The following is a 288,358-nucleotide window of genomic DNA, read 5'->3' as shown; positions in this document are numbered from 1 at the left end:
TGCTATGTAAAAGCAGACGGCCCAGTTGTTAATTTTTATGCCAAGATGTTTGTGTTAAACTTTGTTTATCAAACTTTAGTTTGTTGTTTTGCATGTACTATGAAACAAAATCCAGAGTAATCTTCATGCACTTATGCAAGTGTCCAGAGTCCAAAATCGAAAAAAAGTGCACAAATTGACATTTTTATGAAGCATATGTTATCTTCCACATTTCTAGCACTCAATGTAGTATTTTTCATAGGGACTAGAAATATTGATATTTTCCAAACAGGTGAATGTTTTCTTATTAAGCAATCAAATTGGAATTTACTTCAAATAGAATGTGTACAACACTGGTAGACCAAACAAGCCAAATTATCTTATATTTTTTTTATTTAATATTTTTGTCAGGTTACACTGGGAAAGGTCCACATCTGGTTCAAAGGCAATCTGGGTTAGTTTAAGGTTTCTATATGAATTAATTTGACCCAAGTTTGTTTGACAGGTTTTTCACCTATCCATTTACAACTAGTTTCAATAAACCATAATTTATGACCAATAAACATCCCGAAAACAGCAAAAATGATCAACTGATTTGCTCTGAACAGTAATTGATTGAATCGGTGTAACGTTCATACCGCAACTGGATTTATTTACTAAGTTTTTATTCTATAGCCTCTCCCTTCTCCCCCAACACCCATCTGCTGTAAGAAATTGCTTATTTTGCCTATTTCTGAACAGCCCATTTCACACTCTAACCTTAGCAACTGCATCTTTTGCAAATATCGTAATAGCATTGCAACCGTTGGATTTCAGAACAGTAATTGATGTAGTAAAGAAGGGGGTACAACAGTGGCTGTCTGCTATGCAGAACACTTGGGTTTAGGGGTATTTTAGCTAGACAGTCGCTGGTGTTCCATTGAGAGATACTATTAATAGGAAAAGTAAAACATTATCTATACTTTGTCTGATCGGCCACACTTCTGATGCAAATAATAAAATTACATTTCCAGGGAGTCTTATTTGTATTCTATCACCTATTGCGAACAGTTAAAAATACGATGTGCTTAAGGATCAAGGTACATCTAGCGTTGCGATCTAAAATGGTTGCTAAAATTAACAGTTTTCAACTTAAACGTAAATATGTAGCATTCTGTTTCTTTTAGATGGGGCCTGATCTTTAAACCAAAACAAAACCACTTGGACTATAGCTGGTCCTAATTTGCACTGTATTGTCTCCCACTTCTCTTATGCAGATGATTGGCTGGAGAGTGGCCAACGTGCCACATGCACACTTTACTGACAAATTGAACTTTGTTGAACATGCCACCGTTATGATGCAAGAATACTACTCAATAGCTCCCCTTTCAAATGGAAACCTAGGGTGAAAAAGGTGCGATATAAATTTGGCCTGGATACATACAAAGTAGATGCACCCTAGTTTTATGCCTACAGTTGGTGCACTGGCAAAAGGCAACTTTGGTATAGAATCATATTGAACATCACATGGGTTATTCCAGACCTACACCAGGGCTTAATTCACGTTCTGACTCTCACCATTCAATATTGATAAATAGCAGGCAATGCTACTGAGCACACTGTTCTTGCTCAAAGCAAATAATTGAATAAGTTGGGTTTTGTAAATGAAAAATGTTATACTTTTTAAAATCTTTTTGGCAGAGTTACGCCCTCTGTAGTGTTTGGTCGCATCGCATTTGTTTCTTTAAATTAATGTTTTGCTCGTTTAAACAAAACATTATACAAAGTGGTGTGTGTCTATACAGATTTACGTTGCCATCTTTTCTCTTTTTAAGATTAAGTGATTAAACCAATAATGGTAAGAAATGTGCAAATGTATGTATATATAGATATATATATACACACTCGAGAATCAACAATAGGTTTGCAGAAGTTAGCTTGTTTTACCTGTTACGTTTGCAGTGGAGTCTGCAATTTTTCATTTATTTGAATGTATAATTGAAATTGCGTGTGAGAATCGCACGATTGCCATCAAGCGTTTGACATAATGCAACTTCAACTGTATAGGACTGCAGTAGACACCAATTTTTTGAACATTTGTTAGACTTTTTATGATTGTGTCAAGTTTTATGTTCGAAAATGTCATCTTCAGTTTTGGAAATGTTTTACACATTCTATTATTTGAATGGGACTACAAATGGACCCAGTGAATAATATTTGGGAGAGTAAAACTTAATATATGGATTCAGTTCAAATGCAGGGGTTTTGTACAAATAAATACATGGAACCAACTCTGTCTAGTGAATTTTTGGTTTTAATATCGGATCTGGAAAAAGAACATTTTGGGTGATCTTATTCGGTTTTTCAATTTTTGAACTTTTTTTTTCTTTCCTGCATTTCTGCTGCCATGCAGGTTTTGTTGTCATGGTTATATTAAAAATTCATACTGCAGGCATTTGTGGGGGAAATGCTTAACAGGAACACTGGTTCTGTGTTGTTGGTACCTTACTTAATCCATCAGGTAGGGCATCTTTAGATTTGTGACACAGTGGTCCATTTTTGAGAGGAAAACCTTATTCCTCTTTTACATGAGTGGACGTTGTGAGAGTGGCATGTTATCTGTGTTGGAGAGCCTTTTTAATATACAAGTGGCAATCATTTCTCCATCATGAATAATATTAGATTGTTTGTGTGCGTCATCCTGAGCACATGAAAATAATGGCTTTGAATTGATTCTTAGTAGAGCACATCCCTTTCTAAAGGCAGCATTTCAAGGTTTTCTATTCGGTTTCAATACAGGGTTGTGGCACAAACACCCGGACTGCCTTCCAAAGTCCCATTTTACCTCCTATCCATAAAAGGAAAACTAGTTTTGCCAACATGCCCCTTTTTTGCCTCCTTACAAAATTGACTTAACACTGTCACTTTTAGGCTTCAATGAGCTCCACAATTTTCTCATCCTGTAAAAAAGTCTTCAACTCTCCCGTCCTGCGGTGGTGAATTATCTTGGAATAAACAGCAAATGACTTGTGTGCCTTTCTTTCCTGTCGCTTACCTTTGAGGGCTGCAAAAGTAGGGTCAGGAGATGCCGTATAGGAAATTGTTATACTAAGGAGTAAAATGCGCTTATGATTAAAAAAAAATAATCACTTCCTATCAGGATCTCATCCCAGCTTAAGACTTGTGATGTAGACATCTAGATCTTTGGAGAATTTACTATACTGACATTCTGTTTTTTCAATCTCCATTGTAAGAGAATTGAAACTTAACCATTTGGCTACAACAGTGAGGCAAACAATAGTGTCTTGAGACACAGTCATTGCAGTTAAGACAAACCAGAATATCTGTCAGGGTAAGGATGAACGGGAGTTCAAATGAACATATGAGCTTTGCCAGTCGTGTTAACAGAGAGTGCGGCCCTGTGGAACTCTAAATGGATTGGGCGTGGGTGCAGATGTAAATGGAGGGGTCGACACAGTTTAAGACCGACCGCTCATATAGTAAGAAAAATAAGTAAGTGTCAGATGGTTCACACTAACAGAAAAGAGCTAGTTAAGCAGGTTTAGTGCAACAACGAGAAGTGACAGAGAGCCAAGAGGTTTTGCTTAGCAGTGCTACTTTGTTCTGCTTTTTGCCTTTGGTCATTCAACGTAGACTTAGACTGATTCGGTACAATGACTGGAGCGGTTGCCACATTGATTAGGATGAAAATTGATTTAAGACCTCCAGTACTTAGAAATCTGCACTGTTTATTTCTTTTTATAAAATTGTCATGCGAAAGAGAAGCGATATAGGCTGGTAGTTGCTGAAACTAGCAGGATTGGCTGTGTATTCCTTCAACAGGGAAGCCAACTCCATGCTTCCAAGAGGTGGAGTGTGGGGGGGAGGGGTTGTGGGGGGGGGGGGGGGGGGCAGTGAAACTGGCGATAGATTATGGAGATTTTGAAAGTTTCTGAAAGGCATTATAGGACAAGGTTCTACAGAAGAACCAGATATGAATGGCAGAATGGGACTCAATGTATTGCCAAAGGGTAATGGAGAGGAGAGGTTGATCCATGGTTTTCATGGGAGGCAGATATGTTGATGGAAGAAGATAAAAATGTGTCGTGGGTAAGTAAAACACTACATACAGTCACAATTTCATCGTGAAACATTGCAGCATGGTATTGGCAAGCTAGTTATCAATTTTAACTATTTCTCTAGTGTATGCTGACATAATTAATGTGTCCTCCGAGATAGGATTCATGCAAGAGGCCTGTAAATTCAGGACAGCTGGCCTTTGATAGCTTTTTGAATAATGGGATGGCCCATGTGTTAGTCTGGTACCCTTCATGAAAGTAGTAAGCTTTTAATAATGTTTTTAATAACTGAGGCAACCACATGTTTCAGCTCTTTCATATGGAAAGAAGAATTTGGGTCTCAACAGCACTTTGTGAGATTCATCTCTTCAGTTCAGTTCTCAGTCTCCAGGGGCATTTTGGATTAATTTATTGGAAGCATTACAGCAAATGAGCCCGATTAATTGTTCATGCTTTTAGTAGGTTCATGTTCTGATAACATACATAAGGGGATATTTTATTAACTACATCTGAAATAAAGTTCCCCAAAACTGTACTCTGGGGAAAGAAAAGACATTGTTAATAGTATTTCAGTTAACATGTGCTAAATACTAGTGTGAAAAGCTTGGTTAATGCAAGTAGCACGTCTCTTTGCTTTAGTATTGTTTTATATTTATTTGTATTGCTACAATAGCTGGTTTTTAGTAGAAAACTGGAAAAAAGACATGTTTGTCAACCTCTTAGTTTCACAGTTCAGTATTCAATGTGGTTAAATTTTTCCTTGCGTTTAGAATCAATTGGATACTTTTTAAATGTTGTATTTCAGATATGGAGTTTATAATGCGCAGAATAAATCTGCAATAAGTATGAATAGTGTTGCGTTCTCGCACAGTATCCAGAGATTTGTATTGTATGGTCGTCCTTTATCCTTTTCATATTTCCTCCCTAACATCTCTGCCCACTACCCACCACAACAACTTCAAACATACCACCAGTACGACAGTCAGAATAAATTACAGCCATCCAACAGTTTAACAGTAGTAGTCAGCAGCTTTTGTTTGATGTTATAATAGAGGTTAAAGGTACAGTGCCCCCCACCCCAGCAGTAAATGTGAACACAATACTTCAAGAAAAATAATAATTCCCAGAATTGACCAGTGACAATAAGATTTTTTTTTTAATAGTAAAAGACAAATTCAAGAATGTACCCCCAGCCAGGTTAAATCCAAAACCAGTGTTAAAAACATACAGACAAGGAGGAAGGTATGACCAGCAAAAATAGGGTAACCTTTTTGAAGAACAAAGCACTTCTTTATTCAAAAAGGAAGTCTAGCGGTGTCTAAGTGTGGGTTGACGGCGTTTCGAACCCTTTGCAATATGGAATCATCGTCGTTCGACAACTAATAACTTGCCTGAGCCATAACTCAGTGGTACAGTAATGAAAATTAAAACCTGGAGTTGGGTTAATCGAGGGAAATTTGATTACCAGCGGGACTTAGTCATATGGATCTAAAAGCGTATTCCAAGTCTCAATTAGCTGGCTCCTCTGATCAGATCAACCATCTAATCCCAAAATAAGCCCTGCAAGATGCTTATTTCCCACATTGGATTATGGCTAAACCCTTAATCCAATGTGGGAATCGCTGTTCAGAGCCGTTACGTCACCAAAATTCATTGCCTCCGCGTCATGCCAGACAGGAGAAATGACTACGTCTCTTATAGAGAGAGGAACAAAGGCCTATTCAGGACAAAGGGCTATCTGAAGACCTGGGGTAGCCGGAAAGGGCCTTTATACATGCAAGGGTCTTTATACATGCAAGGGTCTTTATACTTGCAAGGGTCTTTATACTTGCAAGGGTCTTTATACTTGCAAGGATCTTTGTCTAGTACAGTTTAATATGTAGACAATCCCACCTATGGTGATTAAAGTTTCAATGAAGACTACATTGTCTCCAACATAATGTGCGAGCATTACGATAGATTTTGCTCCGCTAGTCTAGACATACGTACCAGTGAAGAGTAACTTTATAGTGGTCTTGTGTATCCAAATTGCTACTGGAATTATGGGTGATAGATTGCTATTGTATTTTCTGCTAGTTCTCACTTTTCAAGAGCTGTGTTCTAATTGACTCTACATGACTCTGGTGAGGCATTTAAAAATATAACACGTCACATGGTGTCTACACAAACTTTTATTTGGTTAGGTCTTGCGTGACAGCTACTTTAAAGCTTTAGTTTATCACCCAGTGTCACAATTTGCCATAACAATATCTCTGTGCCTCATCCAGGTTTATCACTTATTTGACATGAAAGATAAACCTCCGGTCTGTCAAATCTAGTAGACCATTCAACAACTGCTCTTTTAATTTATTGATGCTGGTAATGTAGGGCCTGTCGGCGTACTGATGTGTTTGGGAATCTATCTTACTTTGGTTTACAGGTCTGCCCACTGACAGCCGTTCATGGGTGTCCATAGTATATCTTCTTCCCTACGGTCAACCATAAAAGGACACAGCTGGGTTGCCCTGTAATGTACCATAAATCCCAGAAAAGCCAAATCAAGTAAGAGCTTAGGTTTGAATAAAGCCTTATGTTAGAAATGGATGTCTCTAGTTGGCAGTTTCTTGCACCCTGTCCAAGTAGGGACCCTAACTTCTAGACCAGATAAGGGAGTTACACACCAAAAATAACCTCTGCTCACCCCCTTGGTAGTTTGGCACAAGCAGTCCGGCTTATCACCGAGGCAATGTGTAAAGCGTTTGCACATAACACACAGTAACCCAGTAAAAACACTACAAACTGACACCACACCTGTTTTTAGAAACAGCCAATATTTATCTGTGTAATGCAAAACCCAATATAAATCCAACATGCATAAATCAAGATACACATTTTGTTAAAAGCAACTTAAAATACAGTTTCTCGCACTCTATAGCTCTGTCCGGGGCTATCATAGGGTCGTGAACAATAAATCCAACAGTTAAGTCTGACCCTGAGGTCGCAGGCCAGCTACAGTGTTGGCACACAGATGGACGGAATGCAGAGCAAATCAAACATTTACCACAGTACAGTGATCTAGGCCTAAATCCATAGTTTTTTTTGTTCCCCATGCTTTTCCAGTTCAGACCAAGCCATATGCAAATCAGTCTTGACCCTGTTTCCCATGGAAGCATTCCAGCCTGAACTGCCAGGCCAGATCCTCCCTGGACTGGAAACAAGCATCATGGGGCCGGTTTCGGGCATCACCCCTCATCAGCCAGGCTAGATTCACTCCAGTGGCATGGAGAGCACAGGACCCACATCCATCATCTGTGTGTCTTTTGCTTTCTCACCCTGAATGCGCCGGGTATGCCCAGACATGGGTCCCGGGCTCACTTGCCCACGGGATTCTAGCTAGCCTGGCTGATGGGGGATGATGCCCTGAAACCAGTCCCAGAATGCTTGCTTCCGGTCCAGGGAGGACTTGGTTTGGCTCTCGCTGGAACGTTCCTATGAGGCACAGTCGAGACTGATTTGCATATGGGTTGGTCTAAACTGGGGTGGCATGGTGAGCAAAAGAACGATGGATTTAACTCCGATCTCTTGACTGGGGATGAATGTTTGATTTGCGCTGCATTCCATCCATCATCTGTTTGTCTTTTGCTTTCTTGCCCTAAGTGCGCCAGATATGGGCTTGGCCAAGATGGTGATCGGAGCAGACGTGTTCTAAGCTGCTCTGTCTCCGCCTTCTGAAAAATCCTGTATATATGTGCAATCTAGGGTCCCACTTACCCGGGCTGCTAACGCTGAGCTACTGTCAGCCCGGCTGGGGGGGAAAATCTGCAGCCACCGAAAGCAAAGACGAGCCGTGCAGACCTGAGCTGCCACGCAGGGCTCTGGCGGAACCTGCCCACGGCGGCCTGAAGCATCCGGAGCCGAGACACACACTGAGTCGGCCACCCTCGGCGCACGTTTCAGAGCTGCACACTGGGGATCTAGGCTGCGCACATTAACTGCTAGTGCTGAGTTACCGGCAGTCTGTCCAGGGTAAAAAATCTGCAACCGCTGAAAGTGGAGAAGATTGGTGCGGACCTGTCCTGCCGGCTCAGGTACCACACGCGGAGGCCTGAAGCAACCGGAGCTGGGACGTGCACTGACCCAGACACCCACAACACACTGTCTCGGAGCGGCTCACTGGGGATAGAGGCTACCGGCGCAGAGGTCGCAGAGCCCCCACTTGTAAGCAGGGAGTTAACCGCACCGGTCAGTGGGATACAGCGGCTGCGTCACCCGAAGTAAGGGAAGCGGAAGGCCTAACCCCAGCACGGACAGATCCGCATAACACCAAGACCTGGTATTGCACTGTGGAGGTCCCAGGCCCTTTATCATGGGAGCCGCCTGTAAACCCTAAGACTCCGCGATGCATCGTGGTGGGCCTGGGGCTAACGTGAAAGGAACCGCTCAGGCACCCAAAGATCCGGCGGAGTGCTGCGGTGGATCTGGGCTCCACCTTGGAAGAGCTGACCGGAGCCTACAAGTACTCGCACCAAATTGGGACAGTCCTGGCCCCTGACCTACGGGAGCTGCCCAGGACTCCATGAACTGATGGTGCAATGCGGCGGACATGGGCCTCGAGTGGTGGAACCCTTCCGTGGCCCAGAGTACCGGAGGTGCACTGATGCAAGCCTGGACTCTATACTGGAGGGGCCACTGAGGGCCTTGAATGTTGCAGGCATGCTGTGGTAGGCCAGTCTATTTAGCAGGTGCGGCTGCCCATAATTAATACTGCTGTCAACGTGTTGAGGTAGACCTGATTTAAAGAGTCTGTCCATATTCTCAGGAACTGGCGACAGGCCTGGGGGGGCGTGGCTAGCTGCCGGAGGGAATGGTCGCTTGCTAGAGCGACTCCCAGCCATCGCCCGACTATCCGCCCGACAAATCCATCTTTACGACTGGGGACTCCCTTGTACTTGGGAGGCCCCCGTCCTACAACCGATGGTGCACGTCTAGTGATAGTGCTGGCCTGATCGGCGACACCGCGCCTGAGATCGAGCCCTCTGAAGGAGGGTCCCCCGGGGCTCGCAAGATGGCGGCTGCGCTGGTGCTTCAATCTGAACACTGATCTGCTTTGGAAGTTTGGGGGGGTCCGGACCCGCTGTTGCCCTTTAATGCCCCACTGCTTCTCGTCGGGCTGTCGCCGAAGCCTCCCGCGGCTGCCGGAGTTCTCCCCCCGCGGCCGCGAAGCCGGAGAAAGACAGCAGACATAACCGGAGGTCACTGCCGGCCCGCCGGGACGTCATTCACGCGATGTCCCGGCTTAGGGGCCTACCCCATTGGGACTCTGGCGCGGTACCCATCGACTCGGCAAAGGGACACAGATCTTCCGACGGCCCCCCGCAACACGTCGGATAATCGGGAGCGGACCATCGTCCATCTGAGTTCTGGTTGTCTGGCCTGGTTGGATCGGCCCAGCTGTATGATGCCGCATATGTGGAGTGAACTCGGTGAGGGCCCTGGGGACTTCTAAGCACCTGTTGGGGATCGCGCTGTTTGAGCCAGTAGCGAACGACATGCAGGAGACAAATGTTCCTGGGTTGACTTAAGCTCCACAGCTGAACCTCTGGACCCGGTAGCACAGTGCCTCCAAATCGCGGCTGACCCGCTCCAAGTCCCGGTGGGGGCTGGGGCCTTCTAGCCACAAACCGACGAGGTGGTAGCTGGTCGCTCCCCGCCCGCCCGGCACATGATCATGCATGGGAGAGACCCCCTGGTGGAGCTCCGAGAGCGGCGACCATGTCAGGTAGCGTTGGGCCTATCTGCAAACTAGAGTGTCGTGGAGGTGGATTGGCCCCCCTGTGGGTGTTCTACTTGGTCATACGAGAACTCTGGGGAGAGAAGACTGCTAGGCCTCAGGTGGAACGGCCGGACGTGGGGTGGAAGACTTGGCCATTATTTAAGGCCACATTGGATCGCGGCCACCCAAGAGGATCTATGATGGCGTCCAGCAAGGAAGGGAGGCCCTCGACCCAGAGACAGATAAACAAGAACTCCTGGGTCACGGCCAAGGACAAAGACACGGCCCCCCCCCCGGCGAACAAAAAAATGCATCCCCCTCGCAGGGACCGAAGACGCTTACTTTGGAAGACGTCATGGAGGCGATTGCAGGAGTTCGCTCCTCACTGGAAACTCGAATTGACTCTGTTAATATAGAAGTGACACTCTTGCGGGCGGACCTGCTCAAAATGGACACTAAGGTTAAGGACGTCTAGGTCAAAACAGCGTTTCTTATCGACGACACCTCTACGCTTCAACAAGTGGCCCAGCTTCAGCAACAACAGAAACAAATGGGTGAACTGCTGGACGACTAGGAAGGGAGGGCGTGACGGAACAACGTTCGAATTTTGGGAGTTCCGGAGCCGGCGGCGGACCTATTTGTGGAAGACTTGGTTACGAAACATCTTAAACCCAAACAACTGTCTAGCTGCATTTCCATCGAACGGGCGCACAGGGTTCCAGGAGGTAAACCAAGGCCAGGGTTCCCCCCCCCCGTCCCATCCTAGCGAGGGTCTTCAACTTTGGAGATCGGGACGCTATCCTCCAGATAGCCAGATCTGGTCTGCCGCTTCTTCTGGAAAACACTCGCATCTCGATATTCCTGGACTTCAAAGTGAAGGTGCAGGCGAGACGGCGCAGCTTTCTTGAGGTCAAGAAGGCCCTACGGAACCAAGGCATTAAATACTATATGCTTTTTCCTGCGAAACTCCGTGTAGAGAAGGATGGTAAAGCATGGTTCTTCCTATCACCGGAAGAAGTGTGGGACTGGCTGGAGGTATGGCGCCGAGCTGGGAAATCCCCAAGGGACCGGGCGGAATCAGGAGAACATTCAAGAGAAGATCAATCGCTTGTCAGCCAAGACCTATTCACCAGTCCAGGTAATGAAGAGGAGTGACCAATCCCGGTCAAGAAGTGAATATTTTGGAAGGACTGTATGACATTGTTCATTTGATCCTTTTTAGGTCTCCGGCGTTAACCGCGCGAAGCGCGGTCTCGCCAGAGACCTATTGTGAGTGACCGTGCTTCCCAGGAGAGGGGACAGGAGCTGGCCATGCGCAGGGAATTAAGCGGGCCACGCGAACGCGCTCGCTGTGGCCAGCTCCTGTCTCCTCTCCTGGAAAGCTCCAAGACCCACGCATGCGCACACACAGAGACACACACACGAGCGCCCACGCACGCACATACATACAGAGACACACCCCCTCCCCCACGCATACACACGCGGCACACACACACACACAAGTGCACCGAGCGCCTCCGCCGTCGCACACATACATGCACACACGAGCACACACACACACACACAAGTGCACCTAGACCCCCCCCCCCCCGGCTTTTTCAACTTACCGGGCGAATCTCCGGGGACTCCGCTCTCCGCAGGCGGCATGCCCGGCTTACCGGGCATGTGCAACACTTGCGCAACCTCCTTCTGGCGGCCCTGGGGCTCTCCACCGCTCACAGGAGCCCCAGGCCGCGAGACGCTTTCACTCCGCCTGCCTCCTCTTCCGGTCCGGACGCGGCCCCGTCCCCGTCACAGGCGACCTTGCTGACTTCCGGTGAGGCTGCGCATCTTTCGCGGCGCTTCAACACTCCTCCTTTTATCAGTAAGTGGAAAAAAAGAAGACGGGACAAAATGCAACCGAGAAAGAAGCGAGGCAAAATGTGGCATACTGATTACATTTAGTCTTCCCTAAAAATGGTTGGAGTGGCATGGTAGCAGATTTAAAAGTGGAATTAATGCCTGCAAAGAAGGGATGGTGTGCTGTTCACTGCAGAACAAATCTACATGTTGAGACATCGTCACATTTTGACATGTTCTACTTCAATTTGGAAAAGACGTGCATTGTCACAAAATGTGTCCGTTGTACCATCATCTTTCTCTTCTCTAACTCTGCCCAATGTACACAGGGCTTTCATTTCTTGGGCAAGAGCCACTAGACAATACGAGCTGAAGAGTGGGCAGGAGATTGGCCCTGCTTGCAGCAGGGGTGCGTTTGGAATCATTGCGCTTTAGCCATATATTCCAAACCTTTTTGATATCCTGTAGTCCTCGTGTACTTAGGGAAGAAGGTAGGACGCTTACTAGGAGAAGAAAGTATTCTACATCTATTTTGGGATTACAGACAACCTAAAAAAGTGATCATAAATCACTCTCCAGATAAAATAAATAGATTAAAGTAAATAAATACAAATATCGAAGTGCTTGTGGGCGCCCCATCTCTCCACAGTTAATTTACTCCCTTATCTCTGATCCTTAGTTTATTTTCTCATTGAACCTACTTGGATTTCTTTTACTCCCCAGGATATATAGATGTTAATCTGGGACCTGTAAATTTGCTTTGAGATAGCTGCCGAAACTTGGCATTAGGATAAAAAGGACATATTTTTTCCTCATGTTTTTTTTGTTGTTGCTTTAATCAAGGCATACGTGTGTGGTGAATAGTGGCATGGAATATCTGACTGCTTCCTGGAACAATAATTTAATGTTAATGTTATGAGCACTCGGCTCACAATTGATTGGGTAGCCTTAATTCTATTTGTACTTGATACTGTTTATTTTGTGGGTTGACATGCATCTGCAGTTAGTATATTTCCACGTTTATTTAACTGATGACTGTCACTGCATCCTTGGATGCCTGCGAGGTTTAGCATTGCATTGCAAACATAAACACTTCTATAGCAATATGAGCCTCGTTCGGAAATATAGTCTGCTTCTTTTATCTCCTCCAGCTCATTCTGCACAGCTCTTCACACAGCAATAAATATTTACAGTATTGAGTCATCAAAAGACTTAATGTCAGCTTTTTTCTCAAAATGTTGTGTGCCTGTATTTAGGCATAACAATCAGTAAAACTGAAAACTGTGAGCTACCGCTGTAAATTGCATAGCGGTGCAACGCCAACATGTAGCATTTATATTTGCTTATTGTTGGTTGTTTACTACCAGGTAGATTGTTAGGAGTATTATTTCAGCTTCTGGCTAGCAGTCACAACCCATCTATCACCATGCCCTGTTTCCATAACAACTGCCTGTAAAACTCAGATGTCTAATGAAGATCACAAGTGCGAACCTAGCTCATAGTTCGTGCCAGCACTGGAATACGTGCTGCTGGGGATAACACCTGTAGAATATTTCACTTTCCTGGGCTGCAGGCTGAGTATGTAGACATAATGATTCTGGTCTACGATGCTGCAAGTTCTGGATCTAAATGAGGCGCAGCGGGCTTCATTCATGTCTGGTGCATTTTATAGATCCCTCTTTGGGAAGAGGTCCATGTCTGTCATGACACACACACACACACTACACGCACAACACACAACCACAGACACACAACCACAGACACACAACCACAGACACACAACCACAGACACACAACCACCACAGACACACAACCACCACACACACAACCACCACAGACACACAACCACCACAGACACACAACCACCACAGACACACAACCACCACAGACACACAACCACCACAGACACACAACCACCACAGACACACAACCACCACAGACACACAACCACCACAGACACACAACCACCACAGACACACAACCACCACAGACATACAACCACAGACACACAACCACAGACATACAACCACAGTCGTACAACCACACACACACACCACCACACACACACCACCACACACCATCAGTGCACACTTTCACCAGACACAAACACCATCAGTCATTAGTATACGCTTTCACTGGGCACAAACACCACCAGTGCATGCTTCCACCAGGCACACACCACCAGACGTCAGTGCACACTTTGCCCAGTCATCCACACACCACCAGCCCTCAGTGCACGCTTTCACCTAGCACACATACACCATCAGCCGTCAATGCATGCTTTCACCAGGCACACACACACCAACAGCTGTCAGTGCACACTTTCACCAGTCGCACACACCACCAGCTGTCAGTGCACTCTTGCACCAGGCACACACACCACCAGCTGTCAGTGCACACTTCCACCAGGCACACAGCACCAGCCATCGGTGCACAATTTCTACAGGCACACACACCACTAGCCATCACTGCACACATCAATTGTTAACGCATCCACAATTAACTATATCAGCAATCGCAGTATGGTACACTTTACTTTTAAACATATTCATCTAAAGTGCAGCATGCCACCATTGCTACAAAAATAAATACACTTTTTTTTGGCCTACAATTTATTGACTTTTGTTGCAATTAGTGTTGCAATATTTAGCAATGCCAAAAGCTCATACTTAATTACTGGGAGACCTATTGCATTGCAAATGCTTGTTGCTTTGTGCTGTGGGTGGGGTTGGAGAACTTCTATGCTCCATGGACCTCTGCTCTGGGGGAGAGCCTTCTCCGGCCCCGATCGGGCCTCAACAGCTGACTTACAAGTAACTTTTCTAATTTGTGAAAGTGCACGTGGTATATGTGTAGTTTTACACATGTATCTCAGTTACACGGCTTTTAGTGTCGGGGGAGTGGCGTTAACGGCCTACCAGGTACCCCGATCATGGAGGGGAGGGCGACAGGCACTCTGCCTAGTTGGGGGGTGGATAGTTCTGGATCCACGGGCAGGGAAGCAGGGAGGGGGAGGGGGGGGAGGCAAGGAAAAGAAAAGGTTTGTTGCTGTTACTGTTTCTTTTATGTTTTCAGCGGAGTCCTATTTAGTCGTGATATTCTGCCCATTCATGGTCCCTTATTGACAGACTGGCCTCCTCGATGGGCCACGGGCTCCCCGGGGGGATCGGAGATCCTATTAGTCCCACGCTTCGAGATATCCTAGGGCCCAGTCATCGTGGACGGCCCTTCTCAAGTCATCCTTCCTATCAGCTCCACCAACGCTGCCGGCATGCCACAACCAATATCTAGAACCCTTACCATTTTATCCTGGAACGTTAATGGCTTAGGACACAAAATAAAGAGGAGCGTGGTCCTTCAATTTCTCAGACGCCATTCCCCCGACATTGTCCTACTACAGGAAACTCATTTGGTGGGTAACACCTGTCAGGCGCTCCAGAGGGGAGGGTACAAATTGTTAGTCCACGCAGGTTTCTCTTCTGGATCCCGTAGTGTCGGGATTCTGATCAAAAAGACTCTTGCGCTTACCCACACTCTGACCTGGGCGGACCCCCTGGGAAGATTTGCGCCGGTTGAAGCCGCCTGGGAAGGGCGCCCCCTAAACATTATCTCAGCGTATCTTCCGCCGACGCTCGTCAGGGATTCCCTCAGGGAGTTGGGAGCTCAACTGTTGGGCCTCTCTCCGGGCACGCTCCTGATAGGAGGTGACTTTAATGCAACAATGTGCGATGACTTAGACCGCAGACCAAAATGGGGCTCCCATCGCCATAGCTCGGACTTAGCAGACTTTGCGCATGCCATGGGGTTGGAGGACATATGGCGCCTTCGATATCCGGACACACCATATTTCACACACTACTCCAATGCACACAACAGCATGTCCCGCATCGATTATTTATTCTGCCCCATCGCGGACGTCGGATGCTTTGTTCGCCCGAGAGGCCTCCCCCGTGGCATCTCAGATCACTCACCACTTAGTGTGGACCTGACCTATAATCGCCGGGTGATGCGCGGCTCGATCATCATTAGTCCCTGGCTAATTCAAATCCCAGATATCAGAGACTCGTTGCATGAACGCACCGAACTCTATTTCACTGAAAATGTTGGGTCCGTCGAATCAGCGCTCACACTCTGGGAAGCTTACTTGGCGGTGATAAAGGGAGAGGCACTGGCCCTTAAGACGGGACACTTGCAAAAACATGACGAGCATGTCCTCCAAGCTGAATCTGAACTCATCAGTCTTGAGACGTCCCATAACTCGAAACAGTCGGATGCTAATGCTACTAAACTCCGTGCCCAGCAACTGGTCTATAAAGCCTTGTCGCAGGAGAAGGCGCAAGCACGGCTCCTTCATACGTGCCATCTGGTATACGAATACGGGGATAGTGTGGGGAAAATGCTTGCCTGGCTGGAGCGCCGTGACCAGGGGTCCAGACTGGTATCGTCCTTAACAAAACCGGATGGTTCTAAGGTAATAGACCAACAAGACATCGCAGAGGTCTTTGCTGACCATTTGGAACGTGTCTACACGGCCGGCGAGGGCTACACGTCCGACGAGTCCAGACAACTTCTGGACGAGATGCGCCTTCCAACGGTTTCGGACACAGATAGGGTGGCTCTAGGCGCAGACATCACGACGGAGGAGCTAACTACGGCATTGTTTGCAGTTAAGTCCGGCAAAGCTATGGGTCCGGATGGGGTCCCTGTCGAATTTTTGAAAGGCATAGTCCCTGACGTTATTCCTCATCTCCTGAATATGTTCGCAAAAAGTCTAGGGATCGGGATCCTCCCACTCGCTCAAAGAGTGGCCTCCGTTGTGGTCCTACTTAAGCCCGCTAAACTACCTACTGACTGTGGCTCTTACCGGCCTATCTCCCTGATCAGTGCAGAGGCTAAGGTCCTCGCTAAACTCTTGGACAATCGCCTTCTCCTAGTGCTCCCCTCCCTGATACACAATGACCAATCTGGTTTTCTTCCGAACCGCAACACAGCGTTAAATCTTTGAAGGGTTCATAACGTATTGAGTCGTCGCTCTACTCTGCAACAAGACGCGGCGATTTTGTCACTCGATGCCACAATGGCGTTCGACTCTATTGAATGGCCCTATCTGTTTGAGGTTCTCCGCCGCTTTGGCCCTGGACCTCAATTCATCAGTTGGGTGCAACTTCTATATACGGACCTATGGGGCCAAGTCCGTGTCAACAATCGCACGTCCCGGAGATTTCAACTTCATCGGGGTACCAGGCAGGGCTGCCCCCTGTCCCCACTATTGTTTGTCCTCACTCTAGAGCCCTTGGCTCACTGGGTCTGCACAGATAACTCCATTAGAGGCCTGCACTGGAAGGAGGATGTTGTAGACAAGATTTCCCTATATGTGGACGACACCCTAATATACGTGTCTTCTCCCCGCTCCTCTATCAATAGTCTATTCCATGTTACTCTATAAACTGGAACAAATCAGTGCTGTATATGCTACATGGCCCTCCGCCCCGTCTGCCCAGATAGTTTTCCATTTCAATCGCCACTGAAGATTTTATGTATCTAGGTATATTCATTACACCCGATCCAAGGTGTTTTACGAGCGCAACTTGTTGGGCACCTTGCGTAGACTCCGAAGCGACGTTGCCCACTGGCGATCACTCCCGCTGTCACTCCCAGGCAGGGCAGCACTGTTTAAAATGTTGGCACTCCCACGCTTCTTATATGCCCTGCAGAACTGTCCTTTTTTGATTTCAGATTCATATTTCTGGATGGTGGAGAGCGAGCTCCGCCTTTTACTTTGGAATGGGGTGCCACTCGGATTGCCCTATGTGAACTCTTTCAGGGGTGGTATGATGGGGGCATAGCTCTACCCAACCTCCGCCTCTATTATTGGGCCTCGCAGCTGGTGGCTGTTAACCAATGGTTACACGGCTCGCCCTTGAACCCGGCTTTCCTCTTGGACAGATGCCAGACGGGTCGAGAGGGATACCTGGGAGCTCTATACAGTAAACCTGCTAGATCTAAATATGTGGGTCCGATGGCGCACTCAGTAGCTTTTTGGCACAGGGCCAGTAAATGTTTGGGGTGGTCGGATAGGCTCACCTTGGCTACGCCTCTGTGGTCAACACAAAGTTTGGGCTCCCTCTGTTTCCTTCGGGGCTTTGATAGATGGGATTCTATTGGGATTTTGGAACGGGGGGACCTTGTTCATAAGGGAAAACTGCTGACCTTTGATTATCTTTAGATTAAATATGCCCTTGCGCCCACTGAATTCTTCCGTTATTTGCAAATTAAGCACGCTATTCTAGCGGCAGTCCCGGACCTTGCCACCTTGCCGGTGACTTCTCCTCTAGAGGACAGACTACTGTCGGAAACTCTCCCAGAGAAATCCATCTCCCTCACTTATCACAAGTTGTGTAATAACCTTCCTGACCCCTTTCAATCTCTGTGGACCAAATGGGAGGCTGACCTGGGTCCCTTAGATGAGGCAGACTGGCGCTCGGCCTTAATGTCCCCTAGAGAATCGGCTATCTGCCATAGGTTTAGATTAATCCAATTGAAAGTATTCAATAGAGCGTACATGTCCGCCCTTACCCTGGCCAAGATTGGAAAGCGCCTAGATGCCTTGTGTTTGCCTGGCTGTGGCCTCCCTGGTACTTTCTACTACATTTTATGGGATTGCCCGGTGGTGCAACAGTTTTGGGGCAGGGCACTTCGGAAAATGAGCAGCTCCCTGGGTAAGTCACTCTTGCCGACGCCCAGAGAGTGTATCCTTAACGTCTGGGGGGGCCAACGACCTGACGGCTCAAGAGCTCCAGTGGGCGACATTGGGGTTCCTGTTGATTAAGCGTTCTATAGCTATGAAGTGGAGATCGCCTGACAGGCCATTGGTGGTGGGCTGGGTGGCTGAAATGGATCGGTGTATGGTTGCAGAAAAGACAGTTTACAAGATTAGAGGATGCCCAAAATTGTGGGACACGAAATGGGGACATTGGAATGCTTACCGGGGGGAACTATGTGACTCGCCTACAGCTGAACTGGCTATGTCCCATATCGGACCTGCGAGTGGGATTGTACGGTAAAAGTGATTGGCTTGACATATATTTAGCTTATGACTGTACTGTAGTGCTCATGACTGCTTTTTGACTCCGCTTTCATTGTTTTGTTCAAATGGGTTAGTTAATATAAAAAAAGAAAACGTACCGCCTTACAACGATATGGTAGTTTTGTGTACGCCCTACTTCATTACACCGCCGGACCCCAGGTTTGTCGGCTACAAGGCTGTGTTTATTTACCATCGATGTGCAGACTGCCGCCGCCCCCTGGGTTGTAGGCATATAGCAGTGTCTTTCGAAAATGTGTAATAAAGGTTTTTAAAAAAAAAAATGCCTAAAGGAACGTGTAGAAAACTCTGAATCAATTCTGGCATCCCTGAGATCTATGGTAAAGGGGTCGGAGGAACAACTTAAGTTATTACAGAAGGAGGTGGGATACCTATGTGAAAGGGTAGAGGTCCAGAAGGGCAGATCGCAAAGAAATAATGTCCGTATAGTGGGTCTCCCAGAACGGGCGGAAGGCCAAAGTATGGAATTGTACTTGGAGCAGTGGTTTGCAGACACGATTATGCAAGGAAAGCAATCAAAAATGTTCTCAGAGGAAAGGCCCACAGAGTACCTGGAGGTCTCCCCCACCAAGGGCACCACCGTGTCTGGTGGTGGCTCGCCTCTTCAATTACTGCGACAGAGACCACATCTGTCAGCCTATAAGAGCACGCGGACCGTGAACAACCAAAATGCCACTATTCATATCTCCCCAGACTATACCCTGGCGGTACAAAAACGTGGATCCTCCTCACAACAAAGAAAAGCCTACATGAACACAATGTAAAATACGCATTGCAATTTCCGGCCACCTTGCAGATTAAACATAATGGCAAGACCACCTTCTTCACTACACCTGAGGCCGTATAGGGCTGCATTGGGCAAAACGGCTTGACTAACACTAGGGACTCGTCCTCTGTACCTCAAGGTCTATGGCAGACAAAAAGGCAGCGTGAATAGCGTTCTAGATGCTGTCCACAGGAACCCACCAAGGCGCAAGCGGAAAAGGAAAGAGCACAAGCAGTACAGAATGCTGGTCGTTGTGCAGCACTTCAATCTAATCCATTCTCCTGGTTCTGAGCCTGATAATTCACTGGAGGGGACACCTTCTTTGACTCACAAAGGGCAACCTTGGAAGCAGATCGCCCAGACATCACAGCCCAGACGGCAGACTATTTCCTGTAACAAAACTTACTTAGGTTTGCTAATGCTTTATGTAAATGTGAGTCCTGCCCAGGGCAGATGCCCCGAATTCCCCCCGCTTTAGCACAGTCATGTAGATCACGCTGGGGCCCAGACCAGGAACATACGCAGGTGAGCATACTGGAACTATTTTGTAGATTTTGCCCCTGACCTTACCACTCACATTAAGTTGCTGTTACAGATTTAGTATTCATTGTAATATCTAATTTTAGGATTAAAAAAATATATTTTTGTATGCTTATTTAGTTTTGTACTGCTGCGGAGTGCGGATGGCTGGCTGTCCGTTGGTGTTAGCTCCTGGGAGCAGGAGTTGGGGAATGTTTTCAGTTGGAATGCTAAATCCTTGCCCGAACATGTACTCTGTCACGAAGAATGGACTTAAACACCCTTATGTCTCACAGTATATATACATATGCGCAAGTGTGGTGAATATATTACCACCGAGGTGGAGCATACACTTACAAATTATTACTTTTCCGTGCACATGGCCGCATGGGTAGATAATATTACACTCCTAACTTGGAATGTACTTTAGTTGGCGGGAAGCCCAAAACGCCATCAAGTGTACCAATAACTAGGGAGAAGAGGGGTCACCATTGCTCTTCAACAACAAACGCATGTGCAACGGCATGATGGTGAGAACCACATATTCAAGCTATGCCAGAGGTACCTTGATATGGGTGGCCCTGGGGATACCACTTGAAATACAGTCTACTCACAATGATTCGAATGGACGACATAAGATTCTAGAGGGGATGGTAAATGGTCAACCAATAGTATTGATCCTATTATATGCCCCAAATTCAGGTCAAGCCCAGTTTTTGCAAACACACCGGCATTATTGCAAAATCGTAACGTACCCACGATTTGAGGTGGGGACTTCAATTGCACTCCCACCACGGCACTAGACTGCTCACGCCCACCAGTGCAGGGCACCCAAACTGACCCTCTCACGTCACTTACAGAGCTGGTCCTCCAGGACACACTTATATGATGCATGGTGGAAATTACACCCACACTAAGCAAATAATACCATTACTCCGGTCTCCACGACCTCCATACTAGAATAGATCTGCTATGCTGTTCATTAGAAGCCCTACCAATGATATCATATGCTGACTATCTTATTGCTGATGAATTAGATGAGTCTGGCATACCACTATTTGCTTTCAAAAAGGGAAGAAACATTAAAGACTTTGTGGTGAAATCATACCTAAAACAGCCCCCAGCCCTGCAACTACCACGTTTGATTGGTCACTTTAAGTGTGGTTTCTGCAAAGCATGTATACTCCCGATCGAGGGAAAGGACTTTACACACTCTAATCGCAAGTATATTCTGAAACCCCATACTAAATTGTAATGCAGTTGATTTCATTTATGCAATTGTTTGCCCTTGCCTATATGTGGGTCAAACACGTCGGGAGGTTAAAATTAGGAACATTTCTCCCCAGTCTGCTGTAATACACAGGGCACCCCACTGGTGCATCACTTATTCGAATGAATCCCACAGCAGAGTATATGGTTGTGGGTTTTGGAGAGAGTACTACACAATCCAAGAGGTGGTGACATGTCAGCCACCTTGAACTTGAGAGAATGTAAGTGGATTCACCTACTTGATACGGTGAACCAGGGGCTCAATGAATCTGAAGAAATATCTCGAGAAATCTCTCTCCTGAATATGGGTTGATAAATGACTATGCTAACTATGGATAGGTTCATAGCCCTGGTTGTCAGGATTGAATATTCACCTGCTAGGTATAGTCCAATGTGTTCCTCCAAACTACTTGCTACTCTACTAGAAGCACTCATTGTGGGAATAGAGAGCAACCTTGTTTTAGAAGGAATGTAACATTAGGAATTAAGTAATTGCCCAATTGTAACCTTTGTATATGGCTTGTATGTATATAGTTATATATAGATATAATATTAAGAATGCAACCAACATTGTTTCAGAATGTGCATTTGTTATCTTAATACAGACCAGGTACACCATATGCAGCAGTAATGCACGCTTCCCTTTCCCTCATGGAAGACCTAACCAATGCAAGCTTCCTCACAGGCAGACCAATAAAACGTGCAATAGCCAAGCTTTCTATATACACAGACATCAGGTATTGCGTGTGCAGCAGCAGTCCAGTCCAAGACCTCATGCACCCAGACCTGGTACAAAACCCTCTCAGCCTCACACACCCCTCACCCTCACAACCCCCACCCACCCTCGCCAGCATAGCATAACAAAAAAAAGCATAGCATAGCATAACAAAACAAATCATAGCATAACAAAACAGCATAACAAAGCATAGCATTGCAACACAAAGCATAGCATAATAAAACAACAAAACATAGCATAACAGCATAGCAGAACAAAAAACAACAAAATAGCAGAACAAACCATAGCATAGCATAACAAAGCATAGCAAAACAAAGCATAGCATACCATAAGTAAACATAGCATAACAAAACAAAGCATAGGATAGCAAAAAAAACATAGAATAACAAAACATAACCTAACAAAACATAGCAAAACACAACAAAACGTAGCATAGCTTAACAAAACACAACATAGCATAGCAAAACATAGCATACCAAACACAACAAAGCATAGCATAACGAAACAGCATGGCATAACAAAACCTAGCATAACAAAGCGTAGGATAGCAAAACAGCATAGCATAACAAAACAAAACATAGGATAGCAAAACAAAACATAGCATACAGCACCACCACAGCATCACTCAGGGGCACCCCAACATCACTATGCGCTACCACAGCATCACTGAACGCCACAGCACCACTCGTTCGCCATCACAACATCACTCTGCGCCACCACAGCATGAATCTGCGCAACCATTCAACAACAACTGGTGCAAATATGTTCTCTCAATGTTTCAAGCTTTATTACAAATCTAACAAAAAGATCTATTTCACTTCTGTTCTTGGATTTTCGTCACAATAAAATACACTGAACTGAATATTCACAAAAGTTATTTACAAAAATTTAAGCTATTGCCATTATAAATTACAATAACTTTAATTTAAGTATTAATTATTAAAAAAAATTAAAAGCCATTGTTATTTGTAATGTCAATACATGTAAGTCACGTAAATACAACACATATTGCATTACAAATGCTATAGGTGTCACATTTGCGAAAGTTAAATGACAAAGCTATTAATTTAGCTATTTTCAAAAACAAAACATAAATAAACATAAATAAAAAATGTCATTTACAATACCAATAGCTCAAACTTTCCTAATGCGAGACCTATTGCATTGCAAATGCTTGTTCTTTGTTTCACTTAGTATTAACTTCTGCACATATCGCTTTTTCGCTCGCAACCCGGATAGTGATCACTTTCGTACAGTAGCTTCACCCTCTCTTTTCTTGCTCAATTACTTCTTTTAACATTTGGATTATTGACTTTAGCAATTTAGTGATTACCGGCGGCTTTGAATGGCTCCGGTGCTACTGGAGAGGCGATTCACCCGCTCCTAGTTCGATGAGCCTTTTTGTTGTTTTTGGCTAATTTACTTATCAATAACTTTTGCACATATAGTCTTTACGCTTGCAGCCTAAATATTGATCACTTTCGTAAAGTAACTTTACTCTCAATTTCCTCTGAATTTCTTCTAACAGTTGGATTAGTGACTTTAGCAAAATAGTGAGTATTAAACCTCAATAAATTAAGTGCTCAGGCCGGGATTGAAGTAGGTTCAGGCGCTGACCTTGAAGTTTGGACTGTAGGCCACGCAGTAGTATCCATGGGGTATCGCACACATGCGGTTTACAACAATTTGTTGATAGCAGAACCGTACATTTGCGGTTCACTTATTTACTGTATGCGTGCACCTTAGCGAGTGCACAAAGCTTTTTACTGGTCTTAAAGAAAGCCTTGCTGCTTAGCATTGAAAGGCTGAAACATGTAGACCTGATCACGGATTTCTATGACCAATTAAGTCACAGAGGATATTCCCCCGCTTTGGTTTAATCTTGTACTACGACCACACTAATACACTTCAAGGTGTCAATTTTCTTTTCTTTCATCTGTCACTCAATTTGCACAAAAAGCCCGCTCTGCTGTAATTCAGGCGTCGTAGCACACCTGGGAGGCATTCAGCCCCTCGGGTGGGAACCCTATGATAAAGCATTGTACTGACAAGGTTTTTAAAAAAGGAATTGCATCCTTTTTTCACCTCATTAAGCAGTAATCCTTCCCTGGAATTACTCTTTTTTTTGTTGACTGTTCTTAAAACTATAACCGACTTGCAAACATGTCACCCCAGAAGTCAGCGCAAGCCAGACCCACACAGGGATCCAGTATCAAGACAGGAGCAGGAGTAGCTCTGGCAATGGGCCCGACCTCAGTGCAGGTCCGGAAAGGGGCACAGTTGGGTTGGTGTTTCCTGGAGCTGCAGCAGCAGTGATTCTGAAAGCAGACGTGTGCTTGTAGACTTGCTACATTTCTTTTGGTAATCGACCGGGCCAGGTTGTGTACTGTGCTTTATTACCTAAAGAAATGCAGCAAGTCTACAAGCACATGTGTGATTTCAGAATCTCCTAAAAGTACACGCTGTGCTTTTAAACTTGCTGCCTTTCATTTGTCAAAAGGGCGCGGCTGCAGGGCAGATTGTATGCCTTTGTTAAAGTAATTATGTTAAGTGCAGCACATGTTGGGTGCTGTGATTGACATGAGTACTTTCACAAAGCATACAATCTGTCCCGCAGCCGCACCCTTTTAACAAAAGAAATGCAGCAAGTGCAGGTAGGCACTTGCTGAGGAACTCACCTATGTGCAGTTCAAACCGTACCCTGCACACATGAGGTGAGATAGGTGCACTTGAGCGCCCACGAGCACCTTACTGGTAACAGTTACAACAACCCTTATCAAATACGTTTGACTTGTGGCCCAATCCGATCCAGCATTCCAACTTGGCACCTTTTCTTGGAGGCGCTCAAAGATGCACTGCTGCGCGACTCACACAATCGGGCACAACGTATTTCTCAGACAATGAAGGTACAGCCTCCAACGTCGGTATACAGTAGGATGTCTTCAAAATGATCTTGCGGGTACATATTATAAAAGCAATGTACGGGACATGCATGACACAAAGGAATTAAAGTGTCTTGAGGAGGAAATATGGAATCAAGAACGACAGCTACCTGTGAACCCACAGGCAGCACCCAAACTAGCCCAAGTCCGATCATCTCACAAAGAGACACTAGACAAGTTATGTGCTTTGGATTCTAAGAGGTACCTGGCAAAAAAACAGGTGGAGGGTGACAAGGCCAGCAGGGCATTGGCCTGGTTACTAAAGACAGACGCGACCCATGCACCAGTTACCACCATGTACAATTTAGAAGGCCGCCTGGTCAACACACAAGCTGAGATCAACGCCGCCTTTCAAAAGTACTATGCACTGTACTGCCTCCTCGTAGTAAACTGGGACAGATACGCTGATATTTTTAGCACACACTACACTTCCCAAATCCTGCCTAATCACTGTCAAACTCTGGAAGCCCCCATCACAGCTGATGAAATGCTAGAGGCTATACAGCAGTTGGCAAGAGGGAAAACTCTAGGGGCAGATGGCTGTAGTACACAAATAGTTGCACGCCTTCATCGTGTATATTTGGATGCATAGGAGAGGGGCACACTATTATCCTCGATGCATGAAACTGAACTGATAGTACTCCTTAAACCTGGTAGAGATCCACAACAAATAGGATTATTGAACACACATTACAAGGTATTGGGCAAGGTTTTGTCTAATAGACTGGCAAAGGTCACACAATTGTTGGTACATCCGGATCAAAACTGTTTTACCCCTAGCAGAAACAATATCTTTATGAAGCCTTTTCCGATTACTAGACTGGGCCCGCATATCTGGTGAGCTGGCATGGATAGCCTCCTTAGATATAGCTAAGGCATTCAATACTCTGGGCTGGGAATATTTAGAAATGGTACTAGCAAGATAAGGCATTGGCCCTAAGTTCTTGAAATAGATTTGAATGTTATATAGCGCACCACAGGCCAGGGTAAAAACTGGTTGCTTTAACTCAGATTCGTTCAGCATCGAGTGCGGCACCAGACAGGGGTGCCCCCTTTCACCTATTATTTTCACTATGGCAATGTATTCTCTGACCTGCACACTTCAAAAGTGTGTAATGGACTGTGGCATCAAAGAACATAATCTCATTTTATGCGGACAACGCTTTAATCTACATCCAAGACCACCACGCAGTATTAGAAGATCTGAAGACACTACTGGAATCTTTTTGGACTCAAAATAAACTGGGAGAAATCCCTTCTGTTCCCGATGGTCCCTCAATCCTTGGAACAAAGGCTGCTTTACCTCAAGCACCTCTTACCTGGACATACGACTCATTTAAATACCTGGGTGTGCAAATATATAACTCACAAGCGAACGTCATAGAAGGCAATTTGTGGAGAACGATTAACAGGGCTCGCTCTTCCATGTCATTCTGGACGAAGCAACCTCTTTCCCCAATGGGTCGAATAGCAATATACAAATTGCTACTACTACCTATATTTTTTATACTTTTTGGCGACTCTACCATTCCCATTGCCAAACAAGCTGTTTCAGGAATTAAAGTCAATTCCGACTTCCGGGGCAGAGCCCGTGTAGCCCTCACAAAGCTCTATGCTCCAATCACAGAGGCGGGTTTAGGGACTCCTAACTATGAGAAATATTATGTGGCTGCACAACTTCAGTGGCCGATGAGGTGGTTAGAGAATCATAATATCTCCAAACTGGGGCATTGGTCATAACATAACAGCCAGACAACATTACTTGAGTGGCTGGGTGGATTGATCCCAAAGCACCCTGATAATATCTTAATGTCGCCAGCATGTAGCTGCTGGGCCCGATATGTACAGACCATGCACTTACCCCTTCCCTATGCCCCTAGACCTACCTATAGGGGTGCTTCCCAACTCACAAAGGGGCATCTGATGTGGCAAACTGCAGGACTCACGACCTGGGGGAGGGGGACCTATTTACTGATTCCACACTCTGAATTTGAGACACTTGTAGATGATTATGGAATATCCCTTGGATCATTTGTACTATACGGATCACTAACACAATGGTTATCCCAGACATGGGGTACTAGACAAGCCGAGCCAAAAACCTGACATACTTCAAACGCTCCTGACACACATCAAAGGCAGTAGAGCAATCACTATGCTATATAACTCACTCAAACCGGACACTGCAACCTTAAGGCCCCCTAAGTAATTATTGGGTTATCGCACTCGAGACCACTCTAACCGATAAACAATTGGCGCAGGGTTCTCATACCCCAAAATAATATCAATTAAAGCTCAAATCAAATTTACACAATTTAACTACCTACACCATACCTACGTAACCCCACACAGATTAGCGGGGATGTATGAGGGCTCCAGCTACCTCTGTCCCTGCTGCTGAGGCACTGAAGCCACGTTTCTACACATGGAATGGGACAGCCCGAATATAAAAACCATATTGGAATGATGTGATAACCACTCTATCAAAAGCCGCTGAGACCTCCGTGATAGCACAAGGGCTGCACTTCCTGTTAGGAATCACCAAGCGCACCACCAGGAGGAAAAATATGAATACAATTATGGGCTTGGCGCTCAGACTGGCCAAATGTAGACTGGCCATGACATGGAAGTCAAGCCAACCTCCATGTACACACGCCCATGGCTCACAGAACCTAGGACTGCGCTAATCGCAGAACAGTTACAGGATACCGTGCAAACACATACTATAGGCGCTAACCCCCCAGATTGGCAGAAGTACTATACATATGTAGAACTGAAAGTCCACAAACACAACGGCACCGTGCCGCAGAAGTGACTCACCTTGGTAACGTCCAGCCATAGAACTCCCTCTCTGCCAATCCCAACTGGGACCATCACAGCTAGCTGTTTCGACACCCTGACCTTGCCGGCCTGCCTGCCCTCCCCATGCTCATGCACAAATACAACTAGCCAAAGACCTGACACTCCTTATCGGGCACAGTTAGGCTATGGTTTAATCCGCCTACTCACATACACACCAGCACATTCGTCAGGTAACCCAGAACGCAATGCACCGCAATGGATCAAGCATGTACCGTTAAATTACATAAAGTGGTCAGTTCCATACATTTATAAGGCATACATTGTTAATAAATAAAGTTGTTCTACTTTATAATGTTCTCATTGAGCAATACTGACACAACAGTTCCAAATACTTGCATGTATATTGAAAATGTTTAATTCTGCAACTCTGTACTAAATGTCATACTTAAATGCATGTATTCCTTCAACTGCTCTGTTATCCAAATATATTAAAACGAAAATCAATAAACAATATAATAAAAAACAAAAAAAAGTGTGCCAGGTATGCCAAGATGTAGGTCCCGGGCTCACTGTGCCACTGGATTCAAGCTAGCCTGGCTTATGAGGGATGATGCCCCGAAACCGGTCCCAGGATGCTGGTTTCCAGTCCAGGGAGGACCTGGACCTGGCTTGGCTGTTTGGGCTGGAATTTTCCCATGAGGCACAGGGTCAAGACTGATTTGCATATGGCTGGGTCTGAACTGGGGTGGCATGGTGAGCAAAAGAAAGATGAATTTAACCCAGTTCTCTTGACTGGGGGTGTATGTTTGATTTGCTCCTTATTCCGTCCATCATCTGTTTGTCTTTCACTGGCATTCCTGGCTGCTACCTAGGCCCTCAGCGCCTTTTGTAGCGCCTCTCTTTTGGTGAGGCCTTTAACTTGGACTTCGAGGTTTTTGCAATCTGACTTCAGTTCCTTCACGGTGTAGGTTTCCAACCTCTCCTCAATTCTTGTGATGTAACTGATGATGCTCTTGACTGAGACATGATACAGTAGGAAGTACCACTTAAACCCAAAAACGCAGAACAAAAAATAGGTCAAAAGGAAAAAAAAGTATGTGGCACGTAGTCGTCTACGATATAGTAGTAGTGTACAACAACCGCTGTAGGTCAAGTCCACATGCAAGTCCTATCCTCACTGCTGACAGCCAGTGTAGGGAATATGGGTCTCTAGTTGGCAGTGGCTTGCACCCTGTCCAAGAAGGGACCCTTCATTCTAGTCAGGATAAGTGAGTTATAAACCTAAAATAACCCCTGCTCACCCCTTTGGTAGCTTGAAATGAGCAGGCAGGCTAATCTCAGTGGCAATGTGTAAAGTGTTTGCACATAACACACAGTGAAAACACTACAAACTGACACCACACCAGTTTTAGAAAAATAGCCAATATTTATTTATGTTAAACAAGACCGAAACAATAAAAATCCAACATGCTTAAATCAAGATACACATTTTGTAAGAATCAGATTAAAATACAGTTCCTTAAAGTCAATAGATTTATTGTTCATGACAGCCCTGGACAGAGCTAACAATTCAGGCTGACCGTGAGGTCCCATGCCACCTACGTTCTCGGGAAGACCCACAAAGAATACCTTGAAATTGCAGGGCATCATGGACCTTGCAATGGGATCCAAATTTGCTACGTTGCTGGCGTCTGCTGCAGAAGTCATCGGGCCCTTGAAGTCATGTGTTGCAGATCAAACTCGGTGAGGATGAAGTCAGGAACGCTGGTTTCGGCGGGGCCGCAATGGAAAGCGGGGCAATGCAACATGCAGTGCCCACATGCCACGGTGCAGGCGGCAGGGTGGCATCATTGCTGAGGCACTGTCGTCAGCAGACCCAAGAATGCAATGCGCCGTGCGGTTTCCACAGGTCATTGTGCAAGCAGCAGCATCGGTTAATGAGGATGGCGTTCGTGGCCCAGGGCTGCAGTGTGGGATGGGGCGATGCTTCGTGTACTTCACAAGCAGTGTCCACAGGCCACGGTGCAGGCAGCAGCATCATTGATGATACTAGGGCTGCAATGTGACGTGCAGTGCCAACAGGTCACTGTGCAAACAGGATCTCGATGACTGCATCAAGCATTGGCGGTGATGAGACCAGAGCTGCCTTGTGAAGCTGGGTGATGCTTCATGAGATGGCGTCAGGTCACGGTGCAGGCAGCAGCGTTTGGGTTCCTTTTTCTGCTGCAACAGAAACCCTCTGTGGCCAGTGCCGGTAAGCAGTTGAAGTTCCATCAGGAGGCAATCTCTGCCTCAAGCCCTTGGAGAAACTTAAAGAGCAGGATCAAGAAAGTTCAGTTCAGTCCTTTTACTGCCAAAAACAGAAGCAGCAGGCCAACACAACAAAGCATGCAGCAAAGTGATAGTCTCCAGTGGTTCCAGCACTTCTTCTTGGCAGAGTCCTTAGTCCAGAGTACTCTATAATAGTGGGGTCAGAGCCTCAGTACTTATGCCAGTTTTGGGATTTTAAGTGGGCAACCTTCAAAGAAAAGTCTTTGATGTTCACAAAACTTGGCCCTTCCCTGCTGTACCCTCAGACACACTACAGGGATGGAGACCGCATTGTGTGAGGACAGGAACAGCCCTATTCATGCATCAGTGACAACTCCTCCCACCACTCTAGCTCAGGAAGGCCCATCAGCCTGGTGATGTGCCATCAGGATATGCAGGGCACACCTCCACTCCCTTTGTGTGACTGTCTAGAGTGTATGCAGGAAAGGCCAGCTGCCAGGCAACACAGACGTGGATTCCACAGGCAGGCACAGAATGGTTAAGCTAGAAAATGCCCACTTCCTAAAAGTGGTGAGTTCAGACATCCAAAACTCCAACTTCTTATCATCTTCCAATGGGAGTCTGCATTTGAAAGGTGTTTTCAGGCAGGCCCCCATGGAAAAGTGGGTGCAGTTGCCAGGTCGACATGGCACTTTAAAACAGCTTATACAGACACTGCAGTGGCAGGTCTGAGACATTTGAAAAGCTACTTGTGGGGGCAACACAATCAGTGCTGCAGGTTCACTAGTAGTTTGATTTACAGGCCCTGGGCACACATAGTGCACTTTACTAGGGACTTATTAGTACATCAAATATGCCAATCATGGATAAAATCAATCACCAATGCAATTTACAGAGATTGCATTTGCACATTAGTAATTAATTGCAGCGGTAAAGTGCCCAGAGTCCTAAAACCAACAACAACAGGCCAGAAAAAATGGGATTCTAATGCCAATAAATAGTCTTAACAATATCAGCTGCCCCTTGCCTGTACCAAAACCTTAATTTTAAACTTCTGAAAGAACTTCATTATTCGCCTCACCTGCAAATAAACAATATCCATTATATGTGGGTAGATAATGTACAGATAATATTTGTCTCCATGAATCATGATTTTCATCCCATCACGCCCTGGAAACTCTGGCTTTTATTGCAGGGCATAGAAACCTATATTTTGCAAGTTCAAAGCTTTACCATAAAGCTTACCACTGCATTCTCAATTGGCTTAAAATAATATCTCTTGAATGTAGAATTTCACAACCAATCAGCTGACTTTAAAATATCACTCAAGCTACCCCCCACAATAAGCCTTACGTGCCATTGCACCATGTACAGTGTGCTCCATAATGCTTCATATTTACCCCAGAATCTTTCATCACATCTTCTACCCACCTTGATAAGATAGGTGAAGAAACTGACCTATGTGGAGGCTTAAAACATATCAACAGCTGCACAACACCTGGATCTCTCATTCTATGGCTTGGTACTCTTTCAAGCATACGCTCTTATGAGCATCCAACTTAAGATACAAAAATAGTCCTGGACATAGTCTTTGTTCTCTTCATAATGTAAAATTGCAATCCTTCTGTTTAGGAACACCCTGAAGAGACAACACAGCATACACATGCCTGTAAAAATTCAAACAAAAAAGCTTGGCCACCTCCAGAAAAAATATCGCAAATTCAAATTTACATTGTCCTCCTGCTCCTCTTTTCGTGAACCACAGCAGTTTGTTCATTTCCCACAAACGTTAATATCTTCGAGCCTCTTGACGCTATTCTAATCAATTTCCTAAACAAAGCATGTTGACCAACAGGCAAACTGTCCTCAAAATTATACTCCTCTGAAAATCACAGTTCTGTAAGAGACCCATCCCTAAAAGGCCTCTGTCAGAAAATTCATACTGTGTACTATAGCTGCTTATACAGGAGCCAGGTTTTTTTTCAGAACACCAGCAAACCCAGCGTCTCTATGCCAGCTGATTGACCTTTTGTTGCAATGGCACTTGCCAGACATTCCTAAAATTCAGCACACTATCAGCTGCTAATGACAGATAAGACTAACTTGTGATAATCTTCTGCTACATTTGTCAACAGCCCTGACAACATGAAAGTAATACTAGATCCTTCTCCAACATCCAGAAACTATGCTGCAATGGCATGGAAGGAACGAGCCCTAGATCTGACCCACTCTCCTACATTTCAACACGGATATCAGAATTGTTGCAAAAGGGAGGAAAAGTATACAGTAAACTGTTGTCCATCCATGAGCAAACGCATCTACATCCTTCAAATCTGGACATGGCCTCCACCTACAAAAGATCAGAACTTGTGAAGTCAACCTGTTGGCAAATTGATCCATGCCAATAGGATCTCATTTCAACTTTATTTGATTTAGCACTTCACTGTTTAACTAACAGACACTTGAATCTATTTAGTTCCATGAATTTACATCTGCCGCCATTTTTCTTAAACTCTGATTATGCAAGGCCTGAATCACAATGATCTTGTCCAAGCAAAAGTATCAGATCTCCCTGGCCAACTCTGCAACACCCCTCGATCATAATCCCCTTAATCTGTTCAAATACCTTACTAAAGAAATGGTGTCCATTCATAACAAAATGCAACAACTAAGCCAATCCTTTGCCAGATTTTTTATTGTGAATGAAATTGCCAGCATTTCCTAGCTATGTATATGCATCTTGTCTTCTATCTCCATTTTCCCCTTCTAGTCACATGTCCATATTTGCTTCCCAAGCTGGCATCTCACTCTATAACTACTTCCAGGAATTTTCAGAGTATTGCTAAACTTTTCCAGATCTCTATTTTCCACACTCCAGTCAAATTCCTTTGAAGTTTCTTGCTTCGAAACAAACTTCTCTGAATATTTCAGACCCCTTCTCTGATACGCCTTTAATCTCTGCAGAGCTAGATAGTGCATTGGCTCCAGAAAGATCATTTGAAGATGCTGGCAAACAACCCTAGAAACTTCACTAACTTCTGTAATGACACAGACTTCACCATCATCACTCTCCTATTTGCAATGTAAATCTTTTTCAATTTCTTTACTGGTAATTTTCAACACGCAATCTAATTTCTGTGTCAGGAAACCTATAAATGTGGTCCCTTGTTTAGGTACGATTCTGAACTTCTCCCTGTTCAACACAAATCCCAAGTCTTTTATCAAGCGAAATGCTAGTTCTGTATGCTGCAGTGACTTATTCCTGATCTGGGCATTATCAACACATAGTTCAAACACGCAATCAAATGTACACCTCTGGTCTGCAGAACAGTCACAACTAGCCTCATCGTCTCAACCTGAGGTCAAACTCCAAGAGAGCAAAATCAACCTCCAAACCTTTTCCTGGCATCCGAATCTTCTCTTATGCTGTTCTTCATACACCAGGATTGTTAAGTATGTGTTTGTCTGACATAGAATAGTCAACCACTCTCATTTCCTCTTTAAATCCCTTAACAAATGGATGCTCTCTATCTGGAAGTTGTAAGATATCAACCAAACGTTCTGCTGTCACAAGTAAATTACCCAACTCATACCCTTGTCCTCCTCATTCCCCTTCCCGCCCAGGAATAAATTACAGACAAAGTCACTTCAAACATCTGTCACCAATATTACTTCCTTTTCTACAAACCTCATCTTTCTTTTTAAGAACTCCCTTGCTTTTTGTTTCTGGACATAAAACTCTGGAACTCTGTGTAATAACCCTGCACGGTCTACAAAACCCAATTATCAAGAGTGAGACATGTTTAAGACCTGGGAAAATCTGCCACCAAACGTTAAGTGCAATCACAAGTAATTCCTTCACCTCAGTTGGGTACCTGACCCTGCATTGTCATGGCTAGACCAAAACATTTCTTAATAGCACAACGTTTAGTTTCTGTATGGAAATAAAGGTGTCCACGTATCTTGACGTCCTTGGTAAAATCCTGTCTTAAAAGCAAACCATCACAAGATGCTTCCAATGTCTTGCCAGCTACTGTCATTAGTTTTAAGTCCATTTTCATGAGGGTATTTTTGCATCTCTCAATACATAGGGCCTGATTTAGATCTTGGCGGAACTCCCGTCATCTGTCTGTGGTAGCGGTTACAAGTACTCCGTCTGTATTTTGGTGTGGGCTGACTGAACCGCGTCAACAGACTGTTCACCGCCGCGTAAGTGGCACACCTCCATCGAAGCAGCCGGCTCCTCTGCTGGCTGACCGTACTCTGTCACCATAAGACTGGTGAGTTTTTGCCGAGCCTATTTAGATTTCCACGTTAAGCTGACATTGTCCTAGTGGCGTATTCCTGAAGAAGTGAGTCCCCGGTGAAGTGGAGACTGGTAAGTACCACAGATTAATGCGTTAGTACACATATATGTAGTGTTTACCTATTAAATATATGTAGGCAATATGTCTCCTTTTTACATATGGCATTGCACAGAAACAACACATGCACACTATTTAACCGCATCGCTGCGGTGCAGATTTCCGCGGTGCGCTGACTGCAAACGGAAACATATGCGTTCATGAGGAGCTCAGCTCGTCATGAGCGTACGAGAGGTGTACCTCATGACGAGCTGAGCTCGTCATGAGCGTCGAAGGGGTTAATGCACACCCACAGGAACCACTCATCCAGCAAAAGGCCAGGGATGAACAGCTCACAATCAGATGAAAAATTCAATGGGTCCATAGACACATTCAGATTTCCTGGCTGTTTCGCTGGGGGTCAAATTGTGTAATTTCACTTTAATCTGTGATTAGTTAACTCACTTGTAGACTCAATATTATTTGAGAGATTTGTTCAATGCCTAACTAATCTTCACAGATCAACACTCTTCTTTTGGTTGCTGGACATTAGTTAAGTAGTTGATTGTGATATGAACAATTAACTAACTAACTTACTGATGTTAGTGAAATAACCACACACTCTGTGTAAGATTCAATTAATTTATCTAAATTCCAGTCATAAATGAACACTCATTAATATAAATTCACAGTGCAAAGACTATTAACTTTCATGGGAGAGAAAATTAATGTAACAAATACATTCAATTCACAGACTCATTCAACAAATCGATGCATTAACAGTGAAGAGACAGAAGACATAATAAATCATACATTTTCAAAGGTTTTGCAAATGTGAGACAGAATAATAATTACCCAAAGGTGATAACGAAAAACCAACTCTCTGGCCAAAAAGGGCTGGTGGAGGTCTCCTGATTAAGAATCAGAAGACAAAGACTATAGGGCAGGCTCAGGACAGGCCAATACTTACTAAAGCTTCTGCAGACCCGACGCACTGGGGCGCATCCCTCACTCACACTCCCTCCCACCTCAATATTCTTCCAGAATTTTCAATCTAATCAAGTTGTCATTCAGGTAGGAATCTTCCCAGTCTGTTCTCTCTTTTACTCACCGGCAGCATCTCTCGCCTCGCTTTCTCTCGCTCTCAGCAATATTGATTGAAAAAATCTTTTCTTCCCGCAGCAATGACAACTCTCCTCTTCTAAGTCACACTAGATATAGTCTTAATGTCTGCTTGTCCCACCCTCAAAAGTTACAAATCTTGATGAAATAGGACTCTGATTGGGCAGGGACAAGGGAGTTGTCATTCACCTCACGCTGCTGTATTCAATTTAATAATCCTTTGTCTATCAAACCCTTCCTCTTTAGCTCATTAATTATTCTGCTTTATTTCCTTTCCCATATATTTAATTTTGCAAATCAAAACAACTCTCTGAATGTAGTTCCACAGTTGAGAAGAGGTTTCACATGTTTTTTTGTCCTTGGCTCTTGGCAGCTTGTCAGTGGCACGGTCAGCAGTCACGTCATGATTGTTCTGAGCACGCGCAGCTTTTTTCCATTCCACCGCCATCTTTTTCTCTTGCATGTTACAACGGCCTCAAACATACACTATTAATAAAGGAATCATAAACAAATGTTAATTTCTCAAATATGTGATTTTCACTGTTCACTACCCACTTCTACGCTATGCCATGTTATTATCTTTTTCATTAACCAAAGGCATTAGCAGCATTAGCTCTCTTTAAATTCAGGCAAGCATGCGGTTCCTCAAGACCTAATGTTAGTAACTCTTCGGCATGCGTGAGAGGGTTTCCCTCTCAAAACAGGCTAGTCATGTTACTATCTACGTAATTCTAATTTGCACATACGCAAGAGCGTTTTCCAGTTTAAAGTTTTAGTCACGTTGTGTTTTATTTTCATTAATAAAGCATGTGTAAAGCTCTTTTCCCACAGGTAAATGTAGAGCGTGTGTATTAATTTTGTTTTCTTTACTATTTTTGATAATTATTACTGTTAATGAGTGATTGCTCCGAGCAAGTTTTTTTTTCTTGAATCCTTGCACAACACTCAAAGCCACCACAACATATATATTTCTCAAGCGTCAATACAGGTGTGTTCATTTCACCTCGACAATTTGTGAAATGAACACTAATGCATCACACATAACAAAATGCATGTAAGAGCAATGTTAAAATGCATTGGGCCAAAGCGATTGTTAAGACAGGATTCATAATAAGGCAAGTGTAAAAGACACTTACCTTAGATCCCAGTGGCGAAAGAGTTGATTATCATCATAGTCAAGTAGACTCAGCAAAGGAAGGAGCTGGACAATGGGGTTCAAGAAAGAACTGATGTGGGAAACATAAAAAAGGTACGTTTCTACCTCATTTCCTTGGATTCCGCCAACTCAGAGTAGGAGGTATTTCCGCTGCAGTTTTCTCAATGAAAAGGCTCATCGTTATAGGTCCATCGGTAATCTTGGCTGGATTCCTGCTGACAGCTGTTTCTGCCTGTGACACCGTCGACGTGGGTGATGATTCCTGGTGGAGTCAGTGGCACTCAGACAGTCTTTCGGCCATAGACCCGTCAACATCTAAATAGTGGGCGGACTGCCAAGTAGGCAGGTTGTGAAAACCGTAGAAAAACTGATAGCGGGACCAGTACTGCCAAGATCTAACTCAGGCAGATAGTTTCATGTTAGCTTTGCCCCAAAGGCACACCAGTCTCTGCACCCACTGGTGCAACTTACTCAAGGCAGTACTCAAATTCCCTAAATAAGCATTGTTTGCCATATATAAAATTCAAGTTAACTGGACCAAACTAATGGACTAGTCTATCTTGGCAGCTCGTCAGAACATTGTACAAGCCTTCCCTTGGATCAAGCGCAGACGTATTTAGCAGTATCAACATATTAGGATCTAACTCCTGTATAAATGCTGCATCACTTGACAGTGTAGTCTGTGCCACTTAAATCAATTTTGTTTTCTGTTAGAACTGGGGGGTCTCCAGTTGGCAATGGTATACACCTTTGACCAAATAGGGACCCTTGCTTTTAAGTCAGGGAATGGGGATTACACTACTGGATAACCCTTGCTCACTTCCTTGGTAGCTTGGCATGAGCAGACAGTCTTATCTCAGAGGCAGTGTGTTAAGCAATTGTGAACACATACAGTAATACAGTGAAAACACTACAGATGGATACAACACAGGTTTTATGAAAATAAGTATTCTTTATATTGACTTATCACAAGACCACAAATGACAAAAATCCACAATACTGTACTCAAAATAGACTTAAAGGTTGTAGAAGTCACTTAGTTCAAGTTGATGATATATGCAACACAGTTCTCACAAAAGTACCTGGATGCGTAACGCAAAACAAACAATAGGTTCGCAGGGATGGAGATGCGTGGGTTTCTTGCTTCGGGGGATACAATGCGTCGCGCCTCAATGCTTGCGCAGAGTAGGGGATGCGTCTTGGTCCTTACTGGAGAGGTGGTGATCCGTTGATTCTCGTACTGCATTCCGGTTACGATGCGACAAGACGGTGCCTCGATGTGATGCGACAAACTGGTGCGATGCGATAAGATGGTGCCCTTGATGCAACGACGTGAAGACGGTGTGTGCACGCCCGGCTGCCGTGCAGCAAACTCTGTAGCTTTGGAGCTGCGACAGGCCCTGCGACACGTTTCTCCGGTGATGCGACGATGACCTATGCAGCGGCAACATGCTTCTCTGGTGATGCGTCGGGTACCAGCTTTGACAGAGGCACGCTTCTCTGGTGATACGGCGGTGACCTCTGCGAAGGCGACACGCTTCTCCGGCGATGCGACCGCAGCAGCTGAGTCTGCAACACGCTTCTTCTCTTTGACTCATGCTTCCAGCTCCCAGCGACACGCAGGCTTCTGCAGACAGAAATCCCAGCAAGGAAATTCAGAGGGGAGCTGGTTGTGAAGTCTTTTGTCACTGAAACTTCAGCAGAAGGTGCCCTTGGAGTAATATTCTGCAAGATGATTAAAGTTCTTCGAAAGTTCCTTCTCCTCTCCTTTGCACTGAACGACATCACTGTAGGCCAACCCAGCAACACAGCACACTGGCAGCGGGGCAGTCCAACTCCTACAGCTTCCTTGGTTCTTCTCCTTGTCAGAGGTGTGTCTGGTTGTTCCAGAAGTGATCTAAAGTCTTGGGGTCTGGGTCCCCATATTTATACAGCAAAATCCTTTGTCCTCTGAAGGCAGAGGGGCCTGTACCTTGTGCAAACCAGTTCTGTGCAGTCCTGGAGCACTTTGTTTACAGGACTCCTTCTTTCCTTTGGCAGGGTGGGCCAGGGTCATCAGACACACCACAGGAGGTGGAGCCAGCATTGCGGAAGGCTGGCACCGCCCTATTCAGACCCAGGTGCTACTCCTCCCACCCACTACATGCAAATAGGTCTATTCTGCCTTGTGCTGACTCACCCTGTCTCCTGGAGCCACCCCAGCCCCTGTCACTCACAAACCAGACATACAATACACAAGCTAGCAGAGGCAGGCTGGATGGTTAGGAAAGAAAATACCTACCTTCTAAAAGGGGTATTTTCAAACACACAAAACCAACTTCACTAAAAGATGTATTTTATCATTCTGAGTTCAGGCATACTAAATTCGAATTTCTACAATGTTCCCTGGGTCAGTTAGGATTATAAGATGTTATAATCAAACTGTCCATTCTGGCCTATGGGGACAGGTAGCCTTGATATACGATGCACCCTGCCCTAGGGCCTACCTTAGGGGTGACTTAAATGTAGAAAGGGGAAGGATTGGGGACTGGCAAGTGAGTGCACTGGCCAAGTCGACATGGCAGTACTAGACTGCACACAGGCTCTGCAATGGCAGGCCTGAGACACACTTTACAAGCTGCTTCTGTGTGTGGCACTATCAGTACTGCAAGCCCACCAGCATCATTTGATTTACAGGCCCTGGGCACACATGGTGCACTGTACTAGGGTTTGACCAGTAAATCAAATTACCCAATCATGGAGTCACTAATCAATATATCAGTTTCACATAGGGAGCACTTGCACTGTGGCACTGAATAGAAGTGGCACAGTGCCCAATGCATCTAAACCAGAAAAACATATCAAAAACAGAGGAGGCAATCAGTAAAAAATGAAAGGTTGACTCCCGCCAATAATACCAGGTCTAACATTATCCAAACTTATTTCAGCAGTTTTGTCCTTGTTCAATGCTCTATGTATTGAGCCACAAATAAAACAGGAGACCATTGTAGTGAAAGAGAATGTTGAATTAATAGAGAATCAAACCTCTAACCCCCATGAGGAGCCATCAGCCCTTTTTTCCCCTCCTTGTTTTCTTTATCAATACCTCTAAGGTTTCCTGAACTCCTCCTTCAAGTCCATATTTAATCTTGAGGAACAACTCATTTCCACAGCCCCACTTACAGAGCATTTACTTAAAATAGACTTAAAGATGGTACAAGTCACTTAGTTCAAGTTGATGATAAACGCGACACCGTTCTCACAAAAGTACCGAGAAATTAAATTATAGCTATGTTGCAAGTATTTTCTCTTTATTGCCACTTTTTTCCCCCCTAAGTGTTCCTTTATTCACCTGGTCTTCTGGTCAGCAAGTGATTCAGAACTTCTCTTCCTCATGGGTTGCCTCATGCCTCATTGTCTCGGAGAAAGCCTATGACATAATTTCCTCTATTTAGTTGTCCATGCACTTCCTAAGCTGTTGAGCAAGAGAAATTAAAATCATATATACCAATTGCTACATATTCAACTTCAAATCCATATCCTCTGTGTCCTCAGGCATTTTCACACAAACTGCCACCTCAAAAATCTTTCTTTCAGCAAAAAAATTGTTAATACTTATATTCATCTATTGCAATTAGAGGGGGTATAAAATATTAGATCTTTTCCCCTTCGATAACCTCATCACCGGTCCTACCGGAGTGAAAGCAACATATGCCTATCGGACAATGTTCAATACCATCCCAAAATATTGTTGACATAAGTTATAGCATAACCATTCTGTCAAGTTATCTGCCACAAACAAAATGTTGAAAGCGTCTATGGTGGCAGAGCTCCACTCCTGATCAACAGGCGCATACTAGAGTGCGTGAGTGAAAGTCAGTGCCTACCTCGTGCTCATCACTTCCTTGATCCTCCAGCTATCTCTTGCCACTGCATGAGTAACAACTTGCTCTGCATCTCTGGAAGTAGCATGCTCGAAGTAAACTACCACATCCTGCACCTCCTAGTCGAGCAACCTTCTTGATCCACTGCTCCTGTTAACAGTCTCCGAGAACAACTAGAGGCAACAAGCCTAATACTAATTCAGAATTGTTCAGAAACTAAGCATAACTAAAAACCTTGAGTTTTATCTTTCTTGCAGCTGTTGAGGAGGTCAAAAAAAGAAGTTTTATAATATTGGCCTCCATGCTATGCCATAACATTAGCAACCTAGAGATCTGAGGGGGTCGGGTGTTATGAACTCTTAAGTATTTGATGGATCAATTTGCCCATTTAAATTGTGTTTGGGTGGCTATAACTTGTACATAGGACAGGAGTTTAAGTTAGCTTTAGAATCTCTGATTTTTAGAGAGTGAGCTTAAATCTAGCTACAGTCTCATAGACCGGACAGCAAGATTGTACATGTAGTATGAATATGTGTGGTAGAGACAGTGTTAGCAAAATCCTGTTTGCAAATATTATAATTATTTGCATGACTTAGCCAAATGGAATGGCCCTTATATTCCTATCTGTCATAAATTATGGCACAAAGGGCTCTATGCTGTGGGCAAAAAGAAGTTGGGAGGAAGCCTTGTTGTATGCCTCTGACTAAAGAGAACACACATGAAAGCCTGGCATTTCAGAAAATTCAAGGTGTGAACATGGCATCCTGTCAGTCCACCCAGTCCAATGCCTTCTCACCATCTGATGAGTTGGTATCATTCCTTGGCCCTTTTCGAACAGGTGGGCTATGCAACAAATATTATCATGCTTTTCCCCTCCCTTGAAGAATCTTGGCTGATCGTGGTGGACTTGATCATAAAGAAGGGGTTCCAGCATAGTAGCTTGAACATTTGTGTATATTTTGGCATCCATATTGGAAAAAGCTATGGGTTTGAAGATGCACACAAATTAGCGTCTAAACCTGGTTTGTATTAAAGTACTATTGGCCTCCTTCGTTGTCTGGGTCACATTCTTCTCTCTTAAAGTGTTCAAGAGATCTGTCAGGTGCAGAGTAAAATAAGTGGCTAAGTCTTTATGAAAGTTCCATCTAAGCCATGTGTGTTTTGTGTTGCAATGTCATCCTGTGCCCTGGGCACCTCCCAACTTTTTGCTGACTGATGCTGGTGGTAACTGATTTTGACTGACCCTGGGCTCTGCCTAAGCAGGCCCAGGGTCAGTGCTGAGCTGAAAGGAACATATTAGAATACAGTTAAAACACCCAACATACACTAGGGTACACTATGGTATGGTGGGGTTCCCCTGTAATTGGCATGACCTACCCCATAGGCCCTTAGTATATAATAGAACCCCTGGGGTTAACAACTCTGCTTGGAGGGCAGTGTACTGGTCTATGGAAATGCCAGGCCAGGGGGTGGAATCGTAAACCATGCCCTTCAAAGGCAGAGTTCAGTTTCCCAGAGTCAGGGCTAGGGTTATGAAAGGTATGTGCAGATGGTAGGGGCAGAGTCCATGGAAATACGCCATCCCAGGGGGTGATTTTAGCCAGAGCTTACCTCCTTGCTGGAAAATCAGCCATTATGGATTTGGAAGATCTGATGCACTCTGGGACAAAATAATGCCACACTCTACAGGATGTGGTCATAACTATGAGGAGTTACCCTGCTCTCATTGGTCAGAAGTGACCTGTTGCATGACCCAGAGAATTTTTCATAAGTATCTGTGAGGGGCAGAGTCCTCCAGATCTGCTGCTCGAAACTTACTGAAGCAAGAAGTGTCCTGCTGAGACGTTTTGCTGTGCAAAGATTTTTAAGGCCTGACCTCTGAATATTGCACCAACTGAAACTGCAGCCCTGTGGATTACCTTGCTGCAAAAGGACTAAAGAGTGGACTCCCTGCAAGCTACAGGTTAACAGAGCTCACCTGGACATCCCTACAAAGAATCTCCAGCCTGGAGTACCAAATGGATTTGTAAGGGTTTTGTTCAAGTGGATTGCGGAATTGAAGTTTCACACTTTCAAGGACCCTCCTAGAGATTCCAGAACCTTGGATTGTTATGTTATATTAAAATTTTATAAAGCGCAACAGCTGCCCCAGCTACGAGGCATCCCGGCGCTAAGCTGCAAGAGAATAGCATGCACAAAAACACAGGAGGCCTATAAGGAGGGAAAAATAAATGTTTTAATGGCCTTCCTAAAGTGAAGATAATTAGTGAGAACTCGAATGTGGGCCGGCAGAGAGTTCCACAGAATGGCAGCTCTATTACGAAAGGAGCGCCCGCCGGCGTGAACCCTTCTCACCCGGGGGATCACTACCAGACATTGTCCCATGGATCGGAGTGATCATGTGGGAATATAAGGTAAAAGGAGATCCATCAGAATTTGAGGGGATGCCAGTTTCAGATTTTTATAAGCTTACACCCAGTGCCTTAAACTCAATTCGCCTGGCCACAGGCAGCCAGTGGAGGCGACGGGTGGCACTGGTCACTGCAGATGTTCTGCGCAGGCCCAAAAGAGATCTTACGACTGCATTCCGGACTCTCTGTAGCCTCTGTATTTCAGATTTATTAGCTATCCGATACAGCAAGCAAGCATAATCCAACCTAGACAAAATCAAGGCCTGATTAATGATCTGCCTAGTCGTGGCATTGAAGAAGGCCAGGATAGGTTTGAGCCGGCGCAACAAACTGAAACAGGTTCCCGCCACCTTTTTAGTCTGAGTCTGAAAATTCAGTGAGGTGTCCATCCAGACCCTCAAGTTCTTTACTACAGGCTTAAGGATGGGAGCCTTACCCAAACCCTTGGGCCACCACAGCTCGCTCCAGCAATCATGGTTCCCTCCCACCAACAGCACTTCATACTTGTTGGTATTCAGATGGAACCCCTGTACCCGGGACTTTAGTCAACTCAACATACCCTATGATGTCTGCCCTACAGGGACAACACATCCATCCACACAACAACCATCAAACCAAACTAAAAAATGTGTGGCGGAGAGGAGGTTACAGGTAGTGGTATGCGGCAGTAAGCTACCAGCCTTTTTAACTCAACTGTGCACACCATATTTAAGAATAAAGTAGTGTGTTTGGTGTGACTGTTGATCTTATTCACACTCGTTTTTTGTTCCTCACGTTAGTGAGCTATGTTCTGAGCTCCATGTTCAGCACCTTTGTTTCACACTATTTGTTTCACAATTTAATTTGTGTTGTGACACCACTGTTTTTCTGGATAAGGAATGGCAACCAATGATGAGAAAGGGGCAAAGTATTGGTAACATCTGCCAATTTCCCCGAGGGTGTTCGCCCGTGAGGTGCCTTCCTCTCCGCCACACATTTTTTTGTTTGGTTTGTTGTGTGGATGGATGTATTGTCCCTGTAGGGCAGACATCATAGAGTATATTGAGTTGAACACACACTGGAACTTCCCATCAATAGTCACAATCAGTGATTTTGGCATTAGTAGAGCATTAGAGAATAGATACCCAACCACAGAATTGAGAGATGGTATGTTATGAACCTTATGATAGAGGATTCTAACGTAAGTTGTTCTCATGCTTGTTAGACGACTGCTGACTAAAGTCCCGGGTACAGGGGTTTCTTGTGTTTATATTGCATTGAGTGGAGGGCTTCCCCCGCGGTACCCGTGTTATTGGGTATTCAGATGGAGACAGTTGGTGGTCATCCACTCATCAACCGCCGAGAGGTCGCCCTGGCATCTCCTGGCATCCTGCTCGGGGTCACTCGAAAGAGTCACCACCAAATGAGTGTTGTCAGCGTAAGAGACCATGTTCAACCCTCTGCTCCTGGCAACACCCGCCAGGGATTGGACATAAAAATTGAAGAGCAGAGGGCTCAGGGACGAGCCTTGTGGGACCCCTTGGCCTATAGAAAAAGTACCAGAGGCAAAAGGGGGAGCAACCGCTTGAAACGTCCTGTCTGCGAGGAAGGAGGACAGCCACTTAAGTGCTGAGCCAGTGACACCAGCTTCTGACAGATGATTCAGCAAGATGGCATGAGACACTGTGTCAAACGCGGCACTGAGATCCACATGGATCAGTGCTGACATCTGCCCTGCGTCTAAGGCCTTCCACAGATGTTCAGTCACAGCCAAAAGTGCTGACTCAGTGCTGTGGCCGGGCCAAAAACCATTTTGGGAGGGATCAGGCCTGTGGTTTACAGTAAAATGTTCTGTGAGAAGGGAATTGATGTAGGCCTCTGTGATCTTCTCAGGCCACGGTAACAGGGAAATAGGCCGAAAGCTTTCGGGTTTTTCAGGGTCTAAAGAAGGTTTCTTGAGCAATGGTATTACTCTGGCCTGCTTCCAAGCCCTGGGCACCACCCCTGCACTCAAGGACTCATTAATCACCAATTCCAGAGGGTGTATGATGGTAGGTAAGATCCTTTGAAATTGGTCAGGCTTCAGAGGATCAGCAGGGGAGCCTGACTTCACCTTGAAACAGAGTGTCAGTAAGACCACTTGAGTGATGGGGGAAAAACCTCAAGGATGCCATCTATGAGGTTGTAGGATATCTCAGGGGGACCCATAGGAACCATAGGAAAGCTTTTATAAATGTCCTTAAAGCTCTTGACAAAATACTTTGCCAGCTCGATGCATTGCAAATTAGAGGTGATCACCGAACCTGTGGCAGCTTTCTGTGTTTTAAGCTCCGTGACTATGGAGAAAATACTCTTAGCCGGATTGGAACTCCTGCTAATTTGCTCGGCATAAAATGTGGCACTCTCAACATGGAGGGCCCTGTGGTATCGCCTAACAGCAGCGCGGTAGAGATACTTGGACATAGGGTCAAAATCCTGTCGCCAAGTCCTCTCCAGCTTCTTACAGATCTTGCGCAAGACAGCTAGTTTAGCATTATTCCAAGGATTAGATTTAGTATGCCGATTCATAGACAGCTTGGTAGGAATAAGGCAGTCCAAAGGCTGAGTGATCCAATTAGAAAAAATCGAATAGGCCTTGTTTGGGTCAACCAGAACAGTCAGAGAGGTGGCAGCGAGATGACTTTGAAAATGTTCCCAGTTCAATTTGTGCCAGGGGCGCTTCAATGAGAAGGTATTTACTAGATTGCGGGCTGGCAAAATATCATAGATCAACATGGGAACTAGATAGTGATCAGACCAATCCAACGGAACAGAAGGTTGAACCACAAGAGAGGGTATATTTGTGAAAACAAAGTCTAATAAAGGGCCAGCCAAGTGCTTGGGGCCTAAGACACGTTGATCGAGCTGACACCCTGCGAGATCAGCCAGGAAAGATGACACATCAGGATCAGAGAGATTGTCTAGATCTAGTTTAAGGTCGCCTATAACAGAGAAGTTAGAGGCATTGACCGCCAGAGTGCAGACTGTCTCAGAGAGAGCATCTCTGAACCCTCTGGACGGACCCGGGGGACGATAGATCAGTAGACCTGACAGCGTATAATTGGGATTAAGAGTAATTTTTAAAAGGCGCATTCGCAGTCGGTAACAAGCTGCTTAACGAAAGTACAGGGGTACCCGGTTTTAAGAATGACCGCAATGCCCCCACCTCTTGTCGAACTATGAAGAGTGTGAATCGTATAACCCTCCGGAAGAGCAAGTACTGTTGAATACTTTGGGACCCACAAGCAGAACTTCAGGAAGGAGTTCTAACTGGACCCAACTGCTGGAGAAGGCACACAACACATTTGGTGAGATTCCCCAGAACAATTTTTAAAGGTGTCCCTGTCAGAGAAAACTAAATGACTAAAAGGGGCACTGTTGGGTTTCTAAGCACTAGAAAGTAACTAATCTTTAAAAAATCATATCTCTGGTTCCCCACAGTGGATGTTTTTCATTTTGGTGTCATTTAAAAGATGCAAATATTGCCTATTTGTATAAATTGGTGTTGGATTTTTAGTTTGTGTTGTGTCTTAATTATTTACTGAAATTGTGTTTTTAAATGGTTTACATGCCGGTCTTTGAAGTTAAGCCTGTCTGCTCGCAGCCACGTTACCAAGGGTTGAGCATAGGAATAATTTTCTAAGGCCTATGCTGGGTCCTACCATGTGTTAGTGGCCTTATTGCCAGTGACAGACCTACATTTGCCCCTACCAATAACCCACTTTCCACCAATGGCTGGTAGCACTTTTACTTGTTTGAGGTACATTTCAAGGACAACTCTATGGTCATGGGATAAGTATGAGAGTAATACTGATGGCAAGTTGTCAGATACAATTTTATGAGATAGGAAATCTGGAGCAGATAAGTTCAAACTCTGTATGACTGGTGTCACGTCATGGATGAAGGAGTATTGCCTAAAATGTTATGCTGAAAAGACACATCTTTTTGGGACACATCAGTCGGTGTGGTCAGAAGTCTGGTGGCTAGAGATGTGTGGTCCTGTACCTACCCCAGTGGTGTCTGCGAAAACGTTAGGGGTTATTTTCATATTTTCACTCTCACATTTGACACTCAGGTCAATAGGATTGTGAGTTCCTGCTTTTTCCTTATCAAAATTCTGAAAAAGATCTTCCTGCTGAACTCAGAGTATCAGTGGTCATCACTTTAATCACATTCCGCCCGATTCATGAACCTAAATTGCGCTCGCAAGGGGCCGGATTCTGAGAATCCGGCCCTTTGCGACAACGATTTTTGCATTTGGGATTCAGCATCCCAAATGCAAAAATCGCTAATTGCGATGTCGCAAATGTGCGAGAAATTACATTTAAGGAATCTCTATTAGAGATTCCTTAAATGCAATTCTACATCCAATTTAAATTTGCGAATTCGCAATTTCTTGCCGCAATTTACCGCGAGGTCAGACCTCGCGGTAAATTGCGAAAACTCAGAAAAATGCATTTAAATGCATTTTTCTGAGTTGCATGTTACACACACACATGTCCTTTGAACATGTGTGTGTGTGCAACACCTGTGTGAAATTTCATTTGAGGGGTGCTACAGGGTGTCCTGTGGACACCCCTGGCACCCTTCAAATCGCAATCTTATTTGCAATTAGCTAATTGCTAATCGCAAATAAGGAATACTCCCCATTCATTCCTATGGGCCTTTTGGCCCATAGGAATGAATGGCGAGTTATTCCTTATTTGCGATTAGCAATTTGCTAATCGCAAATAAGGAATCAGTAGGAATTGCATTTTATTATGCGATTCCTACATGATTACCGTTTTGCGAGTCCTTAATAGCGAATCGCTATGATTCGCTATTAGGGGCTCGCAAAACGGCCCGTTGATGAATCAGGCTGTAAGTGTATAGACTACTGCAACACTTTATACTTAAACATCAACAAGTCCTTGCTTAACAGACTGCATTTCATTCAGAATGCAGCAGCCCGCCTGATAATGAATGTTCCTGAACACCTTCCAGTAAGAGAAATTAATGCACTCCCTTCACTGGCTGGCAGGTTAGGAAGCGTATGGGCATGGCCTCTCTTATCCTATACCTTCGGTCCAGTGGAGATTTTCCACAAAACAAGATCTTGGAGAGTTCAACAGGTACTCTGAAATCACGGGCATGCGGTGGTCTTGCGATGTGTGGCGGCCATATTAAATGAGATGGAAGCAATTAGCTATTTAAGCCTTGCTCACTCGCTCGCAAGTGCTTGTCGTTCCAGCCCTGTCCCATGCATTCTGTGTCAGTTTCCAAGTCACCTGTTTCCAGGAATTCTGGTGTCCTCTGTGTCTGCTCTCTCTCATCAGGTCCGAATCTTTCTCGTGCCTCGCTGTATCTCTGGAAAAATGACAGACGTTTCCACAACAAAAACAGATTTAAAGGCGATATTGTGCGCGCATTGTGGCAATAGACTTATTTTTCTAATACTGACCTTGTTCATGTTCATCTATAGCCAGGGAGACATGCTTCACAAGAACATCAGTACCGCCAGGCCTGATACCTGTGAATGTTATAATACTAACTCACAAATGTGACATTAGTAACATCCACTGTATCATAAGTGCATTTTATGCAATGTTACCTGTCTTAGGGTAGCATTCACAATTGTGACGGAGCATCACACCTGACACAATTATAAATGTTTGCCTGTTTGGTACATCTGTCCCTTATAACATCAAACAAACTCATGTATTATTTATTTTAGTCAGTCATATGTTTGCTCAAAACAGTCCTTTGGTAGTGATCAGAAAGATATTGGTATCATTTTCCTTAAATCATTGCACAAAACACATCATCATACACCTTCTGCAAACCTTACACTTCAAGAACTCTTCTTGTGCGTTGGACATGTGTCAACATTTCTGTTAATGTCATAATTTGTTGCTGTAACAAAATATAGTTATTTAAAATGAAAACTCATGATAGGGACACAAATGTACAGAATTCAGTCTGGCGGAGACCTATGAACAAGCTGTGTGTTTATTGTGATCTCTGTAACTCTTGGCCTGCAAACTGTGCTTGATGCAACTACAATTTCTTTTGTCACAGTTTAAAATCAATAAACCGTTGAAATAAAATGAAAACTCAAAAAAGAACTTGCCTCTGTGCTGCTGTTGTCGGGTTCTCAACTGCCTATCAAGCTGGTGATAGGCCACTATAGTTATGTGGGTCATTAGGGGGGTCAGGATGTGGCACGCACACTACACATGTCGGGAGGACTGGCCGAGCTGGACTTCTGCTGACTCCTTGGTCCAGCATTGTAGGTCCCCCTATTGCTTTAAGCAGTGAATTCTGCACCACTTGTAGACCCCCAGGGTCTGCACCTTCTTCGTGATGACTTTCTACATGTCCTTTTTTAAGGGATTTGACCTGTATGGATAAAATAAATTAAAAACTAAGAAAAGTCTTGTGACTTTTTGTTTGTTTGTATTGATGTAGCACAATTTTGAGGAATCAATCACAAGCAGTTTAAATAAGTTACAACAGCATGATTTTTTTTATTTTTATGAAATAAAAATAAAAATGTGATGTAAACTATTGAGTACTCTTATCCCTTGTTGTGTCCTTATTCTTCTAATTGAAGCCTGTGACGTCATCTAGGCTAAGTTATTTGTGAAATAATACCAATAACAAAAATCATTTTTGTTTGGTATGTAAATATAGGGTCGGCTCTCGTTTCCTTCTCCTGGTGGTGTCCTGTTGTATGGAGGATTGCTGGAGGCTGGGGTTCGAGCTTGCTTTGCACATATATATATATATATATCCATCAAAGACTGCCAGAAAGTGTAGACGCCACACAGCGACGAGTTAAATGCCTTTTAATGAAGGGCGGTGGCATGGCAGGGTAACAGTCATACTCGCAATTTCTTAAATGGCCCAACGCGTTTCAAGCATGATGCTGCTCTTGTTCACGGGCTGATCGGCAAAGGGAGGTGGCCGGCAATCACACAGGAACAGCTGAATTATACATCCATAGTCCCGCCTCAGTGGGCATATGCACGCACTGCATGCTGGTGCTTGAAGTTCCTAATTAGTTATTTCCACAGTGGGTGCCTTCTTCCTCACTCGAATAAAGCCTTCGTTTTACCCATGTGGGTTGAAAGGTAGCTGCCAACACCCGCAATGCCATATTTCAAAGTCCTTTCACGTGGCACTCCCCGCTCCAGCGAGTTCGCAGGTGCAAACTCAGGATCTGTCTGACAACAGCAGGGCGTCTTCGCGACCAGGCCGGCCGCTAAAATCCATTAAAGACTGCCACAAAGTGAAGACACCACACATATATATAAAAATTTGTATTAAAAATACATTTATATTCCTTAATTTAAGATAAGATTTTGTAAATGTCTCATGAAATTATATATATATATATATATATATATATATATATATATATATATATATATAAAGGAATCCCAGCCTGTCAGTGAATGACAGGCAGCAGCAGGGTGCAGACCTCGTAGTGCCACAGCAGACAGTCAAAAGAAAGGCTCATCAAGAAATCCAACTCGAGTGAGTAGCAGGTTTCAAAACATTTATTTAGAGGTAACGCGTTTCACTCCACTGGGGAGCTTGATCACACAAATGCACTCAAAGAAAGTGAGGATATATATACACAACAAGTGGGAGGGGCTTGATTGGGGAAAAGAAACGCCCAAAAAAATAAAAAAACAGAAAAATAAAGCAACAGTGTCTACATTAATCCTGCATGTAAAGTTCACATGAGAAAACAGCATGTACCACATGACATTTGCATGTTAAAGGTAAAACAATGCAATGTGATAAAAAGTAGGGTTTAAGTAGTGAATGTCAATTAAAATAGAGGCAGCGCTAATCTAAGAGAATTGGTTGCGGATGAGTAACATGTAAAGTAACATTGGAGTCACGACATAGTGCCATAAACAGAGTTACATGTGAACAAAAAAAATAGCAAACCTCAGTGTCAAAGACGCGCTGAAAGCAATTACGGCATAGTGCCTGAAAATACTGCACATATTAGTCATTTAGAACACAAAAGGAAATCATCACAAAGCAGTAGATGGTCATACGGACAAGATAAACGTGGCGTAAAATAACATGCTGCAAGAGACATGTGAGCCAAGTTAAGGGCAAAGGAGGAGACTACAGAGTGCTAAAAAATAATAAGTGAAAAAAGTAAAAAGAGATATACGAGCCCAACCACAGGTGTGAAAAACGAGAAGTGAGAGGAGAGGGAAGACAACGAAACAGATAAACAGTAAAAACAGAGGCGACATAAGTGAGATGAAAAGCATGGCAACAAATCCTAGTCAAAATAGTAACAAAAGTCATGATTATAAGGTTGCGCCATGCTGTACATTGGCTAATAGGCCAACAGACAACTGGTGACGCCTAAACTGAGCGAGAGAAAGGAAAAAGCTAAGGCGTGAAATTAAATACAGAGACCTGACCACAAAACTGTAGAGAAGAAAGAAGCATTACAGGAAGCTTTTCAAATCTTCAGTTAAGTTGAGACCATTAGGGGCTTTGGTATCGAGGGACAAAATTAATTGGGTTTCGCGCTGCCTGAGCATTTTTTCACGGTCACCTCCCCGGTTTGGTGGGGGCACTGAACAGAGAACCGTGTATTGGAGGTCTTTAAGTTTCTTATTATGGACCACCCCAAAGTGTCGAGCAACTGGATAGTTGCTGTCACTGTTGACAATGGCCCTTATGTGCTGCAGTATTCTTTGATGCACTGGCAACTTGGTACTGCCAATGTATTCTAAGTTACATGTGCACTTCAGTTTATAGACCACGAACTCTGATCTGCAGGTGAGGTGTTCCTTGATGGGAATAGGAGTGTCACTGAAAGCAGTAACATAGTGAGTGGCATTAGTTGCAAAGTTGCAAGCACGGCAGGAGGTGCATTTAAAAAAGCCCATTTTGGTGGTTTTGTTGGGTTTGGGTGGATTTTCGGGTGCAATTCTATCGAGTGCATCACGCATGGATGGTGCACGTCGGAAAGTAATGGTAGGAGTTTCACTCAATAATGGACCTAAGACTGGGTCAGTCAGAATAATAGGCCATTCAGTGCCTATGATGCGTCTGATTTTACGCTCTTGCGAGCTGAAAGTGGTTATGAGCCTGACAGTACGTTGGGAGTTATCCTGGTTATCACTAGTGCCAGTGGTACAGTGTTCTCTGGGCTTAAGTAGTGAGGCTCTATCTAATGACGAAGCTATGGCCAAAGCTTGATCCTGTATGGCTCTAGAGTAACCTCTTTGCAGGAAACGTTGTTTAGATTCCTCAAGGCAGATAGCAGAAGAATCAGGGTCACTGCAGACTCTGCGAATGCGAATAAATACGCCAAACGGGATACTGCGGATGGTATGGGCAGGATGGGAGCTATGTGCGTGCAGGATGGAATTTCCCGCCGTACTTTTACGATGTAATTTGGACTTAAGGGTGTTGTCCTTGATGAACAGTTGTACATCCAAAAATTCGGCTTCAGTGCTGCTAAGGGTAGCAGTGAATTTCAGGTTCAGGGTGTTGTTATTGCATTCTGATACAAATGAAAGGGCTTGATCTTGACTGCCCTTCCAGATGATGCAAATGTCGTCTATGTAACGCCAGTAGTGCACGATACAAGGCGACCAGTGCGCATGTGTGGCTCTGAGCTCGTGCTCCTCCCACCAACCAACATGGAGACATGAATAGCTGGGGGAGAAACACGAGCCCATAGCCACACCGCGCAATTGCTGGTAGATGTTGTTCTTGAAGCGGAAATAGTTGGAGGTCAGGCACAGTTTAATCATCGCAATCAACATAGAATTGTGTTCTCTGAAACAAATGGCTCGTGAATTGAGAAAATATTGACATGCATTTACACCATGCTGATGGTTGATAGAGGTGTAAAGCGATTCGATATCAAGAATCAAAAACAAATAGTCATTGCACCAAACAATATTACCAATCTTGGTCAGAAAGTCGGTGGTATCTTTTAGAAAGGAAGGAAGACTCGCCACATGGGGCTGGAGAAAGAAATCAACGTATTTGGAAATATTTTCCGTCATACTCCCAATCGCTGATATTATGGGTCGACCTGGTGTAGGGGTAACAAGTTTGTGCACTTTGGGTAGAAAGTACAAGTGTGGTGTTACAGGATGATCCTTGGATAGGAAGTTGCATTCCTCTTTGGTAAGGAGACTCAGTCTTTTCTATGAAGTCAGCTGTTTGCGTATCAGGTTTTGATTCTGGACCATCGCAAACTGTGATGAGAGGGTGTAGCAAGTAATGTCTGACAAGTGTCTTTCTGCTTCCAAGATGTAGTCTGTGGTTTTCCAGAGAACCGTGTTGCCACCCTTATCAGCATTTTTTATGACGACATTGTTGTCAGATTGTAGCTTATTAATGAGTAGATTGTATTGTCGGTCATTGTACTTAAGTTGTTTCCGTTGCATCATGATAGACCTGTTAAGAGCCTTTAGTTCAATAATAACACGGTCGCTGAAGATGTCAACAGCATCACGAGGCATGAGGGGAAAGAAGGTTGACTTGGGTCTAAAGGGCGTAGTTGCAGATCTGTTGACATTGAACACTTGACTGACAGTGGGCGTAGTTTGAGACGTACCTTCAAATGCTAGGTCATACAGGTCTTGTAAACCAGCATTGTCGTTAACTTGGAGGTTGGATTCCATATTGGAAGGAGTTGCTACTGCCCCACTTTGCTTGCGTTTGGCTTCCAATTTGAAATATTTGATGAGTTTGATTTTTCTAACAAACTTGTATAGGTCGATCCGGGTTTGATTATAGGAAAATTTGTTGGGCGGGCAATACGAGAGACCAAGAGACAAAAGCTGTTCTTCTGCCTTAGTGAGGATAGTGTCTGATAGGTTGATGACTGTATTGTCCACAGTGCCAATTATTTGCGCCAGTTCCTGTTTGTTTTTGCCTGCGAGGTATTTCTTTTTGTGGTGCTTACGCCTTGAGCGCCTGCGCTGGCTGGCTGATTGCCGGCTTGGTTTGGAGGATTCCGGGAGCGCAGGGAGTAGCGCCGGTCCTCGTTTACAAAACCCAATTCCTCTACTACAGTGTAATTGATGTCTGGGTCTAAAGCTGCAGATGTGGAGGTACCTTCGTCTTCACTGTTTGAAGTTAAGGAGTTGATTGATATGGTGTCACTGTTATCGGTTGGAATACCAGAGCTTTGGTTGGTTGTAGTTGCTTTGCTGCTCGAGGTTTTGCTATATATATTCACTTAAAAAACCATAGGTTTCAGGCCTTATATAGTTAGGAATTAGCATTTTAAAAACCGTGCAAATTCACTTAAAAAACCATAGGTTTCAGGCCTTATATAGTTAGGAATTAGCATTTAAAAAAACATTGAAATTGCTCCTATATAGTTAGTTGTACTAACTACATTTCGCACACCCGCAATCCACTGCTGAAGATGTCACATATTACATCATTCATGACATGGTCAGTGACATCACTGATGACATGTATTAAAAATAAAATATATTTCCGAATTTAACATAATGCTAATTTCATTAATTTCACATGGAATTATATATTTTTATATACACAACCCAATTTTTTTTTTAAACACAACATACAGCTACACAACATACATGGTCATCAAGGGAGATGGACACATACATTGGCCTTCGTACATTACTTTCACAAATGTTAGCGTATGGCTGTGTCCGTCTTGAAGTTTCCCACCCACTACCCGGACAACTTCCACCAAGGTCTGTCTAGTTGCAAATGTCCTGACAGCGAGGTCAGGCGCCCACCATTTAAGATTGTGATATAGTCTGTTTTTGAACGTTAAGTGTGTCATTACCACTTAAGTTGATGGATAATATGTTTACATACAGAAAATGCTAATGTTATCCTTTTTATTTTAACAAAAAAGTATTATGTAGTGCATTACTGTGGTTAAATGCGATAGTTGTGCGGTTTTGTTTATACTTCCGTTGATGGAATTTTTGATGAAAAAAATAATTTAAAAAATAGGAATGTGTAAACAATACATTTATAATGGTATTATTTACACATTTCCTGAAAAAAGTATTAGATTGAGCCTGGGCAGAGTTTGCTAGAGACAAAGAAACAACACCAAGCTACGTGGAGTTCCGTGAGCAGCAGAGTGAATTACCTCGCGCCGTTAGCACTGATTTTTAGTGCTGGGTATTTGTAAATCAGCGCGCTGTAAGTTCTACTTGAGCGATAGCTTCCTCAACGTGAATGGAAGGTTATTCACGTTTCTCAACGCAAGCGTTAGAGACCATCTACAACCGCCAACGTTGAGAAATCTCGCAGTGAGGTGGTCTAGCATTGGTTTTTCCTCAAACTTGAGCAAGGAAAAACCTGCAAGCTCCACGTAGAGTGGAATGCGAAAAACTCTGCAAACACCGCAAACAGAGCAGAGTTCACCGCCCAGACTTATATTAGACATTTCAAAAACGGTATTTGAAAAAAAAACACTACTAAATGTTGAGTCAAATTATGTGAAGAAACAAAATATATTTTTGCAATTACATGATATTTGTGTCATATATCAAGAACAATTTGCAAATTAAAACAATATATCTATTTTTGAATGCAGACATATGAACTCAGTGAAAATGAGATAACAGCATCACATTTTTAGACCATTTCCAGACCTTCCCACCATGGATGAATGGGATTTTAACAAAAAAATTCAGATTAAATAGGCAAACTATTACTGAAATAGGTCATCAACTGGAGCCAGTTCTTCTGCCTCATAATAGGAATCACATATCAATAACACCAGTAGTAAAAATCATGGCCGTTCTTAATTTTGGGCCCCAGAATCCATGTATCTGGTGGAATCAATGCTTAATTTGTGCCGGTGGTTTTAGGTGCTCTGCAACAGCTATTATTTGTCAGCACTGGCTCTAGTGACAGTCTGCCACAAGGTGCCACTGTCTTTTAGTTTTGAGAAGAGCACACCAACCGAGTTTAAAAAGTCAATAGACATTGACAATGAATAATACCAGCCTCTCATACCATTATTAAAGCTGTGTGTGGCCTAAAGTAGTCTGAATTGTTACACTTGTAGAAGTGCGATGGTTAGGTGTTATGTTGCTACTGGCTTTGGCAGCGCTGCCAGGGTATGGGTGGGGCAGGCTGCAGTGGCCTTCTGAGAAGTGTCCTGGCACTTCATTTTTTACAAATTAAGCACTGGGTGGAATGTCACAACCAACTTCAAGTGGTGTGTCTACAACAAGATATTTCTTCAATGATGAGACAACAGCTTCATCGAGTTTCCAAAATATGAGAATTTTGCCAATGTGAATGGAGATATTGGAAATAGCAGAGAATTTTTTTTTTAAAACGATGTTAAAAATCCCTTTGGGCACCCCCACACTATTTATCTGCATGGATCTAAATTGGAGATCCATTTCTGATATTGCCAAGATGAGACCTATTCTGTATTGGGTAAGGGTCTGGGCGACAAGAGAACTGAAGCCCTATAGAGAGTCGCTCCAGGTCTTCTTAGAGGGTTCTTGTGCGGTCATAGATACTTAAGTGGGGCCTAGGGGACTTTTGGTCAAACCCAAGCGATTTACCAGGCGATGCCTTTCGGCAGCTTAAAATGCCCTATTGGTCTCACATCCTAGGAGAAAACATCAGAAAAAACGATTTGGGCACTCTGACCAATGTTTCCATTTCTTTCAACTGTGGCTTTGAGTTCGAACCTTATTTAGATATGGTTGTAAACCCGCATGCACAAGCACCCTTCATCATGCTACTAGTGGGCACTTTACCACTAGCTGCCTTTACCTGTCATTGGAAGAAGGGGCTGGGTGTATCAACGGAGTTCCCATGGGATGTGAAGTCACTGAGTCCATCAAACACGTCTTAATTTTCTGTCCTGCATATAAAAAGCAACTGAAGCATTGGATAGCACCGTTATGCAGAAAACTAGGCCTCATCGATTGAACCATTGCACTTAGAATACGCATTACAGACACAAGTGGACCAGTTGTTTTTTCCATCTGTAAATTCCTGACAGCCATATAGTATTTGAGGACAAAGAAAATTAACTAGGTAGACAAGTTCTTATGGATATTTTGGATTACGTAACTGTTTGTATCTTCCTGCTATAGGGTCTATAATTTTTAGTCTACAGTATCTCCATATATTTACACATGCACTGGCACTTTACACTGCCATGGTTTCCCAGGGATCAAAATACATGTTAGTGTGTCCTCATCTGCTAGGTGTGAATTTTCTGGTACACAGCACTTCTTGCAAGTGCAATAACTTCTTCGTCTCAGCACCTAATGTACTTTATGCTTTTTTTGCACATTGCATATGTAGCCCTGGTGCCACTTTCACTTGTTTTCATCTCCTTACCACAAGATGGCACATTTACTTGTTTATTTATGTGATAGAAGCCCATGCTGACTTATCCCATGATGTTGTTTTAACATTTGTCTACGTATGGTGGCTAGACCTTTAATTGCTGCTGTTGATATTTTTCAATATCTTTTAAATGTTATAATCTACAAGATGATTTCTAGGTATATAGCACTTTTTGTCATCTTTGGAGAATCCAATAGGAGTGATTGTGACTTACATGACGGACCCTAGAGGTTTTTGTTCGTCCACCACTATTTTTTCACAACAAATTTTGATTAAATTCTGTTTTATTCGCTTTTTTTATACCAGATTTTGCCTATATCACCAAGAAATTAACATATCTTGGTGTTGTATTCAGCAAGTTTTAAACAATAATCACTTATGCTTAATTGTGTTTGAATCCTGTGTTTTATTTGGGTGGATTCTTGTATACATGCACACTTTTATGGTTATGTATTGTAACCAAGTAAAGTATATTTGATGATGAATGGAGATTTGGGTCGCCTACCACATGTTGTTGGAGCAATTGATGGCATAAATGTTGCCTTAGTGCCACCTCTCTATTGAGAATAAGTTCACCACAATCAAAAGTACTTCCACATTTGGGGCAGGACAAGACAAAACCTTTAAAAGGCTTTCCACCCTCTTCTTTTGGCCCAAAATCCAAAGGCACTCTGATGCACCTTGCAGGTCTAGCCAAACTTTCCAGGCAAGCGGCAAGAGTGAAGGGGGATGTAAGTCTTTGCTCCAGCTTTTCGCTGTCATGAGCACCCCTTTTGAGTGAGTGTGGGCCTGGACATTGTGGGGCCTCTGGACCCCGAGACAGCCATGGGTAACAGGTTTGTCTTGATGGACCATGCAATTTGGTACCCAGAGGCTATCCCTCTGAGAACAATGCTGACGCCTGTGGTGGGCTGGGCATTGATGCCTGAGGTTCCCCAATGTCGGGTGTGTGGCAAGCACCCATCTGAAAACCTGGATCGTTGCAGGGGACCCTACCGGAGCACCTCTCAGCGCTGCTGGGAGAATAGAAGCCCTGGTCGGGGGGGGAGGGGGTTTAGACAGAAAAACAGAGAAACAGAAGATGCAACTCAGCTCCTCCACCTGGACCAGCCAAGAACCTGTTTGAGATTTGCAAGTCTTTTGAATCTTCTTTTACCTTTAAAAAGGGTTAAATGTTAACCATAACTGCCATCTGCCATGTGCTTTCAATGACTAAACACTAATGTAAATTGCCTAACATTTACCAGAGATATAAGTTGTCTAACATTTACCTCTAAAAAGCATTGGATAGTATAGTTGAATTTGAGAGGAATATTAATGCTTCTTCCCTCCAGGTTTCTTAGTGTAATAACATAGATTTAACAGGTCCAATAATAATAGTGCTACAAAATATGAAATAAACATCTATGAGAACATGAACATTTATCGCCCAGACGTAATTATAAGCTCCTAAATTAACTTATCTCACCTTTAATTATATTTTACAACAGCTGAAGTTACTCTAATCCCTGATGCTTTTCAAGCGCATTGTCAAACATGAAGCAATAATGCTCTCAAGACGTTCTCAATCTCTCATACACAAATATACTGAATTGTCCGCACATGTCAAACCAGGAAGAAATAATATCACTAACTGTCCCAGATGCATATTCACAAATAAAACTTTTTTATATTTTATTTTATTTTTATTGGCATTTTCATACAAAAATACAGAATAGTGGCATTTCTTCACAGTAATGTGATACAGTTCAATCTATCAAATAGAATTGGAGAATTAGCAGCTAATGTGACTTATCATGAGCATTTCTTTGTTAGTTTTGTCTTGGTTCGGTTCGTTTTAAATATGGTACAGTGCAACAATACTTCACACATTCAGCCCAGTAGTATATCCGGGTAAACAGTATAAAGAGTAATCAACATATGTGTCCTTCTCTTACAAAGCTTGGCCTGTAGGCTACCTCACACCCTCCAGGACCACAGCATGTTGCGTGGCATTATAACACTGCGACCCGACCTAAATGTGCACCATATCCACAGTTCCCAACCAGCTCCCAATATTCCGCCAGCTGGGTCTTACAGTAGGTTACCTTCCGAACCCACTCCTTCGTGGTCGGAGGATGTGCTGCATTGCCACCAGTCTCTTAGCCATCAGTAATAAAATAGTTGGCAGTTTCCTCACCTTCGGGGGTATATGAGGGATGACCCCCATGAGTGCCACCACGGGCGTACAGGGTAAGGTTAACCCCGTTATGTTACCTATATAGTTGTAAGAACTGGGACCACCAGCTCTCCAGGGGGTAGCATGGCTCGAGCAGGAAGGCAGCCAGGGGCTTACGTGTAAAGCAGCTACTTAACACACTCATCCAATGTGACATGAAGTGGGCGCAATAATGGAGACCACACCAGTAGCTGGGTTTGAAAATCAAGATCTTTTATATAGACTTTCGATCAATCAAGCAAGTAATGCATTTAGCAAATCATTAGTATTTCATTTACGCATTTCATTAGGCAGTTTCAGTAAGATTTGTCATTAAAGTAATAACCAGCTCATCTAAGCAGTGAAACATTAAATAACACAGCCCGTTGCGTCATACTCTTCAGCAGGCAAAGAGGGTACTTTCATAAACCTGGATGATCCTGCAGGAAGCAACCATAGCATTGTATTAAAGCACCACATTAAACCTCTCATGGACGCCTTCCCAATTGCACGTTATAGAAAGTGATAAAACATTTCAGCAAGGACTTTCAGTACAACAGAAAATTTCAAAGAACACAGCCTGTCGCGGTATGCTACTCAGCAGGCAGAAAGGTAATTTTATAGATTCTAGATTAACCTGTAGTAACCACCCACAAGCATTTCTTCTTGTGAATACTGATCGTTTTGCGACCCAGAATCAGATCATCAGAATACCATTAGAATGAATCAATAAATATCGCAGTTGGATCCCTTCAGGAACTGTAGAAGCCCACCCCTGCAAGAAATTCAGTACAGGGAAAAGGTAATCCCCTCATGGCAGGCATGAAAACATTTAATTAAACATGAGCCTATAGGAGGGGGCGCTAGAGGGCGCACACGCGGAATGGCTGCCTAACGTCGCAGCTCCCGCACCTTGGCCACTAATCCTTCTGTTATCCTGTACCACAGACTACCGGCAACGCTGCTACACCTGCCATCTGAAACCTACCACTGTCCCCCGCGCTCATCCAGAAGTCTGGCCCGCTGGTGGCGTCAGCTGCGGAGATCTGGCCTGGAGAAGCTGGGCCGGCTGTGGCCCTGGAGGTCGCCGAGCGGAGGGGCCGGCTGTGAGACGCCACGCAAGGTCGGTGCCTGCCATGCGGTGACAGGCCCTGCCTGCTCCGGAGTCCGCGGATTTTGTGCAGAGCCCACCCGGACTCCCGATCACTGAGCAGCCTTGGAGTCTCCTTCCTGACCGGCTGCCCCTGCTGCTTGCTGGTGCTTGGAGTGCCCACATTTGCCTGCCTGATCGTTGTGCACGCCGGTGAGCGGTGAGACGGGGCAGGGTGGCGATTCACTGCTGGTGGCTACTCCGGGGCTGCCCCTCGCTCTGCCTGCACCTGCGGCTGTAGTAGTTCCTGGGCCCCCCCGCTCCATTGCTGCACCGGTCGGTGTTATCCCCGGAGCTTGCCTGCCCGCCTGATCGCCTCCAGGTGCCGACGTTTATCCCTGGGGGCCTGTGGCCGCTCTGCTGCTCGGCGTCTGCCACTGCCACTACTGTCACTTCTGCCTCACCTGCCTGGGTTGTCCTCATTCCTGCAGCAGTCCTACGAGCTGCGCTTTCTTTCCTGCATGCGGAGCCGGCATTGGACATACTTACCTGTGGAGCCCCCTACGCCATAGTGGCCCTGCCTGCATCTGCTGGCATCTCCGCTCCGCCTTGACTGTGTGGCGGCCTGCTGGGACTGTCGGCCTGAACCACCTGCTTGTCACCATCGTGGCACACATGAGCTGCGTAGCCTTCCTGGACTGAGATTGGACATCCCTGTGTAAAAGTGTTCCTCACATTGCACGCTTCGACCTAATAGCTGACTGGACCTGATCGGAGCTACGCCAGTGAGGCCTGGACGGGCCGCGGTGCCCCCACCTGCTTGTCACCATCGTGGCACACATGAGCTGCATAGCCTTCCTAGACTGAGATTGGACACCTCTGTGTAAAAGTGTTCCTCACATTGCACGCTTCGACCCAATAGCTGACTGGGCCCGATCAGAGCTACGCCAGTGAGGCCTGGACAGGCGGCGGTGCCCCCACCTGCTTGTCACCATCATGGCACACATGAGCTGCATTGCCTTCCTGGACTGAGATTGGACACCTCTGTGTAAAAGTGTTCCTCACATTGCACGCTTCGACCTAATAGCTGACTGGGCCCGATCGGAGCTACGCCAGTGAGGCCTGGACAGGCGGCGGTGCCCCCGCCTGCTTGTCACCATCGTGGCACACATGAGCTGCATTGCCTTCCTGGACTGAGATTGGACACCTCTGTGTAAAAGTGTTCCTCACATTGCACGCTTCGACCTAATAGCTGACTGTGCCCGATCGGAGCTACGCCAGTGAGGCCTGGACGGGCGGCGGTGTCCCCACCTGCTTGTCACCACCGTGGCACACATGAGCTGCATTGCCTTCCTGGACTGAGATTGGACACCTCTCTGTAAAAGTGTTCCCCACATTGCACGCTTCGACCCAATAGCTGACTGGGCCCGATCGGAGCTACGCCAGTGAGGCCTGGACGGGCGGCGGTGCCCCCACCTGCTTGTCACCACCGTGGCACACATGAGCTGCATTGCCTTCCTGGACTGAGATTGGACACCTCTGTGTAAAAGTGTTCCCCACATTGCACGCTTCGACCCAATAGCTGACTGGGCCCGATCGGAGCTACGCCAGTGAGGTCTGGACGGGCGGTGGTGCCCCCACCTGCTTGTCACCACCGTGGCACACATGAGCTGCATTGCCTTCCTGGACTGAGATTGGACACCTCTGTGTAAAAGTGTTCCCCACATTGCACGCTTCGACCCAATAGCTGACTGGGCCCGATCGGAGCTACGCCAGTGAGGCCTGGACGGGCGGCAGTGCCGGACGGGGAGGCCAAGATGGTGCGTCCTGAGAACCGTCAAACAAAAATCAGCTTTGACGGTGCCAAGAAATCTACGAAGGTGGTCCCTGTTGACCCTGGTCCCGGTGCCGCTTCCACTTCCACTGTTTCCTCCCCTGCCAAGGAACTCGACATGCACCACTTGTTTCAAGAAATGCGACAGGGGTTTGCCACTGTGGTGGAAAAAGTGGACGGCGTGACAGCCAGACTAGACGCTTTGGCCCACAGGGTGGACCGACACGAGGAACGACTCACGGCCACGGAGCAGCGTATCTCTGACGCAGATGATGTCGCTTCCACTCATACTACTCAATTGGCCCGTATGGACAATTTACTCAGGATTATAGCGGCAAAGATCGAGGATTTGGAAGCCCGTAGTCGACGGAACAACATCCGCATCTTGGGCATTCCGGAGTCCACCAACACGGGCAGGATGGAACTGTATGTTGAGAAGCTCCTCAAGGGGTCCATAGGCGAGGACGCCTTCTCTCCACAATTCATCATTGAGCGAGCACACCGATCATTAGCTCCTGTCCCTAAACCCGGTCTGCCGTCTAGACCAATTATCGCCATGTTGAACTATCGTGACCGTGATGTTGCGCTGCGAGCTGCCCGCTCTCAACGATCCCTTCAGTATGATGGCATCACCTTTTTCATCTATCCGGATTTCACCCCGATGGTGCAGGAGGAGTGGCGTAAATTCATCCCTGTGAAGAAGAAACTGCGCGAAGCTCAACTAAACTATGCCCTACTCTACCCAGCGAAACTACGGATTACTCATCAGGGGAAGCAACGCTTTTTCACGAACCCCCAAAAAGCCGAAGACTATTTGAAATCACTACGCAGGGCCAGAGGAGGAGATCGCGCTGCTGCAGCTGACCTGGGGGATGATGATCCGTCTGCTGCGGAGAATGAACACTGACTATGCGCTCTTAACTGAACTACACCTTTAACTATCTGGCGCTGGCGCACTCCCGGCTTGACCTATGGACTCCGAAGAAGCTGCCACTTCGACGTGATATGGCTGTGTCTGGTCGCTTCTGTGGTAATGTATACCAAGATCCGCTTACCTAGCCCCTGGCCTCCACCGAGGGCGGTACAGTATTGGAGGCCATTGGCGGGTAAAGTGGCTGTGCGCCCTTGATGCTGTTACCCTATCGGGTGTACCCCATGCTCACTGTTAGTTTGTTAGAATCGGGTGTTGAGGGTGGGGGTGGAGGGGAGGGACTACGGGCGGGATTGGATTGCTGCAGACATGATTGGGATGCTGTAGTGGGTGGGGGGGGGGTCTGTTGGGGGGGTGAGGTCTACACGCCGAATGTTGTTTTGGTCTATGTCACACTGTGTTGCTACAATGGATCTGAGTGTTATGAGAATGACTGCTTTGTCCTGCTCAAAGGATGATATTTCACTGATCTTTTTGCAATGGCGGTCCTAGGGTCTGATGTTCAACTACACTGCATGTCATGGAATGTCCGTGGGCTTAATAATGCCAGGAAATGTCGTGATGTTCTTGCATACCTTACCAGACACAATGTACATGTTGCCATGCTCCAGGAAACACACCTGTCACCACAGGTGCAGACCACCTTTGCGTGTAAGTGGGCTAGCACTCGCACTTTCTCCTTCTTCGGGGTACTGTCCCGTTTCAGAAATGCGGGGAACTGACGGATGGGGGAGGCCGCTACGCCATACTATGGGGACGCATGGGCCACAACACTATCACCTTTGTGAACTGCTATGCACCTAACATAGACACGCCTTCCTTCTTCACTACACTTTGGGGTAAAATCCTGGACGTGGGATCCCGTCACATCATCTGGGGTGGGGACTTCAATTTAGCGTTGGTACCCAGCATGGATAGAGCAGATGGGGCTAACCATTACAAACCCAAGGCTAGGGAGGCCCTCGAGGGCATTGTCGCTGAGGGTGCCCTAGTAGACATATGGCGGTGCCTACAGCCGGCCAGGCAGGAAGGGACTCACTTCACTTCACAAACGGGCACGACTAGACTATTTCCTTGTCACCCCTGGAATTGCACCGGGAGTACTGAAGGTCACACACCTACCGAGGACATACTCAGATCGTAGCCCTGTCCTTATGCATACTCGAATACCTGGGTGGGACTGCCCTAGGCCCCATTGGCGACTACAGCCGGCAGCTTTATTGGATACCTTGTTCCGGTCTGAACTGGGGGAGGAAATTGCTGATTTTTTCCCGAGGAACAAGGGGTCAGTTGAATCGGTGGAACATATCTGGGAAGCATTCAAGGTCACTGTCAGGGGATATTGTATAGCTAAAAGTTTTGGGGTCCTTCGGGACATACAGGCTACTATCCATAGACTACATGGGGAGCTACGAGCGTTGGAGACTCGAATGGTTACAGAGGATAACCCTGCCTTACATGCAGAGTTTAGGGTCACATTGTCCAAATATGAAGAGGAAGCTGACAGGGAGGCGAAGTTCAAGGGTAAACACTGGCAGGCTAGGAGATATTGTGAGGGGGATCGCCCGGGAAGGGCTCTAGCAGTGCTGACGCGGGCCCCGCGTGATCGTAACTCTATCCTAGAACTCACCGATGACCAGGGACACGCGGTCAGGGATTCTGAGGCACTGTTTGCCACCTTCACCTCACATTACCACACTCTGTACACCTCCACCGCTTCAGCAGATGTACCCTATGCCGATTACCTAGGTGATGTGTCACTCTGTTGGCTCAGCGATGGGGACAGGGCCTTCCTGGCAGCTCCGTTTGAATCAGACGAGATTCGTGAAGCCATTATGTCCCTTAAGAATGGCAAAGCGCCCGGGCTGGACGGTCTACCAGCTGAATTCTATAAAACATATATAGACATTATGGCCCCAGTCCTTTGCGAAGTCTATGAGGAATCTCTTGCTGATGGCATCCTCCCAGGCTCTATGCACGAGGTAGTTATCACCTCCCTCCTTAAACCCGGTAAAGACCCTCGCTCCTGTGGGTCCTATCGTCCTCTTTCCCTCCTGAATTGTGACGTGAAAATACTAGCCAAGGTTCTAGCTACTAGGCTGTCCCTACTCATGACCAGGATTGTGCTACCTGACCAGTTGGGGTTTGTCCCTGGTCGCTCCACCTCTCATAACCTACGCACCTTATTTTCACTCCTCCGCACGGTTCATCCTGACCTTCCGGTGGCTGCGGTATTTTTGGACGCCACTAAAGCTTTCGACTCGGTCGAATGGCCCTACTTGTTTTCAGTGCTGTCGAGCATGGGTTTCCCCAAATTTTTTCTTTCCTGGATACAGCTCCTCTATGCACAGCCTACGGCGAAGGTCCTCTTCAATGGTCGCCTATCTCACTCAGTTGCTATCACGCGAGGTACACGCCAGGGGTGTCCTCTGTCCCCCCTCCTTTTTGCGATTGCGGTCGAGCCTCTGGCTTGTCGGCTCCGTCAACTGCACCGGGAGAGTGCCATACAGTGCCTGCAACGCCAAATAGATGTCTCTCTCTACGCCACAGCTTTCCAAACTTTTCATGTTGGCGACACACTTTTTCGACATGCATCATTTCGCGACACGGTAATGGAGTGTAGCGAGCGAGCGAGTGTTGGGAGCGAGTCTAACCACCTACTGTGAAGGTTATTAAAGCAATTCTGAATCTGTTCTAACAAAGACAGTGACTGGCAAAACTGTCCAGGTAGGAGTGCAGTAGACTCTGTCAGGAAAAGGAAGCAGAATCTGCCTACTACAGCTCAATGAAAGACAGGAGATGGCGCAGAGTCTGCAGGGCAATAGGAAAGGCAGTCTGGCATGTGGCAGAGGCCGTCGGACAGGAGGCATAGTCTGGCAAGAGAAACTGAACCAGAGTGAACTACTGTGTGAATGACAAGCTCTAGCAACAAGCAGAAAAGAAAGGACGGAAGAAAGGGAATAGGGGACGGAAGGAAGAGTATGCATGTCATGACTTGATGAAAGGGATGAGAGGAAGTAGATCCTGTCAGGCAAGGATGGGGGCAGTCTGTCAGGCACGAGTACTGACAGAAGAGGTGGTCATGCCTTTGCATTCTGCCTTTGACGAATTGCATATTATTGCATCTCGCTGCGGAAACTTTAGAAAGCATTGCACCTGTTTTGTTTTCCTGCACAAAGTCGACCAGGTAAATTAAAAGTAGGCAAAATTAGTGTTGCGAAAAACCACAATATTCTGAGATTTTAAGCATTGAAAAGGGAAAATATACAGAATTACATTGTTTTTCCCCATTCCGTCTTGCGAAACTTGGAGGTAATACCACACTGAGGAACAACTAAATCTTGTTCTATCAATATTGTACCAGATAAACATGTCCATGGAAAGTGATGAGCAGTCCTTCTACATGGGCTGACGTCAACTGACCCATGACCTTGGCAGTGCCAGTGATTTACATGCTCAAGCACTCCTTCCATCCAGGACCGCCCACAGTCAGTACATTACATGCACAACACAACATACACGGTGCAGAGTGCCCTCCACATGTGCCCCTGGTTATTCCCAGAACACAAACTATATATTCTGTGTTACTTGGAGGCAACATGTCCACTTTGAAACCAATGTCAGCTTATGGATGCAAGCGCACACAGTGGCCAATGGAGCTCGCCCACGGCCACTGAGCACGTCCTTGATGGAATCCGCCACCCCCCCCCCACCCACATTCTTCCTGCATTATGGCAAAGCGAGGGGTGGAATCCCCCTGCAACACCACAGAGGCAGCAGGGTTCTTACTGGCTTTTTTTCAATAGCGGTAGCAGCCTTTGGCTTTTGAATGCTTCAGGATCTAAATATAAACAAACAAACAAACTAACACCATGAAATTAGTGTGATAAACTAAATTGGACAGTCAAATAAATTATACACTCAATGATATAATAAAGACAAAGAAATACAATCAAAAAGGATGGTGGCTGTATGATGGCTCTTCAACGAACATTTCAGCGCAACACTGCACGTTCATCAGGAAAGCCACAATATATTCTAGATTTGCTGATGTAAATGGTAAAATAGCAAGTGCTAAAAATCAGCTTCCACATCGTAGAAAACATTATATCCGAATCCTAATATAGGAAGTGCCAATGCCTAGGCCTCTAATGTTGAACGCTGTACATTTTAAACCGCTGTGTGTATTGTTCACTAATCTAAAAGCTATGATGCATGTGGAGAATGAAAATATATTCAGACAGTAATGTTTTCACTGCAAGAAAGTGAAACCGTGTTGTTTCTGAATGAGATGAGTACCTCTGCTCTGGTACTGGTAATATGTGAAGTAGCTGAATCAAGCCGAGACCGTGTTAGCGTGTCAGAACTTCACGATGAAATCATCTGATGCCTGCTGAATATGCGTGGTTATCAGTTGATCATGCTCAGGAACCGGAACATATTCCCATCTTATCATTGCTAATAACCCTCTGACTTTGGTCCATTTTTGAGGTGAAGAGACCATTATTGGTTCACTGTCCGATCTCGGAGGAAGCTGTGTGGGCCGTGCCCAGAGGAATCAGACACGGAGCGGATGTGAGGTTGGTTACTTTACAAGTGTTTATCTGGGCCTGGGGGCTGGATCTCGTATATGCTGCGGCCTGGATTGCGGGTGCTGCTGGCGCTTGAAAGCGGTGGGCCTCGCTTGATGCAGTGGAATGAGGGGGTTAAAGGCAACCTGGGCCATGGGGGACAGATAAACTTAGACGATGCGATGCGAGAGTTTATAGTCTGGGCTACGGACAGAGAGAGCCCGGAGTGCGGCGGTCTCGGAGGACACTGCGGACCGGAGGAATCAGACACGGAGGGGGTGTGAGCTTGTGATTCTCGCCGTTTTGATAATCTGCATTGATACTAACTACTGCTACTCCATTCTTACGGCTAGCCTCCTGCTCATCAAACTTCTTCCTAAACATGGTGCAATTTTTCAACCTGCCGCAATCAGAGAAAAACAATCTTCGATCAATGCACTCATCGCTGTATGGCTGCCATCTAGTGGTGGGTGTTTATTCTAGCACTTCATACGCGACACACCTGCACATGGCAGGCGACACAGTACTGTGTCGCGACACAGAGTTTGGAAAGCTCTGCTCTACGCGGACGACATTACGCTTTATGTCAAGCACCCCCACCTTCACCTCAACCCTTTATTGAGAGAATTTGTGGCCTTCGGGGGTATGTCGGGGATACACATAAATTGGTCCAAGTCGCAGTTCTTTCCCCTCACTGACTCAGTAATCGACTTTCCCCTTGACTACCCACTAGAATGGTGTCGCTCAGATCTCCGATACCTAGGCATACAAATCTCGCGGGATCGGGATGACACAATTCGCTCCAATTACGGGGTAGCAATCACAACCCTTACAGCCATGGTTGACCGCTGGATTGCATTACCGCTTTCCATGGCTGGTAGAGCTTCCCTTATCAAGATGGTAGTGTTGCCCCGCTTCCTCTACCTCTTTCTCAACATCCCGTATTACCCGGGTACCTTTTTTTTTAAAACTCTGAAGTCGGAGCTCTGTCGCCTGTTCTGGGGGGGCAAGGCCCCACGACTGAAATGGTCCACACTCATATTGCCTTACGAAGCTGGAGGCTTCGACGTCCCCGACCTTGAAGCCTACTATCTTTGCGCGCAGGCCCACTATGCATTTCATTGGATGGCTCCCACGCCATTCATGCCGCAGCTCGCTGTGGAAGACTGGATAGTACACCCTATACCGCTCAATGGCTTAATTCACTGTCCGGAGTCGGTAATCCAGACTTCGAACACGTCTGTTTCTTGCACCTTGGATGCATGGCACCGCCTAGCTAGGAGGCTCTCTTGCTCCTTCCCTTACTCCCCCCTTCTCCCCCTGACATACCACCCCTCACTCGCACTATTGCAGGAACGGGGATTTCGGCTGCTTTGCGTCCGGTTGCATATTGTCACCTGGGGGGATCTGTTCGTAAACAAAGTTTTCAAATCCATGGAAGTACTCTTTGCCACTAATGACCGTTCCCCACTCGATGTATTCTATTACCTTCGCCTCCGACAGGGGATGAAAGATATCCTACCTGATTATTCTAATGAACCAGAACTCCTATGCCCATTGCACTTTCTGCTCAGCTCGCAAGATGGGGCCCACTTGGTCTTTGGCCTATACCGCCGCCTTCGTTCAGACATCGACCCTCTTGTGACGGGCGCTAGGGTATCCTGGAGTGCAGATCTATCCTCCGCGCTCACTGATGAACAATGGCAGTATTGCTGCACCCTCACAGCTAGGATATCGGCCAGTAGCAGGCTCAAGATGATCCACTATAAGTTCCTTCAACGTCTATATTACACCCCGGTCAAAAAATTCAGGTTCCGTCTGGCTGATACCGACAAATGCGAGCGCTGCCGAGCCGACCATGCGGGCTTCTTACACCTTGCCTGGGAATGCCCGGCCGTTCGGATGTACTGGCAACAGGTGACCGATGCTCTCACAGCCATGACCAAGGTCCCTATTGAGGCGGAGCCGCGTATCACACTTCTGGGACACACACCGAATATTCCAAAAATCAGCAGGAAATTCATTGATACTGCCCTGCTCTTGGCTAAACGGCGTGTGGCATGTCGCTGGGGCCGAGGCAGGGCACCAAAATTTAAGGACTGGCTCTCGGAATTGACTTACTGTCAGGCCCAACACATCACTTATTCCAAATTGTTGCCGCTCTCAAACAGGCCTAAAGACATCTGGGAACCACTGGTTTGCTACCTGCTGGCTCAGGAGGACGATGACGCGGCCTCGGAACATCAGCGGGAGTAGGACTGATCAGGCTACCGGCCCTGGAGACTAAGAAGCGCTGGTTCCTGGCGCATGCATATACTGTGCTTCCGACCTGACTCATGACCCCTACTGACCACGCTACTAACATAGACATGACGCTTAACGCGAGCGGCTGCTATTCCACCATCCGATATGCATCATAACCCCACATTTCCTTCTACTAACACTTCCTGGGGACACAGCATAAGTCTACTACCCTATTTCTATGCTGGCCCAACCGATGCCACGACCACTACCACAATGCCATGTAGCAACCTATGATCTTTATTCCATGAGCAAGCGCATAGAACTGGAATCTCTTCCTCATTCAGACGTGTGTATAAGACCTTCTTTTTTATTGTTTATTGTTTCGGGTTGATAAGAATTGGGGGGGCCGGGAGGGAGGAAATTTAAAACCTGTTCTGCTGCTGCAAATCCTGCAATGTACATACTCCTCCTCCCCTTCTCCCTCCCCTCCCCCTTTCTCCTCCTTTGTTTCTGTTTTATTCCCCCCCCACACTCCTACCCGCCCCTTTGCTTTCCTCTCCTTCTTTTCTACTCCCTTCCTCTTATTGTGCTCACCACCAGGCGCTCCCTTATCGATATGGTTTGTCGCCACCGGGCCTCCGGGATGCCGGTAACAAGGCTGTGTTTATCTTTGCTTGCTTTAGTTTCATATCACTATGGACATGACGCTGCCAGCCTCCGGGTTGTAGGCGAGCACAGCAGTGTACTTTCCTTATTATGCAATAAAGCAGTTTGAATACCAAAAAAAAAAACACAAAAAAAAAACATGAGCTTATAGGCCACCGAAGTCGGCCACTAAACACCAGCAGTCACTGAAGTGGATTATCTGATTGGGAACTATCATCCCACAGTTCAGCTGGCAGGCTCCAGGCCTAGGACTCCTGGCAGGCCGCACAATGCAGTTATCGAGGCACATGCAAAGATGGGGGGGCCAACTAAGCCCAGTGTCCGTTCACCCCGGGGGAGGGGCGACCTCGGGCCTCTCCCGGCCTACCGCCCTCCTCCCCGGGGGTTACCTTAGTGCTTCGGCTCTTCAGGGCCCTTGCGGTGGCTTGAGGGGGAGGAAGGAGTTTCCTTCCGACCGGGCCCGCACGCTGCCCGGCGCAGTGCAGGGACTGTCGCACCGCACCGGCCCGGGGCCAGGTAACACAATGCGGGGCAGAGCGGAGGGGGGCACCGGGGCTTCTCCTCCACCCCTCCGCGGCGAATCCGGCTCTTCTCCGGGTGCCGGCGCTGATGAGGGGCTCGATTGCAGCCTCCAATAGCTGCGCGGCTCTGGCGGGGGCGTGGCCGGTGATGCGGTCGCGCTCCCCGTCACGTGACACCGGCCCAGGCAGGCTTCAGGCCTAATGCGGCCTGGCAGACTCCATGCGGCGGCCCTCTCCTGGCATCGGGGGGGGCCGCCGAGGGGGGGTCAATAACGACGCTGGACACAGCGCGAAGGCAGGCGGCCACAGGAAAGGCATGCAGCGCCACAGAGATGTCGCGTGGGCGGCGCTGATGCCGCGCTGACAAGGGGGGCCTCCTCAGGCGCCTCAGGGGAACAAGGTACAGCGCTTGGCGCCGAGGCAGAGCGCTTGAAGGGGCAATCCAGCGCTTGGGGGTGAGGCTTCACAGCGCTGGTTAGTCAGTCAGCAAATACTGCCGGCAGGAGGGAAGGCAATTTCAATAATCCCTGACAGGACAGACAGTCTCAAATACAGCGCTTCTCAGGGGGGGCCGGGGTTGGATATAGCGCTGTTCACACAGTTCAGTCAGGGGGAGACAGGTAGGGCCAGGTGGGCACAGTGGAGGGCCGTGAGGGCGCAGGGCAGCACAGTCCAGTACCTGGTCGATCCCCCAGGAGTCTCTGGTCACAGGAAAGCAGTTTTCCTGGCGCTTGGATGGTTCTGCGCCCTTAGATGTTGGTTACTTGAAGTTGCTGAGAGGGGGGGGGGTTGAGTTGAAGGCTTGATGAGTTTTTCCTCAGTCACTGCAGATGGACCCTGGGGTTCCCTACCACTGGGCCAGATCAGGGGGGTAGCTTAGGACACCTCGCCCAGCTTAAGAGGCAGCACCTAAATCCTGTCACTCCCAGTAGCATAGGTTCCTCACTAGGCCCTCCCGCCTAAAACTCCTGCGTGGGTTCCCCAGGTCAGTTTTCCCCTAACTGACTAGAAAAAGTTCCTTCCCTTGCTTATATATGCCCAGGTCAGGTGACCACTCTCTAAGGCGGGGAAACCTAACTCCGCCTTTGTTCTGGAAGGTTCCAGGAGCTTCCCCACTCTACCTATGGACAGGGGCTGGGTGGCTGGTATTGCAACATTGTATGGGGACCCAGCCTGCTCCTGGCAGCTAGGGTGCTACACTAAAAGACCACACTGCAGTAGCAGGGGCCAGTGGCAGCCATGTTTGAAGTAGAGAGTACCTGCACCCTTACACAGATTAGCTTTGAAAAAGGTGACCGAAGACCTACGGGCCAACAAAAAGAAGGTGGGAAAAATGAGGCAAGGGCAAAAAATCACAGGGAAAGACCACCCTAGGGCTGACAGGTCTAACAATAGTGCATTATTTTAGACCACAAGTTTGCTATTGACCTACATTGCTACACCAAGTGTATGAATGTTGCTTTTGACGCTCCACATTTCCAGCAGCCCCATCCGCCATAGTTGTATGGGAGTTCTGTAAAACCGGTGTATGTACTTAGAGTGAATTAACCTAAGCCGATAATTTGGGTACATCTGCTCCAGCTGTCTGCAGCTGAAATCCCACTGTTCATCTGTGAGGTTCTTTCCCAGATCGTTCTCCCATATGGCACGAGACATTGGCACCATGATCGGGTGATCTCTTTGCGTGATTGTGTAGAGTTGTGTGATCAGCTTACGGCCTGTTTCTACAGTAAGGATGTTTTCCAGTGTGGCCAGCTGCGGGGGCGGCGCTGGAAATGTTTCAAATTTCCTTCTACAGGTTGCCTGCATTTCATAATAAAGCAGCATGTCTGACACTGAAGGGGCTGTGACCCCAAACATTTGCTGTAGTGTGAAATTATCCCCAGGGTATAGGTCCTGACCTGTCTGTTTATTATGTACCTGGGCTAGTGTCTTCACTTGTTTCTCCATCAGTGGTGGGATTAACGGATTGTCTGCCAAGGGCATAGAGGGTGCGTATAGTATGTCTAAGTTGGCTCATTTGCATAGTCCCCCCTATGCCCACCACAGTGCCTCTACTGAGTCCACTTAATTTTGCGGGCCCTTGAAAGGTTTATATATAGCCACCTTAAGTGGAAAGGGAGCAGCCCTGTCCAGTTCGACAGCAACGTGAGGATGGAATGAGGTGGCGTGCACCCAGTAATGCAGGAACTGGGCCAGCGCGCAATATGCGTATAAGGCAAAGTCTGGAGTCGCCAATCCGCCCTGTGTCTGCAGTAGTATGAGTGTTTCCCAAGAGACCCTTGGCTGTCGTCCCGCCCTGACCAGCTCGATCATTGAGGAGCGGATTTTGTTGAGAAATTGTGTTGTAAGGTGGATAGGGACATTTACAAATAGATATATGGATGACCATTTTGGCCACTGCTATGCGGCCTATCAAGGACAGGGGGAGAGTCTTTCACCTGCACACTTTGTTGTCGATCCAGTCTATCACTCTTCCATAATTGTATCTCCAGAGTTCTTGCATGTCATTGCTAATCCATACACCTAGGTAGCGTGTCGGTCCAGTCGCCCATCCTATAGGGTACTCAGTATTGAAGGGTTTTGTTTAAGGCGTCAACGGGATTATGACCGATTTGCTCCAATTTATCTCTATCCCCGACAACCCCCCCGTAATGTATGAGCTTGCGCGTCATGGGAGAGAATTTTCTCTTGGGTTCACCATATATAAGCTAATATCATCTGCATACATTGACACATTTAGTCCGCGCGTAGTGAACCCGATGCCCCTGTCTGCGTGGTGCTGCCTAATCCGAGCCGCCAGCGGCTCGGTAGCTATGGCGAACAATAATTGCAACAAAGGGCAGCCTTGTCACGTGCCCCTTATGATTGATATCGGGTTGGAGATCAGTCTATTTACTAGGAGTCGTACCGTAGGTCTAGTGTAGGGCAGTTGGATTTGTTTTATAAATAAGGGGCGCATGCCCAATCTATACAAGAGCGGGAACAAAAATCCCCACTCCAAGGAATCAAATGCTTTGTTGGCATCCAGTAGTGCAGCCTCCCATGTCAACGGAGCCCGAGTTCTGTTCGAAATAGTCTGTGATATGTGTTCTAAGTGTTTCCCTAAATGCTGTGTCTAAAAGGTCATGAGGGGGAAGCAGCCACGTGAACGGTTGAATATAGGGCTGTGGCACTGAAAGGGTCAGCGCCACCGGGGAGTGGTCTGAGAGCATGCGCACTTGGTGTTGTACATCTACCACCCATGCATGCAGATCCCTGGCTGTCAGACAGAAATCCAGTCTAGACCACGCTTTGTGTTGCTGTGTGACACAAGTGCCCTCCCGGGTCGTGCGGTGGAGTGTGCGCCACAAGTCTAACAAGTGGTGTTCCTGCAATATTCCCTGCAGTACCGCAGTTGCTCGTGGGTGATGCGTGCGGGATATTCCCACCCTATCCCTGTCGAGTAACAGGACAATGTTAAAATCCCCTCCCCACAGGAGTGCAGCACTGCCCAGTGTCTGTATCTTGTGCCACATATGTTGAAAGAAGGTGGGGTCATCTGTGTTGGGCCCATATGTGTTTGCTATGATCACTGGTTGGTTGTATAACGATCCCTTAAGTATTAGGTACCGGTTGTCTGTGTCACTTACTGTTGTTTGTGTCTCCAAAGGCATTGCCTTCCTGATCAATATAGCCACCAAGCGGGAATAGATTGAGTAGCTAGAGATATGCACCTCCCCCCATTTTGTATTAGACAATCTCTTCGTAGCATTATCTTTCAGGTGGGTCTCTTGTAGGAGACATATGTCCGACTTGTGCCTGGCAAGATACGTCTGTACCAGTCTCACCTTCCGGTGGTGGTTAAGACCATGGACGTTCCAGGTGAAGAAATTTAGTTTGGACAGTGAACGTCAGCGCACCTCTGTGCCATGCTTGGCTCAGGATCTCATTTATAGGGTATCCACGCGCTAGATCTCACTCCTGTCCTGTGATATGGTGCATTCCTGTGTGTGAAATGCCTCGTTTTGATCCTATGGTCGTAGCGTGCTTCTCACCTTGACGATTTTCACTGACAGATCTTTAGTGTAGTGAAATAGCCAACACAAAAGATAAACTGCCCCTTCCCACCCCCCACTCACATCAACCCCCCCCAATTGGGTTGTGCAACTCTCAGAGCCCCTCCGCTTCAAATTTTGACCAATATAACATAGAATCTGTGGAAATCATCCCGTGGGGGCATGGCGTTGCCGGCATAACACCCAATCTACATTGCGATAGGGTGGCAGAGCATTAACAGAACAGTTCTAACCAACAGCAAATTGAAATATCAGGCAATGTTTGGCTTCGTAAGTTTCACGCTCATGCATACCAGTTCGTTCTCCTGTCGGTTCTCAGTCATTGTTACTCAGTTGGCTGCTTGGGGATCCTGCCCCCTCCGCAGCCTTGTGTTGTTGCTGTCTTGCCATCTGCTTAGCATACTTCATCGCCGCGTTTGCTTCCGTGAATATCAGAGGTTTGCCACCCGTTTGCACTCTCAGCTTTGCTGGATACAGCGTTGCATATTTTGTGCCAGCTCTTTGAAATAGCTTCTTGGCAGGGATTAATTCTCACCGCGCTGCCTGGACCGCTTGGGGGAAATCTGGATAAAATGCAATGCTGTTCCCTTGATGTCTCAGATCTCCTTTCTCTCTAGCCAATCTTAAGATGGTGTCTCTATCCCTATAGTTGGGTAGGTGGGCTAGTATTTTACTGGGTTGAGTGCTGGGAGTGGTCTGGGCCCCAGCATGCAATGTGCCCTTTCTACTAGGGACATTGGCAATAGGTCAGGGCCAAATAAATCTTTTAGGAGACCTCCACAAACTTTTACATGTTTGCAATATTTGTTGACTCTGGCACCTCCATTATCTGAACGTTGTTTCTGTGGGGCCTCGCTTCAAGGTCTTCGTTACGGGCCTTGGTGACATCCAACACTTTATCCATTCGGAGTAGGTGCTCCTGGGTCTCCACTTGTCGGTCGTCCGAGTCTGAGACTCTGGTTTCCAGGGTATCAATTTGGTCTTCATGTTTATCTACTTTGTACGTGACGTGATCCATCAGCTGCACCAGAGTCCAGTTTTGCGTCTATGGCTTTGAAACCAACTTTCACCTCCCAGAACATGCTTTTAATATCGTCCTCTTGTTCCGGTTCCATCTGCGTTTCTGCCACCACTGTGATCGGTATTGAATCCACGTCCTGCAATATGGAGGAGCGTTTCTCGAAAGTGATTTTTGCTTGCCTGTTGTCGGATTTCCCCATTGCCATTTTTCTTCTGTATCACCTGTCTGCAGCGTGGATCAACACTAGGCCCAGGCTCTCCAGGTCTGCAGGCCCCAACGTCCTCTATGGATAGTATAATTTGTCTCAAGGGTGAGCGGCTAGGTCCGTGGAGCCGCCTCGTGTCGCCAGGGATGGACTCCGCGGCCCAAATCCGGTTATCGCGCAACTGCCGAGGCAAGGTTTAATACGATCACTTTGCTGTGACTCCAGGGACCGTGGAGCATGGTCGGGTATGTACACTATAAACTGCAGCACTGTTTCAATGCCCAAGGTCGCCCTATGCTGTTCCCAGGTCTGCCTTGTTTACCGCCAGTGGCAGTTTTTAATTCAAACCTCCCGCTCACTCTTTGCCTAGGCCTCTTCGTTAACTCAGCTCCTTGCAGCAGCAGGGAAGGATTCTGTCACTGCGCGCGCTGTTCCAACTGCCTCTGCAGCTATTCACGATGCCTCCAGATTCTCAGTGCAGGCCCATCTCACTGATTTTCTCTGCCCTTCTGTACATTGTGATCCCGCGTCCACTGTGCACACAGGATCAGGATGATTAAATTCACCGGAGGCCCATGCAGCCACGGTAGGGGGCCTCCGTTTGCCTCTGACTGCTTGCTTTTTCCCTAACTATTTTTAGTTCATTGAGGCCATGTATATGGTGCAGAGCCGCTTCCCCCAAGCTGGAGAATCGCCGCTCGTCTCTTTCATGCACAGAACGTAGCCCACAAGTCTGCCACTCCTGGTGAGTACAGGGTGAGACCGCACAGGGCCCAATCAGCTTTACATATGTCCACGCCACTGCAGTTCGTCACAATTGCTGCAAATATCGTAGGGCAGCGCAGGCAGGGCCCACAACAGAAGCACACTCACCCGACCTCCGGGAGCAGGCCCAGCAGTCAGTTTTAGCCTCGGCACACCCACGCCACAGCGCCAGGTGTCTGTACAATTTGCTGCAATCTCGCCGATTCAGCCCCATAAGCGTGACCAACCTCGCTCAACACCAGAGCTTAAAGCTCCCACTTTCGTACAGTTTCGGTGGGGGCTTCACAAAGGGCACCTCCACTGCAAATGTTGGCACGACGCTGCAGGCCGCCGCTTCCACCCCAGTGTTGCAGGGCAGCGCAGGCTGGAACCTCACCCATCGCTCGCTTGCCCGGCCTCAGGCAGCAAGCCCAGCATACAGCCACCGGCGGACTCACCCCTTGGCGCCGATTGTCTTAGCAGGGGTGTTCTATCACACCACTTCAGCTCCACAGATGCAACCCAGCTTCAGCAATCCCAGTGAGTCCTTCCCTTATGTAGCTTACTGTTCAGGCTCCATATTGCGATCCCTATCAGAGTTCTTCCGTTGGATCAGACTTTAACTTCTGCAATGAACTGTGGCACCCTGCATCCCAAATTACAACAGCGCATTCTGCATCAGTTTCTGCACTGAATTTCGTGTGTTTAAAGTTCTGATGGGCAGGTTACAGCCAGATACCTGACGGATAATGTGCTCGGCCGGCAGAGCCACTTAACAAGCGGCCATTTTGCTGCTCGGCCACACCCCCCTCACAAATAACACTTAACACAATTAATAAAACTGTGTATGTTATTTAAAAGAATGCAAACCCTGAGCGTAAACTTGTTCACTTAGCTGACTCGACTTTGAGGAAGTTCTCTGATTGTCTTTCTTGTCGGAGCCAGCTCGATGTCTTGACAATAAACGTATCCTTTGTGCAACTGGACCGGATTCCAGCTGAGATGACGCACTCGATGAATGTGACGCGGCCGGGAAAAGCAACCAAAGCCAAGCGCCGCATCAAGGAGGTGTGGCTATTTATAGCCAATGGAGGGCGTTGTCCATGGCGTCCGTAGCAACGTGCGTCCTGACGAATAACACCGTGATCGGAGACGCAGCTCCTAAGCGTTTTTAGACAGAAATGGTTTCCCTGACAACAAGAAACGAAGCTGATGTGAAACTTAACCCCTTCCCTGCTGGGTACATTCCCCCGCCGTGCTGGGGGGAGGGGTCGCGCGCAGCGCTCCCATGCTCATGACGAGCTCAGCTCGCCATGAGCTACAGTGCTCCTGTGCTCATGACGAGCTGAGCTCGTCACGGCCGCCCCAGTTTCTTTAGAGCGCTCAGCACAGCAGGGGAATTAGCCCAGCGTGCAAGCGTTCTAAAGGCCATGACGAGCTCAGCTCGTCATGAGCACCGGAGCACTGTAGCTCATGAAGGGGCTGAGCTCGTCATGAGCATGCAAGGGGTTAAACTGCATCGGTTTGTAGATAGTATGTTACTGCAGCGATACTAAGGAGCACAATAACTAACACAATCACTCCAATATACCAAGAATCACTAAGCATTGGCATATACACAAGTTGCATCACTAAGCATTGGCACATACAAAGGTTGAATCATGATTTAAGGAACAATGTAAGGGGCATATATTGCAACATGATTTAAAGAAATACCATGGGGGTGATGTCAAATCAAGCAAACCATTGCACCTGAAGAGCAATTCCTGACAGTCCTCCCTCTCAAACGTCCTAATACAGGGCGAGGTTTCGACGGATATTATTGGTGGAACTGTCATATCAGATGAAGTGCGTGAACGGCAAAAATCGGCTCCCATGAATTGTCTTCAACCACATACCCTTTCCAAGCTAAAAGGTAAGGTAAAACCCCCTGAATGCGCTTAGAATCTAGAATTCTTGGAACCTCAAATTCCCAGTCTCCGTTTATCTTAATAGGAGGCGGTGGAGGACCTGGTCGAGTGTTTGATCCATTATGTTGTAACAGTTACACATGAAACACAAGATGTATTTGGACTTAGGAGATAGATTAAGTTCTACAGTGACAGGATTAAAAAAAAATTGAATGGAAAAGGGACCTAAATATTGTGGCTGTAGTTTACAAAACCCTGTGAGTCGTAGATTTTTTGCTGAAAGCCATACCTGATCTCCAATTTTATACAAAGGGGCCTGTTGTCTATGTTTATCTTCCTGATTTTTAACCTGAACTTGGTATTGTTTCAAGTGTTGTTGAGCCTGTGCTTGAATATGTTGTAAATGGATGTGATGCTGTTGAACAGCGGGAACATTGTTTGCAGTAGATGGTGATATGACAGGCAACATTCGGGGATGGTAACCGAGTAAATGAGTGAAAACACGGACGGGGGTTGGAGGGTCTAAGGGAGTTTAAAGACCAGCCCAGGTTATCATCCCCTTTTACAACATTTAACTACACAAAAACCTGGGGGTCTGAAATAACAAGAGAGATAACAGTGCTCTAAGGACTCTACTCCTCTATTCTGTCATTAAAGTACTAGAGTTGATAGTTATGTAGTCCGTTTACAGAGTTCACAAACCAACGCATATGACCACCAGCAAAGGTAGGTGAGACCCAAGGTCCAGAGATGGATTACCATCAAAATTCTTGTTAGTGATCTAATTTTATCATCTGGCCATCCACAGTACAGGGCTGGATCGTCTCTAGATCATTTGAGACTAATTCCAGTACCGTCTGGTAGGACTGGGGTCAGACCCACAATCACATGTTGACCATGCGTGGGATCACTAAATGGAATCAAGTGCAGTGCAAAGAGTGAAGGTGTAAGGAAAGTGAAGTTAAGAAGGTAAGGAAGCTTTAATGTCTGTAAGCCTCTTTCTATTAAAAACCAGAACAGTGCAAGATTGCTGTATAAACAAATGACTGCTTAGGGGCCAACATGTTTCTGCCAAATCGGGGATTCACTCCCTTGGCTTTCTTCAGGGCCTCTGTTCTTAAATACTTTTGCTACTGCTAGTGAAAAGTGCACTCAAAATAACAAGGAAATGAAAAACAGTGACAATATAAAGGATATATATTCTTATTCCTCCATGTCAGCTGGTGTATCAATCACCTAAAACAAAGATGCACAGTGGTATAAATGCATTGGAAATTCAACAGTGTAAATCATCGTAGGAAAGGACTACCATAGTTCCTTACTCACCCTTCTTGACAGTGGAAAATACCTCACCTCACCTGAACCAAGCTCAGAGTAAGGGAGGCCACGCTTTGAGGATAAGAAAAGAAGGGGAAACCCAAAATCAGACCTAGAAAAGAAACTGTACTTTTCTATCCTAGGGGAGTCCCTTATGAACATCTTATCTAAGAGAAATAATCTCTCCATCCCTTTCCCTTCTGTGCTCACCCACGAGCCCTTAGACTACATACTGGGAAAACGTCTGGAAATTACTGTGGGGACATGTGCCCATTTTATCAAGAAATTATTTAGTCAACACGGGCTTGTGGTCACACTCACCTCTCCGTCGTTGCCCCGAACTGAATCTGAGGTTGGGGGAGGCGACGCCCTAGAGGAGTGTCCGTTTATTTGTAAAGTTGAATTTACTTCAGTTACCCTATCGGCGCTAGCTTTAGTCACCATGTGAGTGGGAGGGCTGCTTAAGGGTACAAGGAAGTAGTTTGGAAGTACCGACACGGTATCATACAGCTACGTGTAAACCCGCTTCACGATTGTTTACATCGCGTCTTGTCGCGAGATCTTAACCGAACTACACAAATCTGGGAATTGTAGTTCGTCGCATATCAGAGTCGAGTATTCACCAGAAATACGCCTATGGGCGTCATAGTCTCAATTCAATAAACTAGATTAATGACAAATGTCTACATATGTTCTTAAGACATCGTCGATTCATTTGTGCTGCGTGTAACTCGCCACTGTGTACCAGGTCACGTGTTACCGCAAGATCTATCATGGAACTACAAAACAATGGGAGTTGTAGTCCAACCAAAGACGTAGCTCGGTATCACTGTAATTCCAATGGATATTTGAGATGTTTAATATCTCCCATTGTGTCAAGAGCCGGTAGCTTCATATAGTGTATGTATAATGTGTTGTAGATCTACTAAGCGTTATGTAGATCAAATCAGCTTTCTTAAATGTCAGTTCTACAGTCAGTAGTTCACGTATGATGATACGTAGGGATCAGAGGGGCAATCTATTTCATATCACAGCCTTATGGATATATAGATGCACATAGCTAGATTGTATGTGAACTGCTGTGAGAGGAAGTGTCGCAGAACAATATGACACAGGTCTCTTACTCGAATTAGTGAAACTGTATGAGAGGTTAAGATCTTGGTTGCTTTCTGATTATTAAATTATTTGCGTAGTGCATATAATCTTGGACATCTTTCTGTAGATCAATGGTATCACATGTTACAGAAACTACAGAGGTGTTGCATTGGTGTATCATGACTTCTACAGATTTAAATAATATGACATATCAGCAAGGTTCATTTAGATACTAGATCAAAGCATAGTCCAGGGAATGGCGTCATTCAGACCCCGAGAATCTGTGGATAATTTAAATATCGATTTTTGTTCTTTAATGAATAGGTATCTTGATATGTCCCCAATGTGTGATGGTATAAAAGGCTTTTCTAAGACTGTCCAGGTGAAATCAGTCTCATTGTGATTGTGCTCAATGAAATGTTTTGCTAGTTTGGAGACACTCTTTTTGCAACGAAAAGCACTTTTATGCTCTAGCATCCTAGTACGCACTTTTCTGGTGGTCATCCCTACATATTGTTTATGACAGGGGCAAGTGAGTAAATAAATTACCTGCGAACTGTTGCAATTTGTAAAGTTTTTTAAGATCCAAGGACGATCTGTACCTATCTCAATTTGGGTGACTTTAGTTGTTTGTGGACAAACTGTGCAATTACCGCACGGGTGATGTCCAGTGACCGCTGCAGTATTCCAGAGAGTCCCAATAGGTCTTTTGGGAGCATCTCTGGGCCGAGTATGTATCAGCCGATCTCTTAGATTGGTGGACCTTTTGAAGGAAAATAGGGGGGGTTCTATTTTCTCATTGCCAAAATTCAGGATTTTCCAATTATGCCTCACAATCCGTTGAAACTGATTTGATTTAGTGTTGTAAGTGGTTACCAATGTTAGTCGGTCTAGAGGTGGTTTGTCTGTTGCAACTTCTAACAGTGCGTCCCGGTGATTATTGGCCGCCCGTTTCCATGATCGTGTGATCAGTTTTTTGGGGTAATGTCGTGCCTGAAGTTGTTTAGATAGCCCTTCGGCATGTTTTTGAAAGGTGGTAGATGTGGAGCAATTTCGACGTACTCGTAAAAATTGCCCATAGGGCAAATTATCCCTTAGAGACTTGGGGTGTTGACTCTCATATAGGAGCAGAGAGTTTCTGGCCAACGGTTTCTTGTAAAGTTCAGTTTCAAGACCAGTAGTGGTTATGAAAATGGACAGGTCTAGAAAAGAGATTTTTTCTTTGCTACTTTCTACTGTGAACCTCAGAAAGTGATTCTGAGTGTTCAGCCACTGGTGGAATGCCATAATAGACTGTTGGTCGCCTCGCCAAATGACGAGGATATCATAAGCTTAATGGCTAATAACTCGCGCTCGGCACGGTATAATTTTGTTCAGCAGGTACAAGTTTCTCTGAGAATTATGCTACTGGATGCATGGGACCGGATTCAGGATCTCGCTGGGAAAGAATACCTCCTGCAGCTATCTGAGACGCATCAGCCTCAGAATGGTTGACTAGGATCAGGATGATGTAAAATGGGTGCTTTGGTAGTCTGTTTCAGTTGCTGAAATGCATCGTCTGCTGCTGATGATCAGAGAAATTTGACTCCTTTTTTTAGATGTGTAATGGGAGAAACGACATTGGAGAAATGGGAAATAAAGCGCCAATAAAAATTGGCGAACCCCAAAAACTTCTGAATATCTTGCACAGAATTTTGAGTCTCCCACCTTAGAATAGCCTGAACTTTAGATTGATTCGTGGAGATTCCATCACGGCAGATGACATGCCCCAGGAACTCGATCTTGGAAGTATGGAAAACACATTTCTCCAATTTAGTAAAGAGATGATGTTCTCATAGACGTTGCAGGACATCTCGAACATGCCCTATATGTTCCTCAGTGGAAGATGAAAAAATGATAATGTCAGCTATGTAAACTATTACTCAGATATCCAAAAAATTCCTGTAGCACATCGTTGATTAAAAAAAATTGGAATGCTGCAGGAGCATTACATAGGCCAAAGAGCAAGACAGTGTATTCGTACACGCCAAAATTCGTCATGAACACCGTTTTCCATTCATCCCCTTCCTTGACTCTAATTGAGTGATACCCTCCTCTAAGATCTAATTTTGTGAAGACAGTGGAGTTGCGTACTTGATCAAGTAAAACAGGAATAAGGGGAAGAGGATATCTGTTTTAATTGTGACTTTAATGACATAATATTCTGTGCAGGCCCTGAGCTCATGATTTTGTCTTTGGGACGAAAAAGAGAGGCAAACTGACAGGAGAGGTGGAATGAAGAATAAAACCTTTCATTAAGAGATCATCTTAATACTCCTGTAATTAGCGCGTCTCGGGATCTGACAGGGCATACACACGACTGCAAGGCAATGACTCACCAAGCAACACATCTATTCTACAGTCATAAGACTGATGCGGTGGTAACTGAGTGGCTTGTTCAGAAAAAAACATCCTGAAAGTCTTCACAGTGTTTGGGGAAGGAGACAAACTCAGCCTCACTCTTGGGAGTCTCAAGAATAGAAGCTCAATGTAGTGGTATGATAGGTTGTTGTTTATCATTGTAACAAGTGTTCCAACAATGCTTAGAGTGTAAGATAAGAGTATGTTTTACTCAATCTATCTTTGGATTGTGCAAATGAAGCCATAGAATTCCAAAAATAGCTCCAAACACAGGTGTGTCAATAAGATCGAATTAAATTTGCTCGGAATGACCATCAGCACAAATCATAGTTAACATGATGGTTTGATGAAGAATCAGACCAGAAGATAATTCTGATTCGCCCACAGACGGAGTTTCTTTTTTTACAGTACAGACCCCCCAGGATATAGCGGCATGGATTAGCAAATCTTGCGGCACAAAAATGGAAATTTAGCGGCACAAATATGGAAATTTAGCGGCAATTTTGCAGCATTTTATTTGCCCATTTTTCCTACAACAAACACAGATATCTTAGTTTTTTTAGTTATTTAACAACATGAAGCTGTGTATGTATACTAATGTAAGCATTCCTCCATAGAAACACTCTTGATTGTGGGTTTAAGTAATTCCCTTTTCCTACAGCTTGACAGTTACACAAAATGAATGTCCACAATGTAGTGGTAAAGCTCTGGTTTAGGGGTTACTTTTTTGTTAAAACCTCCTGAACTCCTACTTGCATATATTGGGATTTTTTGGAAGACGAAAAATGACAGAATTAACTGCACAAGATACGTTTTTTCCAAGAAATTATTTTTTTACATGTTCTGTTTTTGGGATTATCAACTTTGACTATTATTTTGCTCTTCCCTTTGGTGTATTTTGCCTGCCAAAGAAAGCACAAATCCACCGGCTCCCAGAGTTTCATCTGTCCATGCTTGCCCACTCCAAGCTGTTGCTGCATCCTGCCAGTGAGGAAAAAGTTTGGTCCAGTCACTAAGAAACCTTCGGTTTGAGCTAGTGTTTGTGTCTGCAGAGGTCATTCTTTCAACCTGCTGTATTCTGGCCACGAGGATACGGTTTAAAAAACGCAATGCTTTTGTGGAGCCGAAGATAGATGTCGCTATTTTTTTTTTTAAAAAGCCCCGTGTTAGCATTGGCTGCACATGTTGTATTCCCGCCGAGCCTTCCTCACACAGGTCAGCGAACAATCACCCTTTCTTTACCATATGGACCCTCGGCTCCAGGGGAGAGGGTGGCGCCTCGCCCCAGTCACCGGGAGGGTCTCCAGCGGGGAGCCAGAGGCGGGAGGGGCACTTCAAAGCCCGTCACAGTGAGCTGCTAATGCCCCATTAAGACAACGTCCGTCTCTTCAATGCTGCGGTGGTTTTCTTGCAGTCACCTCGGTCCATCAGCCCTTGGTAAACACAAGCCGCTGTGGCTTGAGAGGCCAGCGCCTCTCAGACCGGGGGCAGCCACTCTTAAGAGTTGGTCATTTTTTGTACCCAGTGGAAGTGAACACAGCGTCTGTCCTTCGTTTTCCAAGAAATGCAACAACAGACAACGTGAGAGCTCAGCTGACATATTTGTGCCTCTTATAGCTTTTCAGGACATTCTTTACCTAGGTTTTATTATATTCGCGAGCGGTGTTGAGATCTGGGTAAATACATGCTGTTGACGCAATGTTGTGTTGAACAGGAAGAATTAAAGTCCCTGTGTAAAAGATTCTAGTGAGAGACAGCGACCGGTCGCATTTCCATTTAAGAAGCACGTCTAGTGGCTGTAAGTCACTCTTCTGGGGCTGCTGGGGTGACCCTGGGGCACCCATATCACCCCCCCACCCCCCCTCTCTCATATCCATGTAACAAGTGCCACCTTTCTATTTATATCCTGGGCCTCAGGCCCAGTGGTGGAGGGGGAGGGGTATCAGGCACAGGGTGCAGATAGACTCAGACCCCCCAGGATTTGTCAAAATGCCGCGATTTCTACAAAAGTGCCGATTTCGTGGGCAGTTTTGCAAAAATCGCAGCATTTTTTCAAAAGATCCAATTTCGCGGCAAATCGCGAAATCAAGATATCCTGGAGGGTCTGAGTAGGGATGTTCAGGGTGTTATCTAGATTAATATCCATAAAATTCCCAGTAGCCCCTGAATCTAGCAATATGGGAATATCTTTAGGGATTTGTGATGCAAATAGTAATGTCACAATGAAGGTTAAATGACGTGGTTTTGGTGTAATTGTGGTTGCCAGAAGGTGAAAGAAGGTCATTGCTTTAGATGGGCCTGATATGGTGACCTCTGTCCTTACCAAACAAAAGAGTTTTTCGACTGTGTGGTATTGTCAGTTGGGACTTCTGTCAATCCCACTGTTTTTCGGGGAGTGGGTTTCAAGGAACAGTCACAAGCAAAATGACTAGAATGACCACAGTATAGGCATAAATGCAGACGACATCTACGATCCTTTTCCTCCTTAGAAAGAGGACCTTGTACACTATCAATCTGCATAGGCTCTAGGGTATCGGAAGATGAACTGGACGGTGTAGTTTATTTTCTGTCATGCTTCACAACAACTACCCGGGTGGATTCTCCTCGTCCTTTCTCCCCTTTTCGTTCACCTAGGAGAAGAACTAACCTTACCACTAAATCCACAAATTCAGCAAAATCATGTGGAAGATCAACTATTTCAGCCAGTACATTCCTGACACCTAAGGCAGTGGTGTCTGACTGGGGTCCCAACCTCATATATACACATATATGAAGTCTCTGTGGGAGCAGTGTGGGAGACCTATAAGTTCATCACTCCTTACGATCTACAAGGGGGTGGGTTGGTTAATAGGTTCAAGTGTAACCTGAAGGGCATGATTAAGGGTCTGACAGACTCCATAAAGGCATAAATGGGACATCCTCTTGCCGTGCCTTTTATTGCTATCCCCGCAAAAGGGACTGGGCTTTAGCCCCTTTGAGCTGCTATACAAACACCCTGTGACGGACCTCTTAGTCTGGTGAAAGAAGGACCCTAGGAAGCTGCCAGTAAGCCTCCCCAGGATGTATTTAGCTACATGCTGGCCTTTAGAAACCAGACTGCACTCTTCAGGAAATTTGCTCTGGTGAGCCTAGGAGCCAGCCATAAGAATATGAAATGTTGGTATGACCAGATTCCCACGATGGTTGAGTTTTAGCCTGGCAAGAAGGTGTGGGTCATGGCTACCAGTGGAGCAGCGCACCCTACAGGATAAGTAGACTGGGCCTTTTGAGGTGAGGACTCCCATAAATCCTTTGAGGGTCTAACATGTGAACCACCTCAATCCACACTTTGAGGAGTCTAAATTGACTATGTTCTTGGCTACAGATAATGGACTGGAGGAGGAAAGTGAGCCTGACTTCATGGATGCCGGGGAGCAGATAGGGTCTGTGGAGGGTGTGAACCTCTCCCTCACACTGACCCTGGAACTGCAGAGTGACTGTTGCTGGGGCAGTTTGACTCTGTTGTCCTTGACCACAGGAGTCACCTATTGATGGACCCACTAAGTGGATACTGGGGATAGTCCACCTGTAAAACACAAAAAGTACAGGTTGACTGACAAGGTGAAAGTCAGCATAAAGGAAGAGGTTTCCAAGATGCTAGCGTTAGGGGTGATAGAGCGCTCCAACAGTCTTTGGGCTAGTCCAGTGGTCTTGGTCCCAAAGGCTGCTGCACCCGGTGCCACACCTGAACTGCGGTTCTATGTGGACTACCGTGGTCTCAATGCCATCACTTAAACTGATGTGCACCACATCCCCCTCACTTCCCTTTGTATCGGCGAGCTGGATGCCCCTACACAGGAACTCCATGTCGAGGGTCCACTTGTTGTTAAAGAAGACTACCCCAGATAAAGTAAGGGCCACCCTTGTACCACAAATGAAAACAGGAGTGGAGGTGTTTTTGCATTGAGTTGGGAGTTTCGCTAACTCAACTAATATGTTGTCTGGGAAGTCTCAGGGCCAGACAGTATCCTCCTCTATGGCACTCTTTCTGTGCATCCTTTCTAGCTCAGCTTGGATATTGCTAGGCTCGGTGAAAAGGTGTAGAGCCATTGGATTGGTTTCCTATTGGGTCAGATTCCCTACTAGTCTGCTGTGGGGGATTTTAGCCCTAATTCTGCATAGGTATTAGTGGAGAAGGCATTTTGCTTTTTCATGGGCTACATCTTGGAATATGTAATGTCTGTCTGCACCTACTGCTTGCGGTATCAATGAACAGACTTAACATGACCTGACTGATGTCCGGGAGCCCACTGCAGTCACGTGCTGATACCACATGGTATGAAAGAGGGCACTCTGTAGTACCAGTGGGATGCTAGAGTTTGGTTAGGTATAATTACAGTCTTTGAACTGACTCCACTTGCCCAGGCATTCTTTAGCAATGAATAGGTGTGGTAGGACTCAAAATTGACACCGGGTACAAAGAAGTGAAATAATACATTACTAGTTATTGAACATTGCAGGTTTTTGTATAGATCCAGGGGAGGTGTCTGTGATACTCCTGTGACTGGGGTTTACAGTCTTTGAACTGACTCCACTTGCCCAGGCATTCTTTAGCAATGAATAGGTGTGGTAGGACTCAAAATTGACACCGGGTACAAAGAAGTGAAATAATACATTACTAGTTATTGAACATTGCAGGTTTTTGTATAGATCCAGGGGAGGTGTCTGTGATACTCCTGTGACTGGGGTTTCTCTTTTACCAGTTAAAACAAAAGGTTTGCAGTGAAAGTTCGTAATCTTGATCCGTACATTTTGGGTCCATACTGAGGTGATAATGTGGCAGCTGAGAGATGGTGCACTTGGAGGTTCTTTTGTAGACCTTTGGTTAATTGTGGTAATTCAAAAACATTACATGTGCTGTAGACAATGATTTTCCAAGGGGTCCTGTAAATCCATTAGGAGGGTGTTCTCCACAATCCATTTATGCAATTTTAGAGGGGCACTGGAAGGTGGCCCTGGTCGTGGTTTCTTTTTGATAGTTAAAATATTAAAGGTGCTTATTGGTAGTAAAACAAATTAATCTCTTTTATGAGCCACTGAGATTTCCTCCCCCTTTGTACCTAACTAGGGTGCTTAGATTAGTGCAAACATTCGATGAAGTGGTCTTGTGAACATACGGATGGATCACATTCGTTTTTTGCTAGGGTTCTATGGGCACCTCCAGCTTTCCAAGAACCTGTCTCTTGTGTGTGCATGGGGGCGCCATCGATGTGGGCTGCGTCCTTCAACCTACACATACTCAGGACTGTACAAGGAGGAGGCATGTTGGTGTTAAGTGCTGGTGGTGGTTGCAAGGTGACCTGAGATCCAATATGTGTATCTCTTAGTTCCCCGCATGTAGTGTGCAATGCACCCCTCCTTTGTGGCACCATATATCTAATTTCTATACAGACTTATTTTGGGCTGACTTTGGGCTTCTTTTGTGTGATCTGCTACTTTATTTGTCATGAGGCGGGGGGTTCAGAAATTGTCTCGTGGCCCCCATGGGCCCCTGATTTTGCCATCTTGTAGTGTCCGAGGTCGGGCATACTGCTCATTTCCAGATGGTGCATAACGCTTGGTGCATTGGTTATTTAGTAGGATTGGTTAGGATTGGTTAATTAGTAGGCCTGATTTGGGGATGGGTGCGTTCAGCATTCTACTCTCATGTGGAGCTGCAGTGGACACTGGGAATCCCCCTCTCCCTCGGACAAAGTCCTGCTTTCTTTCAGAGCATTTGGACCAGCTGTTCGTGACTTTTGGCTAGGGACTTTTAATGAGTGGGCATGCTTCTGTCGCTATTTTTGAAGGGTATGTTACAGTAGTCAGACTTTGGAGATTTGGAAAACTTGAGAAAAAGAGAAAGAAAACATTGCTTGTAATATTAGAACGTGAAGAGCCTGGGGCTAAGACCAAAAACTTTTGCCAAAATCTGATTAGTGATGATGATGAACAGACACTGCCTTTCTGGGATGGCTGGCTACTCCCGCGAATCTCACGACTGACTTGAAGTCATGTGGACGCCTCATGGCGTATTGGTTCTTTCGTGAGTGCTGCAATGGTTGTGGGGACTTCACTATCCCAGATGTACATGAATCCTGGTTCCCGCCACTGCTTCTGTGGTTCCCTCACTGGAAGACATCTTTTTTTAGAACTGAAAGGGGGTCTCCATTGAATTGATACCTCTGGTTTCTGAAGGCACTTTTGGGGCTACACAGCATGAAGGAAACATCAGGCCGGGGCCAAATGCCCAAGAACGGGGACCTTTCGATTTGGTAATTGGAACCAGTCACCATTGACTTTGGACACAGACCTTGGTGCCTGGTTTTAAGTACTTCATCAGGGAGTTGCCCCACCCACTCGTCGGACTGCCCTGGGATGTGGCCAGCAAACCCCACCTTGGGGGTTCAGCAGCAGATTGGGGTCTAGGCTTCCGCTGATGCTATGGATGGCAAATTTTTCTGAGGATACCTGGTCAACAGAACACATACAACAGCCCTGAATCCCTAAAGATAAGTAAAAGTTTGTATTCCCAATGTTGTCTCATTGATGCTTCTTTTGGCTTGGTACATTTTTTGGGGAAGGGGTTGAAAGGGTGCTATTTTTTCTGTAGGTTTATCTTACTGCACATTTGTGTTTGTGTGAAGGCATTACCTCCCCAGACAGTTTGACCTCCCTGCTGAGGCTGAGGCCCAGTCCTTGTTGGGCTAAGTTCTCTGTCTGTGGTTGCTGCTGCCATGTGTTCATTCAGCTACCTAATTCCTGCTACGTCGGATGGACCTCCCTGTGGCTAAATGTAAGGTTCATTTGGCTTTCCCTATGCTTAGCTTTGTGGATGAACATTGGTGAGGTTTTGTGGTGGCTGGCCCTGGCCCATCGATCTCTGCTTGTGGTATGCTTTTATCTGGCATCTGTCTCCCAGGTGGCACATCCTGTAGCAGTAGTAGCATTCCCTAAGGTCTGGTTGATGCCAACCTCCTTGGCCTCTGCTGCCATAGCTTGGTTGAAACACTCAGGGATTTTGCAGTGGAGCTCCCATTAAGACTGGTGCCATTTGCACGATCACAGCCAACGTTACCCCCTAAAGGGTGTTTTTTTTTTCAATTTGTGTTGGATCAATTTAGCAGTGACTCTCTGGGCGGGCTCTTGTTTTTCTCTATCCTTTTCTTTCTTCTTTTTGTAGTAATGTAATATTTGGGCATGTATCTCCCACAAGGGTTTAGGGTCTAACCTAACCACGCTGTCCAGTTCATTTTGTATATCAATGGACAGCCCCTTTTTGAGTATATTGTAAAAGAACCCAACGTGTGGGCCCATATCAGTCCACGGTTGGCCTCTCTCTTGTCCTTATCCTTAACTGATTCTATCCAGGAAATCAGTTACACTCTCCCCTGGCTTCATAGTCTCTGCCATTAACCCTCATACATCTGGGCAGTCAGGGAACATATCCCTCAGGTCTGTCCATATCGATGCCTGCATAATTTGAATGGGGCCCGTCATGCTTGGTGTCTGTTAGCATAATTGCTGGGATGCGAGGTTGGGCGAACATCGCTTTAGTCTACTATCCGATAAGACTAATTGGCAGACTTTTGATACTGCCTGTCACTAGGTTTATTCCGGCTGTGTTCTTCTCAAAGCATAAGATCCATTTCCCCACTCCATCCAGCAATGGTGGTAGCTTTGTCCATAACCCTTCTTTATCCATATGAGCCCAGGGCACATAGACGGTCCCTGACGTGCCCTTCTATAGTAACAGGTACATTCTTAGGTAGCTCTACAGGTTTCTCTCTGATATGACGTCCTCATCTTTTTAGGCATCCTGCATGTAGGGGAAATTCCACTTGGGATCTCCTTCCCCACGTTGGGTGTAATCTTCTGCTATAACCATGGCCTCTGGTTCGAAGGATCCATCCTCCAACCAATGTCTATGATACTGGTCTCTTTCCTCAGCCCAACAGGATAGCAGGTGGTAGAATGGGTGCAAAAAGATCTCACCTTCCTCTCTTTTGCTACTATCTCCCTTGGGGTTAGTCTATCCTTTCCAGGCGTTCGGGTGGAGCAGCATACATCCTTGTTGCTGCTCTGCTCGTGCATGCGCAAAGGTCCCATCTTATTTTTCCTGCTTCTTGGTTGAGTCAGTAACAGGCTGTCATGGTCTCTCATTTTACCAGTCAACCCCTCTTCTAGGTCGAAGGATTGGTGAAGCTCAGGTCCCTGCCAGGAGCCTCTCATATAATTCTATATTTGATTCTTTCTCTATCTGTGCCCTGTACCTACACCTGCTTTTTGGGGTGTGCACTGCTTTGTTTACTTGCTGGGCTTCCTAGGTGCAAGCTCTTTCACTCACGCTCTCCATAGCTTGCGCCTTTCTTTCTCATCCCGTCTAGGTTTCCTCCTTCACTCTGAGCTATGTGCTATTCCTTTTAGTTTGGCTTTGCCCTCAAATTCTCTCCCTGTTGTTTCCTCGGCTACCTGAGCAAATCCTGTAGCCTCACCCTTATAATCGGTTACTGGGTAGTAGGGCTCCCTTCCTCACCTCCACTTGCTGTATCACTGTCTAGGACTGCCACAAATCTCCCTGTCACTCGTGTATGTTTGCCTGAATCAGTGAGCGTGCATGTTCTCCATGCTGCTTGGATTCTATGTGTAGGACTCGACATACAGGACGTCAAGCTCCTGGGGGCCTTTCCATCGTACTTGGGTTGGACCTGAATTGTCTGGGCATGCTCGCCTGTTAGTTTCTCATTCTTGGACCTAACCTTTCATCTTTCAGTGAGGTGCCTGCCGGCTCCTGCTACTGGTGGATTGGAATATCCTAATGCTTGGGGAACTGGCGTGAGCACCTCCCCACCTACACAAGGTGAGGGAGGTGCTGGTGCCTTGCTTGCTATCTGTGATGTAGGATTATCGATCTGAGCCTCCTTAAGGAGGGCCCATAGTTCTAAAAATGCCTCTCTCCTGTCTTTCTTTTGACATGTGTATTTGGTTTGTATGTGTCTTCTCATGTGTTCAAATGGTTACTGTCAAAAGTTCCCTACAGTGTGTGCATGCCATTCTAGGCAACACTTATTATGTTTTTTAACCTGTGTGGGGAGCCTGGTTTGCATGTGTTTTAATAGTGAATCCATGATAAGACTGGTAGTTTTAGTGAACAAAGTACGATTAGCTCCTTTTTTGGGGAGAATCATTGTTTTGTTCTAATCATGGGGAGAAATGTATGTGATGTTCTGTGTTAATTACATTATACGAGCTCAGTGCTATCTACAGATGCATCAGACAATTGAATATAAACATTTCGTCAACTCAAATAAAAATGCATGTGAAAGGTTGCTACTTAGGTAAAACGTGCAATTGTCAACAAAAACAGTATGAACGAAATCGACTTTTGGGGTCAAATACAGTTTGTGAGAAATAGCAGTACCCTCATATGAAGCACTGAGACTTTGACGAAAACAAAATTCAATATTTAGGACAATCTATCATCAGCTGTTGTACACCATATCATTTGCAATATTTAACAGCACCATGGCATCACGTATACATTACACCAATCTCATCAAAAACTGACAGAAAAAATTATGACTTTGTCAAAATCTCTTAGCCTGTTCCTAGGGCATGCTATCCTGTGACCAGGGGAAGCTCTGCCAGGTACACGGAACTAAGTCAGCCTGATAGTCCGTCAATATCTGCTCTGGGACAAAGGGAATTGGAAATAGTTTGTGGAAAAAAGGGAATAACTCGAGAACCACAGGCCCCTCTTGGCCACACACAAGTTACACCTAGTTTCCCAGATCCAAATCTTTTTCCCTAAATGTCCGAATCGCACCCGGTATCCCACTCAGGGCCTAAGCGTACCATCTTTATCATGCCCATCGGCCGAAGTGCGCAACACCTATCACTCCTTTCAGATACCAACAATGTTAAGAAATCGGTGGCACTGAGAAACCCTTTTAGACTAAAAAATAAGATTGAGGTGCCAACTGCACCCAAACAGGATAGCTGTCTCATAAAATAGCGTCCTGGGAGCCATAAAGGGCTATACAATAAATATTCACCTTTCTTGGCCTGCTGACTATCGAAAAAATGTGACTTCCACTGGATCACCTGTGAGGATGATTTACGCCTACTCAGCTAGGACATATAAAAATAGGTAATATGCCAGATTTCTGTTAGTGGCAGGGCACTCAGGTTGTCTTCTTTATGCTTCTCTCTATTTTGCCATATGCTAAATGCTTTACTAAGGTTCTTGATGTAGTCTCTTACCCTCTGTGATACCTGCTTCAGGATGGACCACTGTCCTTCGGATTCAGTAGAGCTTCCAATCAATTGCAGTGCCTGCACACCTTCCTTGAAGCTCAAATGTGAATCCGTCCTGGCGGGGTCTCCTTCCTGTGGCTGCAGTAGGGTTCTAGATACCAATCAGCTCCTGACTGGCTCACCAAAATGTTGCTTTAACATGAAATTCCTTGAAAGACAAGAGGCGTTTGGAAAAACAAGAACAGTTTGTTTAATTAAACCATGCGGCCAGGGGAACAGTTACAGGCATAGATCTGAACTGTCTCAGTTACAATCGATCTGAGAGGAGTTTGTATACAATTCATTTAATGTCATAAATAGTGCCTGTGATCCTTGTAAGGTAAGGAATGTGTGGTTGCTGCCTTTGGAGTCAAAGATTCATTTATTCGATGGGGAATCCATGTGGGCCTCAACCTTGCATGGGCACAATGCGGCCAGTGAGTAAGGTGTCCAGATTTCCGGCAAATAGCCTCACTTTCTCGAAGTATACATGAAGTATGTATCTTGCTGCACTTGTATGTGGATCCTATTCCCCTAACATTCCACGTCGTTAGAGTATATTTACTCTGTACCCCAAAGATTGCGATGGAAAAGTGTGATGTGTTGAGAGCAGATGTATGATACCTCCAGCGGGTGGCGGTTAGAGTACCATCCTCCCTGCTGGGAAGAGGGAAACAAGCTTACGGGGTCCCCAGACATTGTGCCCCCCCCCGTTACCCCCCAAAAGTGCTTCCAGCCAGTGACTGACCTTTCATCCGGCCAAAAGAACAGGCTTCTTCCAACAGGTGAGTGCCTAATTAAACGAATCTTGAGAACCAAGAGATAAAGGAGGGGTTCTTGTGTTTTAGACCGAAATGGGGAGAAGCATGTTACAATTAAGGACCAAGAAAAGGAGGAGGGGAGGAAGCTCCATATGTGTCTTGGTTCACTGCAGTGGCATGCATGCTTATACTGTGTATGTGTAGCAGAAAGAGCATAGAGTGAATGTGCAATGGCTGACTGTTAGCAGAGCTGGTGTCCCAGGCAGACAGGTTGGCAGACATGTAAAGGGACATGGAGTCGAAGGAATCGTGTTGGAAGTGCTGAAGAACTGCCACAAGAAAGGAGCTTGTGTGTGACTGCTACTGGCTGCAGCATGGACCCTCTGTAACTTCACCAAGGTGTTCATGGGAAAAGATTGGGCTTGAGGAACTGTGAGAAAAGTACCATGCGGCTGCAATTTCAATGTGTTACCGAACAATTCCACAGCACAGCAGATATGAGTCTTGAGTATGAATAAAATGGGTTTATAAAATGTAGGTAAAACTCATAATTGAAATCCATTTTTAATGATTTCTTCATTTATAATAATAAGGTTCTTAGAAGTCTATTTTTTTTTTACTTTGTGCTTTCTACATGTTTACCTACAAGACTTGGCTGAGGAGGAGAATATAATTATAGAATCCAGGTTTGCCTACTGTGTCCAATGACCTATCAGGCTCTTAAGTTTTCCAGTACAATAGAGGAATTAAAGTCCATGGAGCACGCATGCCGCCTGTAAACAAGTTGTGGTCAGAATTCACACTCCATCGTTTGCCCACTGGGTTCTTTCTTGCCATTGTTCAGCAGAGATGTATGCAGTCTTTTTGAAGTACATGCATTGGATCACTCCCTAAAAGAGTTTTTAATTAGGGTGAAATGGCTCTTTCATCTTCATTAGGCCACAACTTTTCCTGAGCCTTCCAGAGCCATGGGGCAAGTGTCAACGTCCTCTTGGGAAAGTAGAAGAGGCCCACTTGATAGGCTCCTGGGAATTCATTTGGGGGTACTCACAAAGAGATCCGCCTAGTTTGAGAGATTTCTACAAAGGTGAGTCAGCTGACTTCAAAGTGTGCAGAGTTAAGAGCTTTAAGAGCCACTGCTGCTGCAGCAGGCCCTGGGGCCCCTGGCTGTGAAGGTCCCATATACAGCTGATAAAAGCGTCTTGGAAGGTAGTGCAAGAGGTAGACAGACACTACCTCGCTTTGATATATAGTCCTTAGTTAAGTGCCTGGCCCACTGTGTCTCTTGGAGAGGCCCTCTGACCCTTATGCAGCGGTTGAATTGCATTAAAAAAGTGTGGGAACTGTGATCCTGAGTGCAATGGAGGAGGGGCCAGTGAGTGTGGGGGCGGGGTCAAAAACTTGGCAAAAAAGAACCAAATAGTGTCTAATTATTTTGTTAGTCTTCTATCGCTAGGTAACTGCGTATAAAATAAAATATACACCTTAAATGAAAAAAATGCATGTCAAACTTTATAGTTCCGAAATGCACTTTACCTCCATTGGTTAATGTGCTCACTGCACATGTATGTGTGTGTAACAAGAGAGTTTCAAAACAGAATGCTGGTTGGCACAGTGGGGGAGAGGGTTTTGTGTATTTGTAGTGCGGCGAGGACACATCTTGTGATTACGAAAGTCATTATTTTGAAATTGCATTACACAGTACAAGATAAGCTGCTGCAAATTGCAGAAAACGATTTAGGTTTAAGAAAAAGATATAACAAGTACTTTTCAAAATATGGATTTTTCTAATATGCAATCAGACTGAACTTAGTGCAAACATTGTAATGAGTCCATTAAACGCACGACCTCCAGAGCACAACTGGTAATATCCTTACATGACCTATTTAAAAGAGTAAGCCTTTGTCATCATGAAGCTTCATGTGACTCCATCAGCTATACTGGATCCCAAAGAGGCTTTACATTTGCTGCTTAACCAGTCGCACACATTTACAAATGTTTCAGGCAGCAGGCATCCTTGTGAGAATCTTGTTTCTTCTCTAGCTCTCTGCCCCTTACTTGAGTTCGCAGAAGGCACTGTCCATTTCAGATTAAACATGGCAACTGTCAACATTAAGTGCTCTGGAACTGTTGTGTTTTTTTAACAAGTGGGAGAACTGTTGTTGTTAAATTAAAAAGCGTGGGCACGTTGTGCACCATAGACCCTGCCCTGATGGTGACACAAGGCAGTGGTTCTGGGAAGAAGAGCAGTAAGTGAGGAAATATTGCACCTGCCCATGCATAGCCATGGTAGAGGCTGCACGCCACCAGGTCATCTCTCTAGGACAGGCCTCCTGGCAGCCTTATTGTCCATAGTAACACCTACAGAAAGGGATAAGGAAGGGTAACGTGCCACCCTCAGGTGCTTTAGTCGATGAGGGGACCTCTAGCATACAGGGTTGGCTCGGTAATTTAGGGTTTTTATAGTGCACTAAAGGCAAAGTGGGTCTGATATAGGGGTTCGATGGATAAACCCATTTAGGAATAGTGCTTGCTTTGTTAGGGTAGATCTAGAGCGCATCTGTATTGCTATGTATTTGTTGAGTCATAGAGCGTCACAATCTCACATGTACTTCAAGGCGCTATTGAGTAACTGGTGGTGTTCTAGAAATTTAACAGTCTGACCCACATGAAGAGATGTTTCAGAATGCATGCGTTGTGCGGACTTTATCAGATTCTGTAATTAAAGTTCACAGACCCCCGTTAAATTTCAGTAAGTCAAACCTGCAAGAATGTAGCGGGGTAAAACGCCCTGGCAAATACTGGGTGTGGTGAGCACCAAAAATCAATGCAATTTAGATAGTTTATTTCGTTTTATGTCCGAAATACAATATGCTGCCAACTGGATCCAGAAAAAGCTACCTAACCTATGAGCAGGGCCACTGGAATTATACTGCAGGGGAGGGTTCGGTTATGCAGCAGTGTTGAGTAAATTATGAAGCAAGAAATGGCAAATAATTAGGTGTAATACGGCACCTTATGTGATAGTATTGTAATGACGGAGCCAGCCGGCCCGTCTACGCACGTACACGCACGCATGCACCCCGAGGGCGGGCTCGCCCTTGGGTATAAATAAATGGGCGCAAGACCGCTCGTGGTCTTCGACCCAACATAGCAGCCAAGTGTTGTGTCCTCTCAATCAATCAATCAATCACAGCATTTATATAGCGCGCTACTAACCCGGGAGGGTCTCAAGGCGCTGGGGGAGAGGGGTGTGTCACTGCTCAAACAGCCAGGTCTTGAGTTGCTTCCTGAAGGAGAGATGGTCTTGGGTACGTCGAAGGTGAATGGGAAGGGAGTTCCAAATCTTGGCTGCCAGGTAGGAGAAGGATCTTCCTCCGGCGGTGGCTCTGTGGATGCGTGGTACGGTGGCGAGTGGGTGGCTGGTTGATCGTAGCTGGCGCGTGGGCGTGTAGAAGGTCATGCGATCGTTGAGGTACTTGGGGCCCAGGTCGTGTAGAGCCTTGTGTGCGTGGGTGAGGAGTCTGAACATGATTCTCTTGCTGATGGGGAGCCAGTGCAGTTCTCTCAGGTGTCCGGTGATGTGGCTGTGCCTGGGGATGTCCAGGATGAGTCGTGCAGAGGCGTTCTGGATGCGTTGTAGTCTTCTCTGGAGTTTGGCTGTGGTTCCGGCGTAGAGGGCGTTCCCGTAGTCCAGTCGGCTGGTGACGAGTGCTTGGGTGACGGTCTTCCTGGTTTCAGTGGGGATCCATCTGAAGATCTTGCGGAGCATGCGCAGGGTGTTGAAGCACGATGAGGAGACGGCGTTGACTTGTCTGGTCATCGAGAGGGAGGAGTCCAGGATGAAGACCAGGTTGTGTGCGTGGTCCGTTGAGGCCACCAGGAGTCGTCCCAGGCGGAGGGTGATGATCCCAGGATGAGGACTTGTTTTGTCTGAGTTCAGTTTAAGGCGGCTGTTCCTCATCCAGTCGGCGACGTCTTTCATCCCTTCGTGTAGGTTGGCTCTGGCGGTGGTGGGATCGTTGGTGAGGGAGAGGATCAGCTGGGTGTCGTCGGCGTAGGAGATGATGTTGAGGTGGTGTTGGCGTGCGATGGCTGCGAGGGGGCTCATGTAGACGTTGAAGAGGGTCGGGCTGAGAGAAGATCCTTGTGGTACGCCGCAGATGACTTCGGTGGCGTCGGATCTGAACGGAGGGAGGCGGACTCTCTGGGTTCTTCCGGTGAGGAACGAGATGATCCATTCCAGCGCTTTCTCTCGGATTCCGATGTTGCTGAGGCGCTTCGCTAGGGTTCGGTGGCAGGAGGATGAGGGCCGCTGTTTCCCCGTTGTCGATCAGGGTTCTGATGTCGTCGGTGGCTGCGATCAGGGCGGTCTCGGTGCTGTGGTTGGCCCGAAATCCAGACTGCGAGTGGTCGAGGGATCCGTTCGTCTCGAGGAAGGCGGCAAGCTGTTTGTTGACGGTCTTCTCGATGACTTTGGCCGGAAAAGGAAGGAGCGAGATGGGACGGTAGTTCTTGAGGTCAGTGGGGTCCGCCGTTGGTTTCTTCAGGAGGGCGGTCAGCTCGGCATGCTTCCAGCTCTCTGGGAAGGTGGCGGTGTGGAAGGCGGTGTGGAAGGAGGAGTTGATGGTGTCTCGGAGGTGGGGTGCGATGATGGCGGCGGCTTTGTTGAAGACGTGGTGTGGGCATGGGTCGGTTGGTGATCCTGAGTGGATAGAGTTCATCGTGCGGGTGGTGTCTTCGGTGCTGATCATGGTCCAGTTGCAGAGGGTGGTGGTGGCGGGCGTTGGTTTGGTGGTAGGGTGCGTGGTCTGTGAGTCGAAGCTGTTGTGTATGTCGGCGATCTTGCAGTGGAAGAACGAGGCGAGGGAGTCGCAGAGGTCTTGCGTGGGAGTGATGTCGTTGTTTCCGGCACTGGGGTTGGAGAACTCTTTGACGATGCTGAAGAGTTCCTTGCTGTCGTGGGCGTTGTTGTCCAGTCGTTCTTTGAGTGCCGTCTTCTTGGTGGCGCGGATCAGTTGATGGCGTTTGCGGGTGGCGTGCTTGAGGGCGGTCCAGTTGTCTGTGGTGTGGTCGAACCGCCAGGCTTTCTCGAGGGTGCGGCAGTTCTTCTTGGATTCCTTGAGTTTGTCGGTGAACCAGGGTTTTTTTTTGCTGCCGGGTCTGCTGGGAGGGTTCTTTAGTGGTGCGAGGTCATCGGCGCAGGCGGTCAGCCACTTGGTGAGGTTGCTGGCTGCTACGTTAGGGTCCGTTGTTCTGGTGGGAGTGTTCTGGTTGAGGGAGGCGGTGAGTTGTTCGGTGGTGATCTTGCTCCAGCGGCGGCGGGGCACCCATTGCGGTTGGTGGTGGCTCGTAGTTCAACTGAAGCTGAAGTGTACGCAGCTGTGATCTGTCCAGTGGAGTCCGGTGGCATGGCTGAAGGAGACGTGCTTGCTGGATGAGAAGACGGGGTCAAGCGTGTGTCCGGCTTAATGGGTGGGGGTGTCCACCAGTTACTTGAGTCCGAGGTTGGCGAGATTGTCCAGCAGGGCGGTGGTGTTTCTGTCGTTGTTGTTCTCCAGGTGGAAGTTGAAGTCCCCTAGGAGGATGTAGTCGGCGGAGGGAAGGGCGTGCGGGCTGTTGAAGTCTGCGATGTCTTCGCTGAACTGCGTGCGTGGTCCCGGTGGTCTGTAGATGTGGGTGCCTCGGAGGGTGGTCTTGGGGTCGGTGTGTATCTGGAAGTGCAGGTGCTCGGCGGCGAAGAAGGTTTTATCGGAGTTAGTCGAGATGCGGATGGTGTTCTTGTGTACGATGGCGATGCCTCCTCCCTTCTGGTTGACACGGTCCTTTCGGGTGATCTTGTATCCGTCCGGGATGGCTGTGGCGATGTCGGGCGCTGAGGAGGCGTTCATCCAGGTTTCGGTGAGGAAGGCGACGTCCGGTGCAGTTGCGTCGAGCAGGTCCCAGAGTTCCACGGCGTGCCTGTGGACGGAGCGGGTGTTCAGCAGGATGCACTTCAGGTGGTTGCTGTTAGTGTTGGAGTCGGCGGGGGCGGTGCGGGTCCGGTAGCAGGTGAAGCGGCAGGCTTTGCAGGCGAAGGGTCCGTTGTTGCGTCTCGGGGTGGCTCGGTAGCAGGCAGGGTTCCGGCAGGCATTGAGTGCGTTGAGAGTGGCAGCGTTGTAGGTCTGTCGTGAAGTCTTGCATCGGCGGTGGGGACCAGGGGTCCTGGCGCTGGGCTCGGTCCAGGCGCGGACGGGCTTGCCTTTGGCGCACAATCGCCGTGCCCGCTGCGCGTCAACGCTGCGCGTGCGCACGGTCGCCATTTATGGCGCAGTGCGACGGAGGGAGGAGCAGCTGGGAGGCGGGAGCGGGGAGGGCACAGAAGGAAAGGGGGCGTGTCGGCACTAACAGCGGTGGGAAGCGGGGAGCGGGGCGGGTGGGCGCAGGGGGCACTGCAGGGGAAACTACACAGGGGGGCACAAGAAATAAACAGGCAAAGGGCTAAATAACAAGGAGACCGACTTAATTACAGAAACAAATACAGTAAAAGCTGGAGACAACACCGAGCGACGGCGGGGGGCGTGGTCAGGAAGGCTCAGCGAGGCTGAGGGCAGCGGCAGGCGGGAAGCACACGCTACAGCTGGTGGCCGTGCGGCGCGGGGTGTCCTAAGAAAAGGTCACACTCACCTGCGCCGCATGGTTGCCATTTATGGCCAAGTGCGAGGGAGGGAGGAGCAGCTGGGAGGCGGGAGCGGGGAGGGCACAGAAGGAAAGGGGGCGTGTCGGCACTAACGGCGGCGGGGAGCGGGGCGGGTGGGCGCAGGGGGCACTGCAGGGGAAACTGCACAGGGGGGCACAAGAAATAAACAGGCAAAGGGCTAAATAACAAGGAGACCGACTTAATTACAGAAACAAATACAGTGAAAGCTGGAGACAACACCGAGCGACGGCGGGGGGCGTGGTCAGGAAGGCTCAGCGAGGCTGAGGGCAGCGGCAGGCGGGAAGCACACGCTACAGCTGGTGGCCGTGCGGCGCGGGGGTGTCCTAAGAATAGGTGCTCATTAGTAGGCCCAATCCCTTGCGGCCCTCACCACCTGCGTGACCGCCAGCCGGTCACAACACTGGCGACGAGGCAGTTCTAGCCCATGCCACATTTGCCAGCACCGTGGTAACCCTACCCAGGGCCCCGCGGTCATGGCGCTTGTGCTCCACACGCTTAAGCCGCTGCCTCGGCCTGGACACACACTCCGGCCGCGTGCGGCTGCCGTGCCCCGCTGGGTGGCCCTGCGGTGTGGAGGTTGTGCTGAGGCAGCATCGTCAGCGCAGAGGTAAGCTCTTTCCTGCACAGAGGTGGGCGCGTGTGTGCGTTTGCCACCCACAACGCCACGCCGCCTCGCTGTCCCCAGCCGTGTGTCTGCCTGCTGCGCCCCGCTCTCACGCGGCGGCGTGCAAGGGGCGAAGATCGCGCTTCATGCAGCGCGAACCGGAGCTGCACAAGCCCTCGTGAAGGGGAGGGGACGTCTCGGCCCCCGCGAGCGACGCCTCGAGTCAAGCATTCTGACCAACGGCACACGTGGGAGCGTGAGCACTGTGCTGTCACCCCTCTCTGGCCCCGTGGCGACACTGAAAGTGAAATGTTCAGTAATGTTATGTGCTAAGCACTCCTGTTTTAACTCCTTAATCTGAATTTAAACAAAATTATAAATGGTGCTAACCCATATCTTGACTAGCCCCTAGTCAAGTTGGTACAAATTACAGTAAATTCACAGAAACCTGTGATATGGGGTGCACTGTTCACGTACACACAATTGCGTGTTGAGTTTTAACCTTTGTTTTGTCTACTCATTTTTCAACAATATTACATCAAAAAAACAATTAGTTGAAATATACTTGTTCAAAAAATTGCATCAACATTTATACACATTAGGCTGAAAACATAAAGAAACACCAAAATATATTTTCTTCAAACAATGCTTTATGTTTCCTTTCTTCAAAATAGATTTATTCTTCTTTATCCATCATAGAAAAATATAGATTCCTCAGACAACTCATGAAGCCATGTCCCAATGCATTTCGGTATGCACCTTCGTCAGGGGAATGCGCTATAAATAACATAAACATCTATCACAATTATATAAAAGAAAACATTTTCAATATTCATACAACCATTTGTTGTGAATAGAAACCAGAAGATCTTATATAGTGAAACTGCGTTAATTTATACAGTAAAAAATCATGCTCAACAAAGTTCACCTGCCACCTGTTGATCCAAAACATGGTGTGACGTCAATACTGCCACCACATGCTCATCACTACATGCACGTGCAAATTGCCAACTAAAACCAAGTGTGTAACCTAATAACCCCAAGTTTACAAAGTGACACAAACGTGCACTCTTACCTTCACTTGTAACAACACGAAAATGAAATGCCAAACTGCTCTTATTCTACAAAGCAACAACACCAAAGAAAACCTTTATCCTTTCTATGTTTCCTCTAATCTTTTATGTGAGCTTGTCCTAAACCAAAACACCCGATACTTACTCGGTCTTTTTAAACACGCGTCTAAATCATACAGCTCTTTCTCTCTTGTGCTGGTGTTTTAACGCTGAAATATAAACACAGGATGCCTCCTAAGAATCGCATTGAATTTTAGCCGCCTCATGCTAAGGTGAAACCTCCGTAATATCTCACCTCTCTCTTCAAAGATTATGCGTGCCTCTCAGGTTCTCCCGTTTAGCTCTCCATATTCGAACTGAGCCGAGTTCGAGACGCCGGTCTTCGGCGTCTGACATCATACTAAATGAAACATAGAAAACGGACTCCTCACCGCCTCGTACTTATCCAAAATGGCGCTTACAATAAACTAACGCTGGCGCTACTCTACCTAAAATTATGCCTACCTAAAAAAATATTAATAATAATGCCTGTTGCGTGCGTGACCAAGTGTTGTTGGTGAGATTTATTGAGCATATACAATACAGAATATATATAAGCAAAATGTAAACTATAAACAGGTACCTGCAATTATATGAAAAATCACTAAGTTACAAAAAACAGTTGAATTAATAAAAACAGCACTCTTGTTGTAATGCCAATTTACAAGAAATGTATCATTTCGATCTTATCATTTAGCCCATAGGGTGTCAACGTCCTAAGGGACTTAATCCAGTATGTCTCTCTTTGAGCCAACAGTTTCATTGTGTCAACATGTGGTTTGACCACCACTCTCTCTAATACAGTGAATTTCAATTGTGGTATGGTGTGACCCCTCTCATGCCAATGTGTTGCCAAACATGATTTCAAGTTCTTAGTATTGGTAGGGAATACTTTTGCGCATCCACATACAGGCAAGAAGATCACCTTGAGGCACACATCAGACTGTAATTCTAGTGGCTTAATCTATGCGATCAAGTGTCCATGTGGACTTGTTTATGTTGGACGCACTGCAAGGAAGGTGAAGGTTCGGATGACCGAACATAAGAGCATGATACGCAGCTGGGCAGCTCTGTAGAGACAGGGCGCAGTAAAGGAAGCGCCACGTACATCAACGATGTGACTGTCTGAAGGGTGGGCTCCCCACATCCGCAAACCGGCCATTGTCAAGGATTGCACCGCCTAGGAAGGATGAATGACCCGGCCGCCGCCGCCCAAGGCAACGCCCCGGGGGCAGCCGCAGTTGCTCCCCCGGCCGTCTTACAGGTCCCCCAACCACTGCAAGCAGCGCCCCAGGCCCAGGCCCCTGGACCTGCGAATCCGCCCGTCGCTGCTCCACCCGGCCACGGCACCGCCGCCCCTTTGCCACCCTTCAGCAAGCTCTTGGACCCGTCCACCGCTGCGGCCCGATGGCGGTCATGGATTGGTAGGCTAGATCACTACTTCATTGGCGTTTCCTCCGTGGCGGAGGTGTTCCAGAACGCTATATGAGAGGCACTATCTGGGTTAGCCGGTGTGATCAACTTAAGCGACGATATTCTGGTATTTTCCAAGACCCTTGAAGACCACCACGTCCACTTCAGAGCCACCTTACAACGTCTGGCAGACAATGGGCTCACCTTACACTGAGCAAAGTGCTCTTTTTACCAAGAATCAGTAGACTTCTTTGGCTACATTTTCTCAAGAGACGGTCTGAAGGTTGACCTACGGAAATCAGAGGCCATCCGCTCCGCACCAAGACCCACAACGGCTACGGAAGTCTGAAGTTTTTTGGGGATGGCCACTTACTGTGGCCGCTTCCTCCCCAATCTGGCCTCCATTTCTGAACCCCTCCGGGCTCCGACGAAGGCTGGACACCCATGGGTGTGGTCGGCGAAGGAAGACGTAGCGTTCCAAGCAGTCAAGGATGTACTCATTGATGATCAGGTGATGGCCTATTTCCGCCCAAGCCAACGCACCGAAGTTGTAGTCGACGCAAGTCCGGTTTGCCTAGGGGCGGTTTTGATGCAGGAGACGGAGTCCAGAGACTGGGTCCCGACAGCATACGCCAGCCGGGCGCTGACAGCCACAGAGATGAGGTATGCGCAAATAGAACGCGAGGCTCTGGCGAAAAAATGGGTATGTCAACATTTTTATTTGTACCTCTACAGCCATAAGTTCCCCTCTTCGCAGGCACTGCCAGACTCACCCCCCGCGGATCGAAAGATCGGCAGTGCAGTTGCAGACGTATCAGTTTGAAGTACATTTTTGGCCAGGAGCTGACAATCCAGCCGATTTCCTGTCAAGGCACCCTGGGATGGGCATGCTGCCATCAGCGGAGGTAGACCCGGATGGCGTGGAAGAATTCGTCCAGATGATCTCGCAGGAAGCCTGCCCCATCGCACTTACGCTGGAAGACATTGGTAGAGCCATAGAGCCACGGCGTTGGATGAATGCCTTGCAAAGGTGAAAGACACACTGACTACCCGGAACTGAAAGCGTTTCCTGGATGGCGTCAGCTCCCTCACAGCAGAAGAACAGTGTTTCCGGCAGCAAGTGTGGAGGGCTCAGAGCAAGCTTAGCATGAGCCCCCATGGAATCATACTACAAGGCGCCTCCATCGTGATACCGACAAGCCTACCGAAGGAGGTTGTCCATCTGGCACACCAAGGACACCAGGGCGCGTTTAAGACCAAAGCCAGACTTAGGAGCAAAGTATGGTTTCCTGGAATGGATATGATGATGGAGGAAGCGGTGCGCAACTGTCATTCCTGCACAATCACGAGTGGAGCCCCGGCACCGCACCCTGTGATCACAGAGGATCCATGTCCGGACCCGTGGACTAAGTTGAGGGTAGATTTTGGATCGTTCCCGGACGGGAGGAACACGCTGGTGCTCATCGATGCACACTCGCATTTTCCTGTGGTGGAAGTGGTGCCATCAACAGCATTTGCCCATGTCAAGGTAGTACTGGGTCGCACGTTTGCGATGATGGGCCTGCCAGAAGAAATACGGTCGGACAACGGCCCACCATTCCAGGGCAAGGAATTTCAGGCATACCTGGCATCTCATGGCATCAGGCACAGGAAAATTACCCCACAGTGGCCCCAAGCCAACAGGGAAGTAGAAAGGTTTATGCACACCCTAAACCAAGCACTCCGGATCGGCGTGGAGAAAGGGGAAGACGCCGAGTAATGCCTCTCACAGTTCCTCGGTGCATATCGCCAGACCCCGCACCGCACCACACGGTGCGCTCCAGCGCATCTGATGTTCAAAAGAGCTCTCAGAGACTGCGTGCCGGCAGGCCCATCCTGGAGTCCCCCAGTACTGGACCAGAACACCGCACAACAAAGAAGGAAGCTGTCCAATGACAAGGCCAGCCAGGTCCGAAGGGCTCAACCCATGAACATCGTAGTTGGAGATCGGGTGGTAATGAAGGACCGATGTCCAAACTGGAAGTACCGCACCCCGTATGAACCCGAGGTGTGGGAAGTGGTCAACACCCAAGGAACCATGGTGTCCTTGATGCGGGGAACCCGAGTGGTGACAAGAAAAACATCCTGGTTCAAACGAGTCGCCAGGGATCTGGAATCAGAGGATCCGCTGACCGAAGAGTTGGAGTGGGGAGAAGAAACCGCGGCTGCGGAGACCCCCGCGGATCAACCGGAGAAAGCGCCAACACCGACGAGGAGTAAGCCAGCAGAGATGAATGCTGGCCAGAACGTGGAAAGTAATGGAGCAAGTCAAGTGGCAAACACAGGAGAGTCGGAAGAAAGGAAGAACCCCCGGAGACAGAAGTATGGTCTCCGGCCTAATCCGACCCCTAGCCAGAGACTAAGAGACTTTGCGTGGTGTACAAGAAGAACCTGAACGTGTCCCCCCAAAAGATGCCCATGTATCTGAAATACTTGTGGTGACCCGGTCACCACAAGTATTACTTCATTATTTTGACATTTTGACACTTTTTCACACTGTCTGGGCATTGGGGTGCACTTCATTAGTATCAGTTTAACACCCATATATCGCAAGAAGAAACAGAAATATGGCTAATTAACATTTGCAAAGAGCTTTCCACTGTGCGAACACGTTGCTTCATTTTTAGTAACTTTTGAACCGTTTAAGCTAGAAACAAATTCCTTTTTTAATCAAAATCTACACATTATGCAGCAGATGATGGTTTGTATGGTAAATATGGCAGATCTAAAATCACGCGAAAAACGCCGCGGCCCCAACTATCGCATAATTCAAGTGGCCCTGCCTAGGAGCCTTCTGAGAAACAGCTGCACAGAAATATTCTCCCTATTAGCGCTAGGTGGCAGTGTCTCGTCACGTTCATTCAGGCAGTCCTCTCATTTCCTCTTACCCAATGAGATTTTACTTCCGCGTACCGGACTTGTGCCAGTCCGAATGTTCGTGGTTGATTTTCCATTGAGTTTGCAAAAAGGGCAAGAGGAGAGAGAGCAGCTACTGGTCACCTGGCAAGGGAGGTAAGTCCTTCACAGTTCGGTTCTTATCCTACAGTACTTTCGATCGTTCTGCTCTCTGTTTTGTAAAGCTGAAGGATTGGACTTTCGGTTTCTGAATTGTGTTGTCCGGCGGGGGATGTCCTGTCTACTAAGTCAGATACTGCAGGGAAGGGAGGCATGGTTCACTAATGTGTGCTGCATTAAATTATGTGTGAGTTCTACAATCATTATCAATACTTCGTGTTCATCTGTTGGCTGCGCTCCTTTTATGAAAATGAAAGATCCCTCCTTGCAGTCGTGACGCCCTACAACTGGTCGCTTTTGTGAGTCTTACTGTAAACAAGCTTTGGAAAGCAGAGCTGTGCAAATTTCCGTGAATACCACGGTGCTGAAATAAACACTTTTTTTAGCCAGCGCCAGTATTTGAAGGTAGAAACTTTTGAGACTTCAGCGCTCATGTTCTCTCCTGGCTTTAGTCCAGATGTTCATTGATGGAGGCCAAGAATCTGTTTAGAATCTGATGTGTTAACTGGTGTGTGCTGACCTATGAATAATAAATGGCTGCAGCCCATCCATGAAGGTCCGGAGTAGGGCAGGTTCGGACTGGGACAGAAATAGGCCGAGCCGCCGAAATGAAAATGCCCCCCATGAGCGAACTAAATAGCTAAAAAGAGACCTGTGTTTGACATTGGGCAGTTTTGAAATTGTAAAGACACACTGTCTGAGTGTTTTGCACGGTAAGGAAGACTGCATGGATTTGAACTCGCTACAGGCAATGTATGATTTAAAATCGGGAAATCTACAAAATATGATGGGTGCTGATTATTGCATGGTTAATCTATGGCTCCAGTTGTTGACAGGAAGTTTAGCGTCACCCTTGATTGTAGGACATACAGAAGGGCTTATTTACAAGCCTTTGCGCCGCCGGTACGTTATGTTGTGTGACGCACCTGCTGCACAAACTGCTGCCCGATATTTGCCTGGACATCCTGCGTTGCTTTACGTGTGCTTGTAAATATCGCCCCTTCTCACGCAACACTTTGCGTGTAAGGAGCATGACATGGGTATTGCTGTGGCTGTTCCCACGTAACACTCATGTATTCTGATGCATTTTCAGATTTACGAAAAATCGTAAACCTGGAAATGCGTCAGAATGCTAGCCACCCTAGGGGCGCAATGGGGAGAAATCTTTACATTTCTCCTCATTTTTTCCTCTTTCAATAAGTGCTGCATTCTACAGCACGAATGGAAAGAGGAAATCACCTCAATTGATTATTTTTGTGCAGGAAGGTTTCCCTTCCTGCACAAAATAAATCTCCCGCGATTCAGGCATTCTTACACCATGGTGTAAGGGTGCATGCGCCGGTGCATGGCAGCCGATTGTGCGCAGGCGAAAGCACAGGGATGTGACATATAGTTGTAAATATGTCGCATCCCTGTGCTTTGAAAGTGACTCAGTGCAGCGCAGCAAATTGGCTTGCGGCACACTGAGTCACTTTCATTGTAAATATGGCCCAGAATTTGTTCAGTACCACTCCTCTTAAAAGTGCAGAACTTCTCTAAAAAGGGTAGATCTGACGAGGGCTCATGATGCTGAAGGGACATTGTTTTACTAACAGCTAAAACACTCACAAAGTGAAGTTCCAGGGCATGCACCTGGAGAACAATAAGCATTTGCCCTTGGTGCCTCTAGGTTGAATAATACATACTTTGCTGGGCTTTACAAATACTTGTCAGATGTTCTAATCATAATCCACAGATAGCATCCTTTGAATGTCAAGCCAATTGTTAGTGGTTTACTGTTGTTAATTAATAAATACAGCCCTAACAGCAGCTTTCTCGAGTTATATGAAGCTGTGGCCAAATTGGGCCAGTACTATCTTGGACAGATTTTCTAAACTGCATCATACCATTAACGCTGCTGTCCTGCCACTAATGGTTATTTTTCAATTCATGCTATTAGGTTTTCCGAATTTATAGAGCATCAGATTGGGCAAAGCATTGGTTGCACTAGGCATCTCCAGCCTGTTCTGTAGTTAGAGCTACCTCTGATCAGGGAAAGTCGTCATGAGCTACCGGAGGCTAGCAACGCTCACATTGTTACCAGACACCCCCACGCCCAGCTTAATTGACTTTAAACCTAATGTCCATAGAGCCAGGTACTACTGTTTAAACAAAATACTTTGACTGGTGGCACTATGACAGGGCTCTTATGTGTGTCAGTGAGAGCGTGGTCTTTGGAAATGTATGAACACGTGTGAATATGAATGGGGAGACGCATCGCTGCTGCAAGGAGAGCGGCGCCTACAGCAACCAGGCTGCAGCGGGGCTGAGAACGGACTGCCGCCCCTCCCACGCTCACCTGGAGAACTTCACAGGGGGCATTTAAACTCCTCGCGCCTCCCGCTTTGCGGGAGACTCATTGCTGGTGCAAGGAGAGTGGCGCCTACAGCAACCAGGCTGCCGCGGGGCTGAGAACGGACTCCAGCCCCTCCCACGCTTACCTGGAGAACTTCACTGGGGGCATTTAAACTCCTCGCGCCTCCTGCTTTGCGGGAGACGCATGGCTGGTGCAAGGAGAGCGGCGCCTACAGCAACCAGGCTGCCGCAGGGCTGAAAACGGACTGCCGCCCCTCCCACGCTCACCTTTAGAACTTCACTGGGGACGGATATAATCAACTACCCTCCACGTTACGCGGGACGCGCCGGGCTAAGCCCGGGCAAAGGGCTGGCCATCTGTGGCCATCAGGGGCCAAAGGAGGCCGGGCTGGGCCCCCCCTCATTCATTTGGACAGCGGGTCCTATGGACAAAAATAAGGTACTTTTTTGCTGCTAGTGGCCCAGGCTGAGTGGTGACTCTTTTGAGATTGTTTTCTGTGTTAACTTCCAGTTTATTTGGGGCTAAGAGAACTTTGCTGAACATCGAGAAGTTGTCCCTTCCCTTACGTTGTACTAAACCATGGTCAAAAGAACGACATTGGAGGGGGGCGGGACAATTTCAACCAAAAGAGGGAAGAAACCAAAGAAAGTACTGTAAGCGGCTAGTAATTATGTCCTAACACGGATTGAAGCTATTGTAAATGAATGTGAGGAAGTCTTGGGGGGTAAAACCTCAACTGTCCCAGTCGCCGATAACAATATACTGGATGAAGCGATAGGTAGGGCGCATAGAAGAGTAATCCCTTAAATTTTTAACAAGAAAGCACCTCAAAATCAAATCATCGGCGAAGTCCAAAGAGAAGTGGAGGGAGTTCCAGTAACCTCCCCTTCAGCGCAAAATGTCAGTATAAGATCAGGAGACAAGCACAAAGGGATTTTAGTAGAAGATACAACAGCTGTCCAACTATCGTGCTCAAATAGATTCGCAGCGTTAGAATTAATAGAAGAGGGTATAAGGGATAATATCTTGAGCATAGAAACCTCCGCAGAATCTCCTGGTAGCACAGTGATATGTAGATCTTGCTCAAGTAATAGTACTCTACTACAAAGAGTAGATCTGCTCGAAAGAGAACTAGCTATCTGAGAGAGAAGGTGGATGCATTCAGTCATATTCGTAAAGACATCTCTACCCCCTCAGCATCATCTAATTCCATGCATTCAGTCATATTCGTAAAGACATCTCTACCCCCCTCAGCATCATCTAATTCTGACCGTGGGTATAGCCAGTTTGTTATCCCCGCTCCTCCATTACTTCCTATTCCCCGCAGGTTACATGACAGGTCTTTGGTGGGGGTCACTGAGGGGGTAGGGTTGAGGTCCGCATTAGGGCAATATATTCATGCATAGGCAAAGCCCGATAGGTTTAGATCTCTTGAAACCTAAATTCCCAGTGCGATCAAGGCATACCTTCTGGAACCAAACAGGTTGTATTGGATCGACAACTCACCGAAGCAAGGCATCACAACAATTAGGGAAGGCCAGGGTATCCCACCTAGATCTGGCCCACACATGGGAATAACCCCCTTAGAGAAACCCCTTCCCACAATTTACATGACAAAGGTTCCAAAATTCACGAGTAATTCAAGCTATGAAAGTAGCGGTTCACTGCAGAATAAAGTGATACATTGGACAAGATATGTAAGGGGCTGCAGGTCGGTAATAAGGGAGGAAATGGCAAAAGTAAGGAGGATTTCGCTGGGTAACTCTCAGACTGACTGTATCAAGATACAGTTATTTAATGATACAATCGCTAAGAACCTGGTAGAATTGGAGTTCCGCACCGCGTCCCCCCGGGTGGGTGGGGAGAGAGTCTGGACTAAGTGCAGTGGATTGACTGAATAAGGCCCGGTCATCAGACTCCCGCAAGGAAACAGAGGACGGGCTCAAGGGAGATGAGCCTGCCAGTCCTAGTGGGCTAGGGATTGGTAGTGAGGAGGGGGGTTCACTAATGATGTGCCCATTGGGATTGAGAGAAGCTCTTGAGTTATCCATTTTCTCTCCTGGAACATAGCAGGTTTACAAAAAAAAAAGGTTGCTACCAGAGTGAAACGATTTTATTGATAACCAAGACATCTGCTTGTTCCAGGAGACTTGGAGCTTGGTCCCCTTATATAAACCTGGATTTGCCACCTATTCCATTCCAGCTATAAGCCCGGGGAGGGGGCGTCCATCGGGAGGTCTCTTTATTTGGCTAAGTATTTCTTTAAACTGGTCAATTGTTATGCATACCACTCCATCAAACGACATTTTACATCTGTCAGTGAAAGGTCCCCTAAATGGTCCTAATTTGGAGATATTCAATGTGTATGCCAGGGGATCTCCCGGGAATCAGTTATCGGCCACTTTAGCACTTTTAGAATCGGAACTGTCTATCTCCCCTCCCCCAATTCTGTCATCCTTGTGGCAGGGGACTTTAACTGCGCATACGAACCGCTAAGTGGGGAGGATGTGCTGGGCACTGGGGACCAAGACAGTAAATTTGCCATTCCACCGCTCAGCCTACCCCCAATCAAAAAGTGGTCACAAAGGGCTATTCAAGTGAATGCTCTAACCATGGAACACAACTTAAGAGCAATAAATGGAAGGACTCGCTCTGATCCAAATGGAACCAACACATATAATAGGATCAGTTGTCCTTCAAGGATTGATTATATCCTGCTCGATATCCGGCTCTGGGGGGACCTCATAGATATGGAAGTAAAACCAACCCAGGATAGTGACCACAATCCCCTCTGTATGATATTAATAAACAAATGGGCTGTCTCCAAGCCCTCTAATTCAGTGAGGTTGACAACAAAAGAGGTAGTCCCTTCCCATTGCAACCGCCGCCTGAAATGGCATAAGGTGGCTCATCAGGAGGACAAATTGAACAGTATAAGCGAGCTCATAGAGCAGAAGTCCAAAGAGCTAGAGTTAATCAGCGTCGCTGCAAAGGCTATAGAGAACTCTCCCTTTCCTGAATTGTATCAGAAGACGATAGACAAACTGGGAAAGCTTTTTACCATTCCGGACCCTAGCAATCAGAGTACCCTAAAAAAACAACTTCCCAGGCCTTCTAACCTGTGGTACTCAGACGTTTGCAGGGAAAAGAGGCGTAGCCTTTCTGCAGGTCTACAAACTAATAACCCCCCTTTGCTTAGAATAGCGAGGAAAGAGTATGCAAGGGCAGTAGAGCTAGTCAAGCGTAATTGGGAAGAACAACATTGGCAGGAACTTAAAGATGCTTCCCTTTTAAAAGATACTGCTGTGTTCTTGGAAATACTTAACAAAGATATTCGGAAGGGTTCAGATCCGATCCCAAATCACATCAGTGAACACGAATGGCACGCCCATTTTCTCGGCCTCTACTGTGACACTGGAAATATATTGTTAGGTCACAGTGAAAATAATTCATTAACAACTGGGGGATTTAGAATAGATTACTCGCTAGAGGGCTCCAGCTCAGTTGAACCTTTTGAGTTAATTGAAGTGTCATCTGCAATAGCTGGACTAGCCGCAGGAAAGGCGGCTGGTCCCGACAGCCTCCCGGGTGATCTACTGCTACAGGATGTAAAAATGTGGGCTGATTTTATTTTGCTTGTAATGAATCTGGTAGTGAGAGGCCACCCCTGACTCTTGGAAGGGCACAGAGGTAGTTGCAATATATAAAAAGGGTAACAGGGAGGACTCTGCCAACTACAGGCCGATTAGTTTATTCAACGTTACACAAAAAAGTGGTTGGCAGGGTCCTCCTAATGAGGATAAGGTCATGGATGGATGACGAAAATGTCCTTTCGCACTTCCAGGCTGGGTTTAGAAAGAAAGTAGGTACGATGGACCAAGTGTTCAGGTTTTGTATGCTACACTGGAAAGTAGTGACTATTGGGAAAGGTAGTTTATACCTGCCTTTATGGACCTCAAGACCGCATTCGACCTGGTCCCACGAGCCAAGCTTTAGCAAGTACTGTCTGATCTGGGGATCCCGCCATTGATTCTCAATTTCGCCAAACGTCTCCATGAGGGGAATTATGCCAGAATCAGGTGGGGCAACCAAGGACAGTTAACTGAAAGGGTGGCAGTGAATAGGGGGGTTCGCCAGGGTTGTGTTTTGGCTCCAACTCTCTTCTCCCTCTTCGTTAACGGGGGGATAGACCATCTGAGAGAGGTTCCAGCAGATGCCCCAACCCTGGCTGGGGAGAAACCCCCCACCCTCCTATTCGCCGATGACACCCTATTTGTGTCAAAGACCCCCAGTGGCTCACAAAAGTTAATAGACAGGTTTAGTCAGTTTTGCGATCTACGGGGTCTATCGATTAATACCAGCAAAACGAAACTGATGATACTTTCTCCATCCAAACGTTTTAGGAATAGTATTAATCTAAAGGCGCCCCCTTGGAAGTCGTAGAGTCATTTGACTGTTTGGGTATCAGGATGAACAATTTGATGAAATGGAATACCCATCTGTCCAAAATGATTCTCAACCACAAGCGGGTGGCAGGAGCAATTTTAAGAGAGCAGCAGCGCTCATCTGGCAGACCAGTAGGCCCGGCCCTCGTGGTCTATGACGGTAAAGCACTGCCCTCAGCACTTTACGGGTCGGAAGTCTGGGGATTTGAGAATGTAAGCGACCTGGAAAGATCAGAGAATACGTTTTATAGAGGGTTGGTCTCTCTCCCTCTTTCCACCCCCCTGATACCACTCCGCAAAGACCATGGGAAGCACTCCATCACAAATATTGTAAGACTACGACCGTTACTTTTCTGGGTGCGATTAAGAAGGACCCCCGAACTGGCCAATTACGCCGCTGCACTGAGCGAGATCATTAGCCTAGACTCAGGGAACAAGATCAAATGGATCTGCAAATTAAGGCAGCTGGTTACGGAAATTGGGTTTGGAGAAACATGGGCAGGCCAGACCCCACCAATCAAGAAAGTTGTAAAGAAGGTATCCCGGGAATGGGTAAAAGGGGAAGAGGCCCGAAAATCAAACTGGGGGACCCTCACAGAACAATTTCTAGAGCACAAGCCTGATGCTAAATTTGAACATTATCTTGATTACATACAATCTCCACGAGATAGAACGCTTTATATGAAGTTCAGGCTAGGAACTCTCCCCCTTAATGTAATGGTAGCGGGTTGGAGAAATCAGTGTTCAACTTCTGTGAGATGCCCTGGTTGACAAGAGCCCTCAGAATCCATTCTCCACTTCCTCTTCGCGTGTCCAGCTTATAGGGCTGCCAGGAGGAAATGGTTGAAACCTAATTGCTTGAATTTGGGGTTTACGGATTACAGGGCAGCATTTCGTTCATTCAAAAGGGACACTTCTTCCATTGGCACGACTTGCGCAGTAGCTAAATACCTAGGCAGCACCTGGTGGACACGTACTAAGCTGCTAAAGGTCAGTATGAGCTAGTGGCCCAAAGGCCCAAAACTTTTACTATCTAACTTTCAGCTGATGATGTCTGTTTTTATCGTATATACTGTGCTCTTTTTTTTATTGGATTTTTTAGACAATTATTTTCATGTGCAATAGGTGTATGAAACGATGAACTTTTATTGTTAAATCCCCTTTGTTTATGCTTTTATGATATTTGTTATATCGAATAAAGTACATACAACAATGAATATGAATGGGATATATGTGTACAGGTGACTAAGAGACTGTCTTATTTGCTTGTGCACATGACATTCATTTTGTCATTTGTCATATGTGGCACTGTTACATGTATAACACAAATAGGAGAAAAAGAAAGTACAGAAAAATAATCTGCAAAAATGTTCACAATATTCAAAATTTTTCTGCACTTTAAATTTCTCCCACTTAAAATTGGAAGTATTTCTCACTTACAAATATGGTACTGTGTCGAGAAAATTAGACTGAAGAGTTAACCTTGTTTAAATTGATTCCATAAAGCTCATCATTTAAATTTTCTCCCATTTCAAAGTGTCACATTTACAAACACCAAGCATCTTGCGCCCAGTGTCCTGCAGACATGGTACTATATTTATAACAGAAAAATGCTTTTGTTTGAATGGGATGAATTTCAAGTGAAGAAACATGCTTCAGACAACATTAGGATATATTTGGCTTAATTGAAAGTGGAGAAAGACATTAATACTTGATGTTTCATAGTAAACGTTTTCTTCGCATTAAATTTCTCCCATTTGGAAAAAATGACATTAGTTATAAATATGGCATTTATATGCTTGTAAATGCAGTGTGACACTTTGAAATGGGAGAACATTAAAAGTAAGAGCTAATTATTAAGCTAACTTTTTATTTTAATGTTCTCCCATTTAAAAGCATTCAGAAACATCATTTTGTTCTCAGCTTCAATATATAGTTGACAAGGACTTTTACTTACAAGTTAAATACCTCCATTTTGGAGTTCCTAATCTCTGTGCCCTCGCCCATAAATCTGACTCCAGCACTGTTCATTATCAGGCCCTGCTATCTGCAGCTCGATGATAATAATGTTAAATAAACATTAAAAATGTGACCCTGTGCTTATATACAAATGAATTAAAGGCTGCAAGCTACTCTGTAAGTGTCTTTGGGAGCTACTGATAGCTCACAAGCAACTGGTTGGAGACACCTGTGTTAAATACTCAAAGATGAAGTCTCAAAAGTGGAATCCCACTAATGAGAGTCGATGCTGAGTTAGTTAGTGCTTTTGCAATGCGTCAGCCTTCATCAGACGGTATTAATGTTTCCTGGAACTATTGAGTGATGGCATTCAGTTTCTCGAGAGGGAGATGACTGCTCGTATATGTATTGGTAGTTTAATTAAGAATATAGCAAGTATGAACCACAACAGAAAGCAATAAACAAATCCCCAATTGCTGCTGGGAGGGTGTGTGTATATGTATGTAGGAGGGGGGTGCGAGGGTTCGCAACGATGACTGGAATGATATACCTATATGGGTTGGTTCAGCAGGGGTAATAGTGTTCACATGTGTATGTGAGTGTCAAACATCGCCAGTAGCCAGCTGCCAGGGGTGATGGCGGGATGTGGGTAGAGTCCTTTAGCGCAATGACCAGGTCTGAATGCCACCAGAAGTTACCCACTGTACCCCTTTGAGTGGGTCATGACAAGTTGCGGGCTCGTATAAGCATCATGACGCTAACAGCTATCCAGAGGGGTGCTTATTGCTCAAGTAGGCATAAGGTCATCTTTCTTATAGTCTGCCAAAGCTGTGCAGATTTGATCCCATTCATTAGCGATTGGGAATATACGGAGTCCACCTGTCTCCTCGTTATGTAGAGTGGTGCTTTTGCTGGAAGCGAATTGGTCGGCAGCTGTTCTCCAGTGCCCCATGTCAGGGCCTGTGGCAGATTTCCAGTGTATAATGATGGTTCACGTCAGCAATATCAGCAGTATTCTGCAAACTTTGTGCCTACCTTCCCTCATTCAGCGTGGAGTGCTAGGCCTAGAAGGCAGGAGTTCCTGCCAGTCACTTGTGGAAGTGCATCTTGTAGTCCAGAGTAGATACTGTGCTCCTACAGGGGATTGATGGCAACTAAGTTTGAATAATGTCAGTCCATATCATTAAGATCAGCTGGTGGCATATATCTATTGGAGCAGGGGATTCAAAAGTCAGACCTCAGGAGGGTGGGTGGGGGACAGGGCGGCCTAGATCCGACTTGCAGATATCTGTAAAAAAATAACTTAAGGCAGTACACCATTTGCAGGGAAAGGTTGTTGTAAAGAATTGCTCAAACTTGCTTAGCACGATAAGGATACCTAAAGTTAATGATGATTATACAGTCTCCATGTGTGGTATTGTCAGAAGGCTAATCCAGTCCACCCATCCCACCACCATATTGTTCTGGTAGTCCCACAGTCCAAAACGTGAGTGACCAACTAACCAAAGGCAAATTTCACCATCACCTTAGTGAGATATTGTAATTGCCACCTCCTCGACCAGTGTGCTGGTGGGTTTAACAAACGGTGCTCTTAGTGCATTGAAACCCCATTGAAAGCGGAGTTGGTGTACTCCTGCAAGTGTCTTAGGTGTTTGTTTTTGTTTTTCCCACCCTCACCACCTGGAGCATGGTAAATAATGCAAACACTTGCCTGAGGCCATGAACCTAGGGAAGGGTCATGGCAGTAGAGTCTTACATGTTGTAGGAAGGTAGGATCCTTCTGCATGCTTACCACCACTTTTTGCTTGGTGTTGCTATGTTTTTCTGACTAGTGTGACTGGTATCCTGCTAATCAGGATCCCAGTCTCTGTGCTTCTCCCCTAAATGAGATATGGTGAGTACTTAGGTACACTCCAGATTGGATACTGGTGTCCACTTGTAAGTTCCTAGTATATGGGCATAGTTACTCTAGGTGTCCCCCATGGGCTGAAGCATGTATTATGCCACCCAGGGGAGACCACTCAAATTGTTACTGCAGGCCTGCCATTGTAGCCTACGTAAGCTGGTGCAGGCACCACTTATGACAGATATAAGTTCCCTTATATCTGAGGTCTCTACACTTAATACCTATACGTCACCTCTAAGGCAGGCTTTGCAATCCTGAAGGCAGGGTGCTCTGTTATAAGTGGGAGGGTGCCCCTGCATAAGCAGGACACCCCTAAAACCTTCAGAGTCCATTCTCCCGGGTTGTAAGTGCATCAGCCATTACCATGTATAGAGTAGCCATGCGTCATTACGCAATGGCTATCTCTAAACTGGCTGTAACGAACCCTGTTGTGTTTGGTATCAAACATGTTGGAATCATACCCCAACACTGTAAATGGTGTGGTATATATGATTCCATGCACTGTAAAGTTCCTCTGGGAGGCCCTCGGTGCTCCTGGTACGTCTTTTAGACCCGAACAGCAGACTGTTGCTGCTGCTGACCAGAGACATGAATCTGCGCTCCTGCTGCTAAGCCAAGCTCGAGCAAGGGAAGGCAATTCAATAGATTTCCTGTCAACGGGAGGTGTGTTCATCTTGTACACAGTACTTAGCATATTGTGACAGGGTGGGGGTGCTTGCCAGCACCACTAGACTCCTTTGAAGGGCACATTTGGTACACTCCCCTCATACTCCAGTTGAAACCAGTTCAGGGAGCCATTGGCTAATGCTCTGGTGTGAAACTTGACATAGAACATGGGAGTAGCCTCCCCACTGTCCAGCCCTTACTCTAGGAGGCACCCCTAATTCGTCCCAACCCTTTCCTTACGGTGGGTCCCTAGATTCATCATGGGACAAGATTCAGATTCCAAACCACTTCAACTTAAACCATCTAGGCACTTTGGACTTCCCTTTGGGATCTGAGAGTGCAACTGGGAAGACTCCTGCTCCTCCTAAACTCGTCGTCCTGCCAGTCTTCTGCAGCGTCTGTGCCTGTGCTCCATACAGGTTCTTCACAAGGTCTGTGGACATCCAAGACGCCGGAAGCAATCTCCCTTGGGGTAAAGGAGTCCCTCCCCTGTCGGCACCGCAATAAAGGTGACCAGTCTGCTGTTCCTGAGCCCCACGGACTCCCGAAAGGTTCAACACAGGTGGTGGTTCTGAAACTCCCTCAAGGCCTGCCCTGTCTTCACAGCAAGTTTGAAGTCAGTATCCCTCATCAGAACTGCTGGAGCAGTACCACTGTGCACTGCGTCACATTGCTGTTGCCAAGGCTTGCTGACTCTCTCCTCAAGAGCTCTTCGGGCTCCAAGAAGCTGTGGCCTTTAGCATCTCCTGCAGCCAAGATCTTTGCCTGCACCGCATCCTCTGCACCTTGGGCTTTCATCCTTTGGTCAGCTACTCGAGGTCCTCTTGTGACTCCTGTGTCTCCGGCCTGTGGGTCGTCTCAAGGGTCTTGTTTGGCTCCAGAGGACTCCCCTGCTTGCTCAAGCCAGCTCTGATTTACATGCTCATGGTGAGTCACTTTGACCTTGCTGGTCCCAACGCTGCACCTTTTTCTACGACTAAGTTGGTTGTCATTTCCAAGGTTTGTTGGTGCCCTGCCAGACACCGACAAACCTTGGATCTTGACATCCTACGTGCGACAGCTAGTGATTGACTCCTGGTTTTGTACAGCATCACCTGGTCTGCACAGCTGAAACTTCAATGGCACCATCAACTCCTGCATCTCCGACATCGGTGGGCATTTGTCTTCCATGCTACCTGGTCACTCCTGAGTGGCATAGACTCTGTCCCTCTGTTTGCAGGCACCTCTCATCTTGAATCCACCTTTGGGTCTCTTTCAACTTCTTCGCCAGCGGCATCTTTGCTGAAGTCCTCCATTGTGGCCTAATGGTTTCCGACGTCACTTCACACCTATGCACCCAGGTTCCCTGGTGTGGGTATCCTGGTTCCTGTTAGACCTGTCAGCCCTAGGGTGGTCTTTCCCCGTTTTTTTCGCCCTTGCCTTGTTTTTCCACCACTTTGTTTTTGTTGGACCTAGGTCTCTTGGCACCTTACCTCTGCTAATCAGTGCTAAGATGCAGGTGCTCTCTCCTACCAACATGGCTGCCACAGGCCCCTGCTACTACGGAGTGGTCTTTTTAGTTGCACCCTAGTAGCCAGGAGCTGGCTGGGACCTTAAGATACTGTAGCAACGCCAGCCCGCCTTTTCTGCCCATAGCTAGACTGTGGAAGCTCATGGAAGCTTCCGGAATAGGGGAGGGGTCTCACTTTGCCGCCTTAGAGAGTGGTCACCTGACCTAGGGATATTTAAGGAAAGGAGGGAAGCCTTTTAGTCAGTTGGGGCATCACTGGACCTGGGGGAACCTATGCCGGAGTCTTAGGAGGTAGGGCCTAGGGGAGGAACCTATACCACAGGAAGTGACTGGGCCTAGGCACTGCATTCTAAGTTGAGTAAGGGACTCGACCAAACCCACTGATGTGGCCCAGCGTGGGTGGAACCCCGGGAACCACCTGCAGTGATCTACAGGAACCAGCCTGACCTTAAGCCATCAACTCAACTCCCCCTTATCACCTATCCCTGAAGGAAATGCCTGAGAAGGGCGCAGAAGCCATCAAGCACCAAGAGAACACTTATTTACAAGGAGGACTGCTGGGGGATCAACCAGGTATTAGCACTGTTCCATCCACGCCCCCCCCCTGCTGAGCCTGTGCCCCCTGTGCTGTCCTGTCCCAGTTGTGTTGCTAAACTGCCTAACCTTCTAGAGACTGCATTCCAAGCGCTCTTCTGCTGTGCCCCTGAGAAGTGCTGTGACCCTAAGCACTGCTGCTGGCCTAAGTGCTGTGAGCGCTGCTGTGTTCCCTGAGCGCCGTGCCCCTGAAAGCGCTATTTCCTTCACCGCTGTGGCCCTGGGTTACCTGCACTGCCCCGCGCTGTCTGGAAGTCCTTTGGGGGCCGGGGAACACCGCTGCCGCCCGGGCGCCAAGCCGAGAAGTTGCGCTATCACCGCTATGGCCCGGGGATTGCTGGTGCTGCCCTCTTGTCATAGGGAAACAGTCTGGGCCTCGCTGTCACCGCCGCGGCCCGGTGCTTGCCCGTGGAGGCCTTCGCTGGTGTGTAAAGTCGCGGTGGGCCCCGGTGCCAGGAGAGGACCGACGTAGTGCAGAGTTGGGTCGCGCTAGGCCCTGAAGCCGCCAGCCCCCTCACGTGACCGGGGCGTTGTCACAGGCTCCGCCCCCGCCAGCGCCGCACCCCGACGAGCCTCGGATTGGCTCTGGGGCCCGGCCGACATCAGCACTGTCCTGCCATTGGTTGAGGCTGCCGCCCCTCTTCGCCTCGTCATCGCTGGCCCCTGGGCCCAAGGAGCTACCGGGAGGCCCGGGACCGGTCTCCCCAGCAGCGTGCAACCCGCAGGAGGGTCGGACCCTCCCCACCAGCCGGAAACCGTCGCAAGGGCTCCCGTTGGAGCCGAAGACCCAGGAAATCCCCCCGGGGAGGAGGGCGGAAGGCCAGAGAGAAGAGCGGGGCCCCCGAGGAGCGGAGAGGGAGCCCCGTGGCCGCCCCTCCCCGCGGGAGGAACTGTGGTTGGGCCCCGTTGGCCCCAGTTGTTCGGATAGGGACCCCTGGACTGGGCAAGAGCCCACAGTGAGCATTTGGTGACTGTTGTGATAATAGAATTAACCCCTCGTTAGGGGATTGTCCTTGGTAGACTGCCCTCACGCAGGAGCTATGAGACCCTGCTTTATTGATTCCACTGAGGTCCCATGTTACTACTGAAGCCTGCCTAATGGAATGTTACATGAGTTCTCCTTGAATGAATTATTCACCTATGTTTTCAACTACCCATAGGAATTGTTGTTCCCTTCACTAAAACTGCTGAGGGTATTGTTGATGGTATGCAGACCTAATGAAATAACACCTGTGTGTTGAAGGAATGGTTTTACTGATATCTATGCCGTTATAATGAAATGTTGCATGAGTCCTATGAATCAATATGCCTACAATGAAATTTTGCTAATGAGTTAATGCTGAATTAATTACAATGAATGATTTGCCAGCCCTGCATTTGATCTAGATAAAAGTATATTGATTTTCAAAGACAAGCTGGTGTGGTGTCCTTTATCGCATGCCTTTCCTGTCTCAGTGGGAGTGTGTGCTACACTGCTACTTTACACCTAAGCTTTCGGGTGCCTTCCTGCTCGCGCCAAGCTACCCTCGTGGAATTGGTGACCCCAGTTCTCACATTGGTGTTCAGCGGTGGGATAAGGACCTGTGGTTGTGCAGCACCCTCCAATGATTCCGTGTGCACCGCAATTGGACACCTGTTGTGTATGCAAGCTTACCAAATTGACCTCCACTGTCTAAAGTGAGTGCGTAGATTCCTGGTTTGACCTGTTACCTATGTCCTAGTGTCTCTCCTTTAAATTGTCTGGGTCCCCACCTGTCAAAATGGAGTTTGAGCTGGCCAACCGTGAAGCTTATACGGTGGTGCAGCTGAGGAACTTCTGTCAGGGGATGGGGGTGTCTGTTGGGCGAAGAGCCAAGGGAGAGGAGCTTCGGAAAGCCTTGAGGGCATGGTTAATGGCCCACCCAGAGGGGAGAGGGGATGGGGGACATGAGGGGCAGGGTGCACCAGGGGAGGCGGGCACACCAAAAGAGCTAGACCTAATGAATATTGATATGAGTGAAAATGTGTTGCCAGGAAGACGTTCCGGGGCAGGCAGTATTGTGTCTAGGAGGAGTGCGTCGCCAGAGGAGTATGAGGACAGGAGGGAGGAGGGACAATTGAGATGGGAGCTTGCTAAGATGGAGAAAGAGAGAGAGGAAAAAAGATTAGCAATGAAAGAGAAGAAGCTTGCGCCCGAGCTTCACCTAAAAGAGTTGGAGCTGCGAGCATTGCAGATAGGTGCGCAAGGGAATACAAATGGTGGCAGCGTACCAGAGGTTCCACGAGAACCTAAGTTCTATCTACCAAAGGAGGTGACAGCTAGTTACAGTGTGGGGAATGATATTGACAAGTGGTTGGAGGTGTATGAGATGTCCTTAGTAGCCCATGGGGTGCCCGAGAGCTACTGGGGGGTGGCCTTTACCGATACATACCGCCTGTAGTGAGGAAACACTCCTGACCTTAGAGAAAGCGGACCAAGTCAACTAACCCCCATGAAGGAGGCACTACATAAGAAGTTTGGCCTCACCCTAGAAAGGTTTCGGCAGAGCTTCTGCCGCAGCCATAAGCAGCACACACAGAACTGGTTGGATTTCTTTGACTATGCCCGGAAGGCTTTAGATGGTTGAGTGCATGGCAGCGAAGTGATCAGTTATGAAGAGCTGTACAATCTATTTTTAAGAGAGCACCTTCGGGATACATGTTTTCCGGAGCTGCGCCAACATCTGGACGACAAGCTGACCAATCCTCGTGAACTTGGGGAGAAGGCGGATACCTGGGTTAGCACTTGGGTGTCCCACAAGGGACGCGGGGGAGATGGCCCGAAAGATGGACAGGGTTTTCCCCAAAAGAGAGAGGGGGAGATAAAAGAAAGGAGTTCTCTCGAGGCCCACAAAATAGACAGGTTGGGAAAGGAGTAGGTTCCCCCCCTCAATCTGGTTCCCTAAAGCCCACTTACCCTGACAAGAGTCAGCAGCCAAGAACTGTCCGGTGCTACGAGTGTGGGGAGGTTGGATACTACCAGGGGGACCCCCAGTGTCGCAAGAGGTCCCCAGCCCCCACAGGAGGTAAGAGCCCCGGGGTGGCTATTGTAGCGCTGGGGAAGGAGTTGCCCCTTGATAAGGGAGGGGAGTGGACAGGCCTGAACTTGGTCTCACTCGGGGACAGGGAGATGGTCTCAGTGACGCCCTTACCATTGAACACTGCCAAATACTGGCAGAGGGTGCAGGTTAACGGACAGGAGGTGTAGGCTCTGAGGGACACAGGTGCCAGCATGACAACAGTGTTGAGGCAGCTGGTGTCCCCGGAGCAAGTGATCCCGGACGTATTCCATCCGGCCATGTTGGCTGACGGCAGTCTGAGTCAGTCACTATCCTGTGGCTCAGGTTCCCTTTGAGTGGGGAGGAGTCAAGGGCCCATTGAGAGTTGCTGTAAGCCCTGCCTTGCCAGTTGAGTGTCTGCTCTGGAACGATCTGGAGTATACCGCCTGGAAGGAAGTAGAGTTCTAAGCCCACACTGAGATGCTGGGGTTACCAGGATGGACTTGCGTGGTCACGAGGTCCATGGGTGCTCGGCAAAGAACTCAACCCGGGTTGGAGCTTGAGACTACAGCCCAACCCAATGCTGGTCAAGAATAAGATGTTGTGGAGGACACGCCCCGTGTGATGAATGGGGAGCCCGCGTAGGTAACCCCAGAGTCCGCAGAGGTGTATGTTGTTCCAATGGGGGACTTGCCGACCCCTGCCGAGGGGTGGGTGGAAGGAGGGCCTACCCGGGAGGAATTCTGTCGGGCACAGATAGAGTGCCCCACGCTTGGAGGATGGCCTTCTCAACAGTGAGCCTAAGGCTCCGGTGCATGGGTCCTCGAGGGCCTTAGTGGTCCCCCAATGCTACCTGGCCTTCCTACTGGAGTTGGCACATGAAATACCACTAGCTGGACACCTGGGACAGGACAAAACCTTTGCACGGTTGGTCCCGCATTTCTATTGGCCCAGGATGCGAGTTGCCTCTGACACCTATTGCAAGACCTCTAAGACTTGCCAGGCGAGTGGCAAGACTGGGACTAAAGTGAAGGTCCCTTTGCAACCGCTCCCGGTTGTCGGGACCCCTTTTGAGCGGGTCGGTATTGACATTGTCGGGCCGATGGACCCTCCGACTACTTCAGGACACCGGTTCATTTTGGTGTTGGTGGATCACGCCACCCGGTATCCAGAGGCTATCCCTCTGAACACCATCACTGCACCTGTGGTGGCGCGGGCCCTGATGGGGATTTTTACCTGTGTGGGATTCCCCAAGGTCGTGGTGTCAGATAGGGGCACGAATTTCATGTCGGCCTACATGCAGGCCATGTGAAAGGAGTGCGGAGTGACCTACCGGTTCTCCACTCCTTACCACCCCCAGACTAACGGGCGCGTAGAGCGCTTCAACAAGACCCTCAAGGGGATGAAACCCGAGCCTGCCAGAGGACTTGAGGCGGAAGTGGGACGTCCTCCTCCCTTGCCTGCTGTTTTCATACTGCGAGGTGCCGCAGACGGGAGGCGGGTTCAGCCCCTTTGAGCTGCTCTATGGCCACCCCGTTAGGGGGCCCCTCAGCCTTGTGAAGGAGGGGTGGGAGAAGACTTTGAAGAAGCTTCCCCGTGATATAGTCTGCTACATGCTGGCATTCCGCAGCCAGATGGCCAAGCTGTAGAAGGAAGCCTCAGACAATCTGGAGGCTAGTCAAGCCGTCATGAAGGAGTGGTATGACCGCAACGCTCCGACGGGTAGTTGGATGCTGGGCAGAAGGTGTGGGTGATGGAGCCTGGAGAGCTTAGTGCCCTCCAGGACCGGTGGACATGACCGTACGAAATTGTGGAGAGACGAAGCCAGACCACCTATGTCGTTGATCTGAAGACCCCCCGATAGCCCCATCGGGTGTTCCACGTCAACCGCCTGAAGCCACACCATGAGCGATCTGTGCTTGCTCTCCTCATAGTGACGGATGGGAGCAAGGAGGAAGAGAGTGAGCCTCTTCCTGACCTTCTGGTGGCCCAGGAGAAGGATGGATCAGTGGAGGGAGTGGCCCTCTCCCCGTCCTTGACCCCGGAGCAACAGAGGGACTGCCGCCAGGTGTTGGAGCAGTATGCCTCGTTGTTCTCCCTCACGCCTGGAATCACGCATCTGTGTACCCATGACGTGGACACAGGGGACAGCCCACCCGTGAAAACCAAGTCTTACCGGCTGTCCGACAAGGTCAAGAGCAGCATCCAGGGTGAGTTGGCCAAAATGTTGGAGCTGGGGGTGATCGTGCATTCCAGCAGCCCTTGGGCCAGTCCGGTAGTGTTGGTGCTGAAAGCGGCCCCACCGACACCACACCAGAACTTCGGTTCTGTGTGGATTATCGGGGTCTGAACTCTGTGACCAAAACGGCTGCTCACCCGATCCCTCGGGCGGATGAGCTGATTGACTCGCTGGGAGCAGCCCGGTATCTCAGTACCATTGATTTGATGTCAGGATACTGGCAGATTGCCATGGCGGATGGAGCGAAGGAGAAAACAGCGTTCTCCACCCCCGAGGGCCACTTTCAATTTCGGGTGATGCCCTTCGGGCTCAAGAATGCTCCGGCCACTTTCCAGCGGTTGGTTAACCAGGTGCTGTCTGGCTTGGAGTCCTTCTCAGCTGCGTACCTGGATGACATTGCTGTCTTCAGCAGCAGCTGGAAGGACCATCTGCAGCATCTCCAGGAGGTGCTGCAGGCTCTGCTACGTGCTGGCCTGACCATCAAGGCTAGCAAGTGCCAGATTGGACAGGGATCTGTCGTGTACCTGGGATACTTGGAGGGCGGGGGTAAGGTGCAACCCCTTCAGGCCAAAATTGAGACCATCATGGCCTGGGAGCCCCCAAAACCCGAACTGAGGTCCGAGCTTTCCTCGGTCTCACTGGATATAACCACCGGTTTGTCAAGCGGTATGGTACCATCGTAGCCCCTCTGACGGAGTTGATGTCCAAAAAGCAGCCACGAAAAGTCATCTGGACGGCTGCTTGTCAAGAGGCATTCGACACCTTGAAGCACGCGATGTGCACCGCTCCGGTGCTGGCAACACCAGATTTCTCAAAAGAGTTCATCGTGCAGACAGATGCCTCTGAGCATGGCATAGGAACTGTGCTCTCTCAGTTAAACAACAAAGGGCAAGACCAACCTGTGGCCTTTATCTCCAGAAGGCTACTCCCCAGGGAACAACGGTGGAGTACAATGGAGCGAGAAGCCTTCGCTGTGGTCTGGGCCCTGAAGAAGTTGAGGCCATACCTCTTTGGTTCTCACTTCCTCATTCAGACCGACCACCGACCCCTTCGCTGGCTCATGCAAATGAGGGGCGAAAATCCAAAGTTGCTAAGATGGTCAATTTCCCTACAGGGGATGGACTTTCTTGTGGAACACCAGCCCAGAGTTGACCACACCAATGCTGACGGTCTCTCCCGGTTTTTCCGCCTTAGTGACGAGAACTCCCTAGAGGCTGGGTAGCTCTCCCCACTTTCGGCTGGGGGGGACGCATATTAGACCTGTCAGCCCTAGGGTGGTCTTTCCCAATTTTTTTCGCCCTTGCCTTGTTTTTCCACCAATTTGTTTTGTTGGACCTAGGTCTCTGGGCACCTTACCACTGCTAATCAGTGCTAAGGTGCAGGTGCTCTCTCCTACCAACATGGCTGCCACAAGCCCCTGCTACTGTGGGGTGGTCTTTTTAGTAGCACCCTAGTAGCCAGGAGCTGGCTGGGACCTTAAGATACTGTAGCAACGCCAGCCCGCCTTTTCTGCCCATAGCTAGACTGTGGAACCACCTGGAACCTTCCGGAATAGGGGAGGGGTCTCATGTTGCCGCCTTAGAGAGTGGTCACCTGACCCAGGGATATTTAAGGAAAGGAGGGAAACCTTTTTGTCAGTTGGGGCATCACTGGACCTGGGGGAACCTATGCCGGAGTCTTAGGCGATAGGGCCTAAGGGAGGAACCTATGCCACTGGAAGTGACTGGGCCTAGGCACTGCCTTCTAAGTTGAGTAAGGGACTATACCAAACCCACTGATCTGGCCCAGCATAGGGCGAACCCCAGGACCCACCTGCAGTGATCTACAGGAACCAGCCTGACCTTAAGCCACCAACTCAACCCCCCCCCCTTATAACCTATCCCCCAAGGAACTGCCTGAGAAGGGCGCAGAAGCCATCAAGCACCAAGAGAACACTTATTTACAAGGAGGACTGCTGGGGGATCAACCAGGTATTAGCGCTGTACCATCCACGCGCTCCCCTGCTCAGCCTGTGCCCCCTGTGCTGTCCTGTCCCAGTTGTGTTGCTAGACTGCCTAACCTTATGGAGACTGCCTTCCAAGCGCTCTCCTACTGTGCCCCTGAGAAGCGCTGTGACCCTAAGAACTGCTGCTGGCCTAAGCGCTGTGAGCGCTGCTGTGATCCCTGAGCGCCGTGCCCCTGAAAGCGCTATTTCCTTCACCGCTGTGGCCCGGGGTTACCTGCACTGCCTCGCGCCGTCTGGAAGTCCTCTGGGGGCCGGGGAACACCGCCTCCGCCCGGGCGCCAAGCCGAGAAGTTGCCGCTATCACCGCTGCAGCCCAGGGATTGCTAGTGCTGCCCCCTTGTCGTAGAGAAACAGTCTGGGCCTCGCTGTCACCGCCACGGCCCGGCGCTTGCCTGGGGAGGCCCTAGCTGGTGTGTGTAACGTCGCAGCGGCTCCCGGAGCCAGGAGAGGGCCGCCGTAGTGCAGAGTTGGGCCGCGCTAGGCCCTGAAGCCGCTACCCCCCTCACGTGACGGGGGAGTCATCACCGGCTCCGCGCCTGCCAGCGCCGCACCACGATTGGCTGTCCGGCTGAGCCCCTCGTAAGCGAGCCCCGGATTGGCTCTGCGGCCCGGCCAACATCAGCACTGTCCCGCCATTGGTTGAGGCTGCCGCACCTCTTCTTCTCCGCGTCCTCGCTGGTCCCTTGGCCCAAGGAGCTATCGGGAGGCCCGGGACCAGTCTCCCCAGCAGCGTGCGGCCCGAAGGAGGATCAGAGCCCTCCCCACCAGCCTGAAACCACAGCAAGAGTTCCCGTTGATGCCGAAGACCCGGGTATTCCCCCCGGGAAGGAGGGCGGAAGGCCAGAGAGAAGAGCGGGCCCCGGAGGAGCGGAAAGGGTGCCCCGTGGCCACCCCTCCCTGCGGGAGAAACTGTGGTTGGGCCTCGTTGGCCCCAGTTGTACGGATAGGGACCCCTGGACTGGGCAAGAGCCAACAGTGAGCATTTGGTGACTGTTTTGATAATAGAGTTAACCCCTCATTAGGGAATCGTCCTTGGTAGACTGCCCTTACGCAGGAGCTAGGAGACCCTGTTTTATTGATTCCACTGAGGTCCCATGTTACTACTGAAGCCTGCCTAATGGAATGTTACATGAGTTCTCCTTGAATTAATTATTTACCTATGTTTTCAATTACCCATAGGAATTGTTGTTCCCTTCACTAAAACTCCTGAGGGTATTGTTGATGGTATACAGACCTAATGAAATAACACCTGTGTGTTGAAGGAATGGTTTTTACTAATATCTATGTCGTTATAATGAAATGTTGCCTGAGTCCTATGAAGTGGATTTACATATGCCTACAATTGAAGAAACTAATAACCTTCATTCTCAGGGATCTCACTAATAGAAAGAAGAACTTGACACAGAAGCTGGAATATAAAGAGAACATTTTTATTAAACTCAAATGAGTGAGGCTACGTCACACAGAAGCCTTAGCAACTGAATCAGGCAGTCTGAGGAGTACAGAAAACAGAGGCCTTATATATGCTTAGGGTTACAAAATTCAGCATAAAAGTAAGGGGCAGTCCTAGCTTTTGCAAGCATGCAAAATGCCTAACATTGACATGCAAGATCTGCCAAATATTAGCCAATAGGAGAACATTCAAAACAAGGCATCATGTAACCAGAACATCCCCCTTGAGTCGTGTCTTTGCCCGATCCCATAAGTCAATCAATCACAGCACCTACAGGTCAATCAGTAATGGCAGAACATGTTTGCGTGCTTCAAAGGAAAGGTTTGTGAAATAGGAAAACACAGGGAGAGAATAGCGAAGGCCAATAGATAAGATACAGCATGAGAAGAATGCTAAAGGCTAACAGATAGTTGATACAGGGATTAGGTGGTCCAGACAAGAATTAGTTTAGGCCGGCTGGTGTCTGAGATGGGTTTCAAGACAAGGACGGAGGGGGTTTTCAACACATTGCAGTCCAAAAGAGCAGAGACACGTCGTGAATCATGCAGCCTGTGTAAAGGCAACACAAAATGGAGTTGAATGTAAAATGGAGTAAAAAACCACGTAACCTCAGACCCTCCTTTTGCCATTACACAGGCAAATCCTAATTAATTGCTAAGCGAGCATTTTCCATTCTAAACATTTCATTAAAGGTATGAGCAGGAATACAAAGAGGACAGGGCATTGGGTCATAATTAACATAAAGTAATGACCACTATTACAAACAAAATTATCATTTTTCCAACCCTAAGCAAAAAAGCAAATCCTAAAATGATCTAGTAAAATTTTTAGGGCTCCTATGCATTTCAGTAACTTATTATATATTCAGGTGAAACAGTGGCGATCCTTATCAATGCTCTGAGGTGAAAAGGGAATACTCTTCCACAGAGAATGGGCTTTATTCTGCTGTTACTAAACAGATAGTACTTTAAAACAATGCCAGCAAAACAATAAGGATCAGTCTCCTAACACCCATTTTATGCAATCGTACGGAAACCACTTGTGAAACCACAACCATGCCCAGAGTCCGTTCCAAGCCTCTCTGGCAGGCTTCTATCGTCCTTCAAATCTGCTCCCATTGTTTTCGCATTAGGCCTCTCAATTCAGGCATTCCATGAAAATAGTGCTTCTCAGTATCCGTTGGAGTGCCCTCCTGGCAAACATTCACAGCTCACTTGAAAGTCTCAATGTCTCAATGCAGTGCACCAGTGTCTCTCCTCTGCGGCAGACACTACAGATATTGTGCTCTTCATTGGTCATGGGCTCAAATCATCTCGTGCAGACCCGGGACCATTCTCAGGCTCCAACACTCATTATTCAGTGTCAGAGGACACTCAGGCTGCTCTTTCATGGGCACCAGAATGTAGTGCCTTTTGCCAATCTTGGATCCTCCGGTACACTGCACTTCCGTTGGAGCAAAGGAAAAGTGGGGGGTGTGTGTGGCCAAAACTCAGGCCAAGGGGCTCAAGGGACTGCACACTGTCAGAGGTTACCAGCACATGACAGGTGGACAACGGAAGCCTCAAAACAACAGGAATCCTTCTCTTTCGCTCTTCTGCACTGAAATTCTGGTTCTGTGATGTCCAATGCCGTCTGATGGAGCAAGTGCGATGCTTTAAACAGTTCATTGTATAACAAGGGGCTGCAAGCAGGTGGCCTGCAATCTTCAAAGGAGTGGCCATACGCCATGGGACAATTCTGGTCTATAATACACTGTCATTTCTCAAAGGCAATACAAAGACAAAGGCAGTAGGCAAAACAGTGCCCCTAGGCTCTTCAATTGGGTTTCCGTGTGAGAGCATATCCTCCACCATCTAAGGGTATATAGCGACATGATTAAGTCTAGGTATTCCTAAATTCCTTATCTAGAACATCTCAAAAGAAAAATCGCATAATACAGATTATCAGGGACATAGAACACATCTGATCTCACCAAAAATTAAAGAAGCAGGAACAAAAGGGTAAAAAAAAACAATTAAAATAGTCATTGAAAATTTGTCATGTTCAAAAAAATAAATGTAAGGTATCTCCTATTGAGGTGGAAAACTTGTCTTACTATAGTATTGAGTCAGTTAACCAGTCCATCACTACCCTGACAGTCAGACTGGAAAACCTCGAAGTAGGTCTAAAGAAAATTCTTAAAAACCAGTCTGGTCATACAAAAGGGAATAATACATAATATAGGGGTTCCTGGTACATTACTGCAGTCTGGAAGTGTGCTAATGTTCCAGTTCCTTCTTCAGGGAAAAATGAAACCTGGTTTCCTTTATGGTACAAAGCCATACACTACTTAGGAAGCAGAACAAAACTGACTAATGTAATATAGAAATTAGGTCACCATGTACAAGAGTCACAATCTATAATTTTATCCTTGCGTCCAATCAGGATACAAAAATCTAGGGCTGCCTTTTCCTTAAGGGAAGTGGGCAGTAACATGACTAATAGCAGGTGACACACTTTGATCCTGTATATATATTTTATTTTTCTTGAATACTATTATAGCCAAATTGACATACACTGGGGAAGTGTTGTCTATGTCGTACACAGTATGAAAATTTCATATCTGTGAAATTTAGCAAATCAACCTAACTGTCTTGCAGCGATATGCATCGTCATGTATATCCCTTCACAACACAGGTAAACTTGTAATAGTATCAAAAGCAGCAACATAAAACAAAAACATGCATAAAATAAAACGCACAAAACGCACATGTCAAGCCATCAGATATACTTGCTGTATATCAAGCACAAAAAGCATAGACAAAACAATAGCATATGTGAATGAGCGGTGACACACAACACCATGTCATGTACTTTATGCACTCTGAACCTGCAGCCCAAAACCCAATATTCGGGCCTGCTTAATTTGTCAGGTTTAAAATCCTTACCCTCCTTTTGACAGCAGATCACCAGGCAGTGGAAATCTGCTGTCAAATACAACTTACTTTGTCTCTTCTGACATACAGGACCAGCAAGAACAATTCATGATAGGACCAAATACATAAACATAAAAAACACATGAACATTTCTTTCCAAAGGAGTTACGCAAAAACACATCTCGTTTCAACCAACCAAACTCACGTGTCTTGTCAGCCTTAAAATCACCCAGAACAATCCATGAATGATCTATGGACAGAAGCAAAAAAAAATACACAACACACTAAAGAGAGACATTTCTCATAACAAACAAATATCAATTATAACTTTTAATCAGAAGACAAAACATGATACACATTAGCAAACACAAAAATAAATTTCCATTACTTAACTGTTACCATCTTGTCAGTCAGCTTGCAACATTAAGCCACCTTAATTTTAACTTTCTAAAAGTAGAATTGTTTCACTGACACTCCATGTTAATTTGGCACCTACAATTTCCACTGTGAAAAATAATTCTTAATTGGCAAATCGTTCTCACTTAGGCATGTAGCCTTCAAAATGTTAGTACAGGGCTTCGTCTTATTTTCTGTCTAAGACTTGATGCAATACTTCGTTTTCTGTCAAATAAAAGCAACTAGCAGACATTATTTTTTCAGAGGAAAGGATACAAATATATCATTTCTGCAGAGCATTTAGCATGATGTTGGGACTTTCAAAGAAACCCTTTTTTCATATTTTCCCTTTGGAATTAAGTTCTTTAATTTTATTGATGTTCTTATGGAGAAACCAGAAACCCCCCCCTTTTAGAGGCCCTTTGGCAAGGTCATTCTGCACTTCACAGAGACAAGGCCCTAATTTAAAAGGTCACAAATATCAACATGACCGCCTCCTTCCATTGTTTACAGGGAAACTAAAGATAACACCTCAGCGCGACTTGAGCCAGCCTCTGCAGCTCTCCTAGCCCCCAGCTTCTACTCACTCTGAGGCTGTCAAAGACAAAAGGCCTTCCTAATTCCTCCTAACCTGCAATAATTCACTCTATTTTGAAAAATAACTTCTCCTTTTTAGGAGCTAAAAATTATCTCTATTCCCAGATTATTATACATTTACTGTGAATAATTCACAGAACCTAATAAAAAACATACCAGTTTTTAGAACAAATGCTTGTTGCAATGGTACTCATTTCATCAACCTTAAATGGATCTCACTGGGCCATTTAAAAGCAAACCCCAAATGGGGACAACCTGCAAATTTGTATTATACCTAAATGTATGCATTTACTGAAGCCTAAAGCACTTTAAAGCTATTATAAATGGCAAGAATGCTGTTTTAAATGGTCTATTTTACCCAAATTCGACTTTGATATTAGGGGCACTTAAAAATAAATATCCTATAATTGTGTTACATATTATTCATCCTCAGAATGTTCTTTACAAATTGCAGAGATTGGACATTAGACATATCCCATGTAAATCCTTAGAAAAATGAGTTTTTTACGCCTGCGCTAAGTAAAATTCCATATGCTAATGTCCTCATTATGCAGGACAGCACAACTTAAATTAAATTATAATGCTAGGAGGTCACAGTATGAGCATTAAGCTTCATGAATAGTAAAAAACAAATTTTGTAGCACTTATTTTTAATAATTATTTTTCATAATTAATAATTATTTGTAATAAATCCAATCATTTTTGATAATTCCACATATAAAAGCAAGCTGCATCACTTTCCTATCATTTTAGACACATTCATTTTTAAGCCTAAGCACAGAAGTCTAACTTGAAACATTACAAAATTTGGCGCCACATTTTTTCTTTCTAAAAAGGACAATTTTTATTTAGCAACAGACCCAAGAATATGCTTACAAAAATGCTTAAAGAGGGGAAACCCTTAATTGAAATGTCTTACTGTAATACAAAATAATGAACCTTAGTTTTGGAACCTTTTGAAAACAACATTCTGAAATGGAAAGATTCACCCGTGTTTAACTGAGGGCAAAGTCCTGGCTGAGTAAATACTCCTGTTTATTTAGCTTGTCTCTCAGCATTGTAACGTGAGCACTGTGGCGGTCTTTTTCAAACGAAGACACATCAATGCATGTTCTATAATATGCGTCTGAGTTCAGCAAAAATTTACTTCAGCTGAAGCGTTTGCCTGGAAATTTCTAATACAATGTATGTAAGTAAAAAATGCTATAAGTTTGTTTTTCTACAAAACACACCATTCGTTTTTGGGGGCCTTTTTATTCCTAGTGAATGTGAATGTTTCCATTTTTTTTTAAGCATTTAGACATTTTGCTTAATAGACTGGAAAAAAAAAACACAAACACACATTTGAGCTCATTTCAGACATAAACAGAAAGGGGTCAAAACACTCAGGACACACAATACGGCGCACATTTTGTGAATAGCGCCATCGCTATTCACTTACTGAAGTTGCACTAATGAGAAAACCCCATAGACATTTAAACACACATTTAACCCACAAATCAATACTCAGGACAGAAAGAAAAGACAGTCCACAGACTGTACTTGAACCAAACCATTTGCAAATACTAGTCGTAAGTCATATTTACAAGAAACACTTCTCAACAGTGTTCCAAAAGACTGCAAAAACAGCCCAACAGACTGATGTATGTCCAAGAAGGGAAAATATACTCAATTCACTAGCTTTGGCTAGCAGAACACCAAAAAAAAAAATTGTTCTGCATATCTTCATTCATAAAATTGAGCAGAACAAAGGATCCTTGTTTGTATTTTTGTCATATTTTAATTCCCTGGGGACACAAAAGGAAGAAATATGTTTTAAAATCTAAACCTATTTAGATATTCCTTCTAGGGGAGCGGGCTAATTTACTTCACATCACACTATGGTACCTTTAAAAAAAAAAAGCAACACATTCTTCGATGTGCGCTTGAAAACAGGCATGCCAAAAATATTTGCAGAATATGCAAATATTATAATCAAAGTAGTGCTTAAGGTACTTTTCGTACGTGCACCGTTCAACAAAACCAAATCGAGAAAACGCTCCTCATTACCTGCCTACACAAATTGCAATTTGCATATCCAAAATCCAAAACATATCTAAAGTTGGCCAACACAAATTCCAAAATTCCAAAGCTACAGTAAGCGTTACTAAACTACCTTACTCTTACTAATCAAAAGGTTATCCAAATTTTAACTGTCAAGTTCTACATGACCTAACGGTCTTTTTTAGAATACTCACGCCAAAAAGGTTCTCAGTCAGGAGTGACATCATGTGGAGGATCAAAATCAGGAAGATCAGAAATATACTGGGCTGCAGAGACAAAGAATCTCCAGAATCCCTGTGCACAGAGTACCTTCTTAGTAGAATCCTGTTCTGTCCTCAGTAGATTTCAGTCTCCTGACAAGATCACTCCCACAGATAGTCACTTCTCTGATGAAGCCCACGTTGGCCGCGCCAATTGAAGAAACTCAAAATCTTCATTCTCAGGGGTCTCACTAATAGAAAGAAGAACTTGACACAGAAGCTGGAATATAAAGAGAACATTTTTATTAAACTCAAATGAGTGAGGCTATGTCACACAGAAGCCTTAGCAACTGAATGAGGCAGTCTGAGGAGTACAGAAAACAGAGGCCTTATATATGCTTAGGGTTACAAAACTCAGCATAAAAGTAAGGTGCAGTCCTAGCTTTTGCAAGCATGCAAAATGCCTAAAATGGACATGCAAGATCTGCCAAATATTAGCCAATAGGAAAACATTCAAAACAAGGCATCATGTAACCAGAACATCCCCCTTGAGTCGTGTCTTTGCCCGATCCCATAAGTCAATCAATGACAGCACCTATAGGTCAATCAGTAATGGCAGAACATGTTTGCGTGCTTCAAAGGAAAGGTTTGTGAAATAGGAAAACACAGGGAGAGAATAGCAAAGGCCAAAAGATAAGATACAGCATGAGAAGAATGCTAAAGGCTAACCGATAGTTGATACAGGGATTAGGTGGTCCAGACAAGAATTAGTTTAGGCCGGCTGGTGTCTAAGATAGGTTTCAAGACAAGGACGGAGGGGTTTTCAACACATTGCAGTCCAAAAGGGCAGAGACACTTTGTGAATCATGCAGCCTGTGTAAAGGCAACACAAAATGGAGTTGAATGTAAAATGGAGTCAAAAACCACGTAACGTTTAAAGCTATGTGTACAGTCTGTAAGGTAATGCAGGATCAGGGGCCTCGTTTCCTTAAAGATCATCTAATACCTTACAGTCCAGCCAGAAAGCTACGATCTTCATCACTTAATCAATTAGTGGTCCCACGTAGCAGAACAGTCACATGGGGTGACCGCCGCTTCCTAGTTGCGGCCCCCAAAATCTGGAATACCCTACCATACCACGTCAAAGCCAGTCCATCACTCTTACAGTTTAGAAAAAACTTGAAGACGTGGTTATTCAACCAATAATATAGTACACCCACCGTATACCTCACCTCTAAGGAATGACACTACTGCAGTCTAGCGCCGAGACACCCAAGGGTAATTGTTCGCGCTCTATAAGTGTCAAAAAATAAATAAATAAATAAATAAATAACCTCACAATGAAATGTTGCTAATAAGTTAATACTGAATTAATTATTTTTTTTATTTTTTATTTGATGTTGTTGAGTGGAGGGGCTCATAACGGCAAAACCCGTCGGTAGAGCCATGGTATAAGATTGCGTCCTGTACCTATAGTGAAGAGGATCTGCATGTATGCATGTGTTGATGGCTTTGAGTTGGTGACACGCCATAGAGCTTGAATTTGGGCTAGCAGAGTTCTGTGGGTTAGGAACTCACCTGCTGATATGCCAGTTGAGTCTGATATTGCCTCGAAGGGGTATTATCAAACGATTTCCAGACGGTTGAAAGGCCTGCCTTTTGCCATCTAGTCATTGTTGATCTGCTCATCGTTGGTGTCAGAGAAACCATCAATGTGATTGGGATATTGGGCGAACACAAGAGAGTGTCTGGTACGTGGCAGAGAAGCTGCCAATGATAGCGATGTGCGACTTTCAGCAAGCACTGGAAGTCGCTTCATGGTTTATAGGGCTGGAGAAGTCAGTGGGCTAATGAGGCAATTTTGCTGGATTTTGTGTTTGTGCCAAGTCCCCCAAATTCAGTCATACTAGCCAATGTGATAGCCACAGGGGTGGTGCCACTAAGTAATAGAGTTCAAAATAAAGCACTCCACGTCACCTCTGGTCTGGTTAACAATTCAGTATCAACAGGGCCGCCTATGGGCACCCCCACTCCATATCATTTGTTGGGGGAGACCTTCAACGGTGCTGGAGTGCGATTTAGCCATAATGCTTGACAGGGTAGTATAATAGTTAGGGAGACGGAGAGCATCACAATTTTCGTTAGGACAATCCTGCCCACTGTAATGAGAGGCAGAGATCGCGAAAACAAAATTTGAGATCAAAAAGGACAAGTTGCCCTGCCGACATTACCATCTATGACGTAGACAGCAGTGTGGTAAATCCTCACCTATAGGTATTTGAAAGTGGTCCCCTCCCATTTGGGAAGGGGTGTTGTGGTGTCTCTCCACGTCATGGGGGCACTAAGTTGCTGCCATTATTGTACTTGATCCAGTTGAATGTGGGTAATTGGTGGACAGCTAGCGGGCATAAAATGGGCATATTAGTGCAAATAATCTCCACTCTCCCATGCAGCAAACTGATTCTAGAATAGATAATCTATTGCAGTAGGAAGACTTCGTCAGCTGTATTGGCCACTGTGAATTAATTACCTTTGCTATACACTTTCCAATCACCCCACACTCAAATTAGAGCTCTGTATACCTGTGTAATATGTGATTCACAATCAGTGGTGTTTCACAAGTGACTGTTAGTCTCTGTATTCGTTGGAAGATAATACCATCAGGGCCTGTTGCCATCTAGCCATTGTTGATCTGCTCCACGTTGGAAGTGAGCTACCATTTGCTATGTTGGCAGGTATCTCACAGGGTGCTTTTTCTGCTTTTCTGTGCTGGATGCTATCATCAAGTTCACTCCACATTATCTGTAGTTTCCTAAAGCCAGCCAGCAACAATTCACTACCAAGCAAGGATTTTACGACATTACGGGATTGCCTCATGTTCTGGGAGAAATAGATTGCGCTCATGTGCAATTGGTGCCACCTGAAGCTATTGCACATATTTTACCCAATAGAAACACAACAATTTCATCATTGTGCAGGCAATTGTGGGCCATAATGGAGTCTTCACCAATGTGGTAGCCAAGTACACTGAAAGTTCCCATGATTACTGTATTTTTTGACACCTCACTATGAATGAGAATTTATAGAATTTAACACATTGAAAATTGATTACTGATTAGTAAGTCTAATGCACAGCTATATATTTGTGTATGGTTGTGAAATACAGTTCTTAATATCCACATAAACAATCAATAAAGCTTTTCATTTACACATAGTGAGTGTAATCAAACTAAACAAACAATCAGTTATGAATCATGAGGGGTCAAATTTACTAATCTCTTATGTAATGAAGCTCAGCAACAGAGATACAGAGCATGTTTAGTGTGTGCAGCCTACCAACAACACAGGCAGCCTTGCACCATAGTGCAAGGATGTATGTGTGCAAGGGATGTTTTCTGCTCAAAAATAATTGTTAAAGGCATTTTTTTAATTTCCACACGTGCTGCAGAATGTCGTCCATGTAAAGATGTTTCACATTGTTATGACTGGTCTGGGAGCCAAACTATTTTCATGCATTCCCATGGTAAGCTGCATTCAATCTGGCAATATACAAAATTCCTTGGGTTGATGCATGGAAATGGCCATGGTCCCCTAGCCTGACATGCTATGCAAGGCAGCACAAGGTGATGGCTTGCGATACATTTATGTACAAGTCCACTCAGGCCACACAAAAGTCCTGCTGTTACCTTGCGAGACACAATGATAATGCAAATGCTTCTTTTGCACAAAGTATGCCCTTACAGTTGTGGCTTTGTAATACTAATTCTCACACCTTTGTACCAGTATAACATTTCCTGTGTGTCTTGGCAAACCATGTTCCTACTCATGTAAGAAATGTCTACACACAGATGCTTAAACATGTTATGGGCACATGTCTGTAAATGACTACAAGTTAATCAACCATCAGAATTTTATTTAAACTAAGGCCCACATTGGTCTACTCAGATTCCCTATATTGTATGTGTTACTTTACAACTATATAAGACATTGTGCTACAGTATGAAGAAATGTATTCTAAGGAATATGCTGCATGGATAATAATGGTCCATGTTTGAAATATAAAAATAAAGTGTTTCATAAATGTGTCCATTATTGTTGAGTGTCATTGCCACACGTGGTTTTACCACGCAAGTCTTGACATCGCATACATTACCACGCTTGTACATCCGTTAACATTACAAGTACACTTACCACGCAAACAACTAGCTCGCACACTTTCACCACGCATACCATTTCTCTCACTTTGCTGTAAATGTACTGAATTTGTTATAGAATGTAAATTAAACTTACCTGTATGCAGCACACTGTTCTAGTCGTCCCTTCTGCTCCAAAGTGCTTTATGTTCTATAAAAGAGGCGTTCAACCTCGTGCGTCCTATATTATTCATTGAAAGCCAAAAAGGACTATTCTTTTGCAGACACTGTTAGTACTCGGTGGATCTCCGGCCTATCCGTTCTCCATGTCTCCTATGCATCTTTCGTTGCTAGCTCCCCATGTTCAACACCTGCGCGGGGGGACGAGGAAGAAAAACGTTTAGGCAGCAGTTAGAGAGCAGTTCATCTGTAGGTACCCGGGAAGGGTCGCCTGGAAGCTAGATACAGAATAGCAGTCACCAGTGTCCCCTGCCTAGGCTATAAACAGATGCGTTTCCTATGAAAAATGCATCTTTTCTAAAAGCATATTCGCCCCACTCCCTTTAGAGAGAAACTTCATTTGTTTTACCAAAAAAGTTTCGCTGACAGTCGTCTTTCACCTTTGCCTATAGACGCATACAACGGTTCCCTCTCCCTCCTTTTCTCGCTAAAATTTCTCTCTCACATGTTCACAACATTTGGGTTATGTGACGTGCACAAATCTCTCTCACCAAGTTCAAGGTAACCATCTTTGTAGTCGAGAAAAGCAAAGTGATCCTCCTGGCTAAATTCGAAGGGATCATTTCAGACAGAACAGTTACTACAAAACAATTTCAAGAAGCCTGGAGGCAACATTCCTCAAACCCAATTCTACATATTTGTCAAACATCCAGTGCCCCTAAGCCCCCTATATTCTATTTTGAGAGTTTACTATCATCATGTTATTTTTGTTTGCCTGTTTAAAAGAATAAGGTGCAGCACTACCACCTACTGTTAAAATGTGTGGTAAAGTCTTTAGTGGTAAACACTTGCATGCCAACTGTCTTTATGATGTAAAACAAGCATTTGCAATGCAATCGGTCTCGCCTTTGGGACCTTATATGTATTTAGTTATGCAGCACATTAGCCTGGGTGCTGAAACATCAACTGTTCTTCAACATGGAGGGAAAGTAAGCACTTAAGTGTGTGACACGCCAGGTATGGGAACACATGGAGAGAAATAATGCCTTTCAGTGGGAAATGGTATAGTCTAAAACTCTGTTTTAATGTAAAATCAGGGCCTTCGGTGGTCATAACACTGAAAATACAAGATTTGAAAAAAATATTGTATTTGGGTGGTTGTGGAAGACAATTTCTATGGACTGGAATCTAGAGAATGCTAAAGTGATTCTGGTATTTTACTGACCTCTGCTGGTCGATTTCTATCAAGAAAGTTGAATAGAGGCAGTTAAACAGAAAAAGAAGTCCCTAGTGGAAGCAGACAAGTCCTAGGGCTGATCTCCAGAGCCCACAGTATAAACACATATGTATATAATAAAGTATATACAAGAGGTCTCGAATGCTCGCCCTAAAAATGGGTGGTAAATGGTATACTAAGTAAAAACTCTGTAGTTAAGGCTGTTTCCCGTCCATGGCCTGCAATAACATAATAAACTCTGAAGGTATGTGTTTGGCTGGATTTCACCAAATTCTATGTATGTCTGACTTAGATTGTCTCTGTTACCAAAATACATATAGTACTATATGTTATGTGTATCAAATTTACATATCATAACACTAAGCAAAATCTGTGTAAAATACTGAATTAATATGTCCTCAATGTGTAGAGATGCTCAACATAGTCTAGACCCATTCTGACATACAACTATGGAAGTTCAACATATGTTGAGTTTACACTGTAAAACAGTATTCTGAACAGTCATATGTGGCTAACGTCTGTTATTCCCAACTATAATCACACCGCCATAACAAATACTAAGTGAAGGTTTAATAGATGGTGTACGCTGTTTCCACAACTATCATTCATCCAGCATGCATATTAAGTTGTCAACTACTCCCAATATATTTTTCTATCTCTCACATCTGGTGCTCAAGGCGCACCAAATGAGACCGCATTTTCAGTAACCAAAGCTGAGGGACAGAAAAACCGAACAAATTCAGCTTCAAGTAGAACCCACAATGTTGAGGGGCGAACTTTTGCAGTCTGGTAATTAGATTTTAGATGTTTGGACCAGTCTGGTGGGAGGTGCCTGTACTCCAATCCCCCCCCCCCCCCCCCCCCCCCCCCCCCCCCCCCCCCAGTGGTGTGTAAAACAATAATGGTTTGTAAAAATACATTTTCAATTGGACTCTGAACGTCAGGTAGAATCTGGAGAGGAAGATGACAAATATTCTCATTCAGAGATTAGGCACTCACTGGAAAGGCGCTCAAAAAGAAATAATTTGGTCACACTTCAATTTATAAAGATTGTATTAAAATTCTTGTCCTAATTCAGCACATGTGCCCAGTCACTAAACGTATATTTTTAAGTAAGGCTGTTGTGTTTTTGTATGAATGTGCAAATGTTGTACAACAACCCTTACAGTTATCCATATATCACTGAACTCTCTAATCGGTGTAAAGGTTTGATTTGCAGTTCATTTGTAACTTCACCCATCTGATGCTTGAGCAAAGCCTATATGTGTAATCTGTGAATGTATGATGGTCTTCTAAGATGCATCTATATAGCTATATATATCCTTCATAACACATTCTAATGCCATCCGAGTAGTATTGCAAATGTTGTCACTCAGTGTCATGATCTAAATAGGCGTTCTGTGAGACTGCCCCAGACTCTATGATCCATGCAGAATGTGTAGACCCCAAACAAAGCAGAATAGATGATGTGTGTTGGTGTACATGTGGAGTATCAATAACACTTCTTAACACACCTACTGCTGATCACAGAATGTGACAGGTATGAAGAATCAAGTTAATTTCCTCAAAAAATAAAATATGTAAAGTATGTAGTAGTCATGGACTCATACAGGCATGTAATTATGTAAATATTAATTTAGTTGTAGATTTTCTTAAGTGGTTGAATTCCAAAGCTACATAAATGTTTATATGCAGTACGTCATGCTAATCCACTTTGTGTGGCTATGTGTGTGTTGTTAAGTAAAATAAAATGTGGCCAATGCATGCTACTTCTGCGGGCTGCTTTGCGTTGTGAGGGACTACCATAGTAGGTTTATAAGTGTGCCCATCCATACACCCATCTGTGTGTCCCAAAAAATTCACCCCCTTCCCAATTGACAGGGGCACGTGGTAGGCCTGCCAGCTGTCTCCGATATTTTTCTTAATTGTTATAGATCCACTGTATCATGGTGTTAGCATGGTGTTGGTTTCTATCAGCCAACAACATGCTGCATGTGGGCTTTATTTACGTCACGCTGCCCAATTGTGTTAATGTATGCGGATGATGTAACTGTGTACATGAGAAACCCAGATACTGACTCACTGCCTATCCAGCACAAATTTATCCGATGCGGGGTCTGTGTCCGGGGGTCACCATTAATTGCTCTAAATCTGTCATTTTCCCTGTAACTCTGCAATTTGCAATTGGCTTTCTCTTGAAGTGGGCCAACTCGGCGGTTAAGTACCTAGGGATTTGGGCGAGCAGGGACTCTGGGTAATTGTGGCAAGATTAATTATGGCCGAGCCATTTCATGGCTGGAGGACCAAATCTCGAGGTGGGTCGCCTTGCCACTCTCCAGGGCTGGAAGGATAGCAATTGCAAAGATGCATATCCTCTCGAAATACCACTACCTCTTTGTTAACCTCCCACTACCGTGGACCTTCCTCAGTTTACTGCGATCTTTATTATTCACCTTGATATGGAGCGGCAAATACCTGCAACTGACGTTGGAAATACTGACCCTCCGGTTTGAACACAGGGGATGGGTCACCCTGACATGAAACCAGGGCACACGTTGGGGGTACACGCAGGTACACGGCGTCCACCCTCCCAAGAAGTTGGACCCCACAGAAATATGCTGAACTTGTCCTTGTGTAATTTTCAGACACTGGGATTCGATCAGCATCGCCTGCATGTTGTCTGCTGCTCTTCCCAGCAGTAAGGTGCAGGCACTAAGGGAACGTTTTTTCATCTACAGCTCAGCTGAAGTTAAAGGGCCATCAGGCCTCCTTTTGTTTGAATGTTGTGACTGGAGGTGATCTGGAACCTCACACTTAAATGTAAATGCCACAGAGGGAAAACAATGGCACACAGCTTGTTATTTCTTCACAGGCATTTAAGAGAGTCATGCTTTTGCCTTTGTTCAGTTCCTCTATATAATTGATGCATGCACTGTAAGAATGTCAGTTGTGTTGGTCTGTCCCCGTATTTACACAAATAGCAATTTCAATAGCACTATTTTATTTCTTTTATAGACCTATGCAACCCAATGCAGGATGTCAGAGTAGAAACATATTATAAATTGACAATAAATCATGTACATGTGTAAATCAATGTACAAGATGAGTTAGATGAGACAGTGAGGGTTACAAGGTGTTGGAGTCACATGTCCTTCATACCTCACTGTGGTCTTTTAGAAGAATTACAATTTATGAACTGCAGGTGTCAAAAGGATCTCTGTTAGAAGCAGTAACCCACTTTACTATCTGCATAAAATAAAAATCTGGCATTTACGTGTTAGATGATGTGCTTTGCAGGAGACACATTTACTTTCTCTACTACTTTCATTCAAATCTGGGACTTTACAAAACACAGATCTCTCCAGCAAGTGTAATAACCACCAGGGTTATCTCACCATTATTACTATTCCCTGTGATTTACTGGGCACCTGCACAGCAGATGTCTTAACCCAATCAAATATTTTAAAATGTAGACTTTGCAAACAATTAAGCATAACAGATCTACTACCATTCTTCTCCTTGTTGCCAATTTCTTTGCGGCAGGGTTTAAAAAATGAATGTATTAGTTGATGCCCAGATTTTGTGTCGGGATTGCACCACTTTTTTGGCACATCCCTAAATCTCATTTGTTAAATCTCATGATGCGCTTAAATGTACTCATGATATGCCTAATAAACATATGTGTGAAGTCTTAATATCTGATGTCACTTCTTGTAATGTCACTTCCAGTGAGGTCACTTCCTGTGATGTCACGTACAGTGTTACGCATTGTGACATCATGCGCTTTGATTGCGCTCGTCATGATTTCATTTGCATACTGTCTAACATGGTTAGTCCTGCCACTTCATTTTTTTAGGACTTGTGCCCTTCATGAAACTTTATTACAACTGTGAACAATTGCAGTTTGTACATCAGTGGCTACAATTGTCACCTTTTGTCCCGCATATGGCTATTGAGTAGGATTGCTTTGCCCCTCACCCAATGAATACAGTATTTTGTATGACACGATGTTGGGTGACGCTGACACAGTGGCCTGAGCGATCTAGAGATGGGCAAGCGTTGAGAGTAGGGTGCATTTGCCGGTCCTCGACTCCCATTGGCACAGAACATAGCCTTGCCCCTCACAATGGGGGATAAAGCGTGCCAGCAGCTGCGCCACCAGTGGTTGGTAATTGTGAGTGTACTATACCCAGGTGAGAGTCTCCTCGATCTGGATGCTTTGGGTACCACATCTGCATGTATGCCCTGGCATATTCCTATATTCCCAACTACAATGTGCACGCAGGGAGCGCACCCGACCTTCCCTCAGGAGCCGACTAGGATCCCTGCATTGGACATCCTCCACAAAGAAACGTATCACATGACTTTACCACACCATGCAGGTAATGGCTCCTGTCCCTGTACCAGAGCTTGGGAAGATTGGCAGCGTGACATGGGAATGGAAAATACTGATAAACAATGGCTCTACTGCTTCTCCCAAACAGGGAGCATTGTCCCTGAACTATAGGCTTCGCCTTATCCATGTCAAATACTTGCACAGATTATATTCTACGCCCCTCCAGATCCAGTTATCTAAGATGTGACTACAAAGCAATGCAAAATGTCTAAGATGCAGAGACACTGACAGCTGATTTCCTCCATTTAGCATGGAGATGTCTGCAAATTAAGGCATCCGGGATCCCGGTATACCTGACATAGAAGAAATCATTTGTGCGAAGGTGCCGAATACACCCCTGGCGGCCCTGCTGGAATATGTGGCGGACACACCTTCAGTAGTGCGAAAGCTAGCCGCAATGCTGCTCCTGCTGGCGAAATGCCAAGTTGCCCGGCACAGGGGCAGTGCAGTTGCTCCCATAGTTGATGACTGGGTGGTGGATGCAGCATGCTGTCAGCAGCAATTGACTCACTACTGGAGGCTGATGCGAGCCACTAACAGGCCGTAAGATATATGGGCAGCTTTAGAATTATACCAGGAGGCACGATCTGCGAAGAGTTGGGGGGGATGGAGTTACAGAATAATGTATGTTTCATATATGTTATCAATGACAATTGCAATATCTCTGCAAACCCTATGTTATCAATGTGTGATATGCGCAATGAATGCATATATGTACCTGTTGTACCACGGAAACCATCAATAAAACGATTTGAGCCCCAAAAAAACTGTATATGATTTCACTATTAAAAAGCATTAATATGGCAATATGTTTATTAAGAGTTTTTTTTATGTAAATCTGTTTTATCATTGCCGAAATACCAAAAGGAGGGTCAACACTTACACAGCATAAGGCCCACAACCCTATGTAGGGCCAGCCACGTTGTATAGGAAAGCATGGAGGGCTTTGGTGATGTAGATCATGTAAGCATTACACAACAAGTCACCTACAACCCACGTTGGGCCGGCCGCGTATTACAATGATTACCGCATAGAGTTGCACTGTGGAAGCATTTCAAGACCCTTGGTCAACAGGCGTTGTTCCATAACAAGAAATCGGAAAGAGAAAGCGGCAAAGAGCCTGGAGACAAGAACAGAGAAAGGTTAAGGAATAGTAAAGAGTGAGGAGAGGACAATGAGAAAACCAGAGGAGAAAGGAAGTCTACGACAAGGGGGCTTGAATGTATAGTGCGGGACAGGGAGAAATGATCGCTTTGCTTATAGGTTCGATCAGTGGCGATCAAGGCTGATGCAGAATAAAGGAGGGAGGCGGGCTGGGGGAGGGGTTTGGAGGGGGAACAATGGCGTGTAGTAAGCAAGTTGCTTCTTGCTGCATATCGTGGGGGATCAGTGGTGGTATCAATGTGACTATGCAATTAATCAGTCAGGCTCAGGTGGGAGCACAGCATCCTCGAAGAGGCATAAGGCTTTGGGGGTAGAAGATGCGCGTGCTCTATTTACAGACGTAATTGGTCAGTGGCTGCCATATTTTAGTGAATCAAGTGTCGCGTGACTGCAAGCATGCAGTGAAAAGTTCCATAGTCACTTTGTGCCACAAGCGCGTGAACCAGATGTTGATGGGGGGGGGTCTCTGCTTTTTTTCCAGTACAAAGCAATGAGCTGTTTGGCGGCCCCTAGCATGTGGAGAGCAACATGCCAATCACTACAGGTGAGCGGTCGCAGGTTGCCGGGCTTAAGGCCGAGCAGAATTGCAACTGGAGATTCAGGCAGGGGGAAGCCAAGCACTACTTTAGTATTAAATCTTTTTATTAGACAAACTACTTTAATATGACTAAGTACCTCTTTCCAGAAGAGTGTCAGGACCGGGCAAGTCCACTAAATGTGAATAAAATCACCCGGAGAGCTTGAACATCTCCAGCCCATCGGAGAGGACGCGGGAAACATCTTATGCAGCCGAGAAGCTATGTAATACTATTCCGTCATGATCTTGTATGCAGTTTCCCGTTGTGATACACTGCGAAAGACCTTCGGAATGTCCCGCCTCAGACAACACTTTTTGGCAGGTGTAATGTCAGTGGGGGTTGCCGACTGCCATTTCCGTTGGTATGGGTGAGTGGCTACTATTTTATTTATTTATTTTTATTTTGAAAGTTTTATATAGCGCGAACAAGATCTTTGCAGATATCAGAGCGCTTTACAGGACACGGGGGTGATAGGGTAATACAATGTAATAGTTGAGGTAGTTCGGTACAAGGTGCGTAAATACATAGGTAGGTAAAAATCATGAGGTAGATCATAGGTGAGGTAGTGTTGATACAAGGTGCATATTCAAGCAGTTGCGCCGATAATATAGAGTGTGCAAAGTCAGAAAGGTGCGTCAACAATGTAAAAAATATACAAAGAGGGAGCGTATACAAACAATATACAACGAGGGAACGTATACAATCAAGTAAGTCGATACTACAAGTAATACAGATAGACCAAGGGGTCAAGCAGGTCTTACAGAGCAGATTCATGAGAGATACAGAGTAATAGATCATGTGTATTTAGCCATGAGGATCGCTTTAACTTCTTTCTTAAAAAGTTTGTTGGAGGAGATGAGCCTGGTTTCAGGTGGGAGTGAGTTCCAAATCCTGGGTGCCATTCCTGAAAAAGAGCGTTTATAGGTTTTTTCCTTCCGAAATCTTCGAGGCTTCAGCAGAAGATTGTTTGTGCTTCTAGTAGTTCTAGAGTCACCCGAGATTGTCAGCTTTTGAGTGAGGTAGGCGGGTGAGTTCATGTGTACAGCCTTGTGTGTCATGCAGGCGATTTTCAGATGAATTCTGGCTTCAAAAGGTAGCCAGTTCAGGGATTTAAAGTCAGGGGAGATATGCGAGTGTTTCTTTGAACCAGTGATGAGTCTCGCTGCAGCGTTAAGGGACGCTCTTAGGGGTGCCGTTGTAGTTAGGGGGAGCCCGCAGAGGGCGGTGCTACCGTATTCTATGTGCGGGATGACTATAGATTGTACTGCAGTTTGGAAGTCTTTGGCAGGAAGGAAGGGTTTAAGTTTTCTCAAGGTATTGATTTGGAAGTTCGCTCCTTTGGTTGCCTTGCTGATGTGCTGCTGCATGATGAGATTGGCGTCGAGTGTTATGCCTAAAGATTTAGCCGAGTCTACGACGGTAGGTTGTACATTTAGAGCCGTTAGGTGCTTAAGCCATGTTTGGGCCGTAGAGATTTTTTCAGGAGGTGAGATCAGGAGGAACTCAGTCTTCAGCGCATTGAGCTTGAGGTGATTCTCGGCAAGCCAGGATTGGGTGTTTCTGATCGTGGTGTTCAGAAGCATGATGTCCTTGGGAGATTGTATTTTGAGATAAAGTTGGGTGTCGTCGGCATACATGTGGAAGTGAACATTGGATGTCTGTAGCAAGGTAGTGAGAGGTTCCATAACTAGGTTGAACAGTGTTGGGGAGAGGGAGGATCCTTGAGGGACGCCTAGTGAAACAGGTACCGGAGAGGACATCAGGTTGTTACTTTTGAATCTTTGTGATCGGTTGTGTAGGAAGGAGGTGAACCACTTGAGAACAGTCCCAGATATGCCCATTCTTGTGTTTACCAGATCGAGTAAGTTCTCATGTTTAACTGTATCGAATGCTGAGGAGAGATCCAGAAGGATGAGGAGGCAGGTATCGTTTTGGTCTAGGATTTGGAGGGCGTCGTCCACTATGTGAGTCATGGCAGTTTCAGTACTGTGCCCTGCTCGGAAGCCTGATTGATGCGCATTGAGGAGATCAAACTTATCAATGTGTTTAGTCAGTTGTAGCTGTACGCATTTTTCCAGCAGTTTAGCGAGGGTGGGAATATTTGTAATAGGGCGGTAATTGTTCAGATCAGTCGGGTCTGCTGTTGGTTTTTTTAGTAGCGGTGTGACTTGCCCGACTTTGAGGGCGTTAGGGATGGATCCTTGTTAAAGAGAGCTATTGATAATCTTAGTCCAGAGTGGGAGGAGCAAGGGGGTAAAGTCCTTTACAGCGTTAGCAGGAAGGGGGTCAATGAGGTGATTGGATGGTTTCAGGGTGCTGAGCAATCTGCCAATTTCTTCTTCGGAGTAGGTGCCAAAGGATGACCATGTAGCATTGTTCTTTGGTTCAGACACTTTAGTGTGTTGGGGATTGGAGTAAAGGATTGCGTCATTAAGAAGATCGCTTCTTATGTTGTCAGTTTTTTGGTTAAAGAAAGCAGGGAAGTCTTCACAGGACGGTGTGGCGCCCATGTCGCTGAGTGTCTGGGGTTGTTCTTTGGATTGTGTTCTGATTATCTCAAACAGTTTTCTTGGGCGGTTTTTTGCTTGGGCGAGCTGGAGGCTGAAGAAATCTCTTTTTGAGCGTTTTATTTTCCTGAAGTAGGCGTTTCTCTGTTCCTTCAGTCTTTTTAGGTGCAGTGCAGAGGGGGCTGACCTCCAAGTGCGCTCTGCCATTCGCATGGCACGTCTATCCTCATTGAGGCTCCCGTCATACCATGGGTTGGAGATCTTGGATGAGACTCTTTTCAGTTGCATGGGTGCAGCCTCATTGATTATTGTGGACATAGCATTGAGATATTGGTCAGTCAGGAGTTGAACGTCTGTAGTGCCAGACGGGGGAAGAAGGAGATTGCAGCTGTTAGGCGGTAAGGAGTTTGGGTTGAGATTCTTCAAGTCTCTTTTCCAAACTTTGGGCTTAGAGTGTTGAACTGGGTTAAATTTAATTTTTTCATTGATGAGGAAGGAGACAATATGATGATCTGACCAGTCACAAGGTTGGATTGACTCAAGTTGAGTAGCGTCCTCTTTGGAGATGATAAGGTCGAGGATAGAACCTCTCTCATGGGTCGGACTATTGCATATTTGGGTGAGATCAAGTGCGTTAAGGAAGCTTTTGAGGCTGTTTACCACAGTGTCACTGCTGTCATTCCAGTGGAGATTGAAGTCGCCAAGAAAAATTTGTGTGTTATGCCGCCCTGCGTTGATTGATATTATATCCATGAGTTGTTGGAAGAAGGAGAGCTTGTCTCCAGGTGGGTGGTATATAATGTGTAGTGAACATGCTGGTTTGCTTTCGCTGGTTACATCAAGGCAGAGGTATTCACAGGAAGTCAGAAAGGGGGCGGACGCTTTAGTTACTGAGAGGTTGCTTCTGTAGATACAGGCAATTCCACCGCCTGTCTTTAAGTTCCTGTCCAGTCTAATGATACAGTAGTTTGGGGGGACAAGGATATCCAATATAGGTGTAGAGGAATCAGCCAGCCATGTTTCAGTCAGAATGGCTAGATCCGGTTCCAGAGACATGATGAGTTCAGCGACCTCCGCGGAGTGTCTTTGGGCTGATCTGCAATTGAGAAGTATGCATTTGAGGCTGGGGGTGCAAAGGGTGGAGGAAGGTTCTATAGTGAGGGATACATTAGTGAGGTTGTTGGGAACTGCACCTCTATTGTTATCCTTTTGGTGCCTGAGGGGGTTAGAGATAATCGTTGGGATGGGCATGTGGTTGGTGGCTAGGCGATATTGGGGGGCCGGGGCGTAGGAGTGGAGAAGGGTGTGTATGTCATGGTCTGAGATCGTATTGGTAGTGCGTCTGGGGCGATTGGTGGTATCGCGAGAGGGGATAGAGGTCCAGTGTGGGAAGAGTTGTGTGATAAGGGGAGTAGGTGAGGAGTGAGTGTTGTTAGGTGTAGAGGGAGAGTTACGTATGGTGGTAGTGTGATTGCGAATGGTGTTGCGATTGGTGGTATTGCGAGGGGGGATAGAGGTCCGGTGTGTGGGGCGTTGTGTGGTAAGGCGAGTAGGAGGTGAGGGGGAGGTGTAATTAGGTGTAAGGGTGGTGATGGGAGGAGGGAGTCTGGGGTATGTGATTGTGATGAGCCACTCTTTGATGGAGCGTAGTTCTTCTTTCAATTGGAGGAGGGTGGACATAATCATGTCCAGCGTGGTGCTGGGCGCGGCGTTGGAAAGGGGATGCTGGCAGTGCACAGGCGAATAGGTTGCTGGAGACGAGAGGGGATCGAGGTGGGGAGGTGGAGCTGGTGAAGGGGATGGATGTGTTAGCGAGAGGATAGTTGTTAGGGTTAGTGTTGGCGTTATTAGGAAGGGCCTCAGTGCTAGGGGGGGAAGGGTGAATGGGGGCGGTGTGGAGGCTTGCTGTTGTGGGGGAAGAGGTGGGATAATGGGGAGTGAGAGTGGGGGGTGAAAGGTTGAAGGAGGGGTAAAGGCTAGGCGTGAGTGGTGCTAAGTGTAAGGGAGTACTAAGTGTGGGGGGGGGAGATAGGCGGAGAGAGAGTTATGTTGTGTGGGGTGCCGATGGGGGAGGAGGGGTGTTCTGAGAAGATTGGTGTGGAGGATGGGACGGGGGTGCAAAGTGTGGGGGGGGATATGGGAAGATGAGCAGAGGTACAAGCGTTGGTAGGGGGAATGGGGGAGCGGATGATGTATGGGGGGGCGAGATCTATGTCTGTGATTGATGGGTGGGGAGGGGTAGCTGCAGCAGGTGGGTAATTAACTATGGTGCTGGGTGTGAGGGTAAGGACAGTGTCGTTCTGGTGCTGAACTGGGTTGGGAGAGTTAAGGGTGGGTGCTGTGAGGTCAGGGGTGGTAGGGCAGGAGGTGATATGAGTGTAGGCCCGAGGGTTGGATAGGTGCTCTTTGAAAGTGGGGAACAGGTTGTCAAGTAGTTCCAGGTTCCTGTCTGTCGATTGAATTAGGACAATCCCGTTATCGTAAATAGTGATGGTGGATTTGCCTGGGAAGAGTTGAGATGGAGTGATGGAGAGTGTTAGGCCATGGGCGGCTTTCCTGGTGGTGGAGACGGTGAGTAGGGTGAGGAACGCTTTTTTCCATTGAGCTCTGCGTGTGGTGTGGAAAATGATGTCGGTGTTTAAGGGTCCATTGACCGATGAGTAGTAGGTGTCGGCATAGGGGGTATCTGGGTGGGACCTAAGGAGGTCGTGTTTAAAGCGTTTAGCAGCTTTTTTGGTGAGCACGGAAGGGTAGTTGATTTTATATGTGTGCTTGCCTACGAGGTCCATGTTGGTATGGCAGTAGAGGTAGTGCGGGAGGGTGAACAATAATGATATGCAGGAGCAGGATGCAAATGCAAACACAACAGGTTACATGGCTCAGAAATGGCAGTGGCGGGCAACAAAGACACTAGTGCGACCACCAGCATAAAAGAGGTATCAATCGGTGCAATACAGTAGAGAGAGGAGAAGTGAGTGCAGGTTGCATAGATGTGCTGAGTGCAAGATACAGAAGCCTACCCCAGCTTACGCGGATCAAGAATGACCCTGCGGAGCGCGAGTGACACTAGTGAGCGACCACAATATATGAGGTAGCAATCGGTACATTACAGGAGAGAAAGGTGACAAAATGGGTGCAAGTTGCAGAATTGTGTAGAGTAGTGCAGAGTACAATTGGAGGAATAGTTCTGAGGAGATATAAGCCTACAATATATAAGGTAGCAGTCGGTAATTTACAGGAGAAAAAGTGAGGAGTGGGTGCAGATTGCAGAATTGTGCAGAGTAGTGCAGAGTACTAGCGGGGGATGCTGTAAGATCTTATATATCCGAGATATGAGTCCCTTCGAGTCGTCAAAAGAGCGTACTAGGCGTTCGAAGGGGGTGATTGCTCATGTAGCGGCCTGCTTTGCAGCTGCCGTGGATAGCCAGTGGCAGAGATGTGCGTATTGAAGCCTGGCTCCCTCTGGGAGTCAGAACTCCTCTTTACATTGAGTAAACGTTTTGAATGTGTCACCGGTGTACAAATCTCGTATCGTCCTGCAGTCTCTCTCCAGCCAACTAGCAAACACCTTCGGATTTAGAGCAGGTGGAAATAGTGAATTGCCTGCGATGGGGTTGTGGGGGGAAGGGAAGGTAGTCAGCCCCCTGGGAACAGCAGCCCTGTCCCAGATGTCCAACACCGTCTTGGTGGGCACGGCGATGTAAGCGCTACAGGAGCGTGAGCTCCGATGGAGCCGGGCAAGGTCCCAAATGGTTTCCCCAGTTACCGCCCTATCCATATGGAACCAGACCTTTTTACTCTCTCTCTCGCTGTCCACTCGGAGATGAAGCGAAGGTGGGAAGCCCAGTAATATTCTAGCAGGTTGGGAACGCAAGCCCGCCTCTATCGCACAGGAGCATGAGGATTTTGTTGGAGAATCGCGGCCTGCGCCCTCCCCAGATAAAGTCTGTGATGTCCAGCTGCAGATTTTGGATTTGGTGCTGCAGGATGGGGGTGGGTAGACATTGGAATAAATATAAAATTTTGTGAAGAACTGACATTTTGATAGCGTTTAGGGGACCCAGCCAGGAGACGGGATGGGATTTCCAAACCCTAAAGTCCTCGATGACTGATCTCCTGCATTCCCTCCAGTTCGTTTGGGACTAAGTGGCAAGTGAGGGGGTCAGCTGTAGCCCCAAGTAGCGTATGGAGTTGGTAGCCCATCGATAGGGGACAAGGGATTGCAACGCAGGTACATCCTCAGGAATCGTTAGATTCAGGGCCCATGACTTTCCATGATTAATTTTGATATAGTAATCAAACAAGAGTGCCTCCCACTAATCAATCACAGCCAAAAATCAAGGCAGGTTGAAGACGCTATTTGTCGTTTTCAACGCGGTACTTTTATTTATACCAGTTACTTTTTTAGTTTATAACATGTTTGTCGTACACAACATATGATAAGCAGAAAAGACCTGTACATAACATAAATTTTAAACAAAGTTTAAATTATTCAATGCAACATATTTTCAAAATTAAATGTAGACCTGAATGTGGTCAACAGACAGAAACATTAAACATATATAACAAATACATGGTGCAACACATTTTTACATCAGTACAAGGTTTGATTAAAGCCAAAAACTAGCAAGGAAAGAAAAGATTAGAAAAAAGGAGCGCGAAAGTGAATTCGAGACTCTATTTTATCGTCAGCAATAGCTTGAGTTTGAATTGTCCTTTTCTAATTCGCCGACGCGTTTCGAATCCAGAGATTAACTGTCAGGATTCTCATCAGGGCATAGTTAATCTATCTGTAAAATTTAAAAAAAGGGGGGGGGGAAAGGTTTCAGTGCCATGGTTTAATGCAGAGGCAAAACTCCTTACATTGTGACAATCAGCTATGACCTACCGCTTTTGAAAGAAGCTAATTTCAGCAAGAGAATTAAAGTGCAGACTTGAAAGTGGGTCCAGAAGTGGAACGCCTACAATTAAAATGAACGGACATTTTAGCACAAATTGGACATTTAAATGCTGCCACTTAGAAAACAAATTATCACTAAGCGTACCGTCATTGGTTTCAAAGTTGGTGAAAACGGCTGATTATTGCGGAATGAGGGCTCTGCAGCGTGCTCACAGTTGAAGAGGGGCCAGTGGCGCTGTTTGCAAAAAAGTATATGTATATCGGTACTTGAAAACTGAAGTCTGGGTATTAAAACAGTTTGCTTCCGACATGTGGAAATAGTACCTTTTGAGTTTGTCACTGTAATGGTCCAAAGGGATCCTGTTGCCTGAAAGGTCGTCTTGGCAAAGCCGACGTGTTAAGGTTTAATAAACGGGCTCCATCTCCGCTAAGGGAAAACGGAGTTGTAATTAGTATGGATCTAGCATCAGCCCTTTGGAGCGCGCTGGGACGCGGCGCTTTGGCGCAGGAGCATCGCTTACCTCGGTGTGGTTCAGGTGACGGCTCACAGCATTCTGCCTGGTTTCCCAAGATGGATGCTGCTACGGTTACTATGGCAATGAGTCATTGAGGTGTTGCTTGGCATTGTGGGATTTGTAGTTTGTGCCAATGTCACGTATTTAGTAGGGGATGGCCCATGTTTTGATTAAAAACAGGGGAAAACGTACTGAGACGCGACCAAGCCAGTCGTCGGGAAAACAAGACACCATTGGATCAGAGTCTGGCGACTTCAGATAAGCTATTGAGGCCCCTCTGTACACTGTTGAATTTCAATATTAAGTAAGCTTCTGTTTTCAAAAGCATCCTGTCTACATCCACATTGCTCTGTGCCGGGCGTAATGTATACAACACCGTCCATTTGAGATGATTTGCGTCATGGCTGGCGTTTATGAAGTGTTCCACCATGGGGGCAGTCAAGATTTTATTCTTGATCCTGGATCGATGTTGGCAAATACGTGTGTTCACTTGTTGTGTAGTTTTGCCAATATAAATTTGATCGCAGGGGCACTGAACCAGATAAACGACATTCTTGGTCTTACAATTTGAAAAGTCCGAATGCTTCCATCTGGTAGTCCCGTGTTGGAACTCGTCACCCTCGATAGTGTTTGGGCATACAACACAGGTGCCACACTTGTGATGCCCTGTAATTGGTTTGAGGTTCCATTGGCTCAGCAGGTCACTTTTCTTTTTTGGTAAAGTGACGTCCGCCCTCATGATATGTTGACCTACATTTTGATTCCTCTTGTAGGCAAACAGAGGATTAGATAGTGGGCAGTCTAAATTCGCCAATAAGTGCCAATTGCTCAGCACTGTTTTTCTCAATTTGTGGGTGTCTGGTCCAAAGGTGGTGACACAGACCAATCTTTCAAGTGTAGGTTTGGGCCGTACTTGCAGTAGAGTTTCACGGGGGGTGAAGCGTGCTCTTGTTAGGGAGTGCTTAAGTAATTTTTTAGGGTACCCCCTCTCCTGCATTTCTTGGCAAAACGTCTTAGCATGAGACGTGAAGTCTCTCAGATTCGAACAGTTCCTCCTAATGCGCAACAATTGCCCATACGGAAGGTTAGATTTCAAGTTCCTGGGATGAGCACTCTTATGGTGCAAAATAGTATTTCTGTCTGTATCCTTTTTATGGAGAGAAGATTTCAATACTCCATTGATGTTTATGATTTCAACGTCAAGGAAGGTCATCCTTTCGTTGCTTTGTGCCATCGAGAATTTGATGTCAATATGCCGGTTGTTAAGCCAGTCATGGAAAGCTACAAGGTCTGTCTGGCTCCCCTGCCACAGGAGCCAGACGTCATCTATGTAGCGGAGCCATTGTAAGATGTGCTGTTTGAAGGGATTATTGCTGTCAATGAACATCTGTTCGTACTGCGCCATGTACAGCACGGCCATTTCTGGGGCATAAGGGCACCCCATTGCGGTGCCCTTGACCTGCATGAAGAACTCCCCATTAAATGAAAAGTAATTCTTTTTTAGTGCAATTTCGGCCAGTCTTAAAATGAACGCTGTGGGTACTTGGTGGGGCCTCTCTCTCTGGTTCAGGTAAATTTCCATCACCTCTAGTGCTTCTTCTTGCGGAATCTGTGTATACAGGGAGGTGACGTCCATTGTGACTAGCAGTTGGGTCTCAGAGTTGAACGCTGTGTCTTCAACCTTGAGGAGAAAGTCAGTCGTATCGCGTAAATACGATTTGACCGTCTTTAAGAAAGGTTTCAAGAAAAAATCCACGTACTGAGATAAGGGCTCAAGACACGAGTCACACCCGGACACGATTGGGCGTCCTGGGGGATCTTGGAGGCTCTTGTGGATTTTTGGCAGGAGGTAAAGCACTGGAGTTCTCGGGTGTTTCCTTAGTAGATAGTCATACTCTTTTTTGCCCAGAAAACCACCGTCTAAGCCATTCTGTAATGTGTCTGCAATTAGTCTTTGGATGTCTTTGATCGGATCTTCATGGAGGCGTCTGTACCAGGTTGCATTGTTCACCTGTTTGTTGCCTTCTGCTAGATATTTTTCACGGGCCCACACCACCACAGCCCCGCCTTTGTCGGCCTGTTTTATGATGATGGAATTGTCTTCTTTTAGTGTTTTGATTGCTGCGCGCTGTTTATGGCCTATGTTTTGTTGTACAAAATGTCTGCCTTTTTCCATTTTCTCTATCGATGACAGGAGGACCTGTTCAAATGCGAGAACCTCCTTAGGGATATTTTGGTAGGGGACAAACGTGGACTTGTTGCGTAGTCCAGTGACTTCTGTAGTGGGTGAGGAAGGGTGATTCCAAAAGAAGACCCTGAGGCGGATTTTACGACAGAACTCAATGGCTTCCAGCTTGAGTCTTGTGTAATCAGTTTTCCTGCCAGGCACAAATTTAAGGCCCAACGCTAAGACTGAATGTTCGTCTGGTGTTAACGGTCTGTTGGACAAATTGACCACAGCACTGGAACCCTCTACAACTTGTATGAGCGGTTCCTGGTTCGCATCTCCCACGGTTGTTTGAACCGGGCCTTTGGCTGTTGGCCCTGGTCTAAAAAAGCCACCTGTTTTTTGTTTGGATTGCGATTATCAGACCCAGATGAATCGGAAGAGGAGGTTTCCGAAAATGTTGTGAATCTATTCCTTGAGCGGCCTTGAAAGGTTGAAAGGGCTCTCCGGGATTCTTGTTGGGTGTAGTAATCCTCCTTTAAAAAGGGGTATACTTGTTCGATTTTAAAGGCCTTCACGTCTCTTTCATATTTAAAAGTTTTGTCATTAATAGTGTTGTCTCTAAAAGTTCTGATGTCTTTCTCGATTTTCTCCAATAGTGTCTTGGCGTCCGTCACAGCCGGACTGGTCTTAATCGTCTCAGTAAGTTCCTCGATCTCTTTTTGTTCTTGTAAGCACAACCTCTGTGCAGTCTCTATGGTGTGGACCATGAGGTCCCTGCTGCACTTCGTATTGATAAAGCTGAAGCCTTTTTTATATTCTGCATCTTCCACGAATATTACAGGGACATTTTTAACCTGTAAGCCCCAGGGGATTGTGCCCCCTTTCAAGTGCCTAAGGAGAAAATGTCCATGCAGTTCCGTGCGTACATGCTTTTTTTGTAATCGTATTAAACGATCCGATTCATTTTGTTGTTTGGCGGTAGAGCTGAGTGTCACATTTGAGAAAGGAGAGTTGTCAATCAAATTCTGAATATGATTCTCGCTAAAAGATAGCGTGTCTTTGTCTGCCATGTTAATAGGGAAACAGAGGTTCCCAAAGGAAATATCTCACATGTAAGAAACAAGCGACAGGGGTGTCCGTGAACTCTCGCGGGAAGTTACCCGCACTAACTAGTAGAACAAGGGGAGCTTGGCCCTTAGAGGACAAGTAAGGAGGCTGGGCCTAAATATATAGTAATCAAACAAGAGTGCCTCCCACTAATCAATCACAGCCAAAAATCAAGGCAGGTTGAAGACGCTATTTGTCGTTTTCAACGCGGTACTTTTATTTATACCAGTTACTTTTTTAGTTTATAACATGTTTGTCGTACACAACATATGATAAGCAGAAAAGACCTGTACATAACATAAATTTTAAACAAAGTTTAAATTATTCAATGCAACATATTGTCAAAATTAAATGTAGACCTGAATGTGGTCAACAGACAGCAACATTAAACATATATAACAAATACATGGTGCAACACATTTTTACATCAGTACAAGGTTTGATTAAAGCCAAAAACTAGCAAGGAAAGAAAAGATTAGAAAAAAGGAGCGCGAAAGTGAATTCGAGACTCTATTTTATCGTCAGCAATAGCTTGAGTTTGAATTGTCCTTTTCTAATTCGCCGACGCGTTTCGAATCCAGAGATTAACTGTCAGGATTCTCATCAGGGCATAGTTAATCTATCTGTAAAATTTAAAAAAAGGGGGGGGGGGGAAAGGTTTCAGTGTCATGGTTTAATGCAGAGGCAAAACTCCTTACATTGTGACAATCAGCTATGACCTACCGCTTTTGAAAGAAGCTAATTTCAGCAAGAGAATTAAAGTGCAGACTTGAAAGTGGGTCCAGAAGTGGAACGCCTACAATTAAAATGAACGGACATTTTAGCACAAATTGGACATTTAAATGCTGACACTTAGAAAACAAATTACCACTAAGCGTACCGTCATTGGTTTCAAAGTTGGTGAAAACGGCTGATTATTGCGGAATGAGGGCTCTGCAGCGTGCTCGCAGTTGAAGAGGGGCCAGTGGCGCTGTTTGCAAAAAAGTATATGTATATCGGTACTTGAAAACTGAAGTCTGGGTATTAAAACAGTTTGCTTCCGACATGTGGAAATAGTACCTTTTGAGTTTGTCACTGTAATGGTCCAAAGGGATCCTGTTGCCTGAAAGGACGTCTTGGCAAAGCCGACGTGTTAAGGTTTAATAAACGGGCTCCATCTCCGCTAAGGGAAAACGGAGTTGTTATTAGTATGGATCTAGCATCAGCCCTTTGGAGCGCGCTGGGTCGCGGCGCTTTGCCGCAGGAGCATCGCTTACCTCGGTGTGGTTCAGGTGACGGCTCACAGCATTCTGCCTGGTTTCCCAAGATGGATGCTGCTACGGTTACTATGGCAATGAGTCATTGAGGTGTTGCTTGGCATTGTGGGATTTGTAGTTTGTGCCAATGTCACGTATTTAGTAGGGGATGGCCCATGTTTTGATTAAAAACAGGGGAAAACATACTGAGACGCGACCAAGCCGGTCGTCGGGAAAACAAGACACCATTGGATCAGAGTCTGGCGACTTCAGATAAGCTATTGAGGCCCCTCTGTACACTGTTGAATTTCAATATTAAGTAAGCTTCTGTTTTCAAAAGTATCCTGTCTACATCCACATTGCTCTGTGCCGGGCGTAATGTATACAACACCGTCCATTTGAGATGATTTGCGTCATGGCTGGCGTGATTAATTTTGAGGCCCGATGCCAGCTCGAAGGACTGCAACAAGAGAGAATTGCTGGGGGAGATGTGTGCGGGCGAGATAGTGTGAGGATAAGGTCATCAGCAAAAAGAGCTACTTTATGCTGTAGACCTCCATGGGGGATACCGTGCACGTCCGTGGCCTGGCAGATCATCATGGCCAGAGGTTCTACCATGAGGGCAAACAGCAGGGGGAAAGGGGGCAACCCTGCCACGTGCCCCGTCGTATGGAGATGGAATTCGTGAGTTGGCCGTTGACTCGCAACAGTGCTTGAGGGTAAAGATAGGGGGCCATGATCCCGGCTATCATGGACTAGCCTAGTCCAATTTTTTGCAGCACTGCCTGAAGGAGGCAGTCCACCTGGTCGAACGCCTTTTCTGCGTTGAGCAATAGCAGACATACCGGTATGTTCCAGTGTTGCACCTTGCCTACATGGTGCGCAATTCTACGAACATTGTCCGCTCCTTGACGATGTCAAATAAAGTCAACCTGGTCTGGTTCAATGAGCCCAGGCAGGTGCAGGTCGAGTCTCTTCGCCAATATTGTAGTGTTTTAAAATCTGTGTTCAAGAGGGCTATGGTATGGAATGAAGAGCATAGAGTGGGGTCCTTTCCCGGTTTGGGGATGAGGGTAATCTCAGCCAGTCCCATGGAAGGGGACGATCCCTCCGTTTCAGTGAAGGAGTTAAACAATTGCAAGAGGTATGGCTGGAGTTGTGGCAGGAACAAGCGATAGAAGGATAGGGGGAGTCCGTCCAGGCCCGGCGATTTCCCAAGGGGCAGGTCTTTCAACATACTCTCGAGCTCCTCCTGGGCGAGGGGTTACTCCAGCTGCTTAGCGTGATAGGAACTGATTGGAGTCCAGGGGCATTTGTCTAGGATATCTTTTACCATGCCGTGAGGTGGCTCGTCCGCTGCGCAGAGTGCAGAGTAGTACGTGTGAAAGGCTTCGCATTTGGCCATCTATGTGGTGGCCCATTTGCGATTGTCTGTCTGAACATTGGCTATGTGTGCTTTAGTCGCAAGCACTCGTAGGCGTCTAGCCGCCACCGCACCCACCTTGTCCCCCCCTCAAAGTAGCGCTGCTTCAATGTTAGGAGTACTCTCTCTTCCTTGTTCGTCCGAAGAGTGCAAAGTTGCCCGTGAAGGTTCACGAGGTGGCGTTTGAGTGTAAGTGAGGGGCGCTCTTGATCCTGCCCCTCCAGGACCCTGATGTCGCTGGATAGGTTGTCCTCCATGAGGCGCAGCTCGCGCACCTGTGCGATTGCATGAGAGGCAATATGACCATGGATAGTGGCCTTAATTGCATCCCATACTACAGGGAAGGGTGTTTCGGGGATGTCATTTGTTTCGAAATAAGAGTCGATGGCGGCTCATAGGCTCGCCATGTCTGTGGGGTCCCGAAGAATGTACGGTGGCAAGCGCCAGTGGGGGGTCTGAGGGGAGTAAGTAGATGGGTCCTTGATAAGAAGTTCAAGATGGGCGTGATCCGAGATAGAGATGTCAGACATGGACACTAGTAGCGATTCGCTGATTAGAGCGTGGGAAATAAAGATGTGGTCGATGCGCAAGTACGAGCGGTGGACGTGTGAGTAATATGAATACTCACGCTCGTCAGGGATTCCATTAGACCAAGGTCCGACCACTGCCTCTTGAGGGCCGAGGACATAGTTCTTGTTCCTTGAAAGGAGGCATTGCTGCGATCCATTGTAGCGTCCCAAACCATGTTAAAATCTCCCCCTATGAGTATGGAGGGGTCTGCCTGTGGGACATGTTCCCGAGGGTTGCTCGAAGATAGGAGTTCTGCGCTGTGGTTGGGTGCGTAAATATTGCATACTGTGAAGAGACGATGCCCAATCCTGACCCCGCCTTGACAAATCGGCCGTCCTGGCGACAAAAAACACTAGATTTCCCCTGCCTGATGCCGGGTCTACAGATTATTGGTACTCCAGCCCAAAATTGGAGAGGATAGCGTGGATGAGCCAAAGCGAGGGACATCAGCCTTGAGAAGGTGGGTCTCTTGGAGAAAGATGATATCTGGGTTGTGCTGCAAGAGGTAACGCCATATTTTATGTCGCTTATTGGGGGAGTTAAGTCCCTTCACATTGAGGGACCGGATTTTCAGGTGAGGAGTGACCGCTATAATTTAGTCAGAGTCCGGCCTAGTCCATCCTGCCACTCCAGGGAGCAGGGGGGAGTGCCAGTGGAGATGAGCAGGAAGACGTCGCTCCCATTGAAGGGTGAAGATCGCCTCGAGGGGTGCCCCCGCCTACCATATGGAGGGATACAGAGAAGACAGAGGGAGAAAAGTGAGAGACAAACAACCAAAACATATTCAACCAACATTGGCCCGAGGGCACAACTGCTCCCGGAGAAGTCACTCTCCCAGGAACAGGGAGGGGCCGGGTCTCCTGCCATAGGGAGTGTCTTCTGGGTGGGTGGTCCGGCAACTTCAGCACGACAAATGAGGAGAGCAAATATAGAATGTAGTGTCCTCCGCTGCCGGCGAAGATGGGATTCAAATCCGTCAGGGGTCAAAGGTCGGGAGCTGGCTGTAGAGCATTCTCCTTCCATGGAACGGATGTGCTGGATGATTTCATTCTTGGCTTGGGAAGACGTCTGCTCTCCAGGATGCGAGAGGTGCCGGTTGCAGCGTATCGCAGACCAGGATGGTTTGGCCGTGGCTCGAGTGAGAGGTGGAAGGCGTATTGGGCTAGATGGCGGTGACGGGGAGATGTGGAGAAGTTGTGCCGCCTCTTGGAAGCACCTCACCATCCGATGTCTGGACTCCCACTGGAAGATGAGAGCGACGCGGTGGCCCCACTGGTATTGGATATTTAAACTTTTCAGCTTGTTTGTCACAGGACAAAAGTCTCAGCGTCTCCGTAGTGTAGTGGGCGCAAGGTCCTGGAAGATTTGTATTTTAGCTCCATTATAGATAAGGTCTTGATTTGCGCATGCCGCTTTCAGAATTGCCTCCTTCTTGGTGAAAAAGTGGACTCGGTATGGATATCAGGAAGGAGGCACGGGCGACCGAGGGGCCAGAGACTCAATGGGCTCGGTCAGAGCTGGCGGGGAACCATCGTCATCTCCCCATACTTCATGCAGGAGCTGTGCCACATAGGTCATGATGTCTGTCCCCTCGGCCCCCAAAGGGACCCCCCCGAATGCGGAGGTTATTCCAGCGACTCCGGTTCTCCAAACCCTCCTGTTGCAGTTCCATGTGTTGCTCCTCAAGGGTGGCCTCCGAGATGAGTGACCTCCTTCCTAAGCTCTCAAACACAGGAGTGGACTTCTGTGCGCAAGGACGCGATTTCAGTTTTGAGCTCTGACATGAATCCAGCCATAAAAGCCTGGGTGGCAGGCGGTGAGTCCCCTCCATTCTGTGAGGCCATGTCCCCTTGGGCTGCTGTGCCCGCTTTGCCCCACTATGCGGCAACAAGGTTGTCTTTCAGGGGTGCCATTGTGTCCTTTGTTGCCTTGGTGCTTGTCATCTCCAGGCAGGAGCCAGTATCCACCAGTACCAGGAGTGCTAGTCAGGAGCGTTCGTGGGGCCGGGGAAAATATGGTGAGAGCTGCAGCTGTGCCCGCTTCGGTCTGGATTCCTAGGGCTGGGGCGTATCAGGTGGGGACCCACAGTCAATATAGCTTGGGCCAGTAGTGATTCAGAGCACTAAGGAGTATCCAGGCCCTCACCGTTAGTGCAATCGTACTTCAATTGCTGGATTGTGTAGTCCAAGGCCTCTCCAGGCCGCGCCACCAGCACCGCACATTCAGGTCTGTCGTGGCCTCCAACAGCAAGGGTTTGCTCGGGCCTTTGGGACCAAGACGCTGTGGTAGGCGTAGGGGAAATCGCAGGGAAGGCCCGTCTGTACGTGTCTGTCCACAGTTTCATGGGCGCACGTGGCCCGCGGTGGTGATGCTTCTCCCCTATGTCGCACAGGAGCAATGCCTTACTTGATGCTCAACTCACTGATGCTGCCAAGTCCAAGGCCCTTCCTATCAATTTCAAGGAGCTGCAAGCCGCCACAGGGCCCTAAAGGCTACTGAGGAAGATCAGGGGACCGCCAGGGCCTGGGCAGTGTAGGGCAGTAGTCTCGGTGTTTCAGGCCAGCAGCACCTCCCGAGCCTGGGCGGGCCAGTGCCAGAGTGAGTCTCCTCCGTAGGGGCGAGCGCACCAGGGTCAAGCCAGTCTCCTCACAGGCCGGACCGCATGATCTGGTGCGTCGCGGCCTGGTGTGGCTAGTACAGGCCGGGAAGGCTTCAGGTGGGCCCCCTCACAGGAGCGTCCTTGGGCTGCTTCAAGGGTGCGCGGCCACAGCGGTGGTCTTCTCTCAGGGGCAACGACCCAGTTCCCCCTCACCGCAGTCAGCTGGGCCCTAGCGTACCAAACTAGGGCGCTTCTCGATGGGGTCGGATCTGGGCCCTCCGCAGTGGGGTCTCCTCACAAGCCGCCTCCATCCATCGCCAGTCTCTCAACATCGCCACTCACCACCGTACTATCCAGCAGCAAGCAATTTGCCTCGCTGGTGGTCCGCTCCACACTGTCTCCGCCATGATCAGGACTGTGCCTGAAGTCAAGATGGCAGGTGTCCGGGGCGTCCGGTGAAAGTACCCTATCTGCCGATGGCTCCCCCAGGGCGTCTGCCGCCACTAATGCACCCCGGTGCCTTTGTCAGGGCAGCACCACACCGATGGGAAATGGGATGGCACAGGGTATTGCTCGCCAGCCCTACGGGAAGTCCAAGCCTGGAGTCCACAAGATGGCAGCCGCCACGCTCAGTGCCGGGGGGCTGGTGCAAGGCAGTCGTTCCACCGCAGCAGGTCAGTTCTCAACGTCGTCAGCTCGCCAGGAGGGGCCTCTCTCCCTCCGTCGCGGGTGTGCCCCAAAAAGCGGCACCAACTGAGCCCCAGCTCCGCTTTAATAGCTTATGAACGCAGCGATCTGACAGAGCTCCCGCGGCATGCGTCTCACTCCATTCGCAGTGAGATCACGCCTAATGAGAGTTTTAACAAGGCACTTTAACAACTCAGTATATCATTATTGCCGGTCATAACGTCTAGACTTAAGAACTCATGATAGCGCTATAGGACCTATTTGTACAAAATCTACAGCCTATTAACCACATGACTGCTGAGCTGATTCCTGTCCTGTGCTGGAAATTGTTAAATACCATGGTTCATGGCGAGCTCAGCTCGTCATGAGCACACGACCAGTGTAGTGCATGACGAGCTGACCTCGTCATGAGCAGCGAAGGGGTTAGACTCATCCCACAGCATAAGTGACTAATTGTATTTTTTACATACTATTATGTTACTCCCACACTAATGAGATCACATTTGATGTACACTTGTGCCAAGGTACATAGGGCCAGAATTCAGGGGTTTTGCCTGGTGCTAGCTCCTTGATTGCTGCTTTTATCTCATCGATGCAGAGTGGCTCGTCCAGCAACTCAATCTGTTTCTGTGTCAGTGTTCTCATGGAGATGGGGTCCATATACTCTGCACCACCTGCTGTGATGTAGAGCATTGGGCCCTGTACAACTCCTGATAAAGTACATGCATTCTCTTTTCTCCCTGTATCTAAGTGCTCACTGTCTGTCCAGTGAGGAATGACAGTGATATGTTAACCTGCCTGTCTTGTCTGCCTCTCTATGTTGTCTGGATATGAAATGTCTAAAATAATGGAGGCAAAGACATTCCAATGTGTTGTTATAGATTTTTTTCTGTGAAGCAGGTAAGGTCTGATCCGTTCCTGCTTTGATTCCATAATACCCAATTACCCAATATCCCCTTTCACTTCAGATGGTACCCCACCATAATGTTGTCATAAGGCAGCTTCATGCATGATCCTCATAAGCAAACCTTAAATGCCTCCCATTTGTTTCAAATATCACCTACCTCTCCTCTGAAGTCTGAAAAGTACTGTTCAATATGCTCTGTAACGTTTTGCAGTAGGAGCATCAAGGAGAGCTTTGGTTTGTAATATCCAAGTGGGAATCAGCAAGATCTGTGGGACCCAGTGCAGATGCAACAATACCAAATTGTGATTTGATTTTGTTCAACAGAGGTGTTCTACATGCTGTGTGGCACCCTGCTGATCTGTGGAGCAGAGGATCGAGACTTCTCTGGAGTGTAGGTCATGCATTTAGGAGCAATGTGTATTCTATGTTTGTTGGATGTTTGAACCCTCATTGTTGGTTATGTCTCCTGTAGACATGCATTATCAATAGTGTGTCATTGTAGGTAGGAGTCACTTCTTTATCTTGTATTCATGTTCCCCATTCCTCTAATGTTCCAGTTCAGTATCCTATATCCATTTGTAGTCTTCAGAGGTGCTTACTTTGGTGTCTCCTTTGTGTACCGCCCTCCTCACATAGGTCTGCTGCGACCCTAGCTCATATGTTTAACTCGCATACCCACTAGTCGGAATTTGCTCTGTTGCCATCATCTTCAACATTGAACGCAACTGTGGCACCCTGCCCTGAACTTGGTTCTGAATTTGAATTTGAAATGAGGTGTGGTGATAAGTTATGAGCTCATCTCCCAGAGCACACCAACTATGATCATTACCATGAAGAATAATGTCAAAAGGGAGGGACTTCAACATTTGTGTTCACCGTTCTACACCTACGGGTCTGGCTTCCCACCAAGCAGTCCCCATGAAGTCAGCCTTAATCTATCATGAAAAGCAGTGATGGTCCCCCTCACACAAGTGAAATAGCCGCCTGCTCCGTGCAACCTCTCCGAATTGCGGCCCAGCACCAGGGCGATGCCACGGGAGCAGAGCTGTAATGGCTAATCAGCAGCAGATGACCGTTGGCGCTGGAGCGAGCTCCAACAAGGCGGGGAGGGGCAGTGGGACCCGATTCAAGTTGCAGTGGGACTGCTCTGCGGCTCGGATGCTACAGAATGTTCACTGGCAGCCTGGGAACTCGCGCTCATCGCTGCTGCTGCTCTACGGTGGCAGGCCACACCCAGGGGCGTAACAAACACCCCTGCAGCCCCCGCGGTGGGGGGGCCCCAGTCTTCAGTAGGTGAACTGGGCCCCCTCAGCTCTTCAGTTGAGAGCTGTGTGAGAGAGGCTTGCTCTAAAGCAGCTACAGTGTGTAGCCTGCTCTGAGCTCCTCGTGCTGACCCAGGACTGAAGAGAAACAAAGTAATAGGTTACATTGTTTCTCTTCAGTCAGAGCCAGGCCCGGAACTAGGATGGGGGTGGGGGTGGGGGCCCCAGAGAGAGCATTCACCACAGGCTCTGAGAAGGGTCAAGGCAGCACAGAGCTCACGGGCAGGAGAAGGATTGGAGCTCCAAAAACAGGATCTGGTGTGACGCATTGGAAGGTAGACAAGCATTTGCAATATATGGTTTCGCAATATATGCATCTGCATATATGCAAGTCATATATGGTTTGGATTGGAATTGTTAGTTGTGGAATTGTGTTGTGTGGATAGGATCTGTGTAGTGAAATAATGTGGCATGGTTTGCAGTGTAATTATGTGGATAGTAATTGAGTAGTATTGAGTGTACTGGAATTAAGTGGAATGGGATTTTGTGTCATGGAGTGGGATTGTGTGTCTTGGAGTGAGATTATCTGGAATGGTATTTTATGTTGTGGAGTGGTATGTAGTGGAGTTTACTTATGTGGTGTGCTGTTAAATATTGTAGCATGATGTGGAATTTTGTGGTGCAGATTGGGTGTATGTGGTGTGTTGTGTAATTGTGTTGTTGGTTTGAATAACGTCGTTTGTTGTTAAATTATGTGGTGTGGAATGGAAATCTGTAGAGTTTAATTTGTGTGCGCTGTTGAGTGAAAATTATGTTGAGTGGTTTAATGAAAAACCAAAGGGGATGATGGACGAAGTGTTGAACATTTCAAGCACCCACCCCCAGTCAACTAATCTGTGTTTAATCCATCATCATTATTTAGCTCACTTCAGACATGGCCATATGCAAATAAGTCTGACCCTGAGCCTCATGAGAACAGTCCAGCCCGAACTGCCTAGCCATGTCTTCTCTGGACCGGAAACAAGCATCCTGGGACCGGTTTCTGGCTAATCAGCCGTCATCAGCCAGGCTAGCTTGAATCTAGTGGCAAGGTGAGCAATGGACCCACGTCTGGGCATACCCTGCCAATTTAAGGAGAACAAAGCAAAACCAAAGGGGATGATGGACGGAGCGCCTGAGCAAATCAGACACACACCCCCAGTCAACTGATCTGGGTTTAATCCATCATCATTCTTAGCTCACTCCACCACCCCAGTTCAGACATGGCCATATGCAAATCAGTCTGACCCTGTGCCTCATGGGAACAGTCCAGCCCGAACTGCCAAGCCATGTCTTCCCTGGACAGGAAACACGCATCCTGGGACCGATTTCGGGTTTATAAACCTCATCAGCCAGGCTATCTTGAATCTAGTGGCAAAGTGAGCAAGGGACCCACGTCTGAGCATACCCTGCCAACTTAGGGCGAACAAAGTGATACCAAAGAGGATGATGGACGGAGCGCAGTAGCATTGTGGCCCTGGTGACTGTGGAAGAGTAGCGGCCTCAAGGCCTATGTCTCTTATACAGTCTCTGGGGTTTCAGAGTATGGACGCATGCAGTTTCCTGGCTCATGAAGCCCCAATGTTTCTCTGTTCGGTCTGTGGACCACTCCACCATGCGCCAGAGGCACTCAGCCTCATAGTTTACAGGATGTTAGAGATACCCACCTGTGGGTATTGATAAGACAATGCAAGATGCATGCAAGTTTTTTTTATCTTCCCTATGTGAGGCTTCGGGTGTACTATATCATATGGCTAGGTAGCCTTATCATGGAATACACACACAAAACCTTAATTAGGTCCAGTCAGTCTCATTTGTAAACATTAAGCTCAACCCTGGGTATTTGTAGCTTCGAGAAGTAAGGCGTAAGCAAAGGAACTTAGTGTGAAGCATTTAACAGCACCAAACAACAAAATAAAAAGCCCCACAACAAGAAAGTAACACAACACCAATTTATAACAATAGATTATATTTTAATAAATTTCGAGAGTTCTTATTCATCAAAATCCACCAAAGGTTTCGGGATAGATAGATTAAAAAACAATAAAATTACTTTTAATTTAACCACACACATGCAATGGTCAACAATAACTTTACAAACTTTTGAAACAGTGAGTTTGGCAACTCCGGCCCAACTTGGGCAACCAAATCTGACAGGGCGGAGGTCTAGGAGTCCAGTAGGGTTACTTTGGACAGTTACCTGGCCGCCAGAGCCAGAGCCTTTTCCAGTCCAGTTTCAGCCTTAAAAAGCCAACCGTGATAGACCACAATGGAATGGTCCTGATCCTGGGGATGCAGGATGAAAAAATACTCAAAGATGTTCCTGGGGCAGTGCGGTCGACGGGGGTGAGTTTCAGGTGAGTCGATGGGTGAGGTGGGGCAATTTTGACCACTGCACTCTATCTCCCACAACGTCCTCTTTGCAACAATAGAAGGCGAGCAGCGGCTGGGTTTCCGTTCTTGCGACACAGTGGTCACAGCGAATATCATTGGTGGGGGATAGTGTCTATCTGGAGCGACCAATCCGGAATCCAACAGCACTGCTGGGTTGAACAGACTCAGTTGCAACTTTTGGCTGTCGTGGATTAGTCTTCTGGGGCACCCAGCAGCAGGCAGTGGAAATTCCTCAGAAGTGGCTACTGGTTTGCTGGTTTGGGTTTCTTCCGCTTTAGTGTCCCTGGTACTGTTCCAGTAGGCCAGCCAACTGACCCTTGGAGTCACTACTTCGATCTGGGGCTCAAAATCAACTTTTCCCCAAGTCAGGAGCCACAGGCACAGTCCAAACTTTACTAGCCCAGTGCAGTAGGTGCAGTCCTTCTGATGGTATAACCTCTCTTTGTGCAATTTCAAGGGCAGCAGGGCAGTCCTTCTTTGGTCTTCTCTCTAAATTAAATATATCCTGAAGTTCAGGGTGCCTGGGGTACCCATTATATCCTGGAAAGTACCTGAGGGGGCAACACCATCACTAGCCGATGGGCTAGTAGGTCCCCTCCTCTTTGGTAACAATGTTTCATTGATGTGTGGCATTTAGCAATCCCAGAATGCAATTTTCTTGCAAATCTCAGGATGTCAAAACCGTCCCTTGACAGTGAGGAGCTTGGTAGCCCACCTCAGAGGTTTGGTTACCTAAGGCCTACATGCCTACAGAAAAAACAATTTGAGGACGTGTTTTCCCTCTTCGTCCCTGATTCCAACTGGTCCACATGAAAAAAAGGCTACCTGCTTGGCAGTGTTGTCACTAGCTGCTATTCAAAGGCGGCTTCCTCTTTGAAGCTCGCCTTTTGGTTTAACACTCCAAGGGGCCTGCCTAGGAGAGGAGGTCACACCTCACTCTGCGGCAACTGCCTTTGTTCCTAAGCCTGAGGATCGTTCATACGTCTCCCCAGGCAGGCAGGAAGCTGTCTGTTAGCCAGGGCCTGTGCAAGGCCACTAGATCACCTGGGTCACAGGGTGACAACTGTCTAAAAGCTGCTTAACTTTAATAGTGAAATTAATTTTGACTTTGGCATCAAGTCAGATTTAATGCCACGATTAGTTTGATACCTTACAGTACCCACTTAGGTAGTCCCACTCAGAAGTTAGCCAGACTGGGGTGCCACCCTGTAACCATGCATTAGCCCAGGTGCCTACTAATGATTCCACTTCAAAACAACATTCCGAGGAGTTTTGCTGCAGGGGCATATAGAACAAACATTTCCTACATAATAAAATGCAGCACCCTGCCTTAGGGCTCTATAGGCCTTCCTGTTATAACTTACCTATTGCCATTCCTCTTCCCTAGCTACGTCTTCCCTACTGCTCAACAATAATTTCAACAATGGCTCCGTCGGGTATGAACACAATTGCTTTAAATCATGTATTTATCTTTCACTGAACTGTAAGCATAAAATTCCTACTTATTATGCTGTCTCTGTTAGACCATAGAAGTGCAAAAACCAAAAACCCAAACTCTGAAAAGGGTCAGTACCATATTTTAATTATTGAATTATTTTTCATTCATTGTTTTGTTTGTTCTTATCAACTGACACCTTTGAATATGCATTAAAACATTTTTTTACAAAATGCGGCGCAACAATTAAACTTTAGTGAACAAAGTGACATAATGTGAAATAAGTGTGACACAGTGACATGGTAACAAGTGATCTATATACACATGCGTGAGAAAATATTAAAGGGAAGGGAAAGAGTTAGAAAGGCCGATTCTTATTTTGCTGACACTCAAAACCAACAAACTATATTGAATAGATGTGGTATGTTGGAGATGGTTAGCTGGTCCTTTGTGAGAGTCTGTCGACGTTTCGACCCTTGGACACCTTATTTGCGGGTCTCTAGCGGGTCTTCTTCAGGACGGGGGCAGGTAGGAATAATTGGGCCTGTTGGTTCAATTAAAATTAAATTAAAAACCATCAGGTTTGGATTTTTGCACTAAATTTACAATTATCAGAAAGCTGGTAGTGAGGAAAAAGTTTTTACCAGATCTTCAAGAATCAAACATCCTGATGTTCTATTCGGTCTGGGGGTCTTCTTTTAAATTGATGAGTATCTGTGACCAAACATAGTAGTCAAAAATTTTTGCCGAATTAGGAATTAGGTGGAGCTCAATTTTTACCCTCCTGATGTAAAACACTCACCTATTTGGAAATAACCTATGGCATTTGTCCATGTATATTTCTATTTACTGGCGAATGTCTAGAATTATCAGGATCCCTTGTAATGTTTTCCAGAAATCTGTAATTAAACAATATATGTATCATAAATCTATTGTATTTCGTTTATTTTGGGGTTCAATAATTTATTCGTCACAACCTCATCACCTTTTCACTCACCATTAATATGATAGTCAAGTGATGTCTCCGTTAGTTTAGGTTGAGCACCGATGCCTCGTTTCCTCTTATGTGGCTATCCATGCAAAATCTCAGTGTAATATGCGATCTACAAGTTAAAAATTAAAACAGTGGACAATCAGTGCCAAATACCTCGTGGGTTTAGAGAATTGTTATTCTAATGGGAAAACGACAAGTCTGAATTGTATCGTTTCCACTCACCATCACGAAGGAGTTAACTGCCTCGGATCGGATTCCCAATGCGCGTCCACTCAGCTATGCGGCTTCAGTCATTGAACGCGAGCGAGATACCGCTTTGTATTTCACTTCCGCATTTCGTCTCGTGGACGTTGCGGTTGCCAGGCAACCCTACGTTGATGCGGGATGACATCACAGCGTGTGGTGTTGCGGTGTTGCTAAGCAATGCGGCAGCAACATTCCTTGTGGTCGTAGTGAGAATAACGCAGTGCCTCTTCGCCTTAGAGCTTTAAGTTTAAGCAGTGCATCTTTCTCTTTAGTCATATTACGTTGCATGTGCATATTAATGTCTCTTGTTCGGGGGAACACGAGTCAATGATTGTAGGCAAGCAACCGGGTGCCAGTGTGGCAGAGCATTATTATTGTTCAGTGACCAACCATACTGACATCTAGTGGGATTTATAAGATGTGTCCGTATGATTACCGAAAGGTCCATTTCGACAACTGCATTTGACAGATGTGTATACGGGCAGAGGATTAGAAAAAAGTGGTTTGAGAAAAAGGGAGAAGTGTACAATTCTCTGTTAACACATGATATTGGGCAGCTAACCATCATCGTACCAACACTTATCATAAGGCAATCCAACATTAGTACAAAAACCACAACGCATCTACACTTGTGTTATTTTCATGGTAGTTACATTATACATGAGTATAAGAATCAGACAAAACAACAATTTTTGTCATTAATGATTAATGCAGTATTGTACTTGACGTCTATACTTGTCCTATGTTAGAGATTCAGGGATACATTATAAGCATAAAGACAAAGCAGAGTAATGCTGTATACATTCCCTAGGTACGATCAAAGCTGTCCCATTTGTCTAGCTGTCTCCTCTCTCTCATTTAAGCCCTGCTGTACACTATTCAAAGAATGTATCCACCTGCATTCTTTGTAGTTCATCATCCTGGCTATGGATCCACCCCTTGCTCCTATAGTCACTTTTTCTAGAGCTCTCCACTTCATCTCCTCTGGCTTATGTTTGTGGGTATTATAATGCTCAACTAATGGGGCCCCAATGGCGTTGCATCTGAGTCTGCTCATGTGTTGTAAGATTCTTGTTTTGACTCTTTGTGTTGTTTGGCCCACGTATATTAAACCACATGGACAACTGATGGTGTATATCACATGGGTGCTATTGCAGTTAGTGAAGTGTGTCAATTTGTATGTTTTAGAATTATGAGTAAAGCTTGATCCTTCTTGACAGAGATCACAGACCTTACAATTCCCACATTTATGGTGACCAGTCACGGGAGGCAGACTCAACATACTCCTTAAGTCCTGTTTTTTTGGGGAGTCTAGAAATGCCTTAATCACTACATCCTTGATATTCCTTCCTCGTTTGAATGCAAATAGTGGTGGCTCATTGGTCTGTAGGTCAGTTGCAACTAGGTTCCAGTACTTTTTTATAGTTTTTTTAATATCCGCACTCTTAGTGTTGTATGTAGTTACACAAACTAAGTTCCTAGTGCCCTCAGTTTTGTCTTTTGGTTCCAGTAGTTGCTCCCGTGGTTGGTACCAGGCACGTTTTTTTGCTTTTCTGAGTAAGCTCGAAGGATATCCCCGTTTCCTTAGTCTTGATGTCAAATCTTCTGCTGCAAGGAAAAAATCATTTCTCCTGTGGCAATTTCTTCTTATTCTTAAATATTGCCCATAGGGCAAGTTGTCCCTTAGATTCCTGGGATGGTGGGATCCATACATCAACAGTGTATTTCTTTCCATCGGCTTACGGAAAAGATCAGTATACAATTGTCCATCCTCCACCTTGAATGTCAGATCTAGGAAGTCGATAGATTCTGAATCATAGACCATGGTAAATTGGATGTCATTATCCCTGGTATTTAGCCAGGAATAAAATTCCTTCAATTCCATTTCTGTCCCTGACCATATCATAAGCACATCATCGATGTATCTTTTCCATACATCGATGTTGTGTAAGTAGGGGTTGTTCAGATCATACAGATGTTGTTCCTCGTATTGGTCCATAAAGATATTAGCCAGACTTGGGGCATAAGTAGCACCCATAGCCACCCCTTTGCACTGGTAATAGAATTGATTTTCGAATAAGAAGAAATTTTTCTTCATCGCTATCTCCAAGATATCAATCAGGAAATCGGTTGGTATCCAGTGCGGTCTTTCTCTTCTATCAAGCGTGGTTCTGATGATTTCAATTGCACTTGTCTGTGGGATTGACGTGTACAAGGATGACACATCAAGTGTCACCAGCATCTGTTTCTTGTCGTCAAATGGTTGGCCCTCTAGGAGTTGTATAATGTGCATGCTGTCACGTACATATGATTTGGTATGTGAGACCCATGGTTGTAAAAAATGGTCAATAAATTTGTTGAGGGGCTCCAAAATGGAGCCACAGCCCGATACTATGGGCCTACCGGGTGGTTTCTCCAGTCTCTTATGCACCTTGGGCAATGCATATATTGTTGGGATTCTGGGTTCACGCTGGTTGAGAAAGTCATGTTCATGTTGACTTAGAAAACCCTTATCCAATCCATTTTTGGTAACTGTTACAATCAGTGCTCTTATTTCAGGGGTTGTGTCTCCTCTTATCTTGCTGTAACTGTCCTGTACTTGAAGTTGTTGGTTAATTTCACAGACATAATCTTGCGTATTTTGTACCACAATTGCTCCCCCTTTATCCGCTGCTTTTATCACAATGGCATCATTGCATGACAGTTCATATAGTGCATCTTTCTCCTCCTTGCTCGTGTTATATTTTATATATCTACGTTCTTCCATTGTTTTCATGACTTCTTCTAATACTACTTTCTCAAAGGCCAATATTCTTTCGCTCATCATGAATGAGGCAGGTGTAAACGTTGAAATTGGTCTGAACATAGTTGCAGATCTTGTCGGCGAGGAGTCGTTTTTTGTGAAAAAGTATTTTAGTCTGATCTTTCTGAAAAACCTTTGTAGCTCCAGCCTTATTTGGAATGAGTCAGGTATGACCGTAGGAACAAATGATAGCCCCTTAGACAAAATAGTCCTTTCTACATCTGTTAGTGTATAATCAGATAAATTGATCACAGGATCCTGGTTTGATGTCAAGACAGGATCATGGCTCGGTGTAATGGCATTTGCTTGTTGATTATAGATCATTACTGCTAATTCTGGACAGTTCGAATCCAAAGTGGCTTCAACCGGTAGTGTGGGGTTCACCTGTTGTAACAGTGTTGGTTGAAGTGTCATAGCTCCCATATCAGACATTTCGTGTGGTGGTTCTATACTAGTGTCAGATATGCAATGGCCTCCACTATTGGTTGGTTTCTCTGAAGTGGGGTTTCTCTGTGATATCACCATCGATAGGTTTGTCTCCTTGTTGATATCTCCCCATGAGAGTCCGGTTGAAAGAACCTGACTCGGGATGTGCCTTGTGTTGGCCTCCCCCTCCCCCATCTTCTGGGGCGATCCCAATTCTGCTGTTTCCCCCCGCCTCTGTTGCCTCTGGAGGGGCCTTCCCCTAAAAAAGGGTTCTGTGCTTGATAATCTGAACTACTTGTGGAAGGTTGATTAGTGTCGGAGTCAGAACCACTTCCCACTGACGAGTTGGAGAAGGTATAAAACCTACGTGGCCCTTGTCTTCCCTTATTCGTGAAAAAGCCCTGACTATCCTGCTGATAATAATTGTCAGCCAGATAGGGGTATGTTACCTTTTTATCGTAACTTCTGACGTCCTTTGCTAGCTTGTCTAATTTTCTGCCAAGCGTGATTGTATTGAATTCAGCCAGTGCTTTCTCAGCGCGCTCCAACGCTTCCTTTGCGTTAGTGAGCGCTGAGTCACCCAATATCTCGGTCTTTAAATCCGCTATTTCTTGTATTAGCTTTTTCACATATTCAATAGCTGTCTCAACCCCAAGCACCATCCAGTGCCTGGAGCAATTATTGGCCACGTGACTGAAGCCTTCTCGGAACTTAGGGACGTCTATGAATATACCCGGCTCGTTACGAACCTGTAGGCCCTGCGGAATTATATTAGCTTCCAGATATTTGGTCAGAACATGACCATGAAGTCGTGATCTGATCAATTTTTTCTCAAGTCGCTCCAATCTTATAAGTTTTTCATTTAAGCCAGCATCCGCTGGCAATCTATCATTCCCTAATAGAAGGCTAGAGGTACCTTGATCCAGGATCAATTTTGCGATATATTCTTCAGTGTATGATAGTATTTCCTTATCAGACATATTAAGTTATAAGAAATGTTCAGAAAGACAATTTACATGAGTACAATACAAAACAACACAACATTAAATGAGAGTAATAAAACCCTCGCAGGTACGCACCTGCACTCTAATAAGAAAAAATCCTTATGGGGTAACCCAGTATCCCTCAGAACCTGGGCAATACAACAATAATTTCAACAATGGCTCCGTCGGGTATGAACACAATTGCTTTAAATCATGTATTTATCTTTCACTGAACTGTAAGCATAAAATTCCTACTTATTATGCTGTCTCTGTTAGACCATAGAAGTGCAAAAACCAAAAACCCAAACTCTGAAAAGGGTCAGTACCATATTTTAATTATTGAATTATTTTTCATTCATTGTTTTGTTTGTTCTTATCAACTGACACCTTTGAATATGCATTAAAACATTTTTTTACAAAATGCGGCGCAACAATTAAACTTTAGTGAACAAAGTGACATAATGTGAAATAAGTGTGACACAGTGACATGGTAACAAGTGATCTATATACACATGCGTGAGAAAATATTAAAGGGAAGGGAAAGAGTTAGAAAGGCCGATTCTTATTTTGCTGACACTCAAAACCAACAAACTATATTGAATAGATGTGGTATGTTGGAGATGGTTAGCTGGTCCTTTGTGAGAGTCTGTCGACGTTTCGACCCTTGGACACCTTATTTGCGGGTCTCTAGCGGGTCTTCTTCAGGACGGGGGCAGGTAGGAATAATTGCGCCTGTTGGTTCAATTAAAATTAAATTAAAAACCATCAGGTTTGGATTTTTGCACTAAATTTACAATTATCAGAAAGCTGGTAGTGAGGAAAAAGTTTTTACCAGATCTTCAAGAATCAAACATCCTGATGTTCTATTCGGTCTGGGGGTCTTCTTTTAAATTGATGAGTATCTGTGACCAAACATAGTAGTCAAAAATTTTTGCCGAATTAGGAATTAGGTGGAGTTCAATTTTTACCCTCCTGATGTAAAACACTCACCTATTTGGAAATAACCTATGGCATTTGTCCATGTATATTCCTATTTACTGGCGAATGTCTAGAATTATCAGGATCCCTTGTAATGTTTTCCAGAAATCTGTAATTAAACAATATATGTATCATAAATCTATTGTATTTCGTTTATTTTGGGGTTCAATAATTTATTCGTCACAACCTCATCACCTTTTCACTCACCATTAATATGAGAGTCAAGTGATGTCTCCGTTAGTTTAGGTTGAGCACCGATGCCTTGTTTCCTCTTATGTGGCTATCCATGCAAAATCTCAGTGTAATATGCGATCTACAAGTTAAAAATTAAAACAGTGGACAATCAGTGCCAAATACCTCGTGGGTTTAGAGAATTGTTATTCTAATGGGAAAACGACAAGTCTGAATTGTATCGTTTCCACTCACCCTACTGCTCAGCCAGGATGAGTGCTGGAATGTGTGAGGATGTCATGGAGTACTTGGGTGCTTGGTTATTTGTGGAGGTGTCAGTTGGTGGATGTAGGCTGAACAGCAGGGAGGCTGCTCCTGGTGGGGCTAGGAGTCCTAACTTTACTACTCCTAAACTGAGAAAAATCCTAACTTTAAGACTTTCGGTATTCACAGAAGGCATTTAGGAGTCCTAAAGTACTTTCACACCCTCCGCATGGTCCGCAAGATCTTCCGATGGATCCCGATCGAAACCAGGAAGACGGTCACCCAGGCCCTCGTCACCAGCCGGTTGGACTACGGAAACACCCTCTACGCCGGAACCACAGCCAAGCTACAGAAAAGACTACAACGAATCCAGAACGCCTCTGCCCGACTCATCCTGGACATCCCTCGGCGCAGCCACATCTCCAGCCACCTGAGGAACCTGCACTGGCTCCCCGTCAACAAGAGGATCACGTTCAGACTCCTCACCCACGCACACAAGTCTCTCCACAACCTGGGCCCCAAGTACCTCAACGACCGCCTGACCTTCCACACGCCCACCCGCCAGCTACGGTCCGCTAGCCTCGCCCTCGCCGCCGTACCACGCATCCGTAGAGCCACCGCCGGAGGCAGATCCTTCTCCTACCTAGCGGCCAAGACATGGAACTCCCTCCCCACCCACCTTAGGCTGACCCAGGACCACCTCGCCTTCAGGAGACAACTCAAGACCTGGCTATTCGAGCAGAAGCGGCCCCCTTCCCCCAAGCGCCTTGAGACCCTCCTGGGTGAGTAGCGCGCTATACAAGTGTTTTGATTGATTGATAGATTGAATCCTAACTTTACTACTACTAAACTGAGAAAGATCTTAACGTTAAGACTTTCTGCATTCACAGAAGGCATTTAGGAGTCCTAAAGTTTGTACTCCTAACTTCTGTGAATACCTAAGTGAGTAAGTGCCTTCTGTGAATACCTAAATGAGTAGGTGCCTTCTGTGAATACCAAAATGGTAGTAAGTTTAGGATTTTGTTTTAAGTTAGTTCTGTGAATCGGGCCCCTTGTCTTTTACTTTGGTTAAGGAGATACCTACCTCCTCAAATGCAGCATTAACTAAGGCAAAACCTAGCTTACTCATAGAGGTTACCCAACACTGGAGTAACCCCACCATGAGCAGTAGGGACAAAAGGCCATACTTTACTTCCTGGCATTGGGGTCTGACCTTCATGTTAAGGATATTGTTGTCAAAAAGGCATAAACCCAGCTGAGGCTACTGACAAATGCCAGTGCAGAGAACAACACATCCTTAGCTCTCCACTGACATGTGGATGTGCTATCTTAGGGGATGCATTTGGTTCTTGGAGCCTTTCTGCTTTTTCAGAGTGGGAGGCTACCACCTCATATGGCTGAACCCTCCCTCCTCCCTTCCTTATGTCAGTTTAAGGGTGACACCCTGTTGCTGAACAGTTGCCTGACTGTTCAGGACTTCTTGGGGAACAGGAGAAGCCTTGCCAGTGCCAACTTTGGGGTTCTCCCTTACTATTCTAGACTTCCCTTGGCTCTCTTGGTCTCTGACTGAGAGTTGCCTTCCTTTCCTACCTGTCTTATTTTTTTATCTTTCTTCTCCTAACTGTAGAGACACGACCTCCACGTTCAGGGGGAGGAGGGGAAGTAGTGCCATGACCAGCTGCCCCCTCTGGGCTCAGAACAACCTCTGGGAGGTCATTGACTAGGAGATAATCTAGGGGAAGGTCAATACTGACTAGCACCCTATGCCAGCTAAGGGTACTCCCTATCTCTATGCTTACTAAGCCCTAAGGTCTGTTAGTGACCTCCCCTGGGGTAGCCTTTACTCTCCTTACCCCTCCTGGCAAATATTAGTCTGGGTACATCAACCTGTCCACCACTATGGTGTGACTGGCACATGTGTCCCTCAGGGCAATGCTTGGGATCCAATTCACCTTGATGGGGTGGATGTGCTTACCGCCACTCTTACGAATCACCAACTCACTGTCTAGCTCATTTTCCCATTTAAAAGCTACTAGAATATATCCTCATAGGAGGAATCCTTGTTAAAGGCTACACTGGCTAAACTAGTAGTAACCTTTTTCGTGGGACAGGCTGCTTCCCCGCTGTAGTGCCCTGTTTGCTGACAGTCAAAGCTAGGTCTACTGTCCAAGTGTTTTTTAAGCCCTGACGCCCAACTACTCTGCTTGCTAGAAGTGGGATGGATCTTGTACTCCTCTTTCTTAGGGCTTTTGAGTTTCTGAGGGAACCTCTTTGGTGGGGTTACCACCTCCCTCCTTTTCCTTCTGTGGGCCTAACCCCCCCCCCTTTCTGGGTTCCCCCAACCTGTCTTTCCTTGGGTACTCTTGTTCTAACCCACTCATCAGCACTCTTGCCCAACTCTCTAGGGCTAGAAAGCTTTGAATCTACCAGATGCATGTGTAACTTCTTTGAGGTTTGTAAGAATGTGCTCTTTAACCCCTAAATTGTAGAGCCCCCTCATAGGTATGAACCTTATTACCCTTAATCTACCCATCCAGTGACTTCACAGACTAGCGCCCGACCACAATCGCTGTGGGATGAAGACCAGCCAACAGGTAGTCCTCGGCTCCACCCGCCATATTACGATCCGACCGTCATCAGGTCGGTCAAAAACATGCCATTTCCAATTGCAGCTTGTGCTGCCACCCAGAAAAGGGCTGAAGCACAAGCTGCACTTGGAAAAGGCATGTTTTTAAACATCCATGCACCGTGTGATAGGCACTATGGCACACAGTGCATGGATATGTACATAGGATCTGTGCACACGTTCATTCGGTTAACAGTGTAAATACTGTACGTAATTTGCAAAATGACACAATAACAGGTGTTACTAGATGTATTTCTCTGGTTAGATTTATTTCAGTTGCCCAGCCAAAACGTGTTTCGTCAGGGTGTAACCCAAGTCTTCTTCAGGGCTATTGGAAAGCAACCTACACGTTGGTATAAACTCTCCGCCGGTTGTAATGCTGTCCCGGCTGTGGGTAATGTGTAAGGACTGTAGCCAGACTGAACTGTGTCCCAAAAGGTAAGAACCAGCAATAAGGAGCACAATTTAGTCTCCAACTTTAGATCTCCAGACAGCCTGTCCGCTGCCGTCTTTCTGTGTCTCATTTGCCGCGGAAGTGAATAACCCCATACATATTTACACAGTGCATGGATGTTTGGGGGAGCACCACATGTGCCCATCTGGCCACATAGCCAAGCTCCCTTTCCAGATGCCTGTTCATGACAGTAGGACCTCCATGATCTGACAGTCGGAATGAAATATCCTAATCCCTAAGGCGGTGCCTACGCAGTCACTAGCCCCACTGTAGAGAGTAGGAATTCAACCTCTGTCTCAGAGGGATCTTTGATCCTGTCCGAGGTGGCGGTTGTACCCCCCACCTCTGCAGTCCGACCAGCGGCATTGTATTGCAGTGGTCGGACTGATACCTTAGGTGGCGGGCAGACCACCACAGATGGCCTCTCAGTGGCGGTCTTCCCGAAATCGTAATGAGGGCCTTAGTGTAAAGCATTTAAACAGCACCTAACAACAAAATAAGAAAGTCACACAACAAGAAAGAAATACACCAATTCATAAAAATAGTGCATACTTTTATGAATTTTTAGAGTCCTAAATTGAATCTTAAAACATTAAATGACTTTTAATTTAACCACAAACAAACATTGGTCAACAAAAACTTTGCAAACTTTCGAAAAGTTCGAAATAGTTAGATTGGCAACTCCAACCTGACTTGGGAGACCAAATCCAACAGTGCGGAAGTCTAGTGGACACTTACCTGGCCACCAGATCCTTTTTCAGTGCAGTTCAAGCCTTTAGAATCCAACCGCCATAGACAACAATGGAGTGGTCCTGATGCTTAGGATGCAGGAGGAAACAATGCTCCTGGGGCTGTGTGGTCGACAGGGGTGAGTTGCAGGTGATTCTTCGGTCCATCGATGAGGTAGGGCAACTATGATCACTGCGCTCAGGGTCCCACAATGGCCTCTTTGCAACAATGGAAGGCCAGCTGCGGCTGGGCTACTGTCTTCGCAAAGGCAGTCATAGTAAATATACTTGGTGGGGGCTAGTGTCCCTCTGGAGCGACCAATCCAGAATCCAACAGCATTCCCAGTGTCACCTATTGAGGTACTGTGGTCTATATATGTAGCATGTAATAGGACATACACAACTTCAGTCAATCTGTTATAGTGGGTGCTTTTATTTGTAATTTTAAGGCACAGATGATGATATATTTTGTCCCTTTTCTTCCTTTTCCCTTTGATTAGGACTGAGATCACATGGAACCACTGTGAAGAAAACACCCCGTGGATGAGGAGGAAAGAGCCACAAGTAGGTTTCTCTCCTAAGGTATTGGGTTGGGTGTGAAGTAAGACACCAGTTTCGAGGCAGTAAGTAGTCTGTTGGACAGAGCCTGTTTGAGGACACTTGACTAGAAAGAGTGGTAACTTATCAAAAGTTGCTTAACTTTAATACTACATTAATTTTGATTTGGAAATCATGTTGGATTTAAAAGTACACTTAATTTGCTAAATTAAAGTACCCAGTTAGGGAGTCCCAATCAGATGTTAGCCAGGATGTGGTGCCAGCCTGTAACCCTGTATTACCCAAGGGGGCTACTAACTTTTTTTATCATCAAAACGACAAACTGAGGGGTTTATAAAGCATACATGTACCATTTTATAATATACAACTCCCTGCCTTACGACTTTATAGGCCTTCATAAGGGAAGTCTTACATATATCATTAAGAGAGTTGTGGCATTGCAAATAATGGTAATGGCAAAGTCGAACTGGCAGTGTGAAAACTACCTTTCCAGTCTGCATTGGCAGGCTGGGAGCCATTTTGTACTTTGTCACACACAGGTGGCACAAACAGTGCTTCAGCCCTGGGTGGACACTCTGCCTTACATGCCCTTGGTACCCTGGGTACCATGTACAAGGGACTTATAAATCATTTACTAGGTTGCAAATTGGGTATAACCAATTTGACATACACTTTTACGTGGGTAAGAACACTGGCACTAGGGTCTGATTAGCAGACCTCAGTGCACTCTCAGAGTCAACAAACCAGCAGCTAATAGTCAAAATGGGGCAAAAAGTGGGAGGGAAACCTGCAAAAAGCTTGTTTCCTTACACCACACAAGAGTTTGTTTCTTATTGGAGCATTTGTAGCATGTTAGCGAGAGGCTGCATTGGGAGTGTTTGGAACACAAACAGTATACATGGGAGGGCTGTCATTTTAAAGGCAGCAATAGGACCCAACCACAAAAATCACAGAATCTCATGTCATTTTGGACTTGTTTTAGCAGTTCCCGATAATCTTAAATGTGCCTTGTATGGTACTGGCTATTTGAATCCCTAGGTAAGCTGTGTGGTTGGTGACCCATGTGATTGGGTAGAGGAAGTGCAGTGCCAATTGCTGGTGAGCAATGGTTGTAAGAATAAGTATCTCTGACATCTGTAACCTCTGTAAATTCAGTTGAAATCCGGAAATCTCACCAAATGACTGCATTTTGTTCACCACTGCTGGTAAGGAGCATAAAGGCTTGATCAGAGTGAGGATCACTTTATCTCCATATATGCAAATCTTGTGCACCTCTCTCCCAAATAAGATGCCCTTATAGTATTATGCGTTCGGCACTAGGGGCTCCATATACAAGGCAAATCATAGTAGTAAGAGGGCATCCCTGATGCATCCCTCGCTGTATAGGGAAGGGGGCAGAAACATCACAGTTTACCCTTACTTGATCCTTTATAGAGGAATACCCACATTGAATCTATCTTAGGAACCTGGCTAAAAATTCACTATGGTCTCCATAAGATAGGGCCAGTGAACCATGTTTTCCACGTCACTGGTTAGTAAGGGAGCACCAAGGTTAGCCCTATGGACCGTATCTATCAGGTGTAGGAGTCTTGTATTGTCTAAAAATCACCTTTCTAGAATGTAATCCGATTGGTCTGGGTCAGGCAGGTTCTGCGTGTAGGGGTTGAGTCGTGATGTCAGGATGCTTGTGCATTATATGGCATCAACATTTATGAGTGAGATGAGCCTGTATGTGCCTCATTGTGAGGGATCTTTACCTGGTTTTGGTATCACTGTGATTGTGGTGGTGAGCATTGTAAGTGTCAAAGGGCCCCTTTCTAAGAAGGAGTTATAATGGTTAGTGAAGATGAATGCCAGCATACGGCAAAATGCTTTGTAGAAATACCATGAATACCCATCCATTCCAGGGGCCTTATTAGGTCTTAGTCTAGCTACAGCTGATTAAACCTCTTTTGTGATCAGTGCTTCTTGTGATTCCACTTGAGTAGTAGTTAGCTTAGGTAAATTGTCTTGTGTAAGGTATGACTGTATACGGTCGTGTGGGAGAGTCCACGCAGAATAGTTATTTGTAAAATTCTCTGAATTCTGCTGCTATTGGGGAATAAGGCACTTTAGTCCGCACACGTTTACAAAGCATGCCATTAAAACACAGTTGTTACAACAACCACATTGTTACAACCCATACCTTTACAATGCAAGTCCGAACAGCAACTTGCTGTAGTGGGCGTTGGATGTTGGAATAGTATAATTTACTATTCCAACTTAAGTCTGTACAACAGTAGGGAAGGCGTTGGATTTTGAATCGAACAGCTTCTGTCCCCTAATGCAAGTTGTTGTTCCAACTTGGGTTGTACTGCTATGCGATGTAACAAAGCAGTTGTTGTAACGACCGTGTTGTAATGGCATGCGTTGTCTCACATGCATGGTAAACGATGTTTACCCTATGAGGTTGCTTCCTATAATTATGAGACCCTTTCTATTTTGTAGATGATTGATCCTATCCTTATTAATCTTCCCTTAGAGTTTTGGTGCTAGGAGCCTTCCCGCCGTAATTATTTTGCCTGATAGTATTGTGCTTCATCCTGATCAATGCGTATTCTGCTCTGCCTTGATCTAGAAGTCTGAAATGAGCTTGGGCTGTCATTAGAGGGCACAAGATCCTAAATGCACAGTTATGCTTATGTATCTGTTCTAATTCTTTGACTGCAAGCTCGTACTTTGAACTCTTGTCCCTCCCTTCCTAATTTTCATAGGCCCTTGGGCCAAGGATATATTCAGGAGGGCAAGGATAGTTTCTGGGAATGCCGTAAAAATAGATTTTTGTATATGGGTGATCATACATCCTTGGGGGAGCCTGAGTTTACTTTTTTCAGGAGGTCAGAGAGATGTTCTTTGTTTAGGCAAGGGAAGTTGCCCAAAAAATTGGAGTTGGTGGTACCTAATAGTTTTTCCACATCCCTGTGGCTGGAATCTATAGATTCTTGGATTTTCTTAATTTCATCTACAAAAAAAGAGTTTACTTCCTTACATAATTTCTGTGCAGCAATGATGGGAGGGGTGGGGGGGGGGGAGTCACACGATCAGGGTTAGATAGCTCCCTTACAGTATTAAACATATCTTTTGTCTTGTTATTTTACTTTAGTACTTTATTAGTAAACAATGATTTTTTGCCTCCAGGGTGTTTTTTTAATATAAACAACAAATATTAAGGTGGAGAGAGAGAGGAAAAATACTGAGGCCAGTTAACTTTCCTGCTAAGTATGTATATGTCAAGGAGAACTAGCTATAAGGAAAGTGCTCCTAGTGTATGGTTGTACAGGGGAAACACATTTGTGTTTTTAGAAGACCCTCGCTCAGTGAGGGTCTTCTAAAAACACAAATGCCTTTGGCGCGCCAACAGCACGTCCACGCTGAGGGTATCGTAGTAAAATAACTGTTTTTTTTTTTTAGAAAAGACTAACAGCCCGGTGTTTCCAAATGTCCGTGCTGCGGGCATGCAATAGACTCTGGCCCCCTCCCACGCTGATTAGCTGAGGTTCTGCTGCCCAATACCAATACGAGCTATTGCTTAGTGGCTGCATGGCAGGAGAGCAGGAAGAATAGGTAACCAGGTAACAAGCATTCAAATTCAATTATCACATTTGTTTAAAATGCGGCTGAACTAAATAAACTTCAACCTTCAGGGATGCTATCATCTGAAGTCCTTTGAAGTTCTAGCAAGGCTACATCTCTGAACTTCTAGAAAGGCTATGTCTATGGAGATTGGGACATGATCAAACATTGCTATGGAGTGTAGTTCCATGGTCATTTTACCCTCAAGTAGTGTTGGTCTCCAAGAAGTGATCAAGTCATATGAGATGCCGAATAATTAGTCTAATCAGAACTGGTGGGCTGGAGCTTCCTCCAAATATCTTTCATACCAACTTCTCGCATCCATCCCAGTCCCATTGCTGTAAGAGCAACCAATGGACTATATCTCTGGCCTGACTTGTCTTGCTCATTATTCATTATGATGTTGTAGTCCCCCCAATTAATATGTTTCAATTCGATATCTAAAGTATATCTGCTGCTGCTCGGGTCAGAAAAGGTTCTTGACCTATATTAGGGACACACATGGTAGCCACTGTGAAGCCCTCACCCTTATCCTAAGCTTGAAAGCTAAGACCTTCCCTCAAATCTTACACACAGTGTCTCCCACTTCACTAGCAAATCTGGAAGAAATCAGTATGCATACCACCTCTTTTTTTATGGAGCCCCTGGATAAGTATTGCATGTTAAACCATTCGGATCAGAAACTGTGCCAATCTTTGGCTATCAGAAGTGTCTCCTGAATCAAGCATATGTTACATTTGAGCTTGCGAAGTATGGACAACACTGCTATGCACTTCTCTGGGTTGTTTAATGCCCTAGCATTAAAACTGACTATTTTAACATGTCCCATGCATAATTGTGACCTTCAGCTGTATAGGCTGACAAGAAGTGACCTCAAATATTATCACAGGTGAATTGGGCTCTGTATACCGGTGCATCCACAGTGTGTAGTGTCTCAATATGTATTCCAGTGATTCAAATTGTCCCCAATCCATCAAATTGGTCAAACATTCAAACAACTAAAAAGAACTCAGGACCTTATTACGAGTTTGCTCTGTGGGCTGCCGTACCGGTAGTACGACAGTGGTGAGCTCGGCAGTCCAACTGTTGTATTATGAGTTGTGGGGATTGCCTTTGCGAAGACGACTGACAAACTGCTGACACCTCCAGCGAACTCCGAGCTTGGTGGCCGCGAGGGGGCCTGCAAGGTTGTGGGAGATTCGGACCGCCATTAAAACCGGCCACCGAATTACGAGTTGCTTTACATTCAGTGTGACTGTGGTGGTCCAACCACCACATCTGACATGGCGTAAAGGGACGGATATAAGGCCAAAACTCATCTCTACACGTCTTCTTGCATTATGGAGCCCATCGGACATATCCTGCCACTGCACTACCTCCTTGACCATGTTCAAACCCCAGTCCGTTGTGGACAAAATTGGCGATAAGTCATACAACTACCTGTTGCCATTGACTCCTCTGCAAAACAATGCCCCACCATGGACCAGGCTAGAGAGTTGGGGTCCCTAGGTAATTTACACATATACAGGGACTCTGTCTGGGATTGTTTCTTAACAATCATCAAAAATACAGAGACCAAAACATTGGTACTGCACAGCCACACTGTACACAAATGGACATGTTTGCAGATTATATATAGTGAATTGTGCTTTAATTTGTGTTCCACAACACCATCTCCTCATCAATATCACACCTATAAATCTCTGACACACATCATTTGCCTTTTCTCGCTTGTCTCCCATGTTACTACTTATCTTTACTAGTCATGCAGGTTACCATTTCTCAGGTGTTGCTAAAGTGTCATTAAAGTGACTACAACTACCATGAAGCCTTATCATTTCAACTCCAACCAAGATACTAGGCCATTTTCACTTGTCTCCCATGTTACTACTGATCTTCACTCATCATGCAGGTTACCATTTGTCAAGTGCTGCTAAAGTGAAATTTAAGTGACTACAACTACCATGAGGCCTTGTCACTCCAACTCTAACGAAGATGCCACACTCCCTTTCCCCCTTCTCACTTGTCTGCCATGTCACTCTTGATCTTCACTTGCCATGCAGGTTACCATTTCTCAAGTGTTGCTAAAGTGACATTGAAGTTACTACAACTACCATGAGGCCTTGTCACTGCAACGCTAACCAAGAAGCTATAGTGAATGTGACACACTCACATGACACGCATCCCAAGTCGTGTTCTGATGTCAAAAATAACATCTATGTCGATGTGTCAGTAAAGTCAAACGCACTTTCTCTGCTACAACTCAGTATTGGGCTCTCAAACATCATCCACGAGAAAAGGAAATGCCAGTTAATGAGATTACATAGAATCAGCGTGAGAACTATTCTAAAGGTACAATGGAAACACTCTCTGTTATGATAGCTATGCCTTTATGAGGGGGAACCCTGAAAGGTTGGGGCACCGGGGTACAGTACATTTTTTCCATGTCTGACAGACTCCATATGCACTGGACCTGGGAACTGAAGCATAGCAGGGACAACCAATAGCAGAAACAAGTGCAATGTATCTGTAGGCAATGGGTAAGAGCAACTTATGAAAGCATACATAGAACTAACAGCTTGTGGCACACATCTGGATGAAGTAGCTGTAAGTTACGCACTGCAAAATGGACACGTCCATGCAGAACTTGACAAAGAAATGACAAGTTGACACCCTCCATGTGTGGATACACTAGTATCTAACTTTATCACATGCAACAAATATCTAGCCTACATCATAGGGAGAAGGGCAACCTAAATGATGTTGACAGTGGCCAGGCCAAGCAGAAATATTTACCACATGACATGCCACCCAATCCAATGCCTGCCCCATGTATACATCTGTCCAACTTTTCATCTTGTCCTGTGTAACTCCAGCACTGGCTCTGAGGCCACGTCATACAAAAACACTTTAGCTGGATCAGAAATCAGGGATGAAACAAACATAAAAGCACTCATCCATCACTAACTTTACTATTACATCAAATACTTATGAAAGTAATGGCAGGACTATTGTCTTCCAAACTGTGAAAGTTTTTATTGAATGGATGAAACAATTAACCAAATCTAACAAAGGCCAATGGCCAGTCCTTATCTAGAAACCTGTGCCACTGCACAATGCTGTCCTGCTGTGGCAACACACTTGCCTTTTCTGCCACTGCCAGGGAACCTCTTCACAAAGGGGCACCCATTGAGCTTAGCAAGCACCTCGAAGATGGTATTTGGAGGGTAGGGGGGGGGTGGAGGTTTAGGAAGAGGGGGGTTGTTCTTGGGAGGAGGATTCTTGGGTTTTGGCTATTTGGGCTGGGTTTTGGTTTAGGAGTTTTTTTTGTTTTTTGGGCTGGGGTCAGGGGTGGGGGGAGACTGTTTTCCAGGGGTGGAGTGGGAAGTGGAAGGGATGAGTTTGGATGTGGGAAGGAATTTTGGAACTTTGGTGGGGTAGGTGTCACAAGGTTTTAAGGGCAAGGGTGAACAACAGATCTTCACAGGGAAACGGGTAAGGTGCTCGGGTTGGGAGGAAGAGGGTGTGGAATTGTGAGGTGGTTCTGCTGTCTGGGACCGCTTTGACCAGCTGTGTCACCACTGATGTTGGCCTCTTCTTCTCCGCTTGCCCTGAAAGTATCTGAAATGACATGTAACATGGATTTATTGCAACCACCTTTCCACAACTGACCATCACAAATCCGCTGAAAACATTGAAGAAGTTCACATACCACACCACTTTCATGGTCCACTGTATGTCTTCTAATTTAGCATGAGCACATGCATGCATGCTACATGAACTGCAAACAGTTGGGTTCACTCATGTCATAACCCCAGACAGGCCCAACTTCATTGATGGAATTGTCTACATTCCATCCTTATGTTCATATTAGCATGGCTGATCACCTTCTATACTTTGGCCCCTGTTGTATACCATTGTAAGGAGATGTAACCAAGTAAGAGGGATCCTGTATGCCCACATATGCTGTTTTTATGCCAACTTGTTTTTTGTATTTGCAAAATGTAAACTGAAAAAAAGTTTACAAAAAAAAGTAAGATGGATCCTATATGAGATGTACACAATGCTCAACAAAGCCCAGATTCAAACAAATCTAATGAGTACTCTTAACACATCATGATTACATGAAGGTTAAAACATAGCTGTTCCCTTAAACTAATGTGCATGATATCTTCCTGTCTTGTTTCATACTAGTGCTGAGATGCCTGCGGATAGCCATGCGCTCTATAAATCCCTAAACCTAAACCTAAGTTGAACACAAGGGGATGATGGATAGAGCGATTAAACTTTTCAGACACTCACCCCCAGTCACAGATCTAGGTTGAATCCATCATCGTTCTGTAGCTTACTTCATCACCCCAGTTCAGACCCAGACATGTGCAAATCAGTCTTGACACTGTGCCTCATGGGAACACTCCAGCTCGAACTGCCAATCCAAGTCCTCCCTGCACCGGAAACAAGCATCCTGGGACCGGTTTCAGAGTAAAACCCCACATCAGCCTGGCTATCTTGAATACAGTGGCAATGTGAGCAAGGGACCCAAGTCTGGGCATACCCTGACATCTTAGGGCAAACAAAGCAAACACAAGGAGATGGTGGATGGAGAGCTGAAACTTTTCGGACACTCACCCCCAGTTACAGATCCGGGTTGAATCCATCATCGTTCTTTAGCTAACTTTGCCACCCTAGTTCAGGTCCAGCTATATGCAAATCAGTGTTGACCCTGCGCCTCATGGGAAAATTCCAACCCGAATGCCAAGCCAGGTCTTCCCTGGACTGGAAACAAGCATCCTGGGACCGATTTCGAGGTAACACCCCTCATCAGCCAGGCTAGTTTAAATCCAGTGGCAAAGTGAGCAAGGGACCCACGTCTGGGCATACCCTGCCATCTTAGGGCAAACAAAGCAAACAGAAGGAAAGGATGGCCGCTCAGGTTTTTTTATTTTTTATATATATATACATCCAAACCAGCTTGAGGTACCGATGGGGTTCAGTTCATTCCAGACCAGATATCAATGGATGTTTTTTGTTTTCCTTTCACGGATATGGGTGACTTCTAGAAGGGGGGTGTCACTAGAAACAGGCGAGAGAGTGATACTGAATGGTGTGGAAACCCTCTATAAGTGGTTAGAAGTACTCAGTTCTAGTCCTGCGAAAATTTAGTTATCTCCTGGTTCCCCTCAAACAAAGATAAAAAGAGGAAGAGGGTACAATTATAGGAGCCTTTCATCAGGTAGAGTCTCATCCTTCACTACTTTTTTTTGTGCCATTATTTCTACACACACTTAGGATTCCCGCTATCACCTGGGTGCAGTGAAGGTGTCTATCATTACCCTTCTTGAAAAATCCTATATACTTACTGCCACTTTTTCTTCTTTTGCCTTTGAGCCTCAAAGGGACCCCCTCCAGGACGAAATAGATGATCTGGAAGGAGAAAGAATAGGGAAGAAGTTACAGGGGACCACTCTGACCGAATATACCAACCTATACTTAAACTGCAAATATAAACACAGCAATATTAAGAAACACATACAGCATCCTTGCTTCCTTTTCAGCCCATCCCTCCAAAACTCCACTAACATCCAATTCTCATTTGAAGTTAACAAAAAAGGATAGCACTTGGCTACATCCCTGTCACAGAGATAGTTAACCGCTATAACATACTAATATAATGCCCTTACTATCAACAGAATGAAGAAAATCTTACTCCCCTAATGGACTGTTTTGAAGATACATGAGGTGGCAGACTGCATCGGTCAGGACACAGAAACCAAGCCAAAATCCAGATACAATGATAGAATGTCTACAACAGCAACCTGGCTCAGGAAGTCAAAACAAACAACGCAGTGTAAGGGTGGCAAAATGCCTTCTAATCTATACAAGGCAAAACGCAACCTACATTATACAATTTTTTTTTGATAATCAATTTTATTGACATTTTTAAGAACAATCGAATTCATTGGTAGCAAATCAAGCATCACAGTTAAAACACATCTCCTCATAGGCAATCGACAAAGGTAAAGGTGGCCCCCCCTGAGTGGGTGTGGTAATCCCCAGACAATGCAACTTTACAATAAAACGTGGGTCTTCACACTGGTAATAAACTGAACCATTTGCCCCACACTTTACAGAATAGTTCAGTGCAACCCCGTGCCTCGAAGAGTGACTCCTCCTGTACACCACACCAATCCACACCCCTGCTCCATTTCCGCACAGTTGGTGCCGCCGCCTGAGACCAGAGCGCAGCTATGTATCTTTTCGCCATCGCCACAGCTGTCCCCAGGAAACGCTTGTCTGCCCTGGAGCCATCCAGGCCATCAAACACCCCCAACAGCAAGCGCCTCGGATCATGGGGAACCTCCCACCCCAGGGCCTGCGTGAGCTCGAGTTCCACCCCCTTCCAGAACGGCGACATTGCCACACCATGTGGTAGAAATCTGCTGGAGTAGAAGCGCAGCGCGCACATGCCTGGGAGAATCTCATGCCAGCTCGGAAGAGATGTGCCGGGGTGAGGTACGCCGCATGGAGGTAGTAAAGTTGGACCAGGCGTAACCTAGAGGATGTAGTCAGGGTTTTAGGTGCCATAAGGGCATCCCGCCAGTCCGCCTCTACTAGAGGACTCACCCACCCCTCCCAAAGTCAGTCCAGGGATGCAGGACAGTTGTTTACCAGTGACCGGTATATTCGGGACACCCCCCCTCCCCAGGTTTCCCATCATCACCTGAGCCTCCAGGGGGCTGAATTCTGTGAGAGAGGTGGTGGCTGGAATTTGTGCGCAGAGAGCATGTCGGAGTTGTAGGTATTTATAGAATTGAGAATGAAGAAGGGCCTGACATTGTTGTAGGTCAGCAAAGGATCGAATGTGGTCTCCCACCCACACATCTCCAAGCAGCGAAACCCCCACAAGATCCCAGCTGCGGAACCCCCCCAAGGACGAAACCTCCCTCAGCCAAGCCCCATTCCACAACAGCGTCTGTCTAGTGAGCTTCCGGTCCCATCACACATGACGGAGGGCTGTACGCCAGGCTACGAGCACCGTCCTAGTGACTTGGGGGCAGGGCCCGTGGCACTGGGCAGCCGTATAAGAACCCCTGGATCTGTGCGAAGTCCATTGTTCTGAACTCGACTGGGTAAACTGGGTCTGACTAGCCACCCGCAAACCAATCGCGGATCACAATGAGTCTCGTGGCCAAGTAGTAGAGGTGGAAATTAGTAACCCCCATACCTCCGTCAAAGGGAGGAATACGACAGTGTGCCAGGGACATTCGCGACCGCCCACCCCTCCACAGAAACCGGGTGAGTGCGCCGTACAGTTCCCGGAACCAGCTACCTGGGAGGTGGATAGTGATATTCTGCAAAATGTAAAGAAAGCGGGGGAGGAACATCATTTTAAAAAGCGCACTCCTACCCAGTGGGTTGAGGGGGAGGGACTGCCAGTTCTTGAGGTCTGCCTTCATCCGAGCGACCAGGGGTGCGACATTCAGGGCCCATTCAAGCTCAGGCAGGAAGGTGACCCACAGGCCCAGGTATTAGAATGATTGCCTCCGGAGGGGAATCACCGCCTGCCAATCAAAACACGCCCGAGATGGGTGCAGAGGAACCAAGGTTGATTTTGCTGGGTTAAGTCGGAGCCCCGAGACCCGCTCAAACGCAGAGAGAGCCTCCAGGCATCTAGGGCCGGAGCGGTCAAGATCCGCCAGGTAAAGTAGAACGTGGTCCGCATAGAGAGCTATCTTATCGACCTGACTCAGGTCCCAGGCCCAACCCCGGATGAGAGGGTCCTGCCGGATGAGTGCAGCCAAGGGCTCCATCACCAGCACAAATAAGAGCGGTGAGAGTGGGCAATCCTGATGGGTGCCTCTCCGTATCGGAAATGTTTCAGAAAGCTCACCATTAATGAGAACACAGGCCCTAGGCTTGCTATAAAGGACCTTGATCAGGCGGCGGAAGGGAAGACCAAAGCCCATCCTCTCCAGGACATCCTTAAGGTACCTCCAGTCCACCGTATCAAAGGCTTTCTCGAAGTCGACGAAAAGCAATGCCAGATACAGGGCCAGTTGGTGACGGTGGGCCATGGCCAGGTGGAGGCGGCGAATACAGTGATGGGTGCCCCTGGCGGGCATGAACCCACATTGGTCAGGATGGACCAAGTCCTGCAGGAAGGGCAGAGTCGCTGAGCTAACACAGTAGAGAAGATCTTGATCTCTATGTTGATCAGTGAGATTGGGCGATTATCTGCGCACTCCAAAGAGGGCGGCTGCGTCTTCAGAATGACCACAATGGTAGCCACATTGGATTCAGACGGGAAGGACCCCTCCTCAACCACTTGGTGGAAGAGCTCCACCAAGTGGGGGACCAGGTCATCTCGGAAGGTGGCGTAATACTGCTGGGAGAACCCGTCAGGTCCGGGCGTCCTGCCTGGATTCAACAGGGAACTTGCCCCGTGAATTTCTTCCGGGGTGAAAGGGTGATCCAAGGTATCAGCGGTCTCCTGGTGAGACATGACAGCTGGGTACCGGTCTCCTCCAGCAAACCAGTCAGGGAGGCGTAGGGAGGGTGAGCGGCGTGTAAGGACGCATAATAGCTCGCAAAAGTTTGCGCAATGTCCAATGACGTCACCTGGCGGGACCCTGTGACCGTCTGAAACTCCGGGATGATACGGTTAGCTCTGGGGTAGGACACTAGGTTGTGGAGAAGTTTGCCATTTTTGTCCCCCCATCCATAAATACGTGCCACTGAGGAGCATTTACATTCCAGGAGAGGATTTGGAGAGGTCAATTAAAAGTGTAAGACATTTAGAGAGGTGAGATGTGAATGGTGCGGATGCAAGCGGGAGACCATGTTCGGTCTAAGGGAAACACCTACCCAGACCCGTGGCCTAAAGAGAAAGCTAGAAGAAGGAGTGATGTGTATGTCGACTGTGGAAGCATGTACGAACGCGTGGCTACCAATGGGAACGAAACACAGCGGCCCGTAGGCGGCTAAAAATAACAAACTGTCGCGAGACAACGATCTCCCCCCCTCCCTCGCCCCCCAACTCCCACCACCCTACACTTCAAAAAAGGAAGCATCTGTCGCCCTAAATATTGCAAAACCACCAACACCCCACAAAGAGGCGAATTGCTAATCTAAAACGGTTAGCAACAACCAAATTAAGGACATGGCTGAGTCGGACCCCCCTCCATGTATTCGGATGTAATGCTAACAGCTAAAAGCAAAGAATGACGATCATGTGACAAATAGAGTGCAACAACCCAGAACTGCACTAAAGGTCAGTACCCAACCAGACCAAACAGTAGAGCCCAGTAGGAGCATGTTCGTGAGGTCAGGAGCAGCCCCATTGTTATGAAGCCCGAAGGTGGAACCTCGGGCGCTGCAAGTGGTGTCGATCATATTCCTTCCTCCACACCAGATCCACAGATCACAGGGCTCCAAGGCAGGTCAGAGTCCAACATGGCCCGTTGCAGAGTTTCACTGGGCCTGGGGACGCTGCCCAGGTCGATCAAGGAGGAAGCCAGGTGGGGGGAGGTGGATCCCCGCCCCGGGGTCTGGACCGGCGAGCACCAGGACTGCGCCTCCGGCGACCGGGAACCCCCCCCCCGGCGGCCGCCTGGCCTCCGAGACCCTGTCCGGCGCCGCTGGGACTTAGGTGCAACCTGGTTTGGCTGCGTCGGGGCCCTCCGGGCAGGAGAGAGGGCAGCCCTCGGCAGGAGGGGCCGCTCCTCCGTGAGCCAGGTCCACGCAGCCGGAGTCAAAGAAGAATGTCTTTCCCTGGAAGATCACTTTGAGCCAGGCCGGGAAGAGGAGCCCATAGCGAAGGCCCATCGCCCTGAGTTTTTGTTTGAGTTCATCGTAGGATCGGTGTTGTGTTTGCACTTCCCTGGAGAAATCCGGAAAGACCATCATTTTGGAGTTCTGGAAGTGCAGCGGTCCCAGCTCCCTGGCAGCCCCCAGTATAGCGTCTCTGTCCCGGAAGTTGAAGATTTTAAGGATGATGGGACAAGCAGGGTCTCCCGGTGGAGGTTTAGGAGCAAGAGAACGATGGGCCCACTCCATCGCGAACCAGGGGGAAAGTTTCTCTTTGGGCATCCAGGAGCAGATCCAGGTCTCTATAAAGGTGGCAGTACGATCCTTCTCCGCTCTCTCCGGAAAATGCAGGAGGCGCAGGTTGTTTCGACGCGCCCTATTTTCGGCATCTTAGGCCCTACTGTGCAACTCCGAGGTCTGCGTCTGAAGACTGTCCACCTGGGGTTTGAGGATACCCACGCCATCCTCCACCGTAGAGATACAGGTCTCTGCCTCCGTGATGCCTGCCGTGGCCTTACAGAGGTCTTGGCGAATTAAGGCCACGTCCACCCGCACCTCTCCTATATTACTTTCTACAGAAGCCTGCGACGTGCTAATCGCCTGTAGTATGGTTAGGCTGTCCTGTTTTCAGTTTCTATTTTTGGTAAATTCTGGTGGGGTTTTTTCAGTGTTTTCAATATTTTAAAAAACAGTTGTTATCAGTGGTTACACATTTTCACGCCACTAAAAACAACAGAAAAAGAGTTTTTCCGGTGTTTATGGAACGTTTTGCTTTTATCATTGCTTGCTTTCTGCACTGAAAGAACATGGCATATAGACAGTGAACGTATAGTGTATATGAGGTCCAAAGAGATTTTTGCAAATTAATCTTATTGTAGTACACCATACAATACTTCTTCAGTGAGTCTTTGGTCATGTGCGCTCGCACTTTCCTTCCCATGTAAACTCTTGTGAAAAGGCCCTCTCAGCATTCATAGCCCCTTGGGCTGAGAACCGTCAGCTAAGGGACGCAGTTGGGATGACTCTTTCTTTGATGCCACATAAAGCACAAAATGATAAATATTTGCGTTTTAGTTCCTGGGCATAAGAAAACAGTGCTCCAGAATGGACTAAAAAGTCAATAGCATCCCTCATTAACTCTGAAGATTGTAAAGATGCTTTCAGCATACCATCTAACAAGTGGCAAAGATCTCTTCACTTCAGCTCGGGTATCAATTTTGACATGTCATCACACAAATGTTTTATATACGTAGCTGAATCACTGCAAATACAAACAATATCACTCCAATCTTTGTTGAACTTGGAAAGAACCTTTTTTGCAGAGCATAAGAAGTGACACTGCGTTCCATGTTTTCCAAAAGTCTGTTGTCACGTTTTCACCACTATCCCAGATGCTTGGTGATATATATACTTGTCACTATACCTTGCATTTAATGCTTAAAGCCTAAGGTGTTGGCAATTCACCTACTATCAATACTGACCCACTAGAAACTATGGTCTGATGTATTAAGGGTTTTTACCCATTCTCTATGGGTAAATGTGATTACACATATTAGGAAAGATTTTTATGAAACTAGCCATTTTACCTATCAGTGAAAGAATCAAATGCAGCCAAAATATCAAATATGAGTTTGATATGTCCTGATTCTCTACAGTTTATAAAATAATTAAACTAGACCTAAAACATGAAACTAAACCCTGCATCTTTAGACCAAAGGCCATAAAACTAAAAAAAGTAAAAGGAAGAAGAAACAATATTTTAGTGATATCCCTAAAGAACAAAACTCAAGCAGAATAATGTTAGCCAGTCTTTCTTACTGCTAGCTTCTATAACAAAGTTACATCTTATTGACCCCTTCAGTAAGAACAAAATTACTCTTTCACTTTCTTTTTCCTTTCTTTGAATGGCATTTAGTTTGTGGTTGTGCAGGTGTTTTTTCAGTGTTTATATGTTTTCACCGGTGAGGGCTATTTTTCTTTCAGTGGGGTTTTATCAGTTATTATAGGTTTAAACCTAAAACCCCACAGCCTAAGTATGGTTGAGAGGTCTCCCCCGTCGAGGCCAGGGATGGCCGAAGGTCCGCCACATGGGCCCGATCCGACTTAGTAAACTGCTCCATTGTAGTTTGGGTTGTGGGAGCGGGGGCTTGAGTGGCACAAGACCTACCCATGGTCCCCAGGAAGGTCGACTAGTGCGTTCAAGGGGAGGAGAGGTAGGGACCAGCCGGCGTCCCCGCCACCCGATATAGTGGCCGAACCCTCTTCCCACACACCCCACCCGGACCCCCGAAGACCCTCCAGTCCTCAGGACACACTCAACGGCAGCCAACAGCAAAACTCCAGGCGCCCAAGGGGGAGAGAAGGGGGGGAGGGAAGAGAAGGGGGGGCGCACCGAACCGCGGCTCGATGCTCCGCTGTGAAGACGGTGGGGAGAGATGGGCCGCCACCGTAGTTCGCCCGGGCCATCTGCCAGACTCTCGAGCCCCAGAAGATGGGCACACCGCGACCTAGGTGTCCGGGGCCGAGGTCCGCGGCACAGCGTCCCAGCCCCCCGGGGAGCACCAAGCAACCAGAGTCCACTCTAATCACCCCCCCCACTGAGACCTGCAGGTCCGCACACTCCCGCTCCCCGCCTCCAAAATGGCGTAGGGCATAACAACATCCACAGCCCAAGAGGGAAGGAAGTCCTCGGGTGTGGCTCTCGTCAAACCAATGAGGGCCCACTGATGTCCAGCCACCTCCTGCACGATGGCCCCCCGACCCGAGAGGGCGGCCCGCTCACCAGGGCAGCACCTCGCGGGAGCACACATGCTTGGCCCAGGCTGCCTGGAACAGGCCCAGGGCAGGCGGCCCGGCACGGACCCCCAGCCTCAACACACTCCACCGGGGGCCCCACACCACAGTCTCTCTACGACCGGGCAGGCCCACACCTCCAGTCGGCGTCAGGCACACCCGAGCCAGCACAGTCCAGCCACGCAACACCGGCTCTACTCCACGCCCTGCAGCTCCTCCAGCGGGTTTCCCTCGGCGCCGGGTAGCCCGTCAGATCAGTCCGGCCCGGCCCTCACCATCTTAATGCCTCAAGCCACGCCCCCCACATTATATAAATTTATTGAAGAATTACAAACAGTGCAAAGATACAGAAAATAGAACAACCTATTACTGAAATTGTCACTAAACTTAATAAATAAACTTAAAAATGTATGCGATGGGGCGTGGCTTGAGGCGTCAAGATGGCTGTTGCATTCTAAGAGTGTTCCGGACCCCCTCCGTCATCCGCCTTGCATCTGCCCAGTTTCTTCAGACATCGATGCCCCAGAGTCCCGGGGCCACATCATACATCCTACCTGCTTCACCTCGATCCTTCTGGGCACCTGCCTGATGCCTTTGCTGTCCTTGCGGGCCCTTTGCTCTGCTCTGGGCGGCTTTCTTTCTCTAAAATGGCGGCTCTCTAGGCCTGATCTCGCGGCCGGGAGCCCGAGCTGCCTTCATCTGCCCTACCGCCCTGCGGCCCGTTCGGTGGCGGCCTGGGCGTGTGATCTTCCCCTTTTTGCTCTCGGGCCTGCGGAGGAGTGTGGGTCGGCTCCGGAGTGAGGCGGCGGCGCTTTGGACCGCATCGGCACTCGTGCCCCCCCCCCCCCAAAGACGGAGACACGCGGAGGAGAGTGCGGCTGATCAGCGCCGGGAGTGACGTTCCTGCTTACTGGGCCGTGTCTGGGCCTGGGTTCGCCCGGGAATACGGGCTCGATCCCCGCCGCCTTGGGGGCACAGAAGGGATTGCCGAGCCCCGGTGATGTAGTTGACGAAGTGCCTGTGAGGGGGCCGGGAGCCAGAGAAGTCCGACGCTGCATTTACAGGAGGTTAGGAGGCGGGGGGTTGCAGTGCGGGCCTCTGCTTCCCTGAACCCTTCGGCGGCCGTGCCGGGCCACGGTGACGCGGGCTGTGGGACTGCGACCGCAGCCGAAGGCGGTACTCTGTGTGTGGTGAAGCTGACGGCTGGTCGGACCGGCCCTGGGGTCTGACATTGCCCTGGATCCCGCGAGGGCCCCCATCGGGCCGTAATATTGCCCCCGCTGTGGCGCTCTTCCCCCCTTTAGCCCACAGTGACTCCTCATGTCCCCTGTTGCCGCGAGGGTGCGGGGGAGGCGGGGGCTGGGGGACCACGGGGGGAGGGGCGGCTGGCCCAGGTCTTACCGTATGGCGGTGACGGCACTGACTTGCTGGCAGCAAAGACTTTCGCGACGTGGCCCTTCTTCCTTACCTGCCCTGGGGCCGAGGGGCCTGAGAGCCCGACTGTGGGGACCCGGCGGGCTTCCCGCTTTGTTTTGACCCAGTGGTCTGAGAGGCCTATCATTATCCAGTAACTGCGGGCCGAGGGGTGCACTGCGACTGGGGCAGATCGGCTGCTGTGTTGGGTGGCGTACGTGGGTTCCTGTCCCCCCTTCCTCTCTATTAGAAGCCTAGGATCTTGCAGCTGTGGACTGTGGGATGCCCTGGCGCTGTGAACCAGCCAGGACCGCCCGAGGGCCGCCATTGCACTGTAGAGTGGGGTTGCCTTGGGGAGCGGCTGCCCCCCTTTGCCAGGGGAGTGGGAAGAGAATCGGCCACCACATCGTGTGGCGTGGGGCCGCAACAGTGGCGCGGGGGCGTCCCTCCTTCTCCCCCCGTCACGAGCCTACATCTGCCTTTTCGGAATCATGGGCAGAAACTGCGCTATTCCGGCCACCACCTCCTCCACCCAAACAACACTGGACCAATATATCAAGCCTGATCGCGAGCCAGCGGTCGGATCTATGGTCGCGCCTGGGGCGGCGGGGGGAGATCTCTCCACAATCCTGCAGGCAATCAGTGCCTCCCAGGCCTCGGTGGAAACCAATATTGGGGAGGTGAGGGTCAATGTGGCACTGATTCGGCAGGATCTCCGCAGCGCAACGGCCCCTATTACTGAGGCAGAGTCCTGTCTTTCCAAGGTGGAGGACGACGTGGGTACTCTCAAATCCCAGGGGGCCCGCCTGCAGTTGCAGACCGTGGAGCTGCATCGAAGAGCTGAAGATGCAGAAAACAGGGCCCGGAGAAACAACCTGCGCCTCCTGGGCTTTCCGGTGGGAGTGGAGAAGGGGCGTACGGATACCTTCATCGAGGCGTGGGTCCGGTCGTGGATCCCCAAGGAGAAACTCTCCCCCTGGTTTGCTGTGGAGCGAGCTCACCGCTCCCTTGCTCCCAAACCCCCTCCTGGAGCTCCCGCTCGCCCCATTATCCTCTGTATTTTTAACTTCCAGGACAGGGACGCGATCCTGGAGGCCGCCAGGGCACTGGGTCCACTGCACTTCCAGAACTCCAAAATTATGGTCTTCCCGGATTACTCCAGAGAGGTACAAACTCAACGCCGGTCTTACGACGAGGTCAAACAGAAACTCAGGCCCATGGGCTTCCGCTATGGACTTCTTTTTCCGAATCGCCTTAAGGTGTTTTTCCAGGACAAGACCTTCTTCTTTGATACATCACAGGCGGCATGGACTTGGCTAACGGAGGAGTGGCCCCTCCTATCTCGTACTGCCCCCTCCCATGGCCGGAAAACGGTGACCCAGCACAGCCAGGAGATGCCCAGGATGCAGTGGCGCCAAACTGGATCCAGAAGACCGCCGGGGAGGGACATCTCAGTCACCGGGGGCTCGGCCCCGACACTCCCCAACTCCGAACCCAAGTCAGAGGGCTTCTTCCCCCACCCAGGTGTCTTCAATTATCGACCTGGGCAGAGTCCAATGTTCGGACGTCACTCGACGGAGGGCCATGTCGGACTCAGACCTGTATGGAAGCCCTGTGATCCACGGCTCCGGTGGAGAGGAGGCGGTGTGACTTACCTCCACTCTGCCCTTGGGACCTGATGTGTCGAGCCTTCTCCGGCCATACGGATAGGGCCTTCCCCATGCTTCTCCAGATGATCTGGCCAGTAATTACTGTTTCATATCCATTCTGAATCTGTATCATACTGTGTCTCTTTGATATGCACTCCATCTTTTGTTATTGTGGGCATGCATCCGTATACATGGAGGGGGATCCACCTTAGCCACACTCCTGATTGACTGTTGCTAATTGCTAATCATTTTAGAATAGCAAATTAACTCTTGGTGGGGTAGTTAGATGTTGGGGTTTTGGGGCGACAGATGCTTCCACTTCCGAAGTGTAGGTTGGGGGACGTTGGGGGGGACGGGAGGGACGGGGGACCATTGTTCCTCAACAGCTTGTTTTGTTTAGCCTCCTACGGGCCGCTGGTCGCAGTTCTCCTTGATAGCTATGTCTCGCAGATGGGTCCACAGCTGACATGTAGATCACACCTTCTACCAGTTTGTTATTTTTGTCCGCCTTCGGGCTGCCATCGGGGGCGGCATATGGCAGTCATGCTTCCTCCTTCAATGGTTTTCACAGTTGGCGAGCTGACCACCAATTTCCATGACCCCTTTTTTGAGCCTGCATTTGGGTAGGTACCCTCGTCCGGCTGGGTGGGGTCCCATGCACCTCTCCATCCATCCACATTCCATTACCTCCGATGACGGACACTCTCACTGGACCTATCCACATCCTCTCCTGGAATGTTAATAGCTTCCTATACCGCATCAAACGTACGGCTGTCCTCCGCGCTGCTCACCGCCATGCACCGGACATCCTCTTCCTCCAAGAGACACACCTCCTAGGCACACAATGCAACTTCTTAGCTCAATACGGATTCGACAGGGTCTGGCACTCTGGCTTCACACGGGGATCCCAGGGGTGGCTATTTTACTCCGGAAAGGCCTTCCCTTTACCCTGGCTAAAGCCGAGACGGATGTATAGGGCCGTTATGTGGTAGTTTCGGGCACCATAGAAGGGCACCCCTTGAGCCTCCTAAGTCTTTACATCCCCCGGCACTCCTGCCTCTGACACTTCACCATCTTACACACATGGTCTCCTCCCTCCTGCAGGGGATTACGGTAGTTGGGGGAGATTTCAATGCCGTTTGGCAGCTCCTGCGCGATCCGACGGGGACCCCGTCCGAGGCCCGTGTCACCTCCCCTAAGATCATCTCAAGCTGGTCCATGACCCTGGGTCTCTGCGACGTGTGGCGGGTTTGCAACCCCGTGGAGAACAGTACACCCACACATCTGCAGCCCACCATAGCCACTCCCGAATTGATCTTCTCCTGATGCCGGCCACAGACTGCCAGCTGGTTTCTGGAGCTGCGATACTGCCCAGAGGGATCTCAGACCACTCTCCCTGCACCCTTAGGTTAGGCTTTCCTCCGTCGGCTCCACAGGCAATTTGGCGACTGAATGCCTGGTTCTTGCAGGACTCGGAGCTAGTGGAGTCACTTGGTCAGGAGCTGAGTCACTATTTTTCCACCAATGCGGGCACGGTTCCTTTGCCGGGGACGCTGTGGGAGGCGGGCAAGGCCGTGGTCCATGGAGTGGCTAGAGGGTTGGTCCACGCGAAGCATTCGGAGCAAACGACCCAGCTTGCGCAGCTGGAATCCCGGGCGGCACAGTTGGAAGCTGCTCAATTCTCTGGCGATCGGGGGGATTACTCCCAGCAACTGGCAGCAGTTAGCGAGGAGATCCATCGGATCTCGTTGGAATCAGCTGAGATGCTCTGGCGCCTGTCGGTGGCTCGCGTTTATGGCTGGGGGGACAAGAATGGTAAGCTTCTCCACAACCTTGTGTCCTACCCCAGAGTCAACCGTAATATCACTGAGGTCCGATCAGACACCGGGGCCCTCTAGGTGACGTCCGCGGCCATTGCGCAAACTTTTGCTACCTTCTACGCGACCCTCTATACTGGTCGCTCCCCGGGCGCCCCTCTGGCTGCTTGGCTGGACGGGACTGATACCCGACTGCCTTGTCTCCCTCAGGAGACCCCCGACACTCTAGAACGTCCCTTCACCCTGAAGGAAATCCAGGATGCCATCTCGCTTTTATACCCCAGTAGAACGCCCGGTCCCGATGGAAACCCTCAGGAGTACTACACGGCCTTTCGGGATGTCCTGGCCCCCCACTTGCTGGACCTCTTCCGTCACGTGGCGGAGACAGGCACATTCCCACCTGAATCGGACGTGGCCACGATAGTGGTTATTCCAAAGAAGACAACCGCCCTCCTTGGGTTGGTCAGACTACCGTCAGATCTCACTGATCAACACGGAGATCAAGCTCTTTGCCACTGACTTGGCTCAGAGACTCCGACCCCTCCTGCATGACCTGGTCCACCCTGACCAGTGTGGGTTCATGCCTGCTAGAGGCACTCGCCACTGCATCCGCCATCCTCACCTGGCTCTAGCCCACCGCGATCGGCTAACTCCGTACCTAGTGCTGCTTTTTATAGACTTCGAGAAGGCCTTCGACACGGTGAACTGGGATTATCTGCAGGATGTGCTGAACAGGATGGGTTTTGGTCCCTCGTTCCGCCATCTGATCAAAGTCCTCTACACTAATCTCAGAGCCCACGTGCTCATTAATGGAGAGCTTTCTGAGGCCTTCCCGATCCGGAGGGGCACGCGTCAGGGGTGCCCTCTTTCACCCCTCTTATTCGTGTTAGCGATGGAACCCCTGGCGGCGACCATCCGGCAGGATCCGCTCATCCGGGGTTGGGCCTGGGACTCGAGACAGATGGAAAATATAGCCCTATATGCAGACGACGTTCTGCTATACCTGGTGGACCCAGATTATTCTGACCCCAGGTGTCTGGAGGTTCTCTCCGCTTTTGAGCAGGTCTCTGGGCTCTGCCACAATACGGCGAACTCCACTCTGGTCCCACTGCATCCCTCCAGGGAATGCTTCGACTGGCAGTCGGATATCCCCCTTAGGAAACATTCAGTCAAGTACCTTGGCGTCTGGGTAGCTCTTCTACCGGAGCTCGAGTGGGCCTTGAATGTTACACCCTTGGCCGTCAGGATGAAGGCAGACCACAAGAGGTGGCAGGCCCTCCCTCTAAATCTTCTGGGCAGAAGCGCGCTATTCAAAATGATGGTCCTCTGCCGTTTCCTTTAGATACTGCAGAACACTCCTATCCATCTCCCGGGTAGTTGGTTTCGCGAGCTCGATGGCGTTCTCACCCGGTTTCTCTGGGGAGGAGGAAGATCGCGCTTATCCCTGGCACACTGTTGTATCCCCCCCTTCGATGGGGGTGACCAATCTCCACCTCTACTACCTGGCCACGAAACTCATTGTCATCCACGACTGGTACGCAGGAGGCTGGTCCGACCCTGCCTATCGTGTGGAACTCAGTATGTTGGATTTCCCGCTGATCCAGGCGTTTTTGTATGGTAGCCCAGTGCCACAGGCTATGGCCCCGGTCACCAGGACGGTGTTCCTGGCCTGGCGCATGGCCCTATGCCACGTGGGGTGGGACCGGAAGCTCACTCGGCAAACGCCACTTTGGCATGGGTCTTGGGTGCTGGAGGTTTCGTCCCTGCAGGGGTTCTGGCGATGGGACCTCATCCGGGTCTCGGTGCTCGGAGACGTTTGGGTGGGGGACCACATCCGCTCCTTCGCTGACCTGCAGCAGCGCCACGCCCTTCCTCCCTCCCAGCTCTACAGATACCTGCAACTCAGACACGCCCTTTACATGCATGTCTCACCTCCTGTCTACCTTCCAGAGTTCAGCCCGCTGGAGCCCTAGGTGATGATGGGGAACCTAGGGCGGGGGGAGTGTCCCGCATATACCGGTCCCTGGTAAACAATGGCCCGCTTCTTTGGATCAGCTTCAGGCTCGATGGGAGGGTTGGCTGGGCCCCCTAGAAGAGGCGGATTGGAGGGACGCCCTCATGGCGCCTAGAACCCTGGCCACGTCCTCCAAGTTACGCCTGGTACAACTGTACTACCTCCACTCAGCTTACCTCACCCCGGCACGTCTCTTTCGCGCCCGGTTGAAGCCCTCTCCAACGTGCCCACGATGTGCCGTCGCCCCCGCCGATTTCTATCAAATGGTTAATTGCTGTCCCGCGCTGGCGCCGTTCAGGAGGGGGGCCGAGCCTGAGCTTACGCAGGCCCTGAGATGGGAGGTTCCCCATGATCTCATACGTATGTTGTTGGGGGTGTTTGATAGCTTGGATGGGTCCAGGGTGGATACGCGCCTTTTGGGGACAGCTGTGGCGGTGGCCAAGAGAGACATAGCAGCGCATTGGTCCCAGGCCAAGGCGCCTACGGTGCGGAGATGAAGGAGGGGAGTGGACTGGTGTGGGATCCAGGAGGAGGCCGTGTTCGAGGCCCGGGGATGTCCTGACTTATTCAGCAAAGTGTGGGGTAAATGGTTTAATATGATGCCACCATGATGATCTGCTGTTCCTTTATTCCAGGTACTACTGTAATTAATACATGGACTGCCATGCTAAATCCTGATGAACCGCCCCTCTCTATGTCAGCATTCAGCCCCATCATGATCTCTCCAATGATTATTGAACTGCGACCTATGAATTTTCCTTGTTGTTGTAAATCCAATAAAGTTGATTATCAAAAAAAAATGTATGCGATACTACAAAGCAAAGTCAAAATATCCATAAATAACAAAGGACTAGACCACATAGAAGTAATAGCCAAATATATCCTCTAAAATACATATTAACCCTTCCTAGACCACAAAAACAACAAGAAACACTTAACACAATAAACTAAATATATATATTTTTAATAATAATATATTTTATTACACCAGTAAAAAAATATAAAAAAATAGCAAATTATCATTCACTGATATAACAAAAAATAAATATAAATACACGAAAAATATACATAATACTAAGCAACAAACCATCTTTTAAAAAAACTCAATGACTTCAAATAAATACAACACATAATTTAACCAATACCACATAATAATAACATAAACATAAGATAAGCAAGTTAATATCAGATTTCCCACCCACAACAAAAATGTTTATAAAACTTAGAGCCTAAATACGATGCCAGACGGACGCCAGGCAGGAACTGTCTGACAAAGAGTCGGAAGTTCCGTCCGCCCTATTAGGATATGAATGTTAAGCAGGCAGTCGTAAAATGCATTTTTCTAGTGCGGCCTGTGATGTGGCCCAGTAAAAGGACGGCAGCACACACCGCACTATAAATATGCATTTTCTACACATCCATGCACCGTGTGCCAGTCACCATGTGGTGCCTGGCACACGGTGCATGGGTATGTAGGGGGCACTACATGTGCCCCCTAGGTGACTAAGCAGTGGCCCACAAGGTACGGCGGCTCTGCTTTGGGCCCCCAAAGTCTATTTAGGTCTGCCTATTCATGACAGTAGAACCTCCATGAACAGGCATTGAGAAAGGGATATCCTAATCTCTACGGAGGTGCCTGTGCAGGCACCTTCTCCATTGTAGTGCATATTAATCCGACAGCCGTCCTGACAGGATCTTTGAGCCTGTCAGAGCTGGAGGTCCTACCCCCGACCTCTGCGGTCGAATTGGCTCCATTGTAATGCTGCAGTCAGACCGATACACTAGATTGCGGGTGGACCACCACCGACGCCCTGTCAGAGGTGTTCTGCCCACCATCAGAATGAGGGCCTTACTGTTTTGTAGCTGCATATCTCTCCTAATCCACATAATAAAAAATAGTAATCCACCAAAACGTAATTAAACAAATACAAAAAACCCAAAAACAAAATGCAAACATATTAGCAATCCAATCAAAATACTTCGAAGCAATCATAAGTCTGAAGGTTCCATAAAAATACCTGAAAAAAAGATTTAAAAAATATAATTGCTACAGAATCCTGAAAAATAAGGAAATCTAATTTAAAAAGTTTATAATAAACCCAAACAGATTGAGAATGAATATATATGTTATTATTGAGGTATGAATAACTCCCTCTTTCAGTTATACTGTTGTATTTTTCTGACCTTATCTGTGAGGTTTTCTGTCCTATTGTTCATATGTCTTTGTTCTGCTATGTGTTCTGTGATTTTTGTTTTTGTGTCAGAGAGTGAATGACTGAGGTGTGAATGCTACGGTTTATGAGTTGAGTGTGTAGGGGTTGTGTATTTTTGTCCTTTCATAGCATGTAAAAGGTTTTTTTAATGACATATATGTGTCTGAGATACTTGTTGTTATGTGCATATACTTATGGTTATTCACATCTATTTAAATATGATTATAATGAATAAGAATGTTTTTCTATAAATAATTGCAGTATTTTGATTTGCTGCTTATTGATTGTTTGTTGCTTTTGAATTAGTGTTAGCAATATGTATAAATATATGTGCTTGTATGATTACTCCTAGATGACTCTCTTTTGAGCATCCTTAAAGTGAGGTGATTTAGTCCACCGTTTGAAGGTACCAGGCAGAGTTCTTTGTTTTCGCGTTTTAGCCCAAAGAACAGCAGCACCTAACCACGACTTGCCTCTTGTAAATATAAACCAAAATTATACCAATAGAATACAAAGTAGTGTTCAACGGTAAAAAAGTATTGCTTCCAAATGAAAAAAAAGGCTATCTTCCCATAGAAATCAAGAAAAAAAACAGTAAAATAATTAATATATGTTAAAAAACTTAAAAATTATTACAAAGGTTTCATATTTGTTCCAAAAATTGTAAAGTAGAAATTAAATACCAGTTTAAAATATATTCAATTATTAAATATATACCAATAATGAATATGTTAAAAAAATCAAAAATCTATGTACAAATAGTTAAATAAATGTAAAAAAATGATATTGAATGTAAAATAACATGTCAAAATACATGCTATGCAAACAAGTATTAAGTCTTTTTTTAATTAAAAAAATATTACTTTATTTCATTTCAAAATTTCTAATATTTTATTTTACAAATATATTCACAAAATTTTAATTATACAGTAAACTTAAATTGTCAAAATTTGATTTGTAAAAAGATGTGTGAAATCTGTTTAATATACTAAATTTGGGGAACATTTTAAAAACTAAAGGGGTGATAATTTCAATTCCCACTCCAATCTAAACTAAATTGTAGAAAATGTTGGACACTAAAGGGGTGACATTTAGGATTCCCACTCCAATATAAACCGACTCAAAGAAGGTGTTGGACAATAAATGGGTAACATTAATAATGCTCACTCCAATCTAAACTGACTCAAAGAAGGTGTTGGACACTAAAAGGGTAACATTAACTATTCCCATTCCAATCTAAACCAATGCGGGGAAGGTGTTGGACTCTAAACGGGTAACACTAACCATTCCCACTCCAAATTTAAACCAATTAGGGAAGGTGCTGGACACTAGAGGGGTGATATTTACTATTTCCACTCAAATCTAAACAAACTCAGAGAAGATGCTGGATACTAAAGGGGTGACATTTACTATTCCCACTACACTCTAAACCAACTCAGAGAGGTGTTGGATATTAGTCACACTCCAACCTAAACCAACTCAGAGGAGATCTTGGATAGTATACTAAAGAGGTCACATTTGCTATTCTCACTCCAATTGAATTTAGGGGAGGTGTAGGACACTAAGGGCTTGTTTACAAGTTTGGCAGTGTGGCGCCGGGTCTACCCCGCCGCCACCAACCACATGGTCGGGGTGCCTGCCAGATTACAAGTGTTTCTCGTGTCTGGGGGGGCTTTTTTTTTACATTACCACAGCAGTGCCTCAGAAAATGGGCATCGCAATGGGGACTCCCAAAACAGTTCCTGCACAGCATGGTCTGTAAAGTCCATGGGGCTGATTATGAGTCTGGTAGTGGTAAGATCGCCAGACTTGCGGTGGCCTGTATGCCATATTACAACTTCAAATGTTGTTGCGGTGGAGGGCCACTGGCACAGACCACTATCGTTTGCCATTCCTCTGTACCACAACATATTCTAGCAGAACTTTTGCCAGTTAAATAAGGATATTTTGTTTCTTTGCCCTATTTATTGTCCCTTTGTCTTCTTTCATTTATTTCCTTGTGATAACATTTTTTATTTCATCACATTTCTTTGCAAAATGCCAGGGCCCAAAAATTCCTGTTTAACCGAAGGAGAATTGTCAGTCATGCTGGATGAAATCATAAGAGTAGAGTCACAATTGTTTGGAGCCCAAATCCAAAATACACCCCAATCCCTGAAGAGGCAAATGTGGGCAAGAATATTTGACCAAGTGAATGCGGTAGCAAAGAACCTGTGCACACAGGAGGAAATTAGGAAGAGGTGGAATGACCTGTGTGGTAGTGTGCATTCCCTGGCCTCAAAGTGTCCCATGGAGGTCCCGGGGAACTGGTTATGGTTCTCCCCGGCCCCCTTACAACTCATGGCCTGGAAGGAGAAGGTCTTACAGATCCTACATCCTGAAGCCTTGACAGGAATACCTGATAAAATGGAGTCTGGTAAGTTATACTTTACAAAGTTTCACTAAACCTCAGTGTCCTGGTTGTTCTTAACTCAGCTGTTGCCAGTATATTCTGCACATATTTTCCTAAAATATTACCTCAAAGTATCAGTATCAGATGAATTGGATTGTTTGTGTAAATGTATGGTGTTGCATCTAAGATTACAGATGTCAATCTCCATTACATGTCACATGATGGTATGGTGCCTGTAAGTGTAAGCACAACAAATAACCCATTACCCCTTTGTGTATCATAATGTAGGTGTCTGTCCAATTTGTATTGCATATTTTCCACAGGTACGTTCCACTAATCATTTTGCAAGTGTTGGGGAGTTGTCTTTGAAATGACTACTACTATCATGATGCCCTGTTTATGTTTTCTCAAAAGAATATTTCTATATTATATTGTTCTTTCTCTTTTGTCTAACAAATTTCCACATATGGTTAAGTGCCATGTAGTGATCAATTGCTATTCGATGCTCTCTTCTGAAAATAGTTTGTGTTGTTTTCTGAATGTTGTCCTGTTCTCAACCAATTGAATTGATATCATGAGTTTCACAAATCAAACTGTGTTGACCTAAAAATTGGAAGGTATGAAAATAACTATGCTGAATAATCGTGGGAATTGCAAAAATTTACTATGCACTGTTCACATAATGACTAATGCCAAACATCCATCCAAGTTGTGTAAATGTCTGTTTTGAAGTCACATAGGCATTGGAATTGTCAATTACACATTTCACCTCTCCACTATGTTGGGTTGAATGGTTGGGAGATGTTAGGTATACTTCCTAATCACTTCATGAACATTTGAGGACACCTTATTACCTGCTTATTTGAAGTTGTACTGTTTGAATAGCAAAACAGTAAGGTAATATGTTCAATACCACTGAAAGCTATCATCATAATAATCTCTACCTTTTTTTCTTTTAGGTATCTACATTGTTTGCCTCAATAGATTTGGATTTATAACTTACACTTTTACTAATAAAAATGTTCTCAATTTCGCAATAGGTCCAACTGCCAGAGCCTGTGGCCAGGATTCTGCTACTGAACAGACCTCCACTCCAGCCCAGGATCAAGCCTTCTGTGAGGACAATGCTCCTGGTAATCTAGATGACAATGAGGATCCTGGACCATCTTATCAGATTGGGTAGACGGCTCCAGTGAGTCTCACTGGGCCCACACTCCAGCGGTAACATCTCAGCTAACTGAAACCTCCCCTTCCTGTGTTCCTACCACTATAACACCAATTATGTGCCCCCCAGTTCCGGGTGATGGTGGCAGCTCAGCACCACCAGCATCAGCTCACCCAGGACCCAGTTGGATGGGGCATAATGGGCTAAGAACACAGGGTAGTGGGGTTAGGGTTCATAGAAGGGATTCTGTGGGGAAGCATAGTGAGATCACTGGGGTCAATCTCACCCATACCACCATCGACCTAGTCTTGGGAGCCTGTCATCAGTCCCAAGACATGATGGACCAGGTACTCACTGAGCTCCGGAAGATGATGCAGTTGTAGAGGGAGCTCAATTATCAGATGGGGGCTCACAACTCCAATATGGGGTCCCTGACTGGGGTGATGTAGGACATTTACACCCATATGTGCAGGGCTTTCCAAGCACCATCTACCCCTTTATGTGGTCCTATGCCACAGGAATGGAGGCCCTGCCACCAGAAGAACCACCTGCAGCCACCCCAGATTGTGCAACTGTTTATCCCCGCACTCACCCACAGGAGGGAAAGTCCACCTAGATTATCAGTAGGTGACGATAGCAAGACCTCTGCCACCACCAGCGAGAAACCCCTACTCTTATTTCCTTCAGTGTGTGACTACCATTCACTCTGTGGGCTACTTCTGATCACATTTTCTTTCTGTTACCAGTCGTAACTTTGGAATTTGGACTTCAAACAAGTGTGGCTCTTCAGCTATGGTTTCATTCAGCATGACTGGCTTCATCACTTTCTGGTTTGGTTTGCTTTTTCATTTTCACCCTGTTTAATTTCTTCACATTTAGTTCAATAAATTCACAACTCAAAAACTCAGACTAGTGCTGTATATCTCAATTCTATCAATGCATTTGTTTCCCTCCATCATAACTTTACAATGACAAAAATCAAAGGATTGTGTAAACAAAAATATTTTGCAAATATGTAATGTTTTTCTAAAGTTCCCAACCATAACTTCTAAAAATATATACCATTTAATCATCTACTACTATGTTTATTCCATTTTACAAATATTTGTCAACATTTTCACTAACATAACAATTATTACATGACACTAATACTCAGTTCCAGTTTTCACATTTCCAGTTCCAGACCATGCCAACATGGAAGAAGGGGATATGTCCGAAAAAATCAGATTGAATAGTTAAATTATCATTGGCTCATGTCATTATCTTGAGCCAGATCTTCCGTCTCACATAGGGAATTCCTCATCAGTTACACCAATAACATGGCAGTCTTACATTTAGTAGACACAGGATTATTCCACTCCACTGTTCCAATATCTTGCGGCATGTTATAACCAAGTTTCAGTGGTGTACCACAGAGTGTATGTCCTACAATGATGGGGCACATCAACAGCAACATACACCTTACACACAATAGGAATTTTGCCAAAGTGAAGGGAGATTAGCATAATTTGGCTCCACTACCACATGTGGTTTGAGCTAAGGATGGCACACATATTGCCTTAGTTCAAACACACGACAGCGAAAACGTCCAAATATAATCTTAAAACCTTCAATTCAATCACAGTGCAAGATGCCTTGGTGTGAGATTTGTACACCCAATATCTGTGTGTGTCTGTCTGTCCCAGTATCAACCCATGGTCCCTTTGGACTTCAAAACAGCATCATGTACCTGCAAATGACACAACTCTGAAATGTCCAAATGAAGATGGCATGGTGACGAAACCTAAAACAGATCAAAACAAAAAGATTACCAATCAAACCTAACAGACACATTACAAAGTCAACTTCAGGAGGACACAATTTCACAAAACAATCACAGATAAACAATGTAACTGAACACAGTTAATGTGTCAAAACTTTGATCACTAAACACCGCTGGCCTGAATTTCCCTTAGCTTGCCCTTCCTAACAAATTACCACCACATACTTCTCTCTTCATCACATCAATAGTTGGTGTAATGGTGAAAGTGATAATATGTAAAGATATACTTACATTCATAAGAACTTGCAAATGACATCTTTATGTAAGTCAACTCCTTCCTCTTCACCGCTATCATCTTCATTTGGCATTCCAGGATCCTCACCATGTGGCTATTCATGGTCTCGATGCTCTGCGATGTAAGGGATGTTCCGTCGCACGCGATGCTGTAAAGCATACAGCAGCCCACAATGTTTGTGCACAACTTATCGGGTGAGTAGAGGAGGGCTCCACCAGTTTTGTCCAGCCTGAAAGCCAATCTACTGGCCGTCGTGTTCTTCCATGTGCCTCATTGAAGCGGACTTCCTGTGGCATTGTTGGATTCCTCAGCAGTGCCAACAACTATAGTCAGTTGGGACACGCTGAGTCTTCTAGATAGAATACAAAAAAGTGGCAAAAAATATAACACCGTTTGAAATCATTCAACTAGAAATTCCCAAAACAATATTATTGGAGATTGTACCAACCAAAAAGCCAGGCCCTCTCAGGTCCAAGTTTTGGCATTTGCAGGGGTATGGAGCTGTTCCGTAGGACAAATGAATCATGGGCAGAGCAGGGGAAAAGCTCACAGATGCTTGTGATGTACAAATCCGTTGAGCAGACAATGCTTATGTTGATTAAATGGAATTGTTCCCAATTCTGATAGACCTGTTCTGTGGAGTCTGGTGGCACTAAGGCAATATGTGTGCGATCAGTTGTTCCAACCACATGAGGTAGGCTACACAAATCATAAAAGTCCCCCTTCACATTTGTCTAAATCCTGCTGCCAAGGAAATTGGATGAAGTTGTTGATCTGTCTCATCATTGAAGATATACCTTCTTGTAGCAAACCACTGGAAGTTGGTTGTTACTGTCACCAGATACTGCCACAGTGTATTGGAAGCATACTTTAGCCACAAAATAAAGTACTGCCATGAGTCTGACAATTGGAGAAATAGATGTGGGATTTCTGTTGTGAGGCTGAAGATCCAGTTGCTGACAGAAGTCCAGTATAGTTTTCCTATTCAATCTGAACGTCTTGATTTTATTCATTTCTTCCATGATGGCAAGGTCTGGGAATGGGCGGTATACCTGAGGCTGTCATCTCCTCACTCTCACAGGGTTAATATGTCTGCATTAGTAAAACATTTGAACATTTTCCACAGCATCATGTTTGATATTTAACACTAAAGGCATGTATTTGTAAAACATATATATGGTTTAACTACATATTTTAATAAAATATTTCCTTTTTGTTCTTTATTCTTCACAAATTACATTTATGGCCTAAAATAAATAATGAAATGTGTAAATAATATATTTCAAATGTATTATTTACACATTTTCTTTTAACAAAATCCTTCAAAAATACTGTTAACTGAGGTGTAACAACACAACACTAATATCGATTTTCAGCACAGTAACGCTCTACATATAAATGTTTATTTTTGAAAGAATGACTGCACAGCAAAGTTTGAGTATGTTAACAAACTAGCCCTTATTTTGAGTGGTGGCTACACACACAACAGTCACAATTATTCTATTTTGAACTTCTGAAATGGCGGGTGTCTGACCTCGCTAATAGGACATTTAGAATCAAAATGGAATGGTGGAAGTTGACCGCGTAGTGGGCGGTAAACTCCACGAGAGACAGATAGGCTAACGTTGACAATAGCGTACATCACATGCATATACACAGCGGCTGGGAAAAAAGCTCATTTGCCTCCTAACACTGCTACCATTAAGACCTCCTTCACTTTTGCTGCTGTGAGCTATGATGCCAGGTCGAGCAGGTGAGAGGGGCTCTTCCTTCTCGCAAGAAGAGCTGGAGTTGCTGACATAGAAGGTCCTCTCCCTGCATGGCCAGCTCTATGGCTCACCAGAGGACGAGGTACATGTATGAAATGTATATGGGAATCTGCCTAACTGTTTTTTTTATATTAGCACAAGCTACAATGTCCCTTTGAGTTCCAAAATGTGAAGTTTAGTTAGGGATGATAAGTGCCATAAATTCTACTTCCTTACAAAGAACAATGATGTTGGGGATTTCTAATCACTTTACAGTGTTAAAAAACAACAACATTAGTGAAGGCCTAGATTCTAATTGGTGTGTTTGTAGAGATATATCTATCTATATGTTTGGAATACATGTTCCACATTAAAAACTCACATCATCTAAATTAGAAAACACATTAAATCCTAACTGTACATAAAATAATGTTTTGTATACACCAAATGAAAATGATGTTGGTATGTCTATCTTCCCAAAATCACTCAGCCTAGATCAGTGCCCTCCAAACAGGTGTATGGGGGCTACCAGTAGCTCCCTGAATGCTTCATAGTAGCACACAGCCTTGAGGTCATTTATTAGATGGGAACAAGGTAATCTTTTCATGTAAAAGTTAAGGGAAGGTTGTATTCATGTGACATCATGATCATTAGGTTGCAGATAATAAGGCCTGACAATGAGCAGGGCTCAGTCAGAATAATGTGCCAGGCTGGGGCTGAGTCACAGGGACAAACAACTGAAGCACTGAGGTACATCTTTCATAAACATATATCCTTGCCAGGTCAAATTTTGAGGTGTGTTTAAAAATATGCCACTGAATGCTTTTAAATGGACGATAGTTGAAAGGGAGAGTTAACCTAACTTCTTGAGGTAACACTTCATAACATTTTACTCCCAATTTAAAGTGTGTCCTGGTCAAACTGCAGGCCCCTTACTCATAGGGGCCACTATTCTCTTTGCCTTAAGTATTTATGTTTAGCCTTCAGTAGTTCATTATCTTTTGCACCAATCAGAAGTAGGCCACATTACAGAATATGTAGGAGCTCCATGGGCTAGATGATGTCACAGCCTTCGATTGGTGAGTTTAGACCATGACATGGGATGAGGGTTGTCAACAGGTCACTGCAAAAGTTTGTATTAAGATATTGGTTTTGGTCGACATGTGAAAATACACATGTTGTATGCTAACTTATGAGTCATGCTAGTAGAATTCTTTTCAATACAGACAAACAGAAAGTTGATGCTGGACCAGAAAGTCAACTGAAGTCCAGCTCAGTCTGTCTTCCCAATGTGGGAAACACGTGCACTGCACCCTGACCCCCCGCCCCTAATGGCTCGCATTTGTGCGGAGACCTATCCGGAGCTTGATGGGCAGTTGAGAGCCCAAAAGCAGCAACTAGAGGGTAAGTTGTTATCAGAGTTTTACATGGCAAACTGTTTGTTACAGGCAGGATTTTTCCCATCAACTTTAAGGGTGACCCATGTCCAACGCACAAGAAGTGTTCTTGAAGGTGTACCTTTTGTGCAATGTGTATGATGATATGCTTTATTTATACATTTTTTGGAAAGGATCCCTCCTGATTCCTATTCACTATCAAAGGAACGTTCTAAGCAGACACATGGCTGCCTAAACTCCACATATACATCAGGTTCTTTGATGTCTAGAGGGAAAGTTGTACCAGACATGCCAATAGTCTTTATATTGTCTGGTGTGATGCTCCTTCACTGTTGTGGATGATGTAATGGTAGCCTTATTACATGTGATAGAGTACACTAGGTAGGCACTTATGATACAGTGTATATACCAAATGTCACATTAGTAAGTTCGAATTCTACACAAACCAGTGAGCATGTGATCCAAAATGACTAGTGAGGGCTACATTTTGGAATCAAAACTTATCCAAATTATGTTAAGAATCAGAAACGCTGTTTCATACAGGGTAAAAGTGACAAATTAGCATGATGTCTTACTCTTTCACAAATGAGTTTGTAAGACAGTCTGTTTTTGGATAAATAATTTTGATAGGCATACAATGTTTGATGAAACACAGATAGGAATATGTACACATTGGTGCCAGAGTAACACATACCCAAAAAGCATTTCTCAATGTCCTTTGTCATGTACAGATGAAAAATCAATGAGGAAAACTTGAGAAAATTTAAGGTATTTTGGAAGATGGAATGTTCCATCACATATAGGTAGGAGTATACCATCAGGAAAACTCAGAATCAGGCCAAAGGTATGACCCATTAAGCAAATGTTGAAATGCATCAAGGTGTAATTTTTCATATTGTTATTAACATTTGAATCTTTGAAGTAATTGTTCTATATGACTCATTGTATGTAATGATTATTGTGATGTTCTACATATGATTGATTACAGTAAACGTCTGCAAATTTTCGATTACTGTGAAAGCCAGCATGTTTAGTGAAACATTTTCACAAAGATACAACAAACTTCAAATAAATAGAAATATTTCGGAGTCAAATGTGAACATGTTTTTGATCTGTACTAAAGTGTATTAGAAATGTTTCAAATGTTATGTATTAATTTATGCTGTAGAGGTCATTTGTCAATCCTCCTAAATATTTATTTCTGACTGTCTTCAATAGCATACGTATCTACATAGCATGTGATACATTGCTAAGCTACTTCACTACAGCATTCATTTATAATTGTGGGCATTTGACATTTACTTTATTGACTTGACGTACGTGTTACCATTGCGAAATACCCAAACAAAGGTAACCTGCTTTTAGTTTATGTTAATGTTGGTACAACATTGCAGTATTTGTTGACACACATTTATTCTTTTTTACTTATTGAGAATTAAAAGAATACAGACTTTAGGGTCTTATGAGCATGCTGTACAAAGGTATTTTGGTTAATATCCTTTCTGGTGACATCAGTTCACTTTTCTAAGCTACAAAGGCTAGCCAAAGTCAGGGGTATGAAACAGTTCCTGGCGAGACATAATAATGGATAAGAGACAAGAGAATACATGATAGGAGCATTCATTGGGAATGACATTACTGTGACTAAATGTTTTCTGAAAATTTTGCGTACAAGCATGAGCTTATGCGAATATAGAACTAAAGTTAAGAGCCTTGAAGCAGGTTAATTCTGAAGACTTGGAAACTGTTTTGTGATCAAACATCATGATCAGTTCTGTTTACACAGATTCAATAAAACTATTGTATATGTCATTTCAGAATCATCTGCAGAAGAAGATAAAGGAGATGTTGCCAACATAGGCTTGGGTGTGGACAACACTGGCCCGGAGGTTGAGGGGAGTGCAATGGAGGCGGCCAGCTCCTCTACATCTTCCTCAGAGGCCTCCTCCAGCAAGCACTCCCTAGTGATGGCAGACCCTACAGGAAGTCTACCAACTGCATCCTTATCTGACACCCAAAGTACCATCTCCACCCTCCCTCTTGCTCCCCCACCAGTTGGCTATACCCTCACCCCAAAAGTCTTGGTATCTCCTTCGCTGCAGACACCTTATCCCCTGCCTCCCCGGCTGCACCAAGTTAGGAAGCTATTGAACTCCTCCAGAATATATCTCTAGGCCAGACTGTACTACTGAATGCCATCTAGGGGCTTGGCTGCCAATTTCAACAAATGGTAGCCTACCTATCAGGCTTTCATAGTGCTATGTCTGGCTCTACAGTGATCTCTTTGAGGTCTAGCCTCCTTACTGACACAGACCAACCTTCCCAACCGTGTGCCCTACCTCCTGCCATCCCCATCCATATTCCCCATTCCCAGACCTGCCTCAAGAACCCTCACACCCTTGCACACACCCACTCACACAGACACAAGCAACACACCCACACAGAAACAAAAAAAAACAAAGGCACACTTCCAAACATACCGACACCACCAGCAAAACCACAGACTCAGCAGCCACCACCACACACGTGCACCACCACCAGCACACCCATAGACACCGCAGCTACCACCACACCCACATCCACATGCACCACAACCACACACACCACCTCCACAGACACTGCAGCCACCACCACACCTGCAAGCACATGCACCACAGCCATACCCAGCACCTCCACAGACACTGCAGCCACCACCACACTCCCACCCACATGCACCACAACCACACCCAGCACATCCACAGGCACCGTAGCCACCATCATACTCACATGCACCACAACTACACACCGGCACCTCCACAGCACACCCATCCAGAAACATACACACACACACACACACACACACATTAGAATTCACTCCCACAAAACTCAAACGCCCACACTCATCCAAACAACAGACGCCAATGACATAAGTGAGTGAGTGAGTGTACACTTGGAAAGCGCATGGCTACCAAAGGCCTCCCATCGCTGGATAAGGCACACCCAATTGAGCACAACATACACCAGACCCACAGGCACCTGCACCCTCAACAGACACATGTTCATCAGACACTGCCACTCCCGCTACCTTCCAAACCCTACCTCCTGCTGAACACACTACCAATTTTCAGGTTGAAGATATCCTTTTTATATCCTTTTTACTCTTTTTACTCTTGCTCAACCCCTACCAACCCCCAAATCACCTTTAGCAAACGCCAATCTACCCATTCCACACCCCAGCCCACCCCTTACACATATCCCAATCCACATTTACCAAATGCCAATCTATCCCATTCAAACACCAACTCACCCTTTCCACATCCCAACTCAACCAACCACCAGCAAATGCAAATCCACCCCTTCTACGTCTCAGCCTACCCCTACCAAACGCAAGAGCACCCCTCCCATTCCCAATGGCACGCCTCACAAACCCAACCCCCCTCCCTTGTAAGATCTTGGAGGTCCCATCTCTGCCCCCTAAATGCTCCTCCCTGGCATTTCTTACTTATTTATGCTGTTTTTACTTAAGCCTTTAAAAATGTATATCTTCCGTTCCCCTTATTGGATTTTTGTTGTTTTGGTGTCAGTTTGTTTATTACATTTCTTCTATATTTTTCTAATTTAGATTGGGTTTTTTGTTCCTTAGTTATGACTTGATTACTGTTTTGGTACTGCATAACTACTTTTCACATTGCCCTAAGTTAAACCAGTCTGTTCTCTGCAGTAGCTACCAAGGGGTTGAGCTCAGGTTGACTTAGTGACTTTGAGGCTTCATCCTGACACAAGTTGTTATTATTTCTTGAGGTGGGCCATCGCAAATAATAATTTACATTCTTCCAATGGTCAACTGTAAACAAATCAGTTTTGAAACCATCAAAAACGACAGTTTATCCTGTGCTTATAGGTCTCGTCCCAGCTGGAATGTAACAAACTCGAGCCAAAACTTGTTTAAGCTTTATTGGGTCTTAGTGTGGTGCAGCTTCACTCCTTACACACAGTGAGATGTAGACATATATCTAGGAGTGTTGATACACTGGGTGCAACAGTTGGAAAGAAGACACTGAGCTGCTGTAGCCGGCTGCAGCTTGGAATTTCATGCTGTTGAGTTCTTCAGATTGCTTACAACGTGCTGTAGAGAAATGCGGTAAAGTAGGGTTAAGAGATGCTGAGGTGGACAGAGGGCTGGGTCAAAGGGAGAAACACCACCAGCTAAAAACAGACAACACTGCGTGAATCCTTGTGATATATCACCCAAAACATGTATATGGAAACATAATACTAAGTAGGTTAACAATGGAGAAATCAGTGGAGCAAAGCCACCAATTTAAAAATAAAGGAATTTACAGGCAAAACATACTTTATTAAAGTAGCCAAATTGCAAGCTAGGGAAACCTAAAGAAGTACTCACAAGGCTGCTTGCCAAAACCATTGCAGATTTATTATGCTGAGAAGATCAATTCAAAGAAGCCAAATTAAAAAAAGTGTCTTTCCCCAGTGATTATATTGTGTTGGGCTATTGAAAGGGGAGTTCAGAACTAAATGACTATTCAGAACATTAGTAATCGCAATTGTCCTCTTTCCACTTCACACTCCAATTTTTTTTTCTGTATCATGTACAGTTTCCCTTTATCCTCCTTAGGATCCAATATGCCTACATTTGTTTTTTTCTCCATGTGAATGATAATCTTCTTTTGCAGTCAAATGAATGTCTTGTCAAAGGAATGTCTTGCAATATGTTGCAATTGTAGCATGTTGGTATTAGGTTGATATTCTGATAGATGAAAAAATTGATGATGGAAGGGCATACATTGCATTTAAACTCTGCTTTCTACTCCATACTCTTTCTTAAAATGCTGATTATTCATTCTTAGTAATGTATGTTTTTTGATTCATTGAACTGTGTTTTTTCATTTAGGTTGACACAAGGATGAAATAAATTAAATAGTGATGGGAGTTTGTAATTCCAAAGAAAATCCCCTGCCTCCTAACAACAAGAGTGAAGAGACGGCAGAACAGAACACCAGTGCAAATGAAATGAAAGGAACAAGTGGGTCTGACGTAATTTCTGAGAAGTTGGAGGAAGTTCCTGAAGTTGCTATGAACACAACCAATGAGATATTGTGGTGCGTTAATGATAGCAATATGTTTTACAAGTTTGTAATTTTACACAGCGAAAGGGATATTGAAGAAGCCATCAGAATTCAGGCCATGCTCCAAAACCAATTTAACATTGCACCAGGGATAATTTTTGCTGAAATGCCATGCGGCCGTCATACGTTGCAGAATTTGGAGGATGCTGTGAATGGATCAGCTTGGACCATAATCCTGTTAACAGAAAACTTTCTAAAAGAGACTTGGTGTGAGTACCAGACCTATACATGTCTAATAAACTCCATAAACAAACAGCACAAGTACAATTCTGTCATACCCTTAAGGCCTGCAAACAATGGGCTTTCTAGGGCAAGGACTCCACTTGTTCTGCAAGCAATTAATGCTCTGGAAGAGGCGGCCCCAGCATTTGCCCAGCAAGTGGAAACAATCTTCCAGGAAACATTATATGAAAAACAGAAAGAGTTATGGAAGAAAGAAAGGTGGAATTGAAATGAGCTGGTCGAGGAACTGTAAGAAGTTATAACATCTTGCATCTTACTTCTCATAATGGCCCACTAAACTGAATATCTGGGTACTCATTGGCTATACGATGGGCCTGATAAACTAAGATACATTTCTTTTGTTGCCAGATGTGTCCTGTGCAAGTGTCACCTTACTTCAGATTAGACACGTTTTAGTGTTTCACAAATATTTCAGTGTGCATCATGTGCAAGATATATAACCCAGTGTAGGATTTTGTGATAATAGTGATAGCTCTTTATATACCGACATAATAAAACAGTTCTGATATTTCTTTACACTGTAGACAATCGATGCTACTAGTACCCAGTTTAGCAGTATTGTCTAGTTATGTAGATCCAAAGACAGACAGCATAGTGACGCCCAGATGTACTGTTCTTCTATTCGCAAAAAGTATATGCAAATTGCACACTAAAGTTTGCAAATGAAATCATATTTTGCAAACTTATCTATGTACTAATACAATTCAATGTTGAATTGCAATTTGGAAGAAACGCCCCTTACATGCCATTTCCAAATTGCAATTAATCATGGGTTGAAGAACCCATTTTACAGGTTTGAAAAACTTTTCCAACTTGTAAAATGAGTTTTGCACATTAGAAATGGGATTTTTGCAGTTGGAATTTTGTGAATCACAGGGTTTGCGACAACAAAAGAGTTTAGACAAATAGGGCTGTATGTATGAACAGATTCTCCCATAGACACAGAAAGGGTAAAAACCTTGGATACATCTGGCCCCTGGTCCTCTTTCCCCTAAGTGTGTCAAGAGCATAACAGGAAACCCCTAGAGCTAAGGGTGCAAATACAGTAGTAAAATCATAGCTGTAAAATAAGGGCAAACAGTTACCAAAGCAGTGTCCACTTGTAAGCACCTAATGCGTTCTGTCAATCTGGGATATGGACGTATCATTGAAAGCAGAAAATAGCCTGTGTTATGAATGATGGAATTTCGATTGCAACTAAAAGTACAGGATTCTTGATTGTCGGTTTTGGACTGTCTCATACAAGTCAAGGTTCAGGATTCAAACTAAATCTTCACTCCAGTGAAGACTATAAACAACATTTGTAGGTATGGAGGGAAAAAAGAGAGCATAATTCTGGGTACTGGTTCCCACTAAACATTATTACACTTATACTAACTGGACGAATTCACTTTCCTGACTGAATTTAGCAAATTGAAGACTTCCTGTATAGCCCTCCTTGTATGGGTTAGGAGCCCTTCCTTAACTCTGATGTTTGCCCTTTACATTCTGCACAAAGAATCCCATAGAATGCTGTAGAGAGGACACATAGCTATGTAGTCATGCTTTACCGAGCAGAGAAAATTCATGTCCCTCAGCTATGTAAGGAGTGTTACATGTGTGAGGAACACTGATGTTCCACAGCCATATTAATGGGAACATATATGATTTGCTAAAGGGAGCAGCAGTCAGTGTTGCACCCAAAAGAACAGTATTCAGTATTGTCGGGTTCGGGCTGTCTCACATTCAGTGTTCAGGACACAAACTAAGGGCCTAATTACGAGTGCAGCAGTCCCTTACCCGTGGATGGCAGTCTGACCACCGCCATCGTTTCGGTCCTCCCACCCGATTACGATGGTGCTGGTGGGACCACCACATGACCGCTCCCACCGCCTGGATCCCGCCGTATTAGGGAAAGCAGGCAGGAATTGTGGCAGTGCCGATGCCGGCACCGACCTGCCTTTCCACCGAGCATTAAATGGCGGAAACCCTGCCATGACATGCTTGGCAGAAATGCATGTTGAGGGCCCCTGGGGGTGCAAGTGGGTGGCACATGATGTGCCCGCGCAAAGTGTACTGTTGTGGGGGGACTGTGTGGCATGCACAACATGGTGCATGCCACACCATGCACAACATGGTGCATGCCACACTGCCCACCCAACCTGCACTAGGCGATGTACTGCGATGGCATGTCTTGCAGGCTCTGTCGATGGGCCGCAAGATGCTGCCACAGTAACACGACTGCACCGCTAGCCCTGGATTACTGTTGTTATCTGGTGGGCGGGAATGCCAACGGCTTGGCAGTCTTCCTCAGACCACCTAAGTCGTAATCAGGCCCAGAATCTTCACTCCAATGGAGGCTAGGAACGTGAATTTGTATATTAAGAGAGCAAATAGTATTATTCTTGGAAATGGTTCCCTCTAACCACTACATACACTTAAACTACTTTTACTATATTGCTGAATACACCTTCCTGACTGAATTTTGAAAACTAAAACTTTCCTATTTTTTGCCATCCTTATATAGGTCGTCAGCCCTTTATTAAGAATGATGTTTGTCCTTTGGCACCTGCTCCAATATCCCCATAGAGTGCTACAGAAAAGAAGAATTTCTATGTAGTCATGCCATTCTTATGTACGTAAAGTGCAAGGTGGCATTAACATTTCTGGGAGGACTTGCCCTTACATCGCACAAATATGAAGGAAACAAGAGCTGTCTTCACTGCATCCAGTCCATGGCAGGCGGGCCCCATTATGTAAAAAGAGATTCTCTGGCAGCTTTGTCATAATCTATAACACCACCAGAGTCTGAGCCCATGAAACCACATATCTAAGAAACCAGTACAAAATACCCATTTTGCTTTTCTCTGCAGAGGCAGAAGAAGACTTTAAAGACCAAGGAAATCCATCCAGGCGTGTCTCTAATAGAGTGGGTGTTTCACAATAAGACATGGGTATTGTAGAGTTTGCAGCTTTCCCTCACAACCACTGAGATATGCAGGAGGCAGCTGTTCATGACTTGCACCCCTGGACAAGAAGTGACATACTGCAATTAGTGAGTTAAATATTGAATCAAATGTGAAATATCATATAACTAATAACTAGAATTAACAGATGGCACATTTGATTGATATCTTCCCACAATGCAACCCAGGGCTGTTGTATATTTGTGTCAAATGTTTTAAGCACAACATCTTAAGTTGTCAGTAGTGGTTTTAGTAGGAGAGAAGCAGATAGTGTTTACTACCAGAATTATGCCTGTTCGTGAACTACAAGAGTTATTCTGTTCCAGTACTAGAATAGTATCAGGTGAATTTCATCAGGACTAAGTTAAACTGGCAAGGGCACATGAGAATCACAGTATGAGAATAAAAAGATGTGCTCCATTACAGCAGTGGATTGCATTAGTAATGAAGAGTACTGGTCATAGTACAAGAGTAAGAGGTAGTTTGGCTCTTCAGTACAGAATTTGGCCACATTGACAACATTCCTCTGAGAGATAAGTGCATGGCTCTATCTCGCAAACTGTTTTTTGTCAGAGTTATTTAAATTTGTCAGCATAAGTGGCTAAATTCCACAACAGATTTGTGTAGAAAGTATTTGCAACATTTAAATTTGCTGGCTATCACTTTTGAAGTGATTGACAATTGTACCATGTTGTCCATTATAAAGTTTTTTTAATTGTTTCCAATTGTATTTCAATAAATCTTTTTTTTCACAATGTAAACCATTGTAGTCACCATTAACCACCAAAATAAATTCAAAGTACACTAGGACAAAGCTAATCTTGGAATGTAAATCCTACTGGATAAAGTTTGTTGAGTTCTCCATACCAATATTTTAAAAAATTGCAAGAAAATTTCAAAATCTGTCCAGAAAATTTCAAAATCAGTAAAGATGTGGTTTAAAAAAGAAAATATGATGTATAGTTCATGCCTACTGAGAATATGATGTATTGAACATCGAAAGCTAACTTCCTCAATGGAAGCACCTGTAGTGATTCAAGAATGTTTTCTTCAAGTAATCCAGAGTTTTTTTTAACTTTAGCTGGATCGTGCTTCCTTGTAGTATTGTGTTGGAATCCTCGAGAAGGATGCTGCGGTGTGTAGAATGTGTGGATGTCAGAATGGGTGTGAGGTAGGAGGATTCCAACAAGGGGTGGTTGTGGGATGGTTAAGGAGGCATTGAGGACCTGGTGCCCCTTGGATTAAGATACCTATATTAAAGACTTAAGACAAATTGATTACCGGCTGGACCCTCTTTTCCCTCAATGGCGTGGAGGATGGGATGAAGCGGCACAAGCGGGTTCAGGAGATTTTCCGGAGTGAAATTTGACATCTGGAGTGATTGCTTGTTTCACGCAGCTAATGTTCCATTTGCCGGTGTTTTTTTGGAAGTGGCTTTGTGCTCCATCTCTTAGTCAACCTCAGCTATCTTTGTGGAGCCATGATCCGTGTGAAGAGGTAGTCCACATTGCAGTCAGCTGTGTTTTGTGACATCAGCATTGTCCAGACGGTGGCCATATTGGGAATACTTAATTTGGGCTGTGACGTTGTGGTGATCGCGTGTTGCTTTAAGACCTGGTAGAATTGTTATATGTAATGGAACCTTTTGTAATGTACTGTACTTTGTAGAATGTTATTATTCAGTATGCTGTTTCCTGTTGGTACATCTGCATGCACTTTATTTCATCTGAACTTCTACTTGGAATAAATATTCAAACTACTTCAAGACTTCGTCTTATTCATGAGGAAGAGGTTACTACAGAATTGGCAACGAGATGGGCACAACTTGTAATTTCAATTACAACGAGTTCTCCTTAAAGAAAATTCATCGCTTCACTTTTCATCGTTTTTTTCATCGTTTTTTTTCCACAACAATAATTGTGAGTAATTCAAAACAAGAATATTTGTGAAGCATTTCCCTATCTCCTAACTCGTTGTGTGTGGTTACAACGCTGTGGCTCCAACGTGTTCCGTTATTTAATTCTTAATTTGAAAAGGGTTACCCCGCGTGTGCAACTGATTGTGACTGTCGTCAAGAGAGTGGAGAGGAAAGAATCACCGCATATTGCGCTGAAAACCTCATTGTTTTCGACAAACTGTTCAGTACCTTGCTGATTCCAACGTGCAGTATTGTGGTGAGCGCGGCGCATCTTTTGAAAAGCATTTAACGCTTACCTTTACTGCCTCGTTCTCCATCTCGCTCTTCACACGTAGCAGCGACGCAGCATTTCCTGGAACGAATGGATTCTACGCGCACAGACTTCTATTGCATCAGCGCGCTTCCACGTTCAGTGCTTTAACGTGCTAGCGTCACCACGCTCTTCACCGCCATCTTGTGGTTGCTAGGACAACGCGACCACGGATAATAAGAGCGTTTTCTCCGAGCTGCGTGTGGTATTTATCATTTATCATTTATCCAATCAAATTGAATCTTTCAGTTCATGAGGCTTATCATTTCTTTAAGCTAGTAAAGTGCATGCAGCGTGAAGTTTATTCTTGAAGTCTATTTTTTTTCCCTTTTTCAAAGAAAAAAAAAGGGAGCAAAAGAAACATTAAGCCTTCCTCTTTATACAATTACTAACATTATTTTGTGACATTTTTTTTTTCTTTGTTCAACATGTCCGTTGAATCTACACCCTCAAGATCCAATCCAACGGGAGATACCAATATAAATAGAGACACTCATCTTCCTTATTTACAAATCAATTCTCCTAAAGAATTTCTATCAATCCCGGGTGAACCAGTGGTGTCATGGTTAGACTGGAAGGAGTACTTTTTGAACTACATAGCAAATTAAGAAGATGTGAATGGTATTTTCTCTCCTGAAAGAAAGAAAAGAATGTTATTGTACTCTTTAGGTCCAGAAGGACTTCGCATTTTTTATGAAATGCACAAACATCAAAGTGCGGAAGGAGATTTGGATGTATTCAAAGCAGCTATTGTAGATCTTGATGACCATTTCTCTCCTGTAGTATGTATTGCTGTCACCAGACATTCTTTCTTTCACAGGAAGCAACAAAAACACAAGGCTATTGAAGAATATGTTTCTAGTTTAAAAAATTTGCTGCTAAATGTAAATTTGCACAGCTGCATGACGATTTGATCAGAGATCAAATTGTTATGTACTTAAAAAATAGAACATTGCAAGAGAAATTGTGGGTGGAAGGGGACAATTGCTTGAAAGATATTTATGCTTTAGTGAAAAAAGCCGAACTTTCAGAAAGGTGTGCTAAAGTCACCTTATCACAAGATAAAAAGGAGGAGGTTGTTAGTAAGATTGTAGAAAAAAAGAATTTTTATGCTGGTCCAAAAAAATTTGAAAAGAAAAAACCTAATAATTTTGACAAGAAAAAGTATGACAACAGGGAACAGAAAACGTTTAGTAACGTTGTTTGTTACAGGTGTGGCAGCTATGCACATTCTGCCACATATGAAAGGTGTCCAGCAAAGGCTGCTTAGTGTGTAGAGTGTGGCCTGATTGGTCATTTTTCAAGGGTCTGTAATCGCAAGTCAAAACAGAAACCAAAAAGCAAAATAGCTTGTGTTCAAGAGGATAGTGACAACAATTCCTCTTCCTCAGAAAATGACTCACATGTGAATCTTATAAAAAGAAAAGATGTTGTAGTAAACATTACAGGGTCTTCCTCTTCTAAACCTTTATGTTTAATTTCAGTGGGAGGTATTGTCATTCAAGTGGCCGCAGATTCGGGGTCTCCTTACACAACTGTCTCACAAGATGTTTGGAGGGACCAATTTGTGGACAAAATAGGTCCTTGGTTAGAAACCAATGATGTTTCCGCTGAAAGCTATACAGGGAATGACATTGATTTCCTAGGTTTTAGAACATTAATTTTTCGATTTAAAGAAAGAAAAGCAATCGGAAAATTATATGTTGCGAGAGTTGGTCCATCTGTTCTAGGATGGAGGGATCAGAAATCGCTGGATATCATTCTTAACCCCAATAGCAAAGAACACGTTTTGATCTCTTGTGAGTCTGAGGATACAAAGAAGTGGGTACTTAAGGAATTTCCTGAGGTATTTTCTGGTCATATGGGAAAACTCAAAGGTTTTACTCATTGTATTCATTTAAAAGAAGGTGCAATCCCAAAAGTACATAAAGCTAGAAACATACCGTTCATAATTCATGATGAGGTGAAGGGAGAATTGGACAAAATGTTGACCAATAAGGTCATTGAGCCTGTAGAAGCAGCTGAATGGGTTTCGCCCTTAGTCGCAGCTCGCAAATCTAATGGCAAGGCCCGTCTCTGTGTAGATTTGAGATATCTCAACAATAACATTTTAGTGGACCAATTTCCCTTACCAAGGATTGATGAAATGCTATCCTTGACACGAAATGCGAAGTGGTTTTCCACACTTGACTTATCAGCTGCTTATCATCAGGTGGTTTTAGACAAAAGCAGTAGACATTTGACATCTTTCTGCACTCCTTTTGGCTGTTATAGGTTCAAGCGAATGCCTTTTGGCCTAGCCTCGGCCGCTGCAGTATTTCAACGCATGATGTCGAATCTCTTCAGCCATATCCCTAAAGTTGTGTTCTTTCAGGACGATATTTTAATTATGGGGAGAGATAAAACGCATCATGACTCCATCCTTAGAGAAGTTTTAGAAATACTCAGAAGCAATGGTCTTGTGGCTGAAGGAACTAAATGTAAGTTCTCAGAATGGTCACTTCCATACTTGGGACATGAAATTGGCACTTTCGGTATCAGACCCAAGACAGAATTAGTTGAGGCCATTCTTAAGGCTTCTGCACCCAAATCCAAGGACGATCTGCGTTCCTTTTTGGGCTTAGCAGAATTTTATTCGAAGTTTGTAAATAATTTTTCCCAAAAAACATACGAGATGCGTCTTTTGATGAAAAACAAGGTTGTGTTTGAATGGAGTGATGTTTGCCAACAAGCGTTTGAAAACATAAAGAAAGATATTGCACAGGCACCAACACTACAAGGTTTTGATCCTCATGCTGAATCCATTATAACCACGGATGCAAGTGCTACTGGCATTGGGGGTGTCCTCACACAAGTATCTACTTTTGGCTATGAAGTCATTATAGCTTTTGTCTCTCGTTCATTGTCACCTTCCGAAGTAAAATATTCGGTCATAGAGCGAGAGGCATTGGCATGTGTGTGGGCCATGGAGCACTACAGAAAGTATGTATGGGGGAAGAAGTTTTTACTTAGATCTGATCACAAACCTTTAACGAAACTGCTAACCACTGATGGTCTGTCCAGAGCATCTGCCAGGATTGCTAGATTATCAATGAGGTTACAGGATTATGTTTACGATGTGCAGTATGTGCCTGGCACCAAAAATGTCATAGCTGATTTTTTGAGCCGGTTTTCTTTACCGCTTAGAGAATTAGACAATGATCCATTGAAGGATTACTGTGTGGAAGGTGTATTTGATGATGCTCCTGGTCTTTCTAAACTAGTGTGGAAGAAAGAGTACCAGGATGACGCTATTTTGCATGAAGTCAAGGAGAGAATTGTGAGTGGATGGTCTAATGAAGCTAAGGTTGATCCTAACTTAAGGCCATTTTGGGAAGTTAGAGACGAATTTAGTGTTGAAATGGATTTTGTCTGTAGGGCAGGAAGAATAGTTCCTCCTTCTGGCATCAGGAACAAGATTATCGATATTGGCCATGAAGGACACCCTGGTATAGCTCGTACCAAAAGAAACATTAAAATCTTGTATTGGTGGCCTAAAATTGATATCGATATAGAAAGGAAAGTTCGTGAGTGTTTCAGTTGTGAGCAGGCAGACAAGACTCAGAAGACTTTGAATCCTCCTTTGTCGTCTTTAGGATGTCCTAATTTACCTTGGGAGTGTGTTGCTCTAGATATCCTTGGACCTGTTTGTTGGCAGGATGGCTCTTTAAAGTATATTTTAGTTTTAGTGGATCTTTTTTCTAGATGGTTGGAAGTGGATGTCGTCCATGTCGTGGACACTAAAGCAGTAATTACATTTCTGGAAGGATGTTTCTTGAAAGAGGGTTTTCCAGCTTCAATTTTAACGGACAATGGCGTCCAATTTAAGTCTGAGGCTATGAAGGTATTTTTGAGCAATATTGGAATCGAGCAGAAGTTTACAGCTTTATATCACCCTAGGGGTAATTCTGTCGTTGAAAGAGTCAACAGAGTTGTAAAAGGGGTTTTGCAGTTGGCAAAAAGGGCTAATAAGAGTTTTGAGGATGAATTGAACAAACTTATTTCGTCATATAGGATTACCATTCATGACACAGTTGGTGAGAGTCCTTTTGGTCTAATGCGTGGAAGATTTCCCCATTGTAAAATTAATCCAGGCTGGATGGGCAGAAGCCAAAGGTATCATTGGGATGTTGATCGTGTTAAACACTCCATTACTGTATCTCAACATAAGAATAAGGAGTTTTTCGATAATAAACATGGTACTAGAGAAGTAGCTGTGAAGGTTGGACAGTGGGCCAGAGTAAAGTCTGGAAGAAGATCTGGGAAATTAGAATCCAGATTCTCGGATCCTATGCGTATCACTAAGGTTATGAAGAACACTGTTCAGTTTCAGGATGGGAGCATTCATCACATGAGTCGCATAGCTTTAGCTAAGCAGGAAGTCACTTAAAAAAATAGTGAGCATGTTTGTAGAGATTATTGGTGGTTGGATGCCTTTTCTAATCTAAAGGAGGGGGATGTGCAGGATGTTGTTGAACAACATTTTGATGATGCAGTTGTTCCTGGAACTAGCTCTGCTGTCCCTGAGTTTCCCAATGGTTCTCTTGCACCTTTTTGTCCTGACACCAGCACTACTGTTGGTTCTTGTCCTCATCATGAAAATCCTGCAGATGTTATTTCTAATCTTCCTTCTGCAGAAGACACACAAAATGCTGGTGTTATTAAGTCTAGCAGCTTTGGTAGACCTATTCGCACTCCGTGCAAATTTGATGATTTTGTTCTTCAGTAATTATTATTTATTTTCTCTTCTTTATATTTTTATGGAAGGGGGATGTGTGGTGATCGCTTGTTGCTTTAATACCTGGTAGAATTGTTATATGTAATGGAACCTTTTGTAATGTACTGTACTTTGTAGAATGTTATTATTCAGTATGCTGTTTCCTGTTGGTACATCTGCATGCACTTTATTTCATCTGAACTTCTACTTGGAATAAATATTCAAACTACTTCAAGACTTCGTCTTATTCATGAGGAAGAGGTTACTACAGACGTTCACAGGATGTACAATGTTTGTGGCCATTATGTGCGGGCATTTTGGAAGAAGTTGGGCTGGTGCAATGTCATTGCACTCTGCAATGCCATGTGTCGGACATTTTGGACCAGTCAAAATTGCTGAAGCATCACAATAGATATTGACAATTTTTCTGTGGCTGTCATTGTTGGTGATTGGCACACCTGATGAGCTGTACATGGCAGCATGCAGTCGCAATCACAGCGTGGCTGGCACGGTGAGAGGTGCATTCAATCTCAAGTTGAGTATTGTTACTGAGTCGGCTACTGTGCTTGTGCCTTCATGTTGATTAGCACACCTTGAGCAGCAGGCCGTTTCAGTCACAGCATGGCTGGCACGATGAGTGGTGCATTTTATCTCATGGATATTGTTACTAAGTAGGCTATTGAGCTTGTGCCTTCACGGTGATTAGCACACCCTGAGCAGCAAACATTCTCCTTGTGAGTTTACCAAGCGTATTCTGGTGATGAGTGCACCTTTATCGGCCTCTACATTGTGCCTATATCGTCATTGTGATGGGCACACCTTAAGCAGCAACTTTTCCTAGGCAGTACCTGAGTGACGTACTATTTTTGTATTTGGGCTAATTCCAATTTTGGATCTGATGTTTTCCTTCTGGCATAATTCTTGTCTTTGGTCAGCGCCACGTTAGAGTATTACTTCCATTTTCCAAGTCAACTGTTAAGACCATGGCAACTGATCAACCACCACCATTTTTTTTTAGCAGAACTGGGTGAACCGCCCATTTCTTGGGACTTATGGATTGATCTATTTGAAGCATATGTGGATGTACTAGAAGAGGGTGAATGCTCTGAAGAAAGCAAATTGTCGCTACTCAAGCATAGGTTAGGTACAGTTGGGTTAAGAAAATTTAAAAAATCTGCCAGCAATTGAAAATGCCGGGGTGGTAGGAGTATATCACTGTGCTATTAAGCAGATGCAAGAAAGGTTCGGTAGGAAGATAAATGTAGTTATGGAGAGAATAACATTTTACTATAGGGCACAAATGGAAGACAAAAGCATTGATCAATTTGTATCTGCCTTAAGAGGTTTAGCAGTGATGTGTGAGTTTGATCATATGACATTTGATCGGGTCCTCCGTGATTAAATTCTTATGAAGACTAAATCATAAAAAATCCAAGAAAAATGATAGTTGTGTGGGGAAACTTCCTTGAAAGCTGCTGTTGGCATAGCTAGAAGTGTTGAAGTGTCGGATGAGTGTATTCGCAAAGTGAGACATGAGAGTAGTGTGAGTAACCAAGTGAGTGTGGTGGCAAAATATACCACGGTGAAAGGTAAAAGTGGTGAGGTGAAATTTGAGGAGAGCGTAACATGAGGCAGAACTGGCTAGACATGAGGGTTATCGTGTTTCAGATGTGGTTCAAGTAATCATTTAGCTAATTCTCAATGGTGTCCGGTATTGAATAAAATGTGTTGTAATGTGGGGAAGAAGGTGAATTATATGCAAGAAGATGTCTTAGAGGATGATTTGAGTTTAACTGGAGTGGTGTTGAGTGTGCAAGACAAACTGGTGGATCGAGTGGTTAAAGTTAAAAGGTTGCCCACATGTACTGTATGTATTGATGGTGTTGAGGTGGAAACGATGGTTGATTCTGGTGCATGGTACACCTTTATGGGTAAAAACTTATGTGAGAAGTTGTGGCCAGGTAGACCATTATTGGAGCCAGATGTCAGCCTGGTATTTATTCCGGTCATAAGTTTCCTTTGGAAGAATTCGTGCGGGCGGAGGTTGGAAGGTAATGTTTATGTAGCCACAAAGGGAGCCACTATATTGGGTTGGCGGCACACCATGGAGTTGGCAATGAAGATTGATGCCAGTTTGATTCCCCAGTGTATGTAGCTCGACAGGAGTGTGAGGAAGAAAGAATGGAGGATCCTAAAATGGAGTATACTGAGCTTAGAATACTGTATGCCGATGTTTTCCCCGACAAGGTGGGCAAGATGGCAGTTTTCAAATGCAAGATTATTTGTCAGGATGGTATTTGCCCAGTGAGACAAAAACTTAGAAATGTATTGGTAAATTACTGAGATAAATTGGAAAGCATACTCCAGAATTTGTGTATGGAGGTGATAATAGGACCTGTGAAGAGTATAGATTGGATTTCTGCAGTGGTAATTTCGCTTATGGCCAGAGGTGATTTACGTTTATGTGTGGATTTGAGGTGTCTAAACTAAGCAATTTGGGTGGACACATTTCGTTTACCAAATTTACAGGCATCATCTGTTTGTGGTGTGGCTTGGTTTCCTAAAATCAATTCGGAAGCGCATACCACCAAATTGAACTGGATAGTGATTCAAAACATTACACTGCTCTTATAACTCCTGAAGGTATGTTTCAATACTGTTAAATGCCTTTTGGGTAGGTGAGTGCTTCAGTGGTTGTTCAAAGAGAGATGACAAGGATTCTACATGGGATTCAAGGGGCAAAGATGTTCCAAGATGATATTTTTATCTTTGGTCAGGACAAGAGTTCTCACAATGAGTATTCACATGCAGTTCTGTTGGCCCTTAGGAAGCATGGTTTGACTGTCAAGACGAGAAATGAGTATTTGGAGAACAAGAAGTTGAATATCTAGGCCATGTTATATCCAAGGAAGGGATTCGACCTAAAGTCAGCCACGTGGAAGCGATTCTGTCTGCTCCAGAGCCAAGTAACATAGAACAGTTAGTGTAATTTCTGGGCCTCACAGAACTTTATTCAGGTTTTTTATTCAGGTTTTGTGGAGAACCATGCATTCAAAGTGCAACCATTGAGGGAGTTACTAAAGAAAAATTTACCTTTTGTGAGGTCAGAAGAACAGAAGTTATGTTTTGGTGCAGTAAAAAAGGAGATTTCTGTAGTTCCGTGCTTGAGATCGTTTATGACTCTGAGGCTGAGTCTGTGTTGTCGATGGACGCTAGTAGATATGGCATTGTTGTTGCATTTTCTCAATGTATGAAGAATGAGAAGCGGGTGTTAACGTATGCTTCCCGGACATTGCCGTCATCTGAACACAATTACTCTGTAATTGAGAAGGAGTTATTTGTGGCAACTTTGGCAGCCGAGCTTTTCTGGATGTATGTGTGGGGGAAGAAATTTAAAGATCTTTACAGATTGCAAGCCCATGGTGAATATATTAAGCCCTGAATGGGGGAACAATTTGAAAACCTTTGTGGAGTCCAACACCTTCCTTACTAGCACCCTCGTACCTAGTAACACCATCATTTGTGACACCCATCCTTTCATTCCTCAACTCCACACCACAATCTTTTCCCAAAACATACCCATTACATTCCTCCTCATTGGCATCATCCTTGCTATATGTACCCTCACCATTCTGAACATTACACAAACTTACCCGCATCAAATTCCAACTCCTTCCATCTTCCAACTCCACAGCACTACCCAACACTCCTCCCACATACTGTTGAGTGACATTGGTTATTAGCTATAAAAGAAGGGTACCATATGCTGGTAAACCTAAAAGCAGGGCACTGAACAACACATTATTTAGCTTTCATACTTCAGTAATGAGTTATTATCACTGCTTAATGCTCTTTTCAAATGTATTTTCAAAATAAGTGTGCAATATTTTGTGCTTTGCAGATTTGTCGTATATATATATATATATATATATATATATATATATATATATATATATATATATATATATATTTTCACTGAAAAAACCATAGGCTACACATACGTTAAAGTTAGCTGGACATTTCTCTCATACAAAACCATTGAAATTCCCCCGTTAACTATAACTCGCGCGCCCGCAATGCACTGTTGATGATGTCACATATTACATCACTCATGACCTGGTCAGTGACATTACTCATGACATCACTGATGACATCTCAAATGACATCACTGATGACATCATCCAGTGAATGTGTGTCTTTCTGATAAATAAATATTTTTTATATATGTATATTTAAAGGTCGATGGAATAATAAATGGGTATAAAAGTGCATAAATGGATGATTCTGTTTGTGTAAAATTGACTGGATAACTGATTAAGTGTATCCTCGCGAATACATGTATTAGCGAGTAATGTTTAAATATGTAAATATCTGTATCAGTGTCTCACTTTGTGTATAAGTGGCTGCATGGGTTGGTGACTAACTACATGAGTGTCGATATGGGTTATTAGTTGGTTTTCAGAGTATCAGTATAAGTGTCTGTATGGTTTGGTGGGGGGTATTACTTACCGCATAGATGCATGAATGGGCGACTCACTGTTTGCCTGTGTTTTGAAGACAGCATGTGTGCAGGACTGTATGGGTGGATGAGTGTGTATATGGGTGTGTTAGTAAGTGATTGAGTGTCTCAATAGTATATTTATGATTAACACATATGTTTTAATCTAGTATATATGGGTATTGATGTATATAAGTGATTATATATGAGAGGGAGAGATTGTAAGAGTTCCTGTATAAATAAGTATGTGTTTCTTTAAGTGATTGTTTAAGAGAGTAAGTGTGTGTATGTTTCTGTAAAACTAAGTGTAGTGGTGTATGTATAGCTGTATGTGCAAATAAATGCATGTTTACAAGTTTTTTTGCATGTGTGAGTATGTGTGTGAGTAACTCTCTGGATGAGTGTCAGTGTGTAAGGTGTATTAGTACATATGATGAATAAGTACATGTATGAGTTACTATATAGTACTGTTGGTGAATGAGTTGATGTGTTTTTAGATGGTGGGATTACTAAATAGGTTGTTTTAACTAGTATGGTAGCTCCTTTTTTAAAAAAAATGTTACTTTCTATTTTTTAGAAGGTGTGTATCAAGGGTTATATTTCGCTGAGATGAACTCTGCCACTCTTTCACAAGGATGATGTCATCAGTGATGTCATGAGTGATGTCACTGACCATGTCCAGCTAACTATAACGTATGTGTAACCTATGTTTTTTTCAGTGAATTTCTAAGGTTTTTTAAATGCTAATTCCTAAGTATAACGTATGTAAAACCTATGGTTTTTTTCAGTGAATTTGCAAGGTTTTTTAAATGCAAATTCCTAACTATAACGTGTGTGTAACCTATGGTTTTTTCAGTGAATTTGCAAGGTTTTTTAAATGCTAATTCGTAACTATAACGTGTGTGAACCATATGGTTTTTTAGTGAATTTGCAAGGTTTTTCAAATGCTAATTCCTAACTATGACGTATATGAAACCTATGTTTTTTTCATTGAAGTTCAAAGTTTTTTAAAATGCTAATTTGTTTCAATGAATATATTTTTTATAAAAAACAATTTCAACAAACTGCCTATATATATTGTAATACATTGATTGTATCCTAAAATATGCAATGGGTCACCTTTTTTTATGATTTGGATAAAGTTGAACAGTATAGTCGACATCTTCAATCAAAATATGAAGTCAAAATTGTAAATTTCTTTTTTTTTTGTTTTGTTTTAGACGTGAGCGCACCTCGCAATTTTTTTTCTTTTTTTAAATGGGTTTTTTTGCCCTTCGGGGTCCTTCAGGGACCCTCTGAGAAGGCCAAGGGGGTCAAGGAGTCTCTGCCCTGCCCCCTTTTCATGTTCTCCACTTTTGTTTTTGGCTCTCTTCTACCTCGGAGTGACATAATGGCGGCCAAAGGGTGCGAGCACAGTGCGCGACCCCGCGATTTAAAAAAAAGTCTCTTCCCTGCCTCCTTTTCACGTTTTCATAAGCTTTTATGAAAATCGGGTAAAATGGCATTTATATGCGATGGTCGCGCAACGTGAGCGCATGCGTTCGCGCACATTGCGCGCGTGTAAAGTCATGTGACATGAAAACATTACTTTTGATCGATTTATAGAAGTTTCTTTTCCAGAATCTTGAAAAACCCCACCCACTTCCCTCACTATCTCTTTTGGTTTACTGAGAGAAGGATCTCTGCTTTGTTCCAGCTTTTTTCGTATCAAAATGGCAGAACAACAGCCACAGGATTCTTCGGACTCTGATGATCACTTGGTGGAAGAGCAGCCACGTGCCAAGAAGGTGAAGGAGTCCTTCATCTGGCAATTTTTCAAATATCCTGAGGGGCAAAAGAAAGTCAATGCTCCAAAGGTGGAATGCACTATCTGTGGAAGTGTGCTGTCGAGGGGAGACCCTAAAAAGAAATATTAATTCAGCATCCACACCATGATGCGGCATGTCAAGAAGGTGCATCCGTACAACTATGCACGCGCTTCCACAAGAGCCCTGGCAAGTGAACTTCCAGCTGCTGTCCCCAGCACCTCATCTGGAGCAGCATCGCCATCAACATCATCTTTAGATGTCCGGCCACTTTTGGCCAATGTTTATATCAAATGTAATTTTTGTTATGAAATACTCTGCTATGGTGAGCAGAGCGTTAATCTTATCGATCTTAGGCCTAGCAATCATATTTAAAGAGCAGTATCGCTGCCGCACTACCCCGAATCTATCTCAGACTGTGAGAGCCTTGCTTTCAGTATTGATTTTTCCCCCAACAACTGTTTCTCCGGCATCGTAGTCTACCGTCCCCCGGGCCTGCCCAAACAATTTCATAAATCGCTCCCAGCCATTTTAGCTGAACAGGTCACTACTAGCTCCAACTTTACATTGTTAGGCGACCTTAATCTACACTTTGACACCTTTCGCGATCACATAGCTATGGAACTGATGGACGATCTAGCGGCCCTTCAGTTAGACCAACGGGTTGATGTACCTACACATATCAAAGGTCACCTCCTGGATCCAATCTTCAGCAATTGCACTGAACTAGTGGTCGGTCAATCTATCTGCCTGCCCTGGACAGACCACTCCCTCATTCCTTTCACATGGACCACGTGCAAATCTTTACCCCCATCCCCCTGGTCAGGAATTCCAGAAACTGGGCCAGACTACCAGTTGACCTCTGGCTCCACAATCTGATGCACACCTGTCCGCTTCGCAATGAGGACCCGAGCATAGCCAACCAAGAATATGAGGACTGGATATTAAAATCCCTTGAAGCTACCCTCCCCATCTGAAAAGTCACATCAAAACGATCACATAAAACTGCCCCCTGATTCTCAAAATCTCTCAGAGATAAAATGCTCCTCTGTAGGAAATTAGAAAGAAGGTGGCGCTTGGACTACACACCAGATGCAAAAACTCAATACAGAGAGGCAATCAACTCCTACAAAAGCGATGTAAAATCTTCTCAATCTGCCTATTTCTCAGGAAAGATCATGGAAGCTAAGTCCAAACCTAAGGAAATCTTCCATATAGTAAAAAGCCTCACTAAAATCTCTACTTCGACCACGCCTCCTGCCAAAACTTCAGCTCACTGCAACAACCTGGCAGAATTTTTTCACCAGAAGGTTAACCTAATCTATTCCTCCTTCCTGGCTGCAGTAACAAACCCTAGTGCACTGGGACAGGGGAATCTGGAGGTGGCGCCCCTCCAACCTCTGGTAACATTAGATCATTTCTCTCTGCTAGATCCCGAATCCTTGGACCGACTAGCTCGTTAAGTAAAATCAGGATCACCATGCGATCCAGCCCTGCCAGAGGTAATGTTGTTAGCTAGCCAAGTTGTGCTTCCCACCATAATGAACCTCTTAAATGACTCCATCACCTCCTGCACTGTCCCGCCTGCATGGAAAAAGCCAAGGTCCGGGCTCTGCTCAAAAAACCTAACCTCGATCCTGAGGATCCCGGCAGCTACCGTCCGATCTCCCTGCTCCCATGGGTGAGCAAAATTCTTGAGAAACATGTCAACATCCACCTAACGGACTTTCTCGAGAATAACCAGCTGTTAGACGCCACTCAGACAGGCTTCCGACCTAAGCACGGAACAGAAACCGCTCTGCTAGCAGTCACTGAGGAAACTCGAAAGATCTTAGACCAAGGGGGATCAGTGGCAGTGGTCCTCCTTGACCTGAGCGCTGCTTTCGACACGGTCAGCCATGTCACCTTGCTGAGCCGCTTATCGGACGTAGGAATAGTAAGCGGGGCACTGCAGTGGCTCGAATCATTCTTGAGCTCTAGGTCTTTCCAGATTTTTGATGGAGATACTGTCTCAACAAGCAGGCCATTGAACTGTGGAGTCCCGCAGGGCTCCTCCCTAAGCCCTGGACTTTTTAATATCTATATGAAAGCACTGGCTGAGGTTGTTTGTCCGTTTGGCATTAAAATCATCTCATACGCGGATGACACTCAGCTAGTGGTTTCTCTGGCGTAGGAGGACGGCCAATCATCTTCATCAGGACTATTGAAATGCTTGGAGGAAGTTAAGGGATGGATGACATCATCCTCCCTTAAACTCAATGGGGATAAAACGGAGCTGATGCTCCTGGGACCCACATCTCTGGTACACTTCAACTCTCTCTGGCCTCCCTTCCTAGGCAACCCCCTAGCCCCCAAAGACAACATAAAGAGCCTGGGGGTCTGGCTGGATAAGGCTCTATCCTTCAACACTCAAGCCACGAAACTGTCCGCAACCTATTTTGGTCTTCTCCGGATGTTGAGGAAAGTCCTCCCTCTCCTGCCTAAGGAGGCCAAACAGGTAGCCGTCCGGGGCCTAATTCAATCTCGGCTGGACTTCAATAATGCCTTGTATCTCGGTGCTCCGGAATACACATTACGAAAGCTGCAGATAGTGCAGAAATGCAGTACCCGAACACTGCTCCAGCTGCCCCGCAGACAATCAGCCAAACCTGGGATGAACAAGCTGCACTGGTTACCCATACGACAAAGAATCACCTTCAAGGCGATGTGCATCTCCCACCAGGCATTTTGGCGCACAGGTCCAGCAATTGGCCGCCAACTAATAACCCGGTACCACCCCACCAGAAATCTTAGATCAAGGCAGTCTTTTCTGGCCTCAGTGCCCAGAATAAAAAGAGCAAGAGCTGGAGGCAGGATGTTCTCCCTCAATGCCGCCAAACAACGGAACTCCCTTCCCCTGCAACTCAGGTCCAACCCCAACCTCCTCTCGTTCCGGAAACAGCTGAAAACCCTCCTGTTCAATGCCCACCATTAATTCTCCTAGCAGAACCTCTTCTGTTCAGCAAATACACCTTCTATCAGCGCTTGGACGCCCCAGGGCAGCAACCGCGCTTTATAAAAACATATTTCATTTCATTTCATTTCAAGATTAGGCAGCACCAATGCTCCCGAAGATACTTTTTTTGGAAATAATTTTGTTTGTTCCTGTTGAGCAGTTTTTCGTTTCCTGTTTATTTTTTCTTACAAAAAATACAAAAAAATATAAAACTGTAAAAAAAAATGTTTATCTCTTATATACTGTGTCATACTTTTTTTGAATGAATGTGTAGTGTATAAATGAATGACTGAAATGACTAAGTGAAGCGGAGGAAAGGACTGAGCGAATGAGTGAGGAAAACGGAGTATGGTGAGTAAGGAAAGGGGAGTCAAAGAGTGACTGAAACAAGGGGACTAAGGGTAGGGGAGTGAGGTAACGAAGGGGAGAGAAGGGGTATGAGGGTGGCGAAAGGTGAATGAGAGAGAAGGAAGGAGATTAAGGGACAGGAAAGGGGACTGAGGGATAAAGTAAGAGTGAAGGAAACAGAAAGAGAAAGACAGGAAGGGTGAGGGAAAGACAGAGAGAGAGAGTGAGAGAGGAAGAGAGGGAGAGCAAGTGACTGAGAGTGAGGTGGTTAGACTGAGTGAGACAGAGGGAGAGAGGGAGAAAGAAATGGAGTGAAGGGGAGTGTGGGACTAAAGTAATGGGAGTTAGCAAAATTGAATGAGGAAAGGGGAGTAAGGGAAGGGGACTGACGGATGGAGTGAGAGAAAGAGAGTGAGGTGGAGTGAGAGAAGTGGAGTGAGTGAAAGAGAGAGGGATGATGTGAAGGAAAGAGAGTGAGAAGAGACTGAGCGATACAGCAAGACAAGGGTAGTGATGGAGGAAGATAGGAAAGAGAAGTGAGGGACAGAGAGGGGAAAGAGGGAGTTGGACAAGGTGAGTGAGGTTGAAGGAAGAGTACTGCTGGTGAGAGAAGAAGTGTAAGGGTGAACGAAGGGGAGTAAGGAGAATGAGGGAAGAGGAGACAGAAGGGCACGGACATGTGTTTGAAAATGTGTGTGCTTTGGTAGACACCGTTGGATTAAGAAACGACGTGCATGAAGGCTCAAATGTTTAAACTATTTTGAGCCTGAATAAAGATTTTACACTTTAAACATGCAGTCTATTCCGGGTGCAGGTCCCTTTAAATATATAACGCGGAAGTGAATGCACCACTCGCGTGTGAGGAGAACACAAGCAAGCTGGCATGAGCTCGATACTGGGTCCCGGTAAAGCACGGTGATAGGTAAGCGGGGGTTAAGCAGATAGTTGTACTAGTTTGAAACGAAGTTGTGGAGTAAATGGATTTATGTTTGGGTTTTAATGTTCTCAGTTTCAGTTGAGGCAATAGGACGCATTTGGTAAAGACGAGCGAAAGACACTTGGTGTCACGTGTGACGAGCCCGGCTGGGTAAGACAGAGAGCACGAACTATCGGAGGCTTTGATAGTAATTGTTGTTCGTAGGAGAACGTGGACATCAGATACATGGTGGTTCTATTTTTTCGATATTTTGCAGGTTTCACATACCCTGAAGCACGCTATTGCAATCTTCGTGAAGGGTGAGAGGTTTACGTAGAACGCATGGTATAAATATGGTGGCTGGTCACCAATGATATTGGGACGTGGTTAAGATCCTTTTAGTCACCACATTAAGAAGAGTGGGTTATAAGGTGCTGAGACGTTCTTGCTAATATCCTTGTTTTTAAAAACACAGTATGAGAATTGAGATTTTCAAAGCACATACACATGGAAGTTAGTCCTTTCATTATTACTATTTTTCTTTACCTTTATATCATTTCCTTAGTGCAAATCCCAGCAGATACTCATGTATAATGAAGGTTGATAATATTAAGACTGCTTTTTGAGTCATGACTTTTTGACATTGCGTTGTAGGTCTAGAACAAACTCGAGAAGATTGAAAGAACGAACATTGTTACCTTATAATTCCCCTGAAGAAGGGTTCAGAGGAACCCGAAATGCAATGGGTGTTTGGGGAATTTTTAGTAATGCATTGAATATGTATATATATGTGATACATTGCATACAGTTTGTTTAAATATAATTATGTTTTTGTTACATATTTAATGATTAACAATTCGGACATTTTCACTGCGAACTGATTGAGTTAAATAATGTATATTGAGAAACATGTCTGAGTACGAAAGAAAAAACATCATAAATTTGTGATTTATAAGCTTGAAAAGATTGTTTCAAAATTATTGAAGACACCTAGTGTCCACAGCAGTGCATCACGTAGACAGTGGTTTCCACTGCCTCCTTATTGTTGTATAGGTTTTGGGTTTAGAGCTAGAACCCCTCACACGTGGTAGCACGCACGTGCAGATTCAGTCAACCTAAAACACTTTATAATTGAATCAGAGATAAATTTGGAGTGCAGGCCCACCACTTGCATTTGTTTAAAAAATGTCTGACATCCTGTAATCCCAAATCATGCCTTATGCTTGCATATAAGCTACTGGCATCCAGGGTGACAAGTGTATAGGTTTACTCTCAGTGGATGCCATCAATCATGGTAAGGAAATGAGTAGTGTCTCTTATGTATGCTGGTAACCCGATCACAACTGGTCTCAGGTAGTGATCAATGAACCTTGATGTATTCTCTAGTAGAAAGCCTATTGAAGAAACAATAGGCCTCCCCGGGGAATTTTGTGCATCCTTATGCAACTTGGGTAGGAGGTACAGTGGTGCGGGGAGGGGCGGCTTGATATTACAAGTTAGCAATCCTGCTGTGTGGGACTTACTGGCGGTAATAAAAGGGGTAGTTGGCCCCCAAGGTTGATGTTGGGGGCTAACTACCCTTCCTGTTACCTCCAGTAAATCCCACACAGTGGGATTGCTAAAAGGTGTTTGGAGACCACGCTCACCTTTCTCCACCACTCTGCAAACACGACTGCTATGTTATAGTTAGAAATTAACATTGAAAAAAACCTTCGAAATTCACAGAAAAAAAACATAGGTTTCAGGGACGTTATAGTTTGAAATTAGCCTTTAAAAAACCATAGAAATTCACTGGAAAAAACATAGGTTTCAGGGACATTATAGTTAATTGGACATTTCACTAGTACAAAATCAGTGAAATTCGCCTGTTATAGTTAGTTGGGCTAACTATAACTCATGCCGCCGCAATGCACTGCTGATGACGTCACATATTACATCATTCATGACATGGTCAGTGACATCTCTGATGACAATATCCATGTGATAATCTGATGCACCTCCTCACACCCTAGTATAACCTTTGATACACCCACACTAAAATGCAGACTACCATTTTAGAAACCATAGACACACCAAAACCAGTTACTACATACCCACTCACTGATTCCTAGGTCAACACACATGTCCACTCATTTGAATATTTGGTGTCCCGGGGAGGTGGTGGTCCCCGGGGCGTGTGGGGGTGCTCGAGCCCCTCCACACCCATTTTCCAAAAATTAAAACAGCGTCCTGTGTGCCACCCGGTTTACTTACAAAGCCCCAGGGACGTGGTTGTTCCTGGGGCATGTGGGGGGCTGGGTGCCCTCTGCAAATCATCAATGAGGCCCCGGGGAGGTAGTGGTGGCCAGGGCTGCAGGGGCCCCCGCGGACCCCTATACAATTTAGGCATGCCCCGGGACATGGTCCACCAGGGGGCTTAACAATAACGAAATGCGGGAGTCCGCGCTACCTTTTTTTTTTTGGGCAGAATTTGCGCTGTTCTTGCTTATTTCGGCACCCCTTGCCTATTTCTGCATCTCTCTTGCCTCTTTTTGCATCTCTCTTGCCTCTTTCTGCACCCCTCTTGCCTGTTCCTGTACCTCCTTTTCTCTTTCTGTACCTCTCTTGTCTGTTTCTGCACTTCTCTTGACTCTTTTGGCACGTCACTTGCCTATTTCTCCTCTTCTCTTGCTTTTTTCCACATCTCTCTTGCTTCTTTCTGCACCCCTCTTGCCTCTTTCTGCACCCTTCTTTTCTCTTTCTGCACCTCTATTGCCTGTTTCTGAAACTTTCTTCCCTGTTTCTGCAATTCTCTTGCCTCCTTTTGCACCTATATTGCTTCTCTCAGCACTTCTGGCTATTTCTGCAACCTTTTTGCCTGTTTCTGCACCTTATGTGCCTCTTTTTGTACTTCTCTTGCCTCTTTCTGCACTTCTCCTGCCTCTTTCTGTACCTCACTTGCCTCTTTCTTCACTTCTCTTGCTTTTTTCTGCACCTCTCTAGTTTCTTTCTGCAACTCTCTTGTCTCTTTCATCACTTCTCTTACTCCTTTCTACACCTCTGTTGCTTCTGTCAGCACTTCTCTTGCCTCTTTCTGCACTTCTCTTGACTCGGTCAGCCCCTCACTTGCCTCTTTCTGCATATCTCTTGCTTTTCCGCATCTCTCTTGCTTCTTTCTGCATCCCTCTTCCTGCACCTCTCTTGCCTCTGTCTGCACCACTGCTCCCTCTTGTTGCACCTCTTTTGCCTGTTTCTGCAACTCTCTTGCCTCTTTCTGCACCTCTCTTGCTTTTTTCTGCCTTTCTCTTGCCTCTTTCTGCACACCTCTTGCCTGTTTCGTCACCTCACTTTCCTCTTTCTGTACCACTCTTGTCTGTTTCTGCACTGTCTTGACTCTTTCGGCACCTCACTTGCCTCTTTCTGCACTTCTCTTGCTTTTTTCTGCCTCTCTCTTGCTTCTTTCTGCACCCTCTTGCCTCTTTATGCACCCTTCTTTTCTCTTACTGCACCTCTCGTGCCTGTTTCTGCAACTTTCTTCCCTGTTTCTGCAATTCCCTTGCCTCCTTCTGCACCTATGTTGCTTCTTTCAGCACTTCTCGTGGTTATTTCTGCAACCCTTTTGCCTGTTTCTCCACCTTATGTACCTCTTTCTGCACTTCTCCTGCCTCTTTCTGCACTTCTCTTGTCTCTTTCTGCACATCTGTTGCTTCTATCTGCACTTCTCTTGCCTCTTTCGGCACACCTCTTGCCTCCTTCTGCACCTCCGTTGGTTCCTTCTGTACTTCTCTTGCCTCTTTCTACACCCCTCTTGCCTGTTTCATCACCTCAGTTTCCTCTTTCTGTACCACTCTTGTCTGTTTCTGCACTCTCTTGACTCTTTCGGCACCTCACTTGCCTCTTTCTGCATCTCTTTTGCTTCTTTCTGCACCCCGCTTGCCTCTTTCTGCACCCCTCTTGCCTCTTTCTGCACCCCTCTTGCCTCTTTCTGCACTCCTCTTTTCTGCATCCTTTTGTCTTTCAGCACCTCTCTTGCCTATTTCTGCAGCTTCTTTCAGCACTTCTTGTGACTTTTTCTGCAACCCTTTTGCCTGTTTCTGTACCTTTTGTGCCTCTTTCTGCACTTCTCTTGCCTCTTTCTTCACTTCTCTTGCTTTTTTACTGCACCTCTTGTTTCTTTTTGCAACTCTCTTGTCGCTTTCATCACTTCTCTTGCTCCTTTCTACACCTCTGCTGCTTCTTTCAGCACTTCTCTTGCCTCTTTTTGCACCCCTCTTGCCTCTTTCTGCACCTCTGTTGGTTCTTTCTGCACTGCTCCTGCTTCTTTCTGTACATCTCTAGTAAATTTATTCACCCCCTTGCCTCTTTCTGCATCCCTCTTCCCTCTTCCTGCACCTCTCTTGCCTGTCTGCACCACTGTTCCCTTTTTCTGCATCTCTTTTGCCTGTTTCTGTAACTCTCTTACCTCTTTCTGCACCTCTGTTGCTTATTTCTGCACTTCTCATGCCTCTTTCTGCAGACCCCTTGCCTCTTTCTGCACCTTCGTTGGTTCTTTCTTGCCCGTTTCGTCCTCACTTTTCTCTTTTTGTACCACTCTTGTCTGTTTCTGCACTCACTTGACTCTTTTGGCACCTCACTTGCCACTTTCCTCACTTCTCTTGCTTTTTTCTACATCTCTCTTGCTTCTTTCTGCACCCCCTTGTCTCTTTCTGCACCCTTCTTTTCTTTCTGCACCTCTTGCACCTGTTTCTGCAACTTTCTTCCCTGTTTCTGCAATTCTCTTACCTCCCGCTGCACCTATGTTGCTTCTTTCAACACTTCTCGTTGCTATTTCTGCAACCCTTTTGCCTGTTTCTGCACCTTATGTGCCTCTTTCTGCCCTTCTCTTGCCTCTTTATGCACTTCTCCTTCCTCTTTATGCACTTCTCCTCCCTCTTTCAGCACTTCTCTTGCGTCTTACTGTATTTCTCTTGCCGCTTTCTGCACTTCTCTTGCCTGTTTCTGCACTTCTTTTGACTCTTTCAGCACCTCACCTGCCTCTTTCTGCACATCTCTTGCTTTTTTCTGCATCTCTTTTGCTTCATTCTGTACCCCTCTTGCCTCTTTTGGCATCCTTCTTTCCTGTTTCTGCACCTCTTTTGCCTGTTTCTGCAACTCTCTTGCCTCTTCCTGCTGATCTCTTGCCTCCTTCTGCACCTTTGTTGTATCTTTCAGCACTTTTCTTGGCTATTTCTGTACCCCTTTTGCCTGTTTCTGTACCTCACTTGCCTCTTTCTGCACCTCTCTTGCATCTTTCTGCACTTCTCTTACCTCTTTCTGCACCGCACTTGCCTCTTTCTGCACCTCTGTTGCTTCTTTCTGCACTTCTCTTGCCTCTCTCTGCACCTCTCTTGCCTCTTTCTGCACCACTGTTGGTTCTTTCTGCACTTCTCCTGTTTTTTTTGCACCTCTCTTGCTTCTTTCGACATCCCTCTTGCCTCTTTCTGCGCCCCTCTGTCCTCTTTCTGCACCTCTCTTGCCTCTGTCTGCAGTTCTCTTGACTCCTTCTGCACCTCTGTTGCTTCTTTCTGTACTTCTCTTGCCTCTTTCTGTACCCCTCTTGCTTCTTCTTTCTGCATCCCTTTTGCCTCTTTTGCACTTGTCTTCCCTCTTTCTGCACCTCTCTTGACTCTTTCTGCACCCCCTTGCCTCTTTCTGTTCTTCTCTTGCCTCCTTCTGCAGATCTGTTATTCTTTCTGCATTTCTCTTGTTTTTTTCTGCACTTTTCTTGCTTCTTTCTGTACTTCTCTTGCCTCTTTCTGTACTCAAATGGGAAGTGCAAGCTGTCAAGTTTAAAGGTCCGCAAGCTCTTGTGACTGAGGTATATGTCTACTTATATATGTATTCTCACATGTGTTATGCATCTGAAGATGGTAGCTTAAAACGTGGGTAGTGTCTCCTATAGGTGGTTAAATGTTCTCAGTGTTACTCTGTCATTTAGTTGCACAGGCAGAGATGTCTTATATATATAGGTGTTATAGAGCCCCTCAAATATACCAGTGAATATCCATGTGCCCTGTATTATGAGCAGAAAGAAATAAATACACATTTGTGTACACACATTTACAGTGTATGCTGTTTGAAACACAAGTATTCAAGTATTTGGTTGTTTATTTTTATGTAACATGTCACTAGGTAAAAGGAAAGATATAAGCATGCATACCTTTCCACACCTGGTCAGACTTACAACAGTGATATGGTTAGGATTGCTGTTTTACATTTGGTAGGCCTAACATTCTGAACAGTCAATGAATAGTGAACCTTCAAGAAAAAAGTAAGGTCTGTGGCAAGGTACAGTGGAAGTAGGCCTCTTTCGGCACCTCTGTTGCTTCTTTCTGCACTTTTCTTGCTTATTTTTGCACCTTTCTTCTTTTTTCTGGGCTTCTGTTGCCTCTTTCTGAATTTTCTTGCTTCTCTCTGCACCTTTCTTCCTCTTTCTGCACCTCTCTTGCATCTTTCTGCTCTACTCTTGCTTCTTTCTGCGCCTTTCTTCCACTTTCTGTACATGTCCTACCTATGTCGGCATAGTTAGAAATTAGCATTTAAAAAACACAGGTTTCAGGGACGTTATAGTTACTATTAGCATTTAAAAAACCCTAGAAATTCACTGAAAAAACTGAGGTTTTAGGGACGTTCTAGTTTGGAATTAGCATTTAAAAAACCTTAGAATATCACTGAAAAAAAAGATTTCCGGGACGGTATAGTAAGGAAGTAGCATTTAAAAAACCTTTGATATCTACTGGGAAAAAACCACAGGTTTCGGGGACGTTATAGTTAGGCTGACATTTCAGTCATACAAAACCAGAGAAATGCAGCTGTTAGCAGCTAACTATAACTTGCACCACCGCAATGTACTGCTGATGATGTTACCTATTACATCACTCTTGAGATCGTCATTGACATCATCCACTTAATATCCGATGCACCTCCTCACACCCTAATATAACCTTTCATACACCCACTCTAAATACAGACTACCATTCTCGAAACCATAGACACACCAATACCAGGTAGTACATACCTACACACTGATTCATAGGTCTACACACACATCCACTCACTCACCCATACAGTCACTCATTCATGCAGTCACTCATCAATACATACACTGGTATATGCACTCATACACCTATACAGACACTCACACACCACCACTCACCCATAGAGTTACTCATACCTAGTGAGCACTCAAAGAATCAATTATACTGCTATTTACTCACCTATGGAGTTATACACATGCCATCTCTTTTATTCATACAGATACTAACTCTTCTACAATCACTGACACAAGCACACACTCATGCATACAGCCACTCTCACAATCACTCACTCTCACATATAGTCCCTTATATAGTCCAATACTCACATATACTACATTTCACATATGTAGTGAATCAGACATATACCACTGAGACATCCATTCATTCACCAACACAGCCATATGCACACTCATACAGCCCCTCGCAGATCCCCTCATTAACCCATACACCCAGTAAATCACCCACTCACACATCCATGCAGGGAAACACACACCCCCACCGACCCACAAGGACACTCAGCCACCCTTAAAGGTATTCAGACAACCAATTATTAACCCATATAGACACTAATATAGCTATTTACTACACAATTCAGCCACTTACACACCAACTGATAGACTGATACAGACATTCACAGAGATTAGTCATTCACCCATGGATTCACTAAGACATGTTTAATCACTCACTTATACAGTCAATCACTCACCCACTAAATCACCCATTTAGATACTCATTCGCACACTCATTCTTCAACACACCTTGGGGTATATACATATATATGTTCCACGATGTTTCCCAACATTCATCCACTTGTAAAAGACAGATGGGCATGGACTCCAATTTCCATTTGTGTATAGGCTTTATTTCCCATAACTTGCCATAACTCGTTTCCATCACCACACGTGACCTTGATCATATATATCAAAACTGGGTGCTCCCTTGTGTCTGGACAAAGCTATACCTCTCTGAAGAGCTCTAATTAGAGCGAAACACTGTCACAGGGGTTGCTTTTACTCATTTCAGGTTGGCTTGAGTTGGTATTTTATCAATTCAATGCTGTAATATTGTGCCTGGAGTGATAAATGGCTTTTGTCATTTTACAGCTCGGCAAGGACAGCACTTTACTAGTCCTATGCTTAAAGACTTTGCTGTATGAATGGCAAAAGACTTTGTCATTTTCTATCTCGGCGTGGATAGCACTGTGCTAATCCTATGCTTAAAAAACTTTGATAGAAAAACAGACATTTGAGGTGAGCAGATCTACCCAGAGTTCTCTCCTTTTTTGTATATATATATATATATATATATATATATATATATATATATATATATATATATATATATATATATATATATATATTCACTGAAAAAACCATAGGTTTCACACCAGTTATAATTAGGAATTAGCATTTAAAAAACCTTTTAAATTCACTTAAAAAACCAGCCAGTTAACCAAACAATATTTTATTAAAAAAACATCCATTTACACACTTATTTAAACATTTATTCTTCCATCAACCTTTACAAATACAAATATAAAACATATTTATTTTTCAGAAAGACACACATTCACTGGATGGTGTCATCAGTGATGTCATGAGTGATGTCACTGACCATGTCATGAGTGATGTAATATGTGACGTCATCAGCAGTGCATTGCACGCGCAAGTTATAGTGAGTCCAACTAACTATAACGTGGGAATTTCAATGGTTTTATGCGAGTAAAACTTCCTGCTAACTATAACTGGTGTGAAACCTATGTTTTTTTCAGTGAATTTAATAGGTTTTTTAAATGCTAATTCCTAACTATAACTGGTGTGAAAACTATGTTTTTTTCAGTGAATTTCATAGTTTTTTTAAATGCTAATTCCTAACTATAACTGGTGTGAAACCTATGGTTTTTTCAGTGAATTTCATAGGTTTTTTAAATGCTAACTCCTAACTATACATAGAGCCTCAAACCTCTGAAATGTAATATTTTTTTATAATGCATCCTATGTTGTATACTTATATAATATATATATATATTTTTTTTTTACCTTGGTGCGCTCCCGGTGTGCGCACCGGGAAGCGCAGTTTTTCGACGCGCCCCGGGGAGCGCACCGGTTAGCGTCCCATTAGCGCTATTGCCGCGAACGAAAACATGATCGTGACGTAGCCGCGTCCGTGTGATACGCACGGCGTAAGCGCACCCGGAAGCACTCGAACGAATACAATCGCGCAACGTAAACATCCTACGAGCTTACGCGAGGTGACCCGGGGCGCGCCCCCGGGCGGGGCGCGTCGCGTAAACGCGCCGGGTCATGTGACCTGAAAATAACACTTTTTATGGGTGCAGAACAGTTTTGGTTTCATAATGATGAAAGCCCGGGTCATGTGACCTGAAAATAACACTTTTCATTGGTTCAGGACAGTTTTTTTTTCCAAATGATGAAAGACCCCACCTTTTTTCCTTATTCTGACTTGACTGAGGAAGACCTGTTTGAACATCTTTGTGAAATATTCTGTACTTTAAAATGGCTACAGTAGCAGCAGTAGCTGGAGCATCTCAGCCACCACCACCAAGAGGACCACCACAACATTACATTGGTGGTCAAGAAGAGGAGGAGGAGGAAGAGGAGGAGGAGGAGGGGAGAAGATGACTGCAAGAAAACAATACCCCATACAAACCAAGGCAGCACATTGTATGGAAGTTTTTTTCTATACCAGAGGGCAAGAAGAAAGTCAATGCGCCCAAGGTGACTTGCCTAATCTGTTGCATGGATCTTTCAAGGGGTAACCCAAACAAAAAATATTCTTTTGGTAATAATACCATGATTAGACACATGCAGCGCAAGCATCCGAAAAACTATTCTGCTGCAGAGATGAGAGAACTGGCCAGTAACCCTCCCCAATCTTCAACTACCACCTCCAAAAGAAAGCAACCCACTCCATCGGGACCAGAGACAAGGAAGACGATCCCTTGCATACAACCACGGTTTGGGGAATTCAGAATTACATGTATTTTTTGTGGTAAGACCATCTCCTATGGTGAACAGAGCATAAAGCTCATCCTCCTTGCTGGTGACAACCACAATTGCCCCAAAAAACCCTAATTTTTTCCTGATTTTTTTTTTTGCTCCAGTTGAGCCATTTTGAATTCCCTGCTTTTTGTTTCTCCCCATAAAAATAACAAAAAAATATAAAATAGTTCATAAAAGCCAAAAAAAGTACAAAATGTTCAAAAAACATTAAAAAAAATATAAAACAACAAAAAGAAGAAAAAAAACAGTTCTTTTTAGAACTACCTCCAATTTATAAAAAATAGGCTACACTTTTTAAAAACACTGTCATTCTTTTTTCCCAATGGTACGCTCCTTGGTCCGCTCCCCGGTGCGCGTACCGGGCGCTCCCCCGCGCAAATCGAAAAAAAATAATAATTTGTCCCGCAAGGGCCCTTTTATGGCCCCCACATCAAACCTAGGGGATCAAGGGGGGTCTACTCTGCCCCCGTATGGTCATTTCCCCCTTTGTTTTTGCCTCCTCTTGTGTCTCGATCTTACCGAGACACAAGATGGCGGCCGCTCCGGACTGTTTCGAATGTTTACAGACACCCGAGAGCCAATCAGCTTTCCGTGCGCAAGTCGCGTAGCGCGCCCGAAGCGCTTCCCATTGCGTGTACCGGAGCGCGGCCATAGATATATATATATTTTTTTAACCTAAATTACTCAAAATCCACTGGAGAACATATCTTGAGACATAGCAAAGGCACATCGGGCTACCAGTCCCTACAATTTTGTCAAGTTTGGTGGAAATCCATTCAGCCGTTCGGGCTAAAAGTGAGGTCGACCGCCCTATGGAAATTAACATGGGGAAAACACGTTTTGGGACCCCCTTTTATCATGGCCCCCGCTTGACTAATCCCCCCCAAACTTTCAAGGAAGGACCGAAGCGCCGCGAGGCAAATTTGAGGAAATTTTCAGGCAGATCCCTCAACCGGCGCCAAAGTTATTCCCAATAGAATGTTGAGATTTTGCATTAAAAAAATCCTAACGAGCGACCGCCAGTAGGTAAGATATATATATATGTGATCAAGCCTGCAGGTCAGGCGAAACGCGTCCGAGGGGCTGACTTTAATAAAAGAATTTTGGCCAGCACATGGTGTCGTCAAGCGTGTTGTTCTGCTGCGCGCTCGAGAAGTTAATATATATATATATATATATATATATATATATATATATATATATATATATATAAAACATTCTTAAACTTTTTAGAAACACTCAGTCACTGGATGATGTCATCAGTGATGTAATTTGAGATGTCATGAGTTATGTAATATGTGACGTCATCAGCAGTGCATTGCGGGGGTAAGAGTTATAGTTAGCTCAGTTAACTATGACAGCTGAATTTCTCTGGTTTTGTACAACTGAAATGACAGTCTAACTATAACGTCCCTGAAACCTGTAGTTTTTTTCAGTGAATATATATATATATTCACCACCAAAAAAACAAAGGTTACAGGGACGTTATAGTTAGGCTCAGTTCCACTCATACAAAACAAGTGACATTTTGCAATTATAGTTACCTGAGTTAACTATAACTTACATCCCGCAATGCACTGCTTATGGCCTACATATTACAATACTCATGACATGGTCAGTGAAATCACTCATGACATCTCAAATGACATCACTGGTGACATCATTCAGTGATTGTGAGTGTTTTCAAAATGTTTATGAATGTTAGAGATATATACTACAAAAGTTAAATTAGTATACTTTGTGATCTACTAATGAGTGATACTATGTCCAATATATATTATGTGAGTGGCTGTGTGATTGCATATATCCATGTGCGAGTGGGTGTCTGAGTAGCTGTATGAGTGTATGAGTAGGTGTGTGAGTGATTGAATGGGTAAATAATTGGGTTTGTGAGTAGCTGTATGCATGAGTGAGTGGCTGTGTAAGTAGCTCTATTGGTGAGTGAGTGGGTGTGTGAATAGCTCTATGGGTGAGTGAGTGGCTGTGTCAGTGGCTTTGTGAGTGAGTGGCTGTGTAAGTAGCTGTATGAGTGAGTAAGTAGGTGTGTGAGTGGTTGTATGTGTGAGCGAGCGGATGTGTGAGTAGTATGGTGGTGTGAGTGGCTGTATAAGAGAGTGAGTGGGTGTGTGAGGAGCTGTATGTATGAGTGGATATATGAGTAGGTATCTGGGTGTGTAAGTGGCTGTGTGAGTGAGAGGGTGTGTGAGGCTGTGTGAGTGAGTGGGTGTGTGAGTAGCTGTATGGGTAAGTGGTTGTGTGAGTAGCTGTATAAGAGAATGAGTTTGTTTGTGAATAGCCCTATGGATAACTGAGTGGGTGTGTGAGTAACTGTGGGGGTCTGTGAATTGGTATGTGAGTGGTTATGTGGGATTTTGAGTGGGTGTATGAGAGGTGTTATAGCCGTGTGAGTGGGTATGTGAGTTGTTCTGTGGATGATGTCATCAGTGATGTCACTGACCATATCACAAGTGATGTAATATGGGAGGTCATAAGCAGTGCATTGCGGAGCATAAGCTATGGTTAGCTCAGGTAACTATAGCTGCTGAATTTCAATGGTTTTGTACGAGCCAAATCTGAGCCTAACTATAACGTCCATGTAACCTTTGTTTTTTCAGTGAATAAAAAAAAATCTATTTCTTCACTATAACGTCCTGGTAACCTTGTAACCTTTGGGTTTTTTTAAGTGGATTTCTAAGATTTTTTATTTTATTTCCTAACTGTAACCTGTAACCTTTGAGAGGGAATGTGTGAGGGCATGAGCGTATCAGTTTGGTGTGAGGGAGTGCATGAGTATCTCAATGGGTCTGGGAGTGGCTGCATAAGTGTCTCACTTGGAGTGTGAGTGGGTGCTTGAGTGTTCTGATTAGGTCTCTGAGTGTCTGCGTGAGTGTCTGAGTGGGTGTTTGAGTGGGTGCATGAGTGCCAAAGTGAGTGTCTCAGTGAGTCTGTGAGTAGGTGTGAGAGTATCTGAGTGGGTTTGTGAGTACCTCCATGAGTGTGTGAGTCAGTCTGAGTGAGTGCATGGGTGTCTGAGTGGGTATGTGAGTGGGCACATTAGTCTCTGAGTTGGTGTGGGAGTCTCTGAGTAGATCTGTGAGTGGCTGTGGTAGTGGATGTGTGAGTCTGTGAGTGGGTGCCTGGTGTCTGAGTGGATCTGTGAATGAGTGCATGTACCTTAACGGGTCTGTAAGTGGGAGCATGAGTGTCTGAATGGGTCTGTGAGTGTCTGTGTGAGTGGCTATATAGGTCTGCGAGTGGGCACATGACTTTCTAAATGAGTGTCCGAGTGCACCTGTGAGTGGTTGAATGTGTCTGAGTGGGGCTAACAGTGGGTGTGTGAGTTGGTATGTCAGTAGCTGTGTGAGTGACTTTGCCACAAAAGAACCACTCCTGACCTTTTATACCAGGGTCCACAGTTTTGCACAAAATATCTAAGTGGCGTTCTTTCTACTGGTCAATTGCTAAGTGCTACCTCCTGTGGTAAATGTCCACTATGTATTCTCCACTACAGCTGCATAATGGAGCACAAGGAAATGTTACCAGTGACCTTGTGTGCATTTGGGCATTGTGATTGTTCCTGGAGAGTCTTTATCCGGAAATATGTGAGAACATGAATCCTCCTATAGAAAAGACTACAAGACTACAAAGAGGTAAATCTCCACCAAACAAGGGTCCTTCCTCTTAACTATATGAAGTAAGTGATTTTTGCTTGGTGGAAATGGCTTCATATTCCTGGCCATCAAGAACTTGTCACCAAAATTGGCTGGAGACTGAGGGCAGTGTAAGTAGCTCTATTGATGAGTGAGTGGGTGTGTGAATAGCTCTATGGGTGAGTGAGTGGCTGTGTAAGTAGCTGTATGAGTGAGTAAGTAGGTGTGTGAGTGGTTGTATGTGTGAGCGAGCGGATGTGTGAGTAGTATGGTGGTGTGAGTGGCTGTATAAGTGAGTGAGTGGGTGTGTGAGGGGCTGTATGTATAAGAGGGTGTATGAGTAGGTATCTGGGTGTTAAGCTGTTCATCATCCTGACAGCGGGCAGGGAAACAAACAATACCTCAGCTCTCAGAAAGCGGGAGCAGTTTCACAGCTTCCGCTTGCTGGGAGCGGAGTTCGTGTTTGCTCTGACTTGGCGGGAGCTGTGAAAGCTCCCACTAAGTCAGAGCAAACAGCTGTGTCATAGTAGTGGGCACCCCGGACATATCAGGATCTGGTCCTGGGGGGTGGCAGTCCCCAGGTCCATATATGGCTCCAGGAGGGGAGCTGCGTGGCCCCATTCACAGTATTTTTGGTTTTTTAGGCCCTGGGGGCTGGTGGACCAGGGGGGTCCATGCGGTTCCCCATAAATAGTTTTTATTGCCCCAGGGAGGGGATGATCCCCAGGGCTTCTAGAAGCCCTGGAGGGTGGTCCACTCAACCCCCCTCCATTACTAAAAACAAAGCTCTGGGAAGATGGTGGTTCCCATGGTCAAAGAGCCCTAAGAGGGGGCCGTGTGCGCCCCCTCTTTTTATTTGTTCAATGCCTGCATGCCCCCGGGCCCTGGCCCACCCAGGGCCTATAAAGTAAACAAGCATTTAAACATTTTTTTTACTGCGGATTCGCTACTCCAATGCAATTTCTCTGCAGAATTTTTTAATGTGCTTTTTTGCCCTACCAGAGCTAAGGGGTCAGGGTATTCCTACCCTGTCCCTTTTCTTTTTTTATGTTTTTGGGGGACTTTTCTTTATGAATCTGAGTCCCAAGATGGCTGCCAACATTTCCTGCTTGAAATTATGGCAACCAAACAGATATCAGTACAGAGACTGTTGAATCTTCGGAGGATCGGTATCTCTAGATCAACTGAACGGATTTACACCAAATAACCAAAAGCGTGTTCTGTGAAACCAAATCGACATTTCTGCCAATTTTGGTGTAATTCCGTCCAGCAGTTTGGGCTGTAGTCATGTTCAAAACTACTATGGGAGAAAGGTTTCCCCACCATCTGTTCGAGATTGGAATTCTGGGAGGTCTTGCCTTTTATACTTATTGGATTGTCACTGCCGATGCAAATGTATGTTGTTTTTTTTTGGGTAATCTTCAGCAATGTTCAGTGTCGTTATTATAACTCCATGCACATTATTGATCGTATCTTTTGTGTTGATGATTTATTTTCCCATCTGTATGTTTTGTTTTTTATTGCTACAGGAAAATAAAAATAAGGTTATAAAAAAAAAACTACTATGGGAATTAACATGGGAAACTTTTTTTTGACCTGCCCCCTTTTTCTCAGCCATCGCTTGACAGACACCCCGAACCTTCCCATGCACAACTAGAATTACTGACACACTTATTTTGGACGATTTTTGGAAAATTTGTCCAACGACCCTAAAGATAAAGGCACGTCAAAAAAGCTATTCATATGGAAACATGGTCCTAACTATAACTACCTATTGGTGACTCCATAGATATATGTGTGTGTGGATATATGTGTGTGTGGTGGCTTTGGAGGCCAACCACCCCTCCTGTAAACTCCAGTAAGTCCCACATAGCGTGATTGCTAAGAGGTCTTCGGAGGCCACACCCCCCATTCTCCACTACTCTACAAACAGGGCTCCTGGTGCCTTTGAGTTGGGGGATGAAGTCTACTTTACTCCCAAGGGACCTTGAGGGACAAGGAGCCCTCCTGATACCTCCTGTAATTTCTACATAGCGGGATTGCTGAGAACTGGTTGGAGGCCCACCCCCTTTCTCCACCACTCTGCAAATGTAACTTTTACTTAAAAAACCATAGAAATTCACTGAAAAAAATAAAGGTTACAAGGGTGGTATAGTTAGGAATTAGCATTTAAAAAACCTTAGAAAGTCCCTGAAAAAAACAAAGGTTACAATAACGTTATAGTTTGTAAATGGAATTAAAATAACTTAGAAATTCACTAAAAACACAAAGGTTACAGGGACATAATAGTTTGGGTCAGGTTTCACTCGTACAAAACCAGTGAAATTCAGCTGTTATAGTTAGTGAGCTAACTATAACTCGTGCCCCAGCAGTGCACTGCTTATGACCTCACATATTACATAACTCATGACATGGTCAGTGACATCACTGATGACATCATTAACAGAATCTCTGATGTGCCCACTCATACCCCTTTGAACCTTTCATATACCCACTCCAACTTCCATACTACCATTCCCAAACTCATTCACACACCCATACCAGTACTTACACAGCCAATCACTGATTCATACATCAACACACACATCCACTCACCCATACAGCCACTCATTTACCCACCCACTTACAAATACATCTACTGACATACCCACACAGCTACTCACACATTGAGTCAGTCACCCATAGAGCTACTCATTCACTCATACAGTCAATCACGTAACCATTTACTCACACATACAGTCACACACACACTCTCCTACTCATACAGATGCTAACACATACTCACCTATACAGTCACTGGCACAAGCACAAACCCGTACAGCCACTCTCACATTCACTCAATCACCCATATAGTCACATACCCCATCACTCACCTATAATGCCTTTCACATACCCAGTTACTGACCCATATATCACTGACACACACACTCACTCACCACCACAGCCATACACACACTCACTCACCCATACCCATACCCTCACACATGCACTCACTAGTCCATACAGCCACTGACTCCCCCAGTCACTCATCTATACAGGCAGTCACACTCACACTCACCCTCCCCTACCCACACACTCATATACCCATACAGGTGCTCAGACAACCAATCACTAACCCATACAGATACTCACACACCCACTCACACACCCATACAGCCACTTAGACACCAACTAACATCCTGATACAGACATTCAGACAACCAGTCACTCACCTATACATTCACTGAGACACCTTATCACTCACTTATATAAGCACTCATGCACCCACTGATTCACCAATACACCTTGGTATATATATATTTAACACTCAAAATCTTTTAAAAAACACTCGCAGTCACTAGAGGATGGCATCAGTGATATCATTTGAGATGTCATGAGTGATGTCACTGACCATGTCATGAGTGATGTAATATGTGAGGTCATAACCAGTGCATACCGGGGGCCCGAGTTATAGTTAGCTCACTAACTATAACGGCTGAATTCCACATGTTTTGTACGAGTGAAACCTGAGTCCAACTTTGTTTTTATGTGAATATATATGTATATGCCATTTGAGCTTGCATCAGTGATGAGTTACTCCCTTTCTTGTCAGATAGATCTCAGCCGTGTTTTCAATTTTGCCGAACCTGCACGCCACGCCACGCCACCGTGCCATTTGCAATGAGGTGAGGAGCAAAGAGGAGTGGGGTCGAGATCGAGAGCATCCGAGCGCCTTTCAAGGGCCACTTGAGTGCCGCCATAGTGCCACCAGAGCTGTCCCTCGATTGACTGGAGAGGCTCGGATCTGTGCAGCCAAGCGGTGAGCAGCAAAGCGGCAGTTGTGCCAGTCCTTGCAGATCCTCTTGGCACCTGAGAGACCCCAAGGAGACCCCCCAGACATAGGGGACATGGGGGTGTAGTCTCACGTTGACCACACCCACGGCGACTGCAGCCTCGCAGCTGGAAGGAGGTCGCCAACTGCTATTTCCCCAAACTTTAAATCAGTCCTCTGCCCTCAGCCCCTGCTCTGGCCTAGCAACTTGGCTTCCCGCCCCAGCCAACCCCCCCTCACAGAAGGGGGCCCCAAACAGCATTGGCCCAGCCACAGGTAATTGAGCAGGTGAGAGCGTGGCGGAATCCCCACAGCGGATCACTGAAAATCATGCAGCCCAAAGCTTAATTACACCAGTGGGAGAGCTTGGCAAGGCACAGGTGAGCACGGCCGTCATTAGGGCCACGGTTGGTGTGTACCCCTGGGGTCCTTCATGGAGTCAGGTGCAGCTGTGTTCCACCCTGCGAGCCCCGCTTGCCCACCCTGCCTCCCACCATCAGCTCCACTGCTCCGCTGCTCCACCTATTCCCTGCCTTCCCGCCTCCCGCTTGGGAGAGGACAGCGGTGCACTGAGGGCATTGTACTCAACCCCGGCTACTCAAGCAATTGTATAACTGGGCAGCAGGAAGAGCACCCTCAGTATTTCACCTAGCCAATGGGTCCCAAAAGAAAAGGGCGAGTGCACACAACCCCGGAGGAATCCCCCAAAAGTAACTCCTCCAACAAAGGGAACACAAGGATTAGAAGGAGCAAATCTCTCACAGACAGCCCAAAGGAAACATCACAAGATGCCGCACATAGGGGTTCGATTCAGGAAAGATTTTACCCCCGATATCAATCATGGGACCTACCAGGGCACACTACCTCACGCCCGAGCCTGACTCAAGACAGTAGCCCCAAAGGGCTGGGCAGACTACCCCCGAGCACTCCCGCATATGCATGGAGAGCCTACCCCCTTGTGAGGAGTCCAGGAACCAGATGGAAATGGCAGGCGCAGTCCGTGGGCAACCCGATCCAACGCAGATTAATGTTCCATCTTAGTGGCATCCTCACTTCAACTTTCATACACGGGGCGAGATGCAAGACTCACCAAGACTCACAACACAGTCTTGACTAAATATGTCTCTACAGCAGTGACAAAGACACAAATTCACCATCTTAAAGCCCACGGCCCAGAAATTCAGAGCAAGGAGATCGAAGAAAATCTATGAGCCCGCGGTCTCACACAGCTACCAAGGGCCTAGAGTTCCCTGAGTGAGGGGGCCTTACAGCTTCATTCTTCCATAATCTTGGCCAAAAGATTGAAAGAACTTTAGAATTAACCCCAAATCTGTAGCTGCCATCAACACCCTCATGGGGCATCAATTTAAAAGGAGACCACAAACTCTGCAATGATAGTGCAGGTGCGGATTTGGATAAATCTCACCCTACTGAGATAAACTGCACCACCAATAAAGCTCTTTTGTGGCAATCATCAAAAATGGAAGTTCAAATAGACCTCCTACAAGCCATTGCAGCCTGCCTAGTCAACATAAGCTCTAGGGTGGAGGAACTAGACAACAGCTTCGCCCAGTACCTGGTCTCCAACCTGGGGGACTGCTCCTTTTGCTGCTCAATCCTCATGGAGAAATGGGCCTCTCTCCACGAGGTCCTAGCAGACATAGTTGAGATAGTCAAAGGATGCAGGGAGGCATGGAGTCCAAACAACACAGATGACAGGGCGTCTTCTAACTGCAATCTCCAGGAGGCAAGACAGCCAGTAGGGCCCTGACCGGGACCGGAACCGAAGACACCAGCCGAACAGGGCAAAAGAGCGTCATACACGACTGAGAACTCTGCCAGTAGTTCTAAAACAGCCCAAAGCACACCATGCATAAACCGTGGGAGCAGTGGGGGGAGAGATGCCCCAGCCCTAGCCTTGCAGGAACATACCCTCAGCACAACAGCCACACAAGAACCTACTCTTTCAAGGCGAGCAAAAAAGAAGCTGAAGAAACAACTGAAAAAAACAAAGTCAAGAGGGAGACAACTGTAACTGTTGAACAGCGACAACCCACCCCTGCAAGGGGACACCGACACAACTCAGCTCGACCCAATTTTCATTGCTAAAAGCTGGGGTAAAAAGGTCTCCCCGGTTGCTCAGCCTCCGGATAACCAGCAAATACAAACAATATCACTGAGTGCCCTAACCGCGAAGGATCAAAAGCCATCAGCAGGGCCAGACCAGCCTATAGGCAACAATCCAACAGCCAGAATAAGTTCAGCACCTCTTGCAGCAAGCCCCAAGTTAGCGCCAGCTACAACGGCACTGCAACTGATGGATCTAGACCCATTTCATTTAAAACCTGGACACCAGTCTGGTGCTAGGGGTACCCAAGGCCACAATAAATGGTCCCAAGTAGGATACTCTACAATCAAACAAGGAAGCCAAAGCATAGGATCAATCTCGGCAGCTTTGCCACAAAGGGGCAAAGCTGCCCAAACTCTGGGCTCACCAATTGTAGTCCAAGAGGTAATACTCACCTGAGGTGTTTTAGCACGGAATAGCACAACATCTTGAACAGGAGCAACATCCTCTTCCTCTTTAAACATCTGCCCATCCTAGAACAGATAGAATGGGTGACTCAGAATGGGTGAAATTCTTGAGCATGAAGGGGGACACACACAGTGATTCAACAGTGATGGGCCTGAAGCATATAAATATACAACAAGCAATTTTGAACAACTCTACACAACTTGCCAAGTGGGGCATTGATGTCCAGATGCTGCTGCACCCAAAATACCCACATGTTTTGGTACCGGATAATAGGAGAAAGGCCTCTTGGTCGATCCTGCCTGGGACAAAGAGTTTGGGTTCTCAGGGTGGAACTCGGATGAGCCCCAGGGACCCAATGGGTATCAGGATCTCATGCCAAAAAAATAATCGGGAAATTTGTGCAGGCCCCTCTGTTTTGGACTCACCCAGAATATCAAGTGGATGGCATCAGTATTCCTAACTGCTGTGAAACCCAGCCTGGCAGGGGAGTGGCCAGGCGAGGAGCATTCTACAAGCAACAGTTAACTTTAATTTCCTAGAATATAGCAGGGATCAGTAAAATCTGTGAAAATGAAAACTTGAAGCAGTTCCTGTGAACTGGTGATATACTTTATCTCCAAGAGACCTGGGCTTTGTCCAGTACTCTACTGGCAGGGTACTACGAGCACTTTATCCCAGCCACAAAAAAGAACCTATTTGGCCGACCGACCAGTGGGTTATCAGTTTTCATAAAGCACAAATGCACCTTTGAAGCTACAAACATCATCTTAAACTCACCCGGATTGCAAACTCTACAAATCAAAGGCCTGAACCTCAATTCATACCCAATGCTCCTTCTAATAATAAACTGTTACATCAATCCGGCGCAGATAACCATGAAAGAGCAGTTGGAGGAATTGTCAGGGAAACTAGATGACCTCTTATTCAAATATAAATCACACCAGGTTATCCTAGCCGGGGATTTTAACCTGAGGGATCTTGAAATAACCAAACCCCCTCCCCAGGGATCAGGCAGGGTAGCACCCTTTTTCAACTTTCTTAACAATCAATAACTGATTTCCCCTCACACACTGAAAAAAGCCCAATCGAACTCCTAGGTTCCTCTTCCTACCTTCCGGGACATCTCAAGAATTGATTACATCATGGCCAGCGAAGCGATGGTGGTCAGATTGGATGACTTTGAAGTCGAAGACAGGACGGAAAGTGACCAACTTGCCAAGTGGGGCATTGATGTCCAGATGCTGCTGCACCAAAATACCCACATGTTCTGGTACTGGATAATAGGAGAAAGGCCCCTTGGTCGATCCTGCATGGGACAAAGAGTTTAGGTTCCCAGGGTGGAACTCGGATGGGCCCCAGGGACCCAATGGGTATCAGGATCTCATGCCAAGAAAATCATCGGGAAATTTGTGCAGGCCCCTCTGTTTTGGACTCACCCAGAATATCAAGTGGATGGCATCAGTATTCCTAACTGCGGTGAAACCCAGCCCGGCAGGGGAGTGGCCAGGCGAGGAGCATTCTACAAGCAACAATTAACTTTAATTTCCTAGAATATAGCAGGGATCAGTAAAATCTGAGAAAATGAAAACTTGAAGCAGTTCCTGTGAACTGGTGATATACTTTGTCTCCAAGAGACCTGGGCTTTGTCCAGTACTCTACTGGCAGGGTACTACGAACACTTTATCCCAGCCACAAAAAAGAACTTATTTGGCCGACCGACCAGTGGGTTATCAGTTTTCATAAAGCACGAATGCACCCTTGAAGCTACAAACATCATCTTAAACTCACCCGGATTGCAAACTCTACACATCAAAGGCCTGAACCTCAATTCATACCCAAAGCTCCTTCTATTAATAAACTCTTACATCAATCCGGCGCAGATAACCATGAAAGAGCAGTTGGAGGAATTGTCAGGGAAACTAGATGACCTCTTATTCAAATATAAATCACACCAGGTTATCCTAGCCGGGGATTTTAACCTGAGGGATCTTGATATAACCAAACCCCCTCCCCAGGGATCAGGCAGGGTAGCACCCTTTTTCAACTTTCTTAACAATCATAAACTGATAACTCACACACTGAAAAAAGCACACTCAAACTCCTAGGTTCCTCTACCTACCTTCAGGGACATCTCAAAAATTGGTTACATAATGGCCAGCGAAGCGATGGCGGCCAAATTGGATGACTTTGAAGTCGAAGACAGGACGGAAAGTGACCACAGGCCATTAGGAGCTGAATGTTTCGTCAGCCATCCGCCACCAAACCATTGGTGTGTCAAGAGGGGCCGAAAAACATAGTGTCTTGGGGAGGATCAAATGGTCAGACTAGATAGGCAACACGCTCCAAACGTGGCTGGATCAGAAACAGGAAGGCAGTCTGTCCTTGTCGCTCTCACCGATAAAGGACTGGGAGAATATTGTGGAAGACCTACAAGCAAAGCTTGGGAACTCCCAGCCACAACCCCTCAGGCCCAAATGGCAATGTAGATGCGCTAGTACTGGGCCAAACAAAGGCATACAAGATTGCAAATGGCTCTTGATTGAGGCCCTTGTAAAAAAGAAAAGAGCGGGGGACCATCGGAGGGACCGTCGGTTGCATCGTCAAGGGCAGCCCCTAAAGAAGAAGCTATGGGAACACAAAAATGCTGCAATGGAAAGGGAATGGCTGAAAGTCTTCTCCCTGCTTAAACAGAAGAACCCAACGCAACCGTGGAGACATATAAACCAGCTGAGCAGCAGAGGACTCCCAAGGGAAAACGGAGTAGCAGAAAAAGACTGGCTAATCCATGTCAAGCAGCTATACGCAATTGCTACCCCATACAAAGATAGCATAGAAGGGGCCAGCTGTAGGGTGGGCCGAGAGTGGCAATCTTGTACAAAGCCAGGAGATACAATAGCTAGCCCAGGTAACCCGCCCATGGGTAACAGACCTCTGGCCGAAGCACACTGTACACTACCAGCCCAGATAAATACCGAAATGGTCATCAAGACCTTTTAGAACATAAAGAACAATGGGGCCCCTGGGCCCAATGGGATTCCAACACCGGTATTCAAAAAGGCCCCCGACTTCTGGGCTGCAATGCTAACTCCACTTTACAACCACACTTTCTCGACAGCCAAACCCCTGACGCTTGGAGGGGCTCCATTGTGGTCCCTATTTTCAAAAAAGGAGACCGCTCAAAACCATCAAATTACAGGCTCATCGCCCTCCTTGACCTCGAAGTGAAGGCTTGCGCCCACCTACATTTGAAGGACTTGGGGACATGGGTGGAAGAGTACAGTATTATACCTTTCTATCAGACTGGCTTTAGGTCGCAGTCATCGACCATGAATAATGTTCTGGCGATAGCGCACTTATCAGCCCAGGCAACCCTGAAGAACCACCCTCCACTTTTCTGCTGCTTCGTGGATTATAGCACAGCCTTCGACAAAGTTGTCCGTAGAAGATTATGGTAGAAGTTAGAAAACTGGGGCATTCCACCAAACCTACTGAAGGCAATTAGATCGCTATATGAAGACACCTAGGTACAGGTTAAAACCAGCGCCTGCACAGTGTCCCCTAAAATAAACACGGAAAACGGGCTGAAGCAAGGATGCGTGTTGGTCCCCATCCTTTTTAATTTATATATGGCGGATCTGGGGAAGCTCCAAAAGGAGCCTGTCTAGTAGCACCAAGACTAGGAAGTATGAGGCTGCCGGTGCTACAATACGCCGATGATACAGCCATAATGCACCACACGAAGTTGGGCCTGCAAAGAGCTCTAAATCTCTTTATTAACATCAACAACTTGACAGTAAATCAAGGGAAGACTAAGGTTGTTATCTTTTGGGCTTACCATCTGAAAAAGAAAGCACAAAGACAAATGGGTAATCTTCAAATTAACACAGTGGCATCATACAATTACCTAGGGGTTTGGCAGACGGAACTGGCTATGGCGAATGCCCACCTGAAACATCTGAGCACCAAGGCTAACAAGGTCACACACCTACTAAAGCAATTAAGCCACCATCTGATAACCCTGACTGCCGGCCCAATGCTGAAAGTTTTAAAAGCAAAACTTCTACCAGCAATAAGTTATGGTCACCTGGCCTTCCCCGGGTTACAGCACGCATTCCTTAACTCAGTCCAAGCCAAAGCATACAAAACAGTGCTTCATATTCCGAGGTCAGCAAGGAAGGCAAGGCTAAGGCTGGAGCTAGGCGTGGCAAGGCCAGACTTGACGTGCCAGTGGGAGATGATAAAGCACTATCTAAGGATATATATATATTTTTTTAAACTTTTGAAAACCTTTATTGTGCACTGTCAAAGAACAAATACGGGCCTACAACCATCCGGCCGGCCTCGAAACTTTTGTAAGCATTGTTGCAAATTATACTTCAACTCAGTAGCACTTCAGTACATGAAAGCATTCAACGTGTGTTACACTAAAGTCCACGTGCCACCGAGTCTCAGGAGAAGTTAAGGTTAATTTTCAAAATATTTTTTAATATATAAGGAGATACAGAAGCTAAGAAGGATCAGTGTACAAAGAGTCCATCTAGGAAGTAAGCGGGCAACGTCTATCAGATAAAATCCAACGAGCAGTCAAACACAGCCAAAATGGCGGCACAGGGATAGCACGACAGGATGATTAAGCACAAAGCATGGTGCACGCCAGCCGCTACCCATCTCACACCAAGCCACCCCACTGACCCAGGAAGAAAGCAAAAAGAAAAGGGGTAAAACAAAGGAGAAAAATAAGGCCCATAGAAACAAAAACGAACCAAAGAAGCCCCCCCCCCACCCTACACGCATGCAGAGGCTATGGCCTACCCCCCCCCCCCCCCCCAGCAGTGTGCCTGTCGCCCAAAAAAGAGTACCGAAATGCAGAAATAAAGTGAAGAGAGAAAAGAAAAGAATTCCATAATATCGGAGGAGGGCCAAGTAAATATACTCAAAGCAATCAACGTGCGCAACCACGGCCGCCCATCCCCAGCCCCAAGACCAATACAGAACCAACACCCAACTCCCCGGTATGTGCATTATAATTCCAGCAATAAGAACCTCAGCAGGCAGAGAAGAAAGAAACAGCCTCAACCCAGCCCCTTACGGTCCAATGTGCCAACAGAGTCCAACTGCAGGATAGCCATCCTGGGTGGGGTAGGTAGACGAAACGACCTCAGCAGAGTAGAACGCTGACCGCCATGGACCGTCCAACACGAAGCCCAGCGTGTTACGGTCGTACCAGGAGGAAGAACACGCAGCATTAGTCCACCAAGAGAGACCAACCAAAGCAGTAGCATCAGTCCCAGGGGAAGGTAGCAAGTTCCACCAGTAGACCACAATGGAGCTGCCGGGCATGGCTTCTGGAGAAGATTTCCCCGCCACCGCATGAGACCATGATTATCAAACGTCTCCTCGGCTAAAACATGTAGCGACACGGCGGGGGCAGAATCCTGTACCAGCAGCGCAACTGTGGACAGCTGAATAGGCAATCCGCGGTAATAGGGCATAGGGTGTGGCGCAGCGCCCAGCACTCGCAGGCAGGCTTGGTCGGTCGAGGCCCCAATGGATGAAATGGCGTCCAGCCGGTCCTCCAGGTCTCGAGCAACAGCACATTGGGCAGCACGTAACTCACCCAGGGCTCCCAGAACATCGGTAATCCGCAGGGGCGTCTCAGGAAATAAGGGTACAGCAATTCCCTGTACTTCGGACATACCAGCAAAAAGCGGTGCTTGAGATTGAGCGCCAGCATCCCAAGTGACCAGTCGATCCTCGAGTTGCCACTGCATACACTGCTCACAGGCGTGTGCCAGGTCCTGAAGCTGGACGCCATCGCCACTTACAGTTAGCCGATCACCCCGCCGGCGCTCCCCGCAACATAGCCAAACAGGGGGCACAGGGGCAATCCAGTCCATTTCTACACCCCTCACGATGTCAGGGCGATGCAAGCAATAAATGGCAGCACCAGCAGCACCCCGGGGCAGCCTCTCGCAAGTAGCTAGTGTGAGCTCTCTAAAATGGCGCTCACTGTGATAGATGAAACAATGTATCGAGCAGAGCCGTCTGAGGGCTGGGGAGACAATAGAATGTGTCGTTCTCAGCTGTGGGAGCAGACTTGAAGGGCAGCGGAGCAAGCGGGGCTGTCGCGGCGGGGAACTCAGTTCAGCAGTCGTTCCTCACCAGTCGGCGCCGCCCAGCCCGAGATGGCCGCTGTTGTTGCTCCCAGGGCCGGCCACACACGCAGGACAAAGACCCGGTCTCTGTCGCGGAGCACCAGGGAAGGGCGAGGGCGCTCCGTCACCGTCACTGCACGGAACGCGAAGGTGAGCACATCATAAGAACCGGGTTCATCTCCCGACTCCGGTAGCGCCAATCAGATTCAGGATCTCTGGCAGGATAGGGCAGAAGACGGGAGGAAAGCGAGAGGGTCGGCGGAGCCGAGGAATCAGGCGGCCATCATGGTTGCTAGCTAGGCTCCTCCTCCACCATCTAAGGATATTAATGGCCCCAGCTAACTCACTGAAACACCAACTGAGATCCATTTTCGAAGAACCATGCACGACCTGGCACACTAGCCTAGAAAAAGCAATAAAAACACTGAAGATCGTGGAAGAGAGCATACCGCAGCCGGATAGCCCCCTGAATGCTTGGAAAAGAGCCATAAACAAACAAGTGTGTGAAATCTCATTTGATCTCGACCGCAAATGTCTACGTTCAAGTTCCCACTTAAAGCCACTGAACAGCTCTTATATGGCATGCAAAGCCCAGCCCTACTTAAGTGAGACTCTCACTCCATTGGCCCGAAGTAAAATTCTTTTTTATGAGATTAACCACTCTAGGAATTGCAGATTTCAACCCTGCATGGGCCCGAAGGGGGGAAGCTATAAACTGCAGGCAGTGCCCCTATACGTGGTTGCATCTTCTATGCTGTTGCCCCAATCTTATCAACGAACGTCGGTGACTACTGCGTTCGATCTATACCATCAATGGAATAAAGTCCTGTAGTGATGCGTCAGCCATGTGCTTTTCTATCTCTAACACGACGACCTGAGCAAGACTGGGGACATGTATCCATCACATCAGGACAGCCCTAAAAGCTGCTAATGAACCCAATAAAACCCTGGTGAAGAGCACTGTAAACCCAGCAGGAGAAAGCCTAGGGGGTCTCCATCAAGCACTGACGCTGTTCGTACTTCCAGCACCCCCTCAAGGATAGCGCCTCATAGGATGACTAACTAGAGTGTCAAGGGGAACGGGTCACAGCTTTACAATGCAGCCCATCCTCATGGTCCAATGGGGGATTCTTGAACGTGCACAAGGCTACACACCCTAGACTACAAACGGGTATAGGCTGATCGTGTGGTGAGGGGCGGCAAATTTTACTTATCACAAATTGAAGTTTTTATCATTGTTTTAGCTTTAATAGGCAGATTGTTTTTACTGTAACGATTTTAATTAATTATTATAGTTAATACATTCATTCATTCATTCAATGATGTCATTTGATGTCATGAGTCAAGTAATATGTAATAGCATATACAGTGCATAACATGGATGCTAGTTATGGTTAGTTTACGGAAGTGTAAGTGGCAAAATTCTGTGATTTCGTTTTGATCTTTTGTGTAACCATGACTGCACTTTAATTGTGGTTTTGTTCAGTAAATTCAGAGTTTTTTTTTAAAACAAACTGTTAAGAGAGAGGGATGACAACCCTAGGGTTTGTATAACTCTCTTTAATGGCATCCACCACAGGTTACGTAGCCACTTCTGAGTCAGCCACATTCCAAATGACTAGTGGTTGCCAGGGTCATCTACAGTTCTACATGATGCCCACGGAACTCTATGAGTTGCATCAGGATTAAAGAGGCAGCAGCAGGTTACAACACATCTTCCCCCTCAAACATAGAAAAACTGATAAACTGTGTTGGTGGAATGAACGATAACAATGCAAGAATGCATTAGGCACACATTGATCTAAAACAAATACAGGAAAAAAGGCAAACCAGAATTAAAACATGCTAAGAGAAGACAATACTAAAGGAAATATGCTATAATCATGACTACTAACTAAATTAACCTATATGAAGCATGGGGACAGATAGCAAATACAACATAAAATGGGTATCTGGCAGAAAGGACACAATCACACAAAATAATTCTTAGCATAAGCAGAAGACTTGAGGAGTAGAAATAAATTCAAGAGATAATCCTTAAGATAGGTAGGTGTCTTCCTGAGTCTGGGAGCATTTTGCGAACAACCTGCAGTCATCCCGCGAGCAACCAGCACTCGTCTACCACCTCACCTGCTTCAGGACTTCCTTCATCAATGGTCAGTTCAATATGTGATTGCTTTTTGATAACCTGGACAAGCTCTACACCTCACCCCTACTTAACACCACATTTTTCTTTACCTCAATTATTTGTTTGGGACCCATGTATTTTGTTTCTCCTTTAGGGGTCCAAAAAGGTTTCTTCACAAAAATGATCTCCCTTTTCGCACATCCCCTTTCTTCCATTTATTGCGTTTCACTCAATGCTTTTCATCAAAGCGTTTTTTGTACTTCCCCTGGTATTCCCTGATTTTGTGTGAGGACAGACTTGCCACACCCAAATTAACAACCATGCTGAGTTCAATTTGGAACCAACAATTCAACCTTTGAGCTTTTGGAAAGGAGAAATTCCTGTAACACTGTTGGGAGTATTATGATGAACCCACAATTGTTTACGCAGGTCCCTCCTCAACGGCCTACCACTCACCACTGCAGTTTGCACACATGCTCTCGCAAATGGTTCATGCTTTCCACAAGACTGTTACCTTGTGGTGCATAAAGAGCATTACGATGATGCATAATAGACAAGTCCTCCAGAATCTCCTTCATCTCTTGCGAAGTGAATTGAAGACCATTATCTGTACAATAGTGCTTGGAATGCTATCACAAGCAAAGACATCCTTTAAAAATTCCAAAACACTTTAACTCACAATAGAGCTAACACAACATGCCAACAACCACTTAGAAGGGTAGTCCAACACTATCCCAATATTATGCTCTCAATTGGATACTACACCTCAAATGGACCCACAATGTTCAATGCCAGTTTGCTACAAGGTTCCACAAAAACCTCCACAGGAGATAAAGGAGTAGTTCTGACTGCTTTTGACTTATCATTCCCGGCACACAGTATAACATCTCTGACTACTTCCTCGACCTGCCTGTCCACACCAGCCCACTAGTGCAGTGCCCTCACCCTGGCCTTGGTTAAGTTCCAGCCCAAATGACCTTCATGAGCCAGGTTAATGATCTTCTCCCGTAACTCAGCCGGGTAAACCAATCTTTCACCCTTATAAAGCTCATCATACACTATACTCAGTTTTTCCCGTACATTCCAAAATGACCGTACGTCTTCAGGCACCTTGTTGATGACAGGCAAACCCTCCACCACCAAATTAAATAACCACGTGCGTGCTTTATCATTGGACACCCCGTCTGGTTTTCTTAGAGCTAGTTCCTTGACCCACTTAATTGATGGCTCCACAACTGGCACAATTTCCTTGTCTAAAGGCATCCTAGATAGGTAATCAGTTGCTATGTATCTTTTTATTCTGGGAGTAGGGTTTCCTGTATGCCTACATGCAAATATCTAAACCAAAGGCATGTGATCAGTTTTTATGGTAAATGATAACCCCCACAAAAATATTCTGAAATGGTTTACAGCCCATATGCAGGCTAATACTTCATGTTCTACCACTAAGTAGCATTCCTTGCCCCCTTGAGCGAGAGCAAGGCAAAAGATATTACCTTTTCTTTACCCTCAGTCATTTGAGAAAGGACTGCTCCCAACCGTTCCAAACTGGTATTTGTGATAAGGATTGTTTTTCTAGTCATATCAAAGTGCCCCAATGTAGACATGCAAGCTAATTCATTCTTTGTTTTGGTAACAACCTCTACATATTCAGGGGACCATACAAACTCCAAACCCTTTGTGAGTAACAGTCTCAGAGGTTGCACCACACAGGCAAAATTATAAACAAACTTAGATTAGTATTCTGAAAGACCTAAGAATGATCTGACTTGGTTGTTGCTGGGTGTAGGCACCTGTGTTATAGCATCATCTAATTCCAACTTTGAGCTAGTGCCATCCCCCAAAATGGTGTGTCCTAGATAAGAGACTGTTGCAACCCCAAATCTGCCTTTGTCCCTCTTGAAGGTGAGTCTCCATTCACTTAGTCTGAATAAAACTCTTCCTTGAGAGTTACGTCATCGCTTGATCTGTCTTTACTATATATCAAGATATCATCTAGCAAATACACAACTGATCTTATGCCGGACAAATCCTCATTCATCAACCTCTAAAAGCATGCAGCCACTGAGGCTAATTCAAAAGGCATTCTACAGAACCTGAATGTCCCCCTGAGGTGTGAAGTCAATGCCTGTGATTCCTTGTGCAGCAACACCTGATGGTAGGCAGATGATAGGTCCATGACGCTGGAAACATTTGCCCCCCTAGCATGTCCAGTGCCTCGTTAATGTTCGGTAGGGGCTGAAGGTCAACCCAGATACAATGGTTGAGGTTCTCAGGTCAACACATATTCTGATCTTCTCTCCATTGTCTTTGGAGGCCAAAACAATGGTGCACAACCATTCTTAGGATTCTATTTTTTCAGTCACATCTAGACATTGCAATTTGTCTAACTCCTCCTGCAAGGGTTTCAGCATAAGGTTTGGTACCCTCCTTACCTTGTATAAAACAGGTTGAGGCTTTGCTTATAAGATGATCTTATGCTCAAACCCCTTCAGCAACACCAACTCATCCTTAAAAACTCTGTGGAACTCCTCCACGACAATTGCATCATCACTGAGATGTGCTACCAGCATATCCTGCTCAGGGGAATTGGGATTCAATGTAATATCTAGATCTCTCTGGTGTTGCCAGCCTAGCAGATTTTACCCCTATTAGGTCGCATCTGCCACTAAAATTAATGGTATGTGTGGTGTAACCCAATGCTCTACCCATAATAATCAGATTAATGTCAGGGGGACATATTGTGACAGCCTCATTACCAAATATTGTGTCCCAATTCTTATCACCAACTAAGGTGAATGGAGATCCAGAATCTGCCAGACAGGTCCATCTTACCCCCAATGACAATATCGCATTTGAGCATTTCTTTGATTTCACCATCAACATTCCCAGGGTGCTTAGTTACACAAATAGAATTGGTCACACTTAGTATAGCATGTTGGGGGGACTGCAAGAAAAATGCCCCCTTTTTCTGCAATTCTACAGAAAGTATTCCAAGCACAGCAGTTCGGTAGTTTGACATGTTGTTTGGATTGCCACACTTTAAACATTTGAATTTGGAATCTTTCGCTACTTCTTGGCTAGTCTTAGATTTCTCGTGTTTCTCTGCTATCTTTTGTATAGCTGTAGGACAGGTATCATAGTCCTTACACTCTTGATCATATTCTGTTGCCCTCACAATACTAGAGTTGAAAGGAAAGGCGGGGATATTACGCATTTCCTTAACCAAGCTGTTTGTGTGTTCCATGCTTTTTACAATGCCAATAGCCGCATTCAGGGAAGTTTTAGCCAATGATCTCTCTTGTACCTTGGGATCAATGGTACAGCACACTAGTTGGTCCATGATGAAGGAATCAGGTCAGCAACACTGCAAGTTTAGGCTAGGGACTTCAATGCCGCCACATAGTTCCCCACCCTCTCCCCTTTGGCCTGAACCCTCATGAAAATCTTGTGTCTCTCCTTGAATACATTGATGCTGGGCCCAAAGTGAGTCTGTAACATAAACATTGACATCTAGTACAGGTCCCAGCATTCTCCTTTGCCATATCCCACCGTTTTAGGGTCAAGACTTTCATAGAGGTTGCGACCCTCAATGCCCACATTGTGAAGAAGAGCTCCTTGTTTCCTGGCTGCAGAGAACTTTTCCCCACCTATCTCCACTAAGAAAGAGTCAAAAGACGCCTCCACTTTTTTCAAGGCAACACAGGTTTCCTTTTTTTAATAAAAATTGTGGAGGTTGACACATGTTCACTGCTGTTCCTTCAATTCAAAGTAAATTACAAAACAAATACAACAATCCAAAATAATAAATCAACACAATAAGGCAACACAAGAAATCAAAATAATAACTCTTTTTGTCCAATTTTTGATCCACTAATGAAAGGGTCTGGCGGCTTATAATGACTGGCTGTGGTAACCTGTATACATTACAACTTCAACATGGTTTGAAATTAGCACTTTACCCCATATATCTTGAGTGGATTCAGCAGTTACGTAAATATAGAAATACAGTCTGATGAAGTCTACCCCGAAGCTTTAGGACATGTATCATAGTCCTTATACTCTTGATAATATTCCATCACCTTCACAATACTAGAGTTGGAAGTAAAGGCGGGGATATTACGCATTTCCTTAACCCAACTGTATGTATATTCCATGCTTTTTACAATGCCAATAGCCTCACTCAGGGACGTTTTAGCCAATGATCTCTCTTGTACCTTGGGATCAATGGTACAGCGCACTAGTTGGTCCCTGATGAGGGAATCTGTCAGGTCAGCAAAATCGCAAGTTTAGGCAAGGGACTTCAATGCTGCCACATAGTTCCCCACCCTCTCCCCTTTGGCCTGAACCCTCATGAAAATCTTGTATCTCTCCATGACTACATTGATGCTGGGCCCAAAGTGCGTCTGTAACATAAAGTGAGACACTCTAGGTGAGACTGCAGAGCGTGCGCTATGGTCTCTGAATTGCTTGGTTTTAAACATGCTTTTAAAGTACTCTTATATGCACTAAAGCTTATTTTGCACAGCGTACAGGTGAGAACCGTGACACTCACCGCATTTTGCCTGCTTGCCCCTGTCCACCCCGGCTGTGTGCCGTTTGCGTGGAGGGCGGAGCAGAGCCTGTCATTTCCGGTCTAGCGGGCAGAGGCGCTCCTTCCACCTCAACCTCCCCCCTACTTAAACCAATGTGCTAGCGACCAGGGGCCAGAAACCCTGGCTCTGAGGGGACTTTAGAGAGGATTAAGTACTCCAAAGAAGTACTATTAAAACTGAATAAACCCATCAGTACTACATGTAGACATAAAATACAGGTAGACAACATGGCACTGCAATGCAACATTTAGCTGCAAAACACATACCCTAGGGAGACAAAAATACAGTTGGCACTATCAAAACTGCAGGTCTATGGCTGAACACAAGCATGAGATACATGATCTACTAAGTGAGAAATCATTGGATACCTTATTTCTGACTGAAACGTGGCTTAATAAGAACTCAACACCGGATGTGAAAGATGCCATCCCAAATGGCTATCGCCTAGTCAGGCAATATAGGATAGTCCAAAGAGGAAGGGGATTTGCCATAATCCATAAAGATGAGATAAAATGTGAGGTCCAACAAACTGATCTAGACAGCTGTGAGGCACTCTTCTTCACGTTATCAATGGCAGAAGATAACACTGTAGCTGGGTTCCTCATCTACCGCCCACCCGGCCAAATAACAAAGTTTGTGACAAGTCTGGAGGATAAAGTAGTACATCCAGCACTGAGATACAACACATTTTTGGTATTGGGTGACTGTCTTAAATATACACTTTGATGATACAGAAAACGAAGAGATAAATGCAATCTGTAAGGACCTTCTCTCACTAAATCTGACAAAAAAGTGGAGTCACAAACCCATCAAGGGGGCCACATTTTAGACCCTAAATTTGCAAATTGCACTGAGATTGAAAAAGGAACGCCATGCCTAGTTCCGTGGTCAGATCACTATTTAGTTCCTTTTACTATGCCATCTCAGAGGAGGAAGACGCAATATCACAGCGAAGCAATAACTACCAGAAAGTGGGATAAATTTAACTCCACCTCACTTTCACGAGCCCTTGAGGAACAGAAGCCAATGATGGACATAGATATCAACATAGCTAATGACCAGATAGAGTCTTGGATTACTGATGCTCTAGATAAGGTAGCACCCTGGAGCACAATAATACTAAGGAGACCAAAGGTAACAGCACCTTGGTACAATGATAAACTAAGGAAGGCTAGGGAAATATGTAAAAAATCTGAACGAACCTGGAGAAAAAATCCAAGGAAGATTATAGAAAGGAACTGGAAGCCTATCACTCACTGATTAAGAAAACCAGGTGTGAACTTTATACAGATAAAATAGACAAAGCTAACAACTCACATAAAGAAATGTTCGTAATTCTAAAATCTCTCAAAATCCAAGAAGAGAAGAAAGAAGACATTCCAGCCACAAAAGAGTTCTGCAATGAGATAGCAGAATTTTTTGCTAACAAAGTAACTGACATATACAAGACCTTTCCTACAGAGGAGTGGCTGGACGGTGAACTCGGTAAGAGTAACGCTGGAGAATTTTACAATACAGGAAGGTGGGGAATTAAAAGCCACAATAAAAGGAATAAAATCCGGCTCTCCCCAAGACCCGGCTTGACCAGAGAAATTGATGGGGGGATGGATACAATCCTACCATACATCGCAGATCTCATTCTCCACTCCTTTCAGACGGGAATAGTCCCTAAGAAATGGAAGCAGGCCATTGTCAGACCACTCAGAAAAAACCCTTCACTAGACTACACTAGATTAGACAATTTGCGCCCTATCTCACTACTTCCATTTGTGGCTAAAATCGCAGAAAAATCACAAATAAACAGCTGGTAGACCACATCAACATGAACGACCTACTACACCTCTCGCAGTCAGGCTTTAGAAAGGCACATGCATCAGAATCAGCACTATTAATGGCGACAGAGGCACTGAGAAAACATGTGGATGAGGGGCAAGCAGCCCCACTGAACCTGCTGGATCTCAGCGCGGCGTTTAGACACCGTCTCACATCCACTGCTACTTCGGAGACTTGAGGCCTGCGGCATCAGGAGCAGTGCACTGAAGTGGTTGACTTCGTTTCTAGCTGAACTTAGTTTCCAAGTTGCCCAACGGACACACCTGTCTGATAACTACCCTCTGTCCCAAGGGGTCCCACAGGAATCAATTCTAAGTTCCACCCTCTTTAATTTGTATGTGAGACCACTGGCAGATTGTGTAGAGAAACCCGTGGTGTCAATAGTGTCGTACGCTGATGACACGCAACTATTTGTAATACTATTCCAAAACAAATATCAGACAGCGACCCGTTTTGCAAAATGTCTAGAGAAGGTGGCTGACTGGATGTCAAAGCACTGCCTCAGGCTAAATGGAAATAAGACGGAGGTATTAGTGGTAGGGAAGACACCCGCCATCTGGTCATCTGCTTGGTGGCCAGAAGTACTGGGCCAAGTCCCGCACCCAAAATCAGAGATGAAAAATCTTGGAATCAGTTTGACTCTAAACCAGAGGTCTTCAATCTGTGGGGCGCGACCCCCAGGGGGGTCGTGGAGTCCTGGGAAGGGGGTCGCAGATTCTGCCAGAGTGCAGTTCCTGGCGTCGGGCTGATCGAGGGTGCTCAAGGCGGAGGCCGCCTAATTCACACCGAGGTGTGAAAAACATCAAAGCCTCGTTAACAAATAAAGGTCATTTAAAGACCTGTGATAGTACTCTGGTGAGTACTATCACAGGTCTTGTGATACCCTGGGAGTCTGTCATCACCGCGAGGCCGCAGAGGAGGACGAGGCGCCGGCCCCGGGACTGCGAGGACCAGCATACAACAGCTCCAGCTGGTCCTCTTCCCGTGAGAGCCGCGCCCCCTCACAGTGCCACGCCCCCAGCCAAGCCCTACAACTTCTCGCGGCACCCGCTTCGCGAGTGCCACTCGTGGATTAGACTTTGCTGCCTCTGATCGTCTGGAGCCCTGTAATCATCGCCCCTGCTACAGGAGTAGCTAACAACACCTTTGTCTGCGCTGCTGGGAGTCTGTCATCACCGCGAGGCCGCAGAGGAGGACGAGGCGCCGGCCCCGGGACTGCGAGGACCAGCATACAACAGCTCCAGCTGGTCCTCTTCCCGTGAGAGCCGCGCCCCCTCACAGTGCCACGCCCCCAGCCAAGCCCTACAACTTCTCGCGGCACCCGCTTCGCGGGTGCCACTCGTGGATTAGACTTTGCTGCCTCTGATCGTCTGGAGCCCTGTAATCATCGCCCCTGCTACAGGAGTAGCTAACAACACCTTTGTCTGCGCTGCTGGGAGTCTGTCATCACCGCAAGGCCGTGAAGTATTTCGGGGTTCCCAAGGCCTACACGCTCCGGAGATAACCCACTTACACTCAAGAACTGTTGGCACGGAAACTGTAAAAGGCAAAAACAAGTTTATTAGGACCCCATGGGGTGGTGGTACACTCAAACAGCACCCTTCGGCAATGCAAGAGGTATCACACCGAACATCGGTGCGACCTCATTTTATATACAGTTTGGGGCAATAAAAGATAGGCGGCACAAGTTAAGACACATTTTCGAGACATATATGGTCATGTTTTGGAATACTGCCAGCTCATTGGAGAGGGCACAACCCCGCTGGTCAGTTTGGTGCACATTCCTGAAGATCTATGGGTCAGTGGGAGCTGCGCATGTGCGGCTTGACCAGTACTAAAAATAGCCTGTTGCTGGGCAGACAAGAGTGGTCAGTGGAACGGACAACGGACTAAAGGGCACGTCGGCCACGAGGCCGCTCATGATCTAAGATGGCCGCCGTAACATTCAAAATGGCGTTTATCATATATAGCCAAGTTAAGGAGGACAACGTGTAGGTTCAGCTAATCGCTAATGCGGCCGGGCCAAATACGACAGACGACCCTTTTAGCGTTTAGCTGAATCTACCTCATAATGAACATAATCAGGATGTTCGTCCTCGATGTCTATTAACATAATTTGTGTCACCTCCTTGTGCAGCATCATTTTGTCATGGGCAAGAGCTCGCCTTGATGGTAAACAAGCTGATAAACACATTGAACATAAGGCTGGGCCACATTGAATACATATAGATTTACAAAAGGGGGTGGTGATGAACAGAGTGTCTGAATTGAGCAGACCACTCTTACCCAGTCCAAAGATCAGGGCTTGATCCATCACCGTTATTTATCTCACTGCCCCATCCCAGCTCAGAACCTGGCTATATGCAAATCAGTCTGTCCCTGGCCCAGTGCATCATGGGAACAGGGCAGACTAAACTACCAAGCCAATTCTTTACCAGAAAGGAGACAAGCTACCGGGGACCGGTTTCTGGCATTTCAGCCTCTTCGGCCCGGCTTGCTTGAATCCTGATGGAGCAGTGAGAAAGGGACTCATGTCTGAGTATACCCTGCCACACCTATAGTGGCCAAAATCGATTTACAAAAGGGGGTGGTGATGAACAGAGTGTCTGAATTGAGCAGACCACTCTTACCCAGTCCAAAGATCAGGGCTTGATCCATCACCGTTATTTATCTCACTGCCCCATCCCAGCTCAGAACCTGGCTATATGCAAATCAGTCTGTCCCTGGCCCAGTGCATCATGGGAACAGGGCAGACTAAACTACCAAGCCAATTCTTTACCAGAAAGGAGACAAGCTACCGGGGACCGGTTTCTGGCATTTCAGCCTCTTCGGCCCGGCTTGCTTGAATCCTGATGGAGCAGTGAGAAAGGGACTCATGTCTGAGTATACCCTGCCACACCTATAGTGGCCAAAATCGATTTACAAAAGGGGGTGGTGATGAACAGAGTGTCTGAATTGAGCAGACCACTCTTACCCAGTCCAAAGATCAGGGCTTGATCCATCACCGTTATTTATCTCACTGCCCCATCCCAGCTCAGAACCTGGCTATATGCAAATCAGTCTGTCCCTGGCCCAGTGCATCATGGGAACAGGGCAGACTAAACTACCAAGCCAATTCTTTACCAGAAAGGAGACAAGCTACCGGGGACCGGTTTCTGGCATTTCAGCCTCTTCGGCCCGGCTTGCTTGAATCCTGATGGAGCAGTGAGAAAGGGACTCATGTCTGAGTATACCCTGCCACACCTATAGTGGCCAAAATCGATTTACAAAAGGGGGTGGTGATGAACAGAGTGTCTGAATTGAGCAGACCACTCTTACCCAGTCCAAAGATCAGGGCTTGATCCATCACCGTTATTTATCTCACTGCCCCATCCCAGCTCAGAACCTGGCTATATGCAAATCAGTCTGTCCCTGGCCCAGTGCATCATGGGAACAGGGCAGACTAAACTACCAAGCCAATTCTTTACCAGAAAGGAGACAAGCTACCGGGGACCGGTTTCTGGCATTTCAGCCTCTTCGGCCCGGCTTGCTTGAATCCTGATGGAGCAGTGAGAAAGGGACTCATGTCTGAGTATACCCTGCCACACCTATAGTGGCCAAAATCGATTTACAAAAGGGGGTGGTGATGAACAGAGTGTCTGAATTGAGCAGACCACTCTTACCCAGTCCAAAGATCAGGGCTTGATCCATCACCGTTATTTATCTCACTGCCCCATCCCAGCTCAGAACCTGGCTATATGCAAATCAGTCTGTCCCTGGCCCAGTGCATCATGGGAACAGGGCAGACTAAACTACCAAGCCAATTCTTTACCAGAAAGGAGACAAGCTACCGGGGACCGGTTTCTGGCATTTCAGCCTCTTCGGCCCGGCTTGCTTGAATCCTGATGGAGCAGTGAGAAAGGGACTCATGTCTGAGTATACCCTGCCACACCTATAGTGGCCAAAATCGATTTACAAAAGGGGGTGGTGATGAACAGAGTGTCTGAATTGAGCAGACCACTCTTACCCAGTCCAAAGATCAGGGCTTGATCCATCACCGTTATTTATCTCACTGCCCCATCCCAGCTCAGAACCTGGCTATATGCAAATCAGTCTGTCCCTGGCCCAGTGCATCATGGGAACAGGGCAGACTAAACTACCAAGCCAATTCTTTACCAGAAAGGAGACAAGCTACCGGGGACCGGTTTCTGGCATTTCAGCCTCTTCGGCCCGGCTTGCTTGAATCCTGATGGAGCAGTGAGAAAGGGACTCATGTCTGAGTATACCCTGCCACACCTATAGTGGCCAAAATCGATTTACAAAAGGGGGTGGTGATGAACAGAGTGTCTGAATTGAGCAGACCACTCTTACCCAGTCCAAAGATCAGGGCTTGATCCATCACCGTTATTTATCTCACTGCCCCATCCCAGCTCAGAACCTGGCTATATGCAAATCAGTCTGTCCCTGGCCCAGTGCATCATGGGAACAGGGCAGACTAAACTACCAAGCCAATTCTTTACCAGAAAGGAGACAAGCTACCGGGGACCGGTTTCTGGCATTTCAGCCTCTTCGGCCCGGCTTGCTTGAATCCTGATGGAGCAGTGAGAAAGGGACTCATGTCTGAGTATACCCTGCCACACCTATAGTGGCCAAAATCGATTTACAAAAGGGGGTGGTGATGAACAGAGTGTCTGAATTGAGCAGACCACTCTTACCCAGTCCAAAGATCAGGGCTTGATCCATCACCGTTATTTATCTCACTGCCCCATCCCAGCTCAGAACCTGGCTATATGCAAATCAGTCTGTCCCTGGCCCAGTGCATCATGGGAACAGGGCAGACTAAACTACCAAGCCAATTCTTTACCAGAAAGGAGACAAGCTACCGGGGACCGGTTTCTGGCATTTCAGCCTCTTCGGCCCGGCTTGCTTGAATCCTGATGGAGCAGTGAGAAAGGGACTCATGTCTGAGTATACCCTGCCACACCTATAGTGGCCAAAATCGATTTACAAAAGGGCCTGATCTCTTGACTGGGTGAGAGTATTCTGTTTAATTCAGAGACTCTGTCCCTCACCACCCCTTGTTGTAAATATTTTTGTCCACCCTAAGCGTGGAAGGGTATACTCAGATGTGAGTCCCTTGCTCATTGCACCATCAGGATTCAAGCAAGCCGGGCCGAAGAGGCTGAAATGCCAGAAACCGGTCCCCGGTAGCTTGTTTCCTTCCCAGTGTAAGAATTGGCTTTTGTAGTTTGGTTTGCCCTGTTCCCATCATGCACTGGGACAGGAACAGACTAATTTGCATACAGCCAGGTTCTGAAACTGGGATGGTGCAGTGAGCTAAAAAACGGTGTTGGATCTAGCCCTGATCTCTTGACTGGGTGAGAGTATTCTGTTTAATTCAGAGACTCTGTCCCTCACCACCCCTTGTTGTAAATATTTTTGTCCACCCTAAGCGTGGAAGGGTATACTCAGATGTGAGTCCCTTGCTCATTGCACCATCAGGATTCAAGCAAGCCGGGCCGAAGAGGCTGAAATGCCAGAAACCGGTCCCCGGTAGCTTGTTTCCTTCCCAGTGTAAGAATTGGCTTTTGTAGTTTGGTTTGCCCTGTTCCCATCATGCACTGGGACAGGAACAGACTAATTTGCATACAGCCAGGTTCTGAAACTGGGATGGTGCAGTGAGCTAAAAAACGGTGTTGGATCTAGCCCTGATCTCTTGACTGGGTGAGAGTATTCTGTTTAATTCAGAGACTCTGTCCCTCACCACCCCTTGTTGTAAATATTTTTGTCCACCCCAAGCGTGGAAGGGTATACTCAGATGTGAGTCCCTTGCTCATTGCACCATCAGGATTCAAGCAAGCCGGGCCGAAGAGGCTGAAATGCCAGAAACCGGTCCCCGGTAGCTTGTTTCCTTCCCAGTGTAAGAATTGGCTTTTGTAGTTTGGTTTGCCCTGTTCCCATCATGCACTGGGACAGGAACAGACTAATTTGCATACAGCCAGGTTCTGAAACTGGGATGGTGCAGTGAGCTAAAAAACGGTGTTGGATCTAGCCCTGATCTCTTGACTGGGTGAGAGTATTCTGTTTAATTCAGAGACTCTGTCCCTCACCACCCCTTGTTGTAAATATTTTTGTCCACCCTAAGCGTGGAAGGGTATACTCAGATGTGAGTCCCTTGCTCATTGCACCATCAGGATTCAAGCAAGCCGGGCCGAAGAGGCTGAAATGCCAGAAACCGGTCCCCGGTAGCTTGTTTCCTTCCCAGTGTAAGAATTGGCTTTTGTAGTTTGGTTTGCCCTGTTCCCATCATGCACTGGGACAGGAACAGACTAATTTGCATACAGCCAGGTTCTGAAACTGGGATGGTGCAGTGAGCTAAAAAACGGTGTTGGATCTAGCCCTGATCTCTTGACTGGGTGAGAGTATTCTGTTTAATTCAGAGACTCTGTCCCTCACCACCCCTTGTTGTAAATATTTTTGTCCACCCTAAGCGTGGAAGGGTATACTCAGATGTGAGTCCCTTGCTCATTGCACCATCAGGATTCAAGCAAGCCGGGCCGAAGAGGCTGAAATGCCAGAAACCGGTCCCCGGTAGCTTGTTTCCTTCCCAGTGTAAGAATTGGCTTTTGTAGTTTGGTTTGCCCTGTTCCCATCATGCACTGGGACAGGAACAGACTAATTTGCATACAGCCAGGTTCTGAAACTGGGATGGTGCAGTGAGCTAAAAAACGGTGTTGGATCTAGCCCTGATCTCTTGACTGGGTGAGAGTATTCTGTTTAATTCAGAGACTCTGTCCCTCACCACCCCTTGTTGTAAATATTTTTGTCCACCCTAAGCGTGGAAGGGTATACTCAGATGTGAGTCCCTTGCTCATTGCACCATCAGGATTCAAGCAAGCCGGGCCGAAGAGGCTGAAATGCCAGAAACCGGTCCCCGGTAGCTTGTTTCCTTCCCAGTGTAAGAATTGGCTTTTGTAGTTTGGTTTGCCCTGTTCCCATCATGCACTGGGACAGGAACAGACTAATTTGCATACAGCCAGGTTCTGAAACTGGGATGGTGCAGTGAGCTAAAAAACGGTGTTGGATCTAGCCCTGATCTCTTGACTGGGTGAGAGTATTCTGTTTAATTCAGAGACTCTGTCCCTCACCACCCCTTGTTGTAAATATTTTTGTCCACCCTAAGCGTGGAAGGGTATACTCAGATGTGAGTCCCTTGCTCATTGCACCATCAGGATTCAAGCAAGCCGGGCCGAAGAGGCTGAAATGCCAGAAACCGGTCCCCGGTAGCTTGTTTCCTTCCCAGTGTAAGAATTGGCTTTTGTAGTTTGGTTTGCCCTGTTCCCATCATGCACTGGGACAGGAACAGACTAATTTGCATACAGCCAGGTTCTGAAACTGGGATGGTGCAGTGAGCTAAAAAACGGTGTTGGATCTAGCCCTGATCTCTTGACTGGGTGAGAGTATTCTGTTTAATTCAGAGACTCTGTCCCTCACCACCCCTTGTTGTAAATATTTTTGTCCACCCTAAGCGTGGAAGGGTATACTCAGATGTGAGTCCCTTGCTCATTGCACCATCAGGATTCAAGCAAGCCGGGCCGAAGAGGCTGAAATGCCAGAAACCGGTCCCCGGTAGCTTGTTTCCTTCCCAGTGTAAGAATTGGCTTTTGTAGTTTGGTTTGCCCTGTTCCCATCATGCACTGGGACAGGAACAGACTAATTTGCATACAGCCAGGTTCTGAAACTGGGATGGTGCAGTGAGCTAAAAAACGGTGTTGGATCTAGCCCTGATCTCTTGACTGGGTGAGAGTATTCTGTTTAATTCAGAGACTCTGTCCCTCACCACCCCTTGTTGTAAATATTTTTGTCCACCCTAAGCGTGGAAGGGTATACTCAGATGTGAGTCCCTTGCTCATTGCACCATCAGGATTCAAGCAAGCCGGGCCGAAGAGGCTGAAATGCCAGAAACCGGTCCCCGGTAGCTTGTTTCCTTCCCAGTGTAAGAATTGGCTTTTGTAGTTTGGTTTGCCCTGTTCCCATCATGCACTGGGACAGGAACAGACTAATTTGCATACAGCCAGGTTCTGAAACTGGGATGGTGCAGTGAGCTAAAAAACGGTGTTGGATCTAGCCCTGATCTCTTGACTGGGTGAGAGTATTCTGTTTAATTCAGAGACTCTGTCCCTCACCACCCCTTGTTGTAAATATTTTTGTCCACCCTAAGCGTGGAAGGGTATACTCAGATGTGAGTCCCTTGCTCATTGCACCATCAGGATTCAAGCAAGCCGGGCCGAAGAGGCTGAAATGCCAGAAACCGGTCCCCGGTAGCTTGTTTCCTTCCCAGTGTAAGAATTGGCTTTTGTAGTTTGGTTTGCCCTGTTCCCATCATGCACTGGGACAGGAACAGACTAATTTGCATACAGCCAGGTTCTGAAACTGGGATGGTGCAGTGAGCTAAAAAACGGTGTTGGATCTAGCCCTGATCTCTTGACTGGGTGAGAGTATTCTGTTTAATTCAGAGACTCTGTCCCTCACCACCCCTTGTTGTAAATATTTTTGTCCACCCTAAGCGTGGAAGGGTATACTCAGATGTGAGTCCCTTGCTCATTGCACCATCAGGATTCAAGCAAGCCGGGCCGAAGAGGCTGAAATGCCAGAAACCGGTCCCCGGTAGCTTGTTTCCTTCCCAGTGTAAGAATTGGCTTTTGTAGTTTGGTTTGCCCTGTTCCCATCATGCACTGGGACAGGAACAGACTAATTTGCATACAGCCAGGTTCTGAAACTGGGATGGTGCAGTGAGCTAAAAAACGGTGTTGGATCTAGCCCTGATCTCTTGACTGGGTGAGAGTATTCTGTTTAATTCAGAGACTCTGTCCCTCACCACCCCTTGTTGTAAATATTTTTGTCCACCCTAAGCGTGGAAGGGTATACTCAGATGTGAGTCCCTTGCTCATTGCACCATCAGGATTCAAGCAAGCCGGGCCGAAGAGGCTGAAATGCCAGAAACCGGTCCCCGGTAGCTTGTTTCCTTCCCAGTGTAAGAATTGGCTTTTGTAGTTTGGTTTGCCCTGTTCCCATCATGCACTGGGACAGGAACAGACTAATTTGCATACAGCCAGGTTCTGAAACTGGGATGGTGCAGTGAGCTAAAAAACGGTGTTGGATCTAGCCCTGATCTCTTGACTGGGTGAGAGTATTCTGTTTAATTCAGAGACTCTGTCCCTCACCACCCCTTGTTGTAAATATTTTTGTCCACCCTAAGCGTGGAAGGGTATACTCAGATGTGAGTCCCTTGCTCATTGCACCATCAGGATTCAAGCAAGCCGGGCCGAAGAGGCTGAAATGCCAGAAACCGGTCCCCGGTAGCTTGTTTCCTTCCCAGTGTAAGAATTGGCTTTTGTAGTTTGGTTTGCCCTGTTCCCATCATGCACTGGGACAGGAACAGACTAATTTGCATACAGCCAGGTTCTGAAACTGGGATGGTGCAGTGAGCTAAAAAACGGTGTTGGATCTAGCCCTGATCTCTTGACTGGGTGAGAGTATTCTGTTTAATTCAGAGACTCTGTCCCTCACCACCCCTTGTTGTAAATATTTTTGTCCACCCTAAGCGTGGAAGGGTATACTCAGATGTGAGTCCCTTGCTCATTGCACCATCAGGATTCAAGCAAGCCGGGCCGAAGAGGCTGAAATGCCAGAAACCGGTCCCCGGTAGCTTGTTTCCTTCCCAGTGTAAGAATTGGCTTTTGTAGTTTGGTTTGCCCTGTTCCCATCATGCACTGGGACAGGAACAGACTAATTTGCATACAGCCAGGTTCTGAAACTGGGATGGTGCAGTGAGCTAAAAAACGGTGTTGGATCTAGCCCTGATCTCTTGACTGGGTGAGAGTATTCTGTTTAATTCAGAGACTCTGTCCCTCACCACCCCTTGTTGTAAATATTTTTGTCCACCCTAAGCGTGGAAGGGTATACTCAGATGTGAGTCCCTTGCTCATTGCACCATCAGGATTCAAGCAAGCCGGGCCGAAGAGGCTGAAATGCCAGAAACCGGTCCCCGGTAGCTTGTTTCCTTCCCAGTGTAAGAATTGGCTTTTGTAGTTTGGTTTGCCCTGTTCCCATCATGCACTGGGACAGGAACAGACTAATTTGCATACAGCCAGGTTCTGAAACTGGGATGGTGCAGTGAGCTAAAAAACGGTGTTGGATCTAGCCCTGATCTCTTGACTGGGTGAGAGTATTCTGTTTAATTCAGAGACTCTGTCCCTCACCACCCCTTGTTGTAAACACATTGAATACATAGGCATATAAAAAACATTGCTCCCACAAGTATACAAAGAATTGTCAACAGTTTCCAGCCCCAAGTTGCAATCATGGACCAGAACCATCCTGAAAGCGTCCAAGTTCCATTGTCCGGGTGTATTTCAGCAGCTATTTTATGCAGCTTGGAAATAGCATCATACACAGATGGAGAATTGTCCGGGACGTATACGCAACAGCTGCTTCCGATAATTCTACATGCCCCCCCACGATCAGCCAAAACAACATCCAACACCATTCGATTTTGGAGGGTGACAATTCTGGAAATCTGTAGTTCCTCAGTAATGTTCCCCAGGGC

The 288,358-nt window shown here is 45.9% G+C and overlaps 2 protein-coding genes across 5 annotated transcripts in view; both read left to right on the top strand.

The window, feature by feature from the left end:
• Positions 1 to 2,249, top strand: part of TMED7 (transmembrane p24 trafficking protein 7) — a 71,964-nt gene extending 69,715 nt beyond the window's left edge. Inside the window, exon 4 of the mRNA XM_086961053.1 lies at positions 1 to 2,249. This exon is cut by the window's left edge and continues 441 nt beyond it. The gene's annotated coding sequence lies outside the window, so the exon portion shown is untranslated.
• A 105,714-nt stretch (positions 2,250 to 107,963) lies between these two features.
• On the top strand, positions 107,964 to 226,715 carry TICAM2 (TIR domain containing adaptor molecule 2). 4 transcript variants are annotated; one of them, XR_015309304.1, is made up of 5 exons: positions 107,964 to 108,074; positions 182,990 to 183,053; positions 216,954 to 217,131; positions 218,943 to 219,064; positions 222,016 to 226,257. XR_015309304.1 is itself a non-coding variant. In XM_086961052.1 (2 exons), the coding sequence occupies exon 2, from the start codon at positions 222,048 to 222,050 to the stop codon at positions 222,699 to 222,701; it is 654 nt and encodes a 217-aa protein (XP_086817178.1). In that variant the 5' UTR covers positions 182,988 to 183,053; positions 222,016 to 222,047; the 3' UTR covers positions 222,702 to 222,847. The 4 variants fall into 4 exon arrangements, 1 of the variants encoding a protein (XP_086817178.1); XR_015309305.1 differs by lacking the exons at positions 216,954 to 217,131; positions 218,943 to 219,064; positions 222,016 to 226,257 and adding an exon at positions 211,798 to 211,936 and having other exon boundaries at positions 107,974 to 108,074; XR_015309303.1 differs by lacking the exons at positions 216,954 to 217,131; positions 218,943 to 219,064 and having other exon boundaries at positions 107,983 to 108,074; positions 222,016 to 226,715.
• The last annotated feature ends 61,643 nt before the right edge of the window (positions 226,716 to 288,358 follow it).

Source organism: Lissotriton vulgaris, chromosome 3_1, assembly GCF_964263255.1.
Source record: "Lissotriton vulgaris chromosome 3_1, aLisVul1.2, whole genome shotgun sequence".
In the NCBI taxonomy this organism is placed as follows: Eukaryota; Metazoa; Chordata; class Amphibia; order Caudata; family Salamandridae; genus Lissotriton; species Lissotriton vulgaris.
The sequence above is the reverse complement of the archived record's forward strand: the minus strand, read 5'-3'. Positions and strand labels throughout refer to the sequence as shown.

What these genes read in the sequence shown, in the direction of transcription:
- TICAM2 (XM_086961052.1), top strand. Translation starts at nt 222,048, where the DNA reads ATGGGAGTTTGTAATTCCAAAGAAAATCCCCTGCCTCCTAACAACAAG.